Raw genomic sequence first — 241113 nt, 5'->3', positions numbered from 1 at the left:
TGCTTAGTGTGGATGCATACACTCAACTTTATACAATCTGTTCCCAAAAATCGACTTCTGTAAAATCGGAGTACTTTCATAGTGTAGCCATGGCCCTAGATTCCAAGGCCAGAGGGGCCCAGTCTTATCTCCTGTAGAACACAGGCCAGAGACTGTCCCCAAAGTAATTCCTGGAGCAGACTTCTTAGAAAAACATCCAATCTTGATTCACCCTTGCTAAATTGTTCCAATGGTTGATTACTCTCACCATTAGATACTTATGCATTATTTCCAATCTGAATTTGTCTAGCTTCAACTTCCAGTCATTGGATTGTGTTATACCTTTCTTTGCTACATTGAAGAGCCCATTTTTAAATATTTGTTCCCTGTGTAGGTACTTATAGATGAATCAAGTCATCCTTTAATCTACTCTTCATTAAGCTAAATAGATGGAGCTCCTTGAATCTATCACTGTAGTGAATGTTTTCTAATCCTTTAATCATTCCCGGGGCTCTTCTCTGAACCCTCTCCAATATATCAAACATCCTTCTTGGCTTGTGGGAACCAGAACTGGACACAATATTGCAGTTGCACCTGTGCCAGATGCGGATGTCAAATAACCTCTCTACTCCTACCTGAGCACACATTTGTGCCTCCCACGATCATATTGGCTGTCTTGGTGACAGCATCACATTGGGAGCTCATGTTCAGACGATTATCCATCATGACCCCCAAATCTCTTTGTGAGTCTCTGCTTTCCAGGAGAGAGTCCCCCATCCTGTAAGTATTCTTTGTTCTTAGATGTATACGTTTACATTTAGCCATATTAAAACACACATTGCTTGTCCGTGCCCAGTTTACTAAGTGATCCAAATCAGTCTGTATTATGACCTGTCCTCTTGACGGGTGTGTGGGGATAGGATAGGGTTGTATGTAGGTGGTTTTTTGTGTGTGTGAAAAAAGCAGAAAGCACTTTTCTTAATTCAGAAACAGAAATAATATCAACTAGATTTGCTGGGATGTGCATGTTTTTTCAGTCCCATGTCTGTTGACGCATGACCCGAAGACTGTGTCTACACTGTGACCTAGGGCTGTGACTCCCCTGCTCATGTACGAATAATATAAATAGTTGTTTAGCTGTGGTTGCATGGGTAGCACCAGCAGAGGCTTGATTGAAACTGAGAGCTAGCGTATGTGTACAGGAGCAGGGGAATTCTACCCCTAGCTGGTAGTGTAGACATAGCCTTCGTGACAAGGAGGAATGGACTAAAGAAGGAAAACCCTTTTCCCCATAACCAGTGACTTGTCAAGAAGAAAAAACACCCAGGCCAATGGCTGTAAAGAGTCTGGATATTATACTGTGTTCAGGCACTGAACTGCTTAAAGGGGGGCTGCTGTAAGGAAGTGGGGGTGGGGTGTGGGGGGGAAGTGAATACGTTAGCCACGGCGCTGAGTCTGGCATAGATGCTATTGTATGTGACAAGGGTAGAATACTGAGGATCAATGAACTCTTTCCCGTGGCAGCTGCTAAATGATTGGACTGTAAATCGTATACAATATCCACCCCGTGCTGGGCTGCATTTTAATAAAAAACATACTTCAATAAGCTGAGAACTTGTCACCAGGCCAAAGTTTTTAAAAAAAAAAAAAAAAGCAAAGCAAAGCCAAATAGGGCAAACGAGGATGCCAAATATGAAAGGAAGAGTGCACAGTGATGGCAGAGAATCCCTACGGAAAACCTCTCTAGATATTCCTATAGTAGGAGGGCTCTGAGGATGACAAATCAACCCACTAAATCCTTGTGTTAAAAACTGAGCACAGTAGCTCAGCGAAGACTTTTCTAGTCTCTGCTGGTGCAGCAAGTGGCTGCAAATGCATTCTGGAAACCAGAGACTAAGAGGGTGAAATCCTGCCCATAATGTAGGGCGGAGGAGAGAGGAAGCAGTGGTGGTGGTGACTATGCGTGCAGCAGTGGAGCCATCCTGCCATCTGCTGGCAGCACAGCGTACTTCTGGTGGATGGTATGGTAAGCTGGGGCACGTGGCACCGTGCTATGACCCCTAATTGTGTCCCTGAGCAGAGTCACCCCACCCCTGGCTGCTACATGGATATTGGGGGTGATGTGATCCCTCTATGCTCTCTTTCCTCCAGTGCATCTGTAGTGATTGGGCAAGGGCCCCATTGTTCCCTAGGATGTACAGAGTCTCAGGAGTCAGTGGAACGAAGTTCTCCCAGTAACCAAACTTCCCAGTAGTGAACAGGCTAAACCACTGTAGTGTCATAACTCTCTGGGCTGTAAAACTGTGGTGTTTGGCTGCTGTAAACAGGATTACAGTACATTGCACAGCTGTTTAATAGGAAGGGAGAACCTCACCAATTCATCCCTGTGTCGCAATAAGTCCAATGGCGCATTCCAGTAGCCAGCCTTAATTTTTTTCCGTTGTCTTCCAATCTAAATAATATTACCCCACAAGCCCTTAGGTATTGCCTCTGTATTATATGGGGCAGTTTAGGGATAATTGGTAATAGACAAAAAATAGAAAGGTCTTTAAGGGCGACCATTGTGAATGTGTGTGACTCTCCCATGTCGCACTGGGGCTACCCAAACAAAGCTGAACCATGGGCTTTAAAACATACTTTCTTAAAAAGAGAGGGTTCTTACCCTTCCCTACCCCGTAGGGGCTAAAATTGCATCTAAGACCATCGGTACAAACAAGTACAGTAACTACGCCCTTTTCCTTGTTTCTGAGACATGCAGTTAGAAGTGGATAATGGCATTTGATCACTGGAGCACACCTACTTTACTCTCCTTATGTGAATTGATATCATGTGGTAGCTATTGTAGAAAGGCAAAGAGCACACCTTATCTGACTGCACTTGCCCGTAGTAAGAATACATCTGGGAGCTCAACTCACAGCAATAAAGGGTTAACACAGGACATTAACGCTAACCAAGTTTCTGCCTGTTAACTCTCTAAGAAATGCGATCCTGAAACCCAATTATAACCGTGGGTCAGAGCTGGAACAGGGTTGCTTCCATCTATTCCTACGCCTTAATGGCACTATGCTTTCTAAGGGGCCCCTGTGATCTTGTTCGTGAGTCTCCTTTGTGGCACCAGGTAATTGCCTTCGCTATGTCCTCTCCTTTCAGCCAATCTCTTCCCCAATAATTAAACTTTTCTATTTGAGCATCTACTCATCATCATCTTCTGTGCATTCTTCTTGCGCGGCAGTGGTCGCAGGTCAGCTTGCCCTCTAATGTAAACTGCAAGAGCTTCCCCTGAGTCCTGTGTATTCCAAAGGAAGATCTCACTCATTCTGCCATATTTCCAAATTAAACATGTTCTTCACAAGCAGTCCTGTAGGCCAGGTCTACACGAGGAATTTAGTGTGGTATGGTTACATCTTGCAGGGCTATAAAAAAGCCAGAGACTTAGTTATGCCGACTTAAGTCTGGATGGAGACAGCGCTAGGTCAGTGGACCTAGCTCCCCACCAGAGAGGTGGCTTACCTCTGCCAAGGGGAGAACACGGCAGCTTTGTTGCCATAGCATTTTCAATGTAGACATATTCTTACATGCTAGACTCAAGATGGAATTCCATGATATTAAAAGGACAGTGTCCACTGATTGTAATTAATAGTTCCCTTTCTCATTTTGTCTTTTTACATTTCAGCAACCCCCTTCTTGCGCCCTCCCAATGATTGAATCTTTTCCCATTTGGTAAAATATATGATTATTGTCCCTGGAAATAACGCAAACCAGCTGTGTTTCCCTTTTACATACAATTAGTGCCTTGTTGTAGCAAAATGTCACTGTGCAGCGACAACATGTGTTCATTGTTGTACTTCTTTCACCTCTATTCTGCTCCTTTTGAGACAGCAGGTAGTTCTGCATTCAGTGCAGATTGGTTGAAGAAAGCGTTACAGACAATCACATACACCTCCAATGCTTCTGGCTTGCATAAACTTTGCCTCTCAGGTAATTTAAAGAACATAAAAGTGGCCATACTGGGTCAGACCAAAGGTCCATCTAGCCCAGTATCCTGTTTTCCGACAGTGGCCAGTGCCAGATGCTCCAGAGGGACTGAACAGAACAGGTAATCATCAAGTGATCCATTCCTTGTCACCCGTTCCCAGCTTCTGGCAAACAGAGGCTAGGGACATCATCCCTGCCCATCCTGGCTAATAGCCATTGATGGACCTATCCTCCCTGAACTTATCTAGTTCTTTTTTTAACCCTGTTATAGTCTTGGCCTTCACAACATCCTCTGGCAAGGAGTTCCACAGGTTGACTGTTTGTTGTGTGAAAAAATACTTCCTTTTCTTGTTTTAAACCTGCTGGCTATTTAATTTTATGTGGTGACCCCTAGACTCTTGTGTTATAAGGAGTAAATAACACTTCCTGATTTACTTTCTCCGCATCACCCATGATTTTATAGGCCATTTTCACCCACTTGAGCTAAGAGGACCCCCAGGTAGGAGTGTAGTGAGACAGGGGCCTGGAACGAACACAGAGGGATCACCAGGGAAGGGGCGGCGAGTGGGGGGTTTTTAGGACCTTTGCATTCTAAATGGGCTGCTCTCTCCTGTGCATCAGCTGTGAAACAGAGCAGTCTCACACCTGGGGGTGGAGTGCTTGGAAAGGGCATGGTTAAGATAGGGGAGTATCTTGGGGGTTTGTGCTGGGTTTTGGGAGCTCCACAACCGGGTAGCAGACAGCATCAATTCCCAGAAACATGCTAGAGCCACCAAGGAAGGAGTACTGCAGCATGCTGTGCCCCAGAGAAGCTTAAAACCACCCAGAATTCCTCTCACAGGAGCCCAGTGGACAGCCCAGCACAGGCAGCCTGCCCAGTTCTGTTACAGACAGAACTGCAGTCCAAGTGTCTGTACACTCTTAATATTCAACTTGGGCATGGTGACTGACCTGTATTAATACCAAGCATCTCTCATCACACACACTGCCTGTGTGAGGAAACACTCCCTTTTCCAGTCATCTGCCACTTAGTGGAATAAGGTACACGCACTGATTCTGGAGAGAAACCTACACTGGCTTGCTCAGAGAAAACTGCACCATTTCCCCCTCTTCCTGGCAGGTGCATGGCTCATGGTAGAAGAATGGGAATCAGAGAGAGTGCATAGTTTCTTTCAGGTTTCAGAGTAACAGCCATGTTAGTCTGTATTCGCAAAAAGAAAAGGAGTACTTGTGGCACCTTAGAGACTAACCAATTTATTTGAGCATGAGCTTTCGTGAGCTACAGCTCACTTCATCGGATCATTTCTTTCAGTATTTTCTAATGAACTAAATGGAATCCTCTTTCTATACAATTTTAAGAGCAGCAGCAGCATGCTGCCTCTTACTAAATGTAGGGCTGCCTCCTTGCTCTCACATTATAAAATGCATTTTGGAAATAAAGATAATTTGGGGTAGGGATAAGCATATAAGATTTTCTGCCACCAGTGTTAAAGTAAAACATGGAAAATGCATTATTCTAACTAAGGAGGGTGGCACAATATTTTCATACAGCAGCTTTTACAGATTTTTGTTTTTTAAATCCCCAAGTGTGGCTCCAGTCTTGCAAGCTGCTCTGTGTGGATGGATCCTTGGAGTCCTACTGAAGTCAGTAGGGCCCTGTATAACTTTCAGGGTCCAGCCACAAGAAGCAGATGGCAGCAGCAGGCTTTAAGAATGCATCACCTGAGTTTAGAATGTGCCAGTGATCTAGTAACTTTTTTTTTTGGATAGACAATAGGTAATTTCACTGGCGAATGAAAGCCCCAGCATTTAACAAAGAGCAATGATGAGAAATTAAGATGACCAGCAGAATCAAGTAGCCTTCCAGGTGGTGCAAAATGTAAAAGCGTTATACACACACACTCCGTATGTATGAAACCACAAACATTTATTTTGCTGCTTCATCTATTTGTAAAAACTTGAATCAAATCCATTTCCACTCTCTGATCCCACCATGCAATGCATTTAGATGTCTATGGCTATATCCATTCATTTTCACTAGGCCAAACAGGATATTGAGCATCGTTCTGATTAGCATAAGTGAGTAATAGGGAGTGATGGTATACAATACACAATACTCTTCATAGCACTGATTCCAAGTGTTTCATGCCTTTAGCTTTGAACGGACTCTCTGCTTTCACATGTCCTTACTCTTCTTTGATATACAGCTCCTTACAAGAAGAGGGATTATAGCATATCACTCCTTCAGCATAACCCCTCCCCCCACCAAATTAAAAATAAATAAAACCTAGGCTCACAGGAATAATATAACAATGGTGCAGTGTGTTACACACGCTATCAGTATGTTGCTCTCAAGGGCACAGGGTTACAGGACACAGCTGGGTCATTCACCAGAAAATTAATCTAAACTCCATTGTCAATTTATGGAACAGTCTCCAAAAATTTCCTCTCCACATCTGGATCTGAAAGGCCTGTTTTGAAAAGTTAGCCTTTTGGTGCATTTGCACAGAATATATAATTTTTTCCCTAAAACTACAAATTTAGACTTGTAGGTTCTGGATTAGCCTATATTTCTCAACTATTTTGCACAAACAATACAAACTAAAAGTACTGTAGCTCAGACTCAAAGCAGCAGTGTACAAGTCATAAATTTGTGCCAAAATGTACTTCGATTAAATAGAATCATTGGAGTTCAGTATTAGAGGGAGCTGATTTTATGCGTTCTGACACGCTCTAGTGACTGCTGGGAAAAGTTGGTATTATTTTTGCTCCATCAAAGGCAAGAGTAGTATAATTTGGTTCAGAGGGAGACCATTTTATTGCCAACTTGAAGTGTTCCAGAACATCACTGTTTTTACTAGGCAAGAAGAAAAGTGTAGTACAACTTCAATAGTGATTTCTTTTAACTCTCAAGCATATTTCATCAACAAGATATACAGTACAGTTTCAGAAGAGCAAACATTTTAAAAGTAAGCAAACAACTTTTTTTAACCAACATACACAATTTCTTGCTGTATTTATGTTGAACTGTCCATTTACCTTGGACAATTACGAAGTTAGGTTTTTTCTTCAGTACAACATGGACACAGGACTAGTACAATCTGGGTTTTTTGTTGTTGTTTGATAAAGACAACTCTATAGTATGAAATCCATGGTCCTGCCATCAGTCTTCCTTCATCATCTCGCATACCGCTTAATGTAATCTTCAACTTTATTCCGAAAGTCCTCCTAGAGAAAAGAAGAATCAGAATTATACCACATACATTTCACAAAAACTCATTCTGGATGAGTGAAATTTCCATGTTAGGTACTCAAGGAAGTTGGTCTGCAGTTCTCTCTCAGACTAGTATGTCTTGCAAAAATGTCTCTATCGTAGCATCTTTGCATTGCTTTGAAAACTGGCTGACTCACTGCATTTTTCACACTGCAGCAAAAGTCACTGGAAAAAATAGTATATACCACACTTAGAATCCTTGAAGTAACACTTTACTATGGACACCTGTCAAGATCGGTACAGTTTGAACAGTTCTGACAGGATTCCCTTACCATCGGATGGGTTCTAACTATGAATGTTTCATCATGTACAATGTAGCCATGGTTATATCATTTTAGAGCGAAAGAGTCCTTAATCAAATGAGGAATGATATGAAATACACTATTAGCAGATGGCATGCCACATTATAACTTTCCCCCTCTTCTATACAGTTGCATAACAGCTTATTTATATGGTAGTTGTGATATCTTTTAACTGTCTAGACTAATTTATTACAACTCTGAACAAGTTATTAGTTTCCTACAGTGATTTTTAATTACGGAAAAATTATTAATATTACCCTTAAGGACAAAAATGGACAATATCTGACAGACCCTAAACACAAGAATGAGAGATGGTGAGAATATACTATGGCCTGAAAAACCTCAACTAGAGAGCAAGCCTGCCAATAATGGATGAACAAATCATGGTACCAATAAAAAAAATTCTGAGCAGAAAAAAAAAGCACTAGCTTATGATGTAATACGAACCGAACTGTTAAAAAGTATAAGGGGATGAAGATCTGAAAGCTCTGTCAGAGGTGATGAAGAATATGTCTGAGACAGGAGAATTACCAGAAGATTTTACAACCTCATGCATATTCAGATCCCCCCCAAAAAAAGAACAGTGCTATGAATTGTAAAAACAACAGAACAATCAGCCTAGTATAGCATGTTCTTGCAAGTTGTTCAAGACTGAATACAAGGAAAGACTGATAAGGAAATAAGTGGACAACAATACAGTTTCAAACATGGAAAGGGCATCGCAATTATGAACCTGAAGCTTATATCAGAAAGATCAATCGAAATGGAGAAAACAGTATACTTGTGTTTCATTGACTTCCAAAAAGCATTTGACAGACTCTATCACTACAAATTGCTCAATATATTCCAATCTGTAGGGATTGAGGGATATGAACTCAGAGTAATAAAACAATTATACTGGAATCAGACAGTGATTACAGTGGGTGACACAAATAAAATCTAATAGTAATCAAGAGAGAAGTGAGACACGGTTGTATGCCACGGACTACTCAACATTTATAGCAAGTGATTAAATTAACCGAAGAAAGCATTAAGATGAATGGAAAAATGAATGAATGACATTCACTATGCACGGTACAGTTGGCTGATTCAGAAGATCTGATGAAGTTAGTGAAGATTACATATGAACGTGGGAAACCATATAGTATAAAGTTGAATGTGGACAAGATAAATAAGGGTGCCCTGTGACTATTTTTGCTATAGTGACAAACAGTCTCAGAGATTTCCTGATTGGTTTTGTTCTTTGTAGTTAAAAAGCCAATGTCCACCAAACATTGAGGGAGTGGAGTCTTCATTCCTCTGAAGAAGTGTGCAGTGTTGGGAAGAACACAGGTAAATGAATGAATTGGTTAAAGTGAAATTCTGCAACTACTTTAGGGGGTGAATTTGGGGTGCAGATGTAAAGACACTGTATCCTTATAGAATATAGTGTATGCAGGCTCTGCCATCATTGTTCCAAGATTGCCAGTTCTTCTCGCTGAAGTGATGACTACAAGGAAGGCAATCTTCAAGGAAAGGAGGGACATGGAGCAAGTAGCTAAAGGCTCAAACGGGGACCTTATGAGTACTGAAAAAACAAGGTTCAGGTTCCACTGGGGAGTAGACTTCTGAGTAGGTGAGAAAGTTCTTATTAGGCCTTTCCAGAATCTATTGGTCAGCGTATGTGCAAAGACTGAGTAGCCCTGAGAAAGGTGGATGTTATGTGCTGACTGACGCCAAGTACACTCACAAGGAGCTGCTGGACAAACCTGGTGTCTTCAAAGATAGGCTGTAGTCCAAGATGAGAGGAATATTTGTAGTCTCTGGGAAAGCGCCTCTTTGTTGTGCCCCAGAAGAGAAGTGCTTCTGTTTAGCTAGGTAATATTTTCTAGTACAGTCCCTTCTACTATTATAGAGCAGTGGGACTCAACCTTTCCAGACTACTGTACAACCTTTCAGGACTCTGATTGGTCTTGAATACCCTCAAGTTTTACTTCACTTTAAAACTACTTGCTTACAAAATCAGACATAAAATTACAAAAATATCACAGCACACTATTACTGAAAAATTGCTGACTTTCTAATTTTCACCATATAATTATGAATCAATTGGACTATAAATACTGTACTTACATTTCAGTGTATAATATATAGAGCAGTATAAACAAATCATTGTATGAAATTTTAGTTTGTACTGACTTTGCTAGTGTTTTTCACGTAGCCTGTTCTAAAACTAGGCAAATATCTAGATGAGTTGATGTACCCCCTGGAAGACCCAGGGGCACGTGTACCCCTGCTTGAGAACCACTGTTCTAGAGAATGTTTCATATGGCTGTGGAGCATGAACATTCAAATACCAAGCTATGAGGTGGCACAGACATATTGGGGTGCTTGATCTTGCCATTCCACTGGATTGGGAAGCTTGGGGAATGTTGAGAGGATGATTGGTGGTTGGGATGACATACATCTGGTTGGGAAACTAGAACTGTCTGGATCAGAAGGGGGCAATCAGGATTTTGTGTAGAACTCAGGGCAGGAGAAGGCGGCATAGTTGAACTGGTCTGACGAAGGAAGAAGCAGAGCATCACCCTGGGAGTAATGTCGTAGGGCTCCTCTGGAGCAATACGTAGTGCATTTCTTGTTTGCTTGAGAGACTAACAGATCCCTGGTTGGGGTCCCCCCCAGAGTGAAAATATTGCACAGTAACAAATTGTGAAACTCTCACTCGTGGTTGACTGCAAAGTGTCTGCTGAGGGAATCTGTAAGCACATTTGGCTTTTCAGGAAGGTAAGCTGCTGATAGGGTAACTTGATTGGGGATACACTAGTTCTAGAGGCTGACTGCTTCTGCACTTCCCTGCTTGTTGATGCAGAAGACAGCCGTAACATTGTCTGACATTATAAGGACATGGTGAGTATGGATGAAAGGAAGAAAGGACTCACATGCTTTCCATACTGCTTGCAACTCCAGAATAATGATGTGCACCCTGGATCCTTGAGATGTTAGGCACCTTATGCTGTGTGACTGTTCATGTGGGATGCATCTGTAATAATGGTCCTGGTCTGGAGATGAAGGGAGAAAGGGGGCGCCCACGCATACCTGATGAGGATTTGTCCACCAGAACATGGAAGCAAGACAGTACCCTGACCTAAACTGTTACCCTGAGGTTCATGGAACAACAGCTTGGGCAGTATACCGACTGCAGCCAAGCCTGAAGGCAATGAAGGTAGAGTCTTGTGAACAGGGTGACATAGGTGCATCGGGTGGGCCATATGACCTACGAGAGACAGACATGCTTATCTGGTACTTGAGGGTTGCTTGTGACATGAGCTATGATATTGTTTATGCTCTGGAACTTGTCCTTGGGGAGATACGCTCTTGCAGTGATAGAATTTAAGGCTGCTTCAGTGAAGACCAGAGCTTGTAGGGGGATGAGAACAGATTTTTCAATGTTTACTCTGACTCCCAATGAAGAGAGGTGGTGTAGTAACATCATGGAAGTTGAGACACAGGCTTCCCGGCGAGAAGCAGCCATCCGTCAAGGTAGGGGAAAACAGTGAGACCACAAAACTGATGTGGAGCAATACTACTGAGAGTATCTTGGTAAAGACTCTGGGAAGGTCGCTATTCCAAGGGGGATTATTCTGTACTGAAAATGGTCAGAGACTACTATCAATGTGAGAAAGTGTCTGAGAGTGGGATGAATCTCTATGTGAAAGTAGGCATCCTTCATATCAAGAGCTGTGATCCACATCCCTTTTCTAAAAATGGAATTATTGTTGCCAACTTGACCATGCAAAATCTGAGTTTGCGAATGAAGTGGTTGAGATTGATAACTAGTCTCCAACTACCCTTCTTTTTGGTTATCAGGAAGTTAGTCAAATAAAACTCTCCCCCTCGGTATTGAGAAGGGACATGTTCTATTGCTCCTCACTGCAGTAAGGTATTCATCTCTTATTTGAGAATACTCTCATGAGAGTGGCCCCTGAAAGGGAGTGGGGAGGGTGTGTTTTTGTTTGTTTGTTTTTGCGCGAAAGTAGGGATGCAAACTATCATATAGCCAGAGTGGATGATGCTCAGCACCCGCTGTCCGTGTTGAAAAAGAGTGCTAGATGACGCCCAAATGGTGTGGGGAGATTGGGAGGGGTTGGGCTTAGTGTTTTGAGGTTCTCGAGTTCCCATCAAAAACAACATTGAGCCGGGGGTTGAGATGACGAGTCTGTTGCAGAGGGCGTAGGGAAGTGCGACTTTTGAACCCTCTGTCTCTTACATGGTAGTTCATAGGACCTCTGATAGAAAAACTGCTGAGCCACATGTGTAGATCTGACCGATGGGCGGTGGAGTTCCTCTTAGGGGGAGGTGTGTATATCCCCAGTGAATGGAGCGTAGCCCTGGAATCCTTTAGGGTATGGAGGGGACTTGTCCATCTTCTGGTTGAAGAGCTGTGACTCATCAAAGGGCAGGTCCTCAGTGGTGTTCTGAACCTCCCTAGGGAACGGTGATGCGTGGTGCCATGACTCTATGCATGACAATGGGAGTAGCCATAGCTGTAGAGGAGGTATCAGCAGCATTTACTGCAAATTGGAGGATGGTCCTAGCTATCATTTTGCTCTGTCCTGTTGAAAACGCTGCAAACTGGGCATAGTTCAGGAAATAGTATTCAGCCAGTAGCACCTGATAATTGACTACCCTGAACTGGAGGCTGGATGATGAGAAGATCGTTCTTCCCAGCAGATCCAGGCTTTTGCCCTCTTTGTCAGCAGGAGTAGATTGGGGATGTTGCTGTCTAGCCCTTTCAGAAGCGACATGGACCACCAGCAAATTGGGAGTGGGGTGAGATAATAAAAATTCCACACCCTTGGGCAGCACATAATAATGCTTCTCTGCCCCTTTGTGGGTAGGAGCACAGGTGGCAGGGGTGTGCCAAACTGTCCGCAGTATGGCTTCATTAACAGGGAGAACTATTCTGTTGGGTCCAGAAGTATGCAGGATATTTAGGAGTTTGTGCTCAGAGTCTTGCATCTCCTTGAGAGAAATCAGGAGCTCTCCAGCAATTCTGCAGAGAAGTCCCTGGAACTGCCTGAAATCATTGAGGGCGGGAGGGGATTTAGAAGTCACTGCTTTGTCTGGGGATGATCATGATGATGGAAGTGACAGAACTGTAGTGTAGTGTTCTTCCTCCTCTGCCAGATCTGGGGCAGGGAAACAAGGGGTGACTCCTTGGCATGTTGGATTGATTCTGCAGGGGATACTGGTTACTAGTCCCCCAATACGGCTAGTAGAAGGGATTGATAGTTGGTCATGGGGGACCCCATGGCATGGGGTACCAGTGGCTCCGAGTTGATGAGGCAGAGGTTGGTCCCAAACCAGCACGGGTCTTTTGGATGGTGGATGTTATGTAGGGTAAGGGAAGAGCGGTTCATCGACTGGCTCAGAATCTCTTGAGGAGGATGATTCTGGTTCAGGCTGATGTACAGAGAGGGTTTCCCAGCCTGGGTCCAGTTGGGGGTCTCATGGCCTTCTCCATGCGGTTTTTGTGGAGATGAAGTTCCCGCCCTTGTCGGGTACAGCTGGGGAACAATCGGCAGATACCATGATGTGAGCTTTCCCAAGGCAGTACAGGCAGCACTGGTGGTCGTCACTGACTAAGCAGGATTGCAAGCAGGAAGCACAGAGTGTGAAGCTTGGAGTCCTGGGCATAGTCTGGTACCTGAAAGGCACACCTGGGGGGGTGGGGAGGAGAAGAGGGAGGGAGGGGCCTCCCAAGAGACTGATGTAATGCTAAACCATAAAAACTATTAAAACATTAAACTATTTACAAACAAGATGATTCTTATTTTGTAGAATGAAGCTGAAGTTGCAAACACTTAAGGGGCTAACCTGGACCATGCAGTGGTCGGAAAGAACTGCAGACGCAGTAGATTCACCCCGCCCTTTATCCCTTTGGTTGGAGGCACGAGGTGAGTCAAGGCACATGTGCAGACCAATGGACACTGCTTTCAAATTCTCTGGCTCCGGGCGCATGCGCACCATCAGTGGAATGAAATAGGGACCCATCACTCGAAGCAGCAGTTAGGTTTCCAAAAAGATAACACAGATTACAAGCACCCATCATTAGAAGTCATGTCTGACTAGCATCAGGAGCTGAGAGCCTCAATGGACATAAATGACAAAGGGATGGGATGGCATGTCTCTTATTTACAGCTTGACGTTTCAGGACTATGCAGTCCTCTTCTCTCTCATAGGAAAGAACTGATGAATTTAACAGAATACTGCATTCAGCTAACCTATTCCTTCTACAACTCTGATTTTAAGACGTCACCTCCTAACCCTATTAAAATTAGAGCTGGCCGAAACTGGGGATTTCCAGTTCACGAGAAGTTATGACATTTGAAAATTTGGTTTTGTTCCAAATTGGAATGAAACCAAATTTGTCAAAATTTCTTGTGAATCAGAAAGCTTAAAAATCAAAAGGTATTTTAGAAACAGATACAAGGTGTCTCCCCAGAGGGACAGCTGCTGACTCAAATGGACATTCTTGTCAGTTTCACAGCTGCTAGTGATTCTGTGAAAGTCCGTCAAAACCAACTCTCTTTCATAAAAAAAAAATGGATTCAATGAACTGGCATTTTCCTACAAAACTGTTTAATTGGAAAATTTCTGACAAGCTTTAATTAAAATACAGTTTTCCCAGCTCTTCAGTAAGGAATGTTAGACCTCACCTCCTCATTGTTCAAAAACAGATTAATCACTGGATAATTCAAGACTTCTTCACAGCATTGTAGCTGGCCTGCTTAGATGAGTCAAACAAAACTCCCTCCTTATCAGGGCATTTAACTAGAGAATTCACCCATTTCCTTGCTGAATCAGATTAATTCCAGACAGGTTTATTCTCATAAGAAATGAAAAATAACGAAAAGAAATCTATTGGAAGAATATGAAGTCACCAAGTTAATGTGTAGTGCTATTGAAAAGAAAAAATTCACAGCTCTGGAGATGGAAGACTATTACTCTGAAACCCATCTATTCACAAACCAATTACAGCCCAGATAGCAGCAGTGTCCTGCCAGTCGGCCTCAACTCTGCCAGTCAAATTCTTTGCCATGTGGGCTAAACATGCCAACTAAGTCCCATTAATGCTAACTGGTTTGATTTTTATTTTAAAACATGAAACTTAAGGGTTGGAGTGGCTACCTGACAAACAATGGTGACAAAAACAGTGTTTCCATGTTAAAACTACCTCACAAATACATGAAATATTTTGTGACAATGCAAATCTAATTGTCAGAATGGTTCCCAGACTGGAAATTGTTTGGGACTAGGATAGCATCTTTCCCGATGTAGCTTGATTCTTTTTGAATATTGAACAAAAAATTAAAATAACCTTTTGCATTTGTACACAGTATCAAGGATGCTATGAGCTATTTGTAGTACAAATAAATATAACTAATCGTAAAGCACCTCTCTTCAGCGGTCACTACGAACGCTCAGTTTCAGAGACTCAAGCGTCTCAGCACTGCAACTCATCTTCACAGGCTGTTGTATAATAATGAAATTACATCAGTCCACTCACTCAGAACATTGAATCAGATACTTGATGTATTCATTGCCCTGTTTACTGAACAGTACTGAGCTAACCCAGAGGTAATAATCATGAAGAAATGAAAGGTCAATCTCCAAGAAAGGGAAAGGTCATTTTAAGTTTTTGGGGTCAATCAAGAATCAAGCTACTTTTTTGTCTGCACCTACCTAGAGTTAAAACACTATCCGCTTCAAGCCCTAAGTCAACGGAAACTGCTCATAATACAAATGGCTGTATGGTCCATACGTAAATAAAGTAAGCACGGGGTTATTACATCTCACCTCGTCAGCCTGAGAAGTCACTTTAACAAACGAAGTTAAGAAGTAGGATTAAGGAAGATGCATATAAACTAAAATATAAACCATTACAAATGACTGCATATTCATTACTGAACAGAATTTGAGAAGTGGCAACAACAAAGTACAGGAAGTTGAAAAGCACTTTTTCACCACTGAATCCGAAGTGTTATATCAGAACACAAGCTCTCTGCATTAATCGAAGGCAGAGACAGTGTCTAAATAGCAACGATGCTCTATAAAGGCTGTCTGTCACTTCTGCTTACCTTCCTGATCAAGAAAATGACAGCATTGGCCAGATTACATTAAGCAGATTATGTTTCATGTGAATCTGGTTACTGAACAGAAGGTTCTCATTACACAACTGCAATACTCTAATTTTAGGCACACCATATGGTTTAAAAGTTTCTTATTAACACTGTATATTTGTTTATGTTCACATCTGTTTATATGCAGTACTGAACAATCAGAAGCAGAAATAATAATCAGAAGAGTACACGTTTTGCATTATAAACTGGTTAATATGAAACCTCAATACGAACACTGCAAAAACTTGAAAATTCATTGAAAAGAGTGAAAACTGTGGAACATGTTCAGTATATCTGACATGGAATAATATTCCACAATATTATCTATTTAAAATTGTGTAACTGCGTGGGCAACTTAAGTTAAATGTACATTGAATTTACCAAATGAAAGTTTTTTCCGTATTTATTGGTAGTTTTACTTCCTTTAAATTTAGTTTGCCTTGTTTAATTTTTAGCATGCAGTATTCTTGCAAGTGAAAATTTATCTGAAAGACAAGGTGGGTGAGGTAATATCTTTTATTGGACCAACTTCTGTTGATGAGAGAGACAAGCTTTTGAGCAAAACAGAGCTCTTCTTCAGGTCTGGGAAAGGTACTCGGAGCATCACAGATAAAAGCAAGATGGAACACTTTTAAAAGGTGAGCCTGGGAGCTTAAACTCATAACTCTCCTAGACAGTAAAAATCATGGGCTGCACAGACACACTGAATTTATGGCTTATTACAACAATCTGTAACCCACTAACCCCCTTTTTGTCCTAGGACTGCAGAGGTGTTAACGGGCTACCCTACCTTGAATGGTTCCCTAGAATGTGTTAACTACTTATGCTAAACAGTCTGTTCCATCTTACATTTAGCTGTGACCGGCAAGCACCCCCACCCCCCCAGCCCTGGAAGGGTGTGCAGGTGGCAATGGCCCTCCCACCCCCAGCCCCAGAGCGCCAGGTGTCGTGCCCCCATCCCTAGGCCTGGAGTACTGGGCAGAGTCCCTGGCTGCAGGTCGGCCCCCATGAACCCCACCCTGGGGCCACAGGGGAAGAGTGCCTTCAGCGCAGCTCCTGGGGGCTGGTGAGGTCATGCAAGGCAGCCTTTAATACCCGCTGCCCATGGTTATATGTAATGAGTCAACCATATTAACAGAAAATTGAACAAACTGAACTCAATGCTTCCAGATAAATGATTGCATAGGTAATAGCAAAAAAACCCAAAACCAATGTTAAATCAATATACTTGCATCTCAGCTGATGCACATATGTCAAAAGCAAGATATGCTGAAACTGAACTGAGCTTAAAAAAATATGGCCTAAGATATACAGCTACTGACTGTACATATTTGTGGCTACTGTATACATTTTCCATAGAGCATATCAATAAAATGAGAATTTAACAGAATGGAAGACAGGTACCTACAGATTATAAATAAGGCTACGGTTTTGTCATGGATTCCATGACTTCCACAATCTCTGTAACATACTCGTAGCCTTAATTATAAATCCTTGAGGAATGAGATGGAAGGAATATACTGAAAAATACAGAAATGAAGTGAGAGTACCTACTCAATTTCCTGATATGGTGAAATTCCAATACACTTCTATAAATGCTGGAATACTAGGAAATGCTACTCTGATCAAGGTCTCTGCATGAGTGCAAACAGAAGGTACTCTGGATCAGTGGCTATAAAATGATTAGAAATTAGCTCTTTTTTGGAGTATTTTACAATGGCAAGGAGTTCACTATTGACAAGCACTTAATTAAAAATAAAAACACCAACCAAACCACAAAATAACACAACCACCAACATAGCACCCCAGGCAGAAACAGCAAGCATGACAATCAACCAGAGACTACCTAATTGTTTGGCAATACCTCCTCACTTACAACCATTAACCATTTGCCCCTTCTTGCAATCTACATTCAATTTTTACATTTGTACAAACTTTTATGCTAAAGGATTTGGTATTGGAACAATCTATTGTGCACAGTTGCTGTTTTGGATCTGTCACTATTTAGATTGAGGAAAAAAACACGTTTTCCAGTTTGTAAATGTGAAGAATTAAAACAGCAGTGGACCTTTCATTAAATGCACAATATATCACAAAGTAGCAGAACAGGCATCATCTCTTGCCACAGCCATCCTCATACCCCTCTACGTACTCATCTAAACATCGTTAAATCTTCCAACATTACATTTCAGTAAAATCCACAATTACAACTAAATAGCTATATCAGGCAAAGTATTTGTTAAAGCTCATAAACTATAGAAATGGCCAAAACCATTTTTTGGGGAAAACATGTTAAAAAGAGAAAAATGCGACAAATTCAACAACAAGATTTTAATAATATAATAAATATCTGTGGTCAAGTTGCAGTTGACTGATAATGAATCAGTATTACAGAAGATGCAGCTAAACTAAATAATTAAGGGTCCTTTGGAATTATGCACGTTAACCAAGAGATTAGACATCCTAAACAACTCAGTTCTAATAGAAGTTTTAAAGGTGGAGATAACTAGTAGGGAAATTTATCTAGCTGACTTATGAAATATTACTTAAAAAGAAAAACCTTTCCTCTGTTGTTCTTCATATAAAAAAAGATATATACATCTACACATACACACAAAGATCTGAATGAATACTTTGAAATAACACAAAAATATCTGAAGTGTAAGGTATTTTTCCAATTCAGATTTCTTCCTGGTCATTGTCTCTCTCACCCTATTTAACTGTTTTAGTATGACACTTCATTTAAGAATCTCAAAGCATTGACATTAAATTTTAATTGTATGAATAGTGGTGTTTTGTGGTAGCCATGAAGGAATGATTTATAGATTTCCCCTAGAAACTTTTAGTACATTTGCAAGGTGTACAAAATCACAGTGCCAATTTTAATAGCCCATGTACTGGATGTGAAGTGGAGTGGAGGGCCTTCTCTGCATTGCCCCCACTATGCCAAGGGCCTCAGCGTGAAATTCCTTGATTCTCCACAAGCCATGACTCTACAGCAATTGTGCTGCACTAGGGCCTTCCATTCCTCCACAAAGCTAATGGATGGTGTCAACTACTGAACACTGGTTCTGAGCCAATGTTTCATTTGATCTATCTGCAGACCTGGGCTAGGAGTGCTCTGGTGGTATAGCTATGCCAGTAAAGCACTCCTAGTGTGCAAACAGTTATAACGACAAAGTCGTGCTTTGGTTGGTATAGTTCACTGCAGCCCCTTCCCCCCAAGTGAAATTAGTTATACTGGCAAAACTGCACGTTTGCCACTATAACTGACCTACCCCAGTAGCTTTTGCTGACAGAGCTATGACGGGTCAGGAATCACATCTCTTCAGATCCCTGACTGATCCAGCTTTGCTGGCATAAGTCTACTGCAGCACTGCACTGTGTCACTTTCAGTGACATCTCTGCAACTGTAAGGGCTGCAAACTGAGGCCAAAATTTTCAATGTGGATGCCTAAATTATTATCTTAAATCCCTATTTAAGCACCTAGATTAGAAGTGGTTTGATTTTGAGAACATCTGAGCATATGCAGCTACTATTGGCTTCAATGGACCAATAACTGTACATCTGAATCAAGCCACTTTTACATTTTGTGGAAGAGGTAGTACTTTATATCATCATGAACAGATTCAATCTGGCCTGACAGCATTACCGATACTCAAGACTGGATAACCAGAATTGGCTGCAGTTATGTTATCATAAAATTGAAAATTATGCTGGGTTGTTCAAGTCAGCGCATCTGGGGAGAATGCCATTTCCCTCACGATGTGTGATGTTTTGTTGTTTTTCTCCCTCTAATATGGAAACTATAATACATTCCTTTGTGAAACTGAGATTGAACTGCTGCAAAGCTCTTTAGAAAAACTATCCATAGCTGGTAGCCTAAAGTTTTAAAGAAATTTGAAGAATGTATTGATGTATATATATATAGAGAGAACTGGTTTGCATGAGTCATGTAGGATATTTTGCAGATCAGACACTATTTAAATAAGTTACATTTTAAAGATTTGTCAGTCATTTCCGTAGTTACGTTTTATTTATAAAATTTTTTGATTCATCCTTGTGATCCTAAAATTCATATTCATGTGCCAAAGAATGAAGATCTATTACCTTAGAAATTCCTCCACAGAAGAGAAACATTTATCATTTGCATGAACATTACAAATAATTTTGCATTCCAATAATTGTGTCCAGTGGTCATGAAAACAACACGAGTGTCTGATATTTAGATGAACTAGAAGATTCTAAAACGAAACTAACTTGGCATCAGTTACTGGACAATCATTTTAGGCTCTCTTCTGACCAAATGATTTCTGTATGTTTGAGTAGAAAAGCCTTAAACAAAAATTAAAAAAAAAAACACAACCAGCCTGATGAAGGACTCGAATCTGATTGAAGTGGTGCTCTGGCAATGGTGCTCTGTCAGTATTTAGAACAGATGCTTTGGCAACCCACATCTTGACCTAGATAGTGTGATTGTGCCCCAGTCTATTCAGTGACTATAGAACACAATTAGGGTCTAACTGAACTGAAAATTGAGAGAACGCTGATCTTTGACACAGAGAAGATCTCTACTGGGGAAGCTAATAACCCCATAACGTCTCATCTATACAGAAACAATTCCGTATTTGTTGTCTGGTGATGCTTTCATAACAACCATTTACAAATTAGAGAACAACAGTCAGACATAGAATCATAGAATATAAGGGTTGGAAGGGACCCCAGAAGGTCATCTAGTCCAACCCCCTGCTCGAAGCAGGACCAAATCCCAGTTAAATCATCCCAGCCAGGGCTTTGTCAAGCCTGACCTTAAAAACCTCTAAGGAAGGAGATTCTACCACCTCCGTAGGTAACGCATTCCAGTGTTTCACCACCCTCTTAGTGAAAAAGTTTTTCCTAATATCCAATCTAAACCTCCCCCACATATAATCTGTCACATGTGTCAACCTACTCCGACCCACACAATGAGCATAGTAGGAAACCAACTACCTTTCTTGCCTGCCACTGTCTATTATGGTGGCATTTTAAGCTGTTTGAACAGCATCCTGTTCAAGGATAGGAGAGACAAAGTTCTTATTGAAGTTATCTTCAAATTTCTCTTATACAATCAAAGGTGTTACCTATGCCAAATGTACACGAGCAAAGTGTGTAGAGCCCATTCTTCACTACTCAAGTTCATACACCTTTGACTTGCAGCCCCCTTCTCAGGGAAGAAGCACAACTTGTGCTCAACTTTTTTTTGGAATCCCTTTTGTGAATTACTTTCTCTCTCACTGTTTCTCTGGGTGCGTCATAAAAGTGTGCTCAAATATTTTTCTGAGATCTGTTTGATACACTGAATGGTTGAGTTCTTAGCATACATTGTAATCTGTTTTACTGACAGACACCTCTTCCACATCTTTCTTTTAATCCAATACTCAGATTTTTTTTTTTGGCACAAAAGCATCAACACACGTAATTGAGTTCAAAGCAGCAAGTGGTGCCAATCTGCCCAGTGCGCACCCAGAGGAGAGCGTACCTGAAGAGATGTCACTTGGACTACTATGCAGAGCTGTCTAGCTAAACCCTACTGTGTGTAAACCAGGCCTTAGAGTCAAGACAACCATGAACCAGTATGTACGCAACAAGTATGACATCCACTAATGCATAGAAATTACTTCGTTTCCAAAGCTAAATGTATTTGTCTAAACTACAGTTTTCTAATGCAAAACAAGAGCTTCAATTGATACAAAGATCTGTTTCTTTTGGATTTTCAGTTGTTATCTGGACAAAGCTCATATCTGCTAAACTTTAAACCAACTTTACTGAACTAGAAAAGTAAAGTTCCATCCATAGTTACAATGTTTATTAAAGATGGGTTATAGTTTGTATAAATAATTATAAAAATAATTATGTATATCCATTAGCACAGTTAGCAGATATGCTGCTATTTTCATTCAGGTACTTTTTTACTGCACTTTAAGCTTATTAGGAGAGGGCTTCAAAGTGCACAGTATGCATTTACAGCACAAAAAGGGAAGAGTTAGAAAAAACCATAAGGATGTACGAAAATAACCAGTTCATTAACCTGAGAGGTTTATCAGTCAAAACCCAAATACTTATTTCATTTGCAGTTGCGAAAATTCCTATGGAAAAACACCATGCATAGTAGGTAATTCTACAGAGGAAGAAAAGGGCCTATTGTAATAAATATTATTGGGATAAACTAATGCAATATGACTGTCAGGGTGAACGTTTACTGAAAAAAGTCTTTGAACTGAAATAATGCCTTTGCCCTCAATATGACAGTTTAAACTGGAATCAAAGAATGATACAAAACACTGCAATTGAACATACATAATTTCAACAAGGAAACAAATGTCTGAAAACCTTTAAAATCAAGTTCACTTCTAGCATGTGAATGTTTGAAACATTAAAGCAAGTCTTTAAACTAATAGACCAAACTCTTCTGTTGTAAAGTTGATGATCAAAAAACCGGAGTTTTAATAACTGATACCATCATTTTATAGCGTATAGGTAATTCCAGTGCCAAAAGAACAATGATCAGAAACAAAGGCTCTGAATATGAAATCAAATCTTGGACATATGAAAATATCTGTAGACTCTACTTCCATATCCTCAGCTAGTTACAATATAAGGCCTCTCATAGTTTGGCATTTCCTCCCTAGCCCTTCTAGTCTCCTCTAGAAATTTCTCATCGGACAATAAGGCTGACAGGGTAACATATAGTAAAAATAAAAGTAAAGACAACTGTGGTTATCTGGCCTTTGTACTGGGGAAATATGTTAAAAACACAAAACCCTTTTGGAGGTTCACAGAAAACCAGCCAGACAGAAGTGGTTACCATTTGCCTGTGGATTCTTTCAGGGGGTGCTGTGACTCCTCCACATGCTACCACCGTAGCATGAAGCCCATACTTTAAGACACTGGGATAGTGCCAAACTCCACCTTTCCTGTGGTGGTTGCATATGAGAAGAGGGAAAGTCTACAAGGTCCAAAACTGTCACTAGTATTCGTGGACTCACTGAAAAATTCAAAAAATCTAGGTTGGTTGTATACAGGCTGTGGGTTCATATGAACACAATAAAATGCAGGTTTCAATTCCACAGATACCATCGCTGGTTGATTTTAATTACAATAGTTCCTCATCCTCACAAAATCTTATAAAGTCACTTTTAAAAGAAAAAGGGAAATAACTCCATTCAGTTTTCCAGAGTATATGCATGTTTCAGGGCAGCTTGATAAAGAGGGTAAAAAATCCAAGGGCCTGCTGAAATACAAACCTTTAAAGAGGAATTTTCACATTCATGGACATTTTTTCAAATAATATGCTTCAGCAGCTATTTTCTTTTGCTATTATTGCAGATACTATAAAAGGCCACCACCTTTCCCCAAACTCGTCTCCTTTTTCCTGGATCCTCTAGTAAAGTCATAACCTTGTGTTTGTGACATTAATTTTTTCCCATGGAATCACTGTGATGTCAGAAATTCAGCATTATAATTGCAAGATCATGTCGAAGTGTAAAATGAACAGGGGGGAGAAAATCCTATTTAATATCTTCAAAAACTAGCATACGTAGCAGAAAATAATTTTTTAAAAGTGAAACCCTAAAGAGGGAGCAAAGGCTATCATTTAAGACAACATTTTCAGGAAAGCAGCGAATAGGATACATGTAATTGGAGCAGCAAGTATAAGAAATATATGCCTTTTCGGTTCATTACATAACCTTGCTTTTGTAAATCTGGAGAATTAATCATTAATCATTTAAGAGGCACTTACATGTTAAAAGGGCTAGCTTCAAAACCTAGACCTCAATTATCATTAAAGAAATCTTAGTGGAACACATCTTTCTATTGGTGCTGTACAGCAATTAGTATACAATACTGAGAATTAACCATTAGAGAAAACATGGGTTCTGAAAAAAAGTCAGAAAAATTAGTGCCTACAAGAGCCTAATCAGTAAAATCATGTTAACGTCTTTCTTTGTAACTACACCATGACAAGAAAGCACAACCATTGATAAGAAAAACCGAAACACCAACACCCTGATCAGTGTGGAAGCAGGATGTTGGTTGCAAGCAAGATGCCTATTCAGCAGTGGTTCTCAAACTTATTTGATTAGGCCTCCCTTCTTTGTGTCTATAGTCGTTTATCCCCCTAAGTACATACATCACCACCCAGCTCTGAAGGCAGAATGGAGAGCAGCAGCGGCGGCTGGCCGGGCACCCAGCTCTGAAGGCAGAATGGAGAGCAGCAGCGGCGGCTGGCTGGGCACCCAGCTCTGAAGGCAGAATGGAGAGCAGCAGCGGCAGCTGGCCGGGCACCCAGCTCTGAAGGCAGAATGGAGAGCAGCAGCGGCAGCTGACCGGGCACCCAGCTCTGAAGGCAGAATGGAGAGCAGCAGCGGCAGCTGGCCGGGCACCCAGCTCTGAAGGCAGAATGGAGAGCAGCAGCGGCAGCTGGCCGGGCACCCAGCTCTGAAGGCAGAATGGAGAGCAGCAGCGGCGGCTGGCTGGGCACCCAGCTCTGAAGGCAGAATGGAGAGCAGCAGCGGCGGCTGGCCGGGCACCCAGCTCTGAAGGCAGCCCCATGCCAGCAGCAGCACAGAAGTAAGGGTGGCAATGTGAAAACTGATATTCGCCAATATCACTGTTCACAACACACTTAATGCCCCATTGCCACCCTTACCTCTGCACTGCTGCTGCCATTCCGGAGCTGACAGCTGGAGCCCCGCTGCCTCCAGGTGAGGGACTGGGGACAGGGCAGGGAAGGAGAGCCTAAGGTTGGGCTACCTCCTGGTGAGGAATTGAGGGGAGGGCAGAAGGAGAGCCTGAGCCCTGGGACTCTGGCTGTCCCCTGTATCCCTGCCTCCTGGGTGTGCACAGCCCTCATACATGAACCCCAGCCACCCAGAGCTGACAGCCAGAGCTCTTAAAAAAATCCACTAAAACACACAACTCTCCCCTTCCTTGACACATTCCCACACCTCCCTTGGGAGGCCTGCCCCACAGTTTGAGAACCGCTGCTTTACAGGATCAAAACTCAGTTTGTTAAAGGGCGAGTGCTTTTATTTGTAACTCCCCCCACCTCCATTTTTATAAAGATAGTTAAAGATTATCTAACAAATCCTCCAAGAGTTTTAACAAAATTACTTAACCTGGGATTACATATTTTTGTTTTTACCCATCCCTGGCCTCCATTTCCTGTTTGAAAACAGGAGCTGGTGGGGGAAATATCAGAGCAATAACAACGAACAGACAGGTAAGTGACCCAGATACTAGCCGTGTAGAATCAAATTTTCAAAAGCTCTCAGCACTCAATAGCTCTCCTTTGGATGCCTTAATAAGTGATTGAATTTTTTTTTGAAGTGCCAGAACCCAGCAACTAACACTGAGAATAGGAGTTGCTGGCTGCTGAAACAGTATCTGAAAATCTGGCCAATTTATTTAGGTGCTTAAATTGGAGCTGGGCTCTTCTGAAAATCCAGCCCAAAACGTGAACACTGAGCACTTCTGACATCTGACCCAAATGTAATAAGGTAATTTGACAAAATTTCCCCTAACAACAAAACGCTATTTCAGATTAAAAAGTGAAACTGAACCAAGCTCTTACTTCTCTCCCCTCACCTGACAAAAGAAACAATGTTTGCTAATGGTTCCCCAGGGCAAATTTTGAAAGTGTCTAGGGAGTGGGGCATTAAATAAACTACCTTTAAAGACAGAAGCCTCACTCTTAAAGAGCTCAGGGCTTCTGCTTACTGGGATATACAAGGGGTGAGAGGGAAAGAACAAGACAGGTAGTCTTTCTTTTACAGCTATATTAAAAAAAATAATCTAGGACCAAGTTACTTATCTTCTTGTATCATGCAAATTGCCTAGAAAAAGCTTGCTAGGTGAGTATTTAGTCATTCACTTTACATTTCTTCACATTTTTTGTTGTCGGTGTTGCTCCAGAGGTCCAGGACTGAGTGTCTCCAAAATCATATCCAACTTCTATTATAAAAGTTAAGGATAGAAAAACCAAACAATAGCTTTCTAAAGGAACAGCAACACCAGTGCTGACATTTCAGCTACATAACTGAGACACGCACCAAACATGGGAACATTTCTTCTTAAAACTGAAATGTTTAGTTTTGGATAAATGGAAGAGTAAAATTTTGGGTTTGTCAATGTTGATAATTCCTTTACTCTCAGCTATATACAAAGACTGCAGTTCTACAACAGGAATTGTATTTTATAATCACAGCATCATTTAAAGTCCTCAGGACCAAATTATAACCTATCTGTGGATTTTCTTTTTTCCATAGTCAATTGCATTTTTGCATCCTAGGAATTTTTAATCAATCTAAAAATACTACTTTGAATTTGAAGTGCCCTGCAATTCTGTATCTGTCTCCACTTATAATAATTTGCATTAATTAACCATGCTAAACTGATTACCTCTAATGATGTAGGAAAGGAAGATTTTTTTTTCAGTAGTTAAATGACAAAAATAATACCTGATAGGACACAGAACATCTGATAGGACACAGATTAAAGTCCTGAGGGTATTCTCTATTTTTTTTAGTTATATATAGGATGCCCCCAACTTCAATAGTGTGCATCAGACAAACGTTCCTTTCAGCTAAGAAACTAGGTCTAAGGCTCCCGTAAGAGCTCATCATTACTTCAGATGAGGGATTGGGGCAGAGGTCACCTTAGAGCAATACAAGGCAATCCTACTCTATGGTAGCCCAAGGAGAACAGAGTCAAAAATCTAAACCTTCTGCATGGCAGCATGAAGCACTACAAGACTATTTGAATCGTTTCCAGAAATGTGGTTTTTATTTTCTTTTAACCCCACAATGTTAAAACTCATGTTTATTGCCTTGCCAGACATTGCTGGAGATTTTTAGAAGTGGGTAAAGGAGAGTGGGGCAGGGGAAGTGTTACTATAGCCACATCTGCAGTAAGAGGTTTATCTGAAAATGTAAAAGGAGGAAGATTTTTGTAAACTTGCTGTATCTGAACCGAAAACCTTTAACTGCAATAGATATTTTGAACAAGGTGGGCTTTAATGTCAACTTTAATGTTAATGTTTTTGAGGCTTTCATTGCAGACATTTATTTTTCTGTATTGTGCATGCCGTATTTGAAGGTTACATATTATCTGACAGGTGTATCCTCATCTATTGCCTCGCCACATTAGAAAAGAAAGCTAGTATGTCTCAGTAAATTAGAAAATAAATTAGACAAAGGCAGCAATCCAAGCAAGCAGTACAGAGCTGTAAGTCATGAATTCAAGGCTACTGACAAGCACTCAGCAGGAAACAGGTTAATAACATGAAATATCAGGTCCCATAACTTATCTATACAATTAACAAATAGCAAGCTATTTCCATTATCTTAGAGCAAGATAACACACAACATCCCTTCAGTAAAAGTCAAGTTATATTTTGTTCTATCTCCATTCTTTTATGCAAGATTATGTTGGACAATTTTAAGAATGTCATTAACAGCTTGCTTCTCTCTCCATATTGTAATTAGCCCTTTCTTCCTTACATAGTGTAGCAAGATATGAATGACAGGTAATCGGCATTCTCACTTGAAGATATTCTTTAGTCTTGCAGGGACATCGTAATACATGTAGATGTGTCAGGTTGAATTAGAGCAGGGTGGGCAAACTACGGCCCACAGAACCGCATCCGGCCCCTCGGGGCTCTGGATCCGGCCAGCAGGATTGCCTCCCGTGGTGCTGCAGGCCCCGTGCCGCTGTCAGAAGCGGCCAGCACCATGTCCCTGCGGCCCCTGGGGGAGAGGGAGCAGAGGGCTCGGTGCATTGCCCTTGCCTCCAGGCACCGCCCCACGCAGCTCACATTGGCCGGAAATGGGGAGCCGCGTACAATGGGAGCTTTGGGGGAGGTACCTGGAGGCACGGCAAGGGCAGTGCGTGGGGCCCTGTGCCGCCTCCTCCCCCAGGGGCCGCGCAGGGACATGGTGCCAGCCGCATCCCCGAGTGGCGCAGCGTGGGGCCAGGGCAGGCATCCAAACATACGACTCCACAGCACACCTGTGCCACAACAACTTTCTCAGCCCGCTCTGGCAGGGCTCTGGTTTCAGTCCCACTCTGGCTTCAGCCCCACCGCAGCGGGTCTTCGGCTTTCTGCCCTGGGCTCCAGCCAGTCTAACACCGGCCCTGCTCGGCAGATCCCCGAAACCTGCTTACGAATCCCCAGGAGGCTGCGGACCCTTGGTTGAGAATTGCTCTTTTATTTCAAATGGGAATTGAAGGTCCTTAGGACCTTGCAGAATAAGACTCTCAATGAGGTCTATGACTAAATTTCCAACATGCAAGTAGTAAAGCCCTTGTAGTTCGATTCTTTCCATTATTGGATAAAGGTGTTTGCCACCTCCTCAGAACATTAAGAAAAAGTCGTGTTTATGATTATCGAAATACTGTGCGTTATGTCATGAAATCAGACACAGTGGAGGTTTTATTACTTGTTTTCCTCCCCCCAGGATCTGGCTTGTTACATTATTATGATGCCATTCATCCAGCATTTAAAGAACCAACCATAAAAGCAGACAAATATTTTTGTTGCTTCTCTGCTTTTGTAAAACTTCAGAACACCTAACAGGTGTTTTCATGCTGGGAAGTTCATAGATATTAAGGTCAGAAGGGACCATTATGATCTAGTCTGACCTCCTGCACAATGCAGGACACAGAATCTCACCCATCCACTCCTGCAATAAACCTCTCACTTATGTCTGAGCTATTGAAGTCCTCAAATCATTACTGAATTAGGACATGCGTTAAGGATGACAATGGGCTTTTTGAGATGGAATTTGGTATTCACCTTGGGAAAAGATATGGTAGAAGATGGAAAGGGGAAAAAACTGCAGATGGTGGCAGAGGTAACAAGGAAGCTCAGTTCCCCAGTCCATCTAGCAGAGATGGTGGCAACCTGGAAGTCAGTTTTAAAATGACAGTAACTATAAAAGTCTCCCCTTGGAGCTCAACAGGAGGCCCCATTAAAGCCTGAAGAACCAAAGAAATCACCCTGTGGGACTGCTGGAACAGATCGATAACAAAACAGAGAAAAAGTCTCGACATAGGGATGAATACCGTGTCCTGATCCATGGTGAACCAACAGTTTGCAAAGACAGCTGAGGAATGGACAAAGAGTGCATTGACCTTTTAAGAACCTTTGTTAATCCTGCTAGTAGAGAGAATATATTCATATTCTAGACAGTGCAAAAATTCAATAAAGACAACTACAAACGACTACACTTAAGAGGGAAAAAAAATCAAATGCACACCTATAAAATGGGGAACAACTGGCGAGGCAGTAGCAATGCTGAAAATGACCTGGAGGCTATAAATTGCATGCGAGTCACAAACTGAACATGATCACAAACTGCACGAGTCAAAAATGGGCTGCAGGTGCAAAAAAGACAAATATTCGGGGGTGTACGAACAGGACTGTCATATGTAAGACACAGGAGGGAACTGTCCTGCTGTACTTGGCGCTGCTGAGGCCTCCGCTAGAGTACTGTGTTGCATTCGAGGAACCACCCTTTAAGAAAGATGTAGATAAATTGGAGAGAGTCCAAAGGAGAGTATCAAAAATAATAAAAGGTTTAGAAAACCTGATCCCGAGGAAAGCTTTTATAAAAAGTGGACATGTTTAATGTTGAGAAAAGAAAACTGAGGGGGAACAATCTTCAAATATGTTAAGGGTCGTTACAAAGAAGACTATGATCAATTGTTCTCCCTATCTACTGAAGATAAGACAAGTAGTAATTGGCTTAATCTGCAGAAAATGAGATTTATGTCAGATATTAGGAAAAGCTTTCTACCTATAAGGATAATTAAGCACTGGAATAGGCTTCTAAGGGAGATTGTGGAATCCCAGTCATCTGAAAACAGGTTAGAGGAACACCAGTCAGGGATGGTCCTGCCACAGCACAGGGGGCTAGACTAGATGACTTCTTGAGGTCTCTTCCAGCCCTAGGATTCATTTATTTCCAACGTAACTGACAACCTTATTTGAAAGAACTATAGAAGGGAGTTCAGTATAAAGGGGATTTTAAGTAAAAGACATTTTAAAGGCATGCTGTGTTGAAATGATGAGTTAAAATGTTTATTTTCAAAACTGTTTATATTCTGAGACTGGCTTTCCAGCTGCCTTGCGCCATCACTAACTTTTAAATAATTGAACTTGAAAAATAAAATAGTTGACTGATATTCACTTTTAAATGAAGTTTCAGTTTCAAAATTCTTCATATACAGTTAGGCGCCTCTCTATAAGTTTCAGAATCATACACTCAGAAAAATGGAGAAAAGCTTTCTTATAGTGAATTTTATTTATTGCTCTTACAGTTTTACCTTCACGATGATTTATGGAATAACAGTGGGTCAAAATTAATATAATCTACAATGAAGGAATATACTATTATTAGCATTACAAATATGTTACATATTAGGAAAACATTGCTGGTGATTAGATTACTGCATACTCATATGGTTGTTTACTTTAGAAAACTACAACCCCATTTCACCTGTAATCATTTCCTCAAAGAACATTATGTCAGAGGAACATGCAGCTAATTAAGATATCTTGCTTATCTAACTTAAAGTAAATTGAATTATCCAGAAAAATTAAGCGCTTGTTTAGAATTATTTTTGGTGCATATGTTTGCCATGTGTTTATCATCTGTCCTTTCATGACGAAAAGGTCTGCTAAAAGATGCTGCATTTGTGGTCCAGAAATCACTTTATAATACTCAAATGATAAAATACATGTTTTACTGTGAAGTATTTTTTACTGAATTTCAACCAATGTTAGCCACCTGTATCCAAGCAAAATATTAATTTTCTGTGAAGCTATTAATAATCACTACAATTTAGTGTTTAATATTCCAAATTTTGTACATGGGAATAGCTACAAAAATATGATTGACTACTGAGCATCAGTAAGCACAAAATACAATGAATTAGGGTCAGCCAACCTTGTAGATCTTTGTCTCCAACCACACAAACATACTTATATTATCGCTGTGACTGAAGAGGTTTATTCACAGGGGACTCAGTCTCATAATTCCCAGAAAAGACAAACCTAAACAAAAGAAGTGAATGCACACCGAAGGAATGAAAAACATTATCTTGATATCCCATACACCACTTTGCCTTTTATGATGGTCACGATATATTGACTTCCATGTTTGAATAGAATCACCATACACTTCTGACATGAATAAAAGACAAAGCATTACAGACTTTCCAATAAGACATCTAAAATACTATACAACACAGATATTTTCAAGCTTCAATTCCTTTGTCACTTAATATGCAAATCCTAAATGAAGACTGTACATGCAGTCAGACATCCAACAACGTGTGTGAAGTTTTTTTTAAAAAACTGCTGCTATGAAATTCCTTATAACTTGACATTTAGGTCTGTGTTCTTCATTTTTTAAATGCTCTCCACATATTTAATAGGGAAAACCAACTATGAAAAAATTAGGTAGTGAGCATCCATTCAATAGCTCAGATTAAAATGAAGCCAAGAACAAATGAGACACTGTCAGGCTACAAACTTCCCTTTCCTACCCTCTTAATAAAAAGGATACCTACCCTCCCACCTCTAAAGGCTTCCTAAACACTAAGGCTCTGGTCCTGTACCTAGAACTCTGTGAGTAGAGCCTGTACCTCCATGGTTTTCAGTGCAAGATTGGTTCGTACAGCATAGTATCATATTCAAATTGAATAATGAAAATAAGGAATAGAACATTACAAATTAATAATTATTTTATTCAGACTTTACATAACCCCAAAATTAACGGCAGAATTCTAATCTAAATAGTTCAGAAGAGAAAAATAAATTAGAGGGGTTAATTTAATAAAATACTAATGGATATGCTCCGTTCATCTGACTCCAATAGCATACATTATAGTGTATCTTCTGAACAGCAACAGTTGATCTTTCTAATTGTTTAAACTGATCAGCACATCCAATATTTAACTGAAGAATTAGATTATTAATAAACAAACACACTGCAGCCCCAAGCCATTTCTAAATGTCCCTTTTTCATTAATTTAAAGTGGTGTTGTTTGGAGGGTGGAGAAGAAGGAAGCTGATGTCTTGTCTGATTATATGAAAGATGCACTGTAGACAGCTAATAAACAATTTATCGACTATTTCCCACTAATTATCGCATCCTAACAGGTGGTTGCTGACTGTAGGAGTAAGCACCAGTCAGTTTCCATGTTAGTTTCACTTTATACATCTCTTAAGAAAATATCAATCTGCACTCTAGATCATCTTCATATTAGAATCATAGAATCATAGAATATAAGGGTTGGAAGGGACCCCAGAAGGTCATCTAGTCCAACCCCCTGCTCGAAGCAGGACCAATTCCCAGTTAAATCATCATCATATTGAGGGATTTCATTAAGGATCGGCCACAAATCCACAGAAGTCAATGGGTCTTTCCAGTGACTTCAATGCGTTTTGGACCAGGCCCACAGGGATTTGGTATGCATATTTCTCCGCTAAAGGCAAAGCTCAATATCAACCTCATCACATTAAAGATTTATATTTTACTGTTCCAAAGCTCAGGGAGGAAAAAAGCTGTATTATTAACATGCAGACTCCCTACCCAAAAGAGTACTTTAATGATTTAAGCTTTTAGTATTTTTAGCACATGGAGATATGGCTGGCAGCGTCATAGTATCAAGGCAAGATATGGCTCGTGCTCTAACAGGCTTCTAATTTTTAAAGTTATGCTGTGACAAGAAGTGACAGTAACAAACAACATAGGGTAAGGGGAGTGGTAGGAAAAGAGTTACAGTAAGATCATGTGCTTACTGTGAATAGATTTGTTTTTGTTTATACCAAAAGATCCAACAGAAAAATTGATCATCAGAGACATTTCTCTCATATTCAGAATTTAAATACAGTTTATATAATTTATTATTCTTTTGCCTAGGAAAAGCTTCAGTCACTGACTTGATGCATTAGTCACATGCATTTACATCCATATTGCGCTTTTCATACAGATGCATCAAAGAAGGTTTCATGTTAAAACAGATGAAGTTTAATGCAAAATAATCTACTGCTTTGGCTAAACTATATCTAATGGCGAAAACTAATCTCAAAAGGTAGTCAGTGAAAAAAGATCAAGAAAGATCTATGTTTGAACACACTTATCTGTGTTTCAAACGCTTTTCTTCTTCAATTAGAACCAACAAATGGATTTTCAAGGGAAACTTTAAAACCCTAAGCCTGTTCAAGCTATAACAAAGCAGTTTTCAACCTTTACATACCAAGATTTCCATCCCATTTAGAAATATGGGAAGGGGAGTGTAGCTGAAATCATAATACCTGTTCTTGACCCTTAGGTTAAGAAACCATGTTATATCATCTCTATATGGTATTATTGTTCATTATATAAACCTATACTACAATTCAGCTAAACTTATTTCTGGTTAGTAATTGGGTAATTATTAGTTGAAAATATTCACTACCGTTAATCTATTCCATTCATTATCTAGGTAACTGAATCAGATTTACATTAAAATGTTGAGAATATGTAAATACTCTGAGAAAGGCCCAGAAGATGCAAAAACGTAGAACTTTGTCATTCTCTCATAACTTTCAGAATGAATATATTCCACTAGAAATATTTGTTGGCCATTCCCAGCTTCTGGCAAACAGAGGCTAGAGACAACATCCCTGCCCATCCTGGCTAATAGCCATTGATGGATCTATCCTCCATGAACTTATCTTGTTCTTTTTTGAACCCTGTTATAGTCTTGGCCTTCACAACATCCTCTGGCAAGGAGTTCCACAGGTTGACTGTGCATTATGTGAAAAAATACTTCCTTTTGTTTTAAACTTGCTGCCTATTAATTTCATTTGGTGACCCTTAGTTCTTATGTTATGAGGAGTAAACAACACTTCCTTATTTACTTTCTCCACACCAGTCATGATTTTATAGACCTCTATCATATCCCCCCTTAGTCCTCTGTTTTCCAAGCTGAAAAGTCCCAGTCTGATTAATCTCTCCTCATATGGAAGCTGTTCCATACCCCTAACAACTTTTGTTGCCCTTTTCTGAACCTTTTCCAATTCCAATATATCTTTTTTGAGATGGGGTGACCACATCTGCACGCAGTATTCAAGGTGTGGGCGCACCATGGATTTATACAAAGGCAATAGGATATTTTCTGTCTTATTATCTATCCCTTTCTTAATTACTCCCAACGTTCTGATTGCTTTTTGAACCGCCGCTGCATACTGAGTAGATGTTTTTGGAGACCTATCCACAATGACGCCAAGATCTCTTTCTTGAGTGGTAACAACTAATTTAGACCCCATCATTTTACATGTATAGTTGGGATTATATTTTCCAATGTGCATCTGCCATTTTGTTGCCCAGTCACCCAGTTTTGAGAGATCCTTTTGTAGTTCTTCGTAGTCTGCTTGAGACTTAACTATCTTGAGCATCCAGTTTACATTCTTAAATGTCATTTGGTAGTGTTTTAGCATTCAGGAGTCAGACTTTTCTCCTTTTCATTTTAGTTTAGTTATGTATTAATTCTATTCTATTTTATATAGGATCTTATACCCAACTTGTGAACTGCCACAGGTAACATAGAAGCATACTTTTGATTCTGATCTACAATATGTGATCCAATTCTCTCTTATATTTTCTAAGAACTGAGTGAGAATGAAAGCAGGAAAACACTACACAATCAGAAGGCGATTTCTGAATACTTTTTCCTCAGCATACACTATATTTCAGCCAAGTAATACCCTCAAGCCAAACAATATTGCTCGGCATATAACAGACATTTCTGGAATTCCCACTCAAATATGTATTAAAAACAGCAGCAGTGAGAGCTCATGAACAGAGGATTTCACAATATTCATGCACCATAAGTCTGAAAACACCTTTCCAGGGAGCATCATGAAAACTGGCCTCTTTAAAGTCATTCGTGCTTACAAAAATCCTTATTTCCTATGGAGCATATTCTAAAAAACGAAGAAACAGAAGCTGAGCAGCCAGGGTACTTTAAGGTGGAGGAACTCAGCTTTCTATACTTGTGCAGTTCTCCTAATGTAGGTATGAAAAATATTCTCCATGCTAGGCACATGTTACAGGTAGTTCTTTATTACCCTTCTGAAGACCAGGCTTTCTTCTTGGCCTTCACATCAGCTACAGCAGTTGAATAAGTCTTCTGCTGCTACTCATAAGAAAGGGAAGAAGGCCACAGCAAGTAAAAGCCTTAGTTATACTCCTGGGGGAATTTCTTTGCTTCCCGCAGAAAAATGACTTCCGAAGGGAAGCCACAAGAGCGGTCATGAGACCCTCCCCAGCAGTACGTTTTGGGTGCCCAGGGCAGCTGACAGAGAGGTAAATCACTGTGGGGCAGGAGGCAGGACTGGGGAAGACCTGGCTGGTGGCTCCTACCCTGCACCAGGCTCAGCTGCTAGCCCTGGCTGGGCTGGCGAGAGGATGGGACTTCCTCTTCCCCTGCACAGCATCCAGGGCTGGGTCAGACCCATCCCCAGATTTCTCCCCAGGCTGCAGGAAGCTCTTCAAACTCCCCCCTGCCCCCACCCCCCACTTTTTGCTCCCATCGCTCATCAGTTGCAGGGGGAGGGGTGACTGTACAGGGAGCTGCTCCCCCATCCACCCAACCCCCGTGCATCCAGACCCCATCATACCCAGCCCCGCCTGCCGAGCATCACCTCCCCACACCCAGCCCTGCCAAGCCCCACTCCCCCTGTACCTGGACAACCCTGATGAGTCACCCCCACCCTACTGAGCCCCAACCAGCTGCACCTAGATCTCCACCCACTGAGCCCCACAGGATCTGGACCCCCCCCACTAAACCCCACACCCAGACTCCCTGCCGAGCTCTATGCCCGCCACACACCGAGCTCCAGCCACCTTCACTGGACCCCCCCTGAAGAGTCCCATTACACCCAGAACCCACAACAAACCTGTGCATCCAGACCCCCCCCCTGCACCTGGATCCCCCACTGAGCCATCCACATGCAGATTGCCCCACACAGAACCCTCTCAACCCACACTAAGCCCCTCCACATTTGGATCCTGCTGGGCTGAGCCTGCCTGCCCACACCTGGTGTACCTGGCACAGAGGAGCAGGGCCCTGGAGTGTTTCTGGGGCAAGCCCGATCCTTGCACCGTGTCAGGGTTGGGTGAAGCCTCACCGCTGAGTCCGTGTCCCCGGGGGAAGCTGCACATGATCTCCCACCTCTATGCATCCAGTGGCCTGTGCTCCCCAATGCCATGCTCGAGCCTCCACATTTATTTGACAAATAAAATTTGCAGAATTTTGCACAATTTTAAAATATTTTGCGCAGAATTTTTAATTTTCTGGTGCAGAATTTTTAGTTTTTTGGCGCACAATGCTCACAGTATAGTTAGCTCGGAAGACTGGTAATTGTTTAAAATCTACCACAAGACACTTGGATAGGGAACAGTTCAAGGATCTGCAGAGTTCAAACACAAATTCTTCTGAAAAGCTTAAATAGGATAAAAATAAGATGGTTCAGAACTGCTTTCGCTGTCTGATCAACAATAGTACAGACCAGCTCCAACACCATGTCTTGAGGGATATGCAAAACTTCTCTTAAAAACTTCAGCATGCTTCCTAATGTGTTGAAATCTTAATGAATGCAGTGTAGTCTTACTGAGCTTACAGAAAAATCAGTAACTCAGGAAGGCTGCACTGCATTGATTCACATTTGGAAAGGACATCATCAGATTGGCTATAACGACTTGCCTTTAAACTGAAAGCTTATGTTATGCAAAAAATATTGGAAATATCCAATTCCAGTGGGAGAACCTAAACCCATGGAATGTGTGGAAATCCAACATGTGCGTCTTCCCAGCATCTTACAGCTAGCACTTCTCTGACCATCTTCTTCTGGAATCTGACCACTTGAGAAGGTGTATTTCAGCAGTACAATGGTTTTAAATAAAGCAATTGTGAATCAATGACTCTCTGACATCTTTCAAGTCCATGAGGTGCATCTATGGTAGTTTGGGTAAACCTAAAACTCTCACAAGAAGTACACTCCAGATAAAAACTTACTAGCTAAGCCTACACTTACAAATGCACTATAATCAAACTTTAGTAGTCATGTACAATAATCTGCTTAAATAGTGTTTCCTTTTAATGACTAAGGTTGCATTATTTTCAGCACCTTGATTTCACATAAAATGTGAAATTCTTTTCTTGCTATTAAAAACAAAATTAAAATGGTCTGTTTTTTGTTTTCTGTGCATGTTCACAGATAATCTGGAAGAAGTGGATGTGACTGAATAACCAATCACTGAAGAATGGAAGGTATAGGAAGGCCGGGGAAGGTGGGATGCTGGGTAAAACCAGCTGCTCTGTGCCGTGGTTCTCTTATAGAGCTAAAAACTGCAGACCAGACTACTGAGAGTGGTGGGTGGCACTGAGAGACCCAGAAAACTTACGAGAAAGGGGAGCATCCCCTCCTCAACCCTTTGGAGAAAATAAAGAGAAAAACTACAAAACTGGGTGGAACTTTCTCTTCTGGTATATACAGAAACATTTTTAGCACTTTATAAAGTGTTATTTGGTTGATACACATATACGTGCGTATGAAATTTAATGTTGCCATGTGAAAATTGCCATTTTGCTCCATGAAAATTGGCACTCTTTTCCAGGACAAAATACAGCCTGAGTGTATACTCAAACAGGCTAAAGGAAATGACTGCTTAAATAGCGATACAACAGATGAAAGTCTTGTGTATGAAGGCCCTGCAGAGATGACATGAACAAGACAACTGTGACCCGTGTCTAAATGGATTTACAGTAGAACCTGAGTTACAAACTGACTGGTCAACCACACACCTCATTTGGAACCAGAAGTACACTGTCAGGCAGCAGCAGAGAGGGGGAAAAAAGGCAAACAGTACAGTACTGTGTTAAACAAACTACAAAAAAAAAGGGGAAAGTTTAAAAAAGATTTAACAAAATGTAAGGAAACTGTTTTTGTGCTTGTTTCATTTAAATTAAGATGGTTAAAAGCAGCATTTTTCTTCTGAATAGTAAAGTTTCAAAGCTGTATTACTTCAATGTTCAGTTGTAAACTTTTGAAAGAACAACTGTAATGTTTTGTTCAGAGTTCAGAACATTTCAAAGTTACGAACAACCTGCATTCCAAAGGTGCTCATAACTCAGGTTTTACGGTACTTTGATGGAAATTAACTGAACTTCTCTCAGAGACTAACCAATTTATTTGAGCATGAGCTTTCGTGAGCCACATCTGATGAAGTGAGCTGTGGCTCACGAAAGCTCATGCTCAAATAAATTGGTTAGTCTCTAAGGTGCCACAAGTACTCCTTTTCTTTTTGCGAATACAGACTAACACGGCTGTTCCTCTGAAACCTGAACTTCTCTCGTATCACTTGCTTGAAGCCACATATTCCAAAGGTAAATCTTAGTTACCTACCCTTAATTTTTCCATCTCTGAGGTGGGCAGCTGGTTCTCCATGATCCATTACAACTGGGTTATTGATTGTCATCTTCCAAGCACAGAGGTTTTTAAGAACTACTTTCTTAACTGCTTGTAACTCTAGGAAGTTGTTCCAATGAGCTTCATGATACATTTCCCTTCAATTGAAGGGGCCTATCTGAACTCCCTCAATGGTGTAGAAAGTAATCTGAGTCCTGATTCTGGAAATCCCACTGATAATCAGGACCATTTTTAAAGTACAGAGGTGCATCACCACTACCAGTTTCCACATTCAGTCACAGCATACACAGTAAGTGGAGTCCCTCGAGGGCAAATACTTGAGGAGTTCCCAGAAAAAATACAGATCATGAAATCTTTCCTTGGCCAACTTGACTAGAACTAGGAATGTCTGAGAGAATGCCCAGAAATTGGCTAGATCCTGAAAGGGCACTAAGGAGCTCCTCTGAAAATAGATGAAACTGAAAAACTTGAGTATGTGAAAGATCTGGTCACTAGGTACAGATGTTATCTAATATGGATCGGTTATCAACACATCATCTAAGATGCTCCTGTTATAGACTGGCCATCAGAGGTACAATCAGACTGGTAAGATACAAGGAACCAGAGAGAAGCCAAAGGACAATGGAACTGGTAATACGTCTGCAATTTTGTAAAATGCAGGTAGTATTGATGAAACAGGCTTTCTTGTAGGACAATGAAAATCCTGAGGAAAAATCTCTGTCAGAAAGGTCTGGACTTCATGGAGAAATGAGCATTGCACACTGTCATTCAGTCCAGACAGATCCACTACTGGGATAAACTTGTCTGCTCTCTTCTCTACCACAAGAAGGTCTTGAATGAACACACACACAAATCACCAGGTGATTTGTACCTGTTTCTGGTAAAATGAGGTTTGCAATATTGTCCTCTGTTATAAATATAAAGGGAAGGGTAAACACCTTTAAAATCCCTCCTGGCCAGAGGAAAAACCCTTTCACCTGTAAAGGGTTAAGGAGCTAGGATAACCTCGCTGGCACCTGACCAAAAAGACCAACGAGGAGACAAGATACTTTCAAAAGCTGGAGGGAGCGAGAAACAAAGTCTCTCTCTGTCTGTGTGTGTGATGCATTTGCCGGGAACAGAAAGGAAAGGAGTCTTAGAACTTAGTAAGTAATCTAGCTACATATGCGTTAGAGTCTGTTTGTTTAAATGGCTGAGAAAATAAGCTATGCTGAATGGAATGTATATTCCTGTTTTTGTGTCTTTTTGTAACTTAAGGTTTTGCCTAGAGGGATTCTCTATGTTTTGAATCTAATTACCCTGTAAGGTATTTACCATCCTGATTTTACAGAGGTGATTCTTTTACTTTTTCTTCTATTAAAATTCTTCTTTTAAGACCCTGATTGATATTTTCATTGTTCTTAAGATCCAAGGGTTTGGTTCTGTGTTCACCGATGTAAATTGGTGAGGATTTTTATCAAGCCTTCCCCAGGAAAGGGGGTGTAGGGTTTGGGGAGGATTTTTCGGGGAAAGATGTTTCCGAGTGGGCTCTTTCCCGGTTATATGTCTGTTAGATGCTTGGTGGTGGCAGCAATAAAGTCCCAGGGAAAAGGGAAAATAGTTTGTACCTTGGGGAAGTTTTAACCTAAGCTGGTAAAAATAAGCTTAGGAGGTTTTCATGCAGGTCCCTACATCTGTACCCTAGAGTTCAGAGTGGGGAAGGAACCTTGACATCCTCAATGCTTATTTATTGGTCCAGTAAAAGGAGGGATGACAGCACAGATGGATGGGAACCAGCAAATCTATGGGAAGGCTCTCAAAACCGTCTGTTTGATGTGGATTTTTAAATTTGATTTAGAAGCTTGAAAACCCCCCAGAAGGCAGTTCTGTTTTAAGGGCAAAATGGTAGAAGCTCAAGGTGGATTTATGTGAAGGTTGGTTCCACCCCCCAACCCATTCCTGTTTTCCCCCAACTTTTCTTTTTCTCTCTTCTTCTTACCCTTCTGGTCATGGTACACAAAGGCTGAAGGCTTGAACTAACCATCTCAAAAATGATAGCACAATCTACCAAGATAACCTGTTCACAGTCGTAAAGACTCTGCTGCTCCTGCAGCTACAACTTTGCTGCTGCCCCAGTCCATGACCTAGCCCTTGAAGAGGCAGGGGAAAACTTTTCTCCTTTCTTTTTTCTTTAAACAAACATGTACAGAAGTACTGGATGAGGAGGAAAGGAGAAGAGCAGTAGCACTCATACTTGAAGTCCCTTGCTCATACAGTACTTCTCTGTGAGCGTTACAGCCTTGTTGAAGTGGTTTTACAGCTCTGTAACAAAACGGTGCACTCTCCTCTTTTAATGCTGACAGTTTAGTGCAGCCTTTAAATTGGCCATTGCGAGCAACTAAACACTCTCCCATGTCATTGGATGAAAGCTGCTGTCAGACTCCGTAAAATGGCAGCTTTTATGGCTCTGGCTGGTGCATGCAACAGCAAGCCACAAAGGTGTAGCTCCTCCAATCTTCTGGTGCTAGGTGCTCACTAGCTTCCTCCTCTCTGAATGGTGCATGCGCCAGAAAGCCACAGTGAGGCAGTTACCCCTGACACTCATGCTGTTCAGTATATATTTGTGTTCTTTATCATACATGTAAGACATTTAACAAATCCGGGGCTTTAGTATAGGCCTATATGGCCAAACAAAAACAAAACAAAACAAAACACCCCACACCCATGCAGCAGAGTCTCAGAGCCTGGGTCTACAGACTTGGGCTTGAGTTACGGCACTAAAAATAGCCATCACCGCTGCTGTGTCCTGCTGTCAGCAGACGGTGAAGTACGACTGCTAACAGTCATCATCCACCGCTTCTGCTGTAACTCTGCTCTCCTGCTTTTGTAAATGAGCTCGGTCTCAATAGCAAATTTCTCCATGTTGTCATCATCCACTGCTTCCGCTGCAACTCTGCTCTCCTGGTGCCATGAATCCAGTTCACAGGTCCTCTCGTCGTTCTGTATAAATATCTATTCTCGTGGCATCCGTCGTCATCCACCGCTTCCACTGCAACTCTGCTCTTCTGCAGACGCCATACCACAGCAAGCATGGAGTCCATTCAGCTCACTGCTGTTGTTGTGAGCATAGTCAACACCTTGCGCCTTATCCTGGAGTATATGCAGAACCGGGCTAAGAGATGCCAGCACGAGGACGATTTTGATGAGGACATGGACACAGATGTTCCTGAAAGCACGGGCTGTGGCAATTGGGACATCATGGTGGCGGTGGGGCTGGTTGATACAGTGGAACGCTGATTCTTAGCCCGGCAAACAAGCACAGAGTGGTGGGACCGCATAACGTTGCGGGTATGGAATGATTCACCGTGGCTGCGAAACTTTCCCATGCATAAGGCCACTTTCCTGGAACTCTGAGAGTCGCTTTCCCGCACCCTGAAGCGCAGGAATACCAAGATGAGAGCTGCCCTGACAGTTGAGAAGCGAGTGGCGATAGCCCTGTGGAAGCTTGCTACCCCTGACTGCTACCGGTCAGTCGGGAATCAATTTGGAGTGGGCAAATCTACTGTGGGGCTGCTGTCATCCAAGTAGCCAATGCAGTCATTGACATTCTGTTTTTAAGAGTAGAAACTCTGGGAAATGCGCAGGTCATAGTGGATGGCTTTGCTGCAATGGGTTTCCCTAACTGTGGTGGGGCGATAGACTGAACGCATATCCCTATCTTGGCACTGGACCACCTTGCCAACCAGTACATAAACCGCAAGGGGTACTTCTCAATGGTGCTGCAAGCACTGGTAGATCACAAGGGACGTTTCACCGACATCAACGTCGGATGGTCAAAAAAGGTGCATGACGCTCGCATCTTTAGGAACTCCGGGCTATTCGAGCAGCTGCAAAAAGGGACTTCACTTCCCAGACCAGAAAATTACCATTGGGGATGCTGAAATGCCAACAGTTATCCTTGGAGACCCAGTCTACCCCTTGCTCCCATGGCTCATGAAGCCGTACACAGGTAGCCTGGACAGTAATAAGGAGCAATTCAACTATATGCTGAGCAAGTGCAGAATGGTGGTAGAATGTGCCTTTGGACTTTTAAAAGCTCGCTGCCGCTGTTTGCTGACTAGGTCGGACCTCAGCGCAACCATCATTCCCATTGTTATTGCTGCTTGCTATGTGCTCCATAATATCTGAGAGATTAAGGGGGAAGACGTTTATGGCAGGGTGGGAGGTTGAGATAAAATCGCCTGGTGTCCAATTTTGAGCAGCCAGACACCAGGGTGATTAGAAGACCACAGCAAGGCGCGCTGTGCATCAGAGAGGCTTTTAAAACCAGTTTCATGACTGGCCAGGCTATGGTGTGACAGTTGTGCGTATTTCTCCTTGATGCAAACCCGCCCCCTGTAAGCCAACCACCCTCCCCCCTTGGAAATAAAGTAACTACTCTTTTGAAACCATGCATTCTTTGTTTATTAATTTTAAAAAAGGGAGATAACTGACAAGGTAACCCAGGTGGAGTGGGGTTGGGGAGGAGGGAAGGACAAGGCCACATTGCTTATTGTGGCCACACTACAAATCAAACTGTTTCAATGACAGCCTTCTGTTGCTTGGGCCATCCTCTGGAGTGGAGTGGCTGGGTGCCCGGAGCCTCCCTCACCACATTCTTGGGCGTCTGGGTGAGGAGGATATGGAACTTGGGGAGGTGGTCAGGCAGTTGTACAATGGATGCGACGGGGGTCTGTGCTCTTGTTGGCTTCCCTGTAGCTGCACCAGATGCTTCATCATGTCCATTTGCTCCCCCATTAGCCTTAGCATCGCCTCCTGCCTCTGCTCTTCGCACTCCTGCCTCTGCTCTTCACGCTCACTTACTGCTTTCCTAGCCTCTAACAGCTGTCCCCTATCAGTGCAGGAGGACTGCATGTGCTCGGAAAACATGTCATCGCGAGTGCGTTTTTTTCACCTTCTAATCTGCAGTAACCTCAGGGATGAAGATGATAGGGGGAGCCTAGAAACATTTGCACCTGGGGGAGATAAAAAGGGAGAGTAACATTTAAGATGATACATTCCTGAGAACAAAAGGGAGACTTTCACAGTGAATCAAGCAATTCACAGCAGACAGCACATGTGCTTTAGGTACAAGGTCGCATTTTGCCTTTTATACTGAGTGCCTGCGGGTATGGTGACACATCACACACAGATGGGCACTAGAATACAGCCATAGTAAGGCAAAGGGTATGCGGGGTTGGCTTCTTATGCATAACATGTGGGAATGGTTTCAAACTGTAGTGCCATCTTTTCCCATAGCAACCAATGAGTTGGGTTTCACATTTAAAAGGAGGGGCTGCGGTTTTTGGGTGGATGTGCAGCACACACCTCCCCCCACCCCACCGCGTGGTTATTCTCTGGGATGATCCCTTTTAGCCAAGCGCAAACAGCCCAGCATGAACGGGGTCCTTTTACTGTTCCCTTACAAAAATTCCCCTATTTCAACCCGGTGACCATGAATGATATCACTCTCCTGAGGCCAACACAGAAAGATATAGACTGAAAGTTGCTTGAATGTGACCAAAACCCAGGACCATTCGCTGCCATGCTTTGTGCTGCAATGATTCCAGAATACTTTCAGAGTACCTCCAGGAGAGCTTCATGGAGATGTCCCTGGAGGATTCCCGCTCCATCCCCAGACATGTCAACAGACTTTTCCAGTAGCTGTACTGGCCGCGAATGCATCCCAATTCTTCAGGGCAAATCAAACATTAAACACTATTGCTTTTAAACCCTGTACTGTAGTTACAAATGTGCACTCACCAGAGGTGCCTTCTCCAGCTTCAGGGTTGGGGATCCTGCCTTCAGGCTATTGGCTCCAGGGTGGTGAAAGGTCCTGGCTGCCGGTGAGAATGGATTCACTGCTTGCGTGCTGTGCATTCTCCTCCTCCTTTTCCTCATCCACAAAATCCATCTACCTGTTGCTTGAGACTCCCCCCTTGCAGGTGTCCAGGGACAGCGGTGGGGCAGTCCCCTCCTAGAATGGCATGCAGCTGATCACAGAAGCGGCATGTATGGGGCTCTCACCCGGAGCAACTGTTTGCCTCCTTTATCTTTTGGTTGGGTTGCCTCAGCTCAACTTTCACGTGGCACTGCTGTGTGTCCCTGTTGTAGCCTCTCTCCAACATGCCCTGTGAGATTTTGGCAAATATATTTGCATTTCTTCTTTTTGATCGGAGTTCTGCCTGCACAGATGTTTCTCACCATACAGCAGTCAGATCCAGTGTCTCCCTTTCGATCCATGCTGGAGCTCGTTTGTGATTCTGGGGGGACTGCATGGTCACCTGTCTGCTGAGTTCACCACGCTGACCAAACAGGAAACTAAATTCAAAAGTTCCCGGGGCTTTTCCTGTGTACCTGGCTAGTGCATTGGAGCTCAAAGTGCTGTCCAGAGCAGTAACAATGGAGCACTCTGGGATAGCTAGATCACAGGCCCTGGTTCTCATGGGAGACGTCAATCACTCTGATATCTGCTGGGAGAGCAAAACAGCGGTGCACAGACAATCCAGGAAGTTTTTGGAAAGCGTAGGGGACAATTTCCTGGTTCAAGTGCTGGAGGAACCAACTAGGGGCAGAGCTCTTCTTGACCTGCTGCTCACAAACCGGGAAGAATTAGTAGGGGAAGCTAAAGTGGATGGGAACCTGGGAGGCAGTGACCATAAGATGGTCGAGTTCAGGATCCGAACACAGGGAAGAAAGGAGAGCAGCAGAATACGGACCCTGGACTTCAGAAAAGCAGACTCTGACTCCCTCAGGGAACTGATGGGCAGGATCCCCTAGGAGAATAACATGAGGGAGAAAGGAGTCCAGGAGAGCTGGCTGTATTTTAAAGAATCCTTATTGAGGTTACAGGGACAAGCCATCCCAATGTGTAGAAAGAATAGTAAATATGGCAGGCAACCAGCTTGGCTTAACAGTGAAATCCTTGCTGATCTTAAACACAAAAAAGAAGCTTACGAGAAGTGGAAGATTGGACAAATGACCAGGGAAGAGTATAAAAATATTGCTCGGGCATGCAGGAGTGAAATCAGGAAGGCCAAATCACACCTGGAGTTGCAGCTAGCAAGAGATGTTACTCTTAACAAGAAGGGTTTCTTCAGGTATGTTAGCAACAAGAAGAAAGTGTGGGCCCCTTACTGAATGAGGGAGGCAACCTAGTGACAGAGGATGTGGAAAAAGCTAATGTACTCAATGCTGCTTTTGCCTCTGTCTTCACTAACAAGGTCAGCTCCCAGACTATTGCACTGGGCAGCACAGCATGGGGAGGAGGCAACCAGCCCTCTGTGGAGACAGAAGTGGTTTGGGACTATTTAGAAAAGCTGGACTAGCACAAGTCCATGGGGCCGGATGCGTTGCATCCGAGAGTGCTAAAGGAGTTGGCGGATGTGATTGCAGAGCCATGGGCCATTATCTTTGAAAACTCATGGCGATCAGGGGAAGTCCCGGACAACTGGAAAAAGGCTAATGTAGTGCCCATCTTTAAAAAGGGGAAGGAGGAGGATCCTGGGAACTACAGGCCAGTCAGCCTCACCTCAGTCCCTGGAAAAATCATGGAGCAGGTCCTCAAGGAATCAATTCTGAAGCACTTAGAGGAGAGGAAAGTAATCAGGAACAGATAGCATGGATTCACCAAGGACAAGTCATGCCTGACTAATCTAATTGCCTTCTATGACGAGATAACTGGCTCTGTGGATGAGGGGAAAGCAGTGGACGTGTTGTTCCTTGACTTCAGCAAAGCTTTTGACATGGTCTCGGGGTTTCGGGGAAGGGGTTGGAATGGGGGCAGGGAAGGGGAGGGAAGAGGTGGGGCGGGGTGAGGCCTCATGGAAGGGGTGGAGTTGGGGCAGGGCCGGGGCAGCAGGGTAGGGGGTCAGTGATGCAGCCCTCGGGCCAATGTACTAGTCCTCATGTGTCCCTCGTGGTCATGAGAGTTTGAGACCCCTGCCTAAGAGTGAGAGACTTAGAAGCTTAATCTATGTAGTTCATGCAAGAGAGATGGTTAAGAGGTGCCTTGATGATAATCTACAAGTATCTGCAAGAGTAGAGATTTCTGATAATCGATGGATCTTTAATCGAGCAGAAAAAGGCATAATAGTTGAAAACCGAAGCTAGACAAATTCAGACTAGAAATAACATGTATGTTTTTGACAGTGAGGGTAAATAACCATTGGAACAACTTACCTATGGACATGGTGGATTCTCCATCACTTGAAGTCTTTAAATAAATACTGGTAGTTATGGGCTTGATGCAAAAGTTACTGGGTGACCTTTTACGGTCTCTGTTATGCAGGACATCAGACTAGAATATTATAACAGTCCCTTCTGGCCTTAAAATCTGTGACTATTAATCTTATAACAGATTCAGAGGCATTTCCTTATTGCTTATATCTACAATACAACACTTGTTTGCTAAGAATCAAATAGTAAGGATTCAAATTTTGTGCCTTAACACAAACTACTGAAGGACTTTTTCCAGAACCGGTGAGAGGGCAGACATCTTTGTTATGACTTACCCCAGCCTAATGAGATATATAAGCTTCAGTTTTTCTACATAAATAACCAGAGGCTGGCTTTTAATTAGCTGTTACTACTCCTATCAGACAGGCATATTTAGCCAAATTAGCAGCAAGAGGGTCTCAGCACTTCAAATTTGAATCCAGCGAAATGACATCAATAATATACTGTATTGCTTCCTTTAGCAAATCACAAGGGAACGCTTAATGTGCATTTCTGTTGCTGCTGGAAGCCAAACACACAATACTAACTACAAAAGCTCTTTTCTTGAAACATTTGTTTCAGACCCTAGGGCTACACTTGAAATTAAAGACATGTCTAAAAGCATCTCATTAATAAAAATTATTCATTAAAATTCTCAATAACTTAACGGTCTGAAAACATTTCTAAAAATACATGAGACGACAGGACAAAAACACTGCAGAGTTTTAACTTCACGATAGTACATGTACACTACATGAGGCATCTATACCAAAGACAGACCAAACCATCACAAACTTCTCTTCATCTCTCACTCTGAGGTTGCCTGCCAGGCACATTAATTTCTGTTTACTGTAAACATTTTTATTCCCCTTAGGTGACAGCCATTATCTACCTTGGCTGCTGGCATGATGATGATGCACCATTAGCTAGTATAGATCCTCTGCCACTGCAGCTGAGTCATCTCAGTGTCGCTGTCAGCGAGGAACCTCCTGAGAAGCCCTCCAACACTGTGCTGTACATTCATAAATTAAAGCAGCCTCTGCATGATGCAACCTGATGGAAAAGTGAACTGAAGATGCAACTGCTACAACAAATCAACCTACCTGAGTAGGAAATTTATTAATTTTTAAAACTGCTTTAGAGAAAATTATCAACCTCTGCAGAATAGGAAAAAAAAAAAGAAAAAATTCATTCAAAAATTAAAAGATTTTTAACCCAATAAACCTTCCCAAGACTACTTATCACTTGGAGACACAAGGTGGGTGAGGTAATATCTTTTATTGGACCGACTTCTATTGCTGAGAGACAAGCTTTCGAGCCACACAGAGCTCTTCTTCAGGTCTGGGAAAGGTACTCCCAGCATCCTGAAAGTACTTCCAGACCTAAAGAGGAGCTCTGGATGGCTTGAAAATTTGTCTCTTTTACCAACAGAAGTCGGTCCAATAAAAGATATTGGCTCACCCACCTTGTGTCTAGTATCCGGGGACCAACATGGCTACAACTACACTGCATATCACCTGAAGAAGCATTTGACACTGCCTGGTATAGCAGTATGTATTTTCAAACTTTACTGCTCATTCCCCAATTGCTATTAAAACAAACCTTTCCCTGAAAATCCTATTACTATCATTTTCTTAGTATCACCGTGGATTTTAATTTGCGAGTATAGTTATAGAGATGCAGGATAGTAACTCTTGGCTTTTCATTCTCTGACAAGTGAGACATTATTGCATGATGGGCATGGTTTATTTTAGAGTGCATGGTATTGTGGGTATCCATGTTTATAGTCTCAGCATATTTTATGCAAATCCTTGTTTCTAAGTAGAGTGATAAAATCCTTGTAAAAATCAACCTAATATCAGAGTCAAACTGAATTCTTTCCTTCTTGCACTTCACAATGAGAAGTCTCTACATGCCAAATTATACTTTCAGGGACACCTCACTGCCTCAGAGGGTTTACACAGATTTAAATGACTATATCTTAGTGCACAATTCTATCTCAAGTTGCATAAGGAGGAAGAGAATCAGGCTCACTCTTTTTTAGCTTTATTGGCTCCATTTTCTTGACTTTTTATTTATGGCTAGTTTCTCTCCTATTTAGTGGCTAGTAAAGCTCCATGACATCCTCTGCTTAAAAGGTGTTCTCTTTTTGGTTTTATCCTATTTCCAGAGAATAAATTCCTTAAAAGTGGAACTCAGGGCAGGGGCTGGACTAAAACTTCCCCAATTTCATGCTGTGTCTTCACTCTGTTTTTCTAAAAAGCACGAACACAGATTATACCAGAATTTACCGTACTATATTGTTATAAGAAATAGTGGGAAAACTAAGCTAGATACACTGGCACTTGTCTTAAAGAAATTATACTTGCTGCTTGACTTCCTGTTTTAATTGAACTCTTCCGATCACTATTAATCTGGAGAATTTCTTTAATCATCGTGCTTAACTTGAACAACACCAAAAAAACCAGAAGAGGTTAATTTGCAATTCAACACTAAACCATAAGAGCTCCAAAGCCCCATAAGCACAACTGTTCAGGCTAAAACGGGAAACTGAAGCCATGCAGGACATGTCTAGCCAATCTTCTGCAAAGGCTCCCACACAAAATCATGTTAAAGACTCATGAAGATCTCAAGTGCCTTCATCAACCCTCCATGATGAACTGATTTTAAACTAGTTCAAATGAAGTTGCTATACATATGAGAGAGTCTGCATGTATATATGAATTACAGCGTGTCCCTAGACAATGTGTGATGAACAAGACATAATTTGGAGACTCCACAAAACAGTAGAAACAGCTTGTTTGGTTTCTTTCCCCACACTATTAAAGATAAATAGTTCTGGTCAATTACAGAGTCTATATCAAGAGAATTAACTCATCCTTATAAGTTTAGGTTCAAACAGACCCATTAACTTTAGATCTTCAATTACATTCTCAGTTTAAGATGCATTGTTTTCTAAGTTCTTTATTACTTAGGCCGGTATTTAGTTCCTTGGTAGACCATATTTTGTTTTGTGCAGTTCTTATTTTATATGGGAAAAATTGGATCAGTGGGCATTGTTTTGACAAGAGCAGGACTGCTCGCCATCCTTAAAAGCCTCCTGTTCCCTCTGGCTTAATGAAAAAACATGCAATGCAGGGTTGTGTAAGACTTACACAAGAAACAGGTGTCTCTCTGGGGGAGGCAGAGGAGGTGGTCAGCTCAAGATGTATACTGGTTTGGGAAAAAAAATGCTTTCAGTAAGTTGCTGACTCACCTTGTCCCGCAAATGATGTTCTGCAGCCTCAATATTCAAAGGATCATCAAAATTCAAGAGATCCTGGAAAAGAGTCAGGGGAATTTTTTTTAAGTAAGAAAAAATAACGATCTAGTTATCATATTATGTAAGAGGTTGAAAATACATTTAGTGTGATGAAACAAATAAGATGAGGCCAGCAAGTGCAGTAGGTTTAGAGAAATTGCTTCTTTTATACCTGCAGATCTCTGGTTTAGATCCTATGGGGGGTAAATTCAAACTAGTCTGGTGGTCACAATCCAACCCTTGATTAATTTTTGGCCAAGCAAAGCAAGGCTCTGTGCAATTACAGATTCACAGTAAGAAATCAGTGAACTAGATGGAAGTGCTGCCCCTTGAGACTCCCTCATTTAGTGTCACTTGATGTAACATTTTCCTTAACTCCAGTTCCATGAGTGTCTGGCCTACAGGTGTGTGTCCTGTATTACAAATTGTTGGCCAAGCGAAGCAAGGCTCTACACTAAACTTGATGGCATTTTTCTGATTGTCTGGATATCACATGATTATTTTTGAACATCACCTCTGATCAATTCCAAAATTTCCAGGAATGTTCTAGGCATCAATTGGCAGAGCATCATTGATTTTGGGGAAAAGTGGAAAACTAGAAAAATATGATTTAGAGGAAAATCAGCCCCACAAACTGGCTGCTGCTGCTGGCAGAGGAATCTCTCTGACGCCCCTGCTGCTGGTGACAGATATTAGAGGCAGCAGTGTAACTTCCTGAGTGGGGAGATTGTGTCGTCTGGAGTCTGACAGACCTTAGAGGGAGGGTTTTAGGGGGGAAACGGGGAGAACAGAGTGGGGGAAGCAGCAGGCACTGCAGGAATAGGGTAGTAGTGGTGGAGGTAAGAGAAGCAGAGACCCGGAGGGGAGTGGTGAGGGTAGAAGCAGGGACATGGAAGGTAGAAGACAGAGCAGCTCTGAGTGTGAGGCTGGGATGCCTATAACTGCTCATGATTCCCATCTCTGCCCACCATGATCTGGTCCCTGCTACCCTGCTTCTACATCCCTACACATTACTCCCCACCCATCAAATTGCTGCAGGCAGAAGAATCTCTGGAGCTTCCTGCCACTGCTTACTCATCACAGACATCAGTTTAACATGCTGCTCTAGCTCACTCTCTCGGTGTACAGTTCAGCTTAGACGCAACAAAGGGTGTGACATTCTAATGCTGGGCCACATCACATAGCCTCAGTATTATTTCCTCCAAATTTTGTTCTGTGAATCCAGGAAAACTAGTGGAAAGAAGGAAAGAAAGAAAGAAATGGGGGTGCTGAGGATGAATATACACAAACTGTACAAAAGGGTTAAATATAGTCATTTTAAATTTCACTTCTAAACATTCATCACCCAGTAATTCCTCCCTCAGAAAAAAGCAGCTGTCTTCTTTTAGCTGAGAACACTGCAAGTGCATTCTACAGCTTACTGGCACGGCTTGCAGTGTCTGTAATATGTATCACCTGCACTACTATTTGTGCTGTATTTGCAGAAAGACTGAACTTCAACACATTGTTTAAGGAAACCAAGAAGCTGCCAAGAGACAGCGTGTTAATCAAGTCATCATGGAAAATAATGAATAATCACTATGGAAACAAAACCAAGTTTCTCTGGCCAAGGTACAGGTCAGTTTTCCTAGTAGTGTGTGATAACAGTGAATCTTTTATAACAGCTATCATTTTATAAGTGTGAAAGGCTCCCATCACTGCCACTATATGGGATTTGCTTCCATGGCAATGAATCTCTGTGGTCATTGATTTTTTGTTTTTCCCCAACAAATTTACAAGTTTCAATTTTCTCTCCAAACCAAAAGCTGAGCAAGACTCTCAATCATTCACTTACCTTCCTTTGTTTCTAGAAACAAGCCCACATAAGCTTTTAAAAGCGTAATTATTTACAAAAAGCCTTTGAGCATATGCACAGGGGAAATCCAAGATACACGATGAGAATCTTCTAGGACATTACAAATCTTTGCAGTCTGTCATGCATGATCATCACTCTTTTCAGATGTTCGCCCTGTATATATATTTTATGTGTATTCCTATTGTAGGATTGCACTCTTTTTGTTTCTCTAAACCAGACTCACCCTATTTTAATTATTTATATTTGTGCTGTATTCTAATTACTCTGCACTGAAAAGTCAAGTGCTCTCCAATCTTTTTATAAATTAATTTACTAAAGGCCCTAATCCAGGCAAATTAAGCCTCATTGGCCCATGAAAGCTCTCAGTTTCCCAGGGTTCTGTGGCCATAATCTTTGTCTATTCAACAAACTTTAGAAAAATATTCCTGGTGGTAGCAGTGATGGTTCAGCTACCCAGCTCCTCCTTCAGGAAATGAGGGACAGAATCCTTCTATCTGAGCTGGGGCTTGAGGCTTCTATCTGAGCTGGGGCTTGAGGAAACAGGGCTGGGCAGACATAGCCAGCAACTCTGCTCCCTGTCCCAGGTGCTTCACTGTGCACGGGGGTAGCTCTTTAGAGAAGTTAGGGTAACCCTTACTGCAGTTGAAGGAAGTGATGGCAATGAGAGCTCAGGTGGCCAGCTTGACCATGATCCCTCTGCTCTCCACCCTTGACCTTCCCACTGCCACCAGGCAGCAGTAAGGGTTATCCAGGACAGTCACGCCCCACACCTCTGCCTCAGAGGGGAGGAGGGCTCTCTCTACTTGCCTCTAATCTATCAATGGGGGCAGTTTCTGGCTTCTGTTGTATATCTGAGGTGAGGGTTGCTAGCTCCAGTCCTGTCTGTTCCTGCCATTAATCCAGGATTTTACATGTACCCTCCACTTCTCGTAGCTGCCTCTTGTAAATAGGAGGCTCAGGCTTCCTGCTCCTGCCAACTCTTTTCATGTCATGTGGGATTCCATGGGAACAATCTCATGTTTTAATTCAGTGTCAGGCCCTATTCTCATTCTGGGGGTTGGAGATCCTCAGAGCCCCTCACACCTCCAACATGTGTTTAATGATTATAATTGTCAATAATTAAATCTATATTGGGCAATTTTTTATCCCAACCCTCAACTTTTCAGGATTACAGCAATACCAGTTATCTGCCAAAGTAATCCTCACATTCCCAGCACAATAACTCACTGAAGGAATTTAGGATTTGTGGAAAACCCTAAGCAACTCGTTACCAAAGGCTGAAGCATAGATTTATAACTATAAATACAAAAAAATATTAAGGAAGGCAGCATATGCCCTTCTGTATGATAATCCCCATGGCTAGCTAATAAATGGGGTTAATTAAACACCACGAAAGACAGGAGGAACACGAACATTAACTATAAGAGAGACACTGGATCAGGTCTATACCAAGTAACTTCGAAAACCACCTGACAGGGAAAACAAAATTTAGCTGCATGCATTGCATCGTCTTACTTACTGTAAATAAAGAGTTCAATCCCCAAACAACATCCTGAAAAGGAAAAACAACAAAATCAGTCATGTGTACTTAAAATATTTTGTACATTTTAACATCCTTTACATTTCTATTAACCCAGCAAAATGATGGAAAGTCTTAAATCTAGGAAAGGAGGTGAGTATTGGGTGGCTTTTCTTTATATTCAAAATGTTTAAAACTTCCCCAATATTTATTTCAATATATAACATGCAAAAAAGCACTTATTCAGGGCTTTAAGCACCTTTGAGACATTTAAAAACCGTCATCAAGTACAAGTAGCACATGGTGAATAATTTTTCTGTTAACAAACACATCCATTTTAAAATTTTGTGTAAATATTCACACTCTGAAACCGCACTCACCCCTTCTGTGTTCAAGGAAAAGAAACAAGACTGAGTGACTGACCACACCAATAAAAACTGAACACCACAGCTCAGATTTCAAATAGGAAGTATCAGGTACTCGCGGTGAACTGTACGTGATCAATCCATAACATATAAAAATGTGACAAAATATTTGTCAAATAGACATGAAATATCAAATTTGAGAAAACTGATCTATATGTGAATATTCTGAAAGTAGGAGAGGAGGCTACATTTATCAAATTAATTATTCATTGCAAATTATTTGCTCGCCTCTACCTCCAAGTTTTCTTTAACTGAATAGGGACAATCAATGTGCAATTACAGATTCACAGTAAGAAATCAGTAAACTAGATGCAAGTGTTGCCCCCTGAGACTCCCTCATTTAGAGTCATTTGATGTAACATTTTCCTTAACTCCAGTTAAGTGTCTGGCCTACAGGTGTGTGTCCCGAGTTACAAATTTCATGGGCTGACAAACAACGAGCAAGATTAAGTGATAAGACATTACTACAGTTAATTGAATCAGAGACTGTAAAACAGAGCTCCTAGAAAACCTTCTCTCAGACTATGTCTTCAATTTTTAAAAAAGATGGGTTTTATACAGCAAGATATCTTACACGTTAGGCAGCCCACTGTAAACGCCTACTAGAGAAGAGGCACTGTAGTTTTTACCATGAGATAAAGTCACCACTGTACCTGCCAGCCTTAGACTGACCTCACCTAGTTCACCTCACTACAGTGCTGTGACTCCAATAGGATTTTACACCTGGAGAGCTAAGGTGAGTTAGTTGTCCTAATCTAAACACACACCTTTTTTGGCCATGCAGACAACCCCTCAGAGAAATAAACCCTTCTCACTATGGCATAGAAAACAAAATGCATTTTATGCTCATTTAACATCTTGCAATATTTGCTTATAAAAAAAGGTTGAATGAATGGATGCATTTTAGCTTGTTTACTACTCTGGTCCCTCAGAACTTAGTCAAAATGATGAGGTATGGTAATACATAATACCTTAACAACTCTGTCAATAGTTACGATTACAAAAGCTGGCAGAGGACATGGTGTCAGCATTATCTGATGAATAGTTTTTTTACTGCCCCATTTATGTATTTTATACAAAAACACCCTCTGTTCATCTATTTTTAATCATACAGATCAGCAAAGTAACATTAGGGAATAATATTTTAGCTTGTTCAGCACTTTCTTCTAATGGAGTTTCTAAAGTCATCAGTGCTAGTAAACACTGCAAACCTCCTGAAGTCACTAAAGTATTCCACAAGGACAGAACATTACTGTTTAAATTTATAGTAAAAGAGTAGGAATTTCAGATGTTTAAGGTGCACAAATAGCCTAGAATTCTTAAGAATGTGGTGGTGAGCAGTCATCCTCACCAGAAATGATCTAATTAGCATGCTATCATTCATTTTCAGGGCCAGAAAACAAAAGCGTTTGGAAAAAGGGAGAAAAGACAATTACCTTTCTGTAACTGGTGTTCATCGAGATGTGTTGCTCCTGTCCATTCCACATTAGGTGTGTTTACTCATCATGCACTGGTGCCGGAAGTTTTTCCCTCAGCAGTATCGATAGGGGAGCAGCTCTGGTGCCCTCTGGAGTGGTGCCCGTATGGCGCAGTATAAGGGGCGCTGCCGTCTCCCCTCACCCTCAGTTCCCTTGTGCTAGAAACTCCAACAGCGGGGAAGGAGGGCGGGTTGTGGAATGGACATGAGCAACACATCTCGAAAAACACCAGTTATGGAAAAGGTAACTGTCTTTTCTTCTTCAAGTGCTTGCTCATATCCATTCCATATTAGGTGACTTCCAGCAGTTTCCGTTGAGACGGGTAGGAGTTCATGGTTGCGCAGATTGTAATACAGCTCTGCCGAACCCAGCGTCATCTCTAGCCTGTTGAGTGATGGTATAATGAGATGTGAACGTGTGGACTGAGGACCACGTTGCAGTTCTACAGATGTCCTGGATCGGGATGTGTGCCAGGAAGGCCGCCAAAGACACCTGCGCTCTAGTCGAATGAGCCCTGACGATTGGTGGCGGGGGGACCTTTGCTAGCTCATAACAGGTCCTTCTAAGAGGTGATCCAGTTGGAAATCCTCTGCAAAAAAACCAGAAGGCCCATCCTCCTATCTACTGTAGCGATGAAGAGCTGGGTCGATTTACGGAAAGGCTTGGTACACTGCAAGTAAAAAGCCAAGGCCCTCCGGACATCCAGTGCGTGCAGACGCCTCTCCTCAGCAGTCCGACCGAACACTGGCAAAAATACATCCTGGCTCATGTGGAAGAAAGATCCCACCACCGGCAGGAAGGCTGGGTGGGGCCGCAGCTGGACCTTGTCCTTATAAAAAACTGTGTAAGGCGGTTCCAAGGTCAAGGCCTTAATTACTGAGACTTGTCTCGCCGAGGTCACCGCCACCAGGAAAGCGACCCTCCAGGACAAATAGGAAAGGGAGCAGGAGCCCAGCAGCTCAAAAGGCGGGCCGCTGAGCCTGGAGAGGACCAGGTTAAGGTCCCACTGCGAGACAGGGGCCCGTACCTGCGGGTAAAGCCTCTCGAGGCTCCTCATAGAATCATAGAAGATCAGGGTTGGAAGGGACCTCAGGAGGTCATCTAGTCCAGCCCCCTGCTCGAAGCAGGACCAATCCCCAATTAAATCATCCCAGCCAGGGCTTTGTCAAGCCTGACCTTAAAAACCTCTAAGGAAGGAGATTCCACCACCTCCCTAGGTAACGCATTCCAGTGTTTCACCACCCTCCTAGTGACATAGTTTTTCCTAATATCCAACCTAAACCTCCCCCACTGCAACTTGAGACCATTACTCCTCATTCTGTCATGGAACCTGACAGTCATGTCATGAGAAAAGACTGTCTGACCTTGGACTGGCTGGTGGAATGCGGAGATGGCTGCAAGATGCACTCTGATGGAAGAATGCACCAGCCCCTGGTTCCTGAGCTGCAGTAAGTAGTCCAAGATGGACTCACCTGAAGAATGCGAGGGAGAAATGCCACGCTCCGACGCCGAGCAGGAAGACCTCATCTACTTGGCCAGGTAAGTTAGTCTCGTGGATGGCTTCCTACTTCCCAGGAGGACCTGCTCGACCTCCTCCAAGCAGGTACTCTCCTCCGGGTTCAACCACGAAGCATCCACACTGAGAGGTGTAGAGACTCAAGGTTGGGGTGTAGGAGCCGACCATGATCCTGAGAGAACAGATCAGACAGCAGGGAAGGGGCCAGTGAGGGGCCACCATCATGTTCATGAGCGTGCTGAACCAGTGCTGGCAAGACCACGCGGGGCAATCATGATAACCTGTGCCTTGTCCCTCTTGAACTTTACTAGGACCCGGGTGACCAGAGGGAACGCATGCATCAGACCCTCGGCCCACAACAGGAGGAAGGCATCGGAGAGGGAGACTTTGCTCAGGCCCTGCCGGGAGCAAAGCCGATGGCACTTTCTGGTTTGCCTGGTGGCAAACAGATCTACTCAGGGAATTCCCCACCTCTGGAAGATCATGAGGGCGACCTCCGGGTGGAGCAACCACTCATGGTGAGAGGAGAAGTCCCTGCTGAGGTGATCTTCTAGGGTGTTCCTGATGCCAGGGAGGTGAGCAGCTTCCAGATGGATGTCGTGGCCAATGCAGAAGTCCCAGAGATGGAGAGCCTACTGGCAGAGAGCCAAAGAGCGTGCTTCTCCTTGCCTGTTGATGTAGAACATTGAGGCTGTATTGTCCATCAGGACTCTCACCACTTTGCCTGACAGGTGTGTCAGGAAGACCCCACAGGCCAGCTGGACCACTCTGAGCTCCTTTACATTTATGTGTAATGTTGTCTCCTACAGGATCCACATCCCCTGGGTCCGGAGATGTCCAAGGTGTGCCCCCCCAACCAAGCTCCAAAACGTCCAACGCTAGCTCTACAGATAGAGCGGGACTGTGAAATGGGACTTCTTCCAGAACCTTCTCGCAATCGGTCCACCACCGCAGCGAGGTGCGAACTGCCAGAGGAACGGTTATGATCTTTTCCAGGTTGTCCCTGGATTGGGAATAGGTCGATGCCAGCCATTGCTGCAGGGCCGCATGCGGAGTCTGGCATGGCGGACCACGTATGTGCAAGCTGCCTTATGGCCTAGTAGGCGTAGGCATGCCCTGGCTGTTGTCAGGGGAAATGCGGACACTTCCGTGATGAGGTCCATCAGGGCCTGAAACCTGTCTAACAGCAGGAACGGTCTCGCCCGGGTTGAGTCGAGCATGCCCCCGCTGAATTCTATCCTTAGAACTGGAACTAACGTGGACTTTTTGTGGTTGACCAGTAGTCTCAAGGAGCGGCATGTGATTGTAGTACAGTGATGTCGTGTTGGACCTGGGCCTCGGAATTGCCTTTGACAAACCAGTCGCAGAGGTTCGGGTAAATTTGGATACCCCAACGCCCGAGATAGGCCGCGACTACCGCCATGCGCTTGGCAAACACTCTTAGTGCTATAGCCAGGCCAAACGGAAGGACCAGACTCTGGTAGTAGGCCGAACCAACTGTAAAATGGAGAAAGCGTCTGTGTCCTGGAAAGACCGCTACGTGAAAGTATGTTGACTGAACTTCAACACATTGTTTAAGGAAACCAAGAAGCTGACAAGGGACACTGTGTGTGTTAATCAAGTCATCATGGAAAATAATGAATAATCACAATGGAAACAAAACCAAGTTTCTCTGGCTAAGGTTCGGGTCAGTTTTCCTAGCAGTTTGTGATAGCTGTTATAGAATGATAACAGTGAATCTTTTATAAGTGTGAAAGTCTCCCATCACTGCCACTATTTGGGATTTGCTTCCATGGCAATGAATCTCTACGGTCATCAGGAGGTCATCTAGTCCAACCCCCTGCTCAAAGCAGGACCAACCCCAATTAAATCATCCCAGCAAGAGCTTTGTTAGGGTTTCCTCTACAGTGAAAATGCATAGAGGAGGAAAAGGCTCCCTGTGCCCACATCATAATTCTACCACAATGGCACAGAGCCAACCAAAAATTTAGCCCTGTGTAAAAAGGTCATACTGTACACATATGTTTGTACACATCAATATGTGTGATTTTGAATGCCAATACTACATACAGATTGTCTTCTGCATAAGTAGCCTATGAAACAATTATACTCAGTAGACTGCTGGGAGACCCAAACAAATTAGAAAAGGAGGACTTGTGGCACCTTAGAGACTAACCAATTTATTTGAGCATGAGCTTTCGTGAGCTACAGCTCACTTCATCGGATGCATACCGTGGAGTGAGCTGTAGCTCACGAAAGCTCATGCTCAAATAAATTGGTTAGTCTCGAAGGTGCCACAAGTATTCCTTTTCTTTTTGCGAATACAGACTAACACGGCTGTTACTCTGAAACCAAACAAATTAGTGACCCACTGGAAATTCGTGAATAAGAAGGAACACGCAAAGTGTATTTTTAAATCATGTATACTATACCTGCATAAAAAAGTACAGCACTATTTGTTCCTCTGAAAAGTGGGAAGAAACTAGCAGTTTGTGTATTAACAACAACCCATATAGTATGTGACTGCAGTCGGTGGCTGTAGAACTTGATGCAGAATTGTGCTAGACAGAATTGAAGTCTTTTTTTGGGAGGGGGGGTCTGGGAGAGAGGGGACCTTAGGTTTCTTGCTCTTTTGGTTGCAACAAAATATTCCAAATGGGAATCAAGAGTGCAAACCAGTGAAGTGGCATCTGCAGGATACTAATTCTAAGAAAAATAGCAACAATTTAAATTTCAGCACATCGTTAACTATTGCACTGCTTATAATTTATCTTAAGGTGTTCCAAAATATCCCCTCTGCTGTACTGAGGTTCTTTAGAATTCAGGACCTTAGATACAGTATTTAGGTCAAGCCAGCTCCAGAGAACACAGGATTTTGCCTATAAAATATGCAGATTTGCAAGGTTGTAGGTTGTCAGAGCACATCGCAAATCCCATCTATTTAACCAGGCTTTGGGGGTGTCAAGGTTCCTCCCCCACTCTGAACTCTAGGGTACAGATGTGGGGACCTGCATGAAAAACCCCCTAAGCTTATCTTTACCAGCTTAGGTCAAAACTTCCCCAAGGTACAAAATATTACACCCGTTATCCTTGGAATGGCCGCTACCACCACCAAACAATTACTGGTTACTGGGGAAGAGCTGTTTGGACGCGTCTGTCCCCCCAAAATACTTCCCAAAACCTTGCACCCCACTTCCTGGACAAGGTTTGGTAAAAAGCCTCACCAATTTGCCTAGGTGACTACAGACCCAGACCCTTGGATCTTAAGAACAATGAACAATCCTCCCAACACTTGCACCCCCCCTTTCCTGGGAAATGTTGGATAAAAAGCCTCACCAATTTGCATAGGTGACCACAGACCCAAACCCTTGGATCTAAGAACAATGAAAAAGCAGTCAGTTTTTTACAAGAAGACTTTTAATAAAAAATAGAAGTAAATAGAAATAAAGAAATCCCCCCTGTAAAATCAGGATGGTAGATATCTTACAGGGTAATTAGATTCAAAAACATAGAGAACCCCTCTAGGCAAAAGCTTAAGTTACAAAAAAGATACACAGACAGAAATAGTTATTCTATTCAGCACAATGCTTTTCTCAGCCATTTAAAGGAATCATAATCTAACACATACCTAGCTAGATTACTTACTAAAAGTTCTAAGACTCCATTCCTGTTCTGTCTCTGGCAAGAGCAGCATACAGAGAGACACAGACCCTTTGTTCCTCTCCCCCCTCCCAGCTTTTGAAAGTATCTTGTCTCCTCATTGGTCATTTTGGTCAGGTGCCAGCGAGGTTACCTTTAGCTTCTTAACCCTTTACAGGTGAGAGGAGCTTTCCCCTGGCCAGGAGGGATTTCAAAGGGGTTTACCCTTCCCTTTATATTTATGACAGGGGGTTAGGGAAGGTGCAAGACAATTGGTATTATTAGTGTGGGGGCTATTTTATGCAGCAGATGTTTAAAAAAAATTGGTCTTTTTTATTTTGATTTTTTATATTTGTATGGATTCTGTTTTATTATTGACAAATATACCTATGTAGTTAAATAAAACGTATTTGTTTGCATAGAAATCAAAATTAAGAAAGTAAAACAACATAACATGAGCCCCTGCAGAGTGCTGTGGCTCTGGAGGTCAAAGTTGCAGTCCCTGCTATGCTGACCAAGAGGGTGACCATCACTTACTGCTGCAACTGTTTGGGCCAAAGCATGGTGAATCCAACATAAGGCACATCAGAAGATCAACATGTCAGTACAAAGGTTGATTGATGAAGGTCTCTCTTTCTTTGCCCCATAACATTGTTTCATACTTGTGTTGGGTCTAAAAATCATTACTTTGAAAAAAACAAAAACGCCCTACAGATTTATTTATGCCACCCCAAATAAAGAAAAAATTGCAACTCCAAAATGCCTCCCTTTCAGATTTAGCAATAGTGACTTAAAATACAAAGTGCTGCTTGTAAAATAGTTTCTCCTGAGATTGAAGAAGTTTAAAGCATCTCATTTGGTCGGAAGACCTACTTCTGTTCTAGTCGCCAACCTTAGCAAGTAGGTAATTCACATCCATTTCACAGTCTGCTATCAAACCTACACCAAAATTATGCCTTTGACACACTGCCTTTGACTTGTATAACTGTGTTCTCAGATGTCTGAAAGATTAACTACATAGTGTTTTTCAGAGTGTAAAAATGTAAATTACCAATAAGATTTTCCTTTTATATGCAAGAAGTGTTTAACTATTTATTTAATTTAAAAAGTCAGACAAAAGCAGCTAAAGAACTACACCATGGAAACTCCCTAAACAAAACTATTAAGGAGTACTTCTTATCGAATAGACTCTAGTTAATTATACTGAAGACTGAGACTTTTGCATCTTGTAGCTAACATATGTTTGACAAGACATTTGGTAAAATATTTATCACTTGGAATCAAGAAAAGGAAATAGTCATACTCTCACACAGAGACGTCTCCTGTTAACTTTTTTTTTTTTTTTTTTTTAACTAGAGTAGTGATCAACAGGAAAAAATCTATTTGCACATGCTCAGTAGACACTTAGTGCGTGATACTGCAACCTTAATATTTATTTAAAATAGTATTTTTATTACTTACTAGCCAAATGAAAACAATTTACTTAAGGTGGACGTCACTCACTTTATATTTATCTAGATTACAGAGTATTTAAAATATTAGTATAAAATGCTTTATTTAGCATGAAAGAAGGAAGAAAGAATGGGAAACCTCTGAATTCCTCCTAGTCTCATTTACTTTCTTCCCTCCAAAGCAGTTGTCACCACCGGTAAATCACGATCGACTGGTCGATCATGGAGTCTCTGCCCAGTCTATCACAGTCTCTGGACGCTAAAAGTCCAGTGGCACAGCAGGGCTAAGGCACGCTCCCTGCCTCTCCTGGCCCCACACTGCTCCTGGAAGCGGCTGGCACGTCCCTGCGTCGGGAGGGGGTGGGGTCTCCACGTGCTGCTCCTACCTGTAGGCACTGCCCACACAGTGGAACGGGAACGGTAAACTGCGGCCAATGGGAGCTGCGGGGGCTGTGCCTACAGGGAGGGGCAGTGCAAGGAGCCATGTGCCCCCCTCCAGGGGCCGCAAGGACATGTTGGCAGCTTCTGGGAGTGGCACGGGGCCGGGGTGGGCGGGCAGGCAGGGAGCCTGCCTTAGCCCCGCTGCACCATCCACCTGGAGCCACCTGAGATAAGGGCCGGCAAGAGCCCGCACCCCAACCCCCTGCCCTAGCCCTGAGCCCCTCCCAGACCCCAACCCCCTACCCCAGCCCTGAGCCCCCTCCTGCACCCAAACTCCCTCCCAGAACTTGCATCCCTTACCTCCTCTTGCACCCCAACCCCCTGTCCCAGGATCAGCCTGGAGCCCCCTCGCACACTCTGAACCCCTCGGCCCCAGCCTAGAGCCTGCACCCCAACCCCCTGTTCCAGCCCAGTGAAAGTGGGTGAGGGAGAGCGCATGACGGGGGGGGGACGGACGGACGAACGAAGTGAGCGTGGTGGGGTAGATTCTGGGTTGCACTTATTCAAAAAGTGATCTTGTGCTTAAAAAGGTTGGAGACCACTGCTCCAAAGTAATATTTGAACGTTTCTGAAGAATTTCAGAAGCAGTAAACAAGCTCTGTTTCAGTTTCAGAGAGACAGAGTCAGCCATGCATGTCACAGGCTCCGAATCCGTAACAGCATGCATACAAAACAACATACTTTCTTCTTACTGGAGCCCTTGATATTTGCCCCTATAGTTACATTACAGCATAGCAGACTTTCTTTTATAAACCAGCGCTCCCACTGGATTTCTGAACTAGCTTCAGAATGAACAACACTACAATGATAATGAAAACTAAATGCAACGCCCCCCCATGAGACTAGGCAACAGGAATATACTCCCACTAAATAATTCTGTATTCAGAAAGTATTACCAAAGTTTTGGAAAACAGGAATGGCTTCATTAAATTCTTCTAGTGTACTCTGCCATCCTCGTGAAATGTCTTTTACATGTCTGGGAGCAATAATTACTACCATTCAAAAACAGGGAAACTGCAAGAAACAGTTAAAAGAAACAGGGTATGTTTCTGCACATTTCTTATGAAGCAGGGATTACTAAAGGTCATAGTTTTTTGTTTCTTTTAAAAAAATAAGCGTTCTTTCACTAATTTTCCAGAGAGACAAGATGAGTGCACTCTGTCTCTCTCATATCCTGGGACCAATAAAACTATACGCTGATTTCTCCATGAAGTTTAAAAAATGAAAGTCAGTCCCACAAAGTCTGTAATGCAGTTACGCTACAGAAATCAAAACAATGAACTTAACCCATAGTCTTGAGACTAGGTAAAGGAGAAATATCAGACTCAAAGTGAAAGTATATTTTATGACAACAGTAGTATAAAGAAAAAAAATTAGGTCCTCAGTTGATGTGAATCGCACCTGGTGAATGTTGTGGCAGGGGCTGGTTCTCTTGGCCAGAAGACATTTGATTTTCTACAGTATGTCTTCTTGATAAGGAGTAGCTCAAGAGTATTCTCAAACATGCAGGGACAAATGTGGTGAGCTTTTTGAAAGTCTGATTTTATATCAAACACTGCTCAGGAGCCATGTGCCTGAGGTGACCAAGGGCCAGAGGTGAAAGCAAGCAAGAGCCGGTATGGCATGCCGGACCTGACCGGCTTCCCCAGGCTGGCGATTTAAAGGAGCTGGGGCTCCCTGCAGTGGCTGGAGCCTCGGGCCCTTTAAATTGCCTCCCGAGCCCCACTGTCAGAGCCCTGGGGTAGCAGTGGCAGGGCTCCGGTGGTGACTTAAAGGACCTTGGGCCCCAGCCACTGCAGGGAGCCCCGGGCCTGCCGGAGCCCTGCCGCTGCTACCCTGGGGCTCAGGCAGCATGGCTTGGGTGGCACTTTGAAGGTGCTCATATAGTTTTCACAACTATATGAAAGTTTTGCTGCTCTGGTGCTCTGCTGCAAACAGAATCATCCTCTGCTGTACTCTAGGATACAACAGAGCAAAATATAATCCTGACAAATATATAAAAATGAAACCATGAAACTGTACTGCATTTATCTTTACTAAAAAGAGTCCACATGACAGCCTGGCTTTTTTAAGGTATTGTTTACTGGTTGAGTTGGCACTTGTTTTTTTTTAGTCTACTTTAAATCAGATTTGTTATGTCTAATTGTTCATCTCTGGAACCAATTTATGAAACGTAGCCATATCTAGTAAATGGAACAGAAAGGTTATTTTAAATAAGAATCTAATGTAAATATAATCAAGGCTATATTGGTATAGAAGACAATGGGTGAAATCTGGTTTAAAAACAATTGCAGGAATCTTATAGATGTCATTCTACTAGTACCATCAATAAGGACTTAAAATAGTAAACATTTTGTTTAAATCATTGGGCAATTCAATTCATATTTATAAATTTATCCAATGCAAATGAAAATATTTTTATTAAAATTAGTGATGCAAAATATTGCACAGAATTACAACAGGCAGCATATATTGTAGATGACAGGATACTGAGGTATAAAGCTATTGTTTTATGGATAAATAGAAGTATTTGAAGTCTACTCGGGTTACAAAGGTTGGTGCATATTCGTACCCGTTGATGATATGACAAACTAATTAGTGAGCTTACTCTGATCAGGGGGTCTTGAGCAGCGTAAGACCACATTTCTGGGGTGCAAGGCTGGGGATAGGGGAATTCGAGGTCATCTCCCGATATACAGTTCATGAGTGGCTAAGAAAGGCTTCATGTATGTTGCTGGGTGCGCCTCTGCATGCTGCTGGCTGAGAGAACAGAGCCTGAAGTAGCTTGCTGTTCACTAGCATATCAGTGTAGGAGAAGAGCCTGGGCAGGAGAGTTAAAGGGGTCACAGTGGTTCTACAGTCCAGACTGCAGCCTGGGGGTGTCACACATACCAGAAAAGATAATATGTTTAACTACTCTGTTATCCTGCCTCAAGCTGTTGCTTTCACAAAATGATAAATTACAGATAATTTCAAGCATGAATTTTATACTTAAGAGTTTTACACTTCTCTTCTAAACATTAAGGCTACCTATTCCTATATATTTTAAAAATATGAACGTTACTGTCATGGAATCATAAAACCCATGCTAATAGCTATAGAGTTTAGCTACTATATTTGGACATACAAAAACAGCTCTCTCCTATAAGAATCTTCCTCACTGCTGCACATACTAAACTTACTGACCTGCGTTTTATTTGCTCTACCTGCAAGTACCAGGAACGCACTCAACCCAATAAGATAGGGGAATTACTGGTGGTGTGGGTGCCAACAGGCACCATGTGATGACACATAATACCGCCCCTCCATCCCATTCCCCCCCCCGCCCCCGCCCTAGAGAAAGAGATGCAATGACCTCTCTCTGGGAGAAATGAGAGTAAGGAGGAGAACCAGCTAAGAAAAAAAATCCTTGAAGAAGGGGGCAGAATATCATTTCCCTCTCCATCCTATTTACCAGCAATTTTAATCTCTCAAACAACATGTCAGGAACTATGAACATGTGGATATTGTTCAGCCCTGCCCTCTTAAGGCAGTCATCAAAGTTGTCAATCGCAAGCAGTGACATCAGACCCAGTCCACTGAACTCCCCTTCTTTTGAAGCCTGAACTTTCAGGTCAGCTGCTGGAGCAACTGAAAACACACCTCCGCAAACAGAGAAGGAAGAATTATCTGATGTGCTAAGCAATCAAAAATTTGCAAGTAAATTAAAAAATTAGGCTCTCATTGTTGCACATCTCAATCCTTAGATGTGAGAGATGACTCAGCAGTAAGTTCGACCCTCTATTCGACATTGATGAGTCCTCATCTGGAGTACTGTGTCCTGTTTTGGGCCCCACACTAGAAGGAGGATGTGGAAAAATTGGAAAACATCCAGCAGAGGGTAACAAAAATAATTAGGAGACTGGAACACATGACTTATGAGGAGACACTGAGGGAACTGGGATTGTTTAGTCTGCGGAAAAGAAGAACGAGGTGGGATTTGATAGCTGCTTTCAACTACCTGAAAGGGGGTTCCAAAGAGGATGGGTCTAGACTGTTCTCAGTGGTAGCACATGACAGAACAAGGAGTAATGGTCTCAAGTTGCAGTGGGGGAGGTTTAGGTTGGATATTAGGAAAAACTATGTCACTAGGAGGGTGGTGAAGCACTGGAATGGGTTACCTAGGGAGGTGGTGGAATCTCCATCCTTAGAGGTTTTAAGGCCTGGCTTAATAAAGCCCTGGCTGGGATGATTTAGTTGGGGATTGGTCCTGCTTTGAGCAGGGGGTTAGACTAGATGACCTCCTGAGGTCCCTTCCAACACTGATTCTATGATTAAGTTCACTGCTTGCTATTGATCGCTCTGAAGACTCCCACATGCTGGCTGGGCAGATCACCACCAGCGCACACATTTACTTCCTTTCTGTGACAGTAACAAAGATTCTACTGTGATATATAGGCAGGGCTTGTAGCACCACCTATTATTAAGGTTGCCCTGCACTTCCCATTACAATATACTGTTTTCAGTTGCTTATAACTTTGCCAAACTGAACATTCGGATTGAAATTTTCCATATTGATGTCTGTCTCCATATATTTTTTTTTTTAATCCATACAATTTTAGCCAAAAATACTTCAACTGTTTCCAAGAATGAGATTTAGTGGAAAATATCTTGTTTTGTCCACGTAAAAAAAAAAAAAAAAAATCATGAGACATTTTCTTTGAAATCGTCTAGTGACCCTGTGCTTTGCACTAGGGCCTTGACATTTGGCAGGGAGTGGCCTCTATATTAGGGAAGTGCGCTTTGTCATTCCTGTGAAAATCCACCCAAATTTGGCTAAGTTTAAGCTTTTGAAAAAGAAATCACAACTCACACATGCTCAGTAGACTTCGATGTTTAACAGCAAAAATCCCTGATTCCTTCCTCACTTATCATGCTCAAGCTTCCCACAGCTTCTAGTGCTGACCAGACTGTGCATGTACCATCCCCACAGAGTGACTGAGCATACTCCAGCCCCAGACTAAGGAGGCAAAGCCAGACTTTCCTGTAATTGCTGCTCGGGGCTGCGGCTGGGGCCAGGTGCCGTAACTGAGATCAGGGGGCCCCTCTCGCAAGTTTCCAATTATACCCTTCATCTCCGCTGGCACTTAGGCAGAGTGGAAGCAGCAGCTGTTGGATTTGAATGCAGAACCGAAAAATGCCAGACTGGGGAAGAAGGGGAGTAGACTGGAACAAGGAGTCTGGTAAGATTGGGACAGGAGAGACTGGAAGTTGGAGAGAACAGAAGGGAAGGCTGGGACTGGCAGGGCAAGGAGACTGGGAACCAGTGAGAAAACTAGGAGCTAACTGGCTGTGTGTGTGTGTGGTGGTGGAGAGGCACTGAGATCGGATGAGAAGCCAGAAGCAGAGCACTGGGCTTTGCCAGGAAAGGAGACAGACTGGGTGTGGGGATGGAGAGAGAATGGAGGATGGGGAGGGAAGTGTGTATTGGAACTCGAACAGGAAACTCTGAAGGCTGGGCAAGAAGACTGGGACTAGAATGAGAAGTGGGAGGGGAAACTGGAATTACGCAGGCAGGGATAAGAAGCCAGGGCAGGAGAAGAGACAGAACTGAGACAGGGAAGAAAGGGCTATGCCCACTAAAGCACACTCTTCTCTGAAGTCTGGAATGGAATCCAAGCTTCCTGAATCTATCATTCCTCTATTCTCAACTAATATCTGTGAAAAGCACTGGCCTAGTGTGTGTATCATGGCCTTTCAGTTCTGGTCCCTATAGATGGTGAAAACCTTATTCCTTTATCTTAACTGGCAGAGGTCTGTGCAATGGATCTAGAGGTTCCAACCTCGTTAATCAACTCAGAGGATGACACCACATTAGGGCTGTCAAGCGATTAAAAAAAATTGCAATTAATTATGCTGTTAATAATAGAATACCATTTATTTAAACATTTTTGGATGTTTTCTACATTTTCAAAATATATTGATTTCAATTACTACACAATAGAAAATGTACAGTGCTCACTTTATATTTTTTATTACAAATATTTGCACTGTAAAATACAAAAATAGTATTTTTCAATTCACCTAACAGAAGTACTGTAGTGCGATCTCTTTATCATGAAAGGTGAAATTACAAATGTAAAATTATGTACAAAAATAACTGCATTAATAAAAATATAAAACTTTAGAGCCTACAAGTCCACTCAGTCCTACTTTGTGCTCAGACAAACAAGTCTGTCTACATTTGCAAGAGATGCTGCTGTCCGCTTCTTGTTTACAACGTCACCTGAAAAGTGAGAACAGGCGTGCGCATGGAACTGTTGTAGCTGGCATCGCAAGATATTTATGTGCCAGATGTACTAAAGATTCATATGTCCCTTCATGATTTAACCATGCGTCCTCTTTTGTTTATCATTTTACAGTGCAAATATTTGCAATCAAAAATAATATAAAGTGAGCACTGTACACTTTCTATTCTGGTGACAAATTAAATTTATCACCACATGACTATAATTTTACATACAGCTCACAACTACACTCATTTTTTCAGTTTATACTACATACCTAGTATACATATATTACATATGCAATAACCATTCTGTGTGTTTGAATAATACTAACACAATTTATACACACATACACATATATATATATATATATTAAACATACACTTCCATGTATTCGAGCTTATGTAGATCCATCCAAGGATCTCTTTTACAAACACTGAAAAACGTAGCCACAAAATCCATGAGGGTGGCAATGAGGCATAATATTGGTTTTACAGATGCAGAAACTCAGCTGGAGAGTTTAAGGGACTTATACTTGGCCACACAGAAATCCATGGCCAGGACTCCTTACACAGAACATTTTTCCTCCTTTGATATACAAATTAAAATATTTGTATTTCAAACAATGTACTCATTTTGGGTATACTAAATTTGCAAAAGAATGGGCTCACTGGATGGACCACAAATAATTAGAAGGGAAAGGATTAATCAATCACTGGATTTTTATGTAGTCACACTTCATATCCAGAAACAAGCTACAAGCATTTGCCATTACCAAAGAGGCTATTTCAGCCTCAGCACTTACTTTTTAAAGCCATTTGTGTATTAAAGAGAAGAATGAATTTACTATGCTCCCATTCAGGTCACATCACCACCACCCTGTACCGGACACCTACTGACTGCTATACTTACCTACATGCCTCCAGCTTCCATCCAGGACACACCACATGATCCATTGTCTACAACCAAGCTCTAAGATACAACCACATTTGCTCCAATCCCTCAGACAGAGACAAACACCTACAAGATCTCTATCAAGCATTCTTAAAACTACAATACCCACCTGCTGAAGTGAAAAAACAGATTGACAGAGCCAGAAGAGTACCCAGAAGTCACCTACTACAGGACAGGCCCAACAAAGGAAATAACAGAACGCCACTAGCTGTCACCTTCAGCCCCAACTAAAACCTCTCCAGCGCATCATCAAAGAGTTACAACCTATCCTGAAAAATGATACCTCACTCTCACAGATCTTGGGAGACAGACCAGTCCTTGCTTACAGACAGCCCCCCAACCTGAAGCAAATACTCACCAGCAACCACATACCACACAATAAAAACACTAACCCAGGAACCTATCCTTGCAACAAAGCCCGATGCCAACTCTGTCCACATATTTATTCAAGTGAGACCATCATAGGACCTAATCACAGTAGCCACGCCATCAGGGGCTCATTCACCTACAGATCTACGAATTTGATATATGCCATCATGTGCCAGCAATGCCCCTCTACCATGTACATTGGTCAAAACGGACAGTCTCTATGCAAAAGAATAAATGGACACAAATCTGACATCAGGAATCATAACATTCAAAAACCAGCAGGAGAACACTTCAACCTCTCTGGCCACTCAGTAAAAGCTTTAAGGGTGGCAGTTTTGCAACAGAAAAGCTTCAAAAACAGACTCCAGCGAGAAACTGCTGAGCTTGAATTAGTATGCAAACTAGATACCATTAACTTGGGTTTGAATAGAGACTGGTTGTGGCTGGGTCATTACACATATTGAATCTATTTCCTTAAGTATTCTCACACCTTGTCAACTGTCTAAATGGGCCATCTTGATTACCACTACAAAAGTTTTTCTCTCCTGCTGATAATAGCTCATCTTAACTAATTAGCATCTCAGTTTGTATGGTAACTTCCAACTTATCTGTACGTATTGTATGGTAACTTCCAACATATATATATGTTCCATTCTATGGATCCGATGAAGTGGGCTGTAGCCCACGAAAGCTTATGCTCTAATAAATTTGTTAGTCTCTAAGGTGCCACAAGTACTCCTATACTTTGAAGATAATAGCTAGATATTTAACTGATCCACCTCTTCAGAAACTTCTTCTACAGAAAGTCTCAAAATTTCAAACTGTATAACATTAAAGCGCACTATGGATGTTTTAGTGAGCAACAGCAGTGTCCATAGTGCTCAGCAAGCTAGTACACTGGAGATTTACATCCTGGCTTACTGAGCACCGAGTCTCCATGTAGGCAATACCAAAAATCTGAATTTCACTGAAGTCAACAGGACTATTCACATGAATAGGGTTTTGCAGGATCTACCCTTACTATTAACCAGTCTTTCAGCAGGTAAAATGTTGCCCTATAAATATAAGTTCAAGAGTATAGAGAACTCACTAAAAGAGCTTAACATTAAAACACATGGGATGACGTTTCTTCATTAGTAGCAGAGAGTCAGTTTACAAGACAATATAGACAGAATATCATGACTAGCTTTTTGGTTTGCCAAAGCATTGGTTTTTATTTTATATCCACAGAATCACAGAATATCAGGGTTGGAAAGGACCTCAGGAGGTCATCTAGTCCAACCCCCTGCTCAAAGCAGGACCAATCCCCAATTTTTGCCCCAGATCCCAAATGACCCCTGTGACGAAGTGGGACTGTTCTTAATGTTTCCTCTGAATAGTGTGGGGGTGCCTCAGTTTCCCCTAGGCAGTTCTTAAGTATCTAGGGGGGTGGGGTAAGGGTGTATGATCATTGCAGAGCCCTAGAGGGCATGTGTGTGCAGGAGTCTGGACACAGAGAATGGCCAACACCCTGTTTCCTGGCAACTGATGGCCTGGGCCCTTCCCCCCTGCAAGGTGAGAGCTGAAGGGTTGGAGAACAAAGGAATCAGGTGACCACCTGGCCCAGGAAAGGAACAAAGCCCAGAGGAGGAGGGGCTGGAGGGGGTTTTCAGTTTGGGGCTGGCTGGGACATGGAGTGAAGTGCAGACGTGGTTGTCTGGCTCACTGCCCCCCAAAATGGACCCAGCTGAGGGGTCCCGTTCTCTGCACCTGCAAGCTCTGTTTTAGACCATGTTCCTGTCGTCTAATAAACCTTCTGTTTTACTGGTTGGCTGAGAGTCACGTCTGACTGCGAAGTTGGGGTGCAGGACCCTCTGGCTTCCCTAGGAGCCCCGCCTGAGCGGACTCGCTGTGGGGAAGCGCACGGAGGGGCAGAGGATGCTGAATGCTCCGAGGTCAGACCCAGGAAGGTGGAAGCTGTGTGAGCTGTGTGTCCTGAAGACAGGCTGCTCACAGAAAGGCGACTACCCCAGAGTCCTGACTGGCTTAATGGGGAGCAGTTCCAGAGCATCGCCCAGGGACTCCGTGACAGCCCCCTCAAGGACTGAACTCACAACCCTGGGTTTAGCAGGCCAATGCTCAAACCACTGAGCTATCCCTCCCCCCACATTTGTCTGTACAGCTATGCAAATGGATTTTAACAAATAAAGTTAAAATTAATATTTTGATTATAAGGCAGAGAAAAAAACAGTGCTAAGTACTAAAAAAAGATCTTCACGTTTTAATAAATGAGGCACTAAGGTTCTTCTGAAGACAAAAATATTAAACTTTTATAGAAACAGCAATACTGTTACCCTAACTTGGCAAAGCATATATTTTATAAACATGAACTGTTCAGAAGATAACTGCATCAAAACAGATTTTTATAGCTAAAAAGAAATGGTACCTTTAATGTTCTAGTTGGAGCCCAGCCAGTGCCATCAATTGAATGTTCTCTCAATAAACTGGAACAGACAAGGAGGCATACATTATACAATACAATCTGAAACTGAGAAGCAGTTAAGCTTACTTAAAACTTTATTGACTGCAATCTCTTCAGAAAAAATCAGAACACTAAACTTATATATCCCTCAGAAAATTAGGAAATATTGGTTATTCTTGGGATGCAGAAATTATACCTTTTTTGTATCATATGAAGTATTTTGAGTTGTTAAAAATCCAAAGAAAAACAACAAAAGGGGGAACTCCCCCAAACTAACTGTTCTAAAATGAAACTGAAAGAACTCCTGATCTTCAAAGCATAATCCAAAATAAGGAACTTTAAAAAAATCCAAGGGTTTACAGAACTGAAAACAAAAATATGATCAAGCATGTATAGATATAACAAATGAAATAACAAGCCTAACAATGTCCCCTCTTAACCGCTGTACACATTGTGTAAAGAGTTGTCACTTTGGATGGGCTATCACCAGCAGGAGAGTGAATTTGTGTGGGGGGGGTGGAGGGTGAGAAAACCTGGATTTGTGCTGGAAATGGCCCAACCTGATGATCACTTTAGATAAGCTATTACCAGCAGGACAGTGGGGTGGGAGGAGGTATTGTTTCATATTCTCTGTGTGTATATAAAGTCTGCTGCAGTTTCCACGGTATGCATCCGATGAAGTGAGCTGTAGCTCACGAAAGCTCATGCTCAAATAAATTGGTTAGTCTCTAAGGTGCCACAAGTACTCCTTTTCTTTTTGCGAATACAGACTAACACGGCTGTTACTCTGAAACCTGTACACACAGACACACACACAAGCAGTTTCTAGTATGTCCCTCTCACCCACAGCCTGGGTGAATAGGCCTTGCAGAGCACCCTGAGAATCACCAAAATTTAGGCTATTTCATAAGAACATAACAGCGGCCGTACTGGGTCAGACCAAAGGTCCATCTAGCCCAGTATCTTGTCTTGCAACAATGGCCAGTGCCATGTGCTCCAGAGGGAATGAACAAAACAGGTAATCACCACATGATCACCTGTCGCCCATTCCCAGCTTCTGGCAAGGTAGGGGAAGGAGAGATATTTTGCAGCATCCCTTATGTTGCAAGAGCTTCATTTTCAGTGCCACTGTCGATCAGGAATAGGAAAAAACCTGACTTTTTTTTAAGTTTGTCTAAAATTTGCAAAATACTAATATGTAATAGCCATAATTTTGAAATATGAATCTGTCAAACCCAGGTGGAAAAATCCAGGTAAAAGTCCAATGAATCACACAATCCCTTGTTGGCCGCTTCTCGTCCTTTATGCCAAGGAATCTCCACCTTCAGGGCCTCAGCTGATCAACAGTAGCACCGGTAGTTGGAAGAAAGAAGCGATGTTGCAAGAGGAGAGGACCCAAGCCATTTTAAGGCATTACGAGTCAAACCCAACACCTTAACTCCACTTGGAAGTAAAGAGGCCTCAGGGTACATCCCAGAGCATAGATGTCACATACTCAGACTGAGAAACACTAGTTAATGGAGGAATAAAAGAGGGAAATGAGAAAGATAGCTCCAAAGGAATTCCTGTGCTAAAACCTACACAATGTACCTAATCCATGTGGATTTACGTGGAAACAGCTGTATGAATTACATATGGCTGGATTCTGCTACACCTACATATAATGTATAGAAGAGATTAATCTGTGTAAACTGTACATTTTTGTTTAGTACTGAAGTCCATTATTTAAATACTTCACCTAGTTTTAAGATGAATAATTAGAAAAAACACTTGAACAGAGCTTTTTAGATTTAATTTTTAGGCTTTCATTGAAAATACCTGGACCCCTCTTAATTGCACCAAACTCTTTGGCAATTATGTGATGTACTCAAATAGAATTTAAGATAAGAGTAAATGTGCTTTCATTTGTGAACAGAACAAATTTTCACTCAGGGCAAGTCTATATTATAGTGGCACAACAATAGAAGGGGTTATGCTGCCAACGTAGTTAATCTTCCTCTCCGAGATGCCTTTTTCAGTTGACCTACTTGAATCTACACTAGGTTAGGTCAACCTAACTATGTTGCACAAGGCACAAAATTTTTCAGTCCTAAGTAATGTAGCTAGGTCTATCTAATTTTTAGACCAGGCCTCAGATCTGCAGAAATAAAAGGCTAGTGCCCCATGCCTACTTGGCAATAAAAAGTGCTGCCAATTTACTACCATCTTGCTACAGATAACTTTCTCCTTTTCATTGCCATAGGGTTTTACTGAACTGGTGTTTTATTTTGCGATCTTTTAGCTACCTCTAGTGTCATCCATAACTAAACCACAACAAAATCTTAAAAACAAACACCCCTACTCCAAGAAACCCCCAAAATTAGAGTTGATAGACTGCATATATGATTAAGTAATCAGAGCTTTCCTATATGGTAATACCAATGAAATAAATATGTGCTTAGCCAGTATGCTAAGTATAAATATATTAGGAAATTAACCTGTAATAAAATGCCCTATGTTTTCCCTAAAATTAATTAGTAATGACACCAGGCAACATGAATCCTTCCTAGCTGTGCTACTCAACTAATTATCCTCATCCTTCTGTTGCCTTAGTGCTAGTCTCGTTGCTATGCCCTGATAACGAGAAAATTTTCAACTATCACTATATGATTCAAGATTTATTTCAATAGCACAATGAACTACAGTAAAACCCAAGAGTTACAAACACCTTGGGAATGGAGGTTCGTAACTCTGAAATGTTCGAAACCCTGAGCAAAACGTTACGGTTGTTCTTTCAAAAGTTTACAACTGAACAGTGACTTAATACAGCTTTGAAACTTTACTTTGAAGACAAATGCTGCTTTCTTGGAAAGGAAAAATAGAATTCTGCAGGGACCATTAATTCTGCCCAAATTCTGCATTACACAGTGATGCAGAATTCCCCCAGAAGTATATTCTTATAGAAGGAAAGTAAAACATGAATGATCTGAAAAAGGATTTTTATGTGTACGTAAAGGATAGTGGTATATTTAGCTTGATTTTAGTACTGCTGCCCTCATAAAACTTTGCTACATTAACACAACAGAATTCAATGGTAGGCCAGGGCTTGGATGTGGCAACAAGTATCCTGTTTCACAGGTGCTTGGCTGGCCGGTTCTTGCTCACATGCTCAAGGTCTAACAGATCACCATATGTGGGGTCAGGAAGGAATTTCCTCCCCGGTCTGACTGGCAGAGACCTTGGGTTTTTTCACCTTCCTCTGCACTGTGTGGGTGCAGGTCACTTGACAGGATTATCTTCCCAAATCTCATTTAATCATTTGTCTGCGGGACCTCAGGCACTCTTGCATCTCAGTTCCTCCTATTCTCTGGCTGTGGCACTTAAAAAGTCTAGCCTCTGTTGGGCTGTCAAACTTTGATCCAGTTTCAGTTGTTGGATTTAGTGTAAGTACCGGTGCTGGGTGGCGTATGCACAAGAGGTAAGACAAGGTTGATCTGATGACCTCTTCTTTCTTAAAACTATGATAATCTCTAAGCCTGTTCAGATAGTTTACAGTGATTTAAAAATCAGGATTAAATAAATTTACATATAAAAAGCAAAAAAGTACTTAACACTATAAACCAGGGGCGGGCAAACTTTTTGGCCTGAGGGCCACATCGGGGTTGCGAAACTGTATGGAGGGCCAGGTAGGGAAGGCTGTGCCTCCCCAAACTGCCTGGACCCTGCCCCCTATCTGCCCCCTCCCATTTCCTGCCCCCGTCAGAACCTCTGACCCATCCAAACCCCCCCACCCCCGTTCCTTGTCCCCTGACCAACCCCTCCCGAGACCCCCCCCATCCCTAACCACCCCCGCCCCCCGGACCCTACCCCCTATCCAACCCCCCAGCTCCCTGACTGTCCCGACCCCTATCCACACCTCTGCCCCCTGACAGGCCCCGCAGGACTCTCACACCTATCCAACCTCCACAGTCCCCTGACCGCCCCGCCCCGCAACCTCTGCCCCCTGCTCCCTGTCCCCTGACTGACCCCTGGGATCAGCTGCCCCTTATCCAATTTCTGCACACACACACCCTGCTCCCTGCCCCCTTACCATGCCGCTCAAAGCAGCAGGAACTCGCAACCATGCTGCCCAGTAGGAGCAGCTGACCAGAACACTGGCGGGGCAGAGAGCTGATGCTGCGGGGGGGGGGGGGGGGGCAGGGGGGTTGAGAGACGAAGAGAGCAGGGAGGGGCCGGGGGCTAGTGTCCCCGGCCAGGAGCTCAGGGGCCAGGCAGGACAGTCCCATGGGCTAGATGTGCTTTAACAAAGGGCTGCAAGGATCACTAGCCCCATTTTAGAGATGGAGAAATGGAGGTTCTGGGAGAGGAAGTGACTTGCCCAAGGTCACACAGCAGGTAAGTGCCATAGCCAAGAAAAGGACACAGCCTCTCAAGAATCACTGCCTTTCAAGAAAGCTTTCATGAGATTGTAGTTGGGTCTAGATGAAAATGGGCTCTGAGTTATTAAACAATTTTCAAAAAGTAATTTCACACAAATTATTAGAATGACTGAAAACTGGCAAATTTTTGCTGTTCTTTTTCAAATTTCAAACTAGATTGGTTCACTGATCACATATAAAGCCCCACATCAGTCCTGGCCCAAGTTCACACCTCTGACTGCACACACTGATATCTGGCTGATCTTACACAGCACTCCTTTCCAGCGTGCAGAGTGGCAACTTTGATCTTGGCTCCATTTGCTCTCCCTGATGCAGTGTCAGAGCATGGAGCATGAAGCAGATACTTATGAAAACTTTTAAGTTCCCTGCTTTGCCTGAATCTAGGCAGGCAGAGAACTTCCAACCAGGCTTCCCAAACTGCCACTCCTCCTACACCTCCAGAACTGACTGCATCTTTATCACATTTAACTGGGGTGCTTGGAGTTTATACTCCCTCCGAAGATTTGGCGGGGGGGGTGGGGGGGGGATCTCTAAAAAATTAACCCAACTTCTAGTGGCAAGGTGAAAAGCAGCAGAAAGCAGGTACCATGTTCTGAGCAGCTATTTGGGCTGCTCCAGGGACATTTCATCCCACAAAAGCTACTCTAAGGCCCCTGGCCTGGAAGGGGCACTTTAGGCCACTCTAGGCCCCAAAAAGAGGATGACAGAACTGGGGAAGGACTGGAGACCAAGGGAGAGTTTAAAAGCTCAAGTAGAAGGATGAGGAAAGTAGAAATGAAGGGACAGAGAAGGTGAGGAGAGAAGGGGAGAGTGACCAAAAAAACCCAAAGGACAAGCACAAAGCATAGAGAAGTGAGAACGGAGAAATAGGGGAAGGTCTGAAACAAGATGTGGGGAAGAAAAATAAAAATCAGAGAGGCCTATAGAGGACAGGGTAAAGAATACATTGGGGGAGGGGGCAGGGTTGGCAATTGCTCCAGATTATTTCTTTGGGGAAAAAAGTCACTATCCCAATGGTACCCCCTATCCTGCCACAGTCCTAAGAGTGGTGAGATGATTTGTTCTCACATCCCCGGTCCACACCTGGCACCAGTGTAAGTATTGTGGTCAGGTAAATGGGGCAGCATGAGGGGAAAGGAAAGGGAAGTACAAGAGAAAGGGGCAGTGGGGAAAGAACTGAGTAAGAAAGAGTGGGAGTGAATGAGTACATCTCCTGTTGGAAAGGCCCACTGAGTTGATTCCCCTTTGCTATATAAAAAGGTTTGGGTAGCAGAGTGGGAGGGGGAGACCTGCTGGCAGGGTGTCCTCTCTGAAGTCTTTGTGACTATGGAACTTTCTCTGGATTCCCATTTTGCCCGTCCTTCCCCAATAAACTAATTGAGTGACCTTCCAGACATGCTGCAAAAGACATCCGTTTGACAGGGGTTTTGGATATGGTGGAGGGTAGTCTTCCCAGAATGGTAAAGAGAAGAAAGGAGATTGGGGGGGGGTTTTGTAAGTAATCGGCTGGCTGAGATCCTGTTTGAACTGATTATTTTAATACTGTTGGGATTTTATTGTAGTATTAATTACGTTAGCCACCTAGAACCTTCTACAGGTGTCTATTGGATATTATTTATCTATATAAATAAATAAAATAAATATCCAAAAGCCTTTTTTGTGATGCTCTGCGATCAAGTTGCATATCTGTTCTTGTTCAAACCCTTAAGTGTGCTATATTACACATGAGAAAGCTTTTTCAGTAAAGATGATTTGGAAAAGTTTTTGCAAATCTATTTAAGCCTCTACATCAGTAATGTGTACACATACTACAATACACATATGGATTTTTAAATAATTGAAAAAATAGCTCCTCCATTTAACATATCTGCAAAGACTTAACATTCAGGATTGTGTTTTTCCTTAGTTGACGGCAAAAGAAGCACTGAAAGGGAGTAGTGGAGAGATTTGCTGCTTTTTACCGACTGGTGAGGTCATCAACTCTTTCAGGAAAACCAAATTCCTGAACTAAATAAAAGCGCAGATACAGTAGCTTACAATACACAAGTGTCAGAAACTAGTTCCAATAAGTTACTCGAAGCTCTGAGGAACAGACTAAACCATGATCTATATACAATTTTTGTACCAATGTAACTATTTTGGTTAGGGGCGATTGTTTTTAAGAAAAAAAGTTAAATCTGTACAGCCTCTAGTATGGCTGAGGTTATTCATTTAGGGGAATAAGTTATATGCATAGGAATCTTCGCACAAGTATACTAGTGGACAAGCCCTTAGCAATTTCTTTCAGACTTGCCCAACCCAAACTTTCCTTCCAGGCATGATGTTTAGTATCTTGCTGAACAAACACCAATGGTATACACTTAATGTTAACTATATTGTTAACTTTTTTAAGGTAAGTTTAATAGCTGGAAGCAGACATTCCTAGTGAGTACACCTCCTATCTCCTGCCTGCACAGTCTTCTGGCCACATTTCTATAGGATAACTTTCCAAAGCTCTCTTATGTACACAATTAACACTCAGGTACTACACATGTGTAATTACAATAATAGAGACAGACTGCTTTGGTAAACACCTGAATGCTTGCAGCAGGAGAAAGTGAAGTGGGAAGGGAACACGAAGGATGTAGGGTGAACCATGTCTGCAGACTCTTCAGGACTTTGGGATGAGAACAACTGACAGAGGAGATGTAATTTCAGGTTGCAGGGAATGCTGACTGAAAGAAAGACTGGGCTGCTCTTGAATAAGTGGATTACAAGCAGGCAGGTCTTTCGCAAAGAGTGCAGGGGGAGGAAGATAAGAAAATACTCCAATTTCCTTTGTCTAAATTTGGGTCTGGTCCGAGAATATAAAGCCAGACCATCCATAATCACAGAAGAGTTGAAACTCCCATGACCACATCTTAATATCTAGAATTTTTAAATTTAAAATGGCATATTCTATTTTCTATATCACACTTATCTGTTTTCCTTGAATACAAAAAAGGAGCCTTACTCATTTCACAGGAGTACATTTTAAAATTTAGCTACATTTAAATTCCTGTTGGGACACTCAAGTACGATTTCCAACAAAGGTTCTTAAATCAAAGCCATCAATCCTACTCTATGGCTTCTCCTGAGTACTCACTAATTTTCAGAATTATCTACAGACGTGACCCAATTCTGGCAGCACTGAAGTGCATATATTTATGTTACATCCTTTCCAGACCAACGTTGGCACACGGAGGCAAACTAGTCTCTTCCATTCCGCTGTCATTTGCCACTGCATCCATCTGCTCTATGGTACGGAGACTGACTGTTCTGCCCTCCCTACTAAAGATTCCTCTTCAGGATTTCTTTTGGGTGCCCTCGTTTCCCGACACTAGTTGGTTTCCACTTGACAGCTTCATGTGGGAGTCTGTGTGATGGCATCTGAAGTGCATGCCCCCAAAATTTCTAGTACTTTCTTCTGAGGGTGGAAACAAGCCACTGATTGGCGATTTCTTAGATCTCTTCATTGGTAATGAAGTCTTTCCAACCAATGCCCAGATCTATTTTCAAAAGCATCTACTTTTCAGTATAACATCTCCAATTCTCGTATGTTAGCACAGATTACATTTGAATGAAAAATTTTCCATTTTGTTCTGGTGCTACATCTTTAATTTCCATATACTGCTAAGTTTAGTAAATGCTATGGACGCCTTTTCTACCATTGATGTCACTTCCTTCTTGAGGTCTCCGTTGGCCAATATGGTGGTGCCCAGGTAGATGAATTGTTCCTTGATATTTTTGCATTCTAATGTGATGTTACTAAACTGTCTGGGTTTCAAGGATGTTTGTTTTACCATTACTTATTCTAAGCCCTGCATGGTCTGAGGTTTTTGACAGGCTGTCTTTGTAACTATTTGGAGATGTCACTCAGTAGTGCAAGATCATCAGCAAAGTCTAGGTCTTCTAGGCATTTGCCATTTCCCCATGCTATACCACTGTTTGTGTTGCTAACACACTTCTACAGTATCCAGACCATGAGAATGCCAAACAACAATAAAATAAAGTTAAAATACAGCCCTGTGACATGCCAGTGTTCAGACTGAACCACTCTGTTGTCTGGTTGTTCGCCCTTTCAGGGTTAACAAAGTGTGCACATCTTTCTTTATCTATTGTATCTAAAAAGAATTTGCAAAAAAACTCTTATAAAATGAGAATTACATCCTACATGAGTAAACAAATATAATTGAGAGATCAGTCCCAGAAAAGATTCGCTTCATGTAAAAGAACACCTTCTTTGTCAACAACAGTTTAGACTTTCTGTAAAAATCTAGATATTTTCCTTTCAGCATTGGAAGGAATGTTTCTCAGGCTAAGATCAGAGTCAATTTCAAAGGAAAAAAAGAACCACTTTCAACAATGTTGACCACTTGATTCCACAAAAAGAAAAAGCGAATGCAAAACACAGTAAAATCTTGGGGTGTTGTCTATCTCCAGGCTCAGACATTCTGATACATTATATCAATTAATAATAATGGTCAACAAAGTAAGTGGATGAGATCAAATAGAAAAAGCAGAAACGTACAGCAGAGGTTCAAGAAAAAGGCATACTGGAGCATGAAACAAACCACAAATTGTATATTCCCGAGGGTTCCTGAAATATGCCAGAAGCTTGCATCAATGGAGGCAACATCACAATGAAGAAGCCTATTTAATATTTGAGTAAAACATAATAACCCACAAAATATTTCTGAAGTTTTCCTAACCAAATCTTTACGAAATTTGCTAAGGTCAGTTTTACATGTTTTTTGGCTCTTACTATGGAATGGTTTCCTATAAGATGCATACTGGAAAACAATCCCAACTGTACCTACAAAGTGATGGGGTCTAAATTAGCTGTTACAACTCAAGAAAGATCTTGGAGTCATTGTGGATAGTTAAGAACATAAGAACGGCCATTACTGGGTCAGACCAAAGGTCCATCCAGCCCAGTATCCTGTCTTCCGACAGTGGCCAATGCCAGGTGCCTCAGAGAAAATGAACAGAGCAGGTAATGATCAAGTGATCCATCCCGTCACCCATTCTGAGCTTCTGGCAAACAGAGGCTAAGGATGCCATTCCTGCCCATCCTGGCTAACAGCCATTGATGGACCTATCCTCCATGAATTTATCTAGTTCTTTTTTGAACCCTGTTATAGTCTTGGCGTTCACAACATCCTCTGGCAAGGAGTTCCACAGGTTGACTGTGCATTGTGTGAAAAAATACTTCCTTTTGTTTGTTTTAAACATGCTGCCTATTAATTTCATTTGGTGACCCCCTAGTTCTTGTGTTATGAGGAGGAGTAAATAACACTTCCTTATTTACTTTCTCTACACCAAGTTCTCTGAAAACATCCGCTTAATGTGCAGCAGCAGTCAAAAAATCTATCAGAATATTAGGAATCATTAGGCAAGGGATAGATAAGGAGACAGAAAATATCATAATGTCATTATATAAATCCATGGTACGCCCATAGCTTGAATACAGCATGCAGTTATGGTCACCCCATCTCAAAAAAGATATATTAGAAATGGAAAAGGTACTACAGACAAGGGCAACAAATATGATTAACAGTATTGAATAGCTTCCAGAGAGAAGTCCCATAAAAAAACCTGGGACTGTTCAACTTGGAAAAGAGATGACTAAGTGGGATATGATAGAGGTCTATAAAATCATGAATGGTGTGGAGAAAGTGAATAAGGAAGTGTGATTTCACATAACAGATGTCCCAGGGGTCACCAATGAAATTAATAGGCAGCAGGTTTAAAGCAAACAAAAGGGAGTATTTCTTCACACAATGTACTGTCAACCTACAGAACTTGTTGCCAGGGGATGTTGTGAAGGCCAAAAGCATAACTGGGTTAAAAAAAACAATTAGATAAATTCATGGAGGTTAGATCCATCAATGGCCATTTGCCAAGATGGTCGGGGATGCAACCCCATGCTCTGGGTGTCCCTAAGTCTCTGAATGCCAGATACTGGGCCTGGATAACAGGGGATGGATCATTTGATAATTGCCCTAATCTGCTGATTCCATTTGAAGCACTGGCATCAGCCACTGATGGAAGACAGGATAATGGGCTAGGTGGACCACTGATCTGACCCAGTATGGCCATTCTTATGTTCTTATGATGATCACATACCATAATATAAACATATATTTATTTAGGAAGTAGAAATTAAAGTTTGGAAAAAATGCTAGTTAAGTATTTTAAGTAGAAAAATAAGCCAGGAATAATTTTGTACCTAAAAGCCAATTTTATTTCCTGAAAATCCACTGCAGGCACAAAATAGGTCTACAAAAATTGAGAATCAGGTCCATAAAAAGCAGTAGTTATTGTAGTCTTTTGTTTCCAAATCTAGTACCAAACTCTCTGATATTGAATTTCTCTAACATAACTGTCTCCCATAGAAAATATAGTATTCTCCTATGTGGATTAGCTGAAATTTAATCAAAATTAAAAATACTTCTGAAAACTTCATAAGTCTTTAGAACATTTTAAAGATTTCTGGCTTTTAAAGTAAAATCTTTCACAATCAGACCAATTCAGGGATGTCAGCACAGACTCTAAAAGAAAGGGCTTACCCTGCCTTCTACTTGTGTATTGCATAAAGCAGCCTAATTACAACATTCCAGTGTTAAATTGGTTTTAATGTTGACAGATAACTAAAACTAAAAATATTGAAAACACACCTCCAAAGGTACATAATATAAAAACTATTTAATCTCTGAATACTTAATCTAAAACAACAACTCTGTTGCTTGAATGAAAAATTCATCTAGGTCGTCAAGTGCAAAGGTTTGGGTACCTGGTAGATTTCTGAAGAACCTGTGTGGATTTGAACACTTAAGTTTAAGAATAGCAATCCTGTATCTTTACATTATGGTTGTCTGTGTACACACATTCGGTTGTTGCACAGACTGACTTGAATTAACTGTTTGAAGGGAAACAGGTTAAAAATGCACAGGGAATAACTGTTACATTTCTCCACATTGTAGATAGCTAACCTCAACACTCCTTTTTCTGTAACTATTCCACATGATAAAGATGTGATTCTACATGTTAGTGCCAACACTGAAGTCCTACTCTTTATGTTCTTTACTGTGCTGATGATAGCCCCACTCATCTGTATGCAGATCCAGTGGAGGGGCAGAGGTCCTAGGGGAGGGCTGCATGTTGCTTGGCAAAGCTCTGCATTTCCAAAGCCAGTTTATATAAGCAAACGTGTTATTGTAAGTAAAATGTATGTGCACTATTGCTAAGACACGTGGCATCACCACACACTTTATTCCTCCCATGGAGTACTCTGACAGGCGTAGAACCAGCATGGTAAGAAGCACACACAAAAATGCTTTAGCACTTTGTACTTTGATTATAATTAACTCCTTAGAAATACAGAAAATAGAACATGCTTTTGAAACAATAGTTTGCACATGCCTTGCAGCTTACTAAACTATATGCCTGGCTGCCATATTGAAGGTATGACAAGCTTTCCTATTAAAGCATCATATCTTTATGCACCATATTGGGTAGAAGACTATTACAAACTTTAAATTTAAAGGAGCACAGCTATATGAAAAACAAGGTTTTTTGTAATTATTTCCTTATCTACCATATTATATATTATATTATAATTATTATATTATAAGCCCTACCTTGGATTTTAAAACCTTTATTAATTTTGTTTATTTTCACTGTTTATGCTGTATTTCTTTTTTTCATTTCTATTAGCTTGACAAACTTGTCACACATTTGATTTTTGCTTATAATCACTTTCTAATCAATTTCACTATTAGGGTCTCACGCTTTAATATTTAGGTTACAAACAATTGTAAAGAAATGTTTATTTTTAAAAAAATAGTTTATCTTTGTTTTCTAAATTGCAAACATTTTACTAGTCGTGTTTTTGAAAAAGTTAATTTTAAAACCTATATTTTGGCTAAATTTGATCTCACTATCTTAAGAGGATAATAATATATGGTTATTTTTCTTACACTTTATCATCATATCAGTTTTATATTACATATTGAAATTTAATAAATTTGCCATTCCTACAAGTAGTTTGTTATTGTCAAAATCCAAGATTTTTGTCTAACGTAACTAACATCCTACCAATTTTTTCCCCCTGGAAAATTTAAACAGTCTCCTAGTGCTTAAAATATTTTAGGCTTTAAACTAAATAAGGGTTTAAAGTGTGGGATAATTTAAAACCACCTGGATCCTATAATTCAAAACTTTAGGGAAGACATCGATGGAATATTCCAAGACGACGACTTTGGGGAAGAATGGAGCTATTAAAGTTAATCTGCCTCAAATTAACAATCACAAAGATAGAGGCTATGTATTTTTCTATTATGGAAAAATGACCTTTGGTTTTAACTGGAAATGGTGAAAGTGTAAGATCAAATGCAAACAGTTACATCATACGCTAAATTAGAACATGGGTTCTTAAGATTCTAGACACAAGAAAATTCTAAAGCTCCTTTAATTTGATGTAGGCTCAATCTATGTCTCTCTAGTAGCAACGCTGTAGATAGAAAAGGAGAAATTTAGCACGCTTGGCCAGTTCACAGTTTATTTGTTCTTTTCTGCAAGAGATCTCAATAGCCAGCATGCAATGACACAGAATCCTTTAAATCCTACAATTGAGTGTGGGTGCAGGAATAAAGGGGATCTCAGCGTTGTATCTGGCCTATGGGGAGCTGAAGGCAGGATCCAGGCATAAGAGCCTGCCTTCATAATTCTCCGCAGAAACCCCAGCTTGGAAGCAAGATGACCCTCAGCTGCATAGGGAGCCCCTGTCTAACAGGGGAGAGGGCAATACAAGTATTGCCTCGGGAGTAGCGTCCTCTCATAAATTAAGCCACAAAGTTCCCTAATTTGGGGCCTTACCGTAAATTAGGCTATTCAATTACCCAATCTGCTGCCAGTAAAATAGGGCTTCAAAATGCACCATATAAAGAATCAAATAGGTAGGGCCCACGGAAAGGTAGCCTCTCCATATTAGGAAGCAAACAGTTCAGGTCTGGGAAGGGGTAATCCGCACCATATTAGGAAACAAAAGGATAATTTGGAAGGTAAGGGATAGGGCAGGTACCAAGAGAAGGGTAGGGATAAGAGAGGCTGTAACCATAACCCGGGGCTCATTTGATTGGTCGCGAGACAGAGGGGAACGAGTGGTCTGGATGCTGTCACTGAATAAATCGCCTCTTACCACTCCACCCGGCTTCATTCATCATTCGGCCTTGCAACAACATTGGGTAGTTAGGTAAATGGTTGCAAAGCCAGGTCTTAGTCAAAAGCACACAGAACTAGGAATTCAAAACTCTCTTCTACAAGAAGCAAATCTCTTTTACAGGAAATCAATGGAATTTATGTTGCAGGGCAGAAAATCTTCTGCAGGTTTGGAGAAATTTTAAAGGACTCTATGTTCTGAATAATTAGAGGGCATTGCTATATTTTGGAAGGATGGATTCAAAAGGATATTGGATGCCACAGAATACCTATTTGATTGGGATGCATTTATGATCTTTTTTTCTTCTGAAACAGAAACGGTTTGGATTCATCTGGGTTTACAACTGATATCTGTTTGGTATTACAATAGTCTAAAATATTTTCAGGAAGTTTCCTTTACTTCTAAGGATCAAATTTAAGTATGAGACATTATCTGTCTACTGGTGCTGAAGTGAGAATTATGGTCAAGGGCCATGATCTCTACAAGAACTTAGAAGTGACAATAAAAGAAGGCTGTTAACTACCTTAAACAGATTTCACCCGTCTCGGTGATGTTCGGATGCCAGATTCTAGTCAAACATTTTACCTTTGGAGGCTGCCAAAATACAAAACAAACAGAGATTACAATGCTGTCCTTTCAAATAAGTTAAATCACCAACAAACCATTATGAATTGTACAGTTCCTGGAAGCTAAAATTTAAATTTGGGTGACCTCAGTCCAAGTACTAATGTTAATCTGGCAGTTACCTTATGGAGCAGAACAGGATATAAAACTACAGTGACACTGCTGCTTTCCCATTCAGTGTTATATTCAGGGTTTTGGCTTTGTAAACAAATGGAGGAAGAGCAAAGATTCTTTCCAGTATGATTTCACCTTCTCAATAATTTTCTGGGTAAGGAAAGGTTTCAGAGTACCAGCTGTGTTAGTCTGTATTCGCAAAAAGAAGAGGAGGACTTGTGGCACCTTAGAGACTAACACATTTATTTGAGCATGAGCTTTCGTGAGCTACAGCTAACTCGATGAAGTGGGCTGTAGCTCACGAAAGCTTCTGCTCAAATAAATGTGTTAGTCTCTAAGGTGCCACAAGTCCCCCTTTTCTTTCTGGGTAAGGAAAGTATTTCCTGTTTTTAAATGGTCACAGAAGTACCGAGGATAACTGTTCTTGGGTTTTTAAATCTTGATACAGATTTGTATTATTTTACAGTGACACCACTAAACTCAATTCAGCATGTAGCTCCAACGGATACTATAGCTCATTTTTAATGCATATTGATAAATGCACATTTTAAAAAAAATCGGATTCCAAAACAGAGCCTCATTGTTCTAGTTTTTTAAGTAAGTCAAAGGAAAATCAAACAATTCTAACAGATTAGCAACAGCAAGTTATTCCATCCAAATTCTCCATATTACAATATTCGCTTTTTAAATCAAGTGACTGATTTCTTCCAGCTGGTATATTGCGTTTCAAGCATTAGCCATTATGTTTCATAAACATCAAATAAATTATGTATTGTAACAATTGCAACTTTTTTTTTAAACAATTTCCCCATAGTTTATATAAAGTCCTCAGCCAAGAGATAAAATGGTTCTGATAACATCTCTTCACAGAAATAATCTCATATATTGTCTCATAAATTGGTCTGTCTGTTAATCCAAAGTCTTCATGGTCTTCAAAAATTTAAGGACACATTCTAAACTCTCAGTCCAGCTGCCTGTGAATAAGGTGAAGGGAACAGTGGTGGGAATTCACTGCCTGAGCTGTGCCTGTTCTGTGGTTCAAGGATTGTGGAAAGTCCTCGTTTTAATGAGGAAAAGGGCACCTAGGGCTTTCAAGATGGAAAGCTAGCTCTCCTCCCCTTCCACTCTCAATGAAGAGGGTGTGGAAAATGCTAGAGGGACACCAAACGAAGCCCTGAGTCTGAAGCAGATATTCTTGGCACAGAGGAAAATACTGAAGCCTGTTAGTTCTATGGCATGCAAGGCTCCTTAAAATGGTGCTCTATACCCAAACCTTGGTCCTGGAGAAAATCTAAAGGGCTGGAATGATTGGATCCTATCCCAGAGTAGTTCAGTCTCAGTGCCAAGCCTTCAGACAGCCCTTCAGTCAAGATCCTACACACTATGTCACCTTGAATGGTCACAACACACAAAATCAGCTACTTAGCAATGGCAAACCAAGAGAATCAAGCCATTTTTTAAAAACAGAACAAGAAAATCGAAGAATTCTTTGATCTTCTTTCACTTCAAATTAGCTTCATTATATCAGGGATCTCTGATGATGATTCTCAGCTGAAAGCACTAAGAATGTAGAATGCTTATTTGTATTACAGTCGCATCTGGAATCCCCCAATCAGGATGAGTTGCCAACATGCTAGGCTTTCTGTCTAAAACTGATCCATGCAGAATCAAGACTAAAATCATGAATTACAAAAAATGTTGAGGCTGGTAAAGGGCAAATTGTTTAAATGCAATACATGCCCAGCCAAACTCCACACATACATACAAGAAGTGTGCTGCATTTAGCAACAAAAAATATTTTCAAAACGAGTTCCAGCTAAAATTTCCACTGTGTTTTATTTTTTGGGACATGAACTTAAACACTGCTATAGTAAGCAAATAGGTACCTAGGAGAGAACAAATAAAGCAGATGAGAGGGAATGAGAAATGTCACTGTTCGTATGTCACCACTGCTCCTTTTCAAGGGAATTAAACATCAAAATTGAACCTCCTGACTTAAGTGCACAAGTTTGACCATCTTGGAAAGCAGACACTTTCATTCTCCCCCAGAAACACGTTGGCTTACTATAGAAATGCTTAAGCAATACACTAAACAAAATAAGAAGGCAGAGGGAATGGGAGGAATTCGCAGGGAGACTTTCACATGTGATTGGTGTAACTTCTAGTCTGTACTCCTGAGTAGGCTATTCCAGACTACTGCAAATAGAAACAGCCTACAGAACAGATCTTTTCATCTTCAAAGGAACATTCCTATGAAATTTTAGGCACAAAAAGTATAAAATTGGTGACATCATTAGATATGGGAGATTCTTACCTACCACATAGCAAAACACCGAGTTGTCTGAAATTCCATTACATGAAGCAAATGCAAATGACAACACAAAGACGAGCTCTGTGTAAGCTCTGTGAAAGCAGAAGCTTGGTCCAACAAAAGATATTACTTCGTCCACCTTGTCTCAACAGAGAAAAATGACTTAAATACTCACCACCATGTTATAGGCATCAGGAACTTCAATTTCAAACTGAAATTTCCCTCCTTGGTAATAACCCTCATCTATTAAAGAAACACAACACAAAAAAATTAAAGGAAAAGAAAACCAAATGTTATATGAGTACAAAGACGACACAGCATAGTTATTACTTAGATTATGATAATCACAACATCATTGAAATATTCCATTATACTTGCACCATATCTTTTTAAAATGTGTCATTTTACTAAAATTACATTTTAAAATCTCTTAACAGTCCTGCTCTTCATGATTTCAGGGGTTCCTGTCAGGCTTACATCTCTAACCTTGCTTGCTTTCATGCTTTCTTCCACACCGTCACCTCTACATAGAACAACCTTCCCCGAGCTGATACAGATGGATTTGAATGAGATCGTACTGGCCTTCTCCAAGACCCACTTTATGAGCACTTGGCAATAACAACCATACTGATATAGTTAAAGCAGTACAATCTCCTTGGTGTGGACTTGGTTATACTGGTATACAGATGCTTACAGAGGTATAGTTTATACCCATATAGGAAGGGAATACGCTTTACCATCTAAAGGACCTGTGAAGTAGTATAACTGTGTCCACACTACAGGTTGTAGAAGTATAACTATCTTGGTTTAACAAACAAACAAAATCTCACTTCTAACTAAAATCATGGGACTGGTACAAAAAGACCAGGCCTAAGTAGTTCAGTCCTGAAAATACTCCAAAGTGGTCAATGATTAGACTGAAAATTCAGATGCTACTGATGGACAAAATTCCTTGACAGTTTTTAATCAAAGTGGTTTCTGAGAAACTATGGTATTTCCTTATACTCAAAATATCTTCAATGGAAAAAAAGTTTGGCCTTTGCAACATGATTGTGAGAAAACCAAAGGATATTGTTTTTATGTTTAATATTTTTCCACAGTCAAGCCTAAAAATGAGGTTGTGGCGTCCCAACTTTCAGTAGTATTATTATTCTACACCACCCTCTTGCTTTCTCCCCTTGTCCCCATAACTGGTTTAGATAAATATTCCTTACAAAGCAGATAAAATGTTACATGTCTTGGTACTTTATAAATTAACCTAAAGATTTTTGTCAACAAGCATGCAGACAAGGGGGATCCAGTGGAAACAGTGTACTTAGATTTTCAGAAAGCCTTTGACACGGTCCCTCACCAAAGGCTCTTAAGCAAAGTAAGCTGTCATGGGATAAGAGGGAAGGTCCTCTCATAGATTGATAACTGGTTAAAAGATAGGAAACAAAGGGTAGGAATAAATGGTCAGTTTTCAGAATGGAGAGAGGTGAATAGAGGTGTGTCCCCCGGACCAGTACTATTCAACATATTCATAAATGATCTGGGAAAAGGGGTAAACAGTGAGGTGGCAAAATTTGCAGATACAAAACTATTCAAGATAGTTAAGTCCAAAGCAGACTGCAAAAAGCTACAAAGGGATCTCACAAAACTGCATGACTGGGCAACAAAATGGCAGATGAAATTCAATGTTGATAAATGCAAAGTAAGCACATTGGAAAACATAACCCCAACTATACATACAAAATGATGGGGTCTAAATTAGCTGTTACCACTCAAGAAAGAGATCTTGGCGTCATTGTGGACTGTTCTCTGAAAACATCCACTCAGTGTGCAGCGGCAGTCAAAAAAGCGAACAGAATGTTGGGAATCATTAAGAAAGGGATAGATAATAAGACACAAAATATCATATTGCCTCTTTACAAATCCATGGTATGCCCACATCTTGACTATTGCATACAGATGTGGTCACCCCATCTCTAAAAAGATATATTGGAATTGGAAAAGGTTCAGAAAAGGGCAACAAAAATGATTAGGGGTATAGAACAGCTTCCGTATGAGGACAGATAGATAAGATTGGGACTTTTCATCTTGGAAAAGAGACGACTAAGGGGGGATATGATAGAGGTCTATAAAATCATCACTGGTGAAAAAGTATATAAGGAAGCGTTATTTACTCCTTCTCATAACACAAGAACTAGGGGGTCACCAAATGAAATTAATAGGCAGCAGGTTTAAAACAAACAAAAGGAAGTATTTCTTCACATAATGGACAGTCAACCTGTGGAACTCCTTGCCAGAGGATGTTGTGAAGGCTAAGACTATAATCGGGCTAAATAAATAACTAGATAAATTCGTGGACGATAGCTCCATCAATGGCTATTAGCCAGGATGGGCAAGGATGATGTCCCTAGCCTCTGTTTGCCAGGAGCTGGGAATGGGAGACAGGCGATGGATCACTTGATGATTACCTGTTCTGTTTATTCCCTCTGGGGTACCTGGCATTGTCCACTGTTGGAAGACCGTATACTGGGCTAGATGGATCTTTGGTCTGACCCAGTATGGCTGTTCTTATGTTCTTGTTCCAAAATATTGTCCACAATACGTCTCAATTCCTCCTCCACCAGCTCTCTAAAATCTTCTTCCAGAGCAACATGGCTTCTGAACCCACACATCCTTTTTCCAGTCCCCATTCACCCTCTTCTGTCTTTACCTCACACTGAAATCTCTCACTTGTGTCAGCAGAAGCCTGCAACCCATCTACATTACTCATGATTAAGGCTACGATTTGGTCATGGGTATTTTTAAGAAAAGTCATGGACAGGCCACAAGCAATAAACAAAAGTTCACAGCCCATGACCTGTCCATGACCTTTACTATAAATACTCCTGACTAAATCTTTGGGGCTGCCCCCGGGGGCCAGCCCCATCGCCAGGCCCCCGGGGGCCAGCCCCATCGCCAGGCCCCCGGGGGCCAGCCCCATCGCCAGGCCCCCGGGGGCCAGCCCCATCGCCAGGCCCCCGGGGGCCAGCCCCATCGCCAGGCCCCCGGGGGCCAGCCCCATCGGTCACTGCTTGGGCCATCCATGGGGTCAGCAGCCGGGGGCCGCCAAGCAGCAGCCAGTGCGGCTGTCCCCAGGGCTGCTGCTCGGGCAGTCCCTGGGGCCAGCTGCCGGGGGGCACCGAGCAGTGGCCCCAGGCAGCTGCCCCCAGGGCCAGCCGCACTGGCTGCTGATTGGGTGGGCCCTGGGGCCAGCTGTCCGGGGCCACTTTAGCAGCGGCTGGTGTGGGTGGCCCCAGGGCCACTCCAACAGTGGCCGGTGCGGTTGACTGCAGGGCCACTTCAGCAACGGCTGGTGTGGCTGTCTCTGGAGCCAGCTGCTTGGGTAGCCTTGGGGTCAGCCACACTGGCTGCTGCCGAAGTCATGGGGGTTGCAGAAAGTCTTCCGCAATCTCTGTGACAGAGACTCTGCCTTAACCATGATGTCATGCTGCCAGGAATATTGTCAGTTCCCATCTTCTGTCTTTTTGTCAAGCTTCCTGTTGAGCAGACAGCTCGTAAGGTGTCTCTATGGGTATGTCTACACCACAGTAAAAGACCTGTGGTCTGGCCACAGCTGGCTCATGCTCCGGAGGCTTAGGTCAGGCTGTGAGACTCCGCAAAGGGGAGAAGGTATCCAGCCCAAGCCTGAACATCTATACACCAATATTTTTGGTCCCACAGCCCAAACTCCATGAGCCCAAGTCAGCCGACCCCAGCTCTGAGACTCACTGCCACAGATTTTTTATTGCAATGTAGATATACACTATGACACAAGCAGCACATGTAAGAGACATAGGAGAGAGTCCAGGAATGGAAAAGGAGATGGTCATGGGATGACAGTCTGGGGGCCCTCCTGCTATCTGAGGAAGTGTGGGATGCTGCAGGGGTCATTGCAAGTGACCAGGATCAAACAAAAAATATCAGGATTCAATAATGTCATGGGATCTAAAGATTATGAGGACAGGCTGGGGCTGGTCTTCCCCATCCCTTCAAGCAGAATCCCCAGCTGCCTCAATGCAGAACTACAGAACATGAGTACACAACCCACACAAACTGTACACTTTGTATTCTGTGTTATAATTGAAATATATTTGAAAATGTAGAAAAACCATCCAAAAATATTTATAATAAATTTGAATTGGTATTCTATTGTTGAATAACAGTGTGATTAAAACAGCAATTAATTGCTATTAATTTTTTTTAATCACGAGTTAACTGCGATTACTTGACAGCCCCACAGAATATCTTTAAAATGTTTTTTCTCTTTAGATACAACTCATACTAAACGAAAATCACTACTACACTCCATGACTGAAGAGTCTTTCAACAAAACATCTCTGATTAAAATTATGTAACTTGCTACAGAATTATCAATCCTTCTCCCCAACAAATTTCAGATTTTACCATCTTTCTTCTTTGTATTTTTGAGTAAGGAGGAGTCTTCAATATGCCAACCACTGTTCTAAAATGAATACACCATCAACTTCCATCCATTGATTTTTTTTTGGCAATGCTGCTAATGCTAATTAAATCTTTAATTAATATATACATTTATCCTTACAGTTGCGAATTCCTGTTGATTAAATGGAGACAGCAGCGAGCTGGGTTTCATTCTAGCAAGCTATCAAAACAGATGATATTACTGAACTTGAATCATTCTGTTACAACAAGGCAAAGTGCTGTATTGACATACAAACTCAGTCCGATACCGTGGACTAATCAAAAATGGATGCCTAAAGTTCAAGACAAAGGGAGCTGCTGGATGCTCAACACTTTGAAAATTAAGCCCTTATTCAGCTGCCTAAATATGGATTCTAAATATAGATTTTGGAGCCTAATTTTAAGCACCCATGTGTGTTTTTAATAGCTACAAAGTCAATAACTGATCAGACAATCTCCTTTACAGACTATTTACAGCGGCATATGTAGTTGTTGTCCAGTATAACATAGGGTTAGAAAGATAGCTTGTCAAGGACAATGATGCGCAGTGTACTCAAGAATACTAAATCTCAAATGTGGTACAAAGCTTACAAAAATAAAGCATGAATCACTGGTGATAATGTGCTTCTAACTCTGGAAAACAAATGCTATACTCCACTAGACTGCAGCAGCTCAATAATGGTGATCTATCCCAATCAGCTGCACTCTGAGTGCTTTGGAGGGACATCTACTGCACTGTATCCATTCTTCAACTAATTCTTAAGTGTTCTGAAGATCTCTGAATATAATAGCAAACCATGTGCATGCTCAATTGATCCTTCAGTTGTGTCAGGCTGAACTCACTCAGAAGGTTACTAGTGTACACATCAAATAGTTATAATATGGCAGAGACGACAAAAAAATAAAATACATTATTCATTGTTTTCTACATCATAAACCATGCACCACAACTCTGTCCCACTAGGGATTGCAGCATTCTATTTTCCCTTTCAGCTGGCCTTCTGCTCATAACCCTTCACCAAACTACCTTCCTCCAATATAACCAGCCATACCACCAAACATCCACAACTACTAGCGTTTAGGTGGGTACTGGGGAGGAATAATATGTTAAAGGAGTGTGTACAGCAAGGTGACAGGCGTGCAGAATTACGGTTGCAGTACACGCTATATGATAGTTGTGCTCATGGTAATTTGTGTGCTAGTGAGTGGAGCAAAGGGTGTGTGCAATAGCAACTGACTTAACTTTTCATATCCTTGATTTTGTGGGTTTCTGTCAGGTACGTCACGTATGCAGCAATCTTAACTGCTTCACAATTCTTTTGTATTAATTATTTACGCCTCTATAAAAAAAGTGTTTGCAAATGTTCATGCATACACACATGCATTTATGTAAAAGAAAATTAAACCCACCAAAAGATCTACAGAATCTTAACTGACAAACCCACAAAGCAGGAATACAAATTCCAAAGGATTCCAAGCAAGCACAAGAGCGTGCACACGGACTATCACCTTCCCGCCAGATACAAACACGGAGAACAAACAAAGGACTCCAACTATCTCCTTGCATACTAAGGCCACCAGGCCGACAAAAAATAGTTCAAGAACCCCAGAGGAAACACAGGACCTCAATTTCATCTAGGAACGACAGGCCTGTTAAATCTACTCCTCAGGAAAAATGCACAAAAAATTGCAGATACAAAGAGGGCTGAACGTTAGGTAACCCTCAAAGTAAAATAACTAGTGAGCCTCAGCACACTTCATCCATTTACAAAGAGCGTGGGTCAGTATGGACTCCCATACCTCTGATCCAGCAAGTACAAGAGACTTATACTGTCACAGTGCAGGCCCATGGCATCAGTATGTGAGGCTGCCTTAAGGAGGGGGCAAAGGAATCCACTTTTCAACTGTGGAGAATGAAATTAAACTTCTCTCTCAATCTCTTAAACAGATTGTTAAAACAATCTTTTCCCCCCCCTTAAATTTGCATTAATCTATACTACTACACACTTTTTTCCTCTACAACTCCATGTGCACTTTGCTACAGTAGGTCTATATTATTTTTACTGTGTTTCATATTATAAAAAGATTTTTTAAAATATAATTAAAATTACAGTACAGGAATCTAAATTTAACATCCTTGTGTGGGGGAGGGAGGAGGAGGCAAGGACACCAAAGAAGCCCACCACAGTAGCATTTAATTTCAAAAAGGGGAACTACACAAAAATGAAGCTAGCTAGCTAAACAGAAAGTCAAAGGAACAGTCGTTAAGAGTGAAATGCCTGCAAGCTCCATGGAAACTTTTTAAAAACACTGTAGTACAGGCTCAAATTAAATGTACAGTAGAACCTCAGAGTTAGGAACACCAGAGTTACAAACCGACCAGTCAACCACATACCTCATTTGGAGCCAGGCGTATGCAATCAGGCAGCAGCAGAGACCAAAAAAAGCAAATAAAGTACAGGACTGTGTTAAATATAAACTACTGCAAAAATAAAGGGAAAGCAGCATTTTTCTTCTGCATAGTAAAGTTTCAAAGCTGTATTAAGTCAATATTTAGTTGTAAACTTTTGAAAGAACAGCCATAACGTTTTATTCAGAGTTATGAACATTTCGGAGTTACGAACAACCTCCATTCCCAAGGTGTCCCTAACTCTGAGGTTCTACTGTCAACCCCAAATTTTAAAAAATTGTAACAGGACCGAAACACGCCACTATGGATAAACAACAGATTAAAAGATGCGGTTAGAGGCAAAAGGCATCTTTTAAAAATTGCAAGTAAAATCCTACTGAGGAAAATAGAAAGGAGTATAAACTCTTGTAAGTCAAATGTAAAAGTACTGTATAATTAGGCAGGCCAAAAAAGAATTTGAAGACCAACTAGCAAAAGACACACAACTAACAGCAAAACTTTTTTACACTACATCAGAAGCAGGAAGCCTGCCAAACAATCAGAGGGTCACTGGACAATAAGGGTGCTAAAGGAGCACTCAAGAAAGACAAGGCTGACGTGAAGAAGCTAAATGAATTCTTTACACTGGTCTTCATTACAGAGGATGAGATTCCCACACGTGAGATATTCTTTTTAGGTGACAAATCTGAGGAACTGTCCCAGACTGAGGTGTCAATAGAGGAGGTTTTAGAACAAATCAATAAATAAATCAGTAACAAGTCACCAAGACCAGACAATATTCACCCAAGAGTTCTGAAGAAACTCAATTGTGAAATTGCAGAATTACTAAGTGTGGTATGTAATATATTGCTTAAATCAGCCTCTATACAAGATGACTGGAGGATAGCTAATGTAATGCTAATTTTTTTTAAAAGGCTCCAGGGGCAATCCTGGCAATTATAGGCCAGTAAGCCTAACTTCAGTATCAGGCAAATTGGTTGAAACTATAATAAAGAACATAATTATCAGACACATAGATGAACACAATATGTCGGTAAAGAGTCAACACGGCTTTTGTAAAGGAAAATCATGCCTCAGCAAACTACAACAATTGTTTGATGGGGTCAACAAACATGCAAGGGTGATTTAGTGGATACAGTGTACTTGGACTTTCAGAAACTCTTTGACAAGATCCCACACTAAAGGCTCTTGAGCAAAGTAAGCAGTCATGTGATAAGATGGAAGGTCTTGTTTCAAAAGACAGGAAACAAAATGGTAGTTTTCAGAATGGAGAGAGATTAATAGCAAGGTCGCCCAAGATCTGGGACCTGTGCTGTTCAACATATTCATAAATGATCTAGAAAATGGAATAAACAGGTTCAACAAAGAATTAGATAAGTTCATGGAAGATAGATGCATCAATGGCTATTAGCCAAGATGTCTACGCCTCTGACTACCAGAAGCTGGGACTAGAAGATGGGATGGATCACTCAAGAATTCCCCTTTTCTGTTCATTCCTCTGAAGCATCTGGCATCTGTTGGAAGACAGGATACTGTGCTGGATGGAGCATTGGTTTGACCCAGTATGATCATTTATGTTCTTAATCTGAATACAATGAATACAAATTATATACTACATATCACATTTCACTCATTTTAAAGAGACTAGCATGATAAACTTTTTCTCAAAAGACAAACCAGTATTATTGTCTTGCCTTATTAGCAGGAGTGGGCAATTTTTGCAGAGGGGCCACTCCACAAATTCTGGTAAGTTGTCATGGGCTGCACATTTCTACTATATTAATGGAGGGGGTGTGGGGTCTGGGAGGGAGTTTGGGTGCAGGAGGGGGTTCTGACCTGGGGCAGGGAGTTGAGGTGCGGGAGGGGGTGCGAGGTGCACGCTCTGGCTGGGAGGCGCTTACCACAGGCAGCTCCCGGCCATCAACGCAGAAGGGCTCAGGAAGGCCCCACACTGCTCCCGGAAGCGGCTGCGGTCAGCTGTTGCTGGCACACCTCTGTGCACCCTTGTGGGGAGAGGAGCAGCAGGTCTCCATGCACTGCCCATGCCCGCAAGCACCGCCCCCGCAGCTCCCATTGGCCGGTTTCATGTGACAGCATGGCATCCTCCAACAAGCGGTTAATCTCCCCAAAATGGCAGTTCTTTACCTTTGAGTCACAACACTACTATGGACTGGTACAGAAAGAATAAGGATACCATTTTTCCCTCAAGAATGGCAATACAAGGGAAAAGTTAAGGTATGTGAAGCTATTGCACCCATCAAAAATAGTGTTATAAAATAAAAAAAAATTAAAAATTATTATTTTTAAAAGGCTACTATATAGGGATGGCCCATAAAAAAAAGGTGTGGGGGGGGAGAGAAAAACCAATGTCCAAGGGAAGGGGAGGGATATGTGATTGCCATTCTCTAATTCCAGAGACCTCCTTTTTACTAGATAAAGTTATGTCTTTAAGCAGCACTCCAACAATGTATTCATCCCTTCCCCTTCCATTTTTCTTTATAATCTAAATGTATTACTAATTAATTAATGTTTGTAAGAACTGGAAGATTAAAAAGTGCCATGTAAGTGCTAAGTATTATTACATCCAATTTACTGTTTTAAGTGAAGAACATCCAATAACTAGGACAGGCCACAAAGAATACAGTTGAAAGCAGGTTCTACAGTCAGTGGCTCTGAACTTTCATACTTGCCAATATTTAAAGCAAAAATAGGCATATTTGGGGAAGGGGGGAAAAAAGAACCTATTAACTCAACTGAAATGTTAGATAGGCCTGAAACAAAGCTCATTCCTGAACACCCTAAATTATGGGGGTAACGTGGGGAAAACATTCAACTGGGAGAACATGTGGTTTACTTAAAAAGTGGCAACTGTTACTCAGACAGAGGCAGACAGCACTTCTGTACTAGCTTTCCAGTTTCACCCCTTGACTTTCCAGCAAGATCTCAACAAGTTTAAATCAGCAAATACAATTGGTTTCAGAGTAGCAGCCGTTATGTTCTTATGAAATAGCCTAAATTTTGGTGATTCTCAGGGTGCTCTGCAAGGCCTATTCACCCAGGCTGTGGGTGAGAGGGACATACTAGAAACTGCTTGTGTGTGTGTCTGTGTGTACAGGTTTCAGAGTAACAGCCGTGTTAGTCTGTATCCGCAAAAAGAAAAGGAGGACTTGTGGCACCTTAGAGACTAACCAATTTATCTGAGCATAAGCTTTCGTGAGCTACAGCTCACTTCATCGGACAACTGGTGTCAATGCGTTACATTACATTATTTAATCTAACATTCAGGGTTTTATATATAAATTACTGTACACAGACTAATTTCTAATTTAGGCAGCCTATGTTTCCATATATTAAAATGTTATATACATCAGACACTTTACTTACTACATTTAAAGCAAATACTTATCCTTTTTTAATTTAAGCAGATATAGTTTCTGACAAAAAACCTAGGGTTTTTTTGTGCAAGATTTGGAAATAAAATTTTTTTAGTGTGAGAGGTTAACAAGTGCATATTTTAACATTTATACAGAGCTTTTAATTAGTGGGGGTTATCTTTAGGCAAAATATCTTTTTTTGAGTAAAATATTAGTGTTTTAAATTGTTTGCCTTGAACTATAAAAAAACTGACTGCCTCTGACGCAATACACTCCCATAAAGTTTGTTCCAAGAAAGGAAGAAAGATCTGTGAGGACTGTTGGCCCCCTGGGCAAACATCAATCAACCCCAGAAAAACTTATGTTTTGAGAGACAAGATAGTATCTTTTATTGGATCAACTTCTGTTTCTCTCAGAAGTTTGCCCCATAAAAGATATTACTTCATCCACTTTGCCTCTAATACCCTGGGACCAATACAGCTCTAACAGCGCATACATGTTACGTTTTGAGTATTTTAGGTGTATATTTCATGAAGACCAAATATTATTCTCTTCAAACTTAAAACTCAGAACCTTGTTTGCACACCTGTCTGAGGGCACACACTGTACATATTAGCTACTATAAAACCATTTCTAAGGCACATATTAATTTACAAGCATCCTAATTCTTGACAGAGGTCCTGAATCAGATGAGAGAGACAGTATTCATTAAATGCAAATCTTCATTTATGTTAATGTAAATAAATCTATTACAAGTCTGACACAGCCAAAAGGCACATGTCCAAAACAAACTTCTGTGACAAATAGAAATAAAAAGCATAATTACTGTTCTAACTGGATTTCTGCAGTTTAGTATAATAATTTGTATGTGACAGGGTCCTCCCTTTCACGAACAAGCAGCAGAACTCTGATAATTTTTGGCTATATCTAGGCTGCTTCCTACTGCTACAAACTGAGTTGACATTAAGCTTTCATAGTTTCCTATAATAAGAGTTTGATCCAGCAAATACTTAAGACTGGACCGAGTGTTTGCTATTTTGAGGTAGTTAGAACAGGGAGTGGTCATAATCACTCTGCTGACCATAGATTTGTCCTTCTGCTTCCCTGATCAATTTTTTTTTTTTTTTTTACCATTCTGAGCTTCTGATTTATATTTATGACTTATGCAATTTCCCCTTTCTCCCATTTGTGTGTGTAAAAAACATGCACGCCCCCCCTCCGCCCCCCAAACCCTTCATTTCCTCTCTAAGACAGGTTGGATTTAACCAATGCTGCCTTCTTACTGGATTGTAGCTTTTTAAGCATCTAGCAGAATGTTCTTGAACAACTCCCCATTATCATTCACATTTTCTGTTTAAATTCACTTTCCCAACTGACCTGACTCTTTTTTTTTTCAGCTTTGTGAAATTGGTCATTTTAAAGCACCACACATCTATATATTACTAGTTTGGACTTTATTCTGTTGCACGTAACAAACATGATAGTGTCATGATCACTTGTACTTAAGCAACCACTAATTTTAGTTCTGTGATCAATTCCTCTTTCATCGAGAGGAGGTCCAATATAGAATCCCCTTAGTGTTGGCTACAACACTTTCTGAGTTGGAAAATTATGACCTCTAATAATTAGAAATTCTGAGCATGTTTTTTAGTCCTGGCAGCATAAGACCTCCAGCATGTGTCACTCAGACTGAATTCCCCCGTGATCACAAAGCTTTTTTCCCCCTACGTGTTATGGATAGGTGCTTCAGAAGCTGGTCATTCTGATTCCTAGTGGGATTTGGTGATCTGTGGCAGACACCAACTAGCATCCCATTTTGGTCTTTATCTATTAGGTCACTGATTCATAAACATTAAGATCTTTTTTCTGAATTGCCAACAACTCAAACAGGTAATGACATTTTTGACAGTGCCATTTCCTCTCCCATTTTGCCCACTCTATCATTCCTAAACAGGTTATAGTAATTGATTTTAACATTTCAATCATGTGACTCACCCCCCCCCCAGGTTTCAGTAATACCAACTAGATCAAATTTATGCTCATAAATGAGCAATTCCAATTCCTCTTGTTTGTTACTCAGGCTCCTAGCATTGGCTTATAGGCAAATACAGAATTTCTCCTCAAGTCTTTCCGTTTCTTGATTTATTTTGTTCTCAACATCATGATTGTGTGTGCAAGGAGTGACTTTATGTTCCCCTTTTTCACCTTCCCCCTTTTTTTATTAGTTTGATGCCCTTCTGACTACTCTAGCCAGCCTGCCTCTGAGAAGACAGTTCCCCTTCTATTGGAATAGAGGCCAGAAGCCATCCAAACTGTACAACCCCACCACTCCCCACAGAAAGTGGAACAATGTTCAGTGAAATCAGAGCCTTCTACCTTACCCCATTTACCTAGCTAGTGGTTTACTTCCTGCATCTTCTACTTTGCATCTTCCTTCCCTCTCAGGACAGGAAAATCTCCAAGATTACTTGGAGTTTCTTCTTCTGCAGCACCCTTCTGAGTTCTTGAAGTCATCTTTAATCTGAGAGATATCCCATGATGCAATGACATTAGTGCTGATGTACACCATCATCAGTGGATCCTGGCCCATTGACATCAGAAGCCTATTCAATCTGACAGGGACATTTCATATCTTGCCTCTGGGATGACAGAATACCATCCTGTTGGCCACCTGTGCCTTGCAGAACGCTCTTTCCATTCTTCTTAGCATATAATCCTCAACAAGGATTATCAGTCTTCCTTGGACTACTGAAGATCTCTTTGTGGGCAAGCTTGATTTTCTTAAAAGTTGGGTTGAGCAGTCAACCAGATATACAACTCTCCATTCCATTCGACAAGATAGATCTTCGCTGGTATCTTCTGTAGTTTCTATGCTGATGACATGGTATTGATTGGAAATTGGAGCTTTATAATTGCCCTATGAAGGTTATGGGGCTTAAAAGATAAGATCCCTACTTCTCTACTTTTGAAGGTTCACAAACCAGGGCAGTCAACAAATAGAATACCTTTCATGTCAAGTGAAAAGGAACAGCAGCAGCAACTCAAAAGTTACAGTCTGCAAATTAGGATCCAAATGAGAACTATATTCTTAACTGGAGGCTTATAGAACCGGTAGTAAGCAAAGAAGAAAGTAGACTGACAGTTTTGACAAGTAGGCATAACCCTTCCAGATTTTCTTCCAGTGATTTAAGATCCACTTCTAGAGTTAAATAAGATTATTAAATCATCTGCAGAAAGCAGACCACATTTGTTACAAATCTCTCTGTTAACCATAAGAGATTAGTCTAGCTTTCCCCGTCTTCTTTCAAGGTCTGGCGGCACTTGTGTCCTATTGCTGATGAAGGCTCAGCTATCAACCCAGACGGGGTTGTGTAGGTGGAAGCAGACACTTGCCTCTTACTGTTTCATCACATTAATCTTGTGCATCCCTTCAACTTTGTTCATGTGCAATTCCCTCTCTGACCTCTGATTAATTGTGGAGCCATGCATCTGACCCTAGCAATGGAACAAGAAGAACCTCAGCACTCCAAACTCTGTGCTCCACCCTTTTCAGGATCAGAAATATGAGTGAAGTGGGTAATGCTGACCCTGCAATTTTTAGCAGTAACTGAAGCCTACATTGCAGGTATCTCCGTGCTTTTCTTAGTTTTAACCGACTACTGCTACAAAAATTGAAAAAACAAACAGTAATTGGTAGAAGCAGCTGCGGCCATGATGATCTTCTTGCAAGACAGAGCAACTGGCTCAGGGAGTCGGCAGAAGGAGGAAACAGTCCAGATAGTGACAGAAGTCAGCGATGTTTCTGCTTCAGGAATAATAAAGAATATTTTACTGCCACAGCTGACACATTTAATTTCACTGTTAGAGACATTAAACTAAGATTGGGTGGCTTATCTGTATGGCACAAAGCTAATTCCTAAATGAATAAGAAACTCCCCAGAGCACAGGTTCACTGTAAGTAAAAACTGGTTACATAAAATAAGTATTCAGCCTCCTGACGTAAGATGTTCTTTGTATGCATTTTCATTTCAAACTCATATCCTTCCTTGATAATTATGTGTTGCAGGAATTAAAACAAATGGATACTGATATATGCTGACAAAGGCTTCGGTGGGGAGTGAACAATGAAAGAGCTGCAGCTTTATTCTGTAAACTAGTGAACATGTTTCTGCTTTATCATTTGTGATAAAATTTATTTTCCCATGTACCTTTTTCTTGAAGTGCCTAGAAAAACTTATTTTGATTGTCTATTAAGAACTTGCCATAGTCACCAAGACTATGTAAAACAAAAAGCATCTAAGAACAGAGATTTTAACCACAAAGCAAAACACGACAACAAAATCAGGCGCACCAACTCTCTACATCAGATTTTGTTTAAGACGTTAAAAACCCCAAATAGAGCTATTCTCTCTTTCCCTGAAATTGTAATGGGCAAACTATGGCCCGGGGTGGGCAAACTATGGCCCGGGGGCTGCATTTGGCCCTCCAGACATTTTAATCCAGCGCTTGTACTCCAGCTGGGGAGAGGGGTCAAGGGCTTGCCCCCACTCCGTGCAGCTCCGGGAAGCAGTGGCATATCCCCCCTCCAGCTCCTACGCGAAGGAGTAGCTAGGGGGCTCCGCACTCTGCCCCCGCCCCAAGCGCTGCCCCCACAGCTCCCATTGGCTGGGAACCGCAGACAATGGGAGCTGCGGGGGCAGCACCTGCGGACAGGACAGCACGGAGAGCAGCCTGGCTGTGCCTCTGCATAGGAGCTGGAGGGGGGGACATGCTACTGTTTCTGGGAGCTGTTTGAGGTAAGCGCCACCTGGAGCCTGCCCTCCTGACTCCCTCCCACACCCGAACCCGCTACCCCAGCCCTGATCCCTCTCCTGCCCTCCGAACCCCTTGGTCCCAACCCGAATCACCCCCCCCGCCCAATTTCGTGACCATTCATGGCTCACCATACAATTTCCATACCCAGATGTGGTCCTCGGTCCAAAATGTTTGCCCACCCCTGCTCTACACATTAGGATTCCTCCAGAAATTAGATTAACTAGTACAATTTATTGCAACTTTCACTTCCAGTACAAGTTGAATTTTTAACTAAGTCATTTTCCAGCTTCTAAAATCGTAAACAGAATGTGAAAGTTTAATCCCATCCTCAACGTTTGTCATCGACTGGCTGTTTCATGGCAACTTCCATACCTTGGCCAGACACAGATGGCCATCCACAACCTATACATAAACCAAACACCTAGCAGACCCTCTGCTAATGGAGTGAACCAACAACAAACAACATTGGTCCTCCATGTTCTACACTAGCTACCAATCCTTTCCTAGTTATTCTTCAAAGTCTGGATCTCCAAATCCTAAATAGTGACGTACCATAAAAATACTACAGAAAAGGTTTAAGGTATAGAATTCTCTGGCACCAAAAATCAGGCTGAGTCCAGCTCTTGCCCTGTAATTTGAAAACTGCAAAGCTGATCCTTTGGAAGGCATTCCCTTCACCACCAAGCTAGAGAATGGCCCCATTAGGACACTTCTAGAAGTGAGCACTTAATTTAACTACTCAAAGTGGCTTTTAAATATGGGAAAGAGGAGGAAAACTGGCTTCTCCTGAACAGGTAAGTTTAAGGTTTGCGGGTATTACAGTAACAGGTTCCTCTGGTGCATATATAATACCAATCTGAGTCAGGACAATTCTGGAAGAAATACTTACCCAACTCTCTGCTATCTCAGTAAAAGAACACTATGAATCTCCCTGGTCACTCAATAACAGATCTAAAAGTTGCAATTCTTCAACAGAAAAGCTTCAAAAACAGACTCCAACATGAAACTGCAGAACTGGAATTAATTTGCAAACTGGACACCTTCAGATTAGGCCTGAATAAAGACTGGGAGTGGCTGGGTCATTACAAAACCTAAACCTTATTTCCCCAATACTAATTTCCCCCTACTGTTACTCACACCTGCTTGTCAACTGTCTGAAATGGGCCACTCTCATTACCACTTCAAAAGATATTTTTCCTCCTGTGGCATCCTGCTGTCAATTGAATTGTCTTGTTAGACTGACCTCACACTTGGTAAGGCAACTCACATCTTTTCATGCATTTATACCTGCTCCTGTATTTTCCTCTCCATGCATCTGATGAAGTGGGTTCTAGCCCACAAAAGCTTATGCCCAAATAAATTTGGTAGTCTCTAAGATGCCACAAAGACTCCTTGTTGTTTTTGCTGATACAGACTAACACTGCTACCACTCTGAAACCTGTCACTATGATTGTGTGCCCCACTAACCGTAGCTATTTGGGAGGTTCTTTTTGGCTTGTTTTACTACATTAAAAGCAAAGGGTTTTATTATGTTCACATGAACAGATGCATGGGTTAAGTGGTACTGGATCACAGGTTTTGTAACTGAATTATGCACAGCTGAAAATAGATGTTTATTTTGATCAGATTGTAAAAGCCAGGACTTCAGCTGTGCAGCTATAATTAGGTTAACAAAATGTTAACTAAAAAGAATAAAATCACCTCTCTCCGTGTAATCTCACCTCAGTAATGAAGCTAACACAATGATCATCATCATGAACATGAACAATGCATGTCCCCTTGTTTAGCTGTAGTTTACAGTTACAGAAGTAAACTATTGTGCACTACATAATCCACTTCGGGTTTAATACAAAAAAAGAAAAAGCCATCTTTGTTTCACAGTTATGATATCGTTAATTTAGATCCTGGTGACCTTACAGAAAGTCAACTAAAATTTTCCACAGTATTATGAAAAGGCATCTGTTAAACTCAAGGGCAACAGTTGGCACATACCAACAGATTTGATGACCTTCACATGTATCTAATTAGTCTACCCTCTACACAACCAGTTGCTAATATGAAACTTTTGTCATGTTTAATACATTCAGTCTTTGCTATCAGTTTTAGTGTACTCAATGGGGCAGTCTTGCCAAATTTTCCAGTCCAAGAAAACACAAATTAAACTGAAAGAGTCAAGATTTCTATTGCCAACTACATGTTATTTTATCTTTACTAATGAGTAACAGTGACATCTAGTGTCTGCCTGGTTTAACTATTGGTACCACTACCAAATTAGAACGGTCATTATTATTAAAACATTTTTATAGCACCGTAAGTTTAAACTGTGCTTTACAGATAAGATATGTTTTCTGCGCTGATCAGCATGTTGTTTACTGGCAACAGAGATTAGCACAAAATTACAGGGACAGATCTTAAAAGTTCAGTGCAATTAAAAATTACAAAAAAAATCTAGAGTCAGAAGGAAGACTATCTATTCTCAACACACAGTACTTTAATGCCTGAACCTTAGCACTTTATACTTTACAGCTAAGTGTTTCCATTTAGACAGTTTCACAAAATCTCAGAGACAGGACCAAGTTCGGTGGGAGTTTGATCAGGGTCTTAACCAGCTAATATTCTGCACAGCTTTACCAAAAAGTTATGTGGGGATATACCGCAGTTCTGGTTTCCTGTTCAAATGTAGTGGCTTTAAATTTTACACAGCAGAACCTCACTGTGAAACTCATCAGGAAATGATGAACTCTGCAAATCAATACGTAAAACTTAGCACATGTATCGAAAAAGCAGCTTTCATTTTCAAAAATTGCAGTTTGGTTTTTATTACTGATCTATTTCATGGTATGCTAGCAAATGGTTTGTTGTATATTTGTTTTTAAAAGGGTGGCTGCAGTATGAGACCTCATGACAGCACAGTTACTAATATTTGCTAAGAAGGTAGCAGAGACCACTCTTTTTCTGAAATGTGTAGATTTGTGAAGTACTCCTGAAATATTTTTAAAATTTCTCATCTATTTTGTCATGTCTCCATTGAATTAATCGCCCCAAAAAAACCTGCAATAAAGAGTTCCTTGTAAAACAGTAACAGTTTATGACATATCGTGAACAAAATCATTTCTGCTGAGAATAGTTTCAAGTGTCTATTTCTGCAGTTGAACTCCTTCAAGGCTGAAGCTGAGCCAAATCCAGCTTGCTTCAGCCTATAAAAACTGGAAAATGAGATCTAAACATCTTTCTAGCCTCTACTGATGTTTATACTGAAGACTCCAGTTCTCAAAATCAACATGTAAACTTTACCATATGCCCCAATATAATAAATTCACTGCCTAAAATTTGCTGCCTTTTTTAGTTGTATATTACCTACAGAACCCAAGCAGCCCATACTCATGAACAACTTTGACAGTATGTGTTAATCTTAATCCATTCCAGTGTTTCATTTAAAAAAAATATTTTAACACATTACCTGGGGTTACAGTTAGCTGAAAGTAATGGAGCTTGTTTGGATCTGGAAAATTCACTTTACATGTACCTGCAAAGGAAAAAAAAATTGCAACAAACAATGAATGAAAATCTCCTCTTTCAATCTTCTGGCACCCAAACATACAACCTAGTCAAGTACTCTACCTTCATTCAGTGAGTAATGCTTTCGTTCTGGTGAGCTCATTTGCTGGGATTTTTTTCAGTCCTCTTAGTTCCCCTCCCTAAATAGCTTGGGGTCAATGCAATTCATGTCATCAAATCACCCATATGCTGGTGTTATGATCAACAGTTATGAAGAAGGAAAGATGTACTAGTAAAGGAAAATAGGCCATGTTCTTTTAAAATGCTAATTAGGTCCAATTATAGCATGCAAACAAACTGTTGCCACAAACAGATACGAATCAAAATTTAGAAAGGTGGGACATACAGAACCAGTAGGGTTTCCCTCAAAGTTCTACAGGTGGCAGCTCCGCTATAAACTTTTCTGTCCCAAGCAATTCCTCAACTGAAGGTCAAATGTAGTCTCCTTAAAGGAACGTCAAATGTGAATTGCCATATTGAAACGGACCGATGGTCTATCCAAGTACAGTAATGAGCCTCTGGCAGTGCCATGCAGCTGATGCTTCAAAATAAGTCAAAAAATCCAGAGCAGATTTGGCAAGTTACACAAATATAAACCTTTGGATGGAGAACCCCAGACCATGACCAGATTAATGCCCTGAAGCACAAAGACAAATATTAACTTGTAATTTTCACAATCTAGTTTGAGCAACTGCAAATATTCCTCTTCACTTAAAACAGCATTTGAAGGAAAAAAAATCTAATCACTTGTGGAGAGTAAAAAGATTTTCCAAGTAAATGGGGAAGAGATCAATGCCATAAACTGATACAGATTTATATAAAAGTTGGGTAGCCCTTAGGGTTAAGTACAATTCTGGAATTCTCTAAACACCAGACCAGGCCACATGATGTCTGTCACCCCTAAAACATAGCAATATTCTGTTTTTCCCCCCCGCTATAGAAAGTTTCACATTTTAAAAGCAAGACCTAAATCTCTCAAAGGTATGCTTCCTAAGTCACTTCCTTCACAAATTGGACAAAGACTGCTAATTCACTGTGTAAACCTTAATTTTTTTAATTTTATACTGTCTAAAAACCTCCCCTTGCCACACCATTTGTATCCATAAAGAAAAGCAGCCTCCAAGACTGTAGTGTACTGTAAGTCACTCAGGAGTTGATTGGCATAAGATAGTGTTATAGCAAGGAGAGTCCTAGCATGACAAAGCATGTCTTTTGTGGCATTGAAGGTTAGTAGTTAATATTTCTGAACATCAGGGTTTCTAACTGGGTTATAATAACTTCTATCACAGCCTATGGTATACATCATGCTGTTCTGCATTCCACATCACATTAACTAAAAATACTATTCACACCCACACAGTGTAATAACAGCTGAGCTGTACTGAATAGAATATGCCTCCATGACCCAGCCTTGGTGCCAGCGGGCAGTGATTTTACAGGGACCTCTTGGGTTGGATATCTGCATAATAATTCACCAAAGGGTGGCATGTCAGATCTATACAGAGAGCCAGTAGCCAACCGGTCATCATAATTGTGAAATGTAGGTATGGATAACATTTAAGGAGTTATGTACCTAAACTGAAAATTATGCTCCCAATGTCTTGGAGTTAAGGCAGGTCACCAGAAATCTGACCATTAGTGTATTGCATGCCTCACACATACATGCCTGTATGCCTATTTGGATACTGAGACAGATGCAAACGGAGTGATTCCAAAATCTACAAGGGAAGACATTTACAGAAAGAAAAACAGCAAAATGTCCTGCTTATGAAAAAGGATTGGCCTGGTATATCATGGAGCACAAAGATCACACTGAATCCTTCCCTTAGGAGGCCAGCTGACAGAGTGCATGTCTGTGAAAGAAGGGCCACAGCCAGCCTAGCTACAAAGCTCTGCAAAATATTTTTGGTGAGCAATACTTTATCAGACATGAGAGTAACTTGTTAATAAGTCTAAGCTCTAGAATGCACATTATGATTTTATTTTATATGTAACCATTCATTTCCAATACTTCTACTTGCTACTAACTGAATCTCCATACTTTGTTAAATAAACTTAATTTGTTTATAGTGAAATCATATTTAAGTGCTGTAAGTTAAGTGGAGTGATGATCTGAGATGGAACTGATATGCTAGGGAGTACTGTTTCTTGGGAAGCAGTGAACTGGTGAATACTTTAAGTGTCTACTAGAGTAGGGGCTAGACATCCAAGAAGATGCTTGGAGGGCTCAAGGGCTGGAGAGTTCCTATCACTAACCTGCAGAATGACATCAAGGTCTGTGACGCCAAGGGAGGAGTGCTTCGTTGCCCATGGCTGGCGGAGTTGGGAAGTTGATCCACGGCAGGCACATACAAGGCTTCCTCAGGCTAAGGGCAGCACATTTAAATAGCAAGGTGCCTAACAACTCTGGGTTCCCTGGGAAGTATCACAGCCTACCAAAATGTGTTATTTCAACTGTCTTAGAGAGCAAATCTGTCTCTGTACCTTGGTCCCACCATCGTGGCACAACAAACTCACACAAAACCATTATGCCTGCCACAGTAACAATTTCAAAGCCATAACAAGTTACCAGACCAACAAGTTCTTCCTCTGGAAACAGTTATCTAAATCATTTTCTCTTTATGTGATTTTTAAAAAAATAACGTAAAGGTCAGTGAGTTCAAATTTCAATGACAGTTTCTTGCACTATTTTGGCCTTAAAAACAGTATTTTTGGGAGACCAAACAAGCTGAAATCCCATTTTGCCTGCATGTACCTTTTAATATAAAAAGTTAATTTAATTTGTTATACAACATTTCAACATCTAAGACATCATATAGCCTGGCAGGGACTACTTGAATCTGGTGACTACAGAATATCATTTTAGAGTAACTGCAGCCATTTAAATCTTCAAATTCATTTATAAAGCTACACAGTCAGTACGTACAAAGCTAACTCAGCAATACAAGAGCAGCGTGCAAAGATGCCGTGTTTTAATCCCAATGTCTTCTAAACAGAAGGTACAGACAGCATTTAACCTGTCACCTTAACAGGCCAAATCTCCTTTATTACCATCCAAGCACAAACTTTGCCAAGAGTATTTGGTAGTTTTGTCTATATTCTATTCAAGATGTTATACCATAACCACAGTATCTGAGCACCACTAAGAGCTAGTTACTGTGCTTATGTTCTTGAGACAATACAGGTACAGACTGTTTTAACAATAGTGGGAAGAGGTGTAGAGGAAGAAAAAAGGAGGGAAATAGGATTTCTCAGGGAATTTGATAATGGGATACAGTCCCAGACCAACAATGATCAAAAGTCAATAGCATCTGAAGGCTGTTTGGTGGCTTATGTGGAATGAACGATGGATATGAGCCTGCAGCATAATGGCACCTTTGTTTGCAAACTACACAAACAGACTAAATAATAAACGGACATGGCAACTAAATTACCTTCTCACCCACAGAGGGAGTTTTTGCTGGTCAGGATGGAGACACATTTGCAAGATGCTATTCGAAAAATCTCTACTGCTGCAGCCCTGACCATACCTATTGTGTGGATTTCATCCTCCAGGCTAGTAACTTACAGTTTTTTAAATTGAGAAATTAAATAGCACTAAGCTGTCTGGAAATGTAGGTACAGTGTTGACACAAGAGCAATTCTCTAGCACAAAACCACAACTATTCATAGATTTTAAAGGCCAGAAAGGATCATCTGTGATCATCTAGTCTGACTTCCTGAATAGCAAAGGCCACAGACCTTCCCCCAAAATAATTTCTACTACATATCTTTTCGAAAAACATCTAATCATGATTTTAAAATGGTCAGTGATGAAGAATCCACTACAAGTCTTGGTAAATTGTTCTAATTGTTAATTACTCTCATAGTTTACAACGTGTAGCTTATTTCCAATCTGAATTTGCTAGCTTTCACGAAAGCTCATGCTCAAATAAATTGGTTAGTCTCTAAGGTGCCACCAGTACTCCTTTTCTTTTTCCAATGGATCATATTACTCTACTAGATTGAAGAGTCCTTTATTAAGTATTTGTTCCCCATAAAGGTACTTATACACTGTAATCAAGTCACCCCTTAGCCTTTGCTTTGTTAAGCTGAACAGGTTGAGCTCCTAGATCTATCACTATAAGGCATGTTTTCAAATAATTTTTGTGGTTCTCCTGTGAACCCTATGCAACTTATCAGCATCCTCCCAGAAAAGGACACAATACTCCACCAGCGATCACACCATGCCAGATACCAGGGTAAAATAACCTCACTATTCCTACTTGAAATTCCTGTGTATGCATCCCAGATTCACATTAGTTTTTTGGGCCACAGCCTCACATTTCGAGCTCATGTTCAGCTCATTATCCAACACTACCCCCAAATCTTTTTTAGATCTATAATCAAGACAGGTTTAAAAAACAAAAGGAATTGCATAACGTTTTAGAATATTAAATCCATGTCAGTTATAATGGACTACCTCAAATTTCTAATTAACATTTCCTCACCACATATTTTAAAACCCCACACACATTTAGATATTTTAGTTTGGCTGTGCAATTTATTTTGTGGTAAACAAATCTAACAACATCCACCCATGCATATAAAGATGCATTAGACATCAGATATTACCCAGAGTTACAGACATAATGGGGGGGGGGGGGGAGCCAAAATATCTGACTCCAGATTGGAATATCCAATGACACTTTGTGATATAAATAGCCATTTTATAGGTATTTATTTGAAACCTAATTATGTTTAAGTTGAGTAAACACAGTAGTATATAATAATATTTCTACTATATAAACAATGCACAAAAACACAGATAGGTTCCTTTATAAAATTAAGCAAACAGCCAAATGTGTATTATGCAAAGATATCACCATGTCTGCATTAACTTAGCTTTTGACTTCAAGAAATAATGCATCCAAAAAGCTGAAATTGCAGCAAAGCACAACAAAGAATATAAATATTTTTTTTACATGCATGTACGTGTTCATTATTAATCAGCTTAGGAAGTGTCTCCATGCAAAAAAAAATAAGTATTTTTATTAATAAAGTTGAACATACTCTTGCACAATACAAAATACTTCTATACTTAGGTAAAACTGAACAAAACAGTGCAAATGTGAGATATTGAAATATCAGCATTAATTTACCTTCTCTTTTTCAATTACCTTTCCCTCTTGCATGCTCTCACATTCCCTAGTGGCCAGCATCAACTTTTGCCCCTCCTCCTTTCTCCTCCCCACCCAGCCATCAGAAGGCAATTCTTTTTAGTAGTAGTTTCTTACACTGAGAAGACTGAATTTGAGGGTAAGGAGTTGCTCCAGATTCAGAAACGTTACAAGAGAAAGTAACAAGTCAGGGACTTAAGCAGCACCACTCAGATGCTTTGTCTACATGAAAGGTATTTTTTAAAAAGCTTCTCTCATATAGAAAAATGTCACACTAGCTTTGTCTACACTACAGTTTATCTGCCAATATAACTGGAAACAGAGTTCAGTGCTCTGCTTTTGACTATGGTTTCTGAAATGGAGCTGAACATGGTTTTTCTTGCAAGCACAGACAAGGACAATAGTGTCCAGCAATGGTTCAGTGTACCCATTGCCAGTACCCATTCTACGCAATAAATACAAGCCTTTAGAAACTTGCCTCATAATCCTGTGCTAAAACAGCTTTTTGTTTCACTCCAAGACAGCACATTCCTCTTATGCTAATACAGAATAATAGAGATACTCAAGGGGTCCAAATGATGACTGCTGTGAGAACAGCAACTTTGAATTTCCAAGATTCTGTGCACTTAAAATCCCAACCAAAACTCAGCAAGAGTAATTTTTCCACATTTAATACATGACTATCTGCTTTACAGATACTAGTTTTCACAGGAGCACCTACCATTCCTTGCTCCTGTAAGAACACAAATGCTGGTCTCACCTCTTAGGATTTTTAAGTAGTGTTCCTAATGTTCTAATCTAGTGATTGTGTCAAGTGACAGCGGCCTGAAAGGGATGAACTACAACTATTTAGTCGGTTTTACAGAAACAGTTAACGGTTAACTCTTCTTTATCCTTTAATTCAGTATCGCTCTTATCTTGGAAATTATAGGGAGAGAAGGGAGGAGGTACCTCCCTCCATTCAGATAACAGAAAACCTTTAATCCCTGGAATATTATTGGAGAAGGGAATTTTATTTCCCCAAATCTAGAGCAGTATAAATTAAAAATAGTTACCAAGGGAGGCTAATAATTGCTTTGTGATAACTTAACCCCTAGAAGAAATATATACATTGCCAACCCAGTGAATGCTTAAAAAGGATGTCACAGTGCTCAAAATTATCAATCAGAAAACAAGCAAGCAGTCTCCATGCTCTTTATTCTTTTTCTTAAAATGCATAATATTGAACACCATACTTACAAGGTAAATTAACTTCAAGTTCTGCAACCTCTGTTAAAAAGAAAAGAAAGATTACTGTTAATGTTGGCTTCATGTTGCATGTGAAAATAAAAAGGTCTGAATGGACAGATGTGCTCAGTTTAAACAAACTTTTTTACTGCTTTAAAGGTATCATTTACTGTATTCAAGATAACTCCTCTTCAAATCCCTCCTTAACCACACTTCTTCCGGAAATTCTTTTTATATGTTCATCACCAACTTCAACTTTTCCTCATACCCCTTGGACAGATGCTTATGGCAAGGGCTGAGAGACCAGGTCTTTTTAAGACAGGGTGTGTCTGGGGAAGAATGTCTTTGGGAGCATAGAGCTCCACATTCAGGGTTCATAGGACCTACTAGTGGGGGAGTTTTAAGTTATTACCAAAAAGTAAACATATCTTATTGTGTTTAAGTCTAACAGTTGAGGAAAACACATTACTAGCAGCAAAAAAAAAAAAAAAAAAAAAAAAGTCATGTCATTCTATTGGCTTGCAGTTAAATGATAATTTTTAGGCCATTTTTAAGGAGCTCTTAACCTACCAGACCAACCTTGCTCTCAAACCTAACTTATCTCCTCGGTGTATTTCATCAGTATACAATGCTTGGCATAAAAATGCATAGCTACAAAAACATATGCACAGCAAACCTCACTGTCCATAAAATAAAAAAACATGTCACATCAGTGATGGGAAAACCCCATATATTCAGAGATCGGATAATCGCTCTAAGTGTTAGATACTTATTTGACATTTTGAAGGCTTCCACATTAATCCCTACCCTCCCCTGAATCCAGGAATGACATGGTATATGCTACTAGCAGGTAAAATCATGGTTTTTACCGCCCCAGGAAAAACTAGTTACTCCAAGTTTAAGACATTTTCTATTTTAAAAACTCTATTTCATTAAGGCACATAACATTACACTTAGTTTTAATTACATATTTAAATTGTGGTTACATAAGACAGTAGGTTCGTAGTTTAATTTAGGCTTGTACAAATAAAAACTAAAACTGCAGTGGGCATAACACTAATAAATATATACATATATATACACGGTAATTATAATACGGAATGTCAGTATAGATTTTGGTTTGGTATTTTCCTCCAGGAAGTTATACCTCTTGACTCATAGTTCAGTTTTCAGTATTATATAAACAAAAGTTGAAAACATCGGATTCATTGAAAATGACAATAATGCAGAGTTGTAGGCTTGAAGTATTAAGCAATCAGAAGCATGCACAATTACAGATTACCAGTCCAGATCCATTTGACCATGCAGCATTCTGCAGCAGACGAACAACTTTGATGTAGCTGACAGATGGAGCCTATTCCTGACTTTTGAACAGAGGCATCCAAAGTTTGAAAAGATTTGTTCTGTGCTTGCTGAACTTGTTGGACACTGGTGCAATCATTTTTCCCCAGTTTAACCTGGGTTTAACCCTATACTTACCAGTGTCCACCCCAAACTACTTTCCCCCCCCAGGAAACGGCCAAACCTGCCTAGATCCTCTCTAACTTGTATTCTTAGGGGAAGCCTCGTAGCCTGATGCTGCATTAGGTGTGAAACCAGCCACTTAAACCTCCTCCCTCAACAGCTTCCTATGTTTATCCCCCTGTCACATTGTAGGTTGTAAACACCACCTGCCCTGCAACCTTGGGTGCCTCACAATGCTTTGCTGTTGTACCTCCCAACCAGGGCTGCTCCCAACCAGCCTAACAGTACGCAGGTTACACCCCAAGTGCCTATGTAGAGCTGCAGCCCTGGTCCAGCCACTGTGAACCCAGCAGCCTGTCAGCAACACACCAGTCATACTCTGGCTTCCACCAGCCTAGGTTACCACTTGCAGAGTGACCCCAACACACTACTAGTCCCGAATTTTCCCAACAATGTGTGTCCTGCACTGTCCAACCCTCTCTTGGGCTGTTCAGATATTAGAGGTCCGTTGGACCTAATATGTCAACATTCAACAGTTTTCTGCTTTAACTGGAGTTAGCAAACAGTTCAGTTTAAGGATTACTGGATTATTTTAGACTAAAAACAAAATACGTTTATGTAAGTACAAAGAGAGGTTTTGAGTGAGTACAAGCATAAGGTATTACAACCAGAAATGGTTACAAGAGAAATAAAGATAAAACTCTTTTTAGGAGCTAAAATTTGACAAGTGGGACTTGGTTCGAGGCAAAATCCTTACCACATGTTCTCAGCAATAGGGCTGATCAAATTCCCATGTCAGGATCTCCCCCAGATTCAAAGGACTGGTTCCTTTATCATCTTTATATGGGAGGGAGAGAGAGAGAGAGGATACATACACAAGGAGAGATGCCTTTGGGTGTTTTTGCCCCTCACTTTTATAGTCCAGTCACCCTTTACAGTGGCTTCTTCTGAGGATTACCCCCAAAGCAAAATTTATTCAAACAGAAAAGGCGACGACAGAATGCAACAGTCAAGGTGCCCCCATGCTCTTTCTTCTCCCTTGTGTATGCTGAAATGCAGATTTGCCTTGTCTCCTGCCACTTCCACCTCTTGCTGTCTCAAGGACCTTGTTTACTATTTATATGTAAAATGAGGTCAACACACATTCCTTTATTTAAGATAGACTTGTTTAACAACTTTGCCTAGTCACAGTTTGAACATGTGCTATCACCACCACACAGGGAGCATTCATAACTTTACATATAATGTTGCTACATACAGTACATTTCACCATGATATCATTGATCAGCAAGTTATTAGTTTTCTAACGATACCTCACAAGGCACAGTTTGTACAAAGATTATTACAACAGTCTAGCATGTGAATACAGGGATCCTTCGGTCACACCCCTTTCCTAAGTTTCCCCCTTCCAGCTCCTTTTTCCTTTTGCACCTTCTCTTTGCTTTGTTTTCTGCGGCCCCTATGCTCTGCCCTCACCCAACACAGATGTCCCTTGTCATCTTCTCCTTCAAACCATTTTCCCCCCAAAGCTGCTGCCATGTTGTCTGCTGCCTTGCTGGTGGAAGCCAGCAGTAGGAGGAGTGAAGAACACCCCCGGAAGAGGCAGACAGGCCAATGACTGTATTTTGTGCAGCAATTTCTGTTGGTCAGATGGAAAAAAAGTACAGCAAATTTTTCACCCTTCCATCCCACCCATTCTGTATAAAGCCAAAGTCTCAGCACAGTTGCCTCGTTTTCAATTTTATTTATATTTACTCCTTCCCACAAGATTTCTGGTTTTTCAGCAAATCTTTTAAATATTAAAAATATATATTTTTAAAAAAATAAATCAACTTTTTTTCATTTCATCCAGGAAAGGCAATAAAACAGACTAATTATCGCAGCTTCATTTTCTGACTCACTGACTAACTAGCACAATAGTTATATATTTGTCTGTCAACAATGCAGGAAAGATGTTTAAATCCGAACCCAAATATACAATTTTCGTTTTTAGATTTCACAAAAATATTTCTATTGGCTTAAACTTTTAAAAACTTTTTAGTTCAGAATCTAAATTGATCTGATAGTGGCTCTAAGGAAAAGTAAGTAAGGGCTATTTCCAGCATATGTGGGCTTTACTACAATTAATATTAAAATTGGGCTTTTCACCCTCCGTTTTCTGTAAGGTATTTTCTGTCATTTCATGGCAGAAATTATTCTCAGAGTAGAGCTTTGAGAGTTTAATATTTATCAGTCGTTAGACCAAATTCATCCTTGTAACTCTTTAGATACTGGGAACTGGATTAGATTAATGTGTTTTCACAGTATAATGAAAACAGATCCTTAAACTACACCATTTAAATTGTGAACTGATGCAATCCTAAAACTCTACTAGGGGTTCTTCTGTGGACAAAATTCTTAGGACTTCTAGTTATGTTCATTGCTGTGTTGCTGTAGCTTTGTTGGTCCCAGGATATTAGAGAGACAAGGTGGACGATATACTATCTTTTTATTGGACCAACATCTGTTGATGAGAGACAAGATTTCAAGTCACACCATGCTCTTCAGGTCTTCTACTTCAGGTCAAAGACCTGAAGAAGAGCTCTGTGTGGCTCAAAAGCTTGTCTCTTTCACCAACAGAAGTTGGCCCAATAAAAGATAACATCTCACCCACCTTGTCTCTCTAGTTATGTTCAGGCATACATTATGGGTTTATGAACGAGTAAGCCTCCCACAACCCAGAAGTCTCTCTCCCTGCTATGTAAGAGGGCTTTTATTTTTCTTTAAGACTTCACAGGAAAGGCACAGGGAAGTATACATTACACTTTAGCATGCAGATAATTACATTTCTGAACACAATACAATGTAAATGCAGTCTTACAAAAGTCAAATGTCGCAGCTGGTGATTACTTTTGGATGATTTGATTATTCTGTAATCATAATCCTGATTTTATGGGTATCAATGAGACCATAGCTATTTACTAAGAATTACTTTGTGGAAAGAACCAGACACTGAGTTTACAGGAAAGAAGGAACAGGAGAATCCCAATGGCAACTGCATTCCTCAAAGGTATGTGCTGTGAGGTGGGACAAGACCAGTGTTTCCTCTAATTTTTTCCATCCACGTGCGCAATAAATTTTGTTATGTGCACCGAGGTATGTGCAGATGTGCGCCACCAGTAGAAACAAAAACCTAGATATAATATATATTTTTTAAAAGTTACCATAGGGATAATTACTCCAGCCAGGACAGGTTAGGCATTTTAGAACTCACTACTCAAATAGTTAGATTTAAGTGTAAGAGAAATAAAAATTATGAAATGCATAGACAAGTCAAAATACTAAAATAACACACTTTGAAAGAATAAAATTACACAGACTATATGTGCATTGCAGGAAGTACCAAGAAGTAACAACAATAATACAAGTATGCGTTGGGGAGTGAGAGAGAGACACACACACAGACAGACATACAGACAGAGAGAGACACAGTGTGTGTGTTGGCTGCTGGGGAAGTTTCTGAGAGATGCTGTGTGCTGCCTCTTTAAGGCACTCACTGAAAGCTCTCCTGAGCCCTGTCTCCCCTCCCCTGCTCTGCAGAGCTGGAGACATGAACACGGGGGAGAGAAAGACAGACAGACAAGAGAGGGGAAATCTCAGAGACCCTGAGCTGTCTCTTTAAGAAAGGCACTCAATCCCTGCCTGGAGGCTGGAGTCCTTCAGACCTCAGCAGCTCCAAGTCCTAAGCCAGGCTGTCCCCTCTCCCTTGCTCTGCAGAGATGGGGTACAGTGGCAGGAGAAGAGGGACACCCTGACATCAGCGCAACCCCTACCCCTGCTCTGCACAGCCAGCGGGAGGGTCCCGGGAGCAGCTGCAGAAGCAGTGGGGGGAGGGGCATATGCGGCTGGATGTGCACGCTCTACCAATCAACTGCACAGCACTTGACTCTCTCCTGAGCAGCTGCCTGACAGCGCAGCTTAGAGGGAACATAGGACAAGACATGCTTTTCAAGATCCCTTGGAGCATGGTTTTATTAGCTGCTGCTGGAGGTTGTTTATTTCTGATCTTAAAGTCACAAAAAAACCAACATGCCTTGGCCCTTCACTTCACTTCAGAGCTGGGCTCCCAGCCAGCAGCTACCACTCCCCAGCTCTGAAGGCCAGCACTGCCACCAGCAGCAGCTCAGAACTAAGGGTAGGTACAATAGCCTGGCGACCACCCCCACAATCACAACACTATGAAACCTCAGGTTCAAATAGCTGAAATCGTGAAATTTACGATTTTTAAAATCCCATGACCGAAATTGACCAAAATGGACCATGAATTTGGTAGGGCCCTATTTATAATATTTGAAATATAAAAAAATGTTTTAATTTATAGGGGGGGTTGCACTCAGGTTTGCTGTGTGAAAGGGGTCACCAGTACAAAAGTTTGAGAACCACTGATCTAATTATTAAAGTCAGTGTAGTAATTTATAGGAATGACAAAAGGGAAGATACAAGTAGATTGCTAAACCTCAACTGTGAGACCTAACAGAGGCAAAGAAGTTATTTACCATGCTCTGGTTACACAAACTTCATGTATCACACTGACCTCTACTTTAAGAATCTCTTCCAACTTGATATTTACATTAGTAATGTACAGCTAAGCGATAAATTACTGTAAATTAATTTAAAAATTAATCTGTTTTCAGGCTAAATACTGAAGTATTTGTCAAACTTATCAGGTGGGACAGGTTACTATAAGCAGTATGCATCTGAAGTCGATGATTCAGTTAGGCTAAATGCCCTACACTACAGTAGCACGTAACAAACTTTCTGTTCAAAGTACAGCATAATCAGAAGTTAAACCCTCATTTCTCTTACTTTGTTGTAAGCATAATACAAGAATAATCAAAACTTTAACCAAAACCTTAAAAATACTACTAGAACTCTGCTGATGTTTTACTACTCTATTGATGATCTACATACATTCATTGTAACTAGCTGGCCATTCAAACCAATTTCATCTGTGGAGAGTGTACTCTTCAAAATACAAGGCCTCACACTAGTAGAAGCAGGTATTACTATAATTCAAAACCCCCCTTTTAAAAATCTGAAAATATATACGTACTGTTACAAGTATCAACTACTGTTATATATGAGCTTCCCACAATGCAGAACAGATGTTTAAATCTTAACCTAAAATATATAATTTTCTTTTTTAGATTTCAAAAAAATATTTCTATTGACTTTAGGCTTTTACATACATTTTTGGTACTGAACCTAAACTGATCAGACAATGACTCTTAAAGGAAAGCAAGTTTTGTGACATAAAATGTAAGGGCTCTCTCCAAGACGTGGCACGTGACAAACACTGGAGAGAAATCTCTCCATTTCTCAGTTTGTTTACTTTTGCTTATAGTCCGTTTCACTGTCTTCCATGCATAGTACAATGTTTTCCTGTTTGCACAGGTCTTTCACACAACAAAGAAGTGGAAAACATTTCAAAAATTGGAACATGATTCTACCATCACAAAAATTGGTTGGAATGGAGCCGCAAGGAACAATAACTGAGCGGTAGTTGTGGAAACTGAATCTACCATTAACTCTTCTTCAGAGTCAATTCCAAATTGATGAATCTTCTTTAAACAATTTAGAGCAATAACAAATGTGAAAAAAAAAAAAAAAAAACAAGTTAAACACGATTAAATTCAGTCATAAAAGCAGGGTTTTTTAACCAGTAAATTCTTCCTTCCCCACCGTAAAAATTCCCCAATAGTATGGATATGAACACAAAGCATAATCTTGATGGACATATGCAGGAGCATGAAGCTCAGAACGGAGCCTGCAAAATTACTACATTCAGAACAAAATTACCTATGATGAGATTCCCCTCCATCCCCCTTTATTATACCATATAGGGAAAGTGCATTTTGTTTTGTACGTCTTTTGATCCTGTCTGAGTTCAAGATATGTATCTTGACATTTATCTCCGCTTTCCATATCCCAGTTCCAGTAACAGAACACTGACACTGACATTTCCATTTTCATTCTTCTTACTAAAAACTGTATCAAGTCTATTATTCAAGGCAAATGGATGTTTTGCTCCCCCGGAGCTGTATAATTAAATTGCGGGTTGGTATTACAAATGAAGAGAACTTGTAAAGTCTGAAAAAGATTTTGTCCAATTCTACCCATTTTTATTTAGAGTGAAAGATGTATACTTTACTCCTTCCTCTTCCAAATGCTTACCGGAAAAGAGAATGTTGTCAAACCACACACTTAGTAGCCTATCGAATTATCAGAAAACTAGCAGCACTCAGTGAAATAAATCGTGCAGGCTAACAATGCAAAGGAATGGAAGCCAGAAATCAATCTCTCTCTAATCCAGAAAAAAACAAAACAATATGCAACCTTGTACAAGTCACTTTACTTGTGCCACAGAGATGCACACATGAAAATTAGGTACAAATAAGGACTAAAATTAAAACTGGGCAATGTATCAGAGCAAATCTCTCCTTTGTAAGTTAAACACTAGAAAGTCTTGACAATACTTACCTTTGGATTTCTTCCAACTCCTCTTACCATAACTAATTTATGTAGGTTTTACTGTATTTGTCGCATACTTTCATGTAATTCCATTTTCGTTTTCCATCATTAAGTGCTGATCTTTAATTTACCCCAAAGCTCATCTTTCTTCACAAATAAGCACCATTTCACTGTAAGCTGATGTTATGAATCCATAAAAATATATTCCCTTTTCAGCATGCAATGCCTTATGTGACCATTTCAGAAATAGGCCTGTAGTGAACATAACAGATATATGAATTCATAATTTAACTTTTTTTCAATCCTTAGATGGACAATACTTTGGAAATGTAAAGTATTTTTCTCTCTTTCAAATCATACCCTTTGATCTTCTTGCTTACTATGGTTATGAGTAACAACAAGGATTACTGTAACTAAAAGATTAGAGTAAAAAACTAATTTCTCTGTTTTTCCCAGTTTATTCACATAGTGCATTTACCTGCACTTTCTCTTTCACTTCCCAGTTTTGGGAGTCTTTCACAAAGTAACAGAAAAGACCAATAAATAAATAAATAAATAAATAAATAATCTGGTTGTAAAACCACAAAAATTATCAGGATGCCAATGGGGCAGGCACAGTACCTAGAACTATTAGTTCTGCTCTTTAAACATTTAACTAGATTTCAAGCTGCCAATATCTCCAACAAAAGGAAATATACGAGACACATGATGAAAAGTAAGATTTTGATGTACTTCAAAAAAAATGACAGGTTTCAGAGTAGCAGCCGTGTTAGTCTGTATTCGCAAAAAGAAAAGGAGAACTTGTGGCACCTTAGAGACTAACAAATTTATTTGAGAAGCTTTTGTGAGCTACAGCTCACTTCATTGGATGCATTCAGTGGCAAATACAGTGGGGAGATTTATATACATAGAGAACATGAAACAATGGGTGTTACCATACACACGGGAACAAGAGAGTGATCACTTAAGGTGAGCTATTACCAGCAAGGGGGCGGGGGGGGGAGGGGGGAGTGGGAACGGGAACCTTTTTTAGTGATAATCAAGGTGGGCCATTTCCAGCAGTTGACACGAATGTCTGAGGAACAGTGGGGGCTGTAGGGGGGGAATAAACAGGGGGAAATAGTTTTACTCTGTGTAATGACCCACCCACTCCCAGTCTCTATTCAAGCCTAAATTAATTGTATCCAGTTTGCAAATTAACTCCAATTCAGCAGTCTCTCATTGGAGTCTGTTTTTGAAGTTTTTTTTGTTGAAGAACTGCAACTCTTAGGTCTGTAATTGAGCGACCAGAGAGACTGAAGTGTTCTCCAACTGGTTTTTGAATGTTATAATTCTTGATGTCTGATTTGTGTCCATTTATTCTTTTACGTAGAGACTGTCCAGTTTGACCAATGTACATGGCAGAGGGGCATATATCACATTTGTAGATGTGCAGGTGAACGAGCCTCTGATAGTGTGGCTGATGTGATTAGGCCCTATGATGGTGTCCCCTGAATAGATATGTGGACACAGTTGGCAACGGGCTTTGTTGCAAGGATAGGTTCCTGGGTTAGTGGTTCTGTTGTGCGGTGTGTGGTTGCTGATGAGTATTTGCTTCAGGTTGGAGGACTGTCTGTAAGTGAGGACTGGCCTGTCTCCCAAGATCTGTGAGAGTGATGGGTCTTCCTTCAGGATAGGTTGTAGATCCTTGATGATGCGTTGGAGAGGTTTTAGTTGGGGGCTGAAGGTGACAGCTAGTGGCGTTCTGTTATTTTCTTTGTTGGGCCTGTCCTGTAGTAGGTGACTTCTGGGTACTCTTCTGGCTCTGTCAATCTGTTTCTTCACTTCAGCAGGTGGGCACTGTAGTTGTAAGAATGCTTGATAGAGATCTTGTAGGTGTTTGTCTCTGTCTGAGGGGTTGGAGCAAATGTGGCTGTATCGTAGAGCTTGGCTGTAGACAACGGATCGTGTGGTGTGGTCTGGATGAAAGCTGGAGGCATGTATGTAGGAATAGCGGTCAGTAGGTTTCTGGTATAGGGTGGTGTTTATGTGACCATCGCTTATTAACACCATAGTGTCCAGGAAGTGGATCTCTTGTGTGGACTAGTCCACGCTGAGGTTGATGGTGGGATGGAAATTGTTGAAAAACAGACTCCAACAAGAAACTGCTGAATTGGAATTAATTTGCAAACTGGATACAATTAATTTAGGCTTAAATAGAGACTGGGAGTGGATGGGTCATTATACAAAGTAGAACTATTTCCCCATGTTTATTCCCCCCCCTACAGCCCCCACTGTTCCTCAGACATTCTTGTCAACTGCTGGAAATGGCCCACCTTGATTATCACTACAAAAGATTCCCGTTCCCACTCCTCCCCACCCCCCCGCTCTCCTGCTGGTAACACCCATTGTTTCATGTTCTCTATGTACATAAATCTCCCCACTGTATTTTCCACTGAATGCATCCGATGAAGTGAGCCGTAGCTCACGAAAGGTTATGCTCAAATAAATTTGTCAGTCTCTAAGGTGCCACAAGTACTCCTTTACTTTTTGCAAAAAAAATGCAGCTGAATAAAGTGCATCTATGATCCCATAAGCATACACATTATACTTTTATCACTGACACTTTGTCATGTAATTTTTTTAATAAATTTTACTTTATTATAAAATTTAATTCTCATAGTATTTTTGCTTGCAGTCCCCTGGCCTCTTTCAATCATCCAAGAACAATCTGTCTTTGGCCCAGTCCTGTGAGGCACTGACCATCTTGAACAATCAGGCACTATCAGCAGTCATGACTCACGCAAAAGCTGGTCTTCAAAGAATGAAAATACGGTAACTCCAAAAAGTGAATTCTCTCTTTCAGCTGAAGTTGATGGCTTTCAAAAACCTGAACAGGAAAAGTTATAAATGCCATGTTTCCAGTCTCTGAAAACTAGCCAGTGCCCGCAGTATGTCAGTCTCAAGGAACAGATGGGGAGAACAGCACACAGGTAGCTAAGTAGAAGGTGCAAGAGTATGTTGCCTGGTCTACACTACAAAGTTAGATCGACATAAGCTGCTTTACGTAGACCTAGCTATGCACGTCTCTACACTTAAATGTCTCCCACCCATTTAAGTGACCCATTTCAACGACATAGTAACACCACCTCTCTTTGCGGCACAGAGACATGGTTAATGTACACAGGTCAACGCACCGTGAGTGTAGACATTGCATTACTTACATCAACCCTAACAGTCCTCCAGCAGCTGTCCCACAATGCCCCACACTGTCCAATGCCTTTTTTTTTTTGGTTGTCCAGCTTGGTGAGCACACCTCTATCTGCTCTCCAGTGCTAAAGTGAGTTGGCGGATGGGATTGCAGAGCCATTGGCCATTATCTTTGAAAACTCATGGTGATCGGGAGAGGTCCCGGACGACTAGGAAAAGGCTAATGTAGTGCCCATCTTTAAAAAAGGGAAGGAGGAGGATCCTGGGAACTACAGGCCAGTTAGCCTCACTTCAGTCCCTGGAAAAATCATGGAGCAGGTGCTCAAGGAACCAATTCTGAAGCACTTAGAGGAGAGGAAAGTGGTCAGGAACAGTCAGCATGGATTCACCAAGGGCAAGTCATGCCTGACTAATCTAATTGCCTTCTATGACGAGATAACTGGCTCTGTGGATGAGGGGAAAGCAGTGGACGTGTTGTTCCTTGACTTTAGCAAAGCTTCTGACACGGTCTCCCACAGTATTCTTGCCAATAAGTTAAAGTAGTATGGGCTGGATGAATGGACGATAAGGTGGATAGAAAGCTGGCTAGATTGTCGGGCTCAACGGGTAGTGATCAATGGCTTCATGTCTAGTTGGCAGCCGGTATCGAGTGGAGTGTCCCAAGGGTCGGTCCTCAGGCTGGTTTTGTTCAATATCTTCATTAATGATCTGGAGGATGGTATGGATTGCACCCTCAACAAGTTTGAAGATGACACTAAACTGGGAGGAGAGGTAGATACGCTGGAGGGGAGGGATAGGATACAGAGGGACCTAGGGACAAATTAGAGGATTGGGCCAAAAGAAATCGGATCAGGTTCAACAAGGACAAGTGCAGAGTCCTGCACATAGGACGGAAGAATCCCATGCACTGCTACAGACTAGGGACCGAATGGCTCGGCAGCAGTGCTGCAGAAAAGGACCTAGGGGTTACAGTGGACGAAAAGATGGATATGAGTCAACAGTGTGCTCTTGTTGCCAAGAAGGCCAATGGCATTTTGGGATGTATAAGTAGGGGCACTGCCAGCAGATTGAGGGACGTGATCGTTCCCCTCTATTCGACATTGGTGAGGCCTCATCTGGAGTACTGTGTCCAGTTTTGGGCTGACACTACAAGAAGAATGTGGAAAAATTGGAAAACGTCCAGTCGAGGGCAACAAAAATGATTAGGGGACTGGAACACATGAGTTATGAGGAGAGGCTGAGGGAACTGGGATTGTTTAGTCTGCGGAAGAGAAGAATGAGGGAGGATTTGATAGCTGCTTTCAACTACCTGAAAGGGGGTTCCAAAGAGGATGGCTCTAGACTGTTCTCAGTGGTACGAGATGATAGAACGAGGAGTAATAGTCTCAAGTTGCAGCGTGGGAGGTTTAGGTTGGATATTAGGAAAAACTTTTTCACTAGGAGGGTGGTGAAGCACTGGAATGCGTTACCGAGGGAGGTGGTGGAAACTCCTTCCTTAGATATTTTTAAGGACAGGCTTGACAAAGCCCTGGCTGGGATGATTTAGTTGGGGATTGGTCCTGCTTTGAACAGGGGGTTGGACTAGATGACCTCCTGAGGTCCCTTCCAACCCTGATATTCTGTGATTCTATGACCCTATCACCACCCCACACATGGCTGTGGATACCTCCAAGGAGCCAGAGTCACAGACTACTGCCGAGAACAACAAGGAGGTGGTAGTGGCAGATGAGGAGAAAAGGGAGGATTATAAAGGACAGGACCTGTTTTTGACTCTATCACAGTTTTACCAGTCCTGCCAGTTGAGCACGAGTGAGCTCCATGTAGGAGAAGGAACCTTGAGTAAGCGTGTAGACAAATTTTCCATGACAGGAACAGCACCCCCAATTAGCAGGACGCAGCTTTTGACTTTTCATTAATTTTCTCATACTAGAAGAAGTAGCAGTACAACGAGACACAGCTGCTATCTGCTTTTCATTCACCTATAGAGTTAGGCAGGACAGGCTATGTGGAACAGTTTATGTGCGCATGTCTCTTCCTTGAATTCTGAGAGATCGGGATGAAACTTCCATGGAGGTACATTGCAATCCTCTCCCAAAGGTTTCTAGGGATGGCAGCCTTATTTCTTCCTCTGCGGCAGGACACTTTTCCACACCAGGAGGCAATAAATGCAGCAGGCACCACTGTAGTACACAGCTAGAACAGAGGTGGGCAAACTACGGCCCTCAGGCCACATCTGGCCCGCGGAGCCCTCCTACCCAGGCCCTGAGCTTCCAGCCCCTCCCCCGCTGTTCCCCCTCCTCCGCAGTCTCAGCTCACTGCGCTGCCGGTGCAATGCTCTCGGCGACGGGGCTGCGAGCTCTTGCCAAGCAGCGCACTCTTGGCGGGCAGCGCAGCTACAGAGCTGCGGCCTGACCAGGTGCTCTGTGCTGCGCAGTGGTGTGGCTGGCTCTAGCCAGGCAGCACGGCTGCTTGTCCTGGTGTTCTGGGCGGCATGGCTGTAGCGCTGACAGCCACCAGTGCTCCAGGCAGCGCGGAGGGAGCAGGGGAGGTTGGATAGGGAGCAGGGGAGTTCCGGGTGGTGCTCAGGGGTGTGGATAGAGATTGGGGCAGTCAGAGGGCAGGGAACTGGGGGGTTGAATGGGGGCAGGGGTCCTGGGGGGGTAGTCAGGAAGGAGAGGGGGAGCTGAATGGGGCAGCGGGTGGCGGGCAGGGGTTCCAGGGGCAGTCTACACTAAGTGTAAACAACATTTTAAAAAGCACTTAATTAAAACATTCCAGATAGCATGGCTTTCAAATGATCATCTTTTTTCTAGTCTCGATGAGGTTTTAATGAGTTTGAAGACAACATATGAATGAGGTAGTAACCTTAATATCTAATACCTTAAATATCACCACTGATTATTTTAGCAGAAATATTCTTATCAGCTAGGTAGTTGTTCTTGGATGCACTGGTCGATTATCGGAGGTTAAGATGGCTATGTCCCAATCTACATCCAATGGTCAAAATGGCATCTGGGTTATTTGTGACAGCTGGCTGATAGCTAGATATTTTTTAGGCTGCAGTGTGATTAGTATGCTAATGATATCCAGTTCCATTTCTTTCACCAAACACAGATTCTACTGTTTCATTCCTTCCCCAAAGCCTGGCCAAAATAGACACCTACATGAAAATGAACTGGCTGTGATTATCATGTCAAGACTGAAGTGATATCTTGTTGAAAGTGTCAAACATCTAAGTAGAATGGGCTGAGACTATCTGCACCAATTAAAGGAATGCCCACCTAGCACCAAAATACTTCAGCCTGGGTATCCTGCTGGAGTCATCACTACTCCTGGATTTTGAGGCCTTGTCTACACTACAGAACATAGCTGTTACTGACAAGAAATGTCAGCAACAGGTAACATATACAGTTAAATTGTGTTTAATATTAGTTCAGCTACATGTACCTAGGGGTTACAGTGGACGAGAAGCTGGATATGAGTCAACAGTGTGCCCTTGTTGCCAAGAAGGCTAATGGCATTTTGGGCTGTATAAGTAGGGGCACTGCCGGGAGATCGAGGAACGTGATCATTCCCCTCTATTCGACATTGGTGAGGCTTCATTGGGAGCCTGGTCAAAACTGTGACCAGTTTTGGGGCCCCACACTACAAGAAGGATGTGGAAAAATTGGAAAATGTCCAGTCGAGGGCAACAAAAATGTTTAGGGGACTGGAACAAATGACTAATGAGGAGAGGCTGAGGGAACTGGGATTGTTTAGTCTGCGGAAGAGAACAATGAGGGGGGATTTGATAGCTGCTTTCAACTTCCTGAAAGGGGGTTCCAAAGAGGATGGATCTAGACTGTTCTCAGTGGTACGAGATGATAGAACAAGGAGTAATGGTCTCAAGTTGCAATGGGGGAGGTTTACATTGGATATTAGGAAAAACTTTTTCACCAGGAGGGTGGTGAAGCACTGGAATGCGTTACCGAGGGAGGTGGTGGAATCTCCTTCCTTTGAGGTTTTTAAGGTCAGGCTGAACAAAGCCCTGGCTGGGATGATTTAGTTGGGGATTGGTCCTGCTTTGAGCAGGGAGTTGGACTAGATGACCTCCTGAGGTCCCTTCCACCCCCAATATTCTATGATTCTATGTATAGACAAGGAAAAATGGTGCTGACTATTGCTTGTTCCAACCTATCTACACTCATAGCTAAATCATGTTTTAGCACCAGTTCAACATCACCCCTTGCTGACACTCATTGGGAACTGGGAGTATTTATTTCTTGCACTGTAGACAACACCTAAAGTAAAGAACAATTGGATCACTGTCTTTAATGTACACAATTCCCAGGAGACTGATCACTCCTTCCTGACATACTGTGCAACAGTCATCCATAAATGGAAAACCTCCAGGCTAAATAAATTAAGGAAATTGTTTCTACTTAGGGCTCCCCATAAAATTCAAGCTTTGGCTTGTGCAGAATGCAGCTGCCTGCAGTTGAGTACAGGGTGAGTCATTATTGTCCCCTCTAAAATAGAAAGAGTTTTGAAGAATGTCTCACCATTGCTCACATGGTTCAGCTGAACTGTTGTTTGCAATGTTAGAAGCCCTAGTGTATACAGGCTTTTGGTTGCCAACACAGTTTATCAGTTCCCTGTCAATTAAAATTTGCTCCCTGCAGGTCTAAGCAACACGGTGTGAAAACTACATCAGGAGCTGAAACCCCATCTACACTAGGGCTCATAACACTGACAACACCCGTTCAGCTGAATTAATCTTAACAGTGGGAAACTTTCCAGAAATATACCTAGTTTAGACAAGACTTGTGCAATTAATGTGCTAGTCAGTTATCTTCTAAGACTCAAATTTTCCAGGACCCAATTACCTGACACTCCCTCTCCACCTGTACCCACAGCAACAGTTAAATCAGCTTGTTTGTTCTGATGTCAGTTCCCTTGATGGCCAGCAGGCCCACCCCCTAGAATTTCTCCCTCTGGACCAGTTTAACTCTGGTCATGACATAAGGCTCATTTTATTTAATAATTGGTTGCTGTGGTTGAGATTTGTCTGCTTGTTGCTTTCAGTTCTAATTTTAATTGCCAGTTTGGGATTTGTAACTTGTATAACATTTAGTCTACTAAAGTTTGTTAGTGATGGTTACAGCAACGGCTATATCTTTATATCACTTTCCCATTGAGTGCAGGAGGAAGAATTTGAATATATATGTCTACATTTTTGTAATTAAAGAACATTGTTGCCATTATTAAGGGTACTATGAAAATTCATCTGATAGAAAATGAAAGATGTTTAAATATTTTGTATTATAAGCAGTGATTAGAATGTACTTTACACCAGTGGTTCTTAAAGCCAGTCCACCGCTTGTTCAGGGAAGCGGTGTGGGCCCAGGGACATGCTGGCCCCCTTCCCGCAGCCCCCATTGGCCTGGAGCAGCAGTTCACTGCTCCAGGCCAATGGGGGCTGCGGGAAGTGGTGTCGGCCAAGGGATGTGCTGGCTGCCCTTCCCGCAGCCCCCATTGGCCTGGAGCGGCAAATCGCGGCCAGTGGGAGCCGCGATCGGCCAAACCTGCAGGTAAACAAACCAGTCCAGCCCACCAGGGGCTTCCCTGGACAAGCGGCAGACTGGCTTTGAGAACCACTGCTTTACACTACATCACCATTTTCCTTTAACACACAGGGCACATATAACCATGCTTAAAGCTAAACTGCAAATCAAATCATAAATCCATACTTTAACTGTTTCAGCTAGACGCTCTTGGCAAGCTTTTTGAGAGACCTAAACAGTGAAGTCACAAGCATCTGTAACTTGAATCGAAATCTTCCCCCTACATGGCTACACAAATGAAGGAAGATAAGATGTGAGGAGAATCTGAATGTGGCCTACAGGAGGATGCAAAATCTACAACAAATCTATTCCCTGCTGTGTGACAGAATCTAAGTTTTCATTTTAAAACACAAGTTTCTAGCACTATGGCTGGGAAGTAACATGACCAACACAAAATGAACACAAACAGATGCGTTGAGGTCAGTTTCAAGTAATCCTGAAACAGTGGGACTGAGAAATATGAACTGTTGCATTTGAAAAGACCACAGAACTTCACTATGACAACTTACAGGTCAACATTGATAATTTCATTGCTAATCGTTTTTAGCAAAAACATCAACCTAACCAGTTTATCCATTATTATATGCAGTGGAACACCTGGGGTAGTGAAAAGCTGTTTAGTGTTGCAAGGATGGGGAAAAGGGGAGTTAAGCTACATCCCACCCTCAAAACGTCAAGTGCTTTGAGATTTTAAATGCAATATCCTGTACCACATAAGATCTGGCAGCAGGAAAATTGTATAATTTTAATATAAAAATGCTATACTGATTTTATTATTCATTTTCATATTTAGTTCACTGGCCACTGCCTTTTTTCCCATTTACACAGAATTGCTGCAAAATTTGTAGTCTGCCGCAGCAGAAATCTGTGGAAACTAGGGGATCTTCCCACAGACTGATATCCAGCTCGCTGCAGTCTACAAAAGCCCTTCTATAAGAGATCAGTAAGATGTGCCGCTGAAATTTTTTTTTTTAAATCCACATTTCTTACCCACAACTTTCCGTTAACCCAAAATAGGCAGTAGCATTATCATCTGTTGAACTGGCTATTTCTTTTTCATTTCAAAAATATTAACGTTCAAAGATTTCATTTAATCATAGTTCAGACGTCACTGAGAATTACCTCCATCCGTCACTTACTTTCAGAACTTGCTTTCCTGTCACAGCCAGTTACCTATATTTCTGTTAACAGAAATATTTTCCAGTCTAATCAACTTGATCTTCTTGTCCAGTTTATTCAGTAATACTAATGTCACCATATAATCACAATTGATTATTTGATGACTGCGATGTCAAACACTGGACTTCAGCACTAAATAATATAAAAGAATGTTCTATTTACAGATTATTATTATTTTTTGCATTACTTGCACCTATGTGGCTACTAGTAACACAAAGTTTGAACTCAATACTGCAGTGCTGAATCTCAGATCTGGAGATTACTGCTTATATAATATATAGCGCACAGTAATATGCGTCCAAATCATGGTAATAGTAGTATTAATACGTAGCTCTTGTATCGCACTTTTCATCAGTAGATCTCAAAGTGCCTAAAATCTTTAATTGTTGTATGCTTGTCTCTCTCACCAACAGAAGTTGGTCCAATAAAAGATATTACCTCACCCACCTTGTCTCTCACGATCTTTAATGTATTTAACTTCACAACACCCTTGTGACATAAGGAAGCCCTTTTAAAAACATTGATGTAAACTCTTGCCTCCAGCATTTAGTATTGTTAGTTGATGAACTAACTATATTTAATGGGACAGCAAATCTTTTAAACATAAGGATCAATTACCTTTAACAAGCAATTTATCTCTAATAGACACTCTCCGAGTAGAATCAGAAGCTGCGTTGGATGTACGAGGCCCTTTGACACCATCATCTCGCTTCAGTTTGCTTGCCAATGTTAGCATTACGGCTATCTTCAACCTAGAACGCAGGCATCAAAATAAGATAAGTCACTACAGTTCAAAGTGCCAGATAAAGTCACAAAATAGTCAAAAGTTGGGACCAAGTGTAGAGCCAAGTGGTATTCATGGTATCCTACTGACAGCTTGTCTACACTTGAAAAGCTACAGCAGCATAGCTGCACGGTTGTAGTGCTTCAGTGTAGATGTTACCTACACTGACGAGACGGGTTCTCCTGTCAGCGTATAGTTAACCCACCTCCCCAAGAGGTGGTAGCTAGGTGACGGAAGAACTGTTCCATTGACGTAGCACAATCTACACAGAGACTTAGGTCGGCCTCACTACGGTGCTCAGGACAACTTGAGACAATTTCAGGTGTAAATACTAAGGCCTTGTCTACACTGCCACTTTACAGCGCTGCAACTTTCTCACTCAGGGGTGTGAAAAAACAAACTTGTGTGGTTGCAGCACAGTACTGGGAGAGCGCTCTCCCAGTGCTCTAAAAAACCCACCTCAACAAGGGGCGTGGCTCCCAGCACTGAGGCACTGTTTACACTGGCAGGGGAGTGTTTTTTCACACCCCGAGCAAGAAAGTTGCAGCGCTGTTAATTGCCAGTGTAGACAAGCCCTTAGAAGGTAGGCTGACATAGCTACTTTGGGCAGGGGTGTGGAGAGAACAAACACAACACACCCCTGCATGACGTAACTATGCTGACCTCACCTGCTGTATAGCTTCAGCTATGACGATGGAAGAATGCTTCCATTGGTCTGGCTACCATCGCTCAGGGAAGTGGTGTTCCTATACTGTTGGAAAACCCCTTCTGTCATGCCACGTGTATCGATACTATAGCTACGGCTACAGCTATTCTGGCATGGTCTCCATAGCGTAGACAAACCTTAAGCATCTGGATAGATACAGAGGCCCAGCCACAGCTCCTAAGATAAGAAGTGATCATTTTGTTACATCAGTCTTCCCTTAAAGGAATTAATGAAGATTTCTGTGATACATCACTATGGGCCTCCATTGTATAAAGGCATACAAAGGTCAATGCTTGAAAATTACAAAAACAAAACCTAATCAATATGCCAAATAGCTAGAAGGCACTTATGCAAGACCACTGGTTTTTAGAGAAAATTGCTCTTTGGTAGGCCAGGACCAAAGAAGCCTGGGGAAACTGCACGCTGTAAGATTTTTGTCTTCACTGGAGGAAAAAGGATGTGCTCTTACATTAGTAACTTTACTTAGATTATCTCAAGGTAAAATTCTAGTGAAGGCAAAGCAGTTTGCCATTTCATACAAGTTAGCAAATTGAGTTAAAACTAGAAAAACAGGAAGAGGCATAGTTAAGTAGGGCCTTAAAGATATTCTTAAGAATCATGAACTTATAGTGAAGAAGGGTGAGCCACTGGCGGGATTCATAGGCTAGGTAATGTGGTCAGAACAAAAATAGAGCCAACGTAGTTATCAAGGAGGCCAGTAAGGCAACATTAATCATAACATAACATGAGGGACTTGACGAGAGATTTTGCTGTGTAGACTTCACCTGTATGCTCCATTCTTGTGGACAAGCAGTGAAGTAAAATTTGCCAAATTGCTGCACCAGCGATTTCACTTTCTTACCACATCCATTTATACTACATAATAAACAGCCAGGGAAAAATTGTAGGCCTGCAAATCTAGATAGTGCACATGTAAAAGCAGTTATTTTCCAAAATTCTGGGCAGACAGTAGCATGGATCCAGGCTATAATTTATATGCCAAATTTTAGAAACTCAAAATGCCATTACATTAATTAGGTAATGAAGAGACACAGAAAGGGAAATGAAGGCATTAAACTGGAACAAAACGGAAATGTTGAAAAGCACAAAACATAGCAAAGAACTGAATAATAAAGTTACAAACAATCACAAATCATATTTGTGGAATATTATACTGATAAAAAATGCAAAGAGTTTGAATGCACTTGGTGTAGTGGCCTCTAAATCTGGTCCTGAAATATCTACTTATCTAGGGGAAATATAAATCTTGCTTGGCAAAGTGAGCCAAGCTAGGGTGGGAAACCACCAATTCCTCCTCTCTGGAGGAAGGAGAAAAGGCCAGAGAGCAGCTGAGGGAAGAGGAGCAGAAGAACAAGGAACGAATGGCACAGGCACTACGCTCTCACTCCTTTTAAGAGTAGAAGAAAGAAGAAGCTGGAGCACCTACTACTTTCCCCAGAGGAATGGGGGAACAAAGAACAGAATGACCACATGGGGAACAGTAGCTCCTGTCCCCTCAGATCCTGGACAAGAATAAGGCCCAGATCCTCAAAGGTGCTTAGGTGCCTAACTTTCATTGATTTCAATGGAAAGTAGGCGCCTAAATGCCTTTGCGAATCTGGGCATTAATGTCCCCCAGACTGCACTAATGGGGGCAGAGCAGGAAGTGTTCAGAATTTGTTAACTGGGGGGCGGAGTAGAAGAAGAGGGCCTGAGGACAGCCCAGAATTTATTTGGCAGGAACAGAGGACAGAAGAGCCCCCAAAACCTGTTAATTTAATCACTTGCGAGGCTCCAGAATGATCGATTGTTGTGGGAGAGAAGAGCTGACATGGGGAGATGCGTAAATTAAACAGGGCAGGTAGTAGCTGGGAGCTCAGGAAAGTTGGCAGATTCAGGATTTGTCTACACTGAGTTGCTCCTACTTAACTGGGTCAGTCGGTCCCCAGAGGTTGGGGGGATGCTAGTGTCAGTCAGTCTGTCCCCAGGGCGAGGGGAGATAAAAGGGGGCAGCGTCTGTCCCTTTGGGAGGAGCAGGAAGGGAGGCAGAGTCCAACCGTGGGCAGGGCGAAGGGGAGGGCAGGAAACGGGACTGGGGTTGCGGAGGGGGCAGCATCCAGCTGTCCCAATGGGGGGAGGGGGAGGGAAAGAATGGCGGGGGAGGGAGGGAAGGGGGCCGGCGTCCCCCGGCCTGTCCCCCTGGTAGTGGGGGAGGGAGGGAAGGGGGCCGGCGTCCCCCGGCCTGTCCCCCTGGTGGCGGGGAAGGGGGCCGGCGTCCCCCGGGTGCGGTGGGAGGGAGGGAAGGGGGCCGGCGTCCCCCGGCCTGTCCCCCTGGTGGCGGGGGAGGGAGGGAAGGGGGCCGGCGTCCCCCGGCCTGTCCCCCTGGTGGCGGGGGAGGGAGGGAAGGGGGCCGGCGTCCCCCGGCCTGTCCCCCTGGTGGCGGGGAAGGGGGCCGGCGTCCCCCAGGTGCGGTGGGAGGGAGGGAAGGGGGCCAACGTCCCCCGACCAGTCGCGCTGTGTCCCCGGGGGGAGGGGCGCTCGCTGGCGCCGGGCCGGGCGGACTCACCTGGGCACCGAGTCAGGCCCCGGCTGCAGCGGCCCCCACCATCCCGGCCTGCCCGGCGCGGCCCCGCCCCGCGGCCCGGCGCTCCCGGAAGTGGGGGCGGGGCCGCTCTTTCAACACCAACTTTATTAGCAGCCGCCGCGCGCCAGCCCCGCTCCCATCCCCCCGCCGCGGGGGCGCGGCCCCGTGTACCCCCGGGGAGGCGCGTGAAGCCGGGCCCGGGCCGGAGCCCCGCGGGCGGGAAGAGGATGACGTCACAGCGCGGCGCGGTTCCCTGAGGTGAGGCCCCGGCCCCGCAGCGGGAGCTCTGCAGCGGGTCAGCCCGTCGCCCTTGGTCCCGGTCCCTCAACTGGAGTTCTTAGATACCACTAATATATTAACCTCTTTTGACCCAAGCGGCTAGCCAAAATGTTAGGGTCCTAGGGGTTGTTCCAGTTAGAAGGAGAAATTGATGATGGAGCCCGGTATCTGATGTACATTCTTTATCAACAAATAGGATTACAAAATCCTGTTTCCATTAACACAGCAGGAATCAAACAAGAGACAGGGTCTTTGCTCACTTACAGCTCCAAGCCCCATTTCCAGTCAGCAAAAGCTGTCTTACATGGGTATAACTCAGAAAATCTGAAAAATCCTCACCCTTGAGCAACACAGTTATACCAAGTTTCAGAGTAGCAGCCGTGTTAGTCTGTATTCGCAAAAAGACAAGGAGGACTTGTGGCACCTTCGAGACTAACCAATTTATTTGAGCATGAGCTTTCGTGAGCTACAGCTCACTTCATCAGATGCATACCGTGGAAAATACAGCAGATGTTTTTATACACACAGACCATGAAAAAATGGGTGTTTATCATTACAAAAGGTTTTCTCTTTTGTGGGGTGGGGGGAGAGAAAACCTTTTGTAGTGATAAACACCCATTTTTTCATGGTCTGTGTGTATAAAAACATCTGCTGTATTTTCCACAGTATGCATCCGATGAAGTGAGCTGTAGCTCACGAAAGCTCATGCTCAAATAAATTGGTTAGTCTCTAAGGTGCCACAAGTACTCCTTTTCTTTTCACAGTTATACCAACTGAACTCCCTGGAGTAGACAGCACTCTGTCAACCAAAGGGCTTCTTCTGTCGACATAGCTACTGCCTCTTATAGAGGTGGCTTAACTGCACCAACAGGAGTGGTGTAGAAGCATCATCGCTAAAACTTTGCAGTGGCACAGTTGGGCCGATGCCATGTTGTAATTGTAGACCTGCCCCTAGCTTTTCTCAGGGTGAGGTTCCCAGTGCTTGTTCTGACTGTGCCCTTGGTTTTTCTTCCCCTGCTCTCTTTCAGACCCACAGTCTTTCACAAAACAATAGGTAGAGCAACCTCTCTGCCCGCAAGTACCCTGCAAGTTTGGGGCAGTGAGCATCTGGGTTTGGGGTGGAGGCCTCTTGTTTCAGCTGCCTGCCTACATAAAGAAGTTTAATGGTTTCTTACAATAATCTTAAATGAAGGGAGCAGTTACACTGCCCAGTTTCAAAGAGGTTTAACCCAGCGCACAACAGTATAAATAATAAACTTCCCATGGCCCTGGAGGTTCTCAGCCAGGTCATCTGACTAGCATTGCAGACCTAAGCTTAGGGAGTGGCATGGAGCTGGCCCACCTGAAAAGCATAACAAAGCCAGCCTTCATTATCATCACTGTCAAAAATAACTGCTGAATTTTACATCAATGAGTATTTTTAACTATCTGCCACACTTGTGTGGGTGTTTGGGGTTTGGGCTGATGAAAGTGAAGGGTATTCCATGGTAGTAGATAAAGTTCCATGGTAAGGTTAGTTTATCATTGTTGCAGCTGAATTTGGTCCCATTGTGCATAGAGTTCATGGGGTACCTGATATTACTATATCCCCCTTGGCTATAGGCCCTGCAATGTGAGCATAAACTCTAATTTGAACAGAACCATTTATTACACAGAATTCACATTTATCTACTTTTATGACTTCTCTGTGAAAAGACTGATTTTTTTTCTAAAGGTATTTGTTGTTCACAGAGTAATTTCTGGCTAACTCCAACTCATGAGCTTGTGAGTATTATGAATTCAAACTGCTTTGGTCAGTTTTGATTGGGCACATTTTTGTTTCCTCTTGGGATGAGCATAACTGCTATAGTTTATTTAATAGTAGTGTCTAGATTCTCCAACTGATCAGGGTGTAATTGTTCTTGGTGTAATACAAACACAAAGGGAGACAAAGCAAGTGAGAGAATTTTTATTTTAATTGGACCAACTTTTGGTAGTGAGAGACAAGCTTTCAAGCTTACAAAGAGCTCTCTTCAGGTCTGTGAAACTTACTAAGAGCAGGTCTACACTAGGGCAGGGATCCAGGCTCTGAGATCAATCCACTGGCAGTGAATTTAGCAGGTCTAGTGAAGACCCGCCAAATTGACTGCAGATCACTCTCCAGTCAATCCCTGTACTCTACCCCCAATTAGAAGAGTAAGGTAAGTCAACAGGAGATTGTCCCCTGTCGACCCCCTGCGGTGTAGACCCCGTGATAACTTGACCTTAGGTACGTTTACTCCAGCTACATTATTCACGTAGCTGGAGTTGCGTAGCATAGGCCGACTTACCGTGGTAGTGTAGACATAACCTAAGAGGACACCCAGTAAGTTCCCCAGACCTGAAGAAGAAATCTGAAAGCTCATCCAATAAAAAAATATTACCTCACCCATCCTCTCTAATATGCTGGAACAGACATAGCTACAACACTGCACGTGCGTGCACATGCGTGCACACACACACACAGAGTAAGAGACTGTCCCTGCTTCAAACAACTCACAATCTAAAGTCCATGTTTGGTAGAGCAGGTTAGAAAAAACCAGGGTGGATAAAAATCAATGCTTTAAAAATAATTTTTTTTTTAATTTAAATCGGATTTTTTTTATAAAATGCTTTTTGTAAAATGCTTAATTAAAACTCTAAAGATAGTTTTAATTAAGATAGATATCTCATCATGGAATAGGGATTATAAATTCGAATTCTATAGTATGAGACAATATAGCCATATAATGTTTAAGAAAATTTTTGTAAATGAGTTCCAATAGTTCATGGATTAGGGATCCAATTTTATGGGGTTCGACTTCTGTATAGAGTATTTAAGTTAATCTTTCTATCTACCCAACGGGACTCAGTGCTTAGTCTAGAAGATACCATCAGCTATGCTTAGTTTTGCAGTTCTCAGACTGTTCTGCAGAGATAACTTGCTTGTTAACAGCAAAAATGTTTTTAAATAAATATATAGAGAGGTGAGAAATAAGAACTCAGTCCTATTGTCCCTCTGCAAATTTGTGTATACAGAGTCAGTCCCTTACCTCTCTCTCTAAAAGTGCAAAGTTTCAAAAAGTTCAATGACTAGAAGATATTTGGGGGCAGAATAGATCTGGACAAGGAGAAGAAGTCTGGTGATAAATGTGAGAAGGAAGGGACAGGCAGTAGAAACAAAAGTGAAACTGTTTGAGCAGCATATTCCAGAAGTCTTCAGGTCTTTCTGAGTGTGGCCTTCATTGATTTGAGAGCTACCATACCATTCTCTCACTCGAAGGAAAAACCTATAATGGCAGCAGGCCGTAAAAGAGACCCAGTTTAGGAATAAGAACCATTCGAGAAATATATGTTTGCTGATGATGTTTTAAAGAAAGTCACATCATGAACTGGTGGAAGTCACTTAAGCATTTGGATTCAGAAACTGTTGAAGTGACCATTTCACTTTTAACAGTTGTAGTTTCTTTTGACAGTGTAGAAATAATATTTTCTTCCTTTGGACGAATTCATTCCAAATTGAGAAATCATTTGGGACCTGAAAAAGCAGGAAAGCTTGTTTTTCTTTTCCAGATTATGAACAAACAGGAAAATGAAGGTGAAGACGACTGAGTTAGCTGCAGAAGCCAATATTTTAAGTTTCTCATGTTGACCTGGCTGACAGTCGATCTAATTTGTTTTTTTTTAAATATTTCATTTACCTATTTTAGTTAAGAAAAATTTAAAAAACAAACCTGATTTTAAAATAAACTTGAATGTTTAACTAAGTTCAAAAATGTATATGCTTGTTTTGTTAAAATATTATGTTTGTTGTTGAAGAAAAAAATCCAGAATACATAATGTTATTTTAGTTAAATAAAACAATTTAAATGTCTGTCTGGTTATGTTCTCTTCCTAATACAGCATGGCAAAAAATCCTCCAAATATTAATGATTAACCTGTTGAACTGGAGAAAGTTCACCTCCCAATGACTTCATAAATATCTGCTTCAGTTACCTTTGGTAAATGAAATAAGCAAACAATCATTCATTTTCTGATGTAGCTGTAAAACTAATCTGAAAAGTTTTCAAAATAAATCACTCTAAAAATGTATAGTGTGTACCTTCTAAAAATGAAACCTACATCTATCTCTGAATTGTGAAGAATATGTATTAAGGTTATAACCACCAACAAGAATGCACTTTTATGTAGAAATCCAGGATTAAATCAAGTCTTCCTGACTAGTGATTTAAATCAAATTCACCCTGGAAAAAACAAAATTTTTCTGTGAGGAAATTTCAGACAAAATATTCTAATTTGGAAAATTCAGTTGGAAAAAAAATATCCCCCCCCTGGAAGTTTTGAACCAATTGGAAATGAAACTTTTTTTTAAAATCAAATGAAAAGTAAATTATATTTTCATTGCAATATTTCCAGCAGGGGAAAATGAACATTGAGTTGATCTGACATTTTCCCCACACAACAAATCAGTTTCAATAAAACTATTTTTCAGTACAACAAGTTCCAACCTGCTCTTTGATTTTCAAAAGAAAAGAAAAAAGTTTTGATTTTCAAAAAGATCCAATGCCAATAAAACAGTGTCAACTGAACAGGTATTGAGGGGTATGTGCTGTTTAGGAAAGACCGAAATAAAGGTAAAGGTGGTGGAGTAGCATTGTATATCAATGATGAGGTAGAATGTAAAGAAATAAGAAGCAATGAAATGGATATGACTGAGTCCGTCTGGGCAAAAATTACATTGGGGAAGAAAACTATTAGAGCCGTCCCTGGGATAGTGCTTGGGGTGTGCTATAGACCGCCAGGATCTAATTTGGATATAGACAGAGCCCTTTTTAATGTTTTTAATAAAGTAAATACTAATGGAAACTGTGTGATCATGGGAGACTTTAACTTCCCAGATATAGACTGGAGGACGAGTGCTAGTAATAATAATAGGGCTCAGATTTTCCTAGATGCGATAGCTGATGGATTCCTTCAGCAAGTAGTTGCTGAACCGACTAGAGGGGATGCCATTTTAGATTTGGTTTTGGTGAGTAGTGAAGATCTCATAGAAGAAATGGTTGTAGGGGATAGTCTTGGCTCAAGTGATTATGAGCTAATTCAGTTCAAACTGAACGGAAGGATTAACAAAAATAAATCTGCAACTAGGGTTTTTGATTTCAAAAGGGCTGACTTTCAAAAATTAAGGAAACCAGTTAGGGAAGTGGATTGGACTGAAGAATTTATAGATCTAAAGGTAGAGGAGGCCTGGGATTATTTTAAATCAAAGCTGCAGAAGCTATCGGAAGCCTGCATCCCAAGAAAGGGGAAAAAATTCATAGGCAGGAGTTGTAGACCAAGCTGGATGAGCAAGCATCTCAGAGAGGTGATTAAGAAAAAGCAGAAAGCATACAGGGAGTGGAAGAAGGGAGGGATCAGCAAGGAAAGCTACCTTATTGAGGTCAGAACATGTAGGGATAAAGTGAGACAGACTAAAAGTCAAGTAGAGTTGGACCTTGCAAAGGGAATTAAAACCAGTAGTAAAAGGTTCTATAGTCATATAAATAAGAAGAAAACAGAGAAAGAAGAAGTGGGACCGCTAAACACTGAGGATGGAGTGGAGGTCAAGGATAATCTAGGCATGGCCCAATATCTAAACAAATAATTTACCTCAGTCTTTAATAAGACTAAAGAGGATCTTAGGGATAATGGTAACATGACAAATGGGAATGAGGATATGGAGGTAGACATTACCATATTTGAGGTAGAAGCGAAACTCAAACAGCTTAATGGGACTAAATCAGGGGGCCCAGATAATCTTCATCCAAGAATATTAAAGGAATTGGCACATGAAATTGCAAGCCCATTAGCAAGAATTTTTAATGAATCTGTAAACTCAGGAGTTGTACCGAATGATTGGAGAATTGCTAACATAGTTCCTATTTTTAAGAAAGGGAAAAAAAATAATCCGGGTAATTATAGGCCTGTTAGTTTGACATCTGTAGTATGCAAGGTCTTGGAAAAAATTTTGAAGGAGAAGGTAGTTAAGGACATTGAAGTCAATGGTAAATGGGACAAAATACAACATGGTTTTACAAAAGGTAGATCGTGCCAAACCAACCTGATCTCCTTCTTTGAGAAAGTAACAGATTTTTTAGACAAAGAAGACACAGTGGATCTAATTTATCTAGTAAGGCATTTGATACCGTGCCACATGGGGAATTATTAGTTAAATTGGATAAGATGGGGATCAATAGGAAAATTGAAAGGTGGATAAGGAATTGGTTGAAGGGGAGACTACAACGGGTCCTACTGAAAGGTGAACTGTCAGGCTGGAGGGAGGTTACCAGTGGAGTTCCTCAAGGATTGGTTTTGGGACCAATCTTATTTAATCTTTTTATTACTGACCTTGGCACAAAAAGTGGGAGTGTGCTAATAAAGTTTGCGGATGATACAAAGCTGGGAGGTATTGCCAATTTAGAGAAGGACCAGGATATCATACAGGAGTGTCATAAATATAAAGGGAAGGGTAAACCCCTTTGAAATCCCTCCTGGCCAGGGGAAAGCTCCTCTCACCTGTAAAGGGTTAAGAAGCTAAAGGTAACCTCGCTGGCACCTGACCAAAATGACCAATGAGGAGACAAGATACTTTCAAAAGCTGGGAGGAGGGAGAGGGACAAAGGGTCTGTCTGTATGCTGCTTTTGCCAGAGACAGAACAGGAATGGAGTCTTAGAACTTTTAGTAAGTAATCTAGCTAGGTATGTGTTAGATTATGATTTCTTTAAATGGCTGAGAAAAGAATTGTGCTGAATAGAATAACTATTTCTGTCTGTGTACTTTTTTTGTAACTTAAGGTTTTGCCTAGAGGGGTTCTCTATGTTTTGAATCTAATTACCCTGTAAGATATCTACCATCCTGATTTTACAGGGGGGATTTCTTTATTTCTATTTACTGCTATTTTTTATTAAAAGTCTTCTTTTAAAAAACTGAATGCTTTTTCATTGTTCTCAGATCCAAGGGTTTGGGTCTGTGGTCACCTATGCAAATTGGTGAGGCTTTTTATCCAACATTTCCCAGGAGAGGGGGGGGGTGCAAGTGTTGGGAGGATTGTTCATTGTTCTTAAGATCCAAGGGTCTGGGTCTGTAGTCACCTAGGCAAATTGGTGAGGCTTTTTACCAAACCTTGTCCAGGAAGTGGGGTGCAAGGTTTTGGGGAAGTATTTTGGGGGGAAAGACGCGTCCAAACAGCTCTTCCCCAGTAACCAGTATTAGTTTGGTGGTGGTAGCGGCCATTCCAAGGATAACGGGTGTAATATTTTGTACCTTGGGGAAGTTTTGACCTAAGCTGGTAAAGATAAGCTTAGGGGGTTTTTTTCATGCAGGTCCCCACATCTGTACCCTAGACTTCAGAGTGGGGGAGGAACCTTGACAAGGAGGATCTGGATGACCTTGTAAACTGGAGTAATAGTAATAGTATGAAATTTAATAGTGAGAAGTGTAAGGTCATGCATTTAGGGATTAATAACAAGAATTTTAGTTATAAGCTAGGGACACATCAATTAGAAGTAACGGAGGAGGAAAAGGACCTTGGAGTATTGGTTGATCATAGGATGACTATGAGCTGCCAATGTGATATAGCCGTGAAAAAAGCTAATGCTGTCTTGGGATGCATCAGGAGAGGTATTTCCAGTAGGGATAAGGAGGTTTTAATACTGTTATACAAGGCACTGGTGAGACCTCACCTGGAATACTGTGTGCAGTTCTGGTCTCCCATGTTTAAGAAGGATGAATTCAAAGTGGAACAGGTACAGAGAAAGGCTACTAGGATGATCCGAGGAATGGAAATCTTGTCTTATGAAAGGAAACTCAAGGAGCTTGGCTTGTTTAGCCTAACTAAAAGAAGTTTGAGGGGAGATATGATTGCTCTCTATAAATATATCAGAGGGATAAATACTGGGGAGGGAGAGGAATTATTTAAGCTCAGTACCAATGTGGACACAAGAACAAATGGATATAAACTGGCCACCAGGAAATTTAGATTAGAAATTAGACGAGGGTTTCTAACCATCAGAGGAGTGAAGTTTTGGAAAAGCCTTCCAAGGGAAGCAGTGGGGACAAAAGATCTATCTGGCTTTAAGATTAAACTCGATAAGTTTATGGAGGAGATGGTATCCTGGGATAACATGGTTTTGGTAATTAAATATTCATGGTAAATAGGCCCAATGGCCTGTGATGGGATATTAGATGGGGTGGGATCCAAGTTACCCAGGAAAGAATTTTCTGTAGTATCTGGCTGATGAATCTTGCCCATATGCTCAGGGTTTAGCTGATCGCCATATTTGGGGTCGGGGAGGAATTTTCCTCCAGGGTAGATTGGAAGAGGCCCTGGAGGTTTTTCGCCTTCCTCTGTAGCATGGGGCACGGGTCACTTGCTGGAGGATTCTCTGCTCCTTGAAGTCTTTAAACTACGATTTGAGGACTTCAATAGCACAGATATAGGTGTGAGGTTTTTTGCAGGAGTGGTGGGTGAAATTCTGTGGCCTGCGTTGTGCAGGAGGTCAGACTAGATGATCATAATGGTCCCTTCTGACCTAAATATCTATGAATCTATGAAACCAATACCTACAAAACTAATATAGCCAATTAAATTACACATATTGAGACCTCAAGGATAGAGGTCAGGACAGAGAGCATAATTCTGCCTTACTGGACATGTTTCAATAACCACTCTCTCTGAACCTCATGGGTTTTGTGAACACATTCTTAAAAAGCTTCTTTCTGCAGTGGCTTTGTTGTGCAAAACAGTTACTTTAGCCCCTGAGGTGGATCCATAACCTGTAACCTGTGTTTGGCACTCTTGCTGTTTTTCCTTGTCACTGATTGCATGACCACGCATTTACTTCGTTCAGCCCACAAGCCCTGTCAGCAGCTTCTAGATGTTTCTGAAAAACAGGCAGCCAGCATCCACATTGGTTTTGTATAGATGTTTCCTGTTCCTCCTAGAGGACTGATCCTCAGGGGTGGTGTTTATGATTTACAACCTTTGTGTGTATTGTAGAGCTGTTACTTTACTACTTTGGGAGCCATTTTCTGTTTGGAGTATAATTTCTTCTCACACTTGCACAGGGGTACCTGTTTGACATACTTGTGGCAGAATTCTCTGTCTTCTAGTCTCCTGGCATTTTGTACCTCATTCAGGGATACGTTTTCTTTGGCCAGATGTAGGAACCAAGGTTTTTGTTCTTTTGTGCACAAGTCTTTACACTGGGGATGCTAACAAAGCTCTGTAAGGTACGCTGTGGCTGTCTAACAGTGCTAAGTGTGGCTCTCTTGAATCTGCCAGGACACTGTTAAATCATGTTTTCTTATTTGTACTGCCTTTTCTACTAACCCATTTGATTGTATGCATTGTTGTCCCTCATCCCAAGCAGTTAGCAAATGTTCAGGGTTGGTTTTGGTAGGAGGAGAAATTGGCGATACAAATCAGGCATTCCTTTGGTGCGGTCCTGTTTATTTACAAAGAATGGACAAAGTCCTGTTTCCCTGAACACTGTAGGAACAACCAACAGGAGACTGTTTCCTTGCTCACACTTTCCAAGCCTGGCTTTCCAGGTAGTGCTCTGCCCCAAAGAAGCATTCTTGCATGCGCTCTTGGTCTCTTGCTTGCTCTCTCTCTGCCATCCCCAAATCAGTGCCCTGGCCCCTGCATTTGCAATCAGTTCTCACATTATAAGTGTGTTTGCTCGTTTGTAATGGTCTATTATATTTGTAAGGATTTGTAACCAACAGAAATAAAGTTTGTTTTGTGTTAAAGTAAGGTTCCTCTAGTTCCCCCAACCCCAATTTGAGAGTCACCAAGCCATGGTTGACTGAGTTTCACTGTGATTTCACTTGGGAAGTAGCAGGACCAAAAAAGTGATACAAAGTCGTGGTCTTTATTTTACACTTGTACTGCTGTCAGAAAGCTTACAATCTGAATAGACAAGACTGACAATGGGTGGGGCAGGAAGTGGGCACAGAAAGGGGAAATGACATAGCTAAAGTCACACGGTAGGAGAGCCAGGAATAGAACACTTGCTTTTTTTGCTGTCTAGTCCAATGCCCTATCCACTAGACCGTACTGTCTCTCACTTTGTGGCCAAATAACACACAGCTTTTACCCCAAACTCAAAGGGGTACAAAGCCATATAAACAGAGTTCCAAAACACACCTTTACTAGCACAGCCGTTTTGTAGATGCTCATGCAGCCAACCCAGCAAGGTCTAGCCTGAGCTTTTGTTTACATTGCACACTTCTTACAGCAGCATGTAAAGTACGTACACTGCCCACGCACACACACACACCCCAGCATGGGTATAAATAGCAGCATAGACATTGAGGCACAGCTTGTGCAAATAGAGACACACCAAAACCTTATGTGGACACAGCCTGCATTTCACTGGAACTTGTAGCTACACGTACCCCACATGGTGCTGCCAAGAGAGTGCATGTCTCCCAGAAGTAGTTCTCTACTAAACATTCATTCAGCTGAGATCTCAGATACATTATTTTTTTAATGTGAGCTTATAATGAACTTCTCTTCCTGTTCTTACCACTGTCTTCTTATGGTGACAACCGCCAGCGGTCATATTTGCTTATTAGTTATGCTTAAGGCTACGTTTTAGGCACAGGTATTTTTAGTAAGTCATGCACAGGCCACGGGCAATAAACAAAAATTCACAGCCCATGACCTGTGCATGACTTTTACTATATACCCCTGACTAAATCTTGGGGGCGGTCCGGGGGTGCTGCGGATGCTGGTTGGGGTGGCCGGAGGGGCACCATGGGTGCTCAAGATGGCCCGGGGGCGCTTGGGGGGAGCAGCCCAGGCCCCACTCTGGGCTGGAACTGGGGGCAATGGCTGCAGGCAGAGGCAGTGCACAGAGCTATCTGCTAGGAGCTGAGGGAGGGGGATGTCGCTGCTTCCAGGGAACGCCCCCCCGAGACCTCACCCCCTCCCATGCCCCAACCCCCCTCCAACACTCAAACTCCTGCTGGGGGTGGTGCTGTGACCTGACATTGCCCCAGCAGCAAGTGGGGCCCGAGCTGCTCAGGCGGCCCCTGGGCCAGCTGCTTCAGAAGTCCCAGAGGTCCTGGAAAGCCATAGGATCTGTGACTTCCATGACCTCCATGAAAAACTTGCAGCCTTAGTTAAACGGCCATGCAGTTGCAATTTCACATAGTCTGGCATGAAAGATTTTTCCACTCCCAGGACTGAAGAAACTCAGTCAAAATGTTGATGACTTTTGTGATGAAATAAATTGCATTGATTCATCAAGAAGATACCATAAATGGAAGTATACTGAAAGGAAGGACACTGTTCATGTGTGATGGGGGTTTGGGGAGAAACAGCAGGCTAGCCTGCTGTAGTACCAGTCAGTGAATCACAGCTGTTTGATTTTAACTTTACCTTTGTAAAAAAGATTAATTGAAATGTAGACTAAATAGGATTACAGCTCCTGGTTAGCAAAAGCAAAAAGTCCATCAAAATGAAAGGATAAGAAAATTTACCTTGAGGGTATGCTTGACATTATGAAGTAAACGTGTTAGAAATCCTATTTATAATAGTACACAGATAGAGCATTCAGATCACCAGGTTGGATCTGTTTTGGCCGTATTAAATTCTAATCAGAGCCTCTTTTAGAATGAGAATCTTCCATTCCTCAACACTTTAAAAATGACACACACCAATATTAATTGCTGCCTAAAGAATAACTTACAAAGGAAGAATTAAAGCCCTCCAACTCGGAAAGACTAGATAAAGCAGTGGCCGAGATCACATGCAAGGAAATTGCCATGCCCGTAGTTATTAAAATAGTACGTGTTACTTCCTTAACATGATCCCAAACATTGCCTAGTCCTTGTCTGTACTCAAGAAGTTGCACCAGTTTAATAAAATTTATTTTAAATTGATCTAGTTAAACCAGTGCAACACCACAGAAGATGCACTTTAAACTAGTTTAACGCTTGCTCTTCTGTAATTATAAAAAAACAGTAAGTAGAAGAGCTGGTTGGAATTTGTTTCCTCCCTCCCCCACAAATTTGATTTTTGTTTTGAAAAACATTTCAAATTATTTTTTTTAAATGAAAAAGGGGTGAGAAGGGAGAGAAAGTGGGAGAGGGGACAGAGTCTTTTTTTAGTTTATTCAAATGGAAAAAGTGTGAAGTGATAAAAAAGAAAGTGTTCCTTCCCCCCTTTCCATACTAACTTCCCATGGGAAAAAATTTGGGGGGCGAGTAGGGGGGCGGGAAGAGGGGAGGGGCAAACAAAGTAGTGAAAGTGATATTCTCCCCCCACACCACTTACAGTGAAAATTTAAATCAATACAAAATAGACAAAAACATTTAACACTATGTTGCACAATTGTGAAAATATAAAATCAATAACCATTGAAAAATGCTTAAAAACATTGATATTATCCATCAGAATTATAAGGACAATTAAAATCCAATTCTCCAAGCCTAATTATGATCTGGTCTTTAATTATATGATCATATACTATTTTGTCCACAGGACACACAAAGGACTGTAATCTGGGGATGAATCAGGATTGCGTAATGAAGGATGCAGATTTCATCAGGACCCCAGCTTCAATCGTTGTAGAAGTTGGAAGGCGTGTAGTGAAGGAGGCAGGGGATTGCAGGAAGAGAAAGGAGGGTCTCATGGTTAAGGCAGGTCTTCAGGATACCCAGGACTGTGAGTCACCTTGTTAACCCCTGCCTCTAGTAGAGGAAGTCTTGTTTGTGATGGCTGTGTGTTAGCCCCCTAACACCACCAGCCTATCAGCCACTCAAGCACACATGTCTGGACTACACCAGCTGTGTCTTTGCCTTGCAAAGGTTAATAAGAGGTGCAGCCCAGTCTGAGACTCCTTGAAGTGGTCTCCTGCAATATCCAGCCCAACTCAAAGAAATCTCAGATACTCTGCTCCCAAAAGAGCAGTGCGCCCCAGTTTAACCTTAAATCACTGTTCCTGTATAATGTACATTAACTCCTCACTTAATGTCTTCCCGCTTAACGTTGTTTCGAAGTTACGTCACTGCTCCATTAGGGAACATGCTCGTTTAAAGTTGTGCAATGCTCCCTGATAACGTCGTTTGGCTGCCTGCTCTGTCCACTGTTGTAAGATTCTGTGGCAGAACAGCGACTTTACAAGGGAGCATTGCACAAGTTCCTCTTCTCTGCCTCCTCCCCCTCCCTCCCAGTGCTTCCCCTGCTGCCAGACAGCTGTTGGGCAGCACTTAGGACTATCTGGGAGGGAGGGGGAGGAGGCGGAGAAGAGGAACTTGTGCAAAGCGCTGGGAGGGAGGGGGAGGAGTAGGTAAGCGCCCTGTCTCCACTCTTCCCCCTCCCTCCCAGAAAGTCCTAAGCCCCACCAAACGGGAAGAGGCGGGCCTGGAACATCCCCCGGCAAAGTCGCCGCCTGTTCTTTTCCAAGGAAGCTGCCACTGCTGCTGCACAAGGTACTTCCTAGTGTCCTTGCCTGCAGCGGGCTGTGCCTTGGGGTAAGCCAGGAGCACCTCCCAACCACAGTGCAGTACTGTACAGTATATAATGCTTTTTGTCTGCCTCCCAAAAATTTCCTTGGAACCTAACCCCCCTCATTTACATTAAATCTTATGGGAAAATTGGATTCGTTTAACATCGTTTCACTTAAAGTTGCATTTTTTTAGGAACATAACTACAACGTTATTCAGGTATGTTGGCAACAAGAAGAAAGCCAAGGAAAGTGTGGGCCCCTTACTGAATGAGGGAGGCAACCTAGTGACAGAGGATGTGGAAAAAGCTAATGTACTCAATGCTTTTTTTGCCTCTGTTTTCACTAACAAGGTCAGCTCCCAGACTGCTGTGCTGGGCATCACAAAATGATGGGAAGAGATGGCCAGCCCTCTGTGGAGAGAGAGGTGGTTAGGGACTATTTAGAAAAGCTGGACGTGCACAAGTCCATGGGGCCGGACGAGTTGCATCCAAGAGTGCTGAAGGAATTGCAAAAAGAAAAGGAGTACTTGTGGCACCTTAGAAACTAACCAATTTATTTGAGCATGAGCTTTCGTGAGCTACAGCTCACTTCATCAGATGTTTACCGTGGAAACTGCAGCAGACTTTATATACACACAGAGAATATGAAACAATACCTCCTCCCACCCCACTGTCCTGCTCGTAATAGCTTATCTAAAATGATCAACAGGTGGGCCATTTCCAGCACAAATCCAGGTTTTTTCACCCTCCACCCCCCCACACAAATTCACTCTCCTGCTGGTGCTAGCCCATCCAAAGTGACAACTCTTTACATAATCAAGTCGGGCTATTTTCTAAGCTATTACCAGCAGGACAGTGGGGTGGGAGGAGGTATTGTTTCATATTCTCTGTGTGTATATAAAGTCTGCTGCAGTTTCCACGGTAAACATCTGATGAAGTGAGCTGTAGCTCACGAAAGCTCATGCTCAAATAAACTGGTTAGTCTCTAAGGTGCCACAAGTACTCCTTTTCTTTTTGCGAATACAGACTAACACGGCTGTTCCTCTGAAACCTGAAGGAATTGGTGGCTGTGATTGCAGAGCCATTGGCCATTATCTTTGAAAACTCGTGGCGAACGGGGGGAAGTCCCGGATGACTGGAAAAAGGCTAATGTAGTGCCAATCTTTAAAAAAGGGAAGGAGGAGGATCCTGGGAACTACAGGCCAGTCAGCCTCACCTCAGTCCCTGGAAAAATCATGGAGCAGGTCCTCAAAGAATCAATCCTGAAGCACTTGCATGAGAGGAAAGTGATCAGGAACAGCCAGCATGGATTCACCAAGGGAAGGTCATGCCTGACTAATCTAATCGCCTTTTATGATGAGATTACTGGTTCTGTGGATGAAGGGAAAGCAGTGGATGTATTGTTTCTTGACTTTAGCAAAGCTTTTGACACGGTCTCCCACAGTATTCTTGTCAGCAAGTTAAGGAAGTATGGGCTGGATGAATGCACTATAAGGTGGGTAGGAAGCTGGCTAGATTGTCGGGCTCAATGGGTAGTGATCAATGGCTCCATGTCTAGTTGGCAGCCGGTGTCAAGTGGAGTGCCCCAGGGGTCGGTCCTGGGGCCGGTTTTGTTCAATATCTTCATAAATGATCTGGAGGATGGTGTAGATTGCACTCTCAGCAAATTTGCGGATGATACTAAACTGGGAGGAGTGGTAGATACGCTGGAGGGGAGGGATAGGATACAGAAGGACCTAGACAAATTGGAGGATTGGGCCAAAAGAAATCTGATGAGGTTCAATAAGGATAAGTGCAGGGTCCTGCACTTAGGACGGAAGAATCCAATGCACCGCTACAGACTAGGGGCCGAATGGCTAGGCAGCAGTTCTGCGGAAAAGGACCTACGGGTGACAGTGGATGAGAAGCTGGATATGAGTCAGCAGTGTGCCCTTGTTGCCAAGAAGGCCAATGGCATTTTGGGATGTATAAGTAGGGGCATAGCGAGCAGATTGAGGGACGTGATCGTTCCCCTCTATTCGACATTGGTGAGGCCACATCTGGAGTACTGTGTCCAGTTTTGGGCCCCACACTACAAGAAGGATGTGGATAAATTGGAGAGAGTCCAGCGAAGGGCAACAAAAATGATTAGGGGTCTAGAACACATGACTTATGAGGAGAGGCTGAGGGAGCTGGGATTGTTTAGTCTGCAGAAGAGAAGAATGAGGGGGGATTTGATAGCTGCTTTCAACTACCTGAAAAGGGGTTCCAAAGAGGATGGCTCTAGACTGTTCTCAATGGTAGCAGATGACAGAATGAGGAGTAATGGTCTCAAGTTGCAGTGGGGGAGGTTTAGATTGGATATTAGGAAAAACTTTTTCACTAAGAGGGTGGTGAAACACTGGAATGCGTTACCTAGGGAGGTGGTAGAATCTCCTTCCTTAGAGGTTTTTAAGGTCAGGCTTGACAAAGCCCTGGCTGGGATGATTTAACTGAGAATTGGTCCTGCTTCGAGCAGGGGGTTGGACTAGATGACCTTCTGGGGTCCCTTCCAACCCTGATATTCTATGATTCTATGAACGTTAAGTGAGGAGTTACTGTACAGCACTTGTGAGCACTTATAAAACAAAAAAGTTCATTTAAGAACAGAATAGAGGTTACACGAGAAACAATAGAGTGATGGAAATAAACGGCTATACTATAAAAAAAAGTCACAACACAACCCAGGGCCTAAACGTATTAATAGTTACCTTCCCTAGCTAATAAAGTAGGTTTCCCACCAAAGTACAATCTGTTGCAGACCTGGCTGGCCTCCCAGGAACAAACCTTTCATGAAAAACAACCCTACTCCATGAGATGTCTCCTCTGTGAATGGATACAGAATTCCTTTCTCCACCCTATGATATACTGACTCAGTCTTTTGTCTTTATTCATAGACAGGGTGATCCCATCTGTTGTCATCTTTCTTTTTACCTCCAAGTGGCTTTGATGTTTATAGTTTATCTTTGATGATTTTCCATCGACTTTTCTGGGTTGTTGAAACAGTGGACAACTTAGCAATACATTACATGATTGGCTAGCCACTGAGGGGCAACAACTCCCTCCTGCCTGAATGAGTCATCACCAAGACACAGGATTTGCTGGTGACGAACTTTCACTTCAAGACCATAATTTCCAATATAGTTACCTTATTCCTTAAATGTTACCCATATGCACATCTCACAATGACTATGAGTATCAGTAAGTTACAAGCTTTCAGCAGAGACCTCCCATGCTACCCTTCATGGATTAACACCACCATGAAAGTGGGGTATTAGATGTAGTGAGTTTGTCAGGTCTGCGACAGGAATTGATCGTAAAGAACAGTGATCCCTTTGCCAGAGGTACCAAAGGGCTTCTGTGTCATAAATCGCTAATTTTGTGTTCCTCATTTTCCGGGTGCCCAAACTGAGCCCTGATTTGCAGAAACGCTGAACACTCACCGCTGCAACAGCAGTCAGTGGGAGCTGTGCTTTGACCATATAAAGTGCTGTATAATGTTAAGTACCTTACTCCACCCCTGACAAGTGGATTAGTGCTTAAATCGGCCTTGCCGGCTCGAATTTGGGGTACTGTGGACACAATTCAACGGTATTGGCCTCCGGGAGCTATCCCAAAGTGCTCCATTGTGACCGCTCTGGACAGCACTCAACTCAGATGCACTGGCCAGGTAGACAGGAAAAGAACCGCGAACTTTTGAATCTCATTTCCTGTTTGGCCAGCGTGGCAAGCTGCAGGTGACCATGCAGAGCTCATCAGCACAGGTGACCATGATGGAGTCCCAGAATCGCAAAAGAGATCCAGCATGGACCGAACAGGAGGTACGGGATCTGATCGCTGTTTGGGGAGAGGAATCCGTGCTATCAGAACTCTGTTCCAGTTTTCGAAATGCCAAAAGCTTTGTCAAAATCTCCCAGGGCATGAAAGACAGAGGCCATAACAGGGATCCGAAGCAGTGCCGCATGAAACTGAAGGAGCTGAGGCAAGCCTACCAGAAAATCAGAGAGGCGAACGGCCGCTCTGGGTCAGAGCCCCAAACATGCCGCTTCTATGATGAGCTGCATGCCATTTTAGGGGGTTCAGCCACCACTACCCCAGCCGTGTTGTTTGACTCCTTCAATGGAGATGGAGGCAATACGGAAGCAGGTTTTGGGGACGAAGAAGATGATGATGAGGTTGTAGATAGCTCACAGCAAGCAAGCGGAGAAACCGGTTTTCCCGACAGCCAGGAACTGTTTCTCACCCTGGAACTGGAGCCAGTACCCCCCGAACCCACCCAAGGCTGCCTCCTGGACCCAGCAGGCAGAGAAGGGACCTCTGGTAAGTGTACCTTTTAAAATACTATACATGGTTTAAAAGCAAGCATGTGAAAGGATTACTTTGCCCTGGCATTCGCGGTTCTCCTGGATGTACTCCCAAAGCCTTTGCAAAAGGTTTCTGGGGAGGGCAGCCTTATTACATCCTTCATGGTAGGACACTTTACCACTCCAGGCCAGTAACACGTACTCGGGAATCATTGTAGAACAAAGCATTGCAGTGTATGTTTGCTGGCATTCAAACAACATCCGTTTATCTCTGTGTTATCCTCAGGAGAGTGAGATACAATTCATGGTCACCTGGTTGAAATAGAGTGCTTTTCTTCAGGGGACACTCAGAGGAGCCCATTCCTGCTGGGCTGTTTGCCTGTGGCTAAACAGAAATGTTCCCCGCTGTTAGCCACGGGGAGGGGGGAGGCAAAATGCGACCTTGTAACGAAAGCACATGTGCTATGTATGTAATGTTAACAGCAAGGTTTACCCTGAAAGAGTGTAGCCACTGTTTTATAAAATGTGTCTTTTTAAATACCGCTGTCCCTTTTTTTTTCTCCACCAGCTGCATGTGTTTCAATGATCACAGGATCTTCTCCTTCCCAGAGGCTAGTGAAGCTTAGAAAGAAAAAAAAAAACGCACTCGCGATGAAATGTTCTCCGAGCTCATGCTGTCCTCCCACACTGACAGAGCACAGACGAATGCGTGGAGGCAAATAATGTCAGAGTGCAGGAAAGCACAAAATGACCGGGAGGAGAGGTGGCGGGCTGAAGAGAGTAAGAGGTGGGCTGAAGAGAGTAAGAGGTGGGCTGAAGAGAGGGCTGAAGCTCAAATGTGGCGGCAGCGTGATGAGAGGAGGCAGGATTCAACGCTGAGGCTGCTGGAGGACCAAACCAGTATGCTCCAGTGTATGGTTGAGCTGCAGCAAAGGCAGCTGGAGCACAGACTGCCACTGCAGCCCCTCTGTAACCAACCACCCTCCTCCCCAAGTTCCATAGCCTCCACACCCAGATGCCCAAGAATGCGGTGGGGGGCCTCCGGCCAACCAGCCACTCCACCACAGAGGATTGCCCCCAAAAAAAGAAGGCTGTCATTCAATAAATTTTAAAGTTGTAAACTTTTAAAGTGCTGTGCTTAAAGTGCTGTGTGGCATTTTCCTTCCCTCCTCCATCACCCCTCCTGGGCTACCTTGGTAGTCATCCCCCTATTTGTGTGATGAATGAATAAAGAATGCATGAATGTGAAGCAACAATGACTTTATTGCCTCTGCAAGCGGTGATTGAAGGGAGGAGGGGAGGGTGGTTAGCTTACAGGGAAGTAGAGTGAACTAAGAGGCGGGGGGTTTCATCAAGGAGAAACAAACAGAACTTTCACACCGTAGCCTGGCCAGTCATGAAACTGGTTTTCAAAGCTTCTCTGATGCGTACCGCGCCCTCCTGTGCTCTTCTAACCGCCCTGGTGTCTGGCTGCGCGTAACCAGCAGCCAGGCGATTTGCCTCAACCTTCCACCCCGCCATAAACGTCTCCCCCTTACTCTCACAGATATTGTGGAGCACACAGCAAGCAGTAATAACAGTGGGAATATTGGTTTCGCTGAGGTCTAAGCGAGTCAGTAAACTGCGCCAGCGCGCCTTTAAACGTCCAAATGCACATTCTACCACCATTCTGCACTTGCTCAGCCTGTAGTTGAACAGCTCCTGACTACTGTCCAGGCTGCCTGTGTACGGCTTCATGAGCCATGGCATTAAGGGGTAGGCTGGGTCCCCAAGGATACATATAGGCATTTCAACATCCCCAACAGTTATTTTCTGGTCTGGGAATAAAGTCCCTTCCTGCAGCTTTTGAAACAGACCAGAGTTCCTGAAGATGCGAGTGTCATGTACCTTTCCCGGCCATCCCACGTTGATGTTGGTGAAACGTCCCTTGTGATCCACCAGAGCTTGCAGCACTATCGAAAAGTACCCCTTGCGGTTTATGTACTCGGCGGGTTGGTGCTCCGGTGCCAAGATAGGGATATGGGTTCTGTCTATGGCCCCACCACAGTTAGGGAATCCCATTGCAGCAAAGCCATCCACTATGACCTGCACATTTCCCAGGGTCACTACCCTTGATATCAGCAGATCTTTGATTGCGTGGGCTACTTGTATCACAGCAGCCCCAACAGTAGATTTGCCCACTCCAAATTGATTCCCAACTGACCAGTAGCTGTCTGGCGTTGCAAGCTTCCACAGGGCTATCGCCACTCGCTTCTCAACTGTGAGGGCTGCTCTCATCTTGGTATTCATGCGCCTCAGGGCAGGGGAAAGCAAGTCACAAAGTTCCATGAAAGTGCCCTTACGCATGCGAAAGTTTCGCAGCCATTGGGAATCGTCCCAGACCTGCAACACTATGCGGTCCCACCAGTCTGTGCTTGTTTCCCGAGCCCAGAATCGGCGTTCCACAGCATGAACCTGCCCCATTAGCACCATGATGCATGCATTGGCAGGGCCCATGCTTTCAGAGAAATCTGTGTCCATGTCCTCATCACTCACGTGACCGCGCTGACGTCACCTCCTCGCCCGGTATCGCTTTGCCCGGTTCTGGTGCTGCATATACTGCTGAATAATGCGTGTGGTGTTTAATGTGCTCCTAATTGCCAAAGTGAGCTGAGCGGCCTCCATGCTTGCCTTGGTATGGCGTCCGCACAGAAAAAAGGCGCGGAACGATTGTCTGCCGTTGCTCTGACGGAGGGAGGGGCGACTGACGACACGGCTTACAGGGTTGGCTTCAGGGAGCTAAAATCAACAAAGGGGGTGTCTTTACATCAAGGAGTATTTCAGGCAGGACTTCACGGAGGGTTCCAATAAGAAATGGTGCACCTAAGTTATTGTTCTTTTTGGAACGAGGAGGTTAGCCTGGCCTCTGATTGATACATGGCTAGATTTACCTCGCTGCACCTTCTCTGTGAGTGACTGCAGTGTGACCCAGAGAAATGAGTCCCCTAGACAGGGGAGGAGGCAAATGAGTACAAAACAAATCTGGTCTATTTCTTGTTTTGATCCACTCCATCTATCTTTTACATCTTTGGCTGGCAGCAGACGGTGCAGAAGGACTGCATGCCATCCACATCTCATGGCTGCTCGGCAGAAGATGGTACAGTACGACTGCTAGCAATCCTCATCTCTTGCCTGCCTGGCAGAAGATGGTACAGTACGACTGCTAGCAATCCGTATCGCCTGCCTGCTCACCATAAGACGGTTCAATAGGACTGACTGCAGGACTAAAGAGAATGACCTGGTCAAGTCACTCCAAATTTAGTCCCTGCGCCCATGTCTGCCCAGGCGCTCCCAGCCGACGTGGCCAGGAGCACCTCGGACACGATGAGGACGGCTATCAGTCGTACTGCACCATCTGCTGCCAGAAGGCAATGGGTTGCAGCTACTGTGTAGCAAAGCCGAAACCGTGTCTGCCAGCACCCAGGAGACATAGGATGACGGTTACCTGAGCGGGCTCCATGCTTGCCGTGGTATGGCGTCTGCACAAGTAACTCAGGAAAAAAGGCACAAAACGATTGTCTGCCCTTGCTTTCACGGAGGGAGGGAGGGAACGGGGGCCTGACGATATGTACCCAGAACCACCCGCGACAATGTTTTAGCCCCATCAGGCACTGGGATCTCAACCCAGAATTCCAATGGGCAGCGGAGACTGCGGGAACTGTGGGATAGCCACCCACGGTGCAACGCTCCGGAAGTCGACTCTAGCCTCGGTACTGTGGAAGCACTCCGCCGAGTTAATGCACTTAGAGCATTTTCTGTGGGGAGACACACACTCGAATATATAAAACCGATTTCTAAAAAACCGACTTCTATAAATTCGACCTTATTCCGTAGTGTAGACATACCCTGAGATTGTCACTCAGTTCTCTCATGAAGAAAACCTGCTGCTGGGGTTCAAATCTTGCTGAATGTTCAGAAGCCATGACAGCATTATTATTCGTAAAGATTATGGGTATCATAACAATGCCAGCTCAACCTTAATGACTGTCTAGCTGTAATGTGCGTGTGATAGAGAGAAAAAGCAAAGCAGGTTTCTTACGCACCACAAATCTTCTCCTGCTTTCTGTGGTAGAGCAGTTTGGTTCTTATTCTGTAGTAGTGACCTCTGCTGGGAATAAAATGTTTTTATGAGCCAATTCATAAACTGGATTTCCACAAACTGTTCTGTTCTCTGAAGAACTAGAACCAAGCAAATAGATTCAAGTGACATCTATAATGATTGGCAGACTGCATAATGAGGCTGTAATGAGTTCTATTAGTGATGAGTGAATCTCATGAAGTCTAATGTTTTGTCACCTTCTTGAACTATCTAGTTATGTGAATTTACATGATGATGAAAAAAGCACTTGCAGATTCAGACTAATTTAAACCTATGGTTTATTTAAAGAGTAGTTTTGATTTTTAAAAAGAGAAAAAAATCTCACTAAAGAGAAACTGGGAGAGTCTCCTGTTCCCTCCCTCCCCCAAAAATCTAGGGTGGCATAAAAGTGTGCATGTGTGCACACACACACACCATCTGTCACACTGTATATCCAGTATTTGTTTTTTTATCTAATCTCCCTTCTCCCCCAGCCCAGTCTCTTGTATTTGCTTCTTGTTCTGCTCCATTCTTCACCCTGTTTTCTCTCGGTCCTCTCTCAGCAGCTTTACACACAGGCAATTTGAGGGCAGGAGAGTAGGGCAGGTGCCAAGTCATTCCTGTGTTTAGCTTCTCTGGCTTTGTATTAGTATCCTAAGGACCACAGAATCAGGCTCTTATGCAGAAGAGGGGTAACGTGAGGCAGATTACCGCCAGTATTTTCAAAAGTGTCAACTAGTTTTGGGTACCTCAGCTTGTAGTATCCAACTTGAGACATCCCAGGATAAAAAAAATTTCCAATGTGGCTACCTAAAGTTAAGCACCTAATTCCATGTTTAGGCACCTAAATAAGAGATTTTCAGAAGTGTGGAGCATCTCCAGCTGAAGTCAGTGGGAGCCACAGGTGCACAATGCCTGTGGAAATCAGGATACTCAGTGTTTGCAGTTTAGCTCCAAAGTTCAAGGCACCTAAAATGAGTGTAGACTCTAAAAATGTTGGCCTAAATGACTTGCCCATAGTCACAGAGCAAGTCAGTAAGTGACCTTGGTAGAGAATGTAGAAGTCATGGCTGCAGGTTCCCTGCTATAACCATAGGAGCAACATTCTGTTTCAAATTAGAATGATTTTACAGTACTAGATTTCATTAAAAGTACCCCCTATTTACTATTAAAAAGCCATGAATAGTTAAACACATGTTCTTAAATAATTAGAACTCACTTTCAGCTGACAGTTGAGTAGGTGGAATACTTTTTCACAGTTTCTTCAATCTGGAACATATTTCACATTTCAGAAGGCAAGACTTTAAGCCTCCCCAGATATCAGCCAGCATGTCAAATAGAACAAAGAATTCATCTCTGCTGGAATTCAAAGAATTATGAGTTGTTTTCTTTCCTCCTCTCTGAATCCACTGTTCTTAAAGATGGAGAAAACTTGAAATATAAAATCTCACATTTTAACTACAGCAGTACTTAAAGATTGTTTATAGGGAATTGTTTCCTTCTCAATATTCTCAAAAAGTCATCAAACTTCCATTTAACATTGTGTTTCAGTTCCATTCTGGAGGGGGTGAATCGTAAAATGCAGACATTCACAGAGCCCAGCTTCTGCATTTAAGTACAATTTTAACTGTGCTGCCTTATGAAATATTGTGATCATCTAAGTCAGGAGTACAGGGGAATTTTGAGAGCTTTCATATGGCTTACAGCTTTTTTCTGAACTTGCACACAAGCTTTGTTTTGTGTTATAAGCCTCTTCTCAAATGATGCAAAGGTTAGGTTCTGGAAGTAAGTGTGAATATGCATTCTCAATATATTGAAAAGAGAACCCAGTCCTGCCCAGCTGAGCCAGCCAAACAGTTGACTGCCCAATATTAAAGTAGAGTGAGCATATTGTTATGGGTCAGGCATGGCTGCTGCCTTCCATTAAGGATAGATATTCAGAAGCCATCACAAGCAGGTGGCTGAAACAATAATGGTAGCATCCCAAAACACAGGCACATAGAAACACTGAGTAGCACTGAATCATGAAGCCCAAGGGTTTTAAAATGTAAGGGCTAAGGATTTGATTGGCAGAACTGTTTTTGAGAGAGAGTTCCTGTGCCAGAGAGAGAAACACAGGACAAGCTGAATAGACATACCAAGGAGAGAGAGCCCAGACAAGCATGGTTTAGGACCCTGAGGCGAGACTAGGAAGGGCTTCTGTGGTTGGGGTCAGCTAATGAGGTTACAGACTGTAAGCAAAGAAACTATGTCCCTTGGTTTTTGGTTCCTTCTATATTTGGAGAAGCAGAACTATGTACATTCCTTGTAAATAAACAAGATTGCATCAAAGAAAATATCAGACTCCATCATCAATTTCTACTTCCAATTAGAACAACCTACAAGGCCCTGAATTAGGCTAGTTGCTGGAGTCAAAGGGGTAACAATATGTTTGGGTAACAACAGCACATCAGCTGATCAGCTTTTTACTAACATTCTCTCATCCAGGGGTGGGCAAACTTTTTGGCCTGAGGGCCACATTGGGGTATGGAAATTGTATGGCAGGCCATGAATGCTCATGAAATTGGGGATAGAGGTGCGGGAAGGGGTGAGGGCTCTGGCTGGGGGTGCAGGCTCTGGGGTGGGGATGAGGAGTTTGGGGTGTAGGAGGGGGATCAGGGCTGGGGGCATTGGGGGTGCTCTGGGCTGGGACCAATGGGTTCAGAGGGCAGGAGGGGGGATCAGGGATGGGGCAGGCTGTTGGGGCATGATGGGGTGAGGACTCTGGCTGGGGCTGCGGGCTCTGGGGTGGGGCTGGGGATGAGGGGCTTGTGGACTGGGACTGAGGGGTTCAGAGGGTAGGAGGAGGCTCAGGGCTGTGGCAGGGGATTGGGTCATGGGGAGGACTCAGGGGTGCAGGCTCCGGACGACGCTTACTGCAAGCAGCTCCCGGAAGCATGTCCCCCCTCCGGCTCTGAGGCTTGGCCAGGTGGCCTGGCCACGCCTCTGCATACTACGTAGGAGCCAGGGGGTGGGGGTCATGCCGGCTGCTTCCTGGGAGCCTTGCAGAGTGGGGCAAGCCTGTAACGCCACTCCCCAGCGAGAGCTGAGGGACGGATTAAATGGTCTGGTGGGCCGGATGTGGTTTGCCCGCCCCTACTCTAATAATCTGGAACAATGCTAAAACGAAAACTGAAGGCAGGTTCCTTTATTGGGAGGAACGGAAATTGGCGTGGACTTATCAGGGAAGCCTACAAGCTATCGTCATAATATAGTTTTAACTTGAGAAGCAGTCAAGGCTGAGATTTCATACCATTTGAAGTTATCTGCCCTCCTACACGTCTAGAGTGGAGCTGGACAGGACGTTTTCTGTATCAGGACCTTGTGAAAAATTTTCACAATTCCCTTCCCCAAAAAACAAAACAAAAATATGAGACCCACCACCACCACCTCAGGGCAGCCAATAGCCTGATGGTTAGGGCACTCATGTGGGATAAACAGGATCAAGTCCCTGCCAGATTCAGTGCAGACTTGAACCTGGGACATCCACATTCCAAAGTTTTAGTTTTGACTAATTTTTTTTGGGGGGGGGTGTCAGAAAATGCCAAACAGCCCCCCCCCCCCATCTTTGATATAAAACTTCTCTACCAGCTCTAGCTTAGACCCCTTGAGCCACCTCCCGGGGTTCTTTGAATAATTAAACTTGCATCCTCTTCTCAGCCATGGTGCAAACTTCATGCAATGTTATTTGGATTATCTTACCCTACTGGTGGATTTCAGTCCCCCAAAGAAGATGGGATCCAAATGAAATATATGCCTTGATGTGAGTCAGACAACATCTGCTAGTGAGTCTAAAAGGAAAATACAAAAAATTAATTGGACTCCAACAAATTGGATCTTTTGGATACTGATGTGTGCTGGCAGTCTGGGTTGACACCTATTACTTGGCAGTGTTCAAATACTAGATATTTCTGGCCCATGTACAAATAAAAATGCCCATACTCTTTAGTTTGATTCATAAAGCTCAGTGGGAAGATGATATTATTTCAATCAGATTCCCCTATGATAAGGAATGTGGCTCACCCTTCCTTACAATATTTGCTCACTATCACAGCAGATCTAACTCTTCAGTTCAAAGTGCAAAAGGGGATAGGCAAATTGGAAACCGATGTTTATTCTTGATGAAGAGATGGTTCCCCTAATGGGCATACTGTAAAAGATATAGCATATAAGCATTCACAAAGAAGCATTATAATAACGATCTTCTCTGGAGACAGCTAATCCCTGAGGGAACCAAACCAGTAAAAAAAAAGCTTTTAACTAGGCAACTAACATGAAGATGTATTAGTCTGATTCTGGATTTGCTACATTCTGATTGAATTTGTATTGGAATAGGTTAGCTTTATCCAAGCTGTTCGATACAAATTGTTGGACTCCCCAAGGACTTTGAGTCCACATGACAGACAGTAAAACCAGAAAAGTCCTGCTCTATTTTATGTGACTGCAGGCTTACAGCCTCCACGCTAATTTACAAAACAAATCCAAAATCAATTGACTGGATTTGAGCCATTCCTCAAAAGGCTGAAGGGGAAAGAAAGAAGTGGGAGGAGCAAAGGAAAGAAAAGAAGTTCTCCAGCAGGAAAAAGCTCAGCTAAAATTGTCAAACATGTCTTCATAAAAGCACTCAGACTCAACCAAAGCCAGAATCAGTGCAATTCCCGTTTTACAGTCTCCGGGCCTGAGCCTACAGTCCCTCATTACAATGGAGTTGAAGGTAATGGACGATTTACTTGCACAAAGATTGCAAGACTGGGCCTTGTCTACGCTAGAGACATTTGGCTTGCCAGCTACCCTCTGGCATGCCTGTACCACACCTTGTGTCCATGCTCCTTGGGGTGTACAGGCAGTTACACCACTTTCGTTGGACTTGTACTGAGCAAGGCAGCTAACCACAATGCAGTCCTTTGCCATGCCAGTCTCCACTGGCATACTGCATCCATATGGGTAGATTGCTGGTTTAATGGGCTCAGCAGTACAAAGCACCTTTCTCCCACAGCACACCCGTCACTGCTTGGGTGGCCTCTCTTGTCTACTGCTTGGATGCCTACCTGAGGGTGTAAGTTTGCTGGAAGCCACATAGCCAAACAAATAGCACTGTGTACATGGGAACTCTGTTTCCAAGAGAGCAGCTTCTTCCACTTCATTCTGCTGCTGCTGACAGCATGTCTCAGAGTGGACCTTCCCGGAGGGCACTGCCAGCTGGTCGGAGGCTGACACATGGACAAACATGGCCCTCTTGGGGAGCTGAAGCAACCCAGGTCTAGTTGAATTCAGTCATTCAGTATATTACCGAGTGCCTGCAAGAGTAGCTAAGACAGGCATAACTCACGGGGCAAATGGTGCAGGGGAGAGATCAAAGGACAAAAGATCCAATGTAACAAGGCCCAGAACAAGGCCAGTCAGCCTCACCTCAGTCCCCGGAAAAATCATGGAGCAGGTCCTCAAGGAATCAATTCTGAAGCACTTAGACGAGAGGAAAGTGATCAGGAACAGTCAGCATGGATTCACCAAGGGAAAGTCATGCCTGACTAATCTAATTGCCTTCTATGATGAGAGAAAATGGTTCTGTGGATGAAGGGAAAGCAGTGGATGTGTTATTCCTTGACTTTACCAAAGCTTTAGACACGGTCTCCAACAATATTCTTGTCAGCAAGTTAAAGAAATATGGGCTGGATGGATGCACTACAAGGTGGGTAGAAAGTTGGCTCGATTGTCAGGCTCAACGGGTAGTGATCAATGGCTACATGTCTAGTTGGCAGCCGGTATCTAGCAGAATGCCCCAAGGGTCAGTCATGGGGCCGGTTTTGTTCAATATCTTCATTAATGATCTGGAGGATGGTGTGGATTGCACCCTCAGCAAATTTGCGGATGACACTAAACTGGGAGGAGTGGTAGATACACTGGAGGGTAGGGATAGGATACAGAGGGACCTAGACAAATTGGAGGATTGGGCCAAAAGAAATCTGATAAGGTTCAACAAGGACAAGTGCAGAGCCTTGCACTTAGGACGGAAGAATCCAATGCACCGCTACAGACTAGGGACCGAATGGCTAGGCAGCAGTTCTGCAGAGAAGGACCTAGGGGTTACAGTGGACGAGAAGCTTGATGAGTCAACAGTGTGCCCTTGTTGCCAAGAAGGCCAATGGCATTTTAGGGTGTATAATTAGGGGCATTGCCAGCAGATCGAGGGACGTGATCGTTCCCCTCTATTCGACATTGGTGAGGCCTCATCTGGAGTACTGTGTCCACTTTTGGGCCCCACACTACAAGAAGGATGTGGAAAAATTGGAGAGAGTCCAGCGAAGGGCAACCAAAATGATTAGGGGACTGGAACACATGACTTATGAGGAGAGGCTGAGGAAACTGGGATTGTTTAGTCTACGGAAGAGAAGAATGAGGGGGGATTTGATAGCTGCTTTTAACTACCTGAAAGGTGGATCCAAAGAGGATGGATCTAGACTATTCTCAGTGATAGCAGATGACAGGACAAGGAGTAAAGGTCTCAAGTTGCAGTGGGGGAGATTTAGGTTGGATATTAGGAAAAAATTTTTCACTAAGAGGGTGGTGAAACACTGGAATGCGTTACGGAGGGAGGTGGTGGAATCCCCTTCCTTAGAAGTTTTTAAGGTCAGGCTTGACAAAGCCCTGGCTGGGATGATTTAGTTGGGGATTGGTCCTGCTCTGGGCAGGGGGTTGGACTAGATGACCTCCAGAGGTCCCTTCCAACTCTGATATTCTATGATTCTAACAGAAAGTCCCAGCTCAGGACAGGAAGCATATCTGCACTGTTATGAACAGGACTGAATCCTTGGAAGTCGCCCTTCCATGCAGCTTGAGGTGCTGCTGGATAACGTAGCACTGCCTCACATTGCAGCATTGAGGAATGAGGAGGAGACCACTGTCTCCATGAACTGAGCAGACAAGAGACCAGATGTAGATGTCTGAGAAATTGCTAGGATCTTAGGATCCAGACAGAGCGGTGGAGACAGCAGACAAGCCTGGTCTTCAGGAGGAGGAACTGGTGGGTAAGGGCATCACCTCACTAGGTTTGCTTTTTTTTTTTTAACATGTATAGTAGACTGTATGGGTGGGGGTTGATTTTGCAGGTTTGGGGGTTGTGGGAAGAGTTTTCATGTTCTATCAAATGTCTGCATTAGGACTTAGAAAGGGGCACATGTATCACCACATGACAGTGGAAATGTCTGTCTATTCCTTTGCTCTGCCAAACCTCCTTCCTGCCTTGGCCAGTCTCCCGTGTCCATCCACATAACTGAGAATTTTGGAAAAGTCAGCCACATCCAAAAACCTTTGAATAAGTACTTGAGCCTTGCAATCCCATTTTGGGACAATGGCTGCCGTGATGGCTGACAAACCAGGGACTGAACTGGTAACCTCTAGAGCTAAGTGCATGACCCATAGCTCGGGGGGGAGTGGCACGGGGGAGAACAGCTCATATCCTGTGTGGCTCAGCATAGAGGTAACCTGTGACACACCCTCAGAGGGTTGCACATATTACCCTTAACCCCCACGCAGGTTCTCACCAGCTCTCTATTCCTCAGACTCATCCAGGTAGATAACTCTAAGATCCCTTTCCTCCTGCTGGGAGCCCCTGCAAAGAGAAGTTCTCAAGTCTCATTTGCCTACAATATGTAATGTTTGTTAGTCCAATTACCATCACTAACCACCAATAGACCTTCTACTCCATTGAGTCCTTTACATGCTGGGTGCTAATTCTACAGGCATGTTCTTACCCTCACTAGTAATGTCTTGCAAAAACACACTGATGGTTACTTCTGTTGCATTCCTTGGTATGGTTGGATGGTGTACAGCTATAATTATTAACTAGCATTTCTTCCCACTGTTCACATTGCAAACCTACAAATATATCATCATAGGGGTGGAGGGCAGGGAGAACAGCTGACAAAGCTGAAAAGCAAAGCGGAGAAGACCCATTTCTATCCATGAATAGAGACTCCGACTAAATGTGCCACTTTGAGGAGCACAAAATGAAGGCCAATTTTGCAAGGCCGGGGCAATTTCCAGCCGGACAGCGGTCTGATACCGGGTTTTTTCCCTCCAAAAGAGAGGGAAATAAGAATGGAGGACGCATCATTCCAATGAATATTTAAGGGCTCAAGAAAAAGAACTGCCCAGCTGGCCCAGCATGGCCCATGCAACACCTACCCAATACACACTATGAATCAGGACAGCAATGCTTTTTGGACCACCCCTTGTCTTCAGCTCCCTCACATCCATTCCCCAGACATTCCACCCCTTTATAAGACTAAGGCAAATCTGTCTTTGTTATATTTTCTGGAGAGCTAGAGAACTGGAGTGTAAGCGTTCTTTGCCCTCAGACAAATCATAAGCAAAGAGATTTTCTCTTCATTGCTCATCAGGAGTTTGAGTTAATAAAGAGACTGAGTTTTAAAAGGTCTAACTAAGAATCCATTCCACTCAATTGCGCAGGTTTCAGTTTCTGGTCTCTTGTGAGGTCATCATCTCACTAATTCTTTAGTTATCCATAGACTTATAGGATTGGAAGGGACCTGCACAGGTCTTCTAGTCCAGTCCCTTGCACTCAAGGCAGGACTCAGTATTATCTAGACCATAGAGACTTCTAGCAAAAACAGGGAAGATAAGAGCGAACATTTCTACTGTAAAAATAAAAAATAAACCTTAAAACCTCAAACATGTACACCTTAAGCCATCTTTGGACATTACAAAGAGGAGGAAGAAGGAGAGAGATACACGCAATATGTAGGGCTCTTTAAATTATGGGATCTCATTAAGTCTACAAGTCAAAGCAAAATTCAATAAAGCAGTTTTCAGAGTTTGAAACCAATTAAGAAAGCCAGTGAATTTATGTACCAAATCTCTAGCTAACTAGCTGGGTTTATGCCTCTGTACAGGGGTTCTCAAACTGGGGGTCGAGACCCCTCAGGGGGTAACGAGGTTATTACATGGGAGGTCGTCAGCTGTCAGCCTCCGCCCCCAAAGCCTGCTTTGCCGCCAGCATTTATAATAGTGTTTAATATAAAAAAATGTGTTTTTATTTTATAATGGGGGGGGGTCACACTCAGAGACTTGCTGTGTGAAAAGGGTCACCAATACAAAAGTTTGAGAACCACTGCTCTATAAGATTCTCTTTTTCCTGTATACTTTGTTTCCCTGGCTGCTCTCAGTGGTTTTTTCAAAGGATTCAAATTCAAGGCCATCATTGAAGAGTTGACGTGTCATACAAAATCGGAAAGGTGCAGACTACCTTTGTGTATAAAAACTGAGAAAACATTCCGCAGCAGTGACTATGGCAATTTTCACTCACCGCATTGCGGCCAGAAGTTCAAAACCCTCCTGTCAAGAAAGTCGGTACTATCAATATGAGACATAAGCAACAAAGAGATTGTTACTGTGTGTGACATTTCCCTCCTGCATACCTAGAACTGTGTCAAGTGCAAATGAATGAACTTCTCCACTGTCTTCAACGCTATTTCAGCAGAGCCTTTTGTACAAATTGCTTTATTAAACTGAAAGTCAAATTAAATGGCTATTTGAAGAGCTCTCACAACAGTCAGTGAATTTACACCCTTAGATGAAGAGCCAGTCTCTGCCCTTTACTGTGTAAGTAACTTACTCTCTCACTCTCATCATGAAAAGAGCAGGGCAAAATACTCCCATTCTCTGCACCTCATACAGTGGTTTATATTGGTGCAATGGCCCGGACTCCATAAACTAGATAACAAAACAAAAACTTCCCTAAAAAGAAAAGGGGTACTTGTGGCACCTTAGAGACTAACAAATGTATTTGAGCATAAGTGAGCTGTAGCTCACGAAAGCTTATGCTCAAATACTTTTGTTAGTCTCTAAGGTGCCACAAGTCCTCCTTTTCTTTTTGTGAATACAGACTAACACGGCTGCTACTCTGAAAAACTGCCCTGTGAGCCGTAGGGGAAAAAAACAAAACCACAGGGTCACCCAGTCTCTCCCCCTTTTCCCAAGGAAATCTTTATCTACCAATCACAGAAAAACCAACAAACATCACAATGTTCCGACTCAGGGTTTCTTGCCCAGACCAGTTCTGAGCAGAGCTGATCAAAATTTTCCATCAGAATGATTTTCCAAGAGAAAAATGCAGTTTCCACAAAGTGTCAAAATTTTCCCATGGGAAAAATTTCAATTTTGCTAAAAACATTTGCCTTTCTACCAGAAAAATTGAAATGAAATATATTTGTTCCAGGTTGGTTTGATCCAAATTGGAATATTTCATTTGATTGAACAGACCCAAAACGTTTAATTTCAAATCAGTTATTAAAAAGTTAAACTGCATTTCCCTAGCACGTTGCCTTATGGGAGTTGTAGTTTGGACCCCCCCATCATCTTCAGTGACCTGGGCTTTGTGAAGGACTACATCTGATTCCTACAACATAATGCAGATCAAGGACAGGGTAGTGCCTCTGAAGAATGTCACAGTCATTCTTTGGATCCATGAGCTAGTCTCAGGTGACAGCAGGCAGGAGGAGTATTAGTTTGTAAACAGCGGTGTTCAGAGTGTGGTACAGTGAGAACTCATTGCTGCTTCTGGATACAAAGTATGAGCAGTGTCCTGAAATGGCTTGTCTAGATAGGATTAGCCAGGAGATTAGAGCTGTGATAAATGAATGGGGGGGAGGGCAGGGTCTGCTCCCTTTAATGGGCACCCAGCCAGCCAGCTAGCTATAAAGTACCTCTTGGTAGCAGTTCTCTATTTGCTTTACCTGTAAATGGTTAAAAAAGTCCAGGTAAAAGGAAGGGATTGGGCACCTGACCAAAAGAGCCAATGGGAAGGCTAGAACTTTTTAAAATTGAGGGGAAAAAAGCTTTCCCTTTGTGTGCAGCTGTTGTTCTCTGGGGAAGAGGGGAACAGGGAGCAGTTATGCTGAGAGAAGCTGAAGGCCAGATATGAAAGCCAACAGATCATATCTAGAACTACTTATTTGACAACCCAGATATGTAAGTAGATCAGGAATGTTTAGAAAGACAGTTAGGTTTATTTCTGTTTATTTTTTATTGGCTTGTGGACTCCTCTGTGCTAACCCCAAACGCTTTTTGTTTTGCTTGTAACCTTTAAGCTGGACCTCATTATTCTTGATGTTTAATTTTTGTAATTGGGTTTTTTAAATCTAGCAAAAGCCTAAGTTCCAGATGTATTTTCTTTTGTTTTTAATAAAATTTACCTTTTTTAAGAACAGGATTGGTTTTGTGTGTCCTAAGAGGTTTGTGCATATGTTGTTTAATTAGCTGGGGGCAACAACTAATTTCCTTTGTTTTCTCTCTCAGCTCTTCCCCCGGGGGGGGGTGTGTGTGTGTGAAAGGGCTTGAGGGTACCCCACAGGAAGGAATTCCCAAGTGCGCCTTCCTGAGCTCCAAGGGGTTTTGCATTTGGGTGGTGGCAGCATTTACCCATCCAAGGTCAGAGAGAAGCTGTAACCTTGGGAGTTTAATACAAGCCTGGAGTGGCCAGTATTCATTTTTAGAATCCGTGCAGGCCCCCACCTTCTGCACTCGAAGTGCCAGAGTGGGGAATCAGCTTTGACAACAGCTTTTCCCTGTGCATATGTAGCTAGTGCATGGTGATCCATGCTTTTTCACTGCAGACTACTCTTCTACAACATGCTATACTTGGGACTAGTAATGAAGGCCAGACACAGGCGTCATTGGGTTCAACATGGAGCCATCCACTTTTTTGGTATAACAAAGGGATGAGTGCTCCTCCTCCCACGGTAAGCATAAGCTTTCCCTCAGCAAGAGTACCTTTACAACGTCCCAGTGCTGTCCCTCCTGAAAACGACCTCCACTCGTATCACATTGCCAAGGAAACCAGCATAAAATAAGGGAGCGGTGGGGAGGCTGATTCTACTTTGGAAAGTAAAGAGGACATTGTTAATGTTGTACGTGGCATTGAGAGGCTTCAGCTATGGTCACATGAGAGGATACCGGGAGTTTACACTTTTACCTTCCAGCATTTGAGGTGCTTCCCCTGTAGTCACTTTGGAGAGCCCAGCATTGCTTCTCATTGTGAATGTTTTGCCTGGCCAAAAAGCCAGGCCAAAAGCATCATCTCTTCATTCAGTCTTGCAGCCACTTCCTAATTGGTCTCTGGTGCCCATTAAAAGCTCCTATCACAGATGTCCACATCCACTTGCCTTGCTGCCTGGAGTGGAAAGTTGCTCAGACCTGCAATTCGCTGTGGCAGGAATCAACACTAATGTTCTTCTGGCGTCATGTTAATTGCAGCAGTTAGGGAGCCTTTTTGCAATGTGTAAACAGCTTCACTGAATTTACAAACATATCAATACTAGAGATACTAAATGCCAGTAGATGGTGCTGTCAGGGTTCCCTTCCCACTCTGAACTCTGGGGTACAGATGTGGGGACCCACATGAAAGACCCCCTAAGCTTATATTCCACAAACTTTTCCAAGGCACAAATTCTTCCTTGTTCTTGGATGATATCGCTGCCACCACAAAGTGAGTTTGACAAATATTCAGGAAAAGGACTACTTGGAGTTCCTGTTTCCCCAAAATATCCCCCAGGCCCCTTCACCCTCTTTCCTAGAGAGGCTTGACAATAATATACCAAACAAATAGGTAAACGAGGTAAGCACAGACCAGACCCTTGGGTTTTTAGGACACTAAAAACCCAATCAGATTCTTAAAAACTGAACTTTATTATAAAGAAAAAAATAAAAGAAGCACCTCTGTAAAATCAAGATGGAAGGTAATTTTGCAGGGTAATAAGATTTAAAACAGAGGATTCCCCTCTCGGCAAAACTTTAAAGTTACCAAAAAACAGGAATAAACCTCCCTCTTAGCATAGGGAAAATTCACAAGCTAAAACAAAAGATAATTTAATGCATTTCCTTGCTATTATTTACTATTTCTGTAATTTTATATGTACCATTTCAGTAGGAGCTGGATTACTTGTTTGGTCTCTCTTTGTCTCGGGGAGAACAACAAAGAAAAAACAAACAAACAAAAAACCTACTCCCACAGATTTGAAGGGATCTTCTTCCCTTATTGGTCCTTTTGGTCAGGTGCCAACCAGGTTATTTGAGCTTCTTAACCCCTTCCAGGTAAAGGAGGGATTTTATGCTACCCTTAACTGTATGTTTATGACAGGTGCCCTCTGCATTAACCATCTACTCCAGAGAATATGGGCAACTTTTGTATTTAATAGAAAAGTATAGTAATATAGCATAAGTATAGCCAGATAGTATATTGTGTTTTGTATAGAACTCTCATCAGGGAAAACAAAGATAAAAGAGTAAGTTCCACTGTACATTTCACACCTCTTGCTTTTGCACCATTAAAACTATGCTATGAGAGTCAACATGTTAGCCAACACTCTCCTTGGCTGTTGCAAAGAGAAAAAGTCCCTAAAAATGTACACGGTCTATTCAAATCAGGTCAGACTGCACACAGAGAGCATCTGAGTCACTATTACATTGCACAGATTCTCTCATTTTGTTACATAAAACAATTGCTTTGAAATTCTCTTTCTAGAAGTTACATCTGTTTGACTGTGCTATTTTGAGCCATTCTTTCCTGAATTAATCTAACTCCTCTCACAAATCAAATGCACCCTCACAGCTAAGAGATGTCACAAATAATTAGCAAACATTAGTAGAGAGTATTATTCAGCTGCTGACTGCCATTTCAGAATGGGAGCTCCACTTTCAGAAAAGTAAAGGTCAATGGCTTTTTTGCATACCTCCACTAAAACTAGACTTATTTTATGCACTGATAATGAAGGGGCTTGGTCTACAAATTGCAAGAAATCATTTCTGAAAACTCAAATAAAACCTATTTTATTACTACAGGACTATTTTTAAATGCTTCAAGGACACTAATGTGCAGCATTGAAATTTAATCCCATTTTCTCAGAGTCCTATGACATAACTCTCCCTCAAAGTCCTGAAGGACAAACAGGTAATTCTGACACCTTTTGGGCTTTTAAACACCTTGGTCAAAACTGTCCCACTGTTAAATTATTCTGATGTTCCCTCTGTCATGTTCATCCCTTTTGCTAGAAATTGCAATGGTCTGTTTTCCCTCTCAGAAAGATTAGCAGTCTTCTGTCAGATTTATTGTTCTGGTGCTGTAAAGTTTAAAGCGGTTATCCAAGGCAGAGATTTAGATTATGGCTGTAGCAATATAAAAGGTTATGCACAAAATAGTGCACGTCAGTCACTCCTGCACCAATATGCAGCAGGGCAATAAGAAAGGACCTTCCTGAAAAGAAACTGAAATCAATCCAAACCCTCTCTAGTAATAAATATTGTAAATGTTAAATCAAAATTAGAAACAGAAATCTCAACAATAAATCAATAGGATTAAAGTGATGCCAACTGAGATTGGGGCCCTATCATGCTAGCCACTGGACGGACACACAAAATGAGATCCGGTCCATGCTTTGAAGAACTAAATAGATAAAAGGTGTGAAGCATTATTTCCCTCATTTTACAGATGAGGAACGAACAGTGTTCGTGGCCAGGGAAAGGAGGTCAATGCATCACAGGAAATCACTGACCTGAACTTTGTCCATTAGAACAGCCAGTGGAAGCCATCCAGTCTAAATTTTTCCTGTGTAGAACAAGCAGTGTAATGTGTGTCTCATCTAAATGACTTGCATAGTCACTATAATTCACGAGGAAGTGAGATCAAATCTCACCTTTCTGTTTTTATTGTTTTCATCATATTAAATTCAAGATGAACAACGTTAACTTGTAATCCAGAGAAAAGAATCTAAAGAACTTGGGAAAGGACTGTCCTTTTCGAACGTGTTTGTACAGCTCCTAGAACAATGGGGCTCTGGTTCTAAATGGGGCCTCTAGGTGCTATTGTGGTACAAATAATAAAATAATCACTATGCAGTATGATAGCTAGCATCAGTGGGGCCCAGTCTTGCCCCAATCAATGGCAAAATCCATATTGACTTCACTATGGGTAACTGAGAATGGTAATTGAGAGTTGTTTAAAAATGCTTTATTAGATGCCTAAGCCACCCCACCCCTTCCAACAGCCCCCCACAATACCGCAATCACATAAGAAGCCTTTTTTGGTTACAAAAAAACATCCTGGTTAAGAGTAAATGTAGAACTTAGAAATAATAATTAAAATCCCACCATCTGGAACACATTGGGAAGTTGATAGCAAGGAGTGTAAATCAGCTGTTAGGGAATATAGACACTTGATAAAGAAAGCTAAAGGTATCGGTGAAAACTCTAAGGCCTGTAGCAATGAGGACAATATGAGGGAATTATTTCAATTTTGTTTGTTCCTGACATATTTAAAGAGGAGAAAGCTCTTTGACCTAGCAGAAAAAGGCATAACAAAATCCAGTGATTGGAAGCTGCAGCTAAGCAAGTTCAGACTGAAAACAAGGCACACATTTTTAACAGTCAGTGTCATTGGAACTGCTTACCCAGTGGTGTGTGGGATTTTTATCACCTAAGGTCTATTTCGTAAAAAGATATGCTAAAGCTCAATGAGAAGTTCTGGGCTTAATGGAGAAATTTCTGGGTGAGGTTCTATGGGTGGGTTATGGAGGAGGTCAGACTACCTAATTTGTCCCTTTTGGCCTTAATAGCTGCAAATCAATAATGTAATAGTACCATCTTGCAATTGCAAGAGGCAACAGGTTTATTTCTGACCACGTAGAATAACTACAAAGCTGAAAGAGGAGTAGTTTTTCCTGAAGGAGGAATACGATATGGCTTCATAAAGCCAATATTGCAAAAGCTTTTTAATGAAATGACCCTTTTCACATACGATTCAAACGAGTGGGTCTGATTCTCGTTTATGGAGATGCCATCTGCATGACACTACTTTAGCAGGCTAAAGGGGCCTTGAAAGGAGCATCACGAACTTACTCCACTTTAGGCTCCTTTACACTGCCAGAGCAGCGTGAAGTGACCTTGGTGTAAATGAGAATCAGGTAACAATCCCTAGACATGGATATATTTTTACACTATGATGTAAAAGTGTTCTTATCACTGCTACCCTTGACTTTCCTTCTTCACTCCCTCAGTCTGCTTCTTAGGTTCATTTGGTGCAGCTTGTTTCAACTAGAGCTGATTGGACCAAGGAATTTCCATTCCGAATCTCAACGAAAAAAAAACAATGTCAAAAAAGTTTCCAGTGAAAATAAAACTCAGAAAAATTTCAATTTTGAACTATCAAAATGCGTTTGGGTAATGTTGACTAGTTTCTCTTTAATAAATGGTAAAACATTTTGATAAAAGGTAAGGTATATTTACAATATTATATAAATATAATGGTATATTAACATTCATATGTTAACAGAATATAAAGATTGACAACAATCAAAATGATAAAGTCAAAACAAGATGTTTTGACATAGAATCATAGAATATAAGGGTTGGAAGGGACCCCAGAAGGTCATCTAGTCCAACCCCCTGCTCAAAGCAGGACCAATTCCCAGTTAAATCATCCCAGCCAGGGCTTTGTCAAGCCTGACCTTAAAAACCTCTAAGGAAGGAGATTCTACCACCTCCCTAGGTAACGCATTCCAGTGTTTCACCACCCTCATAGTGAAAAAGTTTTTCCTAATATCCAATCTAAACCTCCCCCACTGTAACTTGAGACCATTACTCCTCGTTCTGTCATCTGATACCATTGAGAACAGTCTAGAGCCATCCTCTTTGGAACCCCCTTTCAGGTAGTTGAAAACAGCTATCAAATCCCCCCTCATTCTTCTCTTCTGCAGGCTAAACAATCCCAGCTCCCTCAGCCTCTCCTCATAACTCATATGTTCCAGACCCCTAATCATTTTTGTTGCCCTTCGCTGGACTCTCTCCAAATTATCCACATCCTTCTTGAAGTGTGGGGCCCAAAACTGGACACAGTACTCCAGATGAGGCCTCACCAATGTCGAATAGAGGGGAACGATCACGTCCCTCGATCTGCTCGCTATGCCCCTACTTATACATCCCAAAATGCCATTGGCCTTCTTGGCAACAAGGGCACACTGCTGACTCATATCCAGCTTCTCGTCCACTGTCACCCCTAGGTCCTTTTCCGCAGAACTGCTGCCTAGCCATTCGGTCCCTAGTCTGTAGCTGTGCATTGGGTTCTTCCGTCCTAAGTGCAGGACCCTGCACTTATCCTTATTGAACCTCATCAGATTTCTTTTGGCCCAATCCTCCAATTTGTCTAGGTCCTTCTGTATCCTATCCCTCCCCTCCAGCGTATCTACCACTCCTCCCAGTTTAGTATCATCCGCAAATTTGCTGAGAGTGCAATCCACACCATCCTCCAGATCATTTATGAAGATATTGAACAAAACCGGCCCCAGGACCGACCCTTGGGGCACTCCACTTGATACCGGCTGCCAACTAGACATGGAGCCATTGATCACTACCCGTTGAGCCCGACAATCTAGCCAGCTTTCTACCCACCTTGTAGTGCATTCATCCAGCCCATACTTCCTCAACTTGCTGACAAGAATACTGTGGGAGACCGTGTCAAAAGCTTTGCTAAAGTCAAGAAACAATACATCCATTGCTTTCCCTTCATCCACAGAACCAGTAATCTCATCATAGAATAGACATTATTGAAATAAAACAAGTGGCAACAATTTGTTTTGACTTTCCTGTCAAAAAGGTCACGGAAATCGACACATTCCTTTCGATTTCGGCAAAAATGACACTTTCCGATGGAAAACTGTTTTGTGAAAAGTGTTTCAACCAGCACTCGTGCTATCCTAGGCCACAACCCTGCAAAGACTTACACACATAAGCGAGCTTGTTTCTTGTTTACCCAAGTTCAGCGGCACCACTCCCATGTCGGAAGTTACTCCTGGGAGGGTTTGTCGGATCTGGGCTCTAGACTAACCGCTCAGGGCAGGGACTGCATGACAGGGTGTATACAGCCCACACTGGGGACAAAAGGGTCAAAGAGCTGCTGTGGACCATGTTGGCCCTGCCCCTCCATCCCTGTCAATCATGTCAAGGGTTGGAATAAGGGTGTGAAAGCCAGACGTGCCAGACAGTTGGTGGGCAGCTCTGGGACAGAGCAGACAGCAGCTCTACAGCTCCCAAGAGGAATCCTGGAAAATTTCAGGGAAACTGCCCTCAAGAATGTCATCCCTCCCAGAGGCAGTGAATCCAGGACTATACTGAAAGGTCTCTGGGAATGGCAGCCAGCCCCTGCCAACTCAGATAGATTGGTTGGCTTAGTCCAGCATTCAGAAGATCCCTATTTATGCAGATGGGTGCCCTATGGATTTAGCAGCACCCAGATGCCTATCAGTAACCTGCAAATAGTAACAGACTGCCTCTTACTATGTGTTTGTAAAATGCCCAGCACAAAGGTGTCTGTGGGAGATACTGTAGTAAGTATTTAAGAGTAATAAAAGCAGCATATTATTAACAATTGCTATTGAGATCTTTGGGGAAATGCTAACAACAATCCTTTCTTTTTGTCTTGCTGTATGTGCTTCATTTAATCCTTAAACACAGGCACGGTGCTGTTCACAGAACACTGCTAAATCAACATATTTATAAATAGTTGATCACTATTCCTTTATATTTCCCCACAGCGTCAAATATTCCTGAGAAATGTCCCTATCAGTAGGTGACAGAGTTCTCATTTCTTAACACAAATCTCAATTTCAATAAGAATATTCCAAGCAGAAGTTATTTATGATGTCAAGTGCATAATGTGGCCCATCAATAAAATTCAGGTGACATTTTTGTTGATTTTTCTTCAAAAGTGTTGATGCTGTTGACTCTGCAAAACTCAAAATGAAACTGGAGAACTCTGGCTTCTACATCTCATTAGTCAGACCTGACTTCTTTAATAGAGACACAGAAATGTATACATAGATAAAATTAAAAGCTCTACCAAAATAAAACACTCCACTGCACACACAATTCTTCGCATAGGGAGTAGATTAAACTAAGATCAAACCTCACGTGACAAATGTTAGTCATATGCACTGTTGTAGCTGTGTCACTCCCAGGATATTACTGAGACAAAAAGGTGGGTGAGGTAATATCTTCTATTGGACCAACTTGAGTTGGTAAGAGAAGAACTCTTCAAGTCTGGGAAAGGTATTCAGTGACACTGAATACCTTTCCCAGGCCTGAGGAAGAGCTCTGTGTAGCTTGAAAGCTTGTCTCTCCCACCAACAGAAGTTGGTCCAATAAAAGATATTAGTCACACATTGCTTGGTGCTCAGATACCACAGTGATGGGGTGGCATAAGAACCTATAACTGCTATTCTATTGTTTGCTCCTTCCTGAAGACGAGGATTTGTTTCTATTCATCACCACCACCAATGTTCCCGCTAATTTTTGACAGTCCGTGTGCACAAAACATTTCTTCTGTGCAAATTTTTGACAGGCTGTGTGTGCAAAACATTTCTTCTGTGCAAATTGTTGTGCTTCTGTGCAAATTTTTGTGCACGCAGTGTTTCGCCGTGTGCACGCACACACGCACCTCTTAGAGGGAACAGAGACCACCACCATTATTACTCAGACTGGCAGCAGCAAAACACAGAAGACTTGAAAAAACCAACAATCTGAAAAAAATAAAGAGACTAAAGTTGAGGGGAAAAGGAACACAATGTAGGAGCAAAGGGATTAGCCTGATGGCAGGCACAGAGGTTACTAGTTACAGGTTTGTTTTCTTTCCTCATAGTGCAACACCCTGAATTCCCCTAACTCACCTTCCTTCCACAAAACAATCCTCTGGTCTTCCTCCTGCTCCAACATCAACCCCTAGCCACAGTTTGAGTCCTTACACCTCTCCTTTCCAGCATTAGAAGTCCTCCCTCAATGTAAATGAGCAGATCATTGAGAGAAGTCAATCAAACAGACAAGTAGGTAACTTAGTCAGCTATGAGTTGTTCCTTGTAGGTATTGTGGAAGGAGTTACTGACAGATCCGGCCATTTGTGGAGCTCCATGCGGTTCTATCTCCTTTGTTTACATGGTTTACACTATTCAAAAAAGGAATTGTATTTTGACTGCAAGAAGAAATAAAACAAATATTGACAGGATTTTAATTATACACACACACCTGTCTATTCAAGGACATATTCTACCGTGTTCCAGCTGAATAGATCTGGACTTCTAACTAAACATCCCATTTAGAATCAGACTGCTATGGCCCTAAGCCATAAAACGCACACAGAAAGAAAAGGGGTACTTGTGGCACCTTAGAGACTAACCTTAGTCTCTAAGGTGCCACAAGTACCCCTTTTCTTTTTGCGAATACAGACTAACACGGCTGTTCCTCTGAAACCTGTCAAAACGCACACAGCGTTGTGTATTGAATAGTACTGCAGCACAAATAAAGAGGAAAAGATTGTTAACCTTTTCCAGTGCTATTCAATTCTTATTTGAAATGTTCCTTCTGACCGCCTGTTTATTTCATTGGAATAATAAGGGCAATATGCAGCAGCCAAGCATGTGGCTCATGAGTTAGAATGCGATGTACTGTACAGTAAGGGCTTTAGACCTGTACAAGCTTTCTTGGCAAACATTCAATTTGCTGAAAAATGCATTTTGGGGCCACTCAAACTATACACAAGGTTGGGTTGAATTTGGCGCATAGTTTTGGCCCCAAGCCCCCTGAAAACAAAAATATCAGAACACCTTTTTTTTTTTAAATGACAAAACAGTCAAAAATGCTGATTTGCGATTTCATTTCAAAATGAAATTTTAAATTTACATTTGAAGTGTTTCATTTCATCAAGAAAACAAACCAACCAAACCAAGTCCAACCCAACCCAACACCCAGTTTTGGTTTGAAACCAACCAAAATTTTTTACAGATTTTTCTGATCAGCTACAGAACTGAAAAACCAGTTTGCTTGGCTCTAAGTACCAGTCATGGGGTACTCCACTCACCACTTGTCTGGTGTTTCCTTCTGGTCACGCTGGGGATTAGCTCTTGAGGTTAACACCCCTGCCCATGGTTGCATGCTGTCACATTGTCTTTCTCTCAGGTGTGCAACTCTTCTTGCATCCAGGAACCACAGTGTCCTCTGGGTGACACTGCCCTCCAGCAGGGTCACTCTGCATCTCCTACCCCGCCTTCCAGGGTACAAGTCCTTCAATTCTCTGTCACTCCCACAGTGACCCAGGCAGCCTTCCTAGACCCCTATCTGCCATTCTAGTCCACACCCTAGGTGGCAGATAGGGGAACTCAGGCCCACCCACTACTTCAGGTTCCAGTCCAGGGACCCTCCACCCAGCAGTTCCGGGCATCCCTCTTCCCAGGAAGTGACTGCAGCCTATGAGTCCCTACAGCCTCCAAACCTAGGGAGTGATAGCCCTTTCTCACCAGCAGCCCCTGGCTGTTGCCAGCTTCCTGGCTTTATAGGCCCTGACTGTTCCTGCCCAGCTGAGCTTGCTTGCAATCAATTCCCTGCTCTCTGTCTCTTGCTCCAGGTGCAGCCTGTCTGGCCTCCTTAACCCCTTCCACACCTGTGTGGGGTGGACACCTCATCACAGTGTCACACACCAAATTTTGATTACTGCAAATGGAGTTTTTCCCGATGCAAATCTTAAATCCATGGTACAGTACTGCATGTAAATACCCTCTGAGTTTACACCATAACACCCTTTCCAATTGAGTTAATAAATCAGCTAAGTTTCCTCTGTACACTAAAGAATAGCTGAAAGAACTTTGAAGGATATCGCTGTTTAAATTTGCCTTTGTGCAGTCTTCATTAGAATCCATGCAGCCTCTGGCTAAAGAGTTCTTTCTTATGATCAAAGATCACTATTATCTTTGATGATAAAAGAATGCCATTTCTCCTATCACACCACAGGACTATACGTGATTTATACCGTTTTATCCACTGATTAGCATAATGCAACATTTCAGTAAGTCATGCCCTCGCTTTAATGTTGCTCAGCTAATTGTTTGTTTTAACTTAATGTTTTCCTGCCTTGTTTGAGTCTTCCCTCAGGACCGTCTTGCAAACAAAATGCATCCACATTAGACAGCTAATTCATCCATCAGCACATTGCTTTAGCTTGCTTCCCAATAGATTTCACGCCTTGGACAAGAGCCCAAGATTACAATGCAACGAAAAGTGGTGGTGGGACCTATCTACAGTACGACAGAGGGTGAGGTCTGAGGAGGCTTTTGCTCAGAGGTGCAGCCACATTTGAAAAAAGCTGGAAGAAACTAGAAGTGGGAAAACACTAGTCCTAAAGCCACCCTGTGGGGGGATATCAACAGGATAGTAATAATGTGGGCCCCTCACTCTCCTCTTGCCCATTATAATTCCACCTAGGCTTTGGCTGCAGGGCAAGAGTAGCAGCTTGCAATTTCCTCAGTGAAGGCAGAGAATGATTTTAAAGGGGGAAACTGCCACCTTTCAGCAAGGCCTCAGGTAACAAGCCTAAGGCCCAGATCCTTACAGGTATTTAGGCACCCAACTTCCAATGATTTCAATGGGAGCTAGGCTCCTAAATACCTCTGCAGCTCTGGGCCTCTTTCAACAGGGAAAGAGGGAAGGGAACTTTCAACATCATCCTTTGTTCCCTTTTTCTTTAGGAGGACACCCTGCCCACCTGATAGCCGTTTACGTGATAACAACTGTCTTTGGGGGAGGAAAGAGCAGAAGTTAGTTAGCAGAGATGGGCTGGAGCAGTTGATGTTAAAATCCGATCCCGTCTCCTAGCCAAACACACATAAAAGGGGAGAGAGAACAACAGCTAAGATGGAAAATGCGGCTTGTGGCCATGGGGCTGACTTTTCCTTGCTGCCTTATTGCTGGAAAAGCCACAGGCCTGGCACATGGACTCTATTAGCCATTCGAAGACCTTGCAAACTTGTATCTCTGTCAGGCTGTTTAGGACATTGCTTTTAGCTGCCCTTCTGGTCACAGCCTTAGAGCACGGTTGCAAAATATACAGTCCTTGCCAAGTAAGCCAGACTCTTATTAGACCGAAGGAAAAAGGCAAGGGTTACAAAAGAGAAGAAATAAGGTGAGGCAGGAAAAGGCACATGTGGGGAGGGGTGATGGTGACAAAGCCTCACATTGCAGGGATTTAGCCAAAACAGGTGGAGATGCCAATGTTAGCTGAGTCCCTCTACCAGGCCGGGTCTGGTCTGGATCTCTCTGGATCAGGAAAAGCTATTATGGTAGATTTCATTGTCCCAGGAAATGATGGGATGGCAGCCACAATGGTAAAGCTTGCTGCGGTGGTTGTTGACAGAGAGCTGCTTCTTTTTGATTCCGTCAAGAATTGTTGTGTTTGATCCCCAATTTTCTCTCCGAAGTTTTTATTTTCAGGACTCCAAAAGGGAGTAGCAGGATAGCCCAACCCCTCATTATTTTGTTCCCACCAGTTAGGCCTAATTTCTGACACACAAGTTTTGGACCATTATTTCCAGTCCCACATGTCTCTTGTTTACGAGGCATTAATCTGAACACAGTGCTTGAGTTACATCAGTTGGCCTTTTTGTTTGGACTAATTCAGTCTGTCTCCCTTTTACATCTTTTCCCATCAACATTTATTATTATAGGTTGCTGTGAACTTTCACTGATTGCTTACAGTTAAGCTTACAATTAGGGTAAATTTTTGGCCCAATTATCACACCAGGTGTGCCACACTCTACCCAGCTAGCACGGCTAAGGGGAGCAGAAACTCTGCCCAAGACATTTGCTCATAAAGGAACTTGTTCTGACTCAGTGAGCAGTTATGAGTTTGAAGTAGGACCACTGGGTGAAATCTTCTGGCCTGTGGCATGTCAGAAGTCAGACTAGATGGTGAGAATGGTACCTTCTGGCCTTAAGTCTATGCATCTATGTTGGGCGTGGCAGGGTGCCTGAGGATAGCTAGGGCACATTATGCTGCTCCCTTGAAGAGGACTAAAGTATTTCTGACAGCAGCAGACCCTCTAGCTGGCTAAGGCACTTGAAATATGTCTCACCCACAGAGTGTGTGGGTCATCACAGCAGCTGCCCGTTACTCCCAGTGCTCTTGAGCATGACTCAGAAATCTTCCCTTGTTGCTCACAGACCACCTCTGACCCCAGGCCCTTGTGCATCAGCCCCGTCTAAGACTAAACATAGCCCGATCAGAAATGGAGTGTGCATGCAACCTGTCAGAATTATTACAGTGACACATGTACTAACATTCTTCATTTCACTAAATGGGAGCAGATGCAGTTTAGCTGGGAGGGTGACACACTTCCATGTGGGTCATTATGGCTCTAGGGGTAAACTCCTGATTAACGGCTATCTAGTGAAATATGCCTGGGAGTAATTTAGGGCATCACGTTGCGTCAGCCCCATGCCGACTGCTCCAAGTTTAGGGAAAGACTGACACTGACATAGCTTTGAAACAGCTTTAGGAATAGTAAGGCACTAGCTCTAACGGTAGAGTTTTCACTGCGTGGATTCGGCGTAGGCAATGTTTAATACTGGATGGGTCAGGTTTTTTGGGGCTTTTTTAAGTTCTTTTTCATTTATCTACAGGAAGAAAGGGAAGTAGGCAAAAGACATAAAACCTACTGCTGGACTTGGAAAACGCTGAGCAAGCTGAGTTGAGCATTGAGGTAAAGTGACTGTGACGGGTAGCATGGAGTTAGTTCAGGTATTACCCAGAAGTCTCATCAGCTAACCTGGGCTGTGATGGCCAGTCTGCCCACATAGAATCATGTGTGTGACAGAATTACAGGACATTTGCTGATTTTTGCTAAAGATATATTTGTTGGAGACAGTCATGTGGTTTGTAGCAATAGCCAGAATGTCACTGATCACTTCCATGTTCTGTTTATCTGTCCTGAAGGAGTAATGTCTAGTGTGATGCACGTTGTTTCTGTGTACTGCAACTCTAAGGAGTCTGCAAGGTGAAGGCTCTTCCAGAATGAGAAACAGGGAGATTTTATATCCTTTGTTTGTTCTCTCTCTTTGTTTCTTATTATCTTTAATCTAAAAAAGAAACTAATCTTGATCGAAAGTACATGGCTGCTCCTCATGCATGGGAAAAAACACACGATATCAGTGCTCTCATGGATTACAGCAGCTGCACACAGTTCCATGTATTAGTTAACCACAAAGCTACCACTACTTGAAATATTTGCCTTGAGCAGCCCTCACGTGGCTCCCGAACTTCTAAGCTTTGGTAATTTTGCTACCAATGAGTGGGTGCAAAGGGCTGCCATGTGATTCAGTCAGAGAGTTCTGTCACCCAAAGATATTCATATATCTGGAGTGTAGCTTTGTGAGCCAGTTCTGTAGCCCAGTGTGTGATGCAGGGCCACTGTGCATAAAAATAAAACCCAGTATTTAGGTTTGTCAGTAGTGATTATATTGAAGTCTCTGACGATATGGAAGGTGCTGAGATATGACAGTGCTGGACGGCAATATAAAACCATAAATTAGATACATAGCCAGAAGCGAATTATCCTGCAAACTTTGTGGAGCTGCAGAAAGTGCTAATAAGGCTCTATAAATAGCATTTAAGGCACGAAAATTGCAAAGCAGAACGTTCCAGCTTAGCTGTGGCATGTTAGTTCAAGCAAAGGCTTCATGAGAGACACAAAGAAATGGTACATGGATCAAAAGATATTTGCTAAATGCATATTACATTTGCCCTAAGAAGCACATCAGACAGTTAAAGAATCTCAAAGCTGTATATTGATTGATGATTACAGAGACCAGGGTGCCTGCTTGTGGGAAAAGGCCTCTTGGGGAATGATTTGAAACAACAATCTAAGTGCTGTTCATGATTATGCTAGGCGGATAACTCCCCCTAGACTGCAGCTAGATGAACAAAGTCTGCAGTCCAGATCCTAGTGGGGAGGGAGCAAGCAGCAATGTCCGCTCTGCATGGCGGGGCTTGGGTTAGCAGTGACGCCAGACGGCTCAGCCTAGCCCCACGTGCGTGAGGGGGGTCTCCCTAAGGCCAGCCCCGTGTGGGAGGGAGCTCAGGCAAGTGGCTTGGGCCAGCCCCGCACGGTGTCCCCTTTGGGAAATATGGTCATCCTACTTAACTAACACAACTCCTTTTTACTCCCCTCAGCCCTAGGCAGCCAACACAGGAGAGAGAGAGCTGCCTTAGAGGTCTTCTACTGCATCAAGCAGAATTATTTATCCAGTCAGATCCCCAGCTGGCATAAGTCAGTGTAACTGTTGAAATCAATGGAGTTACACCGATGTACACTGGATTAAGGACAATTTGCACCAGTTGATAATCCGTTACATTAAGTTCTCAGTCCAGGGATGAGTGATTACACCTGTGTAAACCCATACACAGCCACATGGGCTGATAGTGCAGTTGTTCCTTGAGTGCCTAATTTGGCTTGCAGAGCCTTTATTAATGGTGACGATGTGGGAGCAAGAAAGGACCCAGCTTGACTCCCAGATCCCAAATTAAGTTTTTAGGGAGGACAGAAAAAAGCATCCTGTTTTAAATTGGGCATATTTAATATATAAATTATTGGGATAATATAAGACCAGTGATGCCATTTTTATACCGTCACTTTGAACACTATACAAAGACATTTTTGCACAGTTATGTCAGGATAGAACTGTGCCTTAAGCTATCTTTCCAATTAATTTGGCAGACTTTTTAATTGGTTGGCTAGAGTGAGAATCATCCCTTAAAAATTAAGATAATACAGACAGTTCCTCACACTCTGTGTGAAGTCCTTTCTTCTTCCAAACACTTAGGCAAAGAAGGTTGGTTTGGTTTTTTATTTGGGGGTGTGATGGACTGTTGTTTTTGGAGAGAAGGGGTCACTGATTGTGATTTCAGTGTTTCAAAAAGGGTGATAATTGTCTAAAGTTCTTACCAGCCTGTCTAGCTGAAGCATAAGAAATAAGGAGGTGGATGTGGGGGCGGAGGGGCAGTCAGGATGAACTAACAGATTGGCTTTGCAAACCCTCTCAGCCGTCATTAAGCCTGCTGTCTGTGGCAGAAGTCAGATGAAACACATCAAGGCAGTACGGGAGCAGAAAGACAAAATGATATCAATGCCTCTTATTTCCTGCTGAAGTCACATAATGTGGGGCAAAGAGAGCCAAACAGGAAAACCATATCCCCTGAGATAAAGACAGGAAATCATGTCCCATGAGCTCCAGAGGGAGATAAGGAGGGAGTAATTTCTTCTCTATCTTTAATAAATCTAGACTGTGACTCATTGGAGATTTGGGGAATAAAACTAATTTCCTGCTATGTAGGGGCTCCAAGCCATTCAGTCCTCTGGTTCCTTTATTCCCCTGAATTTGAACAGCTGTCACAAATGGCATTTAACAGCTGGCCCTGGCCTTCTTACTTCCTTTCCAAGCCAAATAATATGGGGCATCTTGCTGGGAAGCTTTAAATCTATAGCTCTGTAGCTAATGGGGGTATCACAGCTTAGCTCCTTCCCAAAAATGCTTTTAAAAAGAAATCTCCAAGACGTTCATTACATAAAATCTAAGGAAGGGACTTATCCAAAAGGGGATTATATATCTCAGACACAGCACTTCATCCCAAGCTGAACATCATTTGCGTCCAGTATTTGGGACTTGGACATTAGCAGATGAGTAGCTCCTACTTGTCGTTGAGGCTGTTTGGAGGAGAGAAGCTCTGTACTGAGCACTGGCATGGTAGATACTGCAGGATCCTTTTAAGTCGGCAGAAACAGTGTTTGCCTTTTTCCTGGTATTATGGGGACTGTTGCTGCGGGTGTATTGCCCAAATCTGCAGACTTTTACTGCCAGCTTTGCTGCAAATAGCAGCAACTTCAAGCCCTTTGAGGGAGGAACGGTTTCTCGATGTTTACAGAACTGCCATTGTCAGCACGTCACACCACATCCAGCTACTCAGCCTGCTATTGAACTTAGCTATTCAGCCTTACCTTCTCTCCAGGCTGTCGGCAGCCGTCAGCTCCTCCTCCCATCTCTCACAGGTACCGCCATTTTGTTCTTTAGTTCACCTCTTTCCACCTTTGTAGCAGTGCTCCTGGTGTGTTTGCAGCTGAGCCTACCTCACCTCTGTAACTGCGGGGGGCGTTCTCATGGCTATGAGGGCACAGGTCGCCATCACAAGAGGGAGTCAACTTCACCTGCAGACAGGTGTCCACCCTCAGCAAAACTGGAGTGATACTCATAGCTAGTCAGGGCACAGTGAGATGTTTTTCCCAGCAAAATGCCAGCACAGCGGGACTGAAGTCCCACTCTGAAGGTATGCAATCTTGATGTGTTCTCAAGCCATACAGACACTCCTTCTTATATTGCTGATACTAAGCCCTCTCATTTAAACTAATGTAAATGAGGAATAGCTTCATAAGACTGAGAACTCCACTGACTTTTATGTTGCATCTCCGCTATTAGAGGTTTGCATGGTAGTCCGTTCTGTACAGTCCTCGGCTAATCTCTTTGTGGGTGAATAATCCTTTTGACCCACGTAGGATACCGCATGGAGTTGCACCGGTATAAAACATGCATGTGAAGACAGGCCTATTGTTCCTAAACCTCCAATTTGTGGTGGGTACAAGCTGACTCCAGGGCGTTAGTAATGTGTACACATTTTCAAATGCCTTTGCTGAATATGTGGTGGTGTATGTATGAACACACCCCCCCACACACCCCGAAAGAAACTGTTTCTGTGCTGGTTTCATTTAAATTAAGATGGGTTAAGAGCAGCATTTTTCTTCTGCATAGTAAAGTTTCAAAGCTGCACTAAGTCAATGTTCAGCTGTAATCTTTTGAAAGAACAACCGTAACGTTTTGTTCAGAGTTATGAACAACCTCCGATCCCGAGGTGTTCCTAACTCAGGTTCTACTGTACCTACTCCCTGTTCACATGAGCAAACAGCTCCAAACATTTTATCTCAGGGAACAGCCAACCAAGTGCCACTCAGCGTACCTCACAACAGACTGCTTTACACCACGCACCAAGTTATGTAGACCAGGCATAAGAAAGGAGCTAGCAGCCAAATGCAGTATATATCTTCCCTCCCAGATGAATGGATACACAGCTGCTTTTGTATAGCATGTATCCCGGAGGGTGCTCCCATGCCGACTCCACCCCCAGGCCCTATCCCCACTCCGCCCCTTCCACCAAGGTCCTGCCCTTGCTCCGCCTCTTCCCACCTCACCCCCTCCCCTGAAGGCCTGCCACTTGCTGCTCTCTGCCCTCTCCCGAGCACCTCTCGCCAGTCGTCAAACAGCTGATTGGCAGCCCTGCGGCACAGCTGTGGCTGGTGGGTGCTGGGCACCCGCTGTTTTTTTCCTGTGGGTACTTAAGGCCCCAGAGCACCCATGGAGTCGGCGCCTATGGCATATATAAAAGTCACGTTCACAGGCTTCTGCTATGAAACACAAGAAATTACAGTCTGCAACTGGGTCGAGACAAACATACCCATTACTCTGAGATGGGAGGAAAGGTTCCATTATTTAAAATATCCTTGTCTGGAAGTATCAGATGCCTACTCCTTAACCACAGTTGAAGAGCAATGCTTAGCAATGCAATCCCATTTTGGCCGGGGAGAGTCCCTTTCTTAAACCCTGTCCTGGTCTTCCCAACTTCCCTCCACCCCTCCCTGCCCAAAATGGGCATTTGTCCCATTTGCTCTTGCCAACTTTATCAGTTGGCAAGAGCAAACGGGACAAATGCCCACTTTTGTCAAAACAGTGGGGTGATGGTGTGGAGGAGCATGCAAGGTGGGGCTGGCGAGTGGAGCTGCCAGCCCTGTATGAGTGGGGTGGAGGCAGCATTCCAGCATGTGGGAGGCTGGCAGGGTTCCCGTGAGCAGCAACAGCCTCCCGGGGATGGGGGAGGCCTCGGGCGAGCAGCTGGAGGTGTCCTGTTTTCCCTTTGGGAAATATGGCCACCCTAGCAATGCTGGCCTCAATGAATGGCACCTCCACTGATGACTAATGATAAGAGCATGGCACCGTGACTCTGGCAAAGGGCAAAGATCATGACTAGACAGAGCTTCTGCTTTCAGTACAGGCTGGGCGGGAAGCAGCTGACAGAACCCAACCACTCAAACCACACCCCCTAAAGCATGTCGCCTGAGTGCGAGGGCAGCAGCAGGAAGTTCTGGATGTCAATTCTGAGAATGAAACGAGACGTGGAGAACGCAGAATTGGCTCAGTCCATTAAGAACACAAATCTCCTGGGTCTTTGAGTCCATACCCTGCTATCACTGCTGGGAGGGGTGTCAAGCTGCTTTCTGATCTTAGGGGAATGCCCATATTAAACCTGAAATGCACATCAGACAGTGAGAGGAGGTGTCGGGGGATCCCCATCTGCTGCCTCCTCCCTTGGCTTTTTCTTACTCCAAGCAGCCCTCTATCTCCAGCCCCTCTCCCACCCAGCACCAAAATTCATCTCCCCACATATCCCTGTCCAGGCCCCTTGTCTTCAGCCTGCAGGGAGATTGTTCCCTGAAGGCCTGGCTGGCTGTGCTCTGACACCTGTACCCACTTCAAGGAGTGCCCAGTGGGGATGTTGGAGCTGCTGCCCAGCAGCCCCATGGCTGCAGAAGGCAGGCACTGGGGTCTGCACAGACTGGCAGGTTTACGATCCCAGGGGCAAGCCAGGAAAGGGTGAGGAGGGAGGAGGTGATGGCCTGGCCCTTCCCCCTAACGGTGGTGTCTGTAGCACCCGCTCTTCTGTACTGCGGCATCCGTCACACAACCCAGCCCAGCCTTGCCATCAGCCTGGCTTTCCCCGCTTACTCAGAAAGGGGCAGGGCTGGGGCCTCAGACACCTCTTTGCGCCTCTCCTCCCCGGCATCCGCTGGATCCACTCAAACTGGCCTGTAGCTCACCAAAGTGCCCTGGTGTCCAGGAGTCAAGTGACAGGGAGGGACTGGCCTTTGGGCTGACAACAGCTCATTTCCTTTGGGCTTTCCACAGCTGTTCAGTGAACTCCACCCTCCCAGCACGCAGACAAACCTGACCGAGGATCCAGCTGCAGAACCCACAGACAGCCATGGGGAAGCTGGCTCGGACCAGGCCTGGCAGCTGTTGTGGTTTTTTCCAAATTTCCAAGAATATTTTACAGGAAACAGAAACCTGAAACACCTTCCAGCGTTGAAAGCCACATTTGGCAAAAAGTGCGCAGTTATTGGGAAAACCCAGTTTTGAAAACCAATTTTTTTTAACCAAACCCCAAACACTTTTACTGAAATATTTAGATTTTCATACCCCCCCACCCCCACCCCTCCCCCAAAAAAGAAAAAATCCAGCAACAAATTTTCATTTGGGTCAAAAAGCCAAATTTCACTGAAGGGAAAATATTACTGTGAAAAGACAATCCCAAGCAGCTGTGTGTGAAGGAGAGACGACACTCGCCAAGACTGCAGCTCTCCGAGTGGTGGTTGTGAATCCATCTCCCCCTTTTCGGGGGTGATGGGAGGGGTGTCACCAGACTGTGTCCTGAGTCTGTGTGCAGTACAGTGCTCTCTGAACCATGTCATGCACAGAAAGCGCTAGCCCCCGGGTCCCACATGGCCCTCCTGCCTCTGTGCCCCACCAACCCCACAGAACCTTCCCTCCTCGTGAGCTGTATCCCTCCTGAGCAAGGGGACACAAGCTGCTGCAAAAACATTCACCACAACTGCCCTCTGCTGGCCTACGCTGCTTAGTCGCAGCAGGCAGGGACATCTCGCCCCAGCTGTGGTTTCTGCTCCTTAGAGCCGTCAGGAGTTATCAGGCAGCTCTGCCCAGGTACGCAGTGGTGGCAGGATCGGGGAGAGCAAAGGTGAGCTCTCTGTTCCCCCTCCGTTACCAACCAGCTGGGTGCCCCCGATGGAGATGGATGCTGCCAGGAAAAGGTACCAAAGGGATTTGGACAAATCTGAAAGCTATCAAAATAGCACTTGAGTGTGTCCTTCCTAGACGACGGGTAATAAATGGGACACATGCACGGCCATGTGTCAGCAAGAAAAGACAGAGTCTAGCCACACACGCAGTGATCTGTGCAATATTGCACTGCCAGAACGTGAGCCTGCCACACCTACCACTCTGCCCTTGGAAAGGGGGCAGCTCCAAGTCACTGGATTTAATGTCGTGCTAAGTTCTGCTCTACGGAATATATCACAGGCAGTTCTCAAAGACAATGTGACGCTGAAAAAAAAAATGGGGGGGGACCAGATCCCTGGAAGTGTCAATAGCCTACGCCAGCCTGGCCCCTTGCACTAACTGATTGCATGTCCTTTGTTTGAGGGCAAGAAAGGCGATAGGACAGATGAAACGGGCCTGGGCCAGGGCAGGTGATTCGGCACATACCCTCCGCAGCCTTTGCTGATTCAGAATCACAGTGGATTTTAACATTGCTTGGCAGAAACATAGGGAAGGGGGGTCTGAGGCGCTGCTTGGCTCTGGGACAGCAGGGCCTCCAGCGGTGGGAATCTAAAAGATTGCCTCTTCTGGCAGGAGTAAGTAGTGAGAGTCCAAGAAGCCACCCTTTCTTGCAGCACTAGTGCCTAAGGGCAAGTGCAGGGAAGGCAGGGGAACCCAGCCCCGCCCTACTCCACCGGGTTCCAACGCAGGGATCTTCAAAACCAGTTATCCTGTTGCAGGGTTCAGATCTCCATATCCCTATCCCCTGGGTCGCTTCCTACCCTTAGTCCCGGCTCTGGTATCGCCTCTGCCGGTAGCGGCTCATCGTCCCTTTCGGTCCCCACGGTCAACTGGGCTCCTGAGGCATAATCAGGGTGTTCGGCCTCAGCAGTTTGGAGTCCCGGCAGCTTCTTAGCAGGAGCCTGCAGCACGTGTCTGCTCTCCTCCTCAGTCAGCCCAGACTGAGCTGAGCCACTTCCTTTTATATGCTCCCGCCCCTGGGAGCATGCCCAGCAAGAGCGTTGCCACTGTGGTGTTCATACACCCCATCACAGGCCCAGATTCAGAAAGGTATTTAGATATATCCCTTTGTGCATTCAGAAATAAAACCCCACCCACCCACATACCCAGACCAAGGCAGCAATCCCAGCACCACCTCTGCACCCCTCCTTTACATCTCCCGAGAAATGGTATTTCTGAACTTCAGGCTGCAGAGAACACAGTACTGCATTGTGCTCTAGCCTCTGACAAGGACTAGCTAAGGGAAGGGAAAACGTGTGGCATCTGTGTGATGTTTAGCCTTGCACAGAAAAAACTCCCCTTCGCCGACCATCCTACGCACATCCGCAGGGCTTGCACAGGGCCACATGGCTTTACAGTAACGCTGGAAATGTAGCCCTGGGAGTTTCCTAGGCAGCAGTTGTACACGTGCTCAGTAATTGTACAGGAGCACTGGGGCTGTAAGGCTGTGAACTTCCTCAGCAGCAACGGCACAAGCCTTCGGAGGCCTTGTGGGAGTGCCAGGGCTGTGGTACAGCGAGCTTCCTCTACAGCAGTGGCATAAATGCGCTGAGGAACATCTGCACCACAATGCTGCGAGCTTCCTCCACAGAGGTGGTGAAGGGAAACACACACAGTAAGCGTTAGGGCTCTGGTGCTACTTAGGAGCAGCGGCACGAGCAAGCCTTGCATTTCGGGGCCACAGAATAAAGGTTCAAGCACCTGTCCCACGTCGGGGCTGTTTCAATATTTCACCACCTTTCCTTCCACTCCCATACAAGAAAACCAGGCCAATTAACTTGCAGATTCTTTAATACTTTTGCAGTGACTAGCATGTTTCAAAGATTCTGTTGTATGGCTAATTTTCAGGCAACCAATGGGCGGGTACGAGAGACTTGTCTGCGGACCATGAGTTGAGGACTGCTCCTCTGTATCAACAGACAGCCTGGCTGTAACTGCAGAGCCATGGCCCATCTCTAGCGCTATGCTGTGTATCGGAGAAGAGGGAAGGGATTCCTGACAAGAAGGGCTGCATTCATTATACCACTGCTCAGCTTTTGGACCAGACTGATCTTCTTACTCAGAGGGAGTACTTTGGATTGCTGTTGAGGCCCTGTGACTTCCTCTCCCAGCACCCCCATCCTCAGATCCCCGTGTCACAGCCCTGGTGTCTTTCCTCTCTTCAGGGGGACTACAGGATTCCTGACCCATGTTAATGTTGAATCCCTCTGCAGTAGCTAGAAACCTCACAAATAGAGAACCCAGTCCTGCGACTCTCACTCACGTGGGTAATCTTTCTTCCTACCAATGGGATTACTCAGAGAAGCAAGGGCTATTCTCCTAAGAATGGATCAGGTCTGAAGGCACTTGCTATGCAAAAGCAAACACGGTAATCATTGTTACCCAATGCCAGCTAAAACTTCAATGGGCTTGCTGCTTTCCAGGTGCACAGTGATTTACACATGCAGGTCCCCAGGGCACCAGGCCTGCAGCTCAGAGCAGCCATAAACTCAGTTTAATGGTCTGCCTAAGCGAGGTTCCTGGCCCATAGGATACACAAAGAGATGAGCTTCCCCAGCCCTAGCTGAAAAAGGTGGCAGCTCTAAAGTCACTGGAGTCAAAGGCAGCTGTGTAACCCTGGTGCGTCTCTCTCCTGCGCTCTCTTTTTGGGCTGTGTTTTGTTCTGTAAACATCAAGAGGGCATGAAAAGTCATTCAGCAGCAGGACAGGCATGGCTGGTGCACCAGCCCGTTTGGCTCTCACTGTTCATTCCAGTCAGAAAGGTGAGTGCGTACAAGCAGGATGGATTTCAGTCCCTTTCCCAGTGTCTGTCACAGCACCTCCTGCTGACTGTGGAGCAGGCCACAGCTGGGGACACTGCAGTGACTACAGGTGGAAGCTTTCCCAGCTTTCAGTGCAAAGTCGATCCCGCCATTTCAGGGGGGGAAGAGTGTGATGGGTGGAGGGGGAAGTGACTGCCTTTGGCCTGCTGGCTTTCCCTGTTGGAAGCAGAACAGAGGCTAGGATAGGATAATAGAAAAGAGGATGGGAAAAATCTAGAAACCTCTCACATTAAAAACAAACACACACAGTATTCCTGCTGGAGCTAACTGCTCTGACTGAGCCTCATGACATAGATAAAAAAAAATCCATGTCTGTATTTAAAACTCATGGTTTGAGTTCATGTCTATGGGAGGATAGTTTTGTCAGCGGGGGTACGGTGAGCACGGTCCACTACCAAGCAAAGAGAGGTTTACTGTCTTCCTTGGAGAGTTCACACAAACAGTTCAGCAGCAGCAAAGTGTCGCCAAGGAACTTGGACGGGACGATGTCAATCACGATCTTGCGCAGATCAGCTGGGCTGCTGTGGAGTGGGCTGGAGTGCAGGTCTGGCCGCTGTTTCAGGATGCCGTAGGTGTTGATCAGGAACTCGCTGAACACCGGGTGCACATCCCGGCTGTAGCCCATCTTCTCGAGGCGTGCAGCGAGGGACAGGTAGCGCTGCATCATGGCTCGGTGCTTTTTCTCATCCACAGAGCCATCCAGGCACTTCATGGAGGCCTAGGAGGTTTAAAAAACCAGGGAGAAGCTGTTAGCGCCATTCATAGATAATCATGGGCAGGCCCCGGGGGTTCCTAAAGCCACCACTTTCTGGCTGCATCCACAGCATCTCAGTCTGTCTGCCGCTCAGCGATGACAGTGCTGGAAACTGGCACGCTGGAGAACAAAGTCCCAGTATAGCTGCGGAAGGGACACGGAAGGGCCGGCCAGGGATGAATGAAGCTGCACCTGGCTAGATGCAGCGATAGCTGAAGCTGAGTCGGGTCCTAGACTCTGCAGGCCTCACCTGGCTGGAGGGCCGCACGTTGGCCACCCCTCCATGAACCCTTGTGTTTCTACAGGCAGCTAATGAGCGACTGTATGGACTGAGCTGGGTTTGGCCTGCATGTTAAGGGGCTGGACCCTCAGCTGGTGTAAATCGATGCTGCTCCACTGAAGTGAGCAAGGATGCTGGCAAGCTTTCCAGTTCTCAGGGGAGAGAACTAGGCAGCCCTTCTTGCCAAGGAGAACCAACACCCCCCGGAACATGGGAGTTCTTTTAGCTCTCACCATGCTCGTTACTGTGCAACACAAGTCCCCACCCTCTCCCCTAAGCTACCTGGCTGGCCTCCCCTGTGTGGCTGAATGTCCCAGGGAAGAGAGCAGACCTGCTAGCTGGGAGGGAGTTGGTGCCTCTCCCCTCATTCAGTTACCAACTTTAACAATCAATATTTCTCCCTGACTGACAGCCACTTCCATGGCAGACTACAACATCCTCAGCCTCCTGTGTTCCCCCCATGCACACAACATCGATTCATGAGGCTCACAGGTCACATGCCCAGGTTTCCATGGTAGGGTATGTCTACACTGCCCATTAAGTCGTGATTCTGACTCAGGTTTGAGTCCAAGCCCCCTTCCTGTCCACATACAAATCAGTCTGATTTGGGTGAGCAAGCACTCAGGACCTGGGTCCTAGGGCCCAGCTGGAGGGGAGGGTCAGAGCCCAAGTCCCGCTGTGACTTAGATCCAAGCCCTCTCATTTTGCAGTGTGGACGCAGCTCAAGCCGCCGACCTGAGTCAGAAGATCTGCGTAGTGCAGCATGGACACATTAGCACAGCTGCGAGACCCAGCACCAGCAATCGTTAATCCAGGTTTACAATGCAGTGTGGACGCTCAAGCGTGGTTGGAAACACTGAATCTGCAACCCCAGGTCCCACAGACCTAGATTTACAATGCAGTCTAGACACACCCACAATCTGTTTCACATTGCCGTGGCTCTCTCTGCACAAAAGCCAAATAGACTTTTCATTGCACAAAACCACTTATTTTTCTTATTACCAAGTTTTACGCATATGTGGAGCTCCAGGCCTTTCAAGCAGCTGGGGCTTCTGAGCCTAGTGATTAATTTATGTATCAATAAGCATAACCGTAGCATTTAGAGTATTATGAGTGTAGCTCGCAACTCTTCTGCGAGGGATTATTATCCCCAATTTCACAGATGGGAAACTGAGACATAGAGGCCCAGATGATCCTCAAAGATATTTAGGTGCCCAACTCCCACTGATTTCGGAGAGATTAAGACCAAAATGCATGAAAGGCTGGGACACTGCAAAAAGCCCTTTGGAAGCCCATGAAATTTTCAATGTTGGTGTGTGGCTGCATTTCAGATTTTCGGAGTCCCACTGTAATGCTCTCTCTCTTTCACACACACACGCACACCCCTAGAGTTGGCGGGAACAGGATTTTTCATTTAGCAGGGAATTTTGTGACTTCAAAAAGTCTCCTGTTCTGAAGTGGAATGAAAAAAAACCCCGAAATTCAAAAAGCTATTTTTTTTTTAATTTCATTTTGGTTCCACTGAAATTTTTCATTTTGTCAAAATCAAAATGTTTTGTTCTGATTCTGACTTTTAAAACACTATATATTATGCAACAGAATATAAAATTGAAAAAACTGAAATGAAAATTTATTTCGAAATGGGAAAAAACCAAAAAGGTTCTGTTCTGAAATAGTCGGTTTCAACCTGGTCGATTTGCTGTTTTTCTATTTTTCTTTCAAAATGAATTTTCATCAGAAATGACCCATTTCCATGAAACTTTTTGCTTTCAGCAAATGGACATTGTCCCACTGGAAAATTTCCAGCTGGCTCTATGCACCATCCCGTCCCTCAGCAGATTCAAGGAAGGATTTACCTGTTTGATTTTCTCAGGAATGTTGGACACTGTGTAGCCATAAAGTCTTGTTACTCCAGGAAACACATAAGCAAGGATGCGCCTGTCTAGCTGGAAGGCAATCTCACCCACTATACGGCCATTTTTCTTGCTGTTCAACTCCAACTCTATATGAAGGACAGGCTGGTTGTTAGTTCTATCGTAACTTAAGGCACAAAGGCCAAATGTTTTCACTGTGCTTAGATTCAGGTTAAAGTTTTACTGCTTGGTTTGAGCCAGATGCCAGGAGAGAGGATATATCCTCACACAAGTTATATACATAGATGCGCACATATACAATCAAACACAGCACTGACTTCCCAGTGCCATGCATGAACTGGATAACATCTGCCTCCTTAAATGGATTGGTTATGTAAATACGCATGGAAAAGGACTTTGGAAATAAATACATGTATAAGGAGAAAAGCAGGTCACATTCAGGGCTTTTCTCAGACATAAAAGCCCCATTGCCCTTCCAGATGGGCTTATCCACACTAGGGTCAGGTCTACATTACAAAGTTTTGCTGGCATTACGATGTCAGTCAGGGGTGGGAAAAAACCGTGCCCCCTAGCAACAGAACTGCCAGTGTAGATGCAGCTATGTCGACAGAAGAGTGCTTCTGTGAGCATAGGCAATGTTGCATGGGGAGGTGGTGTTACCATGCCAGCAGAAAAACTCCTTGTGTCAGCATGAGCTGTGTCTGCATTAGGGGGCCCTACAGCATAGCCGTAGTGATGAAGCCATGCTGACAAAGGCTCTGTAGCATAGAGGTATTTAAAAATCATATTGGGGGACCCCCAGGTTCACCTTGCCCTTAGGAGCACATATTAAAATACACACTTGCCCTGTGTACACTAGGACTTTGAAACATGTTAATTAAAACATAGAATCATAGAAATGTGGGGCTGGAAGGGACCTCCAGAAGTCACCCAGCCCAGCACTAAGGCAGGAATAAGTACACCTAGACCATTATTGACAGGTGTTTGTCCAACCTGTTCCTAAAAACCTCCAATGAGGGGGATTCCACAACCTCCCTTGGAAGCCTGTTTCAGGGCATAACTACCTCAATAATTAGAAAGTTTTTCCTAATGCCTAACCTAAATCTCCTTTGCCACGGATTAGGCCAATTACATCTTGCCCTACCTTCAGTGAATATGGAGAAATATTGATCAATGTCTTCATTATAACAGCTCTTGATATATTTGAAGACCATTATCAGGTCCCCCCGAGTCTTCTTTTCTCAAGACTAAACATGATCAGTTTTTCCTCAAGGGTCAGGTTTTCTAAACCTTTTATCATTTTTGTTGCTCTCATCTGTACTCTCTCCCGTTTGTCCACATCTTTCTTAAAGTGTGATGCCCAGAACTGGACACAATACTTCAGTGCTGAGTATCTCCCATGTCTTACATATGACAATTACCTCCCATGCCTTACATACAACACTCCTATTCATGCACCCTGGAATGATATTAGCTTTTTTCATAACTGCATCACATTGTTGACTCCAACTTATGATCCTTTTCAGCAGTGCCAGCACCTAATCACTGAGTCCCCATTTTGTAGCTGTGAATTTGATTTTTCCTTCCTAAGTGAAGTACGGGTACTTTGGATTTGTCTGTATTGAATTTCGCCTTGTTGAAATCAGGCCAATTCTTCAATTTGTCAAGGTCATTTGGAATTCTAATTCTGTCCTCCCAAGTGCTTGCAATCTCTCCAGCTTGGTGTCATCAGCAGATTTTATAAGCATACTCTCCACTCCATTATTCAAGTCATTAATGAAAATAATGACTAGTATGGACCCAGGACTGACCTCTGTGGGACACCACTAGATACGCCCTCCCAGTTTGACAGTGAACCTTTGATAACTACTCTCTGAGTACAGTTTTTCAATCAGTTGTACACCCACTTTATGGTAATTTCATCTAGAAATTTTCCTAGTTTGATTATGAAAATGTCATGGGGGACTGTGTCAAAAGCCTGACTAAAATCAAGGTATATCAAGTCTACTGCTTCCCCTCTTATCCTCTAGGTCAGTAAGCCTCTCAAAGAAGGAAATTAGGTTGTTTTGAAACAATCTGTTCTTCACAAATCCATGTTAGGTAGTCCCTATTACCCTATTACCCTCCAGGTGCTTACAAATTGATTTTTCAGTAATTTGTTCCAGTATCTTTCCAGATATCAAAGTTAGGCTGACTGGACTAAAACAGCCCAGGTCCCCTTTGTTCCTCTTGTTAAAGATTAGAACTGTGCTTGTCCTTCTCCAGTCCTTGGAATCTCACCCACTCTCCATGAATTATCACAGCAAATTGCTAAAGGCTTCCAGGTTGCTTCAGCTAGTTCTTTAAGTACCCTAGGATGAACTTTATCAGGCCCTGCTGACTTGGATAGACCTAATTTATTTTCTATAACTTGTTCTTTGCCTATTTTGGCCTGCATTCCTTCCCCCTTGGTGTTAATATTAATTGTGTTGAGTATATGGTCACCATTAAACATTTTTTAGTGAATACTGAAGCAAAATAGGCATTAAACACCTCAGCTTTCTTGATGTCATTAGCTATTAGCTCACCTTCCCCAGTAAGTAGGGAACCTACCCTTTCCTTCATCCTGCTTTTGAACCTAATGTATTTAAAGAGCCTCTTCTTATTGCCTTTTATGTCTCTTGCTAGGTGTAACTCATTTTGAGTCTTAGTCTTTCTGACCTTGTCCCTACATGTTTGTGCTATTCTTTTGTACTTCTCCTTCGTAATCTGTCCATGCTTCCACTTTCGGTAGGCTTCTTTTTTGATTTTCAGGTCATTAAAGACCTCCTGATGCAACCATATTGGACTCTTGAGAACATAAGAACGGCCATACTGGGTCAGACCAATGATCCATTTAGCCCAGTATCCTGTCTTCCCACAGCGGCCAATGCCAGGTCCTTCAGAGGGAATGAATGGAGCATGTAATCATCCCGTGATTCATCCCCACCACCCATTCCCAGCGTCTGGTAACAAAGGCTAAGGACACTTCAGAGCATGGTTTTGTATTCCTGCCCATCCTGGCTAATAGCCATTGAAGGACCTATCCTCTATAAACTTATCCAGTTCTTTTTTGACCTGATATACTCTTACTATACTTCCTATCTTTCCCTTGCATCATGATAGTTTGCAGTTGTGCCTTTAATACTGTCTCCTTGAGAAACTGCCAGCTCTTCTGAACTTTTTCCCTTAGATTTTCTTCCCATAGGACCTTACCTACCAGTTCTCTGCGTTTGTTAACATCTACTTTTTATAAAAATCAATTGGCCTTATTCTGCTGCTCTCATCACTTCTTCCTTTCCTTAGATGCAAAATGTTGGTGATCAAGTTTTAAAAGATGCCTTTTATCCTAGTGTGGCCAAGCTCTAGGGCAACAAAAAGCCCCCACTCCCCCATGCTTGCAGAGACAGCTTATGATTAGAGTCAGTTAAGCCCATCCTTAGCTACAGTTATTAGCAGCAAGGCCAGGGTGAAATCACGTCATTACCGTTTAAATAATAGGTATGGGGCTTCCGCGGCTCATCTCCTCCTGGGCTCTCTGAGAACCAGACTCTCTTTTTCCTGTGCATCTCTTCTGAGTCCAGGGACATTTTCTCACCCACTGTGTCCCGTGCATTGTTTATAAGGGGGACTGGCTTCCTTGGGGGAATTCCCAGGGGAAATGGCTCCAGTGTTTTGAAGTATCCTGGAAACACAGCCTGTGCCTGGGCTCCTTCCTTGTGTGAAATGCTGAGGGGATTTGAGGAAACAAATTCTCCCAGGGACGATGGCTGGGGCTGACTCAGCGGGTCTGGTGCATTGAGGACACTTCCATGCTGCTGGTGAGCTACAACAAAGCAAAAGGGGGTATAGGATCAGAGTTAGCCATGGCTTCCTATAGATTTCCAGTGAAGAGGGCCTGAGAAAATCTAGAGGGCCCAGCTCTGATTATCTGTCTAGGTGTTTATGAACGTAAATCCAAGTGCCTGCTTAGTGCCTCTCATTTTGGGGATCTCAGTGTCTGATAATCTCTAGAATCAACAACATTTAAAACTGGACACACCATCTTGCCCAGCTCTCTTCATACAAACATAACTGGACACAACTCAGGAGGGTTGTCTTTGTTCAGAGAGGGCTTTGGCTGGAAGAACAGGTGGTGAGGTGCACTGGCAGAGTTGTCAGTAGCATGGGAAACTCCATGGCTTTTTCTAGTCACTGCTCTCAGAGAATGTCCCATAGCCAAGGACAAGTGTATTTGGGAAGTTTGGTGGGGATGTACTGAGCAGAGTAATTGGAGAGTTCAGAGTTTGTGAGAGCAGGGTCAGCCCTGACCCCTTCTCCATCTTGTCTTTCCCTGTGGTCCTTTTGGGTGCATCCCTCTCTGGGGTGGGGATGGTGGCAAATCAGCCTGGGGCCAAGAGCCAGCTGGTTTGGGGGGTTCCTGTCACTAACATTTCTGCCACTGTATGTGTGTGACCACAGGATCAGGCAAGGGGATCACCTCACTTTGAACGCTTTCAAGTTTTCCTGGAAGTCAGAGGACAAACTGTCGCAGCCAAAGATTTATGTCCTGCATCCACCACAAGCAACTTGTTCACCTTAGAACAAGAGGAAGGGGACTAGCCGTATCAGCTGAAAAAAACCCCCCACATGAGACACAAACCTAAATGCAATGTAACACTGATTCAGGGCTCGCCCTGGCTTCTAGAGGACATGGTCCCTCGGTCCAGCACTGGTGCCCCTGCCCTCTTGGCCTGATCCTGAGAAGCACAGACACCACTTGAAACGCTTACTGTAGTCACCTGGATGTTGAGAGCTCCATGAAATCTTGAGCTACAATAGAGGGGTCAGTTCTTACCCATCCCATATAAACGAGCTTTATCTCCTCCAGGTGAAGCCACGTCTGTGAAGCAGACTTTCTTCAGCCTTGAGAGGTCTATGGATTCTGGCAGCTGTTTCTCCACCTTGGTGGTCCAGGAAGTGCTGGAAAGCAGGATTGGTTTCCTCTCCCTAGGTGTAGGCTGAAACAAAGTGGGATTATTGGGAATCCCCTTAAATGTAGCCTCTGCCTGGGCCTTGGGGCTAGACAGAGTTGCTTCCTCATTTGCAATATGGAGAGGGGAATAACTGAACTCCTGCAGCAGCGAAGGGTGTAGGTGACTTGGGCTCTCCAGTGGCTTGATATCTCTTCTGTGAGGCTGGGCTGCAACAGAGAACAGAGAATACACTGTTACCATTCAAAAGAAGGCTTTTACTCGGGCAGCTGATCTCTTTTTCTCTGGTGCTAGAACGTCTACGAATCGCCATGGGAGGTGCCATGTGCCTGACAGAGCTTGGCAGCAGGGCAGTGTTGTCAGACACATTGCCAGTGAACCTTATTGGTGCCCCTTCAGTCGTGTCCTGTTGGGATCCAAGAAGTGGGTGGGCGGAAGCGGGCTCGCTGCTACAGGACCTCCCCGCAGCCTAAGGGGAGGATCCACAGGTCCAGGATTCCAAATAATTACGGGGGACAACTAAGGCGACAACAGGAACGGGAGTGAGGTCACAGGGCTAAACGAAGGGAACCTACGGGGACACCAAGCAGAGAACCCTGGACAGTGCCCACTGCTCCTTGAAGACGTCAAGGGAGCCAGTGGAGTGTCCCCGGGTAGATAGACCCTTCCAAACCGAGAGCTCCAGTGAGCGTGAAAAGACGGTTGCATGTTACAGCTACAGTGCAGCGCCCTCTCCTGGAGAGAGAGGGGAAAAGCAAACAACAATTGGCTGGTGTCACGTTAGAGAAGATTGAGGTAGGTGGGGGTCATCTTAGAAGACAGGGAGGGCGACCCTGTTGCACCAGGGTGGAATCAGTTTGCTGGTGGGGCTGTCATCAGAGAAAATAAATTAACAGGTCTGTCATAAATAGGTCTTATTTATTTATTTATTTATTTAGGAAAATAAATTAACAGGTCTGTCATTTAATCTGATGAGGTTCAATAAGGATAAGTGCAGGGTCCTGCACTTAGGACGGAAGAACCCAATGCACAGCTACAGACTAGGGACCGAATGGCTAGGCAGCAGTTCTGCGGAAAAGGACCTAGGGGTGACAGTGGACGAGAAGCTGGATATGAGTCAGCAGTGTGCCCTTGTTGCCAAGAAGGCCAATGGCATTTTGGGATGTATAAGTAGGGGCATAGCGAGCAGATCGAGGGACGTGATCGTTCCCCTCTATTCGACATTGGTGAGGCCTCATCTGGAGTACTGTGTCCAGTTTTGGGCCCCACACTTCAAGAAGGATGTGGATAAATTGGAGAGAGTCCAGCGAAGGGCAACAAAAATGATTAGGGGTCTGGAACACATGACTTATGAGGAGAGGCTGAGGGAGCTGGGATTGTTTAGCCTGCAGAAGAGAAGAATGAGGGGGGATTTGATAGCTGCTTTCAACTACCTGAAAGGGGGTTCCAAAGAGGATGGCTCTAGACTGTTCTCAATGGTATCAGATGACAGAACGAGGAGTAATGGTCTCAAGCTGCAGTGGGGGAGGTTTAGATTGGATATTAGGAAAAACTTTTTCACTATGAGGGTGGTGAAACACTGGAATGCGTTACCTAGGGAGGTGGTAGAATCTCCTTCCTTAGAGGTTTTTAAGGTCAGGCTTGACAAAGCCCTGGCTGGGATGATTTAACTGGGAATTGGTCCTGCTTCGAGCAGGGGGTTGGACTAGATGACCTTCTGGGGTCCCTTCCAACCCTTATATTCTATGATTCTATGAAATATAAAGGGAAGGGTAAACCCCTTTGAAATCCCTCCTGGCCAGGGGAAAGCTCCTCTCACCTGTAAAGGGTTAAGAAGCTAAAGGTAACCTCGCTGGCACCTGACCAAAATGACCAATGAGGAGACAAGATACTTTCAAAAGCTGGGAGGAGGGAGAGAAACAAAGGGTCTGTGTCTGTCTATATGCTGGTTTCTGCTGGGGATAGACCAGGAATGGAGTCTTAGAACTTTTAGTAAGTAATCTAGCTAGGTATGTGTTAGATTATGATTTCTTTAAATGGCTGAGAAAAGAATTGTGCTGAATAGAATAACTATTTCTGTCTGTGTATCTTTTTTGTAACTTAAGGTTTTGCCTAGAGGGGTTCTCTATGTTTTTGAATCTAACTACCCTGTAAGATATCTACCATCCTGATTTTACAGGGGGGATTTCTTTATTTCTATTTACTTGTATTTTTATTAAAAGTCTTCTTGTAAGAAAACTGAATGCTTTTTCATTGTTCTCAGATCCAAGGGTTTGGGTCTGTGGTCACCTATGCAAATTGGTGAGGCTTTTTATCCAACATTTCCCAGGAAACGGGGGGTGCAAGTGTTGGGAGGATTGTTCATTGTTCTTAAGATCCAAGGGTCTGGGTCTGTAGTCACCTAGGCAAATTGGTGAGGCTTTTTACCAAACCTTGTCCAGGAAGTGGGGTGCAAGGTTTTGGGAAGTATTTTGGGGGGAAGGATGAGTCCAAACAGCTCTTCCCCAGTAACCAGTATTAGTTTGGTGGTGGTAGCGGCCAATCCAAGGACAACGGGTGGAATATTTTGTACCTTGGGGAAGTTTTGACCTAAGCTGGTAAAGATAAGCTTAGGAGGTTTTCATGCAGGTCCCCACATCTGTACCCTAGAGTTCAGAGTGGGGGAGGAACCTTGACAAGGTCAGATCAGGTTATTTCTCAGACCAGCTTGTGGCCAGGAATCCTCGCTGGTGAGTTGTTACTAACAGTCCATGGAATAAGGAGAGTGGGGAACAGAACTGCCCACCCCCATACACAGCCAACCCCAGGACTGAGTGCTTGTTTTGGATAGTTCCTGTATTCTCTCTCTTTAAGGCCTGCCCTGCCTCCCAAAGGATGTGCTGGCTGACAAGAAGGTGTCCACCTTACACCACTTGCCTAAGGGATGGGCATGCATTGCGAAACTTGTTTCCTGGGTCCCTGTGCCCTTCTCTCCAGGGGCGGAGCCTTAGACAGAACACGCTGCACTGGGTCCATGTGGACCAATGTTGAAGCAGCAACAGGCAGAGGAAAGACCTTTGCTGTTGAGAGCGGGGGATCAGAAATGCCGGTTCTGAACACCAGCAATATGCCTCTGGGACATGGGACCACAGACAGGCATTCCCTGTCATCCTGAGCCACATCAGCCCGTCACGTGCAATGGCAAGTATCAGGGCAGGCACAACTGCCTTGTTACACCCATCTCTGGGGCTTAGCCCTATTCCCCTTGGGGAAGTGATAATGAAAACGCCCTCCCTCACATGGCCTCTGGCTTCAATGCTACAGTTGGGTGGAGATGCCCTGTCCGTGAAAATGAGCCAAGGCGCCCCCACAGCCCACAGATCTATCGCACTGCCCACACCTCACAAACAGCAGCCAGTTCTCAGCACTGGAAGAAGGGAGGAATGTAACATGCTGGGGGCATCTCTTCCAGATTCCTGAAGAGGATTTCAGAACAAGGAGGGAATGCCCAGGTTTTACACAGAGCCCAGAGCATGCAGGGACTGGACTATGGTAATTCAGTGAGCACTAAGCTTATATTCGTACAGAGCAGCCATTGGTAGTAATGCTCAGAGTTCCCCACCTCAGTCTTCAGTCTCCCAGAAAACCTTGATTTAAGGAGCTCCTGGGAACTACAGACATAACAGAGCACCCTATCAATAATCTGTCTGGATGATAGGATGACCATTGTCTATCAACGCTATTATGGACCAGATCTTCACTCAGCTGATGTAAGCCAATGTTGCTCCATGACTTCAATGGAACCACGTTGGTTTGCACCAGATGAGCTTTATGTCTTCTAACAAGGCCTCGCTATTTCTGTCGTTCCTGCAGGTCATCTGGGGTAACGAACACCTGCAAGAGATGGCGGGAGGGCCGAGGGCATTGCTGGAGGAAATCACAGTAGGAATTTGACTGGGGGATAAGGGACCTTTGAAACTTCACACTATCTGTCAGGGGGTGACATTTTCCCTCCCCGTCCCCCAGAATGTGTGATATTGCAGTCAGTAGAGCAGATTGCTTGGTGGACAGCTCAGTGAATCTGGGCAGTCTTGTCTGCAAAATAAATTGAGACCTCCTCAGACAGGGCTGGCCATCTCCATGATAACAGATCAATTCCAGAAAGGATTCTGGAATACCAGGTCTTCTAAGTCTCTCCCAGTTTTGCTCAGTGAGGTATTGGAGGTGCCATAACCTGCTGGTTAGACCCAGGGGTCTCTAGAAAGGAGATGTTGGGTGCATTGTTCATGTAGATTATCTGCACAGGGTCATATACCATGCTCATCACCGTAGTGCAGGGGTCGGCAACCTATGGCAGGCAGCAGCGAGCCATTAAAAATCCTGCCCGTCCCGGCCCGCTCTTCTCCGCCCTCCCTCCCCTCCCCCGGGGCAGGGTGAAGAAGCTTGGTCCTGCCGGCTGCTGCAGGGCAGGCAAGTTCCTCCCTCCCACCTCTTCCCCCAGTGCGCTGGGTTCCTGCCCCTCCCCCTCTCCCTCCCTGTCGCCAATCAGCTGATGCCCCTTGCGCGGGAGGGGGAGAAGCGGAGCCGCAGCGTGCTCACTGCTCCTGGGAGGAGGCGGAGAAGAGGGGGGGATGGAGCCATGGGGATGGGGGGGTGGAATCAGGGCATATCCCCTCCAGCCCCCTGCTGTGAGCTGCTCTGGGCAGGGGGCTGGGAGCACCCCCACGACCCCAGCCCACACCCCCAGCCCTCTGCCCTCACACCTGCACCTCCCCACACACCCTCCCAGCCCTCTGCTCTCACTCCTGCATCCTCCCTCACACCCCCCACCCTCTGCCCTGACCCCTGCACCCCCCTCACACACCCCCAGCCTCCTGCCCTGACCCCTGAACCCCCCACGACCCCAGTCCTGACTCCAGCACCCCCCCACATACCCAGCCCCCCACACCCCATGTCCTGACTCTTGCACCCCCTACATTCCCACCCTCATCCCTCGCACCAAATGGGAGCTGCCCAGGTAAGCACTCCACCCCAAAACCTCCTGCCCCAACCCTGAACCCCCTCCCTCATTCTAGCTCCTGGCCAGACCTTACACCCCAACCCTCAGCCTGCTCCTTCACCCCCAGCCCTGTGCTCAGCGCACTCCCACCCTCAGCTCACTGCAGAGAGAGGAAGAGAATAGGCTAGAACCAGGGAGAAAGTAGGTACCCACTCTATGTGGGCAGGGCTGGGATCCCAGACTGGCAGCGGGCTGAGCGGGCCCGGCAGTCGGGACCCTGGCTGGCAGGAGCCGGCAGACGGAACCCCAGATTGGTAGCAGGCTGAGCAGCAGCGGGCTGAGCTGCTCAACCCACTGCTGGTCTGGGGTCCTGGCCGCCGGCCCCTTGCCGGCCAGGGCCCTGCTCAGCCTGCTGCCGGCCAAGGTGAAGGGAACCCCAGGCTGGCAGCGGGCTGAGCGGGCCGGTGGCGTAAGATCAGCATTTTAATTTAATTTTAAATGAAGCTTCTTAAACATTTTGAAAAACCTTGTTTGCTTTACATACAACAATAGTTTAGTTATGTAATATATAGACGTATAGAGAGACCTTCTAAAAAACGTTAAAATGTATCACTGGCACGCGAAACCTTAAATGAAAGTGAATAAATGAAGACTCGGCCCATCACTTCTGAAAGGTTGCCGATCTGCTGTAGTGTCTCTCTCTTAGCGAGAAGAAAGACCCAGTTTCTGATAGAGGAGGGGCTCAGATGGAGTAAAGGACTCACACTTATACCACGTGGCTGACTGAGAGTGCGCACACCGTTTGCTTGCAGCCGGAGAATTACTGTGTGACAGTTTGGGAATCTGTCTGTCTATGTGACCTTATGAATTCCAGATTGATTTAACGAGTTCTCTGTATATTTACACCCTTAGAGGTGTCCTTCACTGTGTCCTTGCATCATCCCACTTGTGTTAAGGTGAGAGGGCTTGGTACCTGAATGGGATTGAGGACCATCAACAACTGAATAACCTTGCCCAAGCAGGACAATGGAGACGACCAGCCAAAGGCTACTGACTTGCTCATGGCTGATCTGTCGCAGCACACTGAAGATCAAGGAATGGAAAAAACCTCAGAGGAAGAACAGGAAGAGACAAAGGCTTTAGAATGTGCTATTAGAAGGGGGTTTTCTCTTGCAAAGTAGAGATGAGAGCCACAGAGCAAGACTGGGCCGGTGGAAAGAGAAGTGCGTTTGCAAAGTCTGTGTGTCCCTTGCTTTAATTGTCACGTCATCCCCAAAGGGTGAAACAGTAGCACACAGGGTCCAAGGCTTTGGTGGAACTCTGGGGAGCGTGCAGTAGTGACTGGGGAGGTCTGGGAGAGCTGGCACTGGTTTCAGGGCCTAGGCAGAGGCACTGCAGAATCCCATATCTCAGAAAGGGGCTAGACAGAGAATATGCACGCTGGGTACATGAGCCTAAAAGCCCAGAGCTTGCAACAATGAGTGGTCTCTACCCAGACCCGGCGCACAGGAGATCGATTGGGTGGATCCAAACAGAGCAGCCTGGGGACTGTCCACTAGGGGGAGCTCAGCCAAGGCTCTCACCTATTGCATTAGAGGGCCATTACTCAAAAGAACAAACAGGATCGATGTTCCAGGTTCTCCTTACCTCCTTGTCCTGGCGAACGGGCATTCGGATACACGGGAGCAGGGTGGGAAGTGACAATTCGCCCTTCGTGGCTGTTTTCATAGTGCTGACTCAGTAACGAACGTAATTCATAGTTCTCCCGGAGCAATCTAACCTGATCTTTCAGGTATTCATTTTCATTCTGAATTGTCTTCATCCACTCATTATCCTCTGTCATTGTCATCCTCCTTGCCCTTGGAGGAGTCAGTTGTAGCAGACAGCCTCAGCGGGGCAAGAGTCACCTGTCCCAGCGCTCGGAAAGGCCCACAGGAAACCTTAGAACGTTCCCACACCATTGTGATATCACTTGCTCTTAAAGGAACAGCTGGGATTTTAGCCCTGAAGGTCATTTCGTGGTGCAGGACGTCCCACGGAGCTCATCGCACTGGATGGGGCTGAGCACACGACAGATCACTCACAATGCTGTGCGCTGCAGTAGAGCTCTTTACCCACAGGTTATCTGCAAGTCTTGCTTCAAACAGACAGGCACACGGAGTGCGGCCTGGGCTCCTACTCAGAGATGACCAGTCCACTCACCTTTCTAGGGCATAGATGAGTGGAACAGATGCTCTTGGTACATGGAAATGGTAGAGGAACCTGTTTGTCTGGTCTCAGACCACTAGGGTGTGCTGTGCGGCTGTCGGTGATACCCCAACGACTACACCTCTTCCTCTGGGCACAGAAGAGCCTGCAGAGGAATGGAAGGGAAGGGATAGGACTGGAATTACAGGGGTTGGGGCTCATGAATAGAAGGGGACAGACATTCAAGGGACGTTCATATAGCTAATTTTCCAGCACCTTTCCAGCACAGATGGTGGTTTAGCCAGGGCGGAGAATGCCTCCCCTGTGACACTGCTAAACCCCAGCACCCTCCCCATTTCTGGAAAGCAGAATGGCAGCATTGCTCACACAGAGCCCACACCTGATTGGGGGAGGGGCAGATACTTCTTGTGCCCTCAGTGAGACTTTGGGTACAACCACACACCCCTCTCCCAGAGCACAGGTCAGCTGGATATCCCGTCACTGTCTCACAACATGTAGAACTAACCAAGCCCTGCTGAAAGAATTGCCTGCATCCTTGCCCTTCTCCCCAGGGCTGTTTCTGTGCTGAGCAGTCATGGGCTGTCACTCGTTTTGAAGATGCCATGGATGGGGTTGTGAGATCTGCGCAGTTTGAAGTGATATCCTGGGGAAAGCCATTCCTCACATGGCACAAATAGGTGGGAGAACTGAGGAACTGGCCATATCTCTACTACTGTCTAGAGGAATATTAAAGCATAAATGCCCGTTTTGATTTAATTTAAAAATAAAACTAACTTCTGGTAAAAATTCAAACATGAGCCAAAACACGAGTGAGCTTTTTTCAACATTTTGTTTTTCAAATAATCACAGGCTTATTTGAATATCTCTTCACCCTCAGTACCAATTCCCCTGTCTAACGCATGTGTAGCCTGTGACGCTCTATGGAATATGTGCAATGCTTTACATTATTATTAAACCAATATTGTAAAATTGCAATAAATTGTGCCAAATATGCCGTGTAAGGTGCCAGTGAAAATGTTACGATTTGCCAAGTATGATAATCTTGTTTATATGTTTGTATCACCCTTGTATTAGTTATAGATATGGATGGTATATCTGTATTTCAAACTTGTGCTGTGCATCTGGGTGACACCCCCACATAGATCGGCATCAGCACTGCCTAGCCTGTTCGATGGCCCATCAAGGGCTATCAACTGTACAACGAACCCATTGAAAGGAATCAAGGACTACACCTTATGAGTCAGCAAGACTCCTGGAGTAAGCGAGGGGCCACAGAGAGTGAAAAAGACAGCACGGCAGAGTGAATCCCCAGAATGGCCTGGAGGGGGCACCATCTGCAGTGAGTAGAGTGCCCCATCACACTGCCCATAAATGGCACAGTGGGAGTTGAGCACTTCTGAAAATCTGGTCCCAACTGTGGGTGCTGAGCACCTGCAAAATCTGGGCATGGCAGAAGCTGGGCATGCCTGCAGAGCAGAGCACCAGCAACATCTGCATGGCTTCCATCAGACCAACCTCAAGCCCAAGACAGAAATGAAAATGGGCCAAGAGGATGAAAACAAGAGCCATGAATGGAGCAGAGACTGATTACATCAATCAGGGATAATAGGTCATGTGTCAAAGAACCAGCCTAAACCTCCACAGGCAGGAGATCGGCAGATATGCATCTGTTCATATCTGGCCCCACAGTACTGGAACCCTGTATGTGGACAATGGAAGGGAAGCTGGCACCTTACAGGGCATTGGTATGGAACAACGCAGGGACCAGAGGTCACTCTGCTGCTGTTATGCACAAAGGGTAGTTTAGGAGGATCCATCTCAGCAGGGACATTCACTAAGAACATAAGAACGGCCATACTGCGGTTCCTGGCCAATGGGAACTGCACAGCTGGTGCTTGACTTGTGGCGGGAGCAGCACACGCAGCCCCTGGCCCCTCCGCAGCCTACGAGCTGCAGGGACACGCGGAGCTGGGTAGGGAGCCCCTGCCAGCCCCACCAACCCTTCCCCTGCAGCACCAGCGGGGTCCCGGGCCATCTCCCCCAGCACCCATGGTGCCCCTGACCATTCCCCGCCAGAGCACCAGTGGCCCCCTGCCCAAGTTCTAGTTAGGAGAATATAATAAAAGTCATGGACAGATCAAGGGCCGTGAATTTTTGTTTACTGTCCGTGACCTGTCCATGACTTTTACTAGAAATACCTGTGACTAAAGCATAGCCTTAATGATGAATTAGTTGATGTTCTGCACTGTGGTTCTCAGTCTTGGGATCGGGATCTCAAGGTACATCCTGAAGCTGGCTGAAGTGTTGTGGCCTTAGTCTCTTCCTTCCCCCCACAAATTTTCATTGAACTTGTCTGGCAGCTCACGGTCCAGGTCCAAAACTTGTAATCGCAAGTACTAATAACCTGCTGCCTAGCCTTACAAACGTCAACTATTGTACATCGTTGTACACAATACCACAGTGATACACATCTCTTAATCTATGTGCTATGAACAAAACAGAATTAAGTTTTCTTGAAGGAATAGATCAGATACAATGAACTAAAGACTCACCTGAGAATATCCCTTGCTGAGACTGAGCAGGACACTGTAGTCTCTGAACTCTACTTCATTATTGCAGTAAATATCCTGGTTATCCAGGTCCTGGTACCTCTCCTTCAGGATCTGGAGGCATTTAGTCATGTTCTCAAAACTGATCTTGGCATCAAAGCAGGACATGGGCTCCTCACACAAGCGGTGGGCATAATGGATGTGAAGGCGAGTGCACTTCTCAACCATGGACACAGTCAATCAAACACACTGCTGGGTTATATCCTGGCCAAAACAATCAGCAAAGTGTTAGTTACGTGTTTACTGACAGTGCATAAAACAGAACCAGATATAGTGCATTTAAAGGATGTGTGGTCTCCATGCACACTGATGCTGGAAGTGCTGAAGAACCAGGGTGTTTGATGGAAGTAGGTAGGTTGTTTTTTTATGAACGAAAAAAATATCTGAGACTGACACACCACAGCACCATCAAAGACTCTGGAGGGAGGACAAAGCCTCACTAAGCCAGGAAGATGTGAAGCTGAAGAATCATCCTCAATCCCAAAGATTGCCAATGGCATTCAGAAAGCCTAGCTACTTCAGTAGGGTCAAGGTAAAGTGCACCCTGCTAGGACTAATGGCTCAGAGCTATGAGCTGGGGGCCGGTGGGGGATCCTGCCAATTCCATATGCAAGAGTGGGTCTCTTTGGTGAATGAGATTTTCTTCAGCTACAAGCAGTTTCAAATAGATGTTTAATGCACAAAAAGGGGGTTATCCTCTCCTTTGCCAACTCTCAATTTTTCTCACAACAACATTTGATGTTCTCCTTAAAGCCGCTGCTCCTGGAAACATGTGATTACATGAGAACTTACTGTACCCCTTTTCTTTGGCAGGGAGAAAGCTTAATGATGGACCCTTGACAAACATAGGTTCCAGTTTTCAGAGTAGCAGCCGTGTTAGTCTGTATTCGCAAAAAGAAAAGGAGTACTTGTGGTACCTTAGAGACTAACCAATTTATTTGAGCATAAGCATAAGGTTCCAGTGTGACACAGAGACCCATTGGTGGTTTACTACTTTGTGTCAACAAATGTTGGCAGGCCTGACATACTCACCAAAAATAACACATGCCACCTGTCCGTATATATCATAACAAAAGTGTAATATATCATTGGAAAATATAACTCCCCAATCTTTAATATTCTTGTGTGATGTATGTATAGGATATGTACTAGAATCATGTTCTTAAAATGTCTTGGTCAAGCAATGCATAAGCCCAGTCCTCCCTAAAGAAAGAATGTGTACTTGCTTGTTGTCAGGCACAGATAATGAAGGCACATTTAAATAAAAGGTAAACCAACCAATCAACCTAATGAGTAAGTGGGGGAGATGTTAGAGAGCTTATTCCTTCACTCTCCCACTTCCCTGGTCCTTCTCGCATGAACAGAGAGCAACAATACCCGAAGTCCGAAGGTGCAAACAATTTGATGTTTATTGGGGTGAACTTCCAGCAAGCTTAAATACAAGTTCCTTTTTCCTTATTTTCAAATCCCAACTTACTTCCTGTTTGCCCCTAATTTATATAGTAATATTCTTAGCTATACCTTAACCAATCATTCTACTGAAATTTAACTAACCAATCCTAACATATTGTAACATGATTAGCTAACCAATTATATCCCACCACCTTAATTAGTTTACACCCAGCAAAATTAATTATACAGCAGACAGAAACAATCACAGAACCAGAGAGATTATACAGACAAACAATAGCAAAGTGGGAACTATAATGACAAAACAATACAGAAGTGAGGATTTCACATCCCAGCTATTGATAAGTGAGTTCTTGCCAGACATGATGCTATCAAACTAAGTTTCCTTTTACATTTTCTAGGCACTTCCCTTTCTCTGGAGGTGATAGGAATACAATCCTGTCCTGATAGTGCCTGACAGCCCAATAGCACCTTATTTCAATGTGACTAGTTTGGAATGTGAGGATGTGACTGTTCGCTTCCTAGCTTATGGCTGCCTCTGCTGCTTAGCCAAAGGCCTTAGCCTAAGAACAGGGCCTCGAACTGTCACAGTAAGAGAAGCCCTTACACCAGCAGACAGTGATTTTGATTTTTTCTTTTATACCTCTAGAACTAGCCAAGTGATAAGAATACCCCTAAATTCTTAAAGTACAGGCCTTTGCAGACAGGCCTGAATATCTATATCCTAACAGGAGACATCATTTGAGGTTCAGACCTCTGCAAGAGGCTAAGTAATTGAATCAACTGATTGTCTGCAGTATCAAGTAAGGTCATTTATGAAAGGTAACGTCACACTGGTGACTAATATAATTGTAAAATGTATGTATTAACTCTATATGAGGAATTATGAATAATCATGGATGGGCTTTAAAGTCTGTGACCAAACAAGGAGAAAAAGGTTTTATCATAGACAGGAAGGAAGGCAGCTATTTACCTGTCTCCAATTAAATTAAATAAGGTGTGACCAAAACAATGGAAACCTCACTAACATATGAATAATCAGAGGGATGGACAGTCCACAGGAAGGGAAGACTAGCATGAGGTCATCCTGAGTCTGGGGACAAAACAGTAAGTTTGGGAAGATATAAGGAGAGAGGCTGCCATTTTGGCATTTATCACTGGGTGGACACAAGGAAAACTTCATTTTCCTGCTGAAAACTGTTTAGCTGAAATTTTTGCAACCAGCTCTACTCTTACGTTTTGTGAGACAATGATTGTGTTACTAATTATGGTAGTGCAGGCTATGTGCCTAGCACTTCCCAAACACTGAAGGACAGTCCCAGCTTTAGAGGCTCACAGACACATACACAGAGGCTAAGGGAAAGGAGAGAATGACAATATGCAAAATGATTTACAATTTGCATTCGGGTCAGCTCAATTCCCTGTAAGCAGCGCAGTAGAAGTAGGTCTTTGAATGTAGACTGACTAGGAACTTTGCAGATAAGCTGAAGGAGGTTGTGCCTAGAGCGGGGTGAAGTTTTTCAGCTGATTAGTTTATTCAATGAAAAATGTAGCTTCAGTCACCCTGACGTTAGTCAGAACAGTTTCGGCCACGCAGAAAACGGAGGCGGAAGATGTCGTTGGGGTGCTCCCACTGCCCCGCCCAGTCACCTTTAGCCAGTCGTTAGGGCACCGACTCCTGGTGTGGGATCCTCACTTTTGAATCCCTGCTCTAGAACAGACATTTTTAAATTCACACACACACACAAAACAGATCTGGTTTGACTTTAGCCAAATATTTTTTATCTGATTGTTTGGAAGTGCCACTGAACAAAAGGAGTTATTCACCCAGCTCTAGTCCTTCCATGCATAATGGCTCAACCCAGGAAGGCCTAGAGGTGATTGTGTGAGAAACAGACAATCAGGCAGACAAAGCTGGGAGCTCTGGCAGAACAGAAGGTTTTGGGGGGTGGGGGAGTAAAGCAAAGATCAACAAGGGAGAATATGTAGGAAGAGGCAGAGTTACATGGAGCGTTGATAACGGTGACAAGAAGCTTACAATTTTATGTTATGGTGGATGGGGAGTTGATGCCATAGCCAATGGAGGGATGCAGAGGGGAGTTACATGATCAGATCAACAGGCAAGGAAACTGGCTTTAGTGGCTAAATTTTGTAGGGACTGAAAGACAGTGATGCGATAATCAAATTCCTGAGTGGACAAATTGCAAGGCCAAACTTTAGCGCAGAAGGACTTTGATGTTTGTCCGAGAAAACAGGAACGGCAATGACAGTATTGCTATTATAATACACATTAGGGCTTGTCTACACTTAACCGTACAGCCGCTGCACTGGTGCAGCTGAGGCGCTTAGCGAAGATGCTACCTACACCAACGGGAGACCTTCTTCCATTGGCGTAGGTATTCCGCCCCTCTGAGAGGCAGTGACTACACCAACGGGAGACCTTCTTCCATTGGCGTAGGTATTCCGCCCCTCTGAGAGTCAGTGACTACACCAACGGGAGACTTTCTTCCATTGGCGTAGGTATTCCCCCCCTCTGAGAGGCAGTGACTACGTCAATGGGAGACCTTCTTCCATTGGCGTAGGTATTCCGCCCCTCTGAAAGGCAGTGACTATGTCAATGGGAGACCTTCTTCCATTGGCGTAGGTATTCCGCCCCTCTGAGAGGCAGTGACTACACCAACGGGAGACCTTCTTCCATTGGCGTAGGTATTCCGCCCCTCTGAGAGGCAGTGACTACGTCAATGGGAGACCTTCTTCCATTGGCGTAGGTATTCCGCCCCTCTGAGAGGCTGTGACTACGTCAATGGGAGACCTTCTTCCATTGGCGTAGGTATTCCGCCCCTCTGAGAGGCAGTGACTACACCAACGGGAGACCTTCTTCCATTGGCGTAGGTATTCCGCCCCTCTGAGAGGCAGTGACTACACCAACGGGAGACCTTCTTCCATTGGCGTAGGTATTCCGCCCCTCTGAGAGGCAGTGACTACGTCAATGGGAGACCTTCTTCCATTGGCGTAGGTATTCCGCCCCTCTGAGAGGCTGTGACTACGTCAATGGGAGACCTTCTTCCATTGGCGTAGGTATTCCGCCCCTCTGAGAGTCAGTGACTACACCAACGGGAGACTTTCTTCCATTGGCGTAGGTATTCCCCCCCTCTGAGAGGCAGTGACTACGTCAATGGGAGACCTTCTTCCATTGGCGTAGGTATTCCGCCCCTCTGAAAGGCAGTGACTATGTCAATGGGAGACCTTCTTCCATTGGCGTAGGTATTCCGCCCCTCTGAGAGGCAGTGACTACACCAACGGGAGACCTTCTTCCATTGGCGTAGGTATTCTGCCCCTCTGAGGCAGTGACTACACCAACGGGAGACCTTCTTCCATTGGCGTAGGTATTCCGCCCCTCTGAGAGGCAGTGACTACGTCCATGGGAGACCTTCTTCCATTGGCGTAGGTATTCCGCCCCTCTGAGAGGCAGTGACTACACCAACGGGAGACTTTCTTCCATTGGCGTAGGTATTCCGCCCCTCTGAGAGGCAGTGACTACATCAACAGGAGAAGCTCTCTTGTCGACATAGCTCTGTCTATACCGGGAGTTCGGTTGGTATAACTGTCGCTCAAGAGTGTGGATTTTCACAGCCCTGAGCAACGTAGTTATACCAACTTAAGATTGTAGTGCAGACCACGGCTTAGTAAGCATTGTTTGTTCTGAACTGTAAAGGCTCAAATCTAGACCAGGCCTGTTCTAACCAACAAGCCCATGAGGTCTAGGCTCAGGGCACAGTGATTTGGGAGGCAGTAAGATTTTATTTATTATTGGAAAATAAATGAAAAATGGTAGATAAGAATCCTATGAAAATGCAAACTAATCTCAGACAGACATCAGCAGAGTTATCGGCCCACCACTGCCTGTACGTTGTCTTAGCTTTATGCTGTGCTTTAAGAACATAAAGGATGGAGACCAATTATATTTGAGGGCCTGAGGGGTGCTTTAACTCTGCTCCTGATCTTCCACTGTTATCTGTCCACCCATCAGTCACAACATCCCCAACCAGGTTCCTTTTTCTTATACTTGCCTGCCAGTGGGCTCTTGGCTCTTCTGCTGATCACTTCCTCAAGTCATATAGATCTTCTGTGTCCCTGGGGCCACATCTGCATCTCCATTCTATACTTTTTTACAGTCACTGTTTACTGCTTGAAATGTGAACCTCCCCCCTCCCCCCCCCCCCACCTGCTCTCATAAAAGTAGGGTCCTGGAGTTAGAACTATGGGATATCGGTGTGTTGCTATGGTCACCTGGGAGAGGGTCAGGAGACTGGTTTTTCCTCCCCATCCACACTAATTTCTGTGGAGGACAGGAAGGGAAGTATCTATAGCCTCCATTTTGAGTTGGTAAGTGTAGCAGTTCAGGCCATCTGCAATTTTCCAGAGCTTGCAGATCTGGCACCACTCAGTCTATTGTGCTAAGTGTCATTTTATCCCAGGAGAAACTGATAGTTACCTTGCATCCAAAAGTATGAAAAGGGCCCATTTGTACTATCATATACCTTTATCAATTTGAGAATATATGCCATTAAAATCCTACTGCTATTTAGGCTTCCTTTGACCTCCTGCAATGTACATTATGCACACACCATTTGTAGTTATTCCGATAACAGTAAAGACATTTTAAAAGTAATGGTGTCATGTCCATCCAGTCATACTGCTTGAATGGCTCAACATTCCAAGCCCACGAATCGAGAGCTGATGGTGCTTTGTGCAATGGAATGTTAAACCACAATAATGATTTATTCAGAGCCATAGGAAGAGACAGGAAGATGGTCTGCTAGCCAGTCACCTAAAGGCTCTAACCGCACTTCATTGTGGGTTATTCATTATTTATAGAATACACCTTTGAGACGTTAATGGAACACTTTTCTAGAATTTTCTGGTTTTGTCTTGCCCACCAGATACAAATCAAAATTATTCGGATAAATAGGAAATCCTTGACAACAGGAAAAATATCTAACAGCCATGACTCTTATGAAGGCGAACATACCTCTTACTACTCAGGCTGTGGATATTATTAAAGATCTGCAAGGAAAGGAATGTGGATAGCTTTGCTCTTCATTGTGTTGCCTCCATTCACTTTCACGTGCCTTCTTCTGCTTCAATGAAAATTCTCTCTCATCAGGACCTGAAGATTATGCCAAGTGAGGTCAAGAACTTGTAGATCCATGACCCATATAGTACTGTCTTGTAATTCACAATGAAATACAAAAATGCCTTTGAAGATCTAGGCCCACATGTTTGCGATCCAGGAAGTATCATGAACACCTGTGGTCTCAGGGTGCAAGACAGGAAAGTTGAGTGGTTCTTTCATAGACTGACTATGAATGGGATACTCTACAGCTAAACTATTAAAATATTTACTAAATTATTTAAATAAAATATTTTCTATTTAAAATATATATATAAAAGTTGAACAATCTATTATCTCTAAAGCATGAAGCTGGCCTCTTCTATAGACAGAAGAGCATTAGAAATTTACACCAAGATCCAGCCACTGACGGCCAGTTTAGTCAGTGCTATATTAGAAAGTGTTATAATCGGTGCTGTATTATAAAGTACTTTGCTCTCATCTGATGGTCAGATAAGATTCAATATGAGAGTTTAACCCTTAAATCTGATCCAAAGTTCAATGAAATCAATTGGAGTCTTCCATTCACTTCATTGTACTTTGGGTCAGGACCTAAGGCAGTTTTGAGGTGAGCAGGGATCACCGCAATCGTTAAACAATATGCTTTTGGGAGGGTACCATTACACTATCATGATGCCCTGATGAGCCGTGTTTGAGCACTTCAGAAGGCTAAGAGTTAGCAGTCACCCTCTGACCAGATACTGTCCATGTGGGCATAGTATGTGCTTGGCTGTTACGATCAAAGAGAGAGAAGAAAATTACACCTCACAGTTTAATATTTCCACTTTTCTTTCTGGAAGACTGCAGGAGTGGGGGTGGGTGGGAAGAGAGAGACATTCTTCTTGGCAGGCCAGCAGAGGCCTGAAAGATAGCATGTGATACCGGAGATACCCAACTCATATAATCAATTTGTCCTCCTAATAACCTGCAAGGCCCCTTATATTGACTAACTGCTCAGACCAAAGCAGCAACAACACGAAAGACTACATAGCATGTAAAATATGAGCAGTTTCATTTCACTGGCTGTACAGCACGCTCCTGCCTTTTGACAGCTCTCTAGCTGCCACGTTTGCCTAAAGACACACTGATACTTCCCTAAAACCTGATATTTCAAAGTATTCAACACTCTTTATGAACTGCTTTGAAACACGGGTCTGCTTGCTGACTTCACTGATCTCTAGATCGGGTTCTAAATGCATTAAAGCAAGGAAAGTCTTAGCTAAGGCTTTCACAATACCCCACTTCCAGCATCGCTTCGTCGGTGTATTTCAGTACATTAGGCATGATTCACCTGCTGGCTGCCTGATGGAAAATAAGAGACTGTGTGTTCTGCAGTGCTAAGCACAACGGTATTTCAAGAGCGGGGACTCTTATTTTCACTGGCCTTCGCCTACCAAGAAGCAACGAGGCAAAGAGTTCTATGACTTCTGGAGCGTAAATAACAGAAAGCTGCCCTGTTGATTGAGTCACAAACTTTCTGAGCTTAAAATGCAAGCAGAAATTGGGACTGTAAAGAAATAAAATCCAAAGTCCAACCTATTCAGACTCCTCAGAGGGGAGGGAGGGGAAGTAAGATAAGTTGCAACACAGAGATTTAATTCTCCTTAGTAGAATGCCCTCCCTTCCTCATTCCACAAAGCCCTCCCAGGGTGCAAAAGTAACAAGCAGTTTCCAACAGGTGGCAGACTTACTTTTTACAGGACAGTCTGTAGGACCCTACAGCCAAACCCAGGGTCTGCCAGTGTAATCAGCTGGTAGTGATGAATAACTGAGTAGGCCAGGCAGTTACTGAATTACACAATTCAGTAACCAATGCCCTAGCCCAGGAGTGGCCAACCTGAGCCTGAGAAGGAGCCAGAATTTACCAATGTACATTGCCAAAGAGCCACAGTAATAGGTCAGCAGCCTCCCATCTGCTCCTTCGCCCCCAGCACCTCCCACTCACCTGATCAGCCCTTCCCCTCCCTCCCTGGACCGCCTGATCAGCTGTTCCCTGGCATGCAGGAGGCTCTGGAGGGGAGGTGGAGTAACGAGGGCATGGCAGGCTCAGGGGAGGGGGCAGGAAGGGGTGGAGTGGGGGCAGGGCTTGTGGCAGAGCCAGGGGTTGAGCAGTGAGCACCCCTCAGCACACTGGAAAGTTGGCCCCTGTAGCTCCAGCCCTGGAGTCGGTGCCTATGCAAGGAGCTGCAGGGCTCCGGAGCCACGGGTTGGGCACCCCTGAGCTAGCCAGAAACCAGTGAAGAGCAACCAGCTCACTCATACCATATGCCATATCAATGAAATTAGTGAACAGATGGGGAAAGAGAAAGTGTTAGAGATGCTGAGAATGTGTGAAAGCAGAGGCTGGTTTCATACATCTAGGAAGAGGTGCAAAGCGGAGTAGGTGCAAAGGGGGCATACCTTGTACCTTGAATACTACCTGTGACTCCAAATCCTCTCTCTTCCCCCCCACGCCTCCCGCTTTCTGGTGGTGTAGGGGGAGCCCTATGCATTCTGTGGGGGCAAAATCTATGCATTGCAAAAAGAAAACAAAAATGTAATTTGTTCTAAGATGGTGGGGGCTTATTAACCTCCTTCGTCTTTCCCTGACTGCAGGGGGACCAGCTCTCACAGCTGCTGTACCTCAAAGAGGATCCATTTCCATTTTTCTCATGGCAACAACAGACAGCGATGGCCACGTGCTCAGAGTTCAGCTGATTGCCATATTTAGGGTTGGGAAGGAATTTTCCTCCAGGGCAGATTGGAAGAGGCCCTGGGGGTTTTTCGCCTTCCTCTTTAGCATGGGGCGTGGGTCACTTGCTGGAGGATCCTCTGCACCTTGAAGTCTTTAAACCATGATTTGAGGACTTCAATAGCTCAGACATAGATGAGAGGTTTATGCAGGAGTGGGTAGGTGAGATTCTGTGGCCTGCATTGTGCAGGAGGTCAGACTAGAAGATAATAATGGTCCCTTCTGACCTTAATGTCTATGAGTCTATGAGGAATTACATGGCTGTACAGGCTGCTACAAGATACTGAACAGGGTGGACAAACCCACCAGGAACTTATGCCCTCCCAAAGACTGGCACCAACTGGGGACAATAGGGCAAACACCCAGGAATCTCCTCTCCAGAGACAGCAATTAAACAGGGATGAATTTGTACTCATCCCCCTCCCACAAGAAATGCAGAGACAGGTGGGGACCAAGCTCAGATCCATCTGTCTGACAGGTGGTCTGTGGAGGAGGGGAGAAGAGGGGGGAGTGAATCTGGGAAGAGCCATGCAGTGTGAGACCACTGATCTTGCTCCTAATCCTCATTACTCAGTCACACAGCTGCCTTTGTACTCCTCATTAAGGCAACCCTTTGATCTGCCATTGGAAGGGGAAAGGAAGGTGGCTATATAAAAGAAGGAAACATATTAAGAGAAAAACAAACTCTCTCAATGTTTAGAGGATGCTGGTAACAAGAGCAAATGAGGCCATGCATCTTTCTTTTGGGCAGAAGTCAAGGATTAGCAAATGTAGCAGGTGCAATTACAGATCTTGATTTTAGTATCTGACGCAACTGTTCACAAATATGTATTTTGCAAAGTTAATTCCGGATGGATCTGATACACGCACTGCCATGTAGATTGTAAACTAGCCAATGGCCATAAAGATAAACGGTAGTGCCTCCATTTAGGAGAAATCGTCTAATGGGGTGTCTTAAGACACTGTCTTAAGCCAGTGCATTGGGGTCACTAAGCAGGAATATTCCCTCCCTCCAACATATTCTAATAATTCAGCAGTTCTCAAACGTCATTGCACCATGACCCCCTTCTGATAAAAAAAATTACTACACAACCTCGGGATGGGGAGTGGGGGAGGAACCGAAGACAGAGCCCGCCCGAGCCTTGCCACCCCGGGCAGGGTGTGGGGAGGTGTCAAAGCTGAAGCCCAAGGGCTTCTGCTCTGGGCAGGGGAACCTGTAACCTTAAACCTGGCCAGTGGGGCTTGGGCTTCAGCCCTGGGTGGTGGGGCTTGGGCTTCGGCCCTGGGCCCCAGCAAGTCTAACACCAGCCTTGGGAGTCCTGACCCACAGTTTGAGAACCCCGTAATAATTAATAGGGGTCCCCCTTGAGTTGCTCAGGGCCCTAAGCAATTGCTCAGTCTGCTTATGCCTAGCGTCAGCTCTGTCTTAAGAATCAGTGGAAGATTGAAACCTTGTTTAACATCTTCATTATTGATAGAGAAAAAGGGAGGAAGTAGTATATTAACAAAATCTGCAGCTATTAAACAAAGAAGAGCTGTGAAAACTAGTGAGGACAAAGACATAATACAAATGGCCCTAGAGATTTGAGTAGGAAGTAAACTGGGATTCAATTTTTTGAAATGCAAGCTATACACATCTAGGGACAACTCGAGTGAAATACTAATATTCAACTGGAAAAGAGAGACTTGGAAAGAAGCAATCCGAAAAGTGATCCAAGGGTGATAGCAGGCAGCAAACTGGATTCAAGTCTGCAATGCGGTACAGCAGTGAAAGAGAGGCCAATTTGAGTTTGTCCTATTTATATCAAGGTATTACATCACTGAGCAGAGTTGATCACTGGTGAGACCTAACCTGGACTACTGCGTTCACTTCCAGGAACCCTGTGGCCAGAAAGGTTGTAGACAAAGGGATGAATGAACACAGAAGAGCAATGAATATTAGTAAGGACCTAAAGGAGACTGATTGACAATCTACCATTAAGAGTTAGAAACATACAGCTTAGCTAAGCAACAGCTTGGGGGAGATATGACAGCCATCTACAAATATATGGAGGCTATAAACCTCCAAGGATGGAGAGGAATTACTGAGCATCATGCAAGTGTGTATGACTGAGCGTTAAGTACCAAGAGGAAATTTAGAAGAGGAATATTTAGGCTAAATATATAGGAAAATATATGCACAGTGGATATGAATTTCCATTATGCTGATGCAATATTGTGATATATTACATCAAAGACGAGTATTGATTATTTTTAAGTCCAGACCCCACTTTTTACATGGCCTTCGAAGACATTTTAATTGTGTGTGTGCATGTGTGTGGGTGTCTTTCCTAGAGAGAGAGAGAACTGATTTACATAGTGTGTGTCTTTTAGGTTGGACATAGCTATGAATTACAGGATGTTCCTGGACGATACACAGATTTAATGAATATTATGCTCCAAATTCATAATGAATCTAGGAAGCTTTAAGGGAATCTAAGCTGGGATGATGTGTGTCCTCCTCTGGCCCCCTCAGTATACAAGATACAGACAAAGCTTAGGGCTTGGCTACACTTGCAAGTTAGAGCGCATTAAAGCAACCCCAGGCACCCTAACTCATGACCTGTCCACACTGGCAAGGCACTTAGAGTGCCTGGACTCTGCGGCTGGAGCGCTCCTGGTACTCCACCTCCATGAGAAGCATAACGCTTGCTGCACCTTGGCTGAAATGCCCCGGCGTTAGTGTGAACGAGGTGTTGCATGACTGCGCTGTGATCAGCCTCTGGAAACGTCCCATAATTCCCTTAAATCAAGTGGCCACTCTTGTCCTTGTTTTGAACTCAGCTGTAGGAATGTGGCTATGCCCTTTCAAAGTGCCATTTCTTATCTGCTCCGGGACAAAGCAACAATTCGTGTGGAATGTTGCTGCTGGGAGTGTGCGAGAAAGAGAGGCAGTGGGGAGGGGGAGTCTGCTGCTGTCTGAACTTACAAGACAGCATGCTGACATGTTCTCAGTCCCCCAAAACCCCACTCTCTCTCCCCCCACATACACACAACACACTCCCTGTCACTCCCCACCATTTGAAAAGCACGTTGCAGCCACTTGCATGCTGGGATAGCGACCACAATGCACTGCTCTCTGGGGCGTTGCAAGAGCTGCTAATGTGGCCACGCCAGTGGGCTTGTAGCTGTCAGTGTGGACACGGCAGCGCTTTCCCTATTGCGCTCTCCGAGGGCTGGTTTAACTTCCAGCACTCTACATCTGCAAGTGTAGCCGTGCCCTTAGACTCAGACTCCCTGAGACCCAGCTGGATTCACAGTTGGCTAGAAATGTGTAATTTGCATTCCCTTACATATCACCTTGAATTTGGACCACTGTCTCCAGATGGCTCAAAGAGAGTCTATAGCCCAGTCACCATTGTCCTGCACCTTCTGTTGTCATTTACACCAGTGCAACACTACCATTATGATTTGGTAGCATTTACACCCACTTTGCGCAGGTGTAGATCTCTACTCAAGGTATAGGGCAACAGAGTTCAGAGTAGGCGCTGGTATAACACACATGACAAGGAGCCCACAGAGAGTCCATTTATATAATATAATATAAATTTATATAATAGTGTATATAATAATATTAATAATACCCTGCTCTTACATAGTGTTTTTTACTGGTAGTTCTCAAAGCACTTTACAAAGGAATTCGGTATCAGTATTCCCATTTTACAGATGGTACAGAGCAGAGACGTGACTTGCCCAACGTCATCCACCACTCCAGCAGGTCAGTGGCAGAGCTGGGAATAGAATCCAGGTTTCCCGAGTGCCAATCCCCAGTATCTATCCCCCTCAGACAAAAACAGGGCAAATTGCAGCCACGATGTACTCTGCAAGAGCAGTTGAATAGTTTGCCCAGACCTTCACACGGATATCAATGCGTACAAATAAAAAGGAAGCAAAAAGCAATACATGTTACAATCAGGCTCCAGTTAAAACAGCAGCATTTTACTCTAGAAGAGTGTGTCACATATATTGTGATAAGTATAGGATAGTAATTAGAGTCCGTGCTTTTTGCCCAATTTAAAGGCCCCATAATATTCAGCCCTGCCACCAGGGGTTCCTGGGATTTGCTATCGTGGGAAGATAGCTATAACTTTAGACTTTTCATTATTTTAAGTATCTCTGTTATGTCCCCTCTCACCATCCAGCTAATCAATTTCTCCTCATCGGGAAGTACTTCCCTGCCTTTAATGACTTTTGCTATTTTCTGCTTTTTGGAGGTGATGAGATCAGAACATAATGCAGTCAGCAAGTAGAGGGTCAATCATCAATTTATATCATTTCAGTTTTAATTTTACATCTTCCATTTTTACATTAAATATTACAAAAATAGCCCATTTGATAAATATGCACATAAAAATGATAGATACAATAAATAACTTAAATACAAATCAGATTTGTTTAAATAAGGATCGCATCAGATGGCTTAACATTATGTCAGCCAGTAAAACAAAAATAGATTCTCGGAATCTGTCTAATACAGCAACACCTTCCATGCATCAACATTATTGCATTTTCCAGCATCTTTCTAAGACAATAATGAAATAGTCACTAGTCTGTAAATCAAACAAACGGTGGGAAAAACTAGTCCTTTAAATTAAAATAAATAACAGCAACACAACATACTATTGGCAAATATTTTTGCGTAGCAATCAACCAATACAATAAATAATACTATCCTCTAGGGCCAAATTTTAATCCCACTGAAATCAATGGCCAATCTCCCATTGATTTCTGTGGGAACAGGCCTTACACTTTAGCTGCACTTAAGGAATTGGCCTACAACCAATCAGGTACTGGCAATTGGAGTTGGAGAGATCTCTTCCTGAAGATCAGCTGTATCGGAGTCTTTTGTTCAGAGATCATGGGTGATGGGTATCCGTGGTAAGATGCCAAGTCAGAAAGAGCATTGTGCCTGGTTAAAATACAGTATCCTGTAGGAAGGATTCAGGGTTCCCATTTGCTGGGCTCTCCAGTGTCTGGTTAGACGCATGAGGTGAGACAGTGTAAAAACTTTGCGTTTAGGTGCAGAACTCCATGTAGGCTGCGCACTTCAAGTCTTCGTTCAGGAGTCGGAAGAGATTGAAGATCACAGATGCTTCCAGGCACCCCGGAGTCTCCTGGGACAGGAGAGAGGGAGTGAACACATTGTAACAGAGAATGGCTGGCTCACACTGGGCGAGGGAAAGTTACTGCACAAAGGCCTGATGGAAGGGGGTGTATATAGATAGGGAGCACAGAGCATGCAGAAAAAGGGTGAACAGAGCAGTGTCTACACAGGGACATCCAGGAAAGCTAATCTGAACAAACTGTGTGAATTTGAAGTGGGTTAGTTAATGGCATTAGATCCCTGTGTGAACACCCTCATTCAAAATTAAAGTGGTCTTAATTGGGTTACTTCACTTCCAGAGATCGCTTTAACTCTGAATAACAGCATCCATACAGGGATTTAATGCAGTTTAACTAATCCCCTTCAAACTCACATCTTTAGTTAATTCAGATTAGTTTTCCTGGATGTCCCTGCGTAGACAAGACCTTACAAACACTCGAACCTAAGTAAATACTCATTTACACGGTGCTCTAATGTTCTGTAATTCTAAATATATAACAATGTGTGCTGTAGTCTATTACATTAAGCAGTGAGTCTGAATGAAGCAAAAGGCACAATGATCTGGGGTAACAGTCAACTTGACAGGTATTATCTTTGTCTCGATCCGATTCCTAAGAAGGCCTGGGCTTTGGCAGATCTGTACGAATGAATGATCTCTGGGCCTCTTTTCCCATTGCCCAGCCCAGCATCTCCACCTCTTTAAAGCGAATAGCAAGTTGGTGTAAAGCTCTGCCAGCAGTGTGGGGGAGGGGGGATTTCAGAGTCAGCAGCATTTTGCACAAATATAAATGATTCCACAAGGTACAAGGTACTGAGCAATGGAGGATCAGATGCCTCGTGTTTATCTGAAATTCTGCTATTTGCATCCTATGGGAGGACCCAAACTAGGCCACAAGGTAAAGGGTGTTTTCTGGATGCCTGGTCTGTTACTGTCTGACAGCAGATGTAACAACCCTTCCTGATGTGAGAGATTTACCAGCTTTCTGAACTAATTCAGTCTCAGGACACCTAGACTGCTGAAGGTCCTGGACAATATACAGGACACCATCCTGCACTGGCCCCATGGGAACGGAATGGAGCTGATGATCCTGTATGGATTTGTTCCCACTAACATGTGATGGAAGTTCGTCTTGTGTGTTTGCCAAATGTACTCACCATTTTCTTGGCGGCATGGAATTTTAGGAGCCATTTAGTCAGTGTCTGGGAGCGTTGATGGCCGTGAGGCTGATGTCTAGCCTGAAAAGAAAATCAATCCATGAAGCAGACTGGCACATGAGTCGAGATTTCAGGAACAGTGGCTGAGCCTCCTTCCTCTCAGTACAAGCCCAAGGCAGATCTTGGTTTGATTGAGTTTATCTAGTTCTCTACGCTTGTGGATTCCATGTTAACCTTCCATGTTCTATTAATAATACCAAGCATTTGTATTACATTGTTCAACTTCAGAAGTGTTTGAAGCATTAACTCAGGGCTTTACTGAGGCCTGTGGGAATGGCCCTGTGTAGGGGGAGGTATGCCTTGTGCTCCCCAGAGGAGCTCTGGGAGGAACTCCACCTAGTAGAAACTGAATATGCCCTGGAGCTGAGCAGGAGTGCAGCATACTCCCTCAGTGTATGCAGCCACCCATGGGTCTGCCTCCTCCCAGTTCCTCCCCACCTCCTCTGCGATGTTCTGGGGGGCACATGGAAACAACAGTAGCTGTGCGAAAGAGATCACAGTGTCTGCAGTGGAACCAAACTACAGCCCAGAAGCCGACAGTGGGGACATAGCTGCTTGCACAGTAGCAGAGCAGCCAAGCATCATCTGTCCCTAACTAGTTAATCAAGTTAATTAGCTAATTAGATGATGTATCTGAGCAAGGCATACAGCAGCTATGTTATGTGCAAACCAAAGTCCACGATTACTGGCACAAGGATTAGTAGATTCTGGATCCACTTAAGGAATTAGTGCTGTTCGGAGTTCAATACACAATTCCCAGACCCACTGTGGCACGAGACATTTGCAGTCCAATACTCACCCAGCTCTTCAAGTCCTCTCTGATGTGCCTCAGGATTTCTAATGGCTTCACAAGCTGCTCAGACAGACTGGGATCCCCAAAGTTCTCCAGCACGTCAATAACGAGGTGCAGCTCCGTCTCTACCAGGATCACTCTGTCGTGCACCTAGGGAGAGAATGTGCAGGTAAAACAGTGTGTCCAGGGGAGTTGCAGACAGGGAGATAAGGAATGTTTGTGTTAGCAGCAGGTAGGAGTGGCCTGCTTCAGGAGACTTTCCAAAGCCGTGGCCAATGGGAAACGACCTACGACGCAAGGGAGGTGTGAATCCACTCAGTACACAGAGCCTGCTAGTCATGACCCTTTGGACTCTGTTGCTTACACCTTCCTTCCTTGGAATCCAACAACATTTTGTGCTTCAGATCACTCTCAATCTCAATATCTGACTTCCCAGCCCTAAGTGTATACAATATTTAGATACAGAAAAAGGGCTGGATTCCAACCTCAGATGACGCCTGTGTCATCTGGGAATAAATTCCTTCTCCTTGTTACTCTACAAAAGGATCACGTGAAATCAGCATCCAGCTTAGAAAGAGACAGTACGGCAACCTTGGAAAGAAGCAAGTGCTGTTTTGTAACTTTGTCTCTCTTGGCAGAGGTCTTTCTTACCGACAGCTCTTTGACTTCCCAGTTCCGGTGGAAAATCTTGGTGTTGCATTTTCGGTCTGACAACAGCATGATGTCCTCCTGGAGGCACAAAATAAGAACACAGGGAAATGTGTAAAGGAAACAAAGCAGGGGAGAAAGTGCCAAATTCGGTCCTCAGTTACATCATATAACCCCATTCAGCCATGCAAAGGTACAAAATCCTGGCACAATTTGACTCAACACCTCGATCCCCTAAGAATGCTGCTGTACTAGAGTCCTGGCTCTTCCCGAGAAGGTGCCAAATATGGCACAGAAGTCAACAACACGCGCTTGTCATATTGCTTTGCTGGTTTCAGGTTGTGAACTGCATTTGTGCAGGAGTTTAACTGAGAAGCGGCATCCTTTAACTCTTGACCACTCATCTGAGTGGTGCACTTCCTCCGCTTCAGCATTGGTTAACGTGGAATGTTTGCACGACTGAAAAATAAATGACTTGATCTCTCTAATGCTGCTTGATGGCATGACATGAATTTGGGTTCCTCAAATTGTCTGTTTAAAGGACTAGACTCAGTTTTCTTTGGAAGGGAAAGATCGCCTATAGTTAAAAACTGGGTCTCATTCTCTAGGTTTGATTGTAACTCAGGAGAGAGTTTGAACGCCTTTCAAAACTTTCTGAGATTTAAGATTAAGAACGGTTGACTCTGTAAGAAATCCGAGCTGGCCAGGCCCTAACCTCCTTAGACTGACTCGAATCAGGAACACCCACTTAGACAGGTTGCCCCTTCTTTCTCTCCTAGCTCCTTTCTAATAGTAAGAATGCCATTCTCCCCTTGCTATTGTCTAATCTGTGATTCTGCTTTAGATCAGTTCCCACCTTCCTGCCCTGTCCATGACTCTGCCTCTCTCTGACTCTTGCCGGAGCTGAACATTCTGAGCTTTGCCCTTTCTTAACTAAGACTGGGTGGGGGATCACCAACAAAGAAGATCCAGACAGAGAGACTTCTCTCTATTTCGTCTGCAACCCTACACCCCAAACTTACCGAAGCATATTTCATCTGCCCACAGTAATATGCCGAGAAGGCTGCGGTTGAAACTACAGCCTAGCACCCACATTGCCATTATTGCCCTACTTATGTGTCTTCTTTGCACTTACAAATCTGTCCTTGACATTCTTGAAGGTCTCCAGTTCCCAGGGTGGCAGGGACTTGTATTTTGAGAGGTGGCACGTCTTCCTCTGAGCCCCTTTGGGAAAGGCCTCCGTAGACATTGTCCATAGGGTCAGGACAAGGAGCAATTTGCAAGCCATCATTTTTCCTAATTGAATCAGAAAGGGGAAATACACACATCACTCCATTTCCAGGTTACCAGGATTATAAACTGTATTTTTGACAGTCTGACAAGGCGGGGAAAGAAGGGGTGCAGGAAGATGAGGGCTACAATCAAATATATACATTGGTGGCTTGACCCCAAAGATCGCAGCTGAGCAAACTCAACTCTTCTATTCACAAATGTTTTCAGATCAGGCCCCTTAATTTACGGCCCCCAGCACTAATAATAAAAAATAAACTGGTAAGAGACTTAGGGGGACGGATAATGTTTGATCCTTACTCTTTAGAGTAGATCACAGCAGATCAGTCGAGTAAGCCCATGTGCTAGACAGACGCCCCAGACCTCGTGGCACATACCTTGGAGCATGTTTGCTGGGAAATGGCTTTAGTCTCGTCTTCTTCCTCAGGGTTGCTTGGCCTCCCTCTGGTCTGTGAATGTAGCCTCTCTTTTCCATTGCTCTTGCTTTTATACTCTTTAGGAAAAAATAAAATGAAATCTTGTTTTCCTTTTGTCGAAGGAGAAAAACCCACGCTCTAATACGGCTGGAATCAATGGAAACCGGAAAATGAAAGTACGGCAGGTGCATCTAGCTCATAACCCTCTGCCCTCCTGAGCTGCGTGTGCCACTACCAGGGATTCCCAGGTGAGGGAAACTCTGCATGACATCATGACAAAATGATGCAAGGTTTCCCTGCCTAGAGTAGGCGAGTTCTGTTTCTAATCTTAGCATTGCCCAGTTTCCGGATTTGCTGTGTTACCGTAATGATCCACCGAGCAGCCCTTTCATTCATTTTTTCCCCCGCCCTCAGGAGTGACTCTGCGAGTCATCACTGATGAGCGAAGGGCGAAAGGACAGTGGTCTCAGTACTCTCACAATGGGCAGAGAGGGACTGTTCCCAGGAGGGAGCCTTCCCTCGCAGTCTTGATAACATCCAGGTTAAGGATCCACGTTTGTGATTTACCTGGGAAGCAAGGGCTGGGGGAAGGAAAACCTGGGAAGCACTTTTGGCGATGGTCCAGGGGGGAAGAGCCAGCCACAGGCTGTCTGAGCGCTGGGCCAGGCTGAATGGGAGTGTGGCAGGGGAGCAGGCTGGGGCTGGCAGGAGGTGAGCGGGAGCTGCAGAAATAGTGCGATACAGCCTGGGGGGAACAGCAGAGACTGGAGGGGGGAGGCACGGTGGTAGCAGCTTTCCAAGGTACTCCAGACCCAGGGCACTGGTCTAGAGAAGGACTCCTTTTCGCCACTGGGGAGGGGCTGTGTGCTCTCAGAGGCACCGACATAAATAAGGACCGTGTGTCAAGAGGGGTTTGTAAGCAGGTAGCTTGCAACAGAGGCTCCGACAGGTGGCCAATAGGAAGACAACTCACAGAGACTCCCAGTTAAAGCACCAGCAACAAGCCTGAACTGTGGCCAGTGGGACTGGGACCTAGAAGCCAATATTAATTTCCCTCCAAAAAGGGATGGCTTACCAAGGGCAGGCCAAGGCCTCGGCCTGACTCGCCCCTAGGGCAAGGATACTCTGGCGTTCAGCATGAGGAGTGGCTGTAGTTAGGAACTAGCACATGTATCTTTGGTTGTAACCGTTCAAACCACTGTGGTGAGGGAACTCGCACCCTTTCCTTCGTCCAGACCTCGTAAGGAATCGTTGCAGCTGAGCTGTGAGTGCATGGGCCTGTTCGGTAGAGAAGCTGGTTGACAAAGACTCTGCAGAATTCTTCTCTCTTCCGCCTTACAGCCTCTTCTGTTGTTCTTTCATACCAGTCACATCTCGGACTGTTTCTGGCTGCATCTAGTTGGGGCTGTAGATGAAATGGATCAAAGAGAAATCTAGGAGGCCATCAGATCTGATAACTGGAACGGAGGTTAACAATGAGGTGGGCCTGAGATCAACCCTGATGCAACCTACGCTTTGATGGCATATGAACTCTGAATCCAAGACTCTGTGTGAACATGGGGCTGGTGGAAGAGTTAGTGATCTTTCCTCCTTTTCTGCCTTTGACTTTTTGTTGTTTTACTAACTCTCCAGCCGTCTCTGCTGCTCAGGTAGGTGACCAGCTGTCCCAGTTCTGAGGGCCAGGCTGAGCTGATTCAACTGATACTAGAATTTATGCTGCTGTGACTAGAACCAGCTCGGCCATCTTGTTAGCTTTTTGCTGCTGTCAGTTCCAGCTGGGCCGCTGGGCATGGGCTCTCCTGGCTGCTTCATGGAACCAGGCCTGTGTAAGAGAGTGACTTGCTGGTAGGGTTGCCAAGTTTGACTGGACATATTCCTGGAGGATTCATCAGATGACATCAGGAAAATCCTGGAGGGTTGGCAACACTACTTCCTGGCCAGTGCACCCCCCCCCCTACTCATTAGGCATAGCACAGCAAGCTCACCTCTCCTTTGGGCCCCCACTGATAGCAGCTCTGGTGGTGCCGTGGTCTGCTGCTTCCTGTGACATGGCCTCTGCCCGGGTAACATAGAGCCCCACCCCTTCTGGAATAAACGAACGGTCAAACACACACTTCCCTGTCACCCTTACCTTGGGCCTTCGATCTGACACCAGACTCGTCCATTCCACCTTCCTGAGAGGGCTGCTAGGGGGGCACAGGCCTTCCCTCGCCCTGGGTTCTGCTATCCCTGGATAGGCAGCCAAGGCCTGACTGCGCAGACTCCTTGTGACCTCCCTGGACCGCTTCCTACCTGGCCCTGTCGTGGGCCTTTGACTCAGCCTCTTGCCAGGCTCCCAGTGTCTCAGCTCTGCTCTCTCTAAGCCTCTTCCCTGGGCTCACTGCAGAGCTTCTAAGCACTTCCTGCCACCTGGCTGGTTCTGCTGCAAGGGAATTTTCTCTGTGCCCCTGGCAGGGCAGTCCCTGACCCAGCTGAGTCTTCCTACCCCTGAACACCTCCACCAGCATAGAGAATCATGGGTGCACTCACTTCCCCCAGATTTCCTTCACTTCTGCCTTGGGTTATCAAATCCTTCATTGAGTTCTTCTACTTTTCTTCACTAGGCCCACATGGCTGCCATGCTGTGGCTGAGGAGGTTACTGGTCTTTGATCCTTTGATCACATGGACTGTGAATGCATAGCTTTGGTCTTCGTAAGTTATTTCTGTGGCGAACTGGCCCATCCAGTTCTGAATACCTCCAGGGCTAGTTGAGAGCTGTGTCTGGTGACTTTAACTCCGTGAGGGGTTGAAGGTGCTCGTAGGTCCCCTCTGAGATGATTGCAATGTCAGTTCCTGAGTTAATTTTAAAGTCAACAGTCTTGCCATAAATATTCACTTTCACTGTCCAAGCAGGCTCTATATCATCACAAGTGATAGATCCCAGAAAGAATGGCTCTTAATTGTCTGTAAAATGAGTCAGCTCCCTGACTGCTTTGGTGCAGCAAACAGGTGCAAAATGTCTATATTTTGTGCATTTAGTACACCGTGTATCTCTGGTTGGACATGCATCATCTCTTGGACTATGACTTTTTCCACACCTTGTTGACGTAGGCAGAATCTGTCCCTGTCCCTTGTTGACGTAGGCTGAATCTGTCAGGAAGCTCTTTGGGAATAACTTTTAATATTCATGCTGCATCTGTTAACAGCTTCTAAGCTAGTTTTTGCTTTTGAAGTTCTGAGAGTTGCTCTTGGTTTCCCTGTCTCACCAGCTCTGATGGCTTTGTTACTTGAATAGCTGTGGCTAAAATTCAATCTTTCAATGGTAGCTGCTGCCAAAGGTTTTTAATCAGTTACTGCAATAACTAGCCTGTCTATTTTCATGTTTTGCATTCCCATAATCATTGTTTTCAGCCAGAGTATGCAGAACTCTTATGAAACAGTCAACATTTTCCCATGGCTCTTGAATTCTCTAGTTTTCATAAACCACTTATCTCTGATGTATAAAGAATGTATCAAAGCTAGCTAGAACGCTTGCATAGTCATGTTTGTGACTGTCTTCAGTAAAAATGAAAAGGATTTAGAGATATGCTCTGCCTGTGTCTCCACAGCATACATGAAAGAAGATACCTGCATATCTCCAGTTTCTTTATGGACCTTGGTAGCAATGTGAAATCTTGCAAAATATTGTTTCCAGCCTGTCCATTGTGAAGGTTTGTCAAAGCAGATGTTTACTGGGGCATTGAAGAGTGGCATGTTGATGAGATCCTGCAACCTTTCTTGCTGTGTTCCTTCTGTCTGCAACCTTTCTTGCTGTTTTCCTTCTGTTTCTGTTTTTAGTTTACTCCTGACAACAAGTCATGTTCTCCTGTACCAGCTATGTGGTCAGGACTCCCCAGGGAACATTTGTCTAGCTCTAATGGTAATGCCAAAAGGAAGGAGAAAGACAAGATTCACAGCTCTCTTTGGCCTTTAGTTGCCCGTTTGGAAATGCAGTGAGGGTGATCCAAAAGCAAGCAGCTTTGCAATGTAAGAGGGAGGCAGTGTGGCCTAGAGGCTAGAGTGTAAGACCGGCTCTCAACATCCTTGGCTCTGCCACTGGCCTGCTGAGTGATCTGGACAAGTCACTTTGCCTCTCTGTGCCTTAGTTCCCCATCTGTAAAATCAGGAATAATGAGAAGGACTTCCTTTGTAAAGCACTGTGGGATCTACTGCTGCACAGCACTCTGCAGGAGCTGGGTATTATTACTACAGTGCACCCAATTTTCTGTTAACAAAATGCTTTTAATTGAAAGACAGGAATGCCAAAGCCTGGGAAAACAATTTTATTGGTTCACAATTATAAATAAAAAGGCATAATCTTAGTAATAGATAAATACATAAATAATAAATAGCTGATCCATAATAAAGAACACTTTGGTTCAAGTCTGGAAGTTATACAAATCAATTACCCTTCTTAGTCAGGTTATAATACATAAAGAATCAGCAAGATAAAAATATACTCTGTATAAATACATCTGCCGAGGATATTTACAGTAAGAATGCATTTCCTGAGGTTGTTTCTAAGAGATCTGAAGCTGTGACTAGTATGTAAATCCTAGAACTGGAGTGCGTTGTTTTGTTGTTTTAAATTAAAGCTTATGAAATGTTTCCAATATTTTTGGATCTGTTCCCTTGGCTAAAATGCATTCATATAGTGACAATACAATTACATTCAATAAATAATATCCCCAGAGGCCAAATCCTATTGAAATCCTAAATTCCAACTGTGATGAAAAATGGTCCTACAATTAATCTTCTGTAAGGAGTCTAGAGTGCTGCACCAGCTGGAAGTTGGAGCAACCTGGAGGCCAACTGTTGTGTAATTCTTTGGTATAAAAGGATGGAATCAGTTTGCTTGGGGACCTATGATCAGAAGCCAGAGGGAGAAGATGAATGTTCCTGGTTGACCCATGTCTTCTCCCAATATGTATGCAGTGCTCTCAGGCTCGGGACTCTCCGGTCTCTAAGTAGATGTGGACACGGGCACTGCAGAGACCAGATGGCTACACACAGAGCTCCCTGTAGGCTGCGCATCTCAAGTCTTCGTTCAGCAGTCGGAAGAGATTGAGGATCACAGATGCTTCCAGGCAGCCAGGTGTTTCCTGGGAAATGAGAGACTATTTACAACAGGAAGTGTGAATGCGGCTAAATTAAAGCCACCATTCTTAAAAACGAAGAGATAATAAGGATAGAAATCTCCCTGCTTCACCCCTCCTCCCGCATTTCCTAAAAAGCCTGATTTATTGCAGAGGGTCAAAATCCCTGGTGGTATAATCTTGTTACAGACAGTCACTGTAGCAGCAGACACAACAGGGTTTTTTTATTGAGATCTGCTAGATTTGTGCACAGCTACAGTTCTGGGATTATTGAAACAGGCTGGACAAGGCACCAGAGAATAGATTGTAGAAATCCACCCTGGCCTCTGGGATGGGAACCTAGTTCCTTCTCTAATTTGTATGGAAGTTCCCTTTCCTCATTGTCTCGACTGACTACTCACCGTCTCTTTGCTCTCATGGAAATTTTGGAGCCAATTGTTCAGCCTCCTGGAGTGTCGATGAGAATGAGTTTCTCTGGTCTGAAAACAAAATTGATACAGACTGGTTGGTGCCCAGAGATTTCAGCCGACAGTGGACCAAAGCCCTTTCTCTCCAGGCGCAGAGCAGTTGTTGCCCTGACATAGTCTAGGCGGCTACCCTTGTGCATATCATATCAACTACCCCCGCTTTCAATGTCCTATGTAAGGATGGGCCCAAAGCAAGGGCCACATGCAAGTATTTGTGGGTACAAGGTAAAGCAACCCATTTGGGAAATTCCTAAGGGTTCTCCTTGAAGAGATTCACATCTGGCACTGAAAGAGAAATCTGTCACTGAATACTCACGCAGCCCCTCAGGTCCCCTCTGATTTGCGTCAGGATTTCTAGAGGCCTTGAGAGCAGCTTGGACAGACTGGTGTCCTCAATGTTCTCCAGCACGTTAATGGTAAAGTCCAGCTCCTTCTCTACCAGGATGACTCTATCGTGCTCCTGGGGAGAGAAACTCGTAGGTAAGACAGTGTCTGTGGGAGAAATATACACAGCTGTGCAGATACAGGACTAGAAATTCTCATGCGTAGGGGTGGTTAGACTAGGTTGAAACAGGAGATTTTCCGAAGCCACTCAGGGCTTTATTGATTTGTCAGTAAATGAAATATTGAAATCACTCTGGACTGCAAACAGCTTCATCTCCACACGCCTTTCTTGACACCAGTTTATAGCCAGTGAGAAGACACCTGAACTGAAGGTGAGGGGTGACCCTTATTTACACTGAGAAAGAGCCACAGTCAGATCAGACATGCTCCTGACTCAATCAGTGACTTCCAAGTCAATGGTCAGAGTGCCACGTGTCAGATTAGCATAGGGCTAAGTGAGATCAGATTCAGAGGGGGCACATGTGAGGAGAGAAGCATCTGCTAGCATGTGACCTTCTTGTACCCCTTGACTGAGATTTTTCGTACCGACAGCTCTTGGACTTCCCAGTTCCGGTGGAAAATCCTGGTGCTGCATTTTCGGTCTGACAACAGCATCATGTCCTCCTGGAGGCAGAAGGAAAGAACAGAGACCCATATGTATGTAGGAGCAGGAACAAACCTGTACTAGTTCTTCCCTCAGTTCTATCCATGCAATCCCAGTGGTGATGCAGGGAGAAGAGATGCTGGTATCAGATGTCTCCCTTGTATCTCTCGGGCTGGTATCCTCAAGGGATATGACAGAGATACTCATGACGAACTTTAAACTGTGCTTTGTCATCCTACTCCAGTGAGGAGAGGACCTGGGTTCAGCAGACGCTGTGCTAGAGCCCTGGAGCTTGCCAGCAGGGTGCTAGAGCTGGGAGAAATGTAAAACCAAATCCTTCTTGATAATTGGTTTTGAGCTTCTTCCCTGAGTCCAAAGGGACACGCAGAGAGGGCTGCTCTTCAGATTACAGCCCAGGGCTCACAGTGCTGTTATTGCCCAGGGTGTGTTCTTCACACTTACAAATTTGTCCTTGGCTTTCTTGAAGGCCTCCAGTTCCCGAGGTGGCAGGGACTTGTATTTTGTGAGGTGGCATTTTGTCCTCTCAGCGCCTTTGGGAAAGGCCTCTGTAGTCATCGTCCAGATGGCCAGAGCAAAGAGAACTTTGTAGCCTACGTTCACCATTTTCCCTAATGGAGACAGAACGGGAGAGATACATGACTGACATGCCAGGTTGCCTGGCTTACCAGCCAGCGGGTTGGATGGTGTCTCATAAGCTAGGCCTGCACTGGAGACAAACCTAGCTCTAAATTTTCTTTTTACTGTTTCTTAAAACATTGTTAAAGCTACTGCAGGAGGCAGCTGGGGACACATCAGAATCAGTGAAATGCCCAGCTGAGTTCGGTGGCTTCCTATAGGGGACTGGGAAGTAAAAGAATTGTTACCATTTCTCATGTCTTCCTCAAGCCAACCAGTTCATTTGATTGGCTGTTAAATTAAACAGCTGACAGACGTGACAGTTTTCAGAAAAAGAAGAAAACAACATATTGAGATTCAGCAGAATTATCAGTTCTTTTCAGACCACTCTTCAGATGTCAGCTGTTGTAAATACTTGTACACTGTGTAGTCAAAGAATGAAGTAGCTAGTCAGTGGAGCAGGATACGTCATCCGATAGCATTTGTTACAAATTGATCCTACTTCTTTTAGTACAGCAAAGTGTGAACTAATCCTAATTTTATGCAAATATATATCTGCCACTTGCCAAATAGTTCTGATCAATAATTTTCAGGCTACTGACCGTTTTTTGTCTTTTTGCAATTTGATAGTCATTGTATATTTTGTTGCTGGGCTCCTAAATCCCATGACATTGTTTCTGCTCCATAATTTGATGACTGAACTATTTTTAATCCATGCACATTTTTGTATGAAATGTCATTTGTCAAAGTTTTGGCGGTAGGCAAACACTTTTCACAAGTACCCAACAATTCTCCAGACACAAAACGAAAACATGCTACAAATCATAGCAACTTGAACTCCCATTTTCTCCAGGAAACTATTCATGAATCAGAGCGTTTTTTGTTTAAATATTCAGCCATTAATAATACATTACAGGTGTAACGCCCTTTGCTTGTACAACATTCATTCCTTGCTGTCTACCATAGAGCACAACAGAAGCCCTCAATAAAGAGAAATTGTGTCGTAAGGAGAGGCTGCAGGCGAGTCACCCTTACCTTTCCGTGTATTTGCTGGGACGTTGCTTTAGTTGCCTCTTGTGTCTCCGGGCTGCTTTGCCTCTCTCTTGGCTCTGAATGTGGTTTTTCTTCTCCATTGCTCTTGCTTTTATACCAAAAGGCTCTTTCTGGTTAAGAAAAAGTACATGAAACCTCATTTTGCTTTAGTCTAGGGCAGAAAAACCCAGCTCTGCTGTCACCCAGCAAAGAGCAGCTAAGTGTTTGGAAAGGGAAAGCAAAAGTGAGGCAGTTATTACAGGTGAGCTCGAGTACTGAGGGATTTCCAGGTGAAGAAAACACTGTGCCATCACAAGTGAACTATGCAGGAGTTCCCTGCCTAGAGTAGGTGTGTATGTAGACGTGGCCTTTGCTGAATTGCAAAGCCCTTTGGGGTCCAGCGTAGAGAAGAATCTCAGCCCCTTTTGTTTTTAAAGTCCTCTTCCTTGCAGATATAGCCTCGAAAATGTAAAGTGAGCAGGTGGGTTGGAACCTGCTCACCAATCTCCTGCAGATCCTGGTTACTCACAGCAAACCAGGACTGGCCTTTAATGTCTAGACACATCACAGATGTGCACTGACGACTACAGTAAAGGCCGACATGCAGTAATTTCGGGCTGGGTGGGTATTTGTTTATCCATCCCATCTGTTTTACTTTTCACCACAAAAGCCAAGAACATACCGTCTCTGTGGAGGTCTTCTGTACTCTAGCATTACCAGTTAGCTGCAGTAGCATTTATTCCACTCGTGCACAGAGGCCCCAGTCAGGATCAGGGCCTTTGTACACAAAATAAAGGCAGTCCCCTCGATAAGTTTACAGTTTAAATGGAGCCTTGGCACAATGGGATTGTTGAACACACGTGAGGGGGAGAGACATGGATGGCAGTAATAGGAGCAAAGCTTTGCTTGGATTAATGAAGAGTACATGTTTGAGTGTCTCCTTTCCTAGGCGCAGCTCTTTGCAGTCCTCCGCTTCCCCCACCTGCCATCCCTAGACCTCACACTGTTCTCGTATGTGTGTTATGATCTGTTTCCAGCCTTTTGTTCTGATCTTTCTGCTGTAGAAAATGCCTGTATTCTACTGTCGTTTCCTTGCCTCGGTCAAGGCTGATCTCCATTATTCAGACATAGTCTGAGGAATAGAGCCAGACAACTTTTAAAGTAACAGATCTCATGCTCCCTTGCCTCATTTAAATGTGACCCAAACATGTCTCTGAAATACAAAGCTACACCACATAAAATAAAGATATTTTAAATGTTGTTTCTCCTTTGCTTACCTGCCAGTACGTAGAATGGTATGATTTTCAAGTGTTGCCCAGGCCCGACTATGATTTTTTTAATTGATACAAAAAGAAAAGGAGTACTAGTGGCACCTTATTGATACCATTATACCAGTTCAACAAAGTGTGGGTGCAGTTATGTCAGCATAACAGTGCCTGATACCGGAATAGTTATGTCTCTCCCTGAACAGGCAGAGCTATTGGCGGTATAAGACATCTGCATTCCTTTTAACCATACCGGTATACCACAATAGTCAAAGAAGTACAACATACTAGTTGTGAAAAGACTTTGATATCAGGGGCTTGCATTTGAGTAGATGAAAGAGCTCTAGTAACACAGGAAGCAGCTCACTCCTTTCTAGGAAACAGACTCTTGAATGACTACACTCAGGTTTTGGAAGGTAGAAAAACCCTTTGATTCACCTTTAAAGGGCCCTGTCTGCCACTACTTACTCAGACAAAACACCCGTTGACTTCAGTGGTATTCAGGCTATGAAAGCACTGCAGACCCAAAGCTAACCAGCTCCACCATGCCTAAGTCTCTGTATACTCTGTCAACTTCCTTTTATTAGCCCTGATTCCTGTTTATCTTTTATGCATTATTCTCTCTCTCTCTCTCTCTCTCTCTCGTCTGAGAGAATAAGTGTTAAGCATAACCAGGTAACTGGCAGGCGTAGTTATCAGTTATGTCAACACAGGTGTTTAAATTCCTGTTGCTACCTGTGCCATTGTAGGATGTGCATGATTTGCACACAAAGTTTCTAATGAATAAAAGGAAACCTGTGTGTATTTGTGCTGCTTGCCATGTATTAGATCAGGGCTTCTTATTCAGAGTAACAGGAAAATCCACAACTATATGGAAACAATTCTTAGCCCAAATAATTCAAAGGTAACTGGGTTCTGCCAGTGGCACCCTTTGAGGTAACTGACAAAAGAGAGATGTTTCCTGATGTTTGAAAAGCAGCTTTCTGACACCGACGAAAGTAAACTGCATTGGACACTATTAGCAGACCAAACAATACACTGCATCCAATTCGACTGCATGTATCAACACAGGACTCTGACGTACGCCTTGCTTCCATCAGGTTAGGAGCTAATGAAGCAAAAATGAAACTGGTTGAGTTACATCAACATATTGCTTCCGAAGTCCAGCTACGCAGGCAACCTATTCAAGAAGGAGAAATGGATTAATGGTATTCAAGAAGTGAAATGTTCAAAAGAAATTTTCAACCCATTCGGGTGCAGCTATTATTTCACAAGACATTTTAAAGAACTTTTTGGGGGTGTTGTTTAATAATTCAGGATTGTTAATTGCCTATTGTGGCTATGATAGCTTTAGAAGCAACTAGCAATAATAGTACCTAGCTCTTATCTAGCACTTTCATCTTTGGATCTCAAAGCGCTAGACAGAGGAGGTCAGGATCATCTCTATGTTACAGATGGGGAAACTGAGGCATGGTGAGGGAATTGATGTGGCTAAGGTCACCCACCAACCCACTGGTGGAGCTGGGAATTAACCCAAACCTCCTGCGTTCTAGTTCAGTTCCCAAGCCAGTAGGTGACACAAAGCAGACGCGTGCAGCTGTATAGCAAAGGAGTGGGGGTGGGAGAAGAACACTTCCATTTTAAGGCCACTATAGAACGCTAATACTTTCCATTAAGGGAAAATTCTGCTCCTCTTATGCAAGTCACATCAAAGTCTAGTTGCATGAGTCAGGCGAACAGGATCTGAACCTAAGTCTGGAAAGCATGTTTGCGAGAGAGCCTGTCAAGGTTCCCCCCCCAACTCTGAACTCTGGGGTACAGCTATGGGGACCTGCATGAAAGACCCCCTAAGATTATATTTTACCAGCTTAGGTTAAAACTTCCCCCCAGGTACAAATTCCTTTCCTTGTCCTTGGACAGTACTGCTGCCTCCACCAAGTGATTTACACAAAAATTCAGGGAAGGGTCACTTGGAATCCTTATCCCCCCAAAATATCCCCCCAATTCCCTTCACCCCCTTTCCTGGGGAAGCTTGAGACTAACATACCAACCAATTGCCTTAGCAATGGAAGCACAGACCACACCCTTTGTCTTCAGGAAACTGAAATCATTCAGGTTCTTAAAAGAAACACTTTATTTATAAAGAAAAAGTAAAAGAATCACACGTGCAAAATCAGGATGGAAGGTAAGTTTACAGGGTGATAAAAAGATTTAAAACACAGAGGATTCCCCCTAACTTTCCCTGCTTTCTCCTCAGCTCGGCCCCACTCTGTCTGACCCAGGCAATTCCAGCTCACACGGAGGATGGGACCTCCCTG

The 241113-nt window shown here is 43.4% G+C and overlaps 5 protein-coding genes and 2 long non-coding RNA genes across 9 annotated transcripts; 2 read left to right on the top strand and 5 right to left on the bottom strand.

The window, feature by feature from the left end:
• Window positions 1-5862: 5862 nt before the first annotated feature.
• On the bottom strand, window positions 5863-135952 carry UBE2F (ubiquitin conjugating enzyme E2 F (putative)). The gene is made up of 10 exons (XM_048870165.2): window positions 135854-135952; window positions 132416-132549; window positions 113865-113894; window positions 107369-107434; window positions 89015-89082; window positions 86314-86384; window positions 72096-72153; window positions 53132-53164; window positions 49713-49775; window positions 5863-7182 (listed from the first exon to the last, which is right to left on the bottom strand). The coding sequence occupies exons 2-10, from the start codon at window positions 132531-132533 to the stop codon at window positions 7132-7134; spliced, it is 558 nt and encodes a 185-aa protein (XP_048726122.1). The 5' UTR covers window positions 132534-132549; window positions 135854-135952; the 3' UTR covers window positions 5863-7131.
• Window positions 8812-37717, top strand: LOC142068583 (uncharacterized). The gene is made up of 3 exons (XR_012664461.1): window positions 8812-8862; window positions 13354-13469; window positions 37010-37717. It is a non-coding gene; the product is annotated as an uncharacterized LOC142068583 (long non-coding RNA).
• Window positions 42641-45787, bottom strand: LOC142068582 (uncharacterized). Its single transcript, XR_012664460.1, has 2 exons — window positions 44003-45787; window positions 42641-43215 (listed from the first exon to the last, which is right to left on the bottom strand). It is a non-coding gene; the product is annotated as an uncharacterized LOC142068582 (long non-coding RNA).
• Window positions 135953-135962: 10 nt separating the features above from the next.
• Window positions 135963-155097, top strand: LOC125645102 (uncharacterized). Of its 3 annotated transcripts, XM_048870162.2 has the most exons (4): window positions 136045-136129; window positions 148681-148863; window positions 152562-153984; window positions 154537-155097. In XM_048870162.2, the coding sequence occupies exons 3-4, from the start codon at window positions 153408-153410 to the stop codon at window positions 154689-154691; spliced, it is 732 nt and encodes a 243-aa protein (XP_048726119.2). In that variant the 5' UTR covers window positions 136045-136129; window positions 148681-148863; window positions 152562-153407; the 3' UTR covers window positions 154692-155097. The 3 variants fall into 3 exon arrangements, 1 of the variants encoding a protein (XP_048726119.2); XR_007359184.1 differs by lacking the exons at window positions 148681-148863; window positions 152562-153984; window positions 154537-155097 and adding exons at window positions 137882-137914; window positions 139721-140021 and having other exon boundaries at window positions 136040-136129; XR_007359183.2 differs by lacking the exons at window positions 148681-148863; window positions 152562-153984; window positions 154537-155097 and adding an exon at window positions 139721-140021 and having other exon boundaries at window positions 135963-136129.
• Window positions 155098-191842: 36745 nt separating this feature from the next.
• On the bottom strand, window positions 191843-207685 carry LOC125644912 (speriolin-like protein). Its single transcript, XM_048869633.2, has 5 exons — window positions 207304-207685; window positions 200543-200887; window positions 199193-199531; window positions 195670-195815; window positions 191843-193497 (listed from the first exon to the last, which is right to left on the bottom strand). The coding sequence occupies exons 1-5, from the start codon at window positions 207503-207505 to the stop codon at window positions 193171-193173; spliced, it is 1359 nt and encodes a 452-aa protein (XP_048725590.2). The 5' UTR covers window positions 207506-207685; the 3' UTR covers window positions 191843-193170.
• A 16443-nt stretch (window positions 207686-224128) lies between these two features.
• LOC125644972 (interferon lambda-3-like) lies at window positions 224129-229263 on the bottom strand. Its single transcript, XM_048869832.2, has 6 exons — window positions 229254-229263; window positions 228722-228882; window positions 227590-227667; window positions 226945-227088; window positions 226086-226166; window positions 224129-224940 (listed from the first exon to the last, which is right to left on the bottom strand). Exons 1-6 carry the CDS (start codon window positions 229261-229263, stop codon window positions 224842-224844), a joined length of 573 nt encoding a protein of 190 aa, XP_048725789.2. The 3' UTR covers window positions 224129-224841.
• A 5051-nt stretch (window positions 229264-234314) lies between these two features.
• LOC142068474 (interferon lambda-3-like) lies at window positions 234315-236486 on the bottom strand. The gene is made up of 5 exons (XM_075117628.1): window positions 236325-236486; window positions 235805-235882; window positions 235191-235334; window positions 234809-234886; window positions 234315-234413 (listed from the first exon to the last, which is right to left on the bottom strand). Exons 1-5 carry the CDS (start codon window positions 236484-236486, stop codon window positions 234315-234317), a joined length of 561 nt encoding a protein of 186 aa, XP_074973729.1.
• Window positions 236487-241113: the final 4627 nt, after the last annotated feature.

This window comes from Caretta caretta, chromosome 11 (genome assembly GCF_965140235.1).
Source record: "Caretta caretta isolate rCarCar2 chromosome 11, rCarCar1.hap1, whole genome shotgun sequence".
Classification (NCBI taxonomy): domain Eukaryota; kingdom Metazoa; phylum Chordata; order Testudines; family Cheloniidae; genus Caretta; species Caretta caretta.
This window is presented reverse-complemented; position numbering and strand designations above follow the sequence as displayed.

Bases quoted from the DNA above. Each gene is read 5' to 3' on its own strand.
- LOC125645102 (XM_048870162.2), top strand. From the start codon at position 153,408: ATGCAGAGCTCATCAGCACAGGTGACCATGATGGAGTCCCAGAATCGC. The intron at 153,985-154,536 runs GTAAGTGTACCT...TTTCTCCACCAG, and splicing joins AGGCAGAGAAGGGACCTCTG to CTGCATGTGTTTCAATGATC.
- UBE2F (XM_048870165.2), bottom strand. From the start codon at position 132,533: ATGCTAACATTGGCAAGCAAACTGAAGCGAGATGATGGTGTCAAAGGG. The intron at 86,385-89,014 runs GTGAGTATTTAA...GTATTTTGGCAG, and splicing joins CTGATGCCTATAACATGGTG to CCTCCAAAGGTAAAATGTTT. The intron at 53,165-72,095 runs GTACCATTTCTT...TTTCCTTTTCAG, and splicing joins CTCCAACTAGAACATTAAAG to GATGTTGTTTGGGGATTGAA.
- LOC125644972 (XM_048869832.2), bottom strand. The intron at 227,089-227,589 runs GTAAGAAAGACC...TTCTCTCCCTAG, and splicing joins GGGAAGTCAAAGAGCTGTCG to GTGCACGACAGAGTGATCCT. The intron at 224,941-226,085 runs GTGAGTACATTT...CTCCTGTCCCAG, and splicing joins TCCATGCCGCCAAGAAAATG to GAGACTCCGGGGTGCCTGGA.
- LOC125644912 (XM_048869633.2), bottom strand. From the start codon at position 207,505: ATGACAATGACAGAGGATAATGAGTGGATGAAGACAATTCAGAATGAA. The intron at 200,888-207,303 runs GTAAGGAGAACC...TCTCTGTTGCAG, and splicing joins CCGTTCGCCAGGACAAGGAG to CCCAGCCTCACAGAAGAGAT. The intron at 195,816-199,192 runs GTAATGACGTGA...TCCTTCATATAG, and splicing joins CCATACCTATTATTTAAACG to AGTTGGAGTTGAACAGCAAG.
- LOC142068474 (XM_075117628.1), bottom strand. From the start codon at position 236,486: ATGGTGAACGTAGGCTACAAAGTTCTCTTTGCTCTGGCCATCTGGACG. The intron at 235,335-235,804 runs GTACGAAAAATC...TTCTCTCCCCAG, and splicing joins GGGAAGTCCAAGAGCTGTCG to GAGCACGATAGAGTCATCCT. The intron at 234,414-234,808 runs GTGAGTAGTCAG...CTCATTTCCCAG, and splicing joins TCCATGAGAGCAAAGAGACG to GAAACACCTGGCTGCCTGGA.